A 288358-nucleotide genomic window follows, 5' to 3' on the forward strand; every position below is an offset into this window, starting at 1 on the left:
GCACCTGTGATCTTTTCTTTTGTTATTTGCAACAAAAACAGCCACCAAAAGTTCATGAGGGTCTAGTTCCAAGACTCCCGACCTCTTGAGAGGACACCTACAGCACACCGAGCCTATAATTTGTCCCACACAGAATGTTACCTTCTCTAGTATGGTGACCCAACTCACAGGATTTATCTGTCTCTGTGAGAACTCACTGGTGCTATTTAAAATTCTGTCTCCAGCTGCATGGCATCATTTTATATACTCTTCTGTAATTTAACAAAAACAAACATTTTAATTTTTATTATTTTATTGTTAAACTTTGTCTTGTGCGCTCCCAGAGTTTAACATATTTATGTAACGTAATTTGTGGAGAGTGCAATTACTTCATAACCAGTACAGTTGGCTAAAAGAAAAATCAGTGGTCTTATTTAATTTTTTTAATCAAACTTCCTCTTACAAGTGCTATAATAAAAGATTTTTTCCCAAAAATGCAAAATAATATGCCATTCTGAAACTGTTGGCAAATCTGGAATGTACACGTAGTGCAACTGTATTAAAAATAAACATGCTTGTAGCACTGTCTGGCCGTCAACTCAAAGGCCAAACGCTACTTTTTTTTTTCTTTAAATACATCACAAAAAGTTTATACTGTTTAAAACAATATTGGCTATGTACAACTGAAAAATGTACAATAAAATTAAAAATTTGCAAAGATAATTTTGCGGAATAACTACCACTGTAAGAAAATACTTTTATATTAGCAGAAAATGGGCAATTAACCATTTCAATTTCAAAGTCATGATTATCAGAAAGAGGAATTCTTTTACTGTAGCTAAATTTTCATGCTTACATTGTCCTACCCCTTAGTCTTTCTAGTGAATATGACATGGCAAATATTCCACTTTTGGATATAAAAACAGGCAGGAGTTTACAGTACATGCACAGTTACTTCTGAACTTGAACCCATTAACTGTCATTTAAATTATGAACAGCCCTTTTCATTAAAAAGGCCAGCTTCGTATAGGATGAGTAAGAAACAGTCAAGGTTTGTAATAAACTCAATGCATATACAGCATAGGCAACATTTCTTTTGCATCAGTATAACAATCTTTGTGCTTGCATAACGTGTGCAGTTAAGAGTTTTAAGTGTTCCTTCACATGTTTGTTTTCTTCCCAGTCTGTTATTTGTAAGGCAGTGTGATTACAGTCATTTTCCAACATCGTGAAAATACAAATTGGCACAAACACACAGCATTACAATTGTAAAAAGGATGTAATAAATTAAATTCCGGAATTTAGGCTCCAGGTCCCCTTGGCGATACCAAAATATCTGTTGGGGGGAGGAAAAAAAAAAAGAGAGAGAGAGAAAACAGAAAATTGTCAGTACATAAAAGTGGTAAATTCAGAGTGATTGGTGGAAGTCGGGAAAACCAACCCAAAAAAACCCCCCACAAAATTACAGTACAAATAAAGCCCAGTCCAAAAAAGAAATTAAGGATCCCATTTTCCAGGGCACATAGTAATTTTACTCTTCCCCTCTCATGATGAATGACTAGATTGAGAAATGCAACACTCAAATCAAATCTGCTTATCATATCATAGGTCTAGAAATGTCTGTCAGCCCATTCCACTGGCATTTTGAGTCACGTAGTTTTAACTGTAAATGTGAACTTGATCTTTGAATACTCCTTTATGTGATTTCCATGCCCCTACTACACACACAGTCTACAATACGTGATATTTGAAGGTTTTACAGCACAAAACCATGCATCACTGAAAGATCAACTTTCATTTGGGAACTGAGGACCTTGAGTTCAGCACCTGCTCCTGTTCTTGCTTTGAACCAATTTCAATTTTAATTGAGCACTTCCAATTCTCTAGAAAATCCAATTACAGTGTATTTTTTTCATTGGCCTGATTGGAGTAATAATACTCATCATTCCTTGTTTTTAACAAATACAGCTTCTTTTTTTCCTCAGTCCATAACACTTACTGTGTACTTCTACTAAAAATGACACATTTTAAGATTTCACATATTACCAGCACCAAGTCATTCCTGAGGGTTTGTATTTTTGATGCAGGAAAAGCTCATTTCCCAAAGGAAAACAATATTCATGTAATATGCCACATCATGTTCAATTTACTTGATGCATAAGCATATGATATAAACAGTTTTCAGTTTCTATAAATTATACATTGGTGTGTTAATTACACAGACATAATGCTGCAGCTGTAACAGGTTAGAAATGGCAAGTGACCCTGAAAAAAAGGTACAGATGGCAAGTCATGTACATTGCTTGAGCGGATGTTAAAACTTTCTTGAAATAGTGGAAGAAACTAAGAGCAAACATCTGATTTAGCTTTAGATTACCTATTTAGGTAGCTTAAAGGAATTTTTTAGGCAAAAATGATACTTTTATAGGATTACTCCATGTTTGTAGTGATGAGAAAGAAACCAAGAAAACGTTTTACGATACAATATATTTCAGTGGGGGGCCGTCAGTGGGCTAATACTAAACAGCAGCAAACTCAACAACAGTAGATAATCAGTATAACACACATATCACTTTTCCTGTCATGTGCTCACAACATGCAAAGCACAGGCATTTTTTTTGTGAAGATAATGTTAAATACTTCCAGAAATTTAGAATAGTGCATGAACAGAAGCACACTCAAATGGAATTGAGCTTTTGAATTGATGATCCATCTCTCCTCTTCATTCACCAGTCAAGCATCTGTTGTTCAAACAACATTAGGTAAGTGGAGGAGGAGGGAAAAAAATACAAAAAAAACACACCACACACACATGCACTGCTGTCAAGAAGAAAAAAATGACACGGTTTTCCTGCAGTTGCGCTAAATTAACAAAGTGTGCTCACACATGTTAGATTAAGCAACTTGGAATATAAGGGCACCACAGGCTACAATGAATAATTTCCTCTGCTGATAAATACACCCTGCTTATGAGGTACTTTAACTAAAGGCATTAAAAGAAATGTCGTTTTAAGATTTGACGAGTTTTGGTTTTGGAAATGTATGACATTAGGTGTGATTTTCGAATATCTCAATTTGTGGAATTTATAATCACAGTATATCCCCAAACATGTTCTCCCCATGTTAAATTATCATTTGTTGATATTGCAGAACTTGCTTTTAAATATCTGTGCATGCATTCATGTAATCTCAAAGCAATTTTATCAATAAATCAAACTTATTTTGTATAGCACTCCTCATAGAAGGCACTTAAAAAAAAAAAAAAAGTGCTCCAGCATTCAAAAATAATGTTCAGGTAAACAAAGTAAACTGTTCTCAACCCCCCCGGAGTTGTTGGAAATATAAAACTTTGCTATTTTGTAATTAGTTCCTGGGAGAATTTCATAGTATCTGAATGGGATTTACAGTGTAAATTTTGAAATTCTCCATTCAGTATTAATAGTATAACATCTTAATTGCTAACTAGACATTCTTAAAAAAAAAATTTTAAATCTGTGAAGAAAAACGTCCTAATGTTTGTATAAAACTTGCCTCTAACAAGTTTCCAACTGTGTCCCCGGGTTCTTTTTGAACAAATTTTAAAGTAACACTCTGAAACCATTGTACCCATTTCCTTCACAATTTTAAACACTTCAATCATGTCACTTCTTAATCTCCTTTTGCTTAAATTGAAAAGGCTCATCTCTTTAAATCTTTTCTCAAAATTCATCCCCTGCAGTCCTGGAATAAGCCTAGTCGCTCTTCTCTTAAATTATTTAAGCACTTCTATGTCTTTTTTCTTACCCTGGAAGCCAAAACTGCACACAGTACTCCAGATGAGGCCTCACGTGCATTATAAAGGCTGAGCATAACCTCCTTGGACTTGTACTTCACACATCGTGCTATATAACCTAACATCAGAAGCCATTAAGAAGGCTAAGAGGAACACTGTCTGGCAGTTGATGGTGTCAAGACAACTAGGACTTCTAAAACCTTTTTATTGGGTCTACTTCCAGTTTTCAGATTTCTCATCGTGTATTCAAGCAACAGTTTTACTTCTTACGTACTACACTTTACATTTACTTACATTAAATTTCATCTGACACAAATCTGTCTAAACCTGTATACTATCAATGTCCCCCTGTAATGGTTCAATGGAATCAAGATGATCTGCCAATCCACCTGGCTTGGTATCATCCATAAACTTAACCAGCTTGTTATTTATCTTCCTATACAAATAATTTGCAGACCACATATTCAAAATAGCAGTAGCTCCAGCTCTGCCCCCTGTGCGATACGATTCTTAGCATTAACCAATTCTGATAAGGTTCTGATACTTTTGTGGCTTCCTCATAGAATTAAAGCATGATGGTAAAACATGACTCCCATCTTACCTAAACTTACTGTTCAGTAAAATTCCTGCTCAAGTGTTGCTCAATCGTTCCCTTTATAATCACTTGCATTAAAATGTACCTGTGATGCACATTTGGCTTACTGGCCTATATTTGCTTGGATCTGGCTGATCAAGGTTTTAAAATAACAGGATATTTGCCATTTTCAAGTCCTTTGGAATTTCCCCAGCGCACAGTGACTTTCTAAAAATATGCGTCAGGAGCTTATATATGTATTAACTAATCTCTTTACAAACTCAAAAGATAAATATTATCTGGTCCTTGTGATTTGCTTGATTTCATTTTATTTATGCTAAGCAGTGCTTCTCCCTCTACAATTTCCAGATCACTCAGTATCTCCTTAGTAGTCCCTTTTACTGCTGAGAGGTTACCCACTTCCTCACATGTGAAGACTTTATAAAAATGCAAGTTTACAGGGTCTGCTATTTCACAGTGTGTATATTTTAATTCCCCTTTACTATTCCCTAATGCATTTCATCTCCTCCTTAACTGTTTTTTTTTTAATTTTATTGATTTTATTGTAATAATTCCATACAAATAGTTCAATTTTTTACAAAAAGTAGGATTGAAAACAAATTAACCCCCACCCCTGAGAAAGACAGCATGGCCAACAGAGTAAAACTTAAAGCTAGTAAAAATAAAATAAATAAATTGAGGAGTTTAATAGACAGATAAAGATAAATAAAGAAGAAAAAGAAATGGGAAGAGAATTACTTCCTCAGTGCTTTAAGAGCTTATTCTAAAATATTATTGATTAGACCTGCCAGGTTTTGAAAAAGTTCTGCACAGATCCTCTAAGTGAGAATTTGATTTTTCCAATTTCAAATAATATAAAACATCAGTTACCCACTGACTTAAAAGAGGAGAGTTAGGATTCTTCCCGTTTAGCAAAATAAGTCTGCATGCCAATAGTGTAGTGAAGGCAATCACAGTTTGTTTGTCCTTCTCCACTTTAAGCCCATCTGGAAGAACACCAAACACAACTATTAATGGGTTAGGAGTGATTGTGACACCAAGGCTGTCTGAAAGGCACTTAAAATGATGTTAATTTGGTGCAGGCCCAAAACATGTGACCCAGTGAGGCTGAGACTTGATTGCAGCATTCGCAGGTTGGATCTTGCCCTGGAAACATTTTGGACAGTTTTAAGCAAGAGAGATGTGCTCGATATATAATTTTAAGTTGAATAATTGTATGCTTTGCGCAGATAGAGCTTGAGTGAATTCTCTGCATTGCTCCCTTCCACTCCTTTTCTGATATGTTGAATGAGAGATCCTTTTCCCATTGTCCTCTTGGATCTTTGAAAGGGAGGGACTGTAAAATAATTTTATATATTGCAGAAATGCTGTCCTCGTCCTCGAAACTGAGTAATATTTTTTCCAGCAAAGAGGAAGGTGGGAGAGGAGGAAAATTGGGAAGGATCTATTTAACAAACTTTCTAATTTGAAGGTAGTGAAAGAAATGTGTTGCTGGAAAGTTAAATTGTAATTGTTCATAGGATGCAAAGATGTCTATATATAGATCTCCAAGTAATTTAATTTGACTGTTCTTTTATTACTAAAATACTGAAAAGAATTTATTTGGGACATATTTTGCCTTATCTGCTATATTCCTCTCCAACTGCTTTTTAGCTTCTTTAATATCCTTCTTAATGGTTACCCTCAAGCTCTTATATGCCCTACGATTTGCATTGGAGTTATTCGTCTTCTATGCCTTTTACAGCTGTTTTTCCTTTTTTCAGCTCCTTATTAACTCCCTGCAGAGTTTTTTATTTCTTTGCTAATTCCAAATTGAGATGTACATGTCCTGCATTATACTGTATGTAAACCGTTTTAAAACCTGTTCTACTGCTCCTTGGTCGTCTCCACACTTAAAAGCTTATGTTATTTCATCTCCATTAGACTTTTTTGTATCTGTTCAAAATTTGCACTAGCACAGTTAAGTTTAACAGTTTGTGGCCTTCGTGCTCTTCCAAAACACTGAGAATTGCAGTATATTATGGCCGCTTGACCCTAGCAGTTTAATCACATTTAGACCCTCAATTCTACCACGATTATTACAAAATATTAAACCTAGACAGGCATCCCCCAGTGTTGGTGCTTCAATATTCTGTGTTAAAAAATAACAGTATCTGATTAGTATAAGAGCAGGGGTTTTTAGATGTACACTATTTGCAAGGTTAGTCCAGTTAATATTTGGGTAGTTAAAGTTCCTCATAACTAAAAAGAAGTGCATGGAAATTATTGTCTGCATTGGGGTGGGTCTATAGCACACTCCTAAAATAAAGCCCCTTTCCTTATTGTGTTCCAGATGAATCCAGACCTCCTCACTAAGATGTTGCTAATCATTTAACTGAAGAAGGCATGCATTTAAATTTTGTTTTACGTAAACAGCAGCTCCCCCACCTTTTCTGTTTTGTCTATTCTTCATAAAAAAAAAATGTGTACCCATCTATGTTACACTCTTCTCCATCTTTGTTTTTTAGCCAAATTTCTGTTATTGTTATATTATAACTATGCAAAGCTACAGTATATACAACTCTAACTCACTTGTTTCATTTTTGATACTTCTAGCACTAAGGCAAGCTATTTTAATGTTTTACTTATTTTTCTTTTGCACTTAAACTTTGGGTTAGAATTTACATTACTCTTTGTGTTTAATTCTAAACCTGACTTGTCCTAAAATCCCTGACCTTTCACTCCATAGTTGAAGCAATTATTACCTAACCTATGCTTCTCCAATACATTGGTGCCCCTTTGGTTCAAATGTAACCCGTCATGATGGAACAGGTCCCATTTTTCCCCCCAAAAGAAATTCCAAGACCCCGTACCCTTCTAACTAGCACCAAGATTTCAACCACGTGTTAAGCCTTCTAAATCTCCTCAATTTTTACTTTTAATGGCATGAGGCATTGTCAGTTCTGTTCCTTAGCTTGGCACTTCACTTTTTAAATTTTATTGCAGAACTGACAATCTGCCCTTATGTACAGTATGTCATTCGTTCCAACATGGGCAATGACAACTGATCCACCCCCTCTCCGGGCAAGAGTCTATCCACCCATCCACGGGGCTTGTTGACCTGTGCACCCAGAAGGCAACACAACGTGCGAGATGATCTCTGGAGCAAACCTGTGCTTTAATTCCCCTAATGATGGAGTACCCAATTATCAGAATCTCTGTCTTTCTGTGGACTGGTTTTGAAGTGGCCCGTTGGGGACCCTCATTCCTGCCTACTACTTTAGAGTCTTTAGAAACACCATCCAGCTCTGCAAGGACCTGAAAATGGTTAGTCACCTCCAATTCGGAGGCTGATGCCCATGGACAGTGTGCGCCCTTTACCCTACACCTAGTGACCATGGCACAACTCTCTCTACATGTATGGTCTGGAGACTCCCCCTGTGTCACCTTAGGAGGGCACTCTTTTTCTAAAGGACACCTAGGCCAGGTCCACCAATTTTCTATTACTTTAGTTCAGCGACCCTTAACTCAAAGTGCTGCCATCTCCACATGACACAGCCTTCAAGGAAGACTGTCTTCTCCTTGCATTCCTCCAAAATATTCCACAGCCAACAGGACTTGCATTGCAGTGACCTCTTTATTAAAACTTGGCTTTGGATTAGTAAAACCGCTCAAAATTTAAATGGTTTAACTTAAACTACTACTGTTATTTTACTCCTTCTGGTCCCTTAAGCTCATGTAATATTCTCTCCCTCGACTGCCTACAGTTAATCTCCACTCACACTGTATGTATTCCATTGTATTAATAAACCCGTATGCTGTTGTCCTCTTAATTGCTCTACATTCCAGACCGCTAAGAACTGTTCCATCCAGCAATTTTTTTTTTTTATTTTTTAAAAACCATACATCATCCTTCATACTAGGAAAACTCACTTACTAAATATCTGCTGCTAGCTATTTACTTATTCTCTCCTTTGTTTCTACAGCAGCTTTTGCCTAATCAATGTTTCCTTGCTAGATGCCAGTCTACATAACATGGAGCCCCTCTCTTAAAAGCAGTTAAGTCACTAGCCTACCTGTACTTAACATAAATACTCTCTTACTTATAAAACACATGTTCTCACTTTTTACTAGTGTTAGCGCTCAACTATATGACTGCTACATGGTGCTCTAACCAATTATTCTTTATATGCCTTTACTTCCCCCCACTAAGGAATCACTTGTAGCAATGAATAGTTAAAAGTAACAACACCAATTATTTACATACAGACTTGCCTGCTTCAGCTACAGCTCACTGCATTGCCAATGGTAAGTCTGAATACAAGTAATAAGAATAAGTACAAGTAACAAAACTTTTTCAAAATGATTTCCAAACCCTCAGCTATTTTTACTCCTTTATATAACCTTCTAAAGTAAAGGGGGGGGGGGGGGGGGGGGGGGGGAATTCTCATACGTTTCCTTAGTAGCTACCAAAAAACAAAGTTTTAAGCCCAGACTTTGTCTTTTATCTCACAACACAGTAACACAAAACACTCAGCACTTCTTCCTCTTCTACTCGTAAGTAGGAGGTCAGAAAGTTTGTATATCTCAGTCTGCAATCTCTTGCTTTAAGCACTCTAGGATAAATACTCTCCAGTCCTGGTTATTATTTTAGATATTCAGCCTATTTAATCTGAACACTACTTCTTCTACAATTTCTAAATCACTTAGTACTTAGTGGTCCCTGTTACTGCTAGAAGGTTCTCCAGTTGTGAAGACCTCAGAAAAATGCAAGTTTAGAGCATCTGCTATCTGCTATATATATTTTTATTCCCCTTTACTATTCCCGATACACTTCGCTGCCTCCTTGACTGTTTTTCTTCATCCAAAACTTCATCCTGCACAACACAACGCTATGATTGCACTATAGCAAGTCAAAAACTGGATGTATTGATCACACACACATGTAAGATGGCACTGGTACTTTTTGGTTTTCATTTGTTTTTTCAACATTTGTTGCAAGTTAATTTTTAATTTGATTCCCTCTGTTAGGAACTTATCTAAGTGGTATAGCCAGTACCAAAAACTTTCCTGTACTGCATTTTAATTTGCCTTCTATAGACGTATTTTTAGCTTTGTTAAATGAAACTCGACTGTAGATACTGTGATACTTGAAAAGATTATTGTGGTGAGATCACACTATTATTATGTTAAACTGTGACATAGACATGATGGATAATAAATAGCTATTACCTGTATGTTTACAGGTCTAATAGCAGGTAACTTCTATTGTTATATACAAGTGCCCTAATTAGATATTGATAAATACAATTTTAAAACACTAAGTATAAAGAAAACTAATTCTATACTCCATACAGTGACAATATCAGAAAACAGCATTTATGTTCATTCACAGAAAAATAAATCCTAAGGGGTACACCAATGTGTGGATAGTGTAAGTCAAATAAGCAAGCACAGGTTATACAGGGATATAGGCTGAAATGTTTGGGGGAAAAAAATTATTCAATTTTAATGCTTTTTTCCCCAATCATGATAATTGTTTTAAATCAAATACTGTACAATCTGATAACATTTTTGTAATACAAAGTGTACCTGTAAGTATTTTATGGTAGAACAAAGTCTTTAAAAATACTTTACACTGCAAAAGAAAGCAACAGACTAAGTAATGGAAATGGGTATAAGAACAAGTTAATATACTTACAAGTATAACTGCGGAAATACAAGTCATGATGATACAAAGAGCGAAGAAAATATTCACAGGTTTTGGAGGTAAATTGGGGAAGACAAAAGCACAAATAATTGTTACCTGTAAAAAAAGGAAATCACACAGAGATAAATGTTGGAGCAAAGCAGTTTTGGAAAGGAAAAAAAAAGTGCTCTGGAATATGAAACCTGATGCACAAATTATTCCTTAACCAATTATTCAGAAAAATAAAAATAAATAAAATACATATGGAATAGACTGAAAACCCCGATTCCTTATTTGAACGTCATGTTATTCAAAACTGCTAAACTGGAGAATAAATTCATAAATACTTACAAGTACTAGCAATAATGTTAACCCACCAACTATTAAGTTGATGATCCGATCCTGCAAGGCAAGAACATAAAAATCATTAATTGGCAACACAAAACCAAGATTGTAATTCGAAAATAAGAATATAATTAGACAACATAAATCAAAAAACATATACTCCAGGTTATAATATGCTGAAGTAGTCATAAATAAAAGGCTGATACAAGGTAAAAAATTAAAATACGTTCTGCATCTGTTTTTTGTTTGGATCCCTTTACATTCTAAATTTATATTTAAATATCAGTAGTTTATAATCAAGCCATATTAATTTTTTTTTTTTTTTTTTTTTTTAAACTTCTACAGAGCTATTTTAGGGGAAAAGACAAAATCACATCCATTGAAGGGTTCTTTATTTGACCATTCAATTCAAAGGTCACTTCTACCGCCATCTGTAGACAAGAGACAAGAATTTAAATTTGAAATTAAAACTGTAGGAGAAGATTCTTTCATATACTTTTGAGCAGAGTTCCAGTATGTCCAGCACTGTGTTTAACTATAGTAATTTAATCAATTCAAATGAAAATGAAGCTATGCTGTTAATACAATAGAAGTTTTAGCAAGACAATAACCATTGTCCATAATAGGCTTCCCCAGAGGTTATTTCCTGCCTTACACTCCCATATCCCAAGGATATACTGTACTGTATATATTTACGTTGTTTGAAAATTCTAAATTGACCATGTGCAAGTGAATACTTGAGCCCTGCCCCTTCCAAAAGGGTTGGTTTCTTTCTTATGTTCAATTGTTGGGTCCACCACATCCAAGACCCAAACTATATTACACTGGTTATGGGTAGGAGAATCTACAATGAAACCAAAAAGATTCCTAGTCATATTTAGAAATCTGTTAAAGCAAACTCAGTTGACATTTCAAGTGGGATGTGGGGTTGACATGGTTAATCTTGCAACTGATTCTGGGCTGTGGATGAAGTCATGCTAATACTGGAACAGAGTAACATATAATGTTTTACAGAAACAATGTCCCCAAAGATAGCCTAAAAACACAACAATCGTGTTTACTTCAATTTTGCTGGAAAATAGAATACCTGAAAAAAAGGCTGCTGGATTTGCAGATCATACTCAAATGCTTGACATAGCTATACAAGCAATTTTTAATTTAGGTAAAATATACTTTTCTGCAATATTTTATAAAGGACTAATAGCACAATGTTTGTTTTGTAACACCAATCAGTCCATTGGAATACTGAGAGGATCTGGTGTTGAGAGATTATGTAGACATGAAACAAAGCATGGCCCCAAGTCCACTCATACATTTTGGACTCCTGCATTTCTTTGCAAAAGCCAAATGCAGTACTGCTGTTTTCAGTTTTAAACTGGGAAAAATTTTGACAAACAATTGAAATTCAGTAGTGATATTAACCACAAGAGTGCTGCCTGGATGTGAGACAACAACCTGTCCCCAATCAAGATAGGATGAGCTGACGTGATGCTGCCCACATTGTATTATAATATATATTAATAGTTGTTTAAGCAGTGCCCAACAAAACATGCAAACAAACTGAAAGTACGCAATATAATGCATGCTCACTCCTTTCTAGAAAAGGTGCCCAAACTAACTGACAGTACTGGTAATACAAATGAATCTGGAAAAAAACAAATGATCAAACATATGCAATAATCCATAGAAAGGCATTATTAAAACATTCAGAAATTAAACGTGCACTCTCTGTGATATTTTGCATAATGTATACCTACCAGGTTACACTCAAAAAGATGGAAATTGTGGAACTTTATCAATGCAATGCATTGCTCTTTTCATTTATTAGAATCTGTAAAAAGCTTTTTCTGCAACTGGCAATTGCTGAACTTAAACAAACAAAAAGTTTTAAAACCTATGTATATAAAGACTTTCAAATCAGGTGTTTACTTTAATAAAAAAACTTCTTACACATAACAAGCAGAAGGCAGACATTTCTTTTGTCATGCTTACTTGATTACATGGCTTGAAACAAAGTATTCTGGTATAATGATGTCCCTTCTACAATGCTGCCTTCTTTGACACAATCACAGTGCTCAAGTAATGTTAATCATCAACAAAAGTTTAGAGAACAAATACACTATAAGTAATTTTTTTGCACAGTGTCATGTATTATATATGCATTTAAACTGTAATCATGAATGATATTAAAAAGTCAAACTAATAATGCAAACCCTAGCAGATGTTTCTCCAAATAATGGTCTGTTGTCCATCACGTTGGTCCCATAAGTCCTGGTTGTATAATCCTCCATTTTAAGGTTATTCTTGAGAAGCTCCTGTATAAGGGACTTTCTTGGAATCACAGCAAAAAGGCTCCTAAGATTGCATGTCTGAAGAACATTTTTGAAGAAAGTACTTGCTTATGTAAACTGCATTTGTCAGAGAAAAATTGCTGGCCTCTTGGAGACACGTTGTTGTTCTTATCTTCCACTCATTTTCCCTGCAAGCAAAAATATTAAACCTTAACCAGCTGGAATAAGATAATCCCACCTTTGCTTTATATCATCAAATGTATTTGCAAGTACTTAATACAAAAAATTAGCTAGAATGTCATAATGAAAAACGTTTTATAAATTGCACAGAGCATGAACTAGAGAAATCAGATTGACAGTTTTTACGAATAATCTAAACAAACCTTTTGAAAACTTAAAAAAATTGTAGTCAATACTACTTATTGTGATGTATAAACTCATTTTAAGCCAGACGGATGCAATTTTTACTGTCCTGATTTAGGGTAACTGACAGGATAGAAGACCTGTCTCAACTGCAATGCTCTTTACATGCATGCAGTTTGTTTCCTGCTATTATTTTTCTCCAATCCAAAATAAAATAAAAACTAAAATGTGAAAAAACAGAGCTCTATTCAAATAATTGAATTCAAACCTCTAATGTGATCATCGAGCACATCAGTCAAATTTAACAACCTACCGACAAGCAATACATAATCTGCCACTTCCGAGTTTACAGTCATAATGAAATACATAATTCTGTGATGTTGCAGAAAACTGGCCAGAGAATAACTATAATACAACTGAAAAATTGTGAAAATCTACACAAGGTATGAACACGTCCCAGAAGCTACAAGCTAGCTGTACTACATACTGCACAACCATGTCATACTGCATCAACCATGTCATATTTTAAAATATATAAAAAAGGCATTGTTCCAAAATATTTAATCAGCCAACTCTTTTCAGATATTCACATAAATGGTATTTCTATCCCCAAATTGCAGAAAAAGAATTGTAGGACATTCAATATTCCTTAAAAGAACGTGGACAATCATCTGGACTAGATTCAGTTATAAAAAAACTATCCGTCCCCCGCAGCTCCACCCGCATAGAAGTGAAACAGGGCAGAGAGGAGGGCCCTGCCTGGCTCCCTACTCCTGAGGTCACACTTCCCTCTCCCCTCGGCCTGCAGTATGTGTCTTGGATAAGCGCAAATATATCGCTCCTGCAAGTGAACTATGATTCTTAGCGCGATGAGAGAAGTTGCAAAATCAACTGGAATGTTCAAGCAAAATCTAGAAAAAAGCCAGATCTAAATCCATTAAGTAGTTCTCTCGTTCGCTAGCTAAGCGGATGTAAGATACGCCCCAAGGATGGCACGTGATTGAGGATGGCCCCGCACCCCTCACCTCGGCCTGCTGCATCTCTCTTGGATTTATGCAAATAAATCGGCACCACAAGCGAACTATGATACTTATCACAATGAGAGAAGTTGCAAAAATCAACCAGAATGTTCAAGCAAATTACAGAAAAAAACCCCGATCTAAATCCACTAAGTAGTTCTCTTGTGAATTTTATATATTAGATTTGTTAAAAAACATGCAGCTAATTGATTAACATAACTTGCTCATTTCTAATTATAAAACTAAAGAATCGTTACTGGGAAGTAGAACAGCTTGCTGTATGAGAAAATATTTATTACAGATGAAAAAACTACAAGCACCTGTGTCAATTTTCACCTTACTTCTGGTGATCCTTATTAACTGTCCTTCTCAAATAAGCCATGTTTTCTGTGTTATGGATACATTGTACAAAGAAATTTCTACTTGCATGCCCCCTCAAAATGATGAAAGTGATACAATACCAGTAAAATGGCACATGTACAGAAAAGCATACAGATAGTACAACTATATATTTAGTCCATTAGTGATCAATTGTCATGGTAAAGTTGTGTTAAATGCTGAGCTGTACCCTATGAACAGGACTCTAGCATAGCAGTGTTTATTATCTAGATGTGACTGAATGGTATGACTTGCAAAGGATATGGCATTCTCTGTGGAAATTTTTTGATGACATGCAAAGTGGAGGTGGCCCAGGTTTCATGGTATTTTCTGTTTAATGCGTTCCAATGTGGTCTCTCAAAACACCATTGTGATGAAGCAAGTATGGCCAGTCTGTAGTAATTCGCACAGCCCATTTTGTTTTCTTAGGCACAAAGATGTTTCAAAATGACACTAAATGGTTACCACATATTCTCTCAGTGAAATATTAAATATTATGGGAGAAGTTAGCTATCCCAGATTGACCACATGCCCAATTTGCAAATGTTCTTACACAGATTGATTTACAGGTAGACCTTATAAAAGGTAATACAGATTCATTTTCGTGTTTAACACTCATACCATTTTAAAATAGGACATACAATGCTTTATCCATATTAGATGAGGCAAAATGTCAAGAGATTCTCAGGTGAATGGGCAAAAGGTTTCCATATCCAATGTTGCCAAACCTCATAATGAATAGTTTATATAGTGCAACTACTTTTTAAACAGCCAGCTTCCACAATCCAGAAGAAAAGCATCATCTGCTCAGGCTGCACATACTACATGGTCACCCGGTATTTTGGTTTCCAATTAAGAGCTAGCACAGATATTCAAACATGAGTGTGTAGTTTTACAGATTTGCTCACTCTAAGAGCTCATTTACACTTACTGTGTGAAGCCTACAGAGTCAGCAACCAAAACACATTCCTACATGTTGCAGCTCCTTCAATCAGTGCATTGAGATTCTCCTAATCAGTAAGTGACAGTTTTTGGTTAACATTGCATGCCTAACTATGTCACAGCTGAGGAAGTGAGCCTCTGCTGGTGGAAGAGTTGTACCTGTAATTCCAGACGTTAAGAGGAAAAAAAGAAACTGAAGCTGGAGTGTTCAAAAGCGGTGAAGGAAGGGCAAGTGCAGTATTCTCATGAGTGGGGGATCTACATGATACACTTTTTCATGTTTATCTTGGTCTTTGATAAGAGCGGTTAACATTATATTCAGCCCTTCATTTGTCATTCTGGCTCCCACATAACCAGCCTCTCCTTGAAATTCACCACTTTTGATGCAGTAGTTAGAAAAAATACTGAATGCTACGCGCAGCAAAAACCCAGCATGCAAGGTTGTGCCTCTTTGTCCAGTGTTATTTTTGACACATTTCTGCACAATAGCTTGCTGCAACTTTCTCTCACCTGTTAAATATTCTTATTAATGAGCACAGTTAGACACAGAATTGCCCACTGCTGTCATGCGTTTTGGTAGTTAACAGGTTGGCACTGTGGTAGTCCAAAGCTAGTTTCTGTTAACATCCTCTTACTAGTTTTTTCTTTAAAAAACAAAATAAAAAATATGTGTAGAGCACTGCAACACTTTTTGTTGTTATCCGCAACAAACGTACATGTACAAGAGAAATTCAATTTGGAATTACAAAAACTATTATTGTTGGGCCTAAATTTTTAAATTTTAAAATGAACATTTTCCAGGTAAACGTTGATGCTTTAACAGCTTACTTTCTTAAATTAAGCAGTTCTCACAGTGGAGCAATTGCAGTGAAATGCATAGTCTTGACTGCCTTTGAAATACTTTGAAAAGTATTCATGGTCAGAATGTCTTTTGTATGCTATTTACTTAAATTTATAATGGTATTGATAAATGTTACTTTGAATTTAAATGCTCATCAAAAGACAAAAATGACTAAAGGAATAAACACCAATACCATATTTTGACAAGGATATAGATAAGGATTTATTACCAAATAAAGAAAGTGATATTATGCTGGTGGTATAATAACGCAATAATAATGATAATAATAATAAAAATAATAATATAATAAACCATCCTGAATAGAAGCCACATTTTTAAAATGCATGAGAAAAAAAAAGAAAAATACTTACTAGCAGAAAATACCTACCATTTAAAAAAATGCTTAAATTAGTCCCGATTTAACCCCTTTGTTAAAAAAAGTTGATTTAACCAAACATACTGCATTTTTCAGTGTTCATTTTGACTGTGTCTAAATAATAACCAACAAAAGTCATTTGCATCTATTTTTATTACTTAAAAGAACCACCCTGTTCACTCACTGAAACATGCAGCAACAACACCACCCTCCTCTTATTTCCATCTTACCCTACTAGTCACATCTGACTAGTGTGGGTAGGGACCCAGCTTTCAGGTCTAATTCTGTCTTTTCTGTTGTGTGGCTTCCTCTTTCCTATTTCTTTATATTGATCAGTTAAGTTTCATTTTCTTTTGTTTTGTGCAATCATTACCAATGCTAAACCCCTTAATTTAACTAACTAAGATGAAATTGTGTTCATAACACAAAAGAAACAAACTTAAGTACCACAAGACTATGTGGGCTCCAAATTATTATTACCAATGTTATTTTTGAATAAGGCTCACTGTTACCAAAATATTTAATAAACAATATGTGATAACTTTTTGATGAAATATAAATAAATAAACTGCTTCAACTTTCACAGCAGTTAAGTCCCCAAAATGCATTTTACTGTTACGCCATGTGTACTTTATTTTATTTTTTTTTTTTTTAACTACATTGAACAAGGTGCCATCACCAGCAAAGAAAGGGGGTACTAGTAAACCATCTGCCATGACAGAGAGAGCACAGTAACCATCTGCAAATCTCTTTAAATTGTGAAAGAACACAAGTGTCCCACTAGGGAACTAAAAAATCATAGCACTGTATTGTTACAGACACAGGGGTAAACTGAGACTTAAGTATTCTTTTCTAGATTCATTTCTGCTGGGTTTTAGGGCTATGTCTCTGCATTAACACGAGTAAAATTAATAATAATCAAATTAAAATAGCAACCAGTGAAACATATGAATTTGAAAATAATCAGATGTTTTATATTAGTGTGACCATCACAATAAAAAAGAAATACATTAAACAATACAAACTAAAGTGCACATAGTCTTTAAACAAAAAAGTGCATTTAACTTAACCAAAAATGGCCACTGGTGTGTCTTAAAGTCCAAAAGTTTAAATAAAGCTTCAATTCAAATAAAATAAAACAATGTACAGTTTATAAAAGATTCAGTTCATATATTCCCGATTGCAGTGCAGGAACGTGAGCATGTCGACATGGTCTGGTGTGAGGCTGGCTCTCTTCTTTGAGACAATGTTCACAGCCGCTCAAAGGGAGTAGAAGTAGCAGGAATACACAAGAATGATTTTGCAGACACAGAAAGACATTTTAATCATAACACTCTGAAGGAAAAGTGTTGTAGTTTATTACATCATGTACTATATTATGCCAAAATAAACGGACTAAAATATGTAACAAGCTAATTACTGATATACTCCAAAACACAAGTTACCTAACGTTAGTTAGAGATGGTTTACTATTCATATGAACTCAAATATTATACAAAAAAAAGAAGAAAAAAAAAAAAAAAAAACCAAGGATAGCTCAGCTACTCCTATTTACTCATTTACTATAGTTCCAAACACGTTGGCAAACATAACTGAAATTATATTCACTTAACCCTTAAACCACCGTTTACCAGGCAATTTGCCAGCACACCGGAGCCAAGTATATTTGGCAATGTATATTCATTGAATGCTGCAACCGGCTATCGTTGTGTCTCAGTGTAATTTGCCAGCACGCAGGGGGTGAGTATATTCGGCAACGTACATTCATTGAACCACCGCAACCGCTATATTTGCTTCGCAGAGCAATGTGCTAGCACGCCGTAGCTGATCAGTCAGTGCCGTATATTCGTTGAGCAGCCAGCTCACGACCACTGCCGGCAGAACTGCAGCACCACTGTCCCTGGGATTGAGGCGCTGCACTAGACGAGCCTGCAATCATCAGCATTTACCTCTGTGTGCTTGCGTGCAGCCAGTTCAAGCGCAGTTGGCTCGGTGATTTACTGAATTTCATCAATGGCTTCAGTTGCACCTTGAACATAATAGATTATTGCAGTAGTTTTTTTTTTGTATGGTTTTTACAGTTTGTTTGCAGTGTGTAAAATGATCGTTGTTGCAGTAATATTGAGGATCTTTGCGTGAAAAAAAAATGTGTTCTATTAAAATTTCATTTTAAGGGACAGTGCCTCTGGATTGGCAGACCTTTAAGAAGGGGGACCGGAGGGTGTGTTCCAACTACAGAGGAATCACACTCCTCAGCCTCCCTGGAAAAGTCTATTCGGGGGTTCTGGAGAGGAGGGTCCGTCGGATAGTCGAACCTCGGATTCAGGAGGAACAGTGTGGTTTTCGTCCTGGTCGTGGAACAGTGGACCAGCTCTACACCCTTAGCAGGGTCTTGGAGGGTGCATGGGAGTTCGTCCAACCAGTCTACATGTGTTTTGTGGACTTGGAAAAGGCGTTCGACCATGTCCCTCGGGGAATCCTGTGGGGGGTACTCAGAGTATGGGGTACCGGACCCCCTGATAAGACCTGTTCGGTCCCTGTACGATCGGTGTCAGAGCTTGGTCCGCATTGCCGGCAGTAAGTCGAACCCGTTTCCAGTGAGAGTTGGACTCCGCCAGGGCTGCGCTTTGTCACAGATTCTGTTCATAACTTTTATGGACAGAATTTCTAGGCGCAGCCAGGGTGTTGAGGGGGTCCGGTTTGGTGGACTCAGGATTGGGTCACTGCTTTTTGCAGATGATGTTGTCCTGATTGCTTCATCAGGCCGTGATCTTCAGCTCTCTCTGGATGGGTTCGCAGCTGAGTGTGAAGCGGCTGGGATGGGAATCAGCACCTCCAAATCCGAGACCTGGTCCTCAGCCGGAAAAGGGTGGAGTGCCCTCTCAGGGTTGGTAGCGAGATCCTGCCCCAAGCGGAGGAGTTCAAGTATCTCGGGGTCTTGTTCACAAGTGAGGGAAGAATGGAGTGTGAGATCGACATGCGGATCGGTGCGGCTCTGCATCGGTCTGTCATGGTGAAAAAGGAGCTGAGCCGTAAGGCAAAGCTCTCAATTTACCAGTCGATCTATGTTCCTACCCTCACCTATGGTCATGAGCTATGGGTAGTGACCGAAAGAACAAGATCGCGAATACGAGCAGCTGAAATGAGTTTCCTCCGCAGGGTGTCTGGGCTCTCCCTTAAAGATAGGGTGAGAAGCTCAGTCATCCGGGAGGGGCTCAGAGTAGAGCCGCTGCTCCTCCGCATCGAGAGGAGTCAGATGAGGTAGTTCGGGCATCTGATCAGGATGCCTCCTGGACGCCTCCCTGGTGAGGTGTTCCGGGCACGTCCAACCGGGAGGAGGCCCCGGGGAAGACCCAGGACACGCTGGAGGGACTATATCTCCCGGCTGGCCTGGGAACGCCTCGGGATTCTCCCGGAAGAGCTAGAAGAAGTGGCCGGGAAGAGGGAAATCTGGGCATCTCTGCTCAAGCTGCTGCCCCCGCGACCCGACCTCGGATAAGCGGAAGAGGATGGATGGATTAAAATTTCGCATTTTCTTTGTGAATTGTGATGTTAAAAAGTGCAGCTAAAAAGTATTTGGCGTCCAGGGGTGCATTAACCCCCAAGTAAGTGTCGGTTTAAGGGTTAACTATCATTGTCGAAACCTTGATATACACATTATAGTACAAACATCAACGTTAACACGACACTAACTTTACTCGCTAAAACAACTCTCAAGAGACGGCAGCATCACAGCTCCAGGATGCATGCGTTTCAGATGCTCATGCAGCCGTAAAAAGAAAGCTCTGCTTTGCATAATCTGCATTCAACTTTTTTTTCTTTTTCGGTGAAGTGCTCCCACTCTTTAGAAAGTTTCTGTCTCAATTTTTTCCCCATCTCCTTCCCCCTCCTCTATCCGACTCGCCATTGCATCGACGTTTATTTTCATCTACATTCTTCTCCTCAGACGTTCTTCTTCGTTGGTAGGACTGTGTGCAATCTTGGCAAACAATAACAAATGATACTGCCCCCAGACGTTCATGTAGTCCATTGCAGTTACAAAAACCAATGTGGTTCTTTGTGACTGGAGCCTCTATTGAAGGTTCTGTTTATGACGCGTCGACAATAAAAAAATCAGCGTCAACGATTTTTTGTAGTCGACGTTGCCGATTACATCAACTAAACATTGCAGCTCTACTGGGTTTAGTTTCATCCAGCCTAAAGTGATGTCTCTGTTTGGTTTAACTTCACCCTTATCCTGAGCACGATTTCATCCATTTTCTACATTTGCAGTATCTCCTTAAATAATTCAAGAAGGAGGATGCAAAGACATGAGTACTTATAAGACAAACCCTTGCTTAATTTAAAGATACTGCAGACCATTAAATACCATCCATTTTCATTTGCAGATTATTTACAACTTAAACTAAAAAATTACAATAACACAATTTTTGCAGAGTTAAAAACAGTTCAGATGTGGTGGCCAGGTCTGAATTGCAAACCCAAAATAAATATACAAGAGTCACTAAGTAGAAGGACTCTTCATCTGAATGGAGTCCAGATTAAAGCATTACAGTTTACACATTTTCACATAATTTGCAACTCTCAATTAGAGAGTTATTTTGTAAAAATTTACCTTAAAAACAGAATTTACTGTTTGTATGGTTAATAACAGCAGTATCCTGTGAGCTACTGAACTGAGGAACACTAATCATTGTACTAAAGAAATACATTTTCAGGAAACCAGTCAAATAGTTTTATTTAGACACACATTAAAAGGATTGCTAGCCTTAATGGGTTTGGATAGTTAGACAAGTGCTCGGGTATTATTCACAAATTTAATAATTCTCATTTAACTAGCAACATTAAATATTTCTTACAGAAATGATGGGTCTACTGGATTTAGTATTAAGTTGCTCTGTTACTTCTTTTGTGGCTATACAGTTATTAAAGCTATAGTGTGGTTTTTAGAACACAAAAGGTGGAAATAACATTACATGAATCTCTCAAATACAGGATACAAGGCTCAATCCAAAATTAGAAATGGCTGAAGGAGCAAACGCTTAAGAAAAAATTTAAGAGATTATACAAAGAATTACATACTTAAATGCTATGTCAATGCACTAGCCTGAAAGTCTATGACATTAGATTTTATTACTTGACTATCTCAGAAGTAAATTTTTTGTGAACCAATCCATCCATCCATCATACCACCTACTTAATCAAATTCAGGAACATAGAGGCTGGGATCTAATTCAGCAGCATAAGACTCAAAGCAGGAACTAATCCTTCTTAGGGTGTTACTAAGTCTCAGACACACCCATATTCACCTATACAAAGCAGATTATGTCAATCTTTATTTCAGATCAATTTTCACAGCAGCCTGAATCACAAGGTGCATTTCAAAGTAAAAAATAGTAAATCATAATGAGGATAATAAAGCAAAAAAAAAAAAAAAACAACAACTCTGGCATACTAGAGGGACCTGTTAAATTATAAAGTACTAAGCTGCATAATAAGCTATCAAGCAGGCAATTCCCAAACTGGTTTTGCAGTGACACATGCTTAGAATTTACACACAAAAATGTAATTCAAATGCCCTCTTGTATAAGAGCATATTTTGAAAGATGGAAATGACACCAGTAACTAAACATTCCAGTTATGATACTTATGATGCCCTGGGTGCCCGCAACGTTGTCATCTCCTGTCTCCTGGGACATCAATAGTCCTGAACCGAGACGGACTAGGCCAATAAGGACGCTAAAGAGGTCAGTGCAAAAGCGCACAGAGCTTATATTCACAATCAAGAGTCCAAAAAGTGCAGTGCAATTATTCTAATAAATAAATAATCAATAAAAACTATGCATTTCTGGAAGTTAAAACCATATCAAATAATTTCAACAAACAAATTAAAAGATCAGGATTAAAAGCAAACTCAGAATCCGCTAATCTTTCCATCTTGCTTTTTCAGCCCCAATATGCCTCTCCATCAGTCCAATCTTCCCTGCTCACCATACTGGCCTACTCAGCACAGCCAGTAAACATGGTCAACCATCTTTGGCACTTGTCCTCACCAACAATCTTCAGCATATGTAGGGACCTAGTGAAGCTGCTTCTTCATCCAACCATCATCTTTCATGACATGTAGGACGACCACCAGAGCAATTAGCTGCTACTGCTCCTAGCATAACTGAACAGGAGCAACTCCACAATTAAAGTGCTGTTCCTCTTCCTCCACAAAGGTCATCTTGACCATCATGCCTCCTTTCCTCCACACTGGCTGACACCCAATCCTGGCATTCTCTCTCTTTTCGTCTCCATCATGGTTTTACCTCTACCCTCTCTGTGTCTTACTTTCTTTCCTTTCTCTTTCACACTTCCCCTTTTGGTTTTTACTCAAAACTTTTTAAACCCTGCAAGTGCAGGTGCACCAAACAATCCACAAAGACTCAATGAGGGATGGCCGCATGAACTACATTTACGCACATAACATGCATTTAGAGAATTCCCTCATTAAGTTCTCTGTATTTGATAGCTTTTTTCCTGCACACTTACACTCATGGGCTCTGAACTGCACCCCTATTAAAAGCTGTGCACCGCCACTGACCCCTGATTCACCACATTAAGGTTCAGGTAGTACTTATTTTCTGACATAGTTACACTTAAATAAAAAAAATACAAGTAGGTACAATTTTTCAAATATGTATTGAATCATGATTGGTTATTAAGGGACACCTGATGTCTACCTTTTCCTTCACTTGTTCAACACACATAAATTAGCTCATATCTCACTCAAAACGTGGCAATTAAAAATGACAACTGATCCAATTCCATGTTCACACTCCACCCTATTAGTCAAAAGGACATATCCACTGCTCAGACTGGTAGAACCTGAAAAACAATGAGATTGAAGAGTGTCAGGAGGAAATGTTTTTAGTGATTCATCAAGTGTCCAGCCAGAGATCAAACTTTATTTGCACTTCAAACACAAGGTTATAAGCAGTTGATATTTTAATGAAGACACAAATAATGAGCCTTCCCTATGCTCTGGTGTTCACTGAATCTGTTTGTCTGTGCCTACAAGGCAGTGGAACATTATTGAAGACATTGACTTTCAGTTTTGGGTTTCTATAGCGGACCTGAATAATGCATTTTTCTACCTTCAGTCAGATCTTATGGGAAACAGTCTTCTTTTCACCATCTTAATTAAGTTGAAACAGACTCTACTAATGGAGAAGTAAAAGTAAATGAAAATGCTCTCTTTGCCATCCATGCTACGTTCACATATTTTAATAAGATGAGGAAGTTAATGTAACAGATGTGTTGTTGGAATTTAGTAAAAAGCTGCAGGAGTTTATGTAAACGTAATGCGTAAAGATCTGGGACTTTTAGTTAAGCTTAAATTCAGGCAGTCTTTTTTTTGTTTGTTTTTTTGGTGTATAGAACATTAGTTAGTAACCACTAACCACTAAATATCATATGATTCAAATATTCTTCATGGTGGTCTCTATTCCTTTAAATATACATTTCCATTCAAAAAGTTAATTTTATTTAGTGTCAAAGACCAAAGTAGTGTTGAGTCATTTCAACTTTACTTCTGATAAGAAATTCAATCTTTGCAAGATCTACAATAATGAGCTCACTCAGTATGAAAACAACAGTGATGTGGAAATCACTGAAAAGAAAACAAAACTGGTGTAAAATGATTCCAGTCTAATTTAGTTACACTTGGGATATAATCTAACAGCACTCCCAGTGTTGTTTCCTTCAATTTCTTCTCGCAGCACAAAATACTTATTTAGTAGTGCTGAATCCGAGCCAGACAATATGCCACACTTCTTTTAAATAGTAACAGCCAGTATTTGATGCCTTGCTGTAATGATACATACTTAAAATATGCAATACTCTTGTTCATCTTACAGTCTTTGCTGCCATTTAGCAAATGGGATCAAACAAAACCATACTATACCATTTTCTAAGTCTGCTGAATCTTGAGAAGTGTTGTGAAAGGCTGAAACCTTTCCCAGCAAGCACAGGGCAAAAAGAGGTAGGGTCAACACACAAACATATAGGTTAATTTAGTGTTGCCAATTCAGATAAACTGCAGGTCTTTGGATTGTAGGAGGAAACCAGTGCAGACACAGGGAGAACATGCAAACTTCATGCAGGGAGGACACAGGACATGAACTCTGCTCTCCTTAATGTGTGGCAGCAGCAATTACCACTGAGCCACAGTGCTACATCAAACAAAAAAAATCTAGGAAACTTTTGTTGATGCTTAAAGGACACTCTTGGTATTTTTCAAGTCAAACTTATTTCTTCACAATCATTGTATATATCTATTTGCCACATGAAGTTGTGTTCTAAACTAAAAAAAAAATAAAGCTTGCTGTAGCATTTTATAATGGAGATTATGGGTACTGGTGTCCCTTTGTGAATAAAAAGGCTTAATATATAAAGTGATAAAAGGTCCGTCTGTCCATCCGGTATCCATGCCCTTGCCCAAGTATATTTTGAACAGGTCTGGAATGTTCAATGAAGAAAGGCAACAAGACAGACAAAAAAAAAAAAAAAAGATGTCAGGACTAGAATGTTTGATGAAAAAAAGGCAACAATGTACCAAGAATGAGGGAGGCAAGGTGAAACTTGTGACAACGAGGTTCATAAATGCATGATGTGACTGAAACAGACAGACTTATCATTGTACCATTATGCTAGGCTATGTAATATATACCAAGATTGTGACTTTTAAAACCAAATTTTGTTTTTTGCACTACACACACCACCATGGAGTTGGCTGCCGATTCTTGCTGAAGGTAGTACATTTGAAAAAACAAAGAAAAGAAGCAGTGTCCAGTATGTGCTCCTTCCATTTTGGGGAAAAAGCCCACCCCTGGAGAGTACTAGTGCAAAAAAAAAAAATAAAAAAGGATATAGACAAATTTGCAAGCCTGGCACTGTTAAGCAAAAACTTGGCTCCACCACTGCACAGCTTCAGAATGTGCTGTGCTAATCATGCAAAAACATTTCATAGTTAAAAAAATGCTGCTGGCCTAAACTGCTAAAAATCAATAATCATTTATCCTTTTTATTGATAACCAAAATATCATCACTGTAGTCTAACATCATAACAATTATTTAATAAGACATGAATTATAAGTAAATGTTTCACACTTTATAAAGTTTTTATTTACAGAAATACGATAGCTAACCAAAAAGTTTGGAACACAATTTTATGCTAGTAATTTATCACAGAAATATTTCAGCATACTAAGTGGTCAACAAGATGTACTGTATTTGCTCCTCATTTTTTCTACATAATCTTGCCAAATTCAGCAATCAGGCACCAGTGAAATACAAGAGCATGCATCTCCTTCTTGCACTATTCTAAATCCTGCATATGCAGTCAGAACTTCAATAATCATGTTACTAGTCCTTGATCTTAGAATCAGTAATTCAGTGATGCCTAACAATTAATAATGCTTTCATCAACAGCATTTTCTGCATATAGATTTTGTAACCACCTTTATATGTTTGTTACCGATTCTTGCTCTTCCATCCTGATTTCAAGTCAGTTTAGTTGAGCGTTAAAGGTCTTCACTTTGTAGAAAATTCTTCTCTACAGTTTTGTGATAATCCAAAATAAATGACAACTTAAACCAAGTAGATTTGCAGTGCCCCCTGGGGTCAGATTAATTCTGCATTTTTTTCACTGCCAGACATTTTTGGGATTTCATTAGTTAACAAAGCCAACGTGTTGTAACTTAAGGAACTGGCTGATAAGACAACACTGACTAACTTCATGGCTCGGTTGCCTTGGTCAACCCCAAAGGCAAAGTACCTTTGGTATATGACTTACTGATGGTGCAGTGTGTGGTGGCTGGCTTGTTTATAAGGTAATTGGTTGAACCCTCCGTTTTTGATGTAGTCTGTACTCATTGAACTATCAATCATGTCATTACATGTGCCAGGTGATAATGGGTACCCGCACAGACGCAGACGTCTTACACTTTTCTGACCACCAGAGTGCAGAGGAGAGGCACCACAATGCTGCACTCACTCACTCACTTGGCACACTCAGTTATGGAGCGCAGGTGGGTGGCTGCTCTACCAGGCAATGAAGGTCTTTAGCATCATGATTGCACATGTACGAGATTAATTTGCATGGTTCATACACGAGTGTTTCAGGGTGACAAACAAGCGAAGGTTAGAAGTGCATTCATGTATGCACTTTTTGCAAGATGACTAATTTATAAAAAGGTAAATTGTGTAGAAATGTGCGTATGCCAGGTTTTATAAATCACTTTTTTTGTACATATTTTCACACTCGAATCCACACAAAGTATTATAAATGAGACCCCTGGAATGCTTCCCAGCAGCATAAGGTGCAAGGTAGATGCTAACCCTGGAAGGGGTGCCAGTCCACTTCACTCAAAAATCTGTTTATTTAGTTTTGTAAATTAAGCTAACATTTATGCGTTTGAAATGAGGAAAAAACTGGAGAACACAGAGGACAGCTCAAGTGGACACAGGTCAAACTTGTAAATTAGGACTATATCATGGTAGGCAAATTGAAATATTTCTGAAAGTCACTAAACAAAAAAAAAAGTGAATTATTTCTCTACATCCATAGGTTTTGGTGTCAGACACTGATACAAAATAAAACCTTAAGGTTAAGCCAATCTTAATAAGACATATTTACATTTACAGAAATTATTAAAATCTCATGAATATTTAATCAATGGAATAAGACACCATTAGGTCATCCTGCACCTCTCTACACTTTTGCTGGCGCATATTCAAAAATGTTTTCAACCTCACACTGGAACACTTTAATTGCTTTAAGTGCTCTCAGGTGAAGGAAAAAAAAAAAAGAAGGCGGCGGCGGCGGCTAGCACCATATGTGCATTTTCAAGCAACACAAGAAATTCAGAAAGACAGAGGTCTGAAAACCCTTTGAAAGTGATGCAGGGTTACTGGCTATACACTACAAAGTCACGTTATCATTTTAAGACAACACAGAATAAGCCCATTTCCTTTAATGCAAAAAGCTTGTTTGGTTGTAGAAATTGTAAATACACTTTTTTTTTTTTTTTTAAGACTTTGTGAAGTAACATTAATGGCAGCTACAGAAATATCTTTGTGCAGAACAGCTACATTAAATTTGTAAAAGTAAGGATGACTATAAAAAAGTAAAAATATCAAGATGCAGGATACAGACTTTTTTTAGATGTATTAAATACACTGTACTCGCATTCTACAACATATAAAATACCAGTACTCATTTGTTTTATTTATCTGTGTTGGATCTTCCCATTTTATAAAACTCCCTTAACTAAACTGAATATGGATGACATTAATATTAAAGAAGGTTATGCCAATAACGTAGTTGAGCAGATAACATACAGCGTATCAGCATCTAGTGGTTTACACTTACCGCAATGTACAGATGCAATCTCACTTGACCTGAAAAAAGTTATTAAAAAAAGAAAAAAAACACCACATGCAGTGTTCATATACTGTACTGGCAAGTGTTTTGATGTCTGTAATCATTTATGGAGAAAATTCTTACTTCCATCTTAAATTTAAATAAATCTAAATTAGCTTACTTCTATGTGAACATTTTTTTTAAATCATGTCTTTTCTTGCATTCTGCCAGGTTTTCAGTTGTGCTAAATGCTGCAAAAAGAGTGAGAATGTCCTTGTCTCACTAACTTTCTCTACTATGTCTTTAGTACTGTGGCCCAAAAAAACTGCATTAGACTTAGACGGTACAGTAGGCAAAACCTCAAGGGATATAATGCTCATGATACAAGATGCTATATTAATAAAAAAAAAACATTGCTTAATCCAATTATGGTAAAACAGTAGGACTACACAAGTTTGGAAGAAGTTGTTTTAAAAAGACCAATCAGTCAAAAAAGATCAACAATCTTATTCAACTGAATTCTTCATTAGGGGAGTTTTCACAAGGCAATCAAGCTTGCCAACTGTCCAGACTGTCGCAATCTTGTATGAAGGTTGTATATTAAAATTAATACATTTATATAAGCACTTTTCCCATGCTCAAAGTTATTCACAGAGATTTATAATGATATGGAAAAAAGCAGAAAACAAATTATCAAACACACAACATTGGATGCAAAATAATATCAGCATAAAACACTAAATAAAGTGTTTTATTTTAATACATAAAACAAAGCGTTGAATCAGAATAAGAGACAATAAACCAATATAAAATACAAATACTACAAGAAAACCCTGAACAAATAAAATAATTTGTGATACATATTCAAATCATCTTGCGCACCTGGACAGAGAGGGTAAACTGAAAGGAAGGTCTGAAAGTCAGGGTAAGTTAAACGTCTTCCTGAACAAATGAGTTTTTAAGTTGCTTTTCAAAAGAATGAATCATGTCAGCTGATTGGGAGGTCATTACAAACTCCTGGCACTATAGACCTGAAGGCTACATCACCTAAAGGGCACAGATTAGTTTGGGGCACAAGAAGGTTGCCAGAATCAGTGGATTTTTTTTTTTTGTTCTTTATTTCGCCTTATACAATTTCTTGTATTAGGAATTTGTTAGGTTTTGCATACCCCTTTGGGGTCAGAGTGCAGGGTCAGCCATTGCACTGCACCCCTGGAGCAATTACAGGTTAAGGGTCTTGCTCAAGGGCCCAGCAGAGTAGGATCTGTTTTTGGCAGTGAGGGGGATTTGAACCGGCAACCTTCTGGATACCAGCACAGATCCTTAGCTTCAGAGCCACCACTCCACCCCAAAGGAACACTGTGATGGAGGAGGTTACTCATGTTGTCCAGTGTGAGGCTATTTAAAGCTTTATAGGTTGTGAATATATATTTAATCTTATGTGCTTGCTGCTATGGACCTGTGTAAGGACTCGTGCAACAGAGTTTTGAAGCAAACTGGAGCTATGATAACAGATTAGAGGAACACCTGTGAGCAGGTAGTTATAGTAGTCGATATCAGATGCAATAAAGGCATGGACAAATTCCTCAACATTAAAAAAGGGATGCAATGAGGAAACACAGCATAAGTTACAGAGGTGGAAGAAAGAAGGTCTCTTAATGTGGTTTATGTGAGTAGAGTAATTAAAGGGAGGAATCAAAAATGACAGATTCTTTGTGGAAGGTGTGATGATTTCAACACCAATAGTGATTGAAAAGAAGCTCTTTTTCTTAAGTTGAGCTTTAATGCCAATCAGTATGGCTTCAGCTTTGTTGCAGTTTCATTTTAAATAGTTATGCCCCACTTTTAACAACTGAGAACATCTGAGACTCATCCACAATAAAATGACTGCCCGTCCAAAGCTGCAAATAATATGGCCAACAGGAAGAGTGTAGATGCAAAACAGCAGATGCCTGAGGATTGAGCATTGAGGAACTCCTTCTGTGACTGAAGCTGAGTAGATCCTGCTGTTGCCAAGACTAAAAAAACGTAAAAATGCTTATTGGTCAGATAGGACTTAAACCACTGGAGGGCAGTGCCCCCGATACTCTTAATGTTCTTCATTCTTGACAATAGAATATCCTGCACTGGGGTCGAACAGAATTAGTGTGCTGGTTTGCCCAGAGTCTGTTGCCATAAGCATATTATTAGTTATGCAAAGCAGTGCAGTGCCCTGAAACCAGACTGGTGAGGTGTTCCTCATGCATTTTTCTCCTACATTGCAAAAACGTGCATTAGGAGAACCACTGACTTTAACTTGCTGGAATATGGGTGCGTATGACAGAACAAGAGATCTTGTCCAGTTTTGTATTTCCACCATTTGACTTATGTTGGTTTAAAAATAAACTGGTGCACATAATTGCTTTGAAATGTTTTCTCACCTGCCTAGTAAACGTGCAGGACAAACAGCACAGAAGTGAGTATATACAGTGCATCTGGAAAGAATTCACAGTGCATCACTTTTTCCACATTTTGTTATGTTACAGCCTTATTCCAAAATGGATTAAATTCATTTTTTTCCTCAGAATTCTACACACAACACTCCATAATGACAACGTGAAAAAAGTTTACTTGAGGTTTTTGCAAATTTATTAAAAATAAAAAAACTGAGAAATCACATGTACATAAGTATTCACAGCCTTTGCTCAATACTTTGTTGATGCACCTTTGGCAGCAATTACAGCCTCAAGTCTTTTTGAATATGATGCCACAAGCTTGGCACACCTATCCTTGGCCAGTTTCACCCATTCCTCTTTGCAGCACCTCTAAAGCTTGGATGGGAAGTGTTGGTGCACAGCCATTTTAAGATCTATCCAGAGATGTTCAATCGGATTCAAGTCTGGGCTTTGGCTGGACCACTCAAGGACATTCACAGAGTTGTCCTGAAGCCACTCCTTTGATATCTTGACTGTGTGCTTAGGGTCGTTGTTCTGCTGAAAGATGAACCGTCACCCCAGTCTGAGGTCAAGAGCGCTCTGGAGCAGGTTTTCATCCAGGAGGTCTCTGTACGTTGCTGCAGTCATCTTTCCCTTTATCCTGACTAGTCTCCCAGTCCCTGCCACTGAAAAACATCCCCACAGCATGATACTGCCACCACCATGCTTCACTGTAGGGATGGAATTGGCCTGGTGATGAGCGGTGCCTGGTTTCCTCCAAACGTAATGCCTGGCATTCACACCAAAGAGTTCAATCTTTGTCTCATCAGACCAGAGAATTTTCTTTCTCATGGTCCAAGAGTCCTTCAGGTGCCTTTTGGCAAACTCCAGGCGGGCTGCCATATGCCTTTAACGAAGGAGTGGCTTCCGTCTGGCCACTCTACCATACAGGCCTGATTGGTGGAGTGCTGCAGAGATGGTTGTCCTTCTGGAAGGTTCTCCTCACTCCACAGAGGACCTCTGGAGCTCTGACAGAGTGACCATCGGGTTCTTGGTCACCTCCCTGACTAAGGCCCTTCTCCCCCGATCGCTCAGTTTAGATGGCCAGCCAGCTCTAGGAAGAGTCCTGGTGGTTTCGAACTTCTTCCACTTACGGATGATGGAGGCCACTGTGCTCATTGGGACCTTCAAAGCAGCAGAAATTTTTCTGTAACCTTACCCAGATTTGTGCCTCGAGACAATCCTGTCTCGGAGGTCTACAGACAATTCCTTTCACTTCATGCTTGGTTTGTGCTCTGACATGAACTGTCAACTGTGGGACCTTATATAGACAGGTGTGTGCCTTTCCAAATCATGTCCAATCAACTGAATTTACCACAGGTGGACTCCAATTAAGCTGCAGAAACATCTCAAGGATGATCAGGGGAAACAGGATGCACCTGAGCTCAATTTTGAGCTTCATGGCAAAGGCTGTGAATACTTATGTACATGTGATTTCTCGAATTTTTTTTTTTTTTTAATAAATTTGCAAAAACCTCAAGTAAACTTTTTTTCACGTTGTCATTATGGGGTGTTGTGTGTATAATTCGGAGGGAAAAAATTAATTTAATCCATTTTGGAATAAGGCTGTAACATAACAAAATGTGGAAAAAGTGATGCGCTGTGAATACTTTCCGGATGCACTGTAGATTGATTAACACTGATCGTGCTGAAACTGAGTATTTCAATCACCTTAGCCAGGTAATTAAACTGGGGACTGCCGTTAATTATTCTTCTAAGTCTCTTCTCAGTGTAATGCACTGAACGCCCGCACTTTGATTCTTGAATCCGGTTATGCGTTTTCTGGCAGCCCGAAGAATGAAGCTATACGGAAGAATTCCAAATGGATAGTTGCTCTCTGAGACACCTTCATCTGACGGTCTTTGCTCAAGTACAGCTCGTATTATTAAATAGGAATTAGGCAGGTGCCAACTGCAAAAGTAATAGGATCATGGTTTTAACACCGAACGTTTGCTACTCTGGATATGGACACAGCCCGTCGGCAGACGTTAAGCTGTCTGATTAGCCGACTGTCCAGGTCAACTGCGAGTGCTCCAAATTGCGTCCTCCGGAGACACAAGGGCGGACTTGGCAGCCACCACCCGAGCAAGCACGCGCCACAATAAAGTCCCGCAAAACAACTTGACAGTCGCACAGTGCTCTTCATTCACTACCGCGGAAACTCAGCAAAATTCCAACCTTCAACAAAGCGAAATTTAAATTTAGTTTGAGAAATATGCCCGGTTACAAAACCAACAATAAATCCCTTGTTAGAAAAACACGAGTAACTAATAGTCCACATACTCGAGAGTCATTACGTAGGCCCTTGAAAACGCTGCCTAATGCGATATGTATCTGATTAACAAAAATGAGAAATAAATCACTTTAGTCACAGGACAGGATTTAACCCTTTCTTCACGTTGTGTTTCTTCACCCCCCCTCCCCAGCGTAAACAAGGTTTCACTATGAATGTGACAGTCCAATAATGCGGACTTGCCCATCCCTGGTATTTACTAAGTGTACACGTTACAACTTAATAAAACAGGTAATTTCCAATGTGTGAAAAATAAACAAAAACAAAAAACTCACCAAAATAGATACATCTAAAAACGTTTGATGTGTTTTCGTATCCTGAGCTGCATCAACCGCTGAACTTAACAGTGAATAGGGTCAGCTGGTAAATTAAGGGCGCACGCGCTTAAAGGCGACGTCTACGAAGCCGAGATTCTTTTATGTCGGCAAAACTCTTAGGCTTGACGCGTTAAAAATAAACTCGCCACTCATCACGTCAGTATTGTTCGTTAAATAAAAATTAGTTATACAAAAATATAATGTTTAAAGTTTATTGTTACTTATTAATGACGTGAGGTATACACCGAACTTATATACCCAACAGCCACTTTAAATATGTACACAAACAGTTGTGTTAAAAAAGTAAGTATATCACATGAAATGTTTTTTCTTTTTTAACATATGTGGACATATAAAGATTTGATCTTCATTTAGACAGTATCTATAGATAAGGGTGATATAATATAACAAACATCATTCCACATTATATTAGATAAACTTTATTAATCCCTAGCGGAAATTCACTGCAAAAAGTATCAGAAACATAAGAACAAGGATGCAGACTCACAGGACAAATAATACAGCCAATCAAACAATCGATATGTAAATAAATAAAAAAATAAATATTGTTCAGATATTTCAAAATGGTGTTTCAACATAAACTTAATGAGTGCCCTGGGATGAAGCATTGAAATGCCTGATGGCAGTGGACAGAAAAGACACCAGGAGGCGCTTATTATCACACCATGGTGGAATGAGCCTGTGGCTAAAAATGCTCCAAGAAAGCGCCTCCTGGACGGGGTGGAGGAGATTTTTCATGATGGCATCCAGTTTTCCCATTATCTGTTTTTCCACAACAGCTTCCAGTTTGTTTAGGGTTTGCCCTCATGATGGCACAGGCTTTCCTGAAGTTGCTTCCACAGGAGACCACAGCATACACTATCACACTGGCTACTATGGACTAATAGAACTTTTCCAGTAGTTTGTTGCATGCATAAAAAGACCTGAGTCTCCTTAGCAAGTGTAGTCTGGTCTGGCCCTTCTTATACAATGCCACTGTGTTGTCAGACCAGTCCATTTTGTAGCTTATATGGACCCCTAGGTACTTTTAGCTCTGCACTACTCCCACGTCCTCCCCCTGCATGATGACAGGTCTCGGAGGCTCCTTGGTACACCTAAAGTCCACCACGAGCTCTTTTGTCTTGCTGATGTTGAGTTTAATGTTGTTGTTCCTACACCACAACACGAAGTACATATGGAAAATGTAAATACAACCCTCACTACCTTAAATGCCTAAAACTAGAATTAGGTGCACCAGCCCATGTGCAAATGATCAGAACATCATTAGTGAGGATCCTGCCTGATCATGTCAAATTTAAACCTCAGTCATTTCATTTGATTTGCTTTTTCTTGTTGATGTGTGTTATCACCATTCCTAGAAACATTTTGTTCAATTTTTAAACGAGAGAGATGCGCTTGATATATCATTTTGAGTTGAATAATTCTATGCTTTGCACATATGGAGCTCAAGTGAATTCTGTGCATTGTTACTTTCCACTCCATTTCTGAGATGTTGAGTGAGAGATCCTTTTCCCACTGTCCTCTTGGATCTTTGAAAGGGAGGGATTGTAGAATGGTTTTATATATTATGGAAATGCTGTCTGAGTCCTCAAGACAGATCAATATTTTTTCCGGCATAGAGGTTGGTGGGAGGTAAGGAAAATTGGGTAGGTTTTGTTTAACAAAGTTTCTGATTTGAAGGTAATGAAAGAAATGTGTTGCTGTAAAGTTAAATTTGGAGTGTTATTGTTCATAGGATGCAAAGTCATTTTCTATGTACAGATCTCTAAGTGATTTAATCCCGAATGTTTTCCAGACATTAAAAACTGCATACGTATTCTGAGTGAGTGAAGCACAATTGGGTTGTTAGTATATTGGTGATAACTTGTATTTACAGTATTAGGGTGCAAAGCAAGGAATATAAAGAAGTACTGTAGGATTTTATTTCTATTGCGGACTAAGCCTGTGTATGTTCATCTATTTGTGTCCATGTCCAGGTTTTTATAGTTTCTATATTTGCTGCCCAGTAATAAAATTGAAAGTTAGGTGGAGCCATGCCGCCTTCTGCCTTAGGTCTTTGTAGGGTCGCCCTTTGGATACGTGGATGTTTTGAGTTCCAAATAAATGAGGTTATGGTTGAATCTAATTTATTAAAAAAAGAACTATTGATGTATATTGGAATATTTAGAAATAAAAAGAGAAGCTTAGGAAGGATATTCATCTTAACAATGTCAATTCTTCCAGCTAAAGTGAGATGAAGGGTTGACCATCAATGAAAGTCTTGCTTAATTTTTCCATACAGATGGCAAAATTTTGTTGATAAAGAACAAACAATTTCTAAGTAGCTAAACTGGTTTTCCTCCCAAGTCCCTAATTTAGCTTGGTGAAATGGGCTCTGCTTTGGACTGGAGCCTCAAACAGATCTAATTTACACTCTGGCTCCAAGAACTCAAACTGGTTTAAGAGGGTTTATTAATAGTTTCAGTATACTCTACATACATTAATCTTAAATAGCAAACACTATCCCAGGGCACTTCATACTGCAGTATAAAACAATTGTTTACAGTATACATATTACCCAAGGCCAATCTTTGAATTAATGATGATAATTTGAGTCTGTAGCTTTGTATTTTAAAGTCCAAAATCTTAGCCAATAGGTCTCTAAGACACTAACACATGTTTATAAGTGGTTCTTCTGTAAATATTTCTCATTTTACTAATCATATTCTTCTTATTACTTACTTAAAGAATATATTAAAAATAAAAAATAGAAAATTTGGGGCAAAATCATCATTCGTGAAAAAGGATACACAAAAACAACAAGGTAATCAATATAAATGGATTTATTAATCTTATAAGCAGTTCCACAATCCTCGAAGGTAGGCTAGCATAAGTCCATAAGAGTACTGGGGCGGTCAACCAATCTGGTACTCTTCCAAGGCTGCATCAGGGTTTTGAAATGATACCAGGTAACCTGAAATGAATTTGGAAGATGTGTTGCTGGCCCTGGGCTTTATAGCCCCTTCTTACGCTTGGAGTTGAGGGGTAGTTAAGAGAATAAGGCTCAATTAAGGGAGGAAAGGACAGAAAAAAGAAAGCAATTCTTGGTTCGAGACAATAATTGAAGGAGAGAAAAAAGAAGGAATTCTAGGGGTGAGACAAAGAGAGAAATTTGTATATATGGTACTGTGGGTCTTCCAATGTACAATTAGGCCATCGGGGCTTAGGTTTTGTTATTTTTACTCTTTCTTTGTTCCTGTGCTCTATTTCTTGACTCCAGTGTAGAACTCTTGGTTGACAGGTGCCATACCATGGCAGAAGAGTGGTGTGTTAAGTTAGCACTGCTTCCTTATACCTCTAAAAATTCAAAATTTAGCCTAGACAGTGTCTGAGTGAAGTCAAGACATGATTTTTGTTTTGTACCCAGTACTGCTTAGATTGCGCACTGGTTTCACTGGACAACAAATTTTATGTAAAATTTTGTTTTCTCTACAATTATTGATGAAACTAATAGATTTTTACACGCTAAACACAAATATGTATTTGTAATTTCTGTATCACATAGGGTTTTCAAGAATACTGCAATTACGCATTTAACATTGTATCATCTAAGTGGCATAAGACTGTCCTACAATATTGCAGCGTACAGAACTTGATAGACAATTAAAAATGTTTTACTGCAGATTTTCATTTGCAGTCACTCTCTGATGCTTTGCTTATTAGTGGCTCCCAGAATAGACGGGCTTCACTTTCCCTGCTAGCGTTTCTCCATGTCGGTAATGTGATGGTGAAACCTTTCACCATGTTCCTCACTGACGGTACCAAGGTTGGCTGGAAAGAAGGCCAATTCGGAATGAATTAAATGTATCTTTAGTGACATATTGCAGTTCATCGACTTTGAGGAGACTTTCAAATTATTTGATGTAGTTTGGTGCCTTGTAGTTGACCAGAAAGTTAGAAATTACATTTTTGAAGGCAGTCCATGTGATACGGTCATCACCCTGCAGAAGGCCATCAGAGTGACTATCCTTCATCATGTCTTGGATGTTTCCAACGGAAACACCTTCTTTTGTCTTGGCATCACTCTTGGAAATATCTGTCAGAAGTATGTAAAGGCTTCACTTTGCTTGCTCATTGCCTTAACAAAGTTTTTCATTAGCCCAAGTTTAATGTGCAAAGGGAGAAGAAATGTGTTCTTTAGATCAACCAGTGGGTCATGTGCAACATTGTTCTGCCCTGGGACCAATTTACTGAAAGGTAGCCAATCCTTTATCACATAATTGGAATCTTTTGCTTGGCTGTCCCACTCACAAAGAAAAACAACAGTACTTAGTGTATCCAAGCTGCAGACTGAGTAAAACTGCAACCATCTTAAGATCACCCCATATATTCCAGTTGTACTTTGAGTACTGAATGTGTTTCAGCAGCAGCTGTATGTTCTCATACGTTTCCTTCATAAGAATGGCATGTGACAGGTATGGAAGGGTAGATATTGCCATTTTGCAGCAAAATGACCTTCAAATTTAACGATTATGAGTCACTAAACAGTCGCCATTTTTGGATGATGTTCACATCCGAGAGCAGAAAGCAATCCATCAGTGTCCTTGCAGAAGGTTAGATTGTCAGCTTGTCTGAAGAATTTTTTATCAGATCTTCACAACAGCGGTGAAATACTTACATTTTTGAACCTGGTTAGAACAGGTTCCATCCTTGCAACCTTGATCCAACCAGTTCTGCCTGACTCTTCGATAAATCCAAATCTCTGACAAGATTGTTGAGCTCGGAGAAATTAAATGAGGACTGCTGGTTGTTGATGGCTCAAAATCTGGATCGTCAGCAGCTGCAGCAGCTTCCGTCTGCATTGGTGTCCATCTCTGTCTCCTTGCCCTCAAGCGTCTACAACTCTGGCAGTTTTGAAACAGGAATGTGTGGCACTGGTCTTATTGCAGAGACAAGGTTTGGGTACTCAAACTTCCTGTTCTTGGAAGAAAATCCTGAGACATTTGTCATGCAGAAATAACAATCAGTTACATTATTCTTCTGCTCCCTCCATATCATTGGAATGGCAAATGGCATGGATGGATGCACACCCTTCAGCTAAGCTTGCGGACTTGTAGCGCAAGACATACAACATATACAAGGAACCCATACTTTGTCCTGGTCACCAATTTTGCTCCTGAAGTATAACTCATATGCCTTCTTTATGAGTGCGGTCATTCTCCATTTTTGTGATTTCAAAGTAAACTCGCCGCAGATGTAACAAAAGGTGTCATGGCTATTGTGACATTGGTGCAACATTTCAGAAAATATATGAAATTAAATTCATGGCCTTGGAACTAAACAGTTTTATTTCTAATGTAATACTCATTGACACGGACATCAGTTAGAAAGACTGCAGCTACTACTCACTACTGCTACTAGGTATATATAGGGTTGTGTTGCCGTGGAAGCAAGCCAAATACTTAAAGACCAAGCACACATGAGCAGACAGATTTTCTTGCAGTATTTTAGGTAAGCGAGTCATTAGTGTAAATTCCATTGATTATGACTGTAAAATATAATGAATTTGACCATGGAAAATTATGTGCTACTGTCAGGCAGCTAAACCTGAATACCCATGACTATGCAAAACACCCTGATTTGAAAATGTCATAATTTATATTATAAAATTATCTGTTTCACAAAAACCTTGCGTGACAGGAAAATTAACATTTCTGTGATCAGCATCATAAAATCTATCTGGCACACAAGAAATTATGAAAAAAACAAAAACTTTGTAAACCACTGTTTCCTGTAATCTTGAATTACTGGTAGATGTATTGGCTAAAAATGAAGGAAAAAATGTGTATATATTAATGTATGTAGGATTTGTTCTAGGTTCTGGTAAAATGCTATTGGGATAAGTATTGGTTCCCTGGAAGTTCCTTAGCATCACATCTTAATACACTCAGAGTTGTATTAAAATGATGTTTAGCTGAAGCAACCGGTCATTATTTTTAGTACTCCTATTATATAAAACACAATAAAACCTTTACAGCTACCATAGTGCTAAATGATATTATCACCTGTATTATAAAGCTTTGATTTCTGTTTTAATAAGTTGAAGATAATTAACCGTAATTATTCTATGTAATGTAATCTTTACATACAGTAAAACAAAGAAACGTCTGGCATCCAGCACCCACAACAGGGCTAGAATGCCCATTGAACAAAGGCAACAAGATGCACAAATAAGGAAAGACATAAGGGCTAACATATCTAGTAAACAGAAGTTCCTAAATACACAATGTGATCAAAAGAGATGAACTGACCATTGTACCCATTTTAATAAACATGCATTTCACTGTGCTAGTAAATTACATAAAGTAACAATTTGTTCCCAATGCTTCTGGGAAAGACATTGGCTCATTGTGCCCCTGATTTTAATAAATAACTGAATGGATAAATACAATTTAAAAGTATTATATTAAAAATGGTTTGTTAAAACCACATCATATTCAAATATGTAAAAGTCAAGACCAAAAATTGAGCTATATTCCTGCATGCATTTTATTTATCTTATAATTGTCAAATAACTAGATTCACATTGAAAAGTGACAATCAATAAGAGAAATGAATAATAGTAAAATGACAGTAATAAACTATAAAAAGCAAGTTGAGAAAAAGAATAGTCATTGTAATTAAGCAACAGTCATTGGTAATCAATTCAAAATGATCAGGAATGAAACACTATAGGCATTTTCACAGAAAAAAATGAAACTGACATACCGTGCTTTTTTTCCCCCATTCACTCAGATGCTAAGCATGATCATTTATGCCAAAACGGCAGGATTATTTTTGTTTATCAGTAATTTTTTTTTTTTTTTGCAGAAAGACTGCACATTATAGAAGATGTAGAGATGTCATTTGAGAAAAACAATGTATGCTGCAATGCCTTAAAGTAAAATTTATATTTAAAAACTGCAATACACTGGCACCCTGTCCAGATTTTACCTCGCATGCGGCCAATACTTGCTGTGACAGACTTCAGCTTCTCTGTGGTCCTGCTCCAGATAGCAGGTTTAGAAAATGGATGAATTATATTTTTTAAAAAAGTTATCCAAGAACTCTCACCACTTAACTTAATCCCATTTTAAATGATAGTAAACTAACCCACTAATAAACAGGTAGAGAACCATCATTTAAACCTTGTCACATCAAATAAAACAATGTTTTATTTTAAATGAAATAACACAAAGGATAGATCTTTAACTATATTTCCTCACTTCACATTCTTCAATGGGAGCATACTAGAGCAACTTCTAGTACTGCCTCTTTAGAGTGATGGGTCCCAGTTCTGTTTCCAGATGGAGTGCCTTCTGTGAGGTCTTTATGCTCTCTCTGTGTCCAAGTAGGCTTCTTCCTGATATTCCATTCCAAAATCATGCAGGATGCCTGATAGGCAAACATTATCTGACCTACTAGTATGAGTGAGCATGGCATAGGTATGAGTGTGCCATGCTAGACTGGTTTGGCTTCCAGGGTGATTTTCTGCCTAGTATGGAACCGACTTCCCACAGCCCTCTACTGGAGGAAAAAAATGCTATCAGACGCTGACAATAATATTTTGTTTTAACTGCTGTTTGTAAAACAATGCTATTACTGTATTAAGATGAGTATTTTTCCAGCATTTATTAACTATTCTGTATTAATATAACAAAATTAAATACCCTCATACAGTACTGGAAATCTGCAGTAATCTAAAATAAAAACTATTTTAACTATTATACCATTGTGTTAATTTTTTTTTAGGGGTGATACGTTACTATGATGTTAATAATAAATGCAGATAAATTAAATGTAGCATTCACCAGAACATTTTGCAGCAGTAATGTCTTTAATGATTTAATTGCTTCCTTATCTTACAAAATGGTAACTAAAACACAATTTTGTCTAAATAAAAACTCAGTTCAATATGCATACACTTTAACTTTGTGTACTTCCTTATCTTCACATTCTCTTTTTCTGTTGTAATAATAAAAAGTATTGTCTCGTCGCTGAAGTTTCTTCACATATCCAGTCTCTGGCCAACGTTCAATCTTCAAACAGAAATAAAAAAAAAAAAAACTTGTTTTATTCACAGTTGCTAATTATTCTCTTGCATTAGCATAAAATTATTCAGAGAAACACTTTCTGTAAGACACACCTTTACACAGCAACATTTCTTTGAAGACAATTTTTAAAGTTCATTTTTAAAAGAAATACACAAGGGCCTTTATAAAACAAATAAATAATTCTGACATTTTTTAAAAATAATCTTATACAGCATTATGGCATCCTGTCTTGAGCTGGTCCTCTGCCTTATATTGGTTTCTTCAGTAATAGGTTCTGATATCCCATGATCTTTACCAGAAAAAGCAGATATAAAAAACTGATAGAAGGATGGAATAATATAAATGTTTTTTTTAATTGGAGAAGTAATAGACAATGCAGTAAATATATATATTAAAATTTGTGCCTGTGGATTTACATTTTGGCTAAAACTTAGGAGAGAATTGTTGTTTTTTGCCACGGACAGAGTTTATGGGATGGCCGGTGTTGGGTCCTGGCCCACTGTAATGGATGCACTGCGTTATTAAAATAAAACTGAAATACATTTTTTTTCAGAATTGTTCTCATGGCTATAGCTTAAATATGTTAATAATCAACAAATATAATAAATCCATCCTTAACTGTCTTTTATGTCATCTATCCTTAAAATGAAGAATATTTTGTACAACTTAAATAACAGGTTATGGTTTTGAATTTAACTTGAGAGATGTTATTTCATCTTGTATATGTTGTATATGGTATATTCCATTTTAATGTCCAATAGCCACTTTCTGCAAGTCTCATTAGGTAGTACAGCATGTTGACCAGTAGCAGTGTTACACACACCCTGAATGACCTGCCTATACAAACAGTGCTGTGGTGGTCTGAGCAAATCTATCTTGCATCACTCACACACCATTCTTACAAAATATTTAACTAACAGAAATATGATACATGTCTCTTTGATGAAATAAAAAAAATGTACATACATGCATACTACCGGCCCTACAGGTCCACCTCAGATGTCATCGTGGCAGTCATTCCCTCTCCCATCTGGAGAACAAAGACTCCTACATCCTGGTCTTTGTTGACTACAGCTCCACCTTTAACATGGTTATCCCCCATAAACTCATCCGTAAACTGTCTGCACTTGGAGCCAGTCACAGAGGGTGGGGTGCAGGCCTAGACTTTGTGACTGGCAAGGCCCCAGTCTGTCAGGATTGGTAATAGGATTTCAGCCACCATTATCACAAACACAGGCACCCCACAGGGATGCGTCCTCAGCCCCATCCTCTACACCCTGTTCACCCACGACTGTCGCATCCCACAAAAATAACATCATCCTAAAGTTCGTGGATGACACCGCAGTGATTGGATGCATCACTGGCGGGGATGAGGCGGCCTACAGGAGGGAGGTGGACAGTCTGGAGTCATGGTGTGAGGACAACAACCTCACACTCAACATAGACAAGATGAAGGAGATTATAGTGGACAGGAGGAAGGAGAGCAGACCTCACCGGCCACTGTTCATCTGAGGGCTTGAAGTAGAGAGGGTGAACAGCATTAAATACCTGGGCATCTACATCAGTGAGGACCTCACTTGGACACTTAACACCACACAGCTGGTCAAGAGGGCTCAACAGCGGCTGTACTTTCTGAGGAGGCGGAGGAAGTTTGGTATGTCGACTAAGATCCTCGGCAACTTTTACATCTGCATTGTTGAGAGCATCTTGACCAGCTACATCACCGTGTGGTACGGCAACACTACTGCTATGGACCGCAAATGCCCTCAGAGTGAGGTAAAGACTGCTGAGAAGATCTCCAGGACCCAACTGCAGAGAATCTACAACTGCAGAGTCCGCAGGAGAACTGCCTTGATCCTCAGGGACCCCATCCACCCCCAACACGAACTGTTCACACTTCCACCCTCAGGCAGGAGGTATAGAAGTATAAAATACAGGACTTCCAGGCTAAAGAACTCTTTCCCAAGGCCATTAGACTCCTAAATAACTGACTGGTGTTTATAACCATGGTTTATCTCATTCTATCTACCTCACACAACTGTATTTGACTTGTCCATCACACCTACCTGCACATTACACTTTATATTTCTATTCTGTTTTTATACTTTATGCTGCCTCTGTTACTTATTATCTATCTGCTACTTATTATTTATGTTTATCTTTATACGTTTGTTTTGTCATTTGGTGTGGACAGCAAAGAAAGAATCTTGTCAGTAACTTCTTGTATGAATCATTACAACAACTGCAACTATAGAGCACTTGGCTTTAATTTCAGCTTTTAATTGCATTTAGCACAAGCAGTTTATGAATTTGTTTCAGATTGTTGTTTTCACTTGAATTTCCTGCTGTTGATAATTGTACTATAAAAATAGCACAATTGTCAGACAGCCTTGGTGTCACACTCCCTCCTAACCCATTAACAGCCATGTTTTGTGTTCTTCCAGATGGGCTTAAAGTGGAGAAAGACAAACAAACTGATTGCCTTCACTACACTAGTGGCACGCAAACTTATTTTGCTAAACTGGAAGAATCCTAACTCATCTTTTAAGTCAGTGGGTAACTGATGTTTTATATTATTTGAAATTGGAAAAAAATCTAATTCTCACTTAGAGGATCTGTGCAGAAATTTTCAAAACCTGGCAGGATCTAATCAACAACATTCTAGAATAAGCTTTTAAAGTACTGAGGAAGCAGATTCTCTCCCCATTTTCTTTTTCTTCTCCATTTATCTATATTCACTTATTAATTTACCTATTTACTTACTTTTACTAGGTTTAAGTTTTATTCTTCTGCCCATACTCTCTTTCTCAGGGGTGGGGGTTGATTTGTTTTCAATCCTATTCTTGTAAAATTGATCTATTTGTATGGAATGTTGTGTGATTTCAATAAAATCAATAAAATTAAAAAAAAAGCACAATTGATTATGTTAGATTATGTTGCTAGATTAGAGCTTTTCATGTACCTACCCTTTTGTGACAGGATACCTGATAGATCAAGATATGCTTTGGGAATAGGAATACATTGAATACACAGTAGGTAACTTATTTGGGAACCATGATAACCTATTTTTAAGACACAGCACACTGATCAAGGCCCCAATTAGAGGTTCTGGAAAATGTTCATCAATACTAAAGAATGCTGTCACGGAAGGTGTATGTTAAACCTCGGACTGGGCTGGAGTGGGGCAATATTTCATAGTTAGTGGAGTGGAAAGCTAATTGTAGGGTGTACTGTTTTTACAGAAATTAATATTAATGGAATTTAAGAATGGACAAGTTAGTCATTCATGTAGTAGATTCCCAGTTATACAATTGGGTATCATAGTTAAATAAAACAATCTATGTTTTTGAAGATTTTATACCAAAAACAGTCTTTTTAAAACTAATTATAGCATTCTCAAACTTACTTAGTCCAATTCAGGGTCACTATCCTGACAGCACTGATCAAAAGGTAAGAAACAGACCAAGACAGGAACCTAGTCCATTTCTTGGCCCACTCATGCATGTCACACTCATTTACATTTATACAGGGCCAATGTGGAATAACCAATCACTTAACTAGTACACATTTGGGGATCACACTTACACTCTTATTCATACTTATACAGGATCAATGTGGAATTACCAGTCACTTAAGTGGTACAAATTTGGGGATCACACTCACAGTAATATTCACACTTATACATGATTAATATGGAGGTATCAGTCACTTAACTAGTACATATTTGGAGATGTAGGTGAAAAACTTGAATGTTCACAATTGTCAAATATCCATCCATCCATTTTCCAACCCGCTGAATCCGAACACAGGGTCACGGGGGTCTGCTGGAGCCAATCCCAGCCAACACAGGGCACAAGGCAGGAACCAATCCCGGGCAGGGTGCCAACCCACCGCAGGACACACACAAACACACCCACACACCAAGCACACACTAGGGCCAATTCAGAATCGCCAATCCACCTAACCTGCATGTCTTTGGACTGTGGGAGGAAACCGGAGTGCTTGGAGGAACCCACGCAGACACGGGGAGAACATGCAAACTCCACGCAGGGAGGACCCGGGAAGCGAACCCAGGTCCCCAGGTCTCCCAACTGCGAGGCAGCAGCGCTACCCACTGCGCCACCGTGCCGCCCGTTGTCAAATATATATAACTATATTATAAACTTTCTCTCAGTCTAGAGTCACAAAACCAGTTTTCTTACCAACATCACTTGCTTCACTCGTCTGTATTCCTGTTCATCCCTGTATCCAGCCTGCTGAAATCTGTACAGATCTTCGACTTCATCTGTCCATTGCTTAGCACGACTCATTGATTTTGGCTGATAACTGGATTCACATTGCTCAAGTGATGCCATTTTTCTAAACCGCTAAAGAAAAAACAATGGAGCAATGAGCAGACATTAACAAAAACGACTTTAATTCTGGACGCTGATTATACTACACTTTAACGCATTACAGTATAATTCTCAAATAACTTTTTAATGAATTAGAAATTATCGATTTGAATTTATGTAGGTTTCTCAATCGAGCAGAGGTCTTTTCTAACTACAAATCAAAGATTAGTTATAAGTCATTAGACAATCATCAGCACTTACATTACTAGTCTCGGAGCAAATAAAATTCAATTATTGTCTCAGTGGTAGGTTGCTCGAGTACTGTGCCACTTATGGTTTCCCATTAACCGTTAAACAAATGCGTGGCACACATGCTAGGCTTATACGTTTATATACTAAGTTTCACCTTACCGATTTCCCTAGTTTTCCAAAATATGAGTGAAACGGATAAAACAAAACCTCGTCGAAAGATTAACGCATAAAACGCCTTCTTAAAATAAAACACAAAGTGACTTACATTAAGCTGCAAGTACGCCTTATATTTGCTTCCAAATTAGAAGGTTGTAGCGGTTGTTATGACGCTGTTGTTGAAAGGTCTCATAGCAACCAAGAGGGCCCATCAAAAAACAACCCTTAGTTCACAAAGTTAATGAAGTATAAATTGTGTTCAGGTTTTCTTTGGACAATCAAAATGTAAAACGGAGTTCGTTCACTCTCTTGTTTCGTCAAAAGCGCTCTTACGTATTGCAAAAAAAAAAAAAAATCAATAATTTCAGTTAATACATGCAGTAATTATTTCGCTGCCGTAGGTACAGTATTATAATTCAAAAAAGTTTTTTTTGCCTTTTTCCGCATCATAATTAAAAAAATGTATGTTTAATTGACTAATTTGGAAAGATGGCACATATGCAACGTTGCAATGATAGATAGATAGATAGATAGATAGATAGATAGATAGATAGATAGATAGATAGATCTTTATTTATCCGAAAAAAAGAAATTACCTTTCTATAGAAGGTCAAGAAATATTTTAAAAAAACATCAGCTCCTCTGAAGTAAACCCAAGAATTACAAAAGAGTATAAAGATAATAGAGCAGACACAGTAAAGCATTATAAAGGCGTACTGCCGTAGGTATAAAGAAATCCCTGTAGTTGAGAATTTTATTCGATTCTTGGGTGACCAGACGTCCTGGTTTTTAACCCGACAGTCCCGATTTCAGGCTGTGCTCCGTTTTGCGTGACCAGACGTCCCGTTTTTTTTTCTGGGTCAGCTGCGATTTTATGCATCGCGTCCAGGTGTAATGAAAATCTCAGTTCCCCATAAATATCAAAGTTCCCTGTGTTTTATGCGCATGCGTGCAGCTTTCATTCGCGCTACTCCAAGGGGATTCCCCCTCCGGGTCTTCAATTTTATTTGCGTTTAGCACACACACACGGGAATGATAAAATATTGCCCCAGTGTGGGACTTTCTGGATATCCTAAATACTGCGAGCAATAACATGATTTGCTCATTTCGTTTATTGACTTCTACGAAGGGCATTGCAGAACTGCGTTCTCTCCTAATAAACGCAGTACCTACCGAGGGCTTGGTGGAAAATCATTTGACTTTAGCTGGGTAAGCTGCCTCCCCATCGTTAATTATGGACAAAACACAGAGAGGAGTCGTGTCAGTGAATGCGTGTAAGTTTCCTCTGGATACCTAAGTTCTCCTACCTTCTAATGGTGTTCGTCCGTTCGCTTTCATAAACCCGAGCAAGGAGGCTGGAACCTATCCAAGCAATTGGACGCAAGGAACAATCCCTGGACAGGACGGCAGTCCATATTAGCGTAAACACACACACTAAGGCCAATTTATTCACACTAATTCACCGTAAATGTGTTCATGTAAAATTGGGTGTCTTTCAATATTTTTGGTTGGAATGAGTTATGACTGTTTGTATGAGACTGTCCCATAGTGTACTGGAGTTCACGTACTGAATACAGTAGTTCGATTGAACAGTTCCTGCATTTAGGTGTTTCCACTCTTCACTTCACTATGTACACCTCAGACAAGGGGCGGCCTTAGGCATGTGCAAACTGTGCACCAGCACAGGGCCGCCAAATCCCAGGGGCCGCCACGCCAATATATATTGAATATAAAACAGAAAGAGATAATAACGACACAGCTGACGGCAATGTGGCCGAAAAACATTGTGTTTCTTGTTATTTATTACGCTGTATTTACTAATGTCGCTAGAGTTGGTGCAGTAAGGTTTTCAAGTTACGGACACGCGCATATAGAAGCGAAGCTAGTGCAAGTGGGCGAGTCGTACAACTTAATGTTATGTGCATAACTGAAAGGTTCACTCAGGTGAAACATCACTATGATTTCTTTGGATTCCTTCACGACTGGGGGAAAATTGCTAGCATGAACGATAATGAATTGATGAAAAGCTGTGCAGATCTAAGCATCGTGTTAACTGACAGTTCTGACTCAGATGTTGACCCCGGAGATTTACATACCGAGCTGCAAATGTTCTCCTTCTTGGTGCCAAATAATGCAACAGCTTTGGAAGCATTACAATGCATTTATGAAAACAAACTGAACACTGCAGTTCCAAATCTTGCAATGGCTTTACGCATTGCGTTGACAATCCCAGTTACAGTGGCCTGAGGGGAAATAAGTTTTTTCAAAACTGAAGTTGATTAAAAATTACTTGAGGACATCAGTGACTCAAGAGAGACTGAATCATTTGGTCCTTGTCAATTGAACATGACGTTGCTAGATATCTGGATTACGGACATTTGCAGCACAGAAGGCTCGCAAAGTTGACTTCCTCTCATAAAGACGTACGCAAGATGTTTTCCATGGTTTCAATTAGACGCGCCATGTTGCTACTCCCTAAGTATGCAGAAATGAGAAAATCAGGTGCTAAGATAACGAAAAAATGAAAATGGAAAAGTGAAAACAATATAGAATAAATAAAAAACAAAAAAAATATAAAAGTAAATGAAAAAGTTAAAAAACATAAAATAAAAGAAAAACAAAAAAATCCAAAAAAAAAACCAAAACAAGCTGGGCATTGCTGCTACCTCCACGTGGTGCCCAGTGGAAACAGCGAAAGCTGGCAAAACGCAGCGGCAAATTTTCGGCAAAAGTTAAAACGCTTGTGTCATGTGCACGAGGCGGCTATGCAGTGTCCGCAACGGACGTGGCCATCCGCCGTGCATAAGATATCATATTGACATTGGCGGGCGAAGGGGCCACCGATTCTTTCTCTGCCCAGGGCCGCCACGAGCCTAGAGCCGCCCCTGCTCAGACTATAGGGTGTACTGGCAAGGGGTGGGTGAGACGGAGTATAGGAATCAGGTGGAGAACTTTTTTTCCTTAATTGGCAACTAACCTGTGTCCATCATTGGAAAATAAAGAAAAGTGAAGGTCTTAGTAATATTGATCTGATCAGATCACCAACATATTTTGATGGTAGTTGTAGAAAAAAGAAAATCAAAAGGTTTGGAAATGGCTGGTGTGCAGAATGAGAGCAGTAACAGGCCATGCAATTAAATAATGGATTGTACTGACTAGAATTGACTTCTTATTTACAAACTGGTTGGAGTTTGAGGCCCTGACTTAGTTGGTCATCTGTCTGCTTGCGTCACATCTTCTTGTTTTTTGATTGCCATTTAAGGAAAAAAAGCAAATCAGAGGACTGAGTTTTAAAAAAAAAGAAAACATGACATTTAAAACAAAAAGAATAGAAGTCAGTTAATGGCAGAAATTGGTCATTGATGAAGAAGTAGTAGGTAGGAAAACCTGCAGCCACTGTAGCCCTCCAAGATCAGAGTTGAAAATCCCAAGATGAATTCCAAGTTATTTTTAGTGTTTTCATTAGTGCTTTATAAGTCTTACTAAGAGCAAACTGTTTGTTGGGATTTTGTTATGTAGGAGTAACTGGACAAGCAATACTCCTATGTAGCCCCTATTATAGCATATTGCCCAAATCTAAAATCAGTGATGAAATTGCACACTGTAGATATTTATCTGCATCTTCTTCTTCTTTCGGCTGCTCCCGTTCAGAGTTGCCACAGCGGATAATCTAAAATTGTTGTCCGCATATTGATTTGGCAAAATTTTACACCGGATGCCCTTCCTGACATAACCCTCTCCATTTATCCGTGCTTCATAATACTATAAATAACAATAACTCGGCTAAAGAATGTTTTTTTATTTGCTGGATATTACAAGTCTTAAGTGCATTTTTAAAACATTATTTTTGTTATAATATAACATTTAAAAAGAGTTTACTCTGAGTTGCCAATTTATTAGGTACAACTTCCTAGTGCAATATTGAGCAACATTGGTCTTGGAGGTCTGTAGTGGCTGCAGGTTTTTGTTCCAACCCAAATGCTTCATGAAAAGTCATTTATTGCTGATGAAGCACTTATTGCTCAAGTGACATTATTCTGTATCATATTAGTTGTCTAGCTTGTTAAGATTTTGAACCCTTAATTGCTTATTTTAGTTGTTCTTTATTAGCAATAAGATGCAAATGACAAAGGAAGAAGCAGTTCTCGATGTTGCTTGTTTCCATTTACACTTTTGTATATTCGTTGTGCACTATTTGGCTTAATAAAATACTGAGAAAGAAACTGAAGAGAAAGAAAGTGAAGGACTGAAAATTAATCATGCATTTTAGGCTTCAAATCATTTGGATTATATCCTTAGAAAGGAAAAAAAAATCTATGATATAAGAATGAACTCACATTGTAGAGTTACAATATTAACAACCTATTAAATTAAATAAGATCTGTTATTGGCAAGCACTGGATTCTAATTAAGCAACTGGGTTGGAACAAAAATCTGCAGTCACTGTGACCTTCCATTGCCCACCCCTGACCTAGTGGCATGTTGCACCTCCTTTGGCTTTCTGAATAGCCGGAATTTGTCTGGGCATGGATTCTACAGGATGCTGGATGTGCTGTTCAGGAATGTTGCACCACATGCTAACATGATTGAATTGGTCACTTGCTGCTAGTTGGACAGCTACACAGTATTACTGTGAAAAGTCCTTTCCACTTCAATCAAAAGATAGGGCTGAGATTAGGGGCCTGTGCAGGCTACTGAAAAAAATGAAAATTCACTGTCATGTTCCCGGCACCACTGGGTGACTCATAATGTCTTCTGACATGGTACATTATTATGCTGGAAGTGTCCATCCAAATGTTGGATAAACTGTAGCCATGAAGGAATGAATCCGGTCAGCAACCATGTTCAGATAATGCCTGGCCTTTTAGATGTTCTTTAATGGGTATCGGTGTCCTAATGTGTACTAAAGAAAAAAACAAAGAAAATCCACACCATTACACTCCCTTCACATCAGTCATGTAATGCTGAAATCAAACAGGATGACTCTATAGATTCCTGTTACTTGCACAATACAAAAGGAACCTGGATTCAACCTACAAAGCAACAGTTCAGACTGATGTTACAGTGCCAACTGGAGACATGTTTTGTTGTTGTTGTTTTTTTTGTTGACAGCATTAACACCTGACATGGTCCTTGGCTGTTGTAGCCAATATGAGGCCATGACCAATATGTGGTGCATTTTTGAGATAACACTTTGCACCTCAGTGTTGAATGTGAATATAATCTTCCCAGCTGTGGATTGTCTGTTTGCTTGTATGATTTATGTTGCAATGTAGAATTTGTGTGTGTGTGAGTGTTGGGGTGTGTCAATAACCTGGCAAATCAATCTAGATTTCTTTGTTATATAATAACAGTAGGGTGGTGCAGTGGCCAGTGCTAATGACTCATGGATTCTAGTGTTTGAGGATTTCCAGATTTGAACCAGAAGCTGTATGATGACTCAAGTGGCAAGACCATAATATGAACAAATATGACACAATTTAAAAAAACTGAGAATTGTTTGTGCACATGGTTTCATGCACATCCTTTGAATATATGCATACATTATTTCAAAATGAATATGTGTTTTTAATTGTGCCCTTTGAGAGGGTCTTTTTCTGGGTAAAGTGAATAAATATAAATCTACAAGATAATATTATTAAGACTTTTCATAAAGCTCACAATCTCAATTTTGTATTCTCTTTTGTGCCATTTTTTACCATAGAAGCTTAGCAGTTGTAAAAATAATTTACAACATTAAGATAACTGAGTAGAACGAAGTACTTCAACTTGAGTAGTTTGTAAAAAGACAGACAGAACTTTATTTGTCCCCGAGGGAAATCTGGCGATATTAAACGTTAAGAACATATACAGTACTACACAAGAAGAAATGATAATGTGGGACCTTCCTGTCGCTAGAGGGCAGAACATCGCTGATCACGGAGCAAGAGTTGCTTGGTGTTTTTCTTGCTTTCTTGTTGTTTTGTTTTGTTTGAATGCTGGGTGGCTACAAGTTCATCTTTACAAACGTGCAGTATGTGCCGATGAAGCGTTAGAAATGAGTTGTTTCGAAGGTCGTATGAAGGAGTACCCGACGATATCAATAGATCGCTATGACAAAGAAAATGTTAATGCCAGAGCTTATTTTTTATCCCATTGTCATAAAGGTACGACATGTTTTTATATTAATAATGCACTCTGTATACAGAGAAATACCCGAATAGCTTGTAAAAACACTGAAGGAAGTTTGCGACCATTTTATTAACAAACGGATTGAATTACTGCAATGTTTTAAACAGGTCTGCTGTTTGCCTTTAAAACTGAAAAATAACAAAAAAGAAATGAAGACTGTATAAATAATAATATAGTAAAAATCACATTAACGTAATGTAGCTGAAATTGTTCTCACCCCACAGAAGTGATCCAGTTTGCCGCGCTTAAAGGAGATTTTATTAGAAAGGCGGTGCCTTGACATTGAAGTGCGGGATTTGTCATTTAAAACATCCCTGCATATGTACGTTATCCATAATTAACTGGTAATTTCAAAGTTAGCCTTCTTGGAGAGAAAACAAGTGTTGTTGTGTTAGTAGGTAACCTGATAAAGCACAGCGGTCGGGGCTCAGGAGCTTTGCGTATGATGCCTCGGTATTGTCTCCCCTTGACTTAATGACGGTAAAGGCACCTTCAGAAAATTGCTTTATGTGTACGTCTTATAACTAATAAATCAGTAGCAGATGCATCTGTAGTCACTTGCTTTCTTGATGTTTGAAAAAGAAGTGATTGGTACTGCACTTCATTAAAGGGTTGCAGTACTGGATTGCATTTGAACATTAGGAGAACATAATCTTCAATTCTAAGTGCAAACATGAACTAAACACATTATTCAGACATTTATATCCAGAGGGGGAGACATTTATAAGCAAAGGGTGTAATCTGTTGCATCTTTAATACCATTACAAATTTGGGCAGAATGGCTGTATGAACTGTTAAAGATAACATTCTAGTACTTAAATAATGTACCAGTTTGGTCATCCATTTATTTTCTGAAGACGTTTTCCTTTACCAAGGTAGTGCTTCCATATTTAATTACATGTGTGCTTTTTGTCTACTGCATACATCCCACATATAACTCCTTGGTGTCACTTTTGCCTCATGGATTCTGGTTTTGAATCCAGGTTCCCTATGGATTTTACACATTCTGTTTTTAAATTAATTTTCCTTGGGTCTTGTTCAAAAAGCGGACGCCAAAAGCCCCTACTACAAACCTTAACTTAAGGTTTGTGGGGGTAAGGCCAGGTACACCAGGGTCCCTAATTTTAAAATTTAGATTAGGTGCCAAATCTTAAAATAGTGTAAGGGTGCCTAATCTTAAAGTTGAACCCCAAACCTTAACTTAAGGTTTGTGGGGGTAAGGCCAGGTACACCAGGGTCCCTTATTTTAAAATTTAGATTAGGTGCCAAATCTTAAAGTTGAACCCTGGTGTATACTGATGGCGTCCACTTTTTGAACAAGATCCTTTTCCTTTCACATCCCCAAGGACATCCTGGTTGGGTTGCTTGGCAATTATGAGTTGGTTCTGTATGAGTTTAAATGTTGGTGTGTGTAAGTGGACCCTTAACCTGGGCAGTTTCTTGCCTTGCATCCAGTCCTGTGTTGGCCAAAATTTTTTACAACATTATTCTTAGGTTCACAGGTCCTTGTAAATATCTTAAAATAAATAAGTATTGTTGGCCCTTAAACTGCAATTGCTGTATCCTGGGGATGACATTAACCTGCCTCCAGACCTGCAAGAAGGTCCTCCAACTTGTAGGGAAAATTTGGGGGTTGGTGGCAAGATTGGCACTCCAGTCTGTAAAAAACCTCACATTGTTCCATTCCATTTGAACTAGTGGGATCCTGAGGTGGTTTGTCGTGTGGTGCGTGCGACAATGGGCTGTATCAGCACATGCTCCCAACCTCCTTCCCTCTCCCTTTCTCTCTCTAATAGATGCAGCCGTGTTCAGGTTATCCTTGTAAGGTTGCCATATGATTACATTTACAGCAAAGGTGCTTTGTAATGATTTTTTTGTCTTTCTGCTTTAAAGTATGCAGATGAGTCTCAGCACCATGAATACAGTATATTCTGTTATTCATGTTTAGATCATCTTCCTTTAACCTTTTAAAGTAAACATTTGAACCTATAATTTGCATTGTATCAGGTATATGCTAAATATGCTTTTGTATATTCATATCTATAAAAACATTCTTTGAACAGAAATGTTAGCATGTCATAGAATACATTGCAAAAATAACATTTTGCATGGTGTAAACCAGGGGCACGTTTGTTACATAAATTACCTATAGATGTGCTGAAGTGCTGAGAGCGTTTGTATTCTATTCACAAAGTAAACTGGGGATCAAGAGGAATTTGGAATCGAGAATTTTTCCATGTCAGCTGCTGGAATAGGCTCTGGCCCTTCTCGAACTTGATTTGCATTAAGTGGGTCTTAGAATGTGATATAATCATTATAGATACTGTATGTTGCATTTTACATTACGGCGTGACAGATACTCAAAACCTGTCCTGGCAGTATCAGGTAGCAGGCCAGACTGTATCCTGTCACTCAATCATCTTAAGCTGATTTAAGGCTGCATATAATTAAATGCATTTATTTGTGGGAGAAAACCAGCTTCTCTAGAAAAAAACTCACTCAAGCTCAGAAAAAAAATTAAAATTGAATGCTGGAGGCAGGTGAGCAAGTAACAGAGCCAGAGTCCAAGAATTAATACCAAATGTTTTGTTCTATCCAATTTTTAAATACAACTTTATACTATTTAGGGCTCATATGTTTTACAATATCAGTTGTACTAGAGAATATAAACATATGATTGTACATAATTTTATCAAAACAGCTAAAATAATTGCTGTCAACAGGCTATCTGAGTTTACTCATTACATATGGTAAATTAAGTAGACGTTCACACAAAGCAGTATCTGTGTTGCAGAGGAATAGGTTGTGCGTTATGGAGGTACAATGCTTAATGGGATCATACTTTGCATTTTTTCCCCCAGATCATATGAAGGGATTGAGAGCGCCAGCTCTGAAACGCCGACTGAAATGCAGGTAACTATGGTCTGCCATCGGCCTGAAAGGCTTTCTTTTAGTAGTTTCTTTTACTTAGGCAGTAAAGGTTTGTCATTGCGAGATTTAGAAATGTGGGATTATGATTGGGTGCTGCACCATTGTTATGTAAAAAAAAAAAAATGATTGGTGGTCCTTTCAGTGTTTACTGTGTTTCAAGAAGGGACTGGGAGATCTACTCTGTTAATAGATAAAGAGGGGTGAGAATCTTCCATTGAATTCTTCTTTTAAGGCAAAAGGAATACTATGTCAGACCATTGCCAGTCAAAATCAGTATACAGATAATTACAAAAAAAAATATTTTTCTAAACCGCTTAGGTCATGAGGGTACTGGAGCCTATCCCAGCCAGCACAGAGCACAAGGCAGGAACAAACCCTGGACAGGACGGCAATCCATTGCAGGGAGAATACACATATACACACAGATGCATACATCCCAACCCCACACTAAAGCCAATTTAGTTTTGCTAATCCATTTAACCTGTATGTCTTTGGACTGTGGGAAGAAAGTGGAGCACATGGGAGGGAGGACCCGGGACATGAACATCACTGCACCACCATGTCGCCCACAAAAAAAGATGTTATTTTGTAACACACAGGTTTGATTACATTATAACAGAAAGATTTGTACTGGTATTGTCCTTGTTCGTGGTCAGGAAGAAAGTTTTATTTGGCCAAGAAGTTGATCCGTGGTCACACTTGTAAAATACAATTATCTTCTTTTTTATTTTATCCAAATGAGTGTAATCTTAGACTTTAATTTGGACTCATTATTTAATTTACTGTTGGTTAGTTATTTTTACTGAGACAGACATTTTGTTTGGTCTAGTCTGACAGTTCGTCTCTATTGTTCCCCGGTGACAAAGGAGTTACTCCTGACAAATCCAAGATATAGGTTCTGGGAAAACCATATTGTAAGTACTACTTATTTTAATTAAAATAGAATTTATCAGCTATGTAAAGTTGCAAGAAAAATACTGAAACTCAATATTTTTATGCAGTATAATGTACAGACAATAATGTATTTGAATTGTTTTAATTTTTCTGAAGGCTTTGTACATATCGTTATTTTTTGGATTACTTTTAGCAGTTTTCCGGAATACAGTACTTTAAACTATAAATACTGGAAATATAACATGTTATTGTTTAACATGTACAGTAATTCCTGAAACTGTGTGATACTTTTACTTCTAAATGCTGTTGAGTTCTCCGATTAATCACTGTAATGCTTGAAATTGGGAATAGAAGTACATTAAGAACTAAATACATTATGAACAACTATTGACATTTACAAGCAAATAAGTAATCCGTGAAAGTCTACCCTGCTGTCAGTGAGTGACACATAAGAATTTATTGTTATACAACTGGTGTGGTATGGTGGAGCATTAATTAGTGCTGCTAATGTGCCAAGTTGTGTTGGTTTGTTTTTTTCCCCACTTTATCCTGGTGTGGTCCATTAGAGCCTGGTTATTTTGCCAGAGTAGAACCACAGAACTTTTCTGACAGAACTACCTTGAGTCTTTATAGTCTCAATTTACAGTAGATTAAAGAGTCACAGGTTAAAACTGAACATATAACTTGTTTCTGTAAATGTAACATCAGTACTGCAGGTCAAAATGTTATAATGCATTGCTGGATACCAGAACTTTTAAATTAACATGATACAAGTGAATTCTGAAAGATTGGCAAATCTTAATTTAGATTTGTTTTTTTTTATTTTATTGTTTCTAATTATGGTTATATATGCATGAGGTCTTATCACAACATACTATGCAGTATGTTAGGAAAAGAAATTGGGAAAACCATGTATGTATTTTGTTACTCTTTTAGGTTGCAATTGAAGTGGAAACACCAACGCAGATTTCATTAATTGATGAAGCAACTGGCGAGGTATTGAAATATAAAGCAGAGTAAGAGTTTGACTTCCTTTCTAAACATAGATTAATAAGGGATTTTTTTTAATAATAGTGCCTATATTTGCAGCATGTGGGTAGTCTTTATCTTTAATTAACCCTATCAGACTCAAACCCACAAATGGCCACCTGTCTGTATCTTTGTATTTTTAGTGTGAAATGACATTTAACACAGTCTAGGGCACAGGTGTCAAACTCCAGGCCTGGAGGGCCGCAGTGGCTGCAGGTTTTCATTCTAACCCTTTTCCTAATCAGTGACCAGTTTTCACTGCTAATTCACTTTTTTCCCCTTTTATTTTAACAGCTATGTTAGAAGGATTCTGAATTGATTCGTTTCCTCATTAAATGACAGCCAAACAGAAATGAGATGTGAAACGAGACAACAGATGACCAGCTTAAACTGGAGCTTCAAACTCCAACCAGTTTCTTTAATGAGAAGCCGATGCTTGCTTGCTGTTAATTAAACCCATTATTTCATTCCATGGCTTGTTGCTGCTCTCGTTCTGCAACAGCAGACATTTCCCAAACTGATGATTTTCTGTTTTTTATAAGAACATTGTCAAAGTGTTTTGAGATATTAACCTTACTGAGACCATCACCTTTCTTTATTTTCAGATACTGTGTGATGTGGTGGCTTGTTTTGTCTCATTATTGGTTGGCTGGTAATTAAGGAAAAAAACTAAAGGGCCTGAGTCAAGTTAATTAAAAGAAGTAATTAGCAGCAAAAATTGGTCACTAATTAAGAAGATGGTTAGAATGAAAACCTGCAGCCACTGCGGCCCTCCAGGACTGGAGTTCGACACCCCTGGTCTAGGGCATGGGTAGGCAATGTCAGTCCTGGAGAGCCGCAGTGGTTGCAGGTTTTTGTTCCAACCCAGTTTCTTAATGAGCAATCAATTATTGCTGATGAAACACTTATTGCTTAAGTGATAGTTTGATGCTTCATTTCAGTGGTCTCACTTGTTAAGTCTCCCCACCCTTTATTGCTTATTTCAATCTTTAACAGCTGCATTCAGTGTGTTAATGGCTCCTTATTAGCAATAAAATGTAAATGACAAAGCGGTCAGAAGTTCTCCATCTAGCTCAGGGGTGGGCAATGTCAGTCCTGGAGTGCCGCAGTATGTGCAGGTTTTTGTTCCAACCCAGTTCCTTAACGAGAACTCAATTATTGCTGATGAAGCACATATTGCTTAAGTGACATTTTGATGCTTCATTTTAGTGGTCTCGCTTGTTAAGGTTCTCCAACCTTAATTGCTTATTTCAATCTTAAACTGCTGCATTCAGTGTTTTAATTGCTCCTTATTGTCAATAAGATGTAAAAGACAAAGCAGCCAGCAGTTCTCCAGCTAGCTTTTTTCCAATTACATCTGTGTGTGTTCATCATGCACTGTTTGATTTAATAAAACACTTAATAGAAAAATGTGACAGACTGAAAATGATCTGTTTTAGGCTTCAAATCATTTGGATGATATCCTTGGAAAGGAAAAAAATCTACGATATAAGAGCCTTACATTGCACAGACTAACAAGCCATAAAATTAAATAAGGTCTGAGATTGGCAATGATTGGTTTCTAATTAAGCAATTGGGTTGTAATGAAAACCTGTAGCCACTGCGGCTCACCAGGACCGACATTGCCTACCCCTGGTCTAGGGAATCCATTCTGCTGGAATTCCCGGGTGAATGGAACATCCAAGCTTGCATATATAGTGTGTAAAAATCGATCAAGAAATAACAAGAGTTATAGTTGAAAATAATTAAGTGGCACGTTTTTTTGACCCACGGTGTAGTGTGTTGCGTATTAATTCATTGAACAACAGACCAGCAGCAGTCAGTCTCCTGGCTCCCACTAAGACTAAGCACAGTGGACTGGGAGGTGTCTGCACTCAGCATGCTCACGAATGCCGGGACAGGGCAGAGTTCATTGACGTCTGTGCTGTTGTCAGCTTTGAACAGCAACTTGAAATTGCAATGCGTCAGTCTGTTACATCTGCATTATCTGTGCCAAGAAACTTGCCATCGCAGAATGATGACAAGAAACTGGATGCATCAGTAAAAGCTGAAATGCCGGTGTTTCAGAGCAACGACAAGCGTGGGTGTTGTTTAGAACAAGTGTATCAGTATCTGATGACTGTGCCACCTACTTCAGTGGAGGCAGAGCATGCTTTCTCAGTGGCTGGTGTACTCTGCACGAAAGTGTGCTCTTGCCTGGATGACTGCACGCTGGACATGTTGTGCTTTCTACGCTCTAATTACCGCAACTAACTAGATATATGTACTTATATGACAGCATGAACTGCTTGTAGATAAGGTTAGTCTTTTATTGGTGTCAACATATTGCAGTAGTTTTATTAAAAATAAGTGACGGTCGTTCTAAAACCGTTCACATGTGAAATGCCCGTGCACTGTGTCATCCCCGGGAGCCTGGGATTCATGAATTCCCGGGAATGGATTCCCTATACACAGTGATTAAGTGCTTTACATTCTCTGAATGTTACACAAATTCAGCTTTTCAACAGTGCCAACTATGAACAGTACTATGCAACATGAAATGTGAAAATAGTATGGAAATAAAATATTTTTTTTTGTTGCTAAAATACCCAAAACATGCATAGTGAAATTATTTGCATAATAGAAATAAAAACCACTTATATATTGAAACAAGTAAACAAATGCTAGGCCCTGGTTTACGTAAAGTTCTAATCCCATTTTGGGGACTAGGGGGGACTGTTCTCTTTCTCTCTGTCTCTGTCTCTCTCTCTCTCTCATCCAATTCCCCACCCCCTATTTATGTGAAAAATAGTTATGCTTGCCAAACAAATAAAAACCATTGTTGGTGAGCTTCAACTTAAGCAAAGTAAAAGTCAGTTATATAGTTACTATCCTGTCTGAGTGTCTTACAATAATTATTTTCACTCTTCTTTAGAGTCAGTGGGTTTTATAAATAAATAATATAAGAATTAAATAAAAGTTCATTGTGAAATAATGCTGTACAAAATTTCTAAGGTGCCACACTGTTTATTAGTAATGCAACATGTTTTAAATGGTTAGGCCATCTTTGAAACCTTTTACAGTGTTGTACAACATCTTTTGTAAAGTCTTCCTGATAATGCATCTCTGTATCTCACACAGTGAATCAATTTCAAACATGATGTGATATTACAGTCACCAGGTTTTCAATGGTATTCTGTAAATATTGTACACTAAAAAAATGATAGTGTTTGTATACTGAGGAAGCTTTTTTTCTACCTCAGTTGTTCTATGGCTTTTAACAAAAAACATTATACATAGCAAGCTTTAGGAGTTTTTAGAGTGCCTACTCTCTATCTACTTACCATCTTTAAGTGCCAATTACTACAAAATAGAAGAATGTTTAAGTTCTGAAATTTGGCATTACAAGAAGCCACGTCTTTCTTTTCTGGTAGTGTGAAACAATACATATGTTGTATTTTATGTCATTTTGGATTTAAGAAGTTTGTTGTAATCCTGGCCCAGTAGCATGGGACAGCAATTCTTCTCTTAGTACCAGTTAAATTAAAAAAGATTAAAAAGTGATAATAATGCCACAGAGAGAGTTGTTTTGTTGTAGAAGTGACAAATTCAAAGAGAATCATAAAATCAAATATTTGAAGCATGCAGCTGTAGTCATTTCACATCATATCAAAATTACTGCACTCCACCACTATAAAAAGCAACACTGCACCCTTGGCTCCAGGGATGTTTAGAATATGGAATTAGGAAGTATTACATTCCAAAGTTGATGTGTTAGCTGGAATAGGCACAGACCCTGCATTGTCTTGCCTTATGTAACTATTAAAGTCAATGACTAATCAAAATATGATTTACTTGAAGTGGTAAGAAGTAGGTCTTAAAAAATGGAAATGTAATTTTGATAAGTAAACTTTCACCACCAACTAAATCTTCTCACTCCTGCCTCAGTTAGTCTAGTTAATAGTGTCTTGTACTCTGTTATGGTTCATATTTTCTCTATGTGATGTGAAACATTCCCAGGTTCAGCAGCTTCTGATGAAATTATTATGACACTGGAGAACTGTACCCTTCAGTGACCGGAGCTCTTTGTCTCCCTATTCCCTGATATTATTTTAAAGGGCCACACACCCATCTGTTATTTTGGGCTGTCTAGGAAAAAAAAGTAGATCTGATGGTATGCCAATAAAAATGGGCCACCACTCCTTAAGCTATTTTTTAGTTAGGCACTAGACCTCTGGATGGTTTCTTTTTATTCTCTTAATAGTTCTTTTTAATTATAAAACCTGTCTAGCTTGCTTTTCATCCTGTAAGTTCATCAAATTAAAGAACTGTTAATTAGAAATATGTTTATTATGACATGAAATGTCTTGTATTTTTAATGGGAAGTTGAATGTTTTTCCACCTCATGTTTAACTTAAGCATCAAGTCATAATTCTGGAAAAAAATAACCTAAAAGCATAATTTTTTTCCAGAAGGAAGACATTGTTGTAACTTTGCTCCCAGCTGGCCACTGTCCTGGGTCAGTCATGTAAGTTGAACAGTTCTTAATTATATACCATATGATGTATTTGGTTTTTTTTTTTCTTCAGCAGACAGTTTCTTTTGTAAAATTTAGTTTGCCATAATGCATTTTTTAACTTATCTTTCAGGTTTCTGTTTGAAGGAAGTAATGGGACAGTTCTTTACACTGGAGATTTTAGATTAGCAAAAGGAGAAGTAACTCGCATGGAACTTTTGCATTCTGGAAGCAGGTACCTTTTATTTAATGTTGCTGTATACACAGTACCTTGTAAGGAGGTACATTTTTATTAAATGTTGCCACCACTTTAGTCTGTGTCTTTGGATAGAAAGGCTGTCTTGCTACTTTCTTCCGTTGTCAGAAATGGTTATGCAGTTGTTGTTACCCAATAAAATAAATATGAAATTGTATTTAAAAATGAAGCTACTGTCATTTTAATACAGAAATATCACTCAATTTATCAGCACTATGTAGTTTTAAAACTTTTGTTCAAATTGCTGTGTTAAGGATATTCTTTAAATGATTTGCAGAGCTCGAGTATAGAAAAAAGAAAATAAATATTTCTGTCACTCCCTTAATAACTTGGTGCCTTTCCAATATTCATTGGGTTTTCTGGGGTAGAATGATTTACAAAATATTGTTCTGTTTTTCATGATCAGACAACTGATTTTTCTCTCTTTTTTTTTTCAGAATTAAATATATTAAGAGTATTTACTTAGACACAACTTTCTTTGATCCAAGATTTTATCAAATTCCAGATCGGGTGAGTCTCATATTACTAACCTCTTAGATGTAATTAATGTAATTAGAATTTTCAGTTCTGTCTGTTGCCATTCATGTAATTGAAGATACTATTTTATGTTTAGTTTTGTGTGTTTGGCTGTATTTATCTTCCACAAAAGAAAAAACAAAAAAAACTAAAATATACTGCCATTTTTTCAGTTAATTTTACCTTGATTCATACTAATGTCTTGCTTGATATTGATAATATGTCTTAGAATTTAAATGACCACCTCATGGGTGCAGCACGCTCTATCAGTGTATGCTCTCAACCTCTCCTCCTCTTTCTCATGCCAGAGCTAACTGAGTGAAAAGATGGGAGGAGCATTGTGTGTGTGTGTGTGTGTGTGTGTGTGTGTGTGTGTGTGTGTGTGTGTGTATGTGTGTGTGTGTGTGTGTGTGTGTGTAGTTGTTCTGGCTGGGAGGAAATGAAGCCTGAGGTACAAGCACAGTTTGGACAGGAGGAGAAAAAGAACATTAATTTTGTATGTTTTTATTCACTTCTTGATGGCTGAGTTTGCAAACGTTCTTATCTGATTAGCTGGTTATGATGTTCACTCTTGCTGCATTATAGTTTTTCAGACCAGGCTCTGATTAAGGCAATGCTTATACAGAGTTTGAAGTTGATTGCAGTGTTTGGTTATTTATTTTCCCTAAGTATTCAGATTATTACAAACATTCCAAAGTTTCATGTGTTACAGTAATTAATATTTCTGCATTCACACCATGTAAAATGAGACATGCTTTAATGTACAGGCATCACATTGAGGTTTGGTGCCTGTCTTGTGACCGAAGCTGCTTGAAAATACTTCACCACCTTGTGGTTTGTAGTAGAAAATGGATGGATTGAGCACAACCAAATCTCTACATGTCTTAGCCATACCATGTTTTATAAGCACTGTAAATAAAAAATGGAATATCTCCTTAATTTTAGAAAACAATGATTTTTTATTTTTGTATTTTTTTCCTGCATCTAGGAAGAATGTTTAAAAGGGATCATAGATTTGGTGAGAAGCTGGATAACTCTTAGCTCATATCATGTTGTGTGGCTCAACTGTAAAGCAGCATATGGATATGAGTACCTATTCACAAATCTCAGTGAAGAATTTGGTATACAGGTGAGACTAACATGACAATTTTATTGTTTTATTATTTGCAAAAAGTTGTTACAATTGTAAATAACAGTCGTACAGGTATATGTTTTATACTTTTGTTTCTTATTACATATCTTCTTTACTTTCACTAATTTGGTTTTGCATTGTAGACTAACATGATTTGTTGGTGATTGAAGTGAAACTCACAAAATATGGGTAGAATGGTATATTAATTATCCCAAAAGGGCCATATTTGCCAAAATTTTAAACCCAATCACAAAAACAGCGTTGGAATGTTGAAGAGATGTTTTTTTAGTTAGCACAGCAGCAATAGTAACAGTTTAGCTGACCATATTTAGTGCATATGTGGGAATCTTAAATGTGTTAAAACCACAGTCATACTGCAAGTAGTACTTAAAGAAAATGCTTCTTTGTAAAATAAAATGTAATTGACAATAGCATAGAATATATTGGAATGAGGATTAAACATTTTATGCATTACTGAATATCATTTGATCTTTTTTGGAATGTGTGTTTGGTTGTATGTCTGTTCACTAACTAGTGAATAGATCATCCAGCTGTGATCACATTTGGTGTTTTTATTCAGATCCTGAAATTTAAACAGCCTATTCATTTTGAACATAGTCTGCCTATGCAAACTTCTGGTTTACTGAATTTAATTTATTTTTTTCCTCAGAAGTGCCTATAAAAGTTGTATTTTACAAAAATATTACAGATGAAATGTATACATATTGAAAGTTCTTAAAAATTTTTGAAGCATTTTTTCAATCTGTGCACAATGTTTTGGTTTGCTTTGATTTTACATATGCCACTAAGAAAAATGTTTCAAATGAAAACATTTATATAAAAAATATGTTGTAATAATATAAAATATTATGATGTAATAATTTTTGCACAATTAAAAGAATATCTGAATTTCTTTAACCTAAAGTTATACTGCTGTTAAAGATTACAAACTACATCTCTAATAACTAGAAATGCATTTTATGGATGCCTCTTTTCATCATGTAGCAAAAGATTTGACTTCTCACAACAGATTCTTCTAAAAATTGACATCTATTTGTGTAAGCAGTACTTCTGGAAAAAAAGTCTGTATTTTTCTCCCTGCACATTATATGATCTGATATTGAATATACATTTCATTTTGCAATTTTTAAAATAATTTTGTACATTTTCTGAAAATTCAAGAGAGTGGCCATCATACTGTACTCCTTCTGCCATAAGCCTATCAGTGAACAAAGATACAGTCACATGCACTTAACTCATCTTTTGGGTCAGTTTTATCTTTTAGATCTATGCTCCCAAAAATCCTCCTGGAGGTTACTTTTGTTATTTTTTGACCATCACCAAGTTTTGTGTATGTACTCTGATTCAGTATAAAATCAGCTTTCCGGTTATGTTATTCATGAATGGCACTATATAATATAAACCTGTAAAAACTGTTTGCAAACAGACAAAAAACAATAATGGAAATTAATTTATTTACATTTTAATTGTATAAAAAATAAAAACAAACCTAGTAAAATTGAGTGAAAAAATGAAAAGTAAATACCTTAGTGAATTGATAAATAAATGAAATTTCATTATAATGAATATGGGGAAAATACATTGTAGTATTGTGATCAGGGTTGCCGGTGATTCACCATCTCTAACAGCAGCGGTGCAAAGACAGCTCTGTAGCTGCTCTGCTGTGTCTGTTAAACAGTAAACCAAGAGCAAAGTAATTGGTTGTCCACTGCAAGATTAGGCTTACTGTGTAACATGCTTGTAACACAATGTTTAGAACATTTAACCCTGGGCTTTGAAGTATTCTTCATCTCACTCTCGTGGTCTGCCGCAGCGGTGATTCCGAGCCACTGGTGTTCCTCTCATCTGAAGATGGGAGCTAATGCAGGATGATAGCCCGTGTCCTGGTTCCTAACAGCTCCTATTTTGAACGAAGTCTTGAGACTGTACTTGGCTTCTCTATACAGCAGTAAAGCACCTGTATTATTTTTGGAAACCTGGACTCATCTTCTTGTCTCTTGTGTAACTCTGTGACCCAAGCTTGACAATACCTATATTAAAAAAGTGCTTCTTAAACTGCAAAAAAATGTATTTGAAAATGAGATGTTAGATGTAACTTTTTTTTCAGTGTAAACTGAAACCATTTGTCATTTTTGTTTGTTCATTGCAAAGAAAAAGTTGAGAAGCGCTATGAAACGTGAACAGTATGGTATCTGCACATGAAACAACTACCCACATGGATACTAGAAGGAGCTCTGACTCAGAATTCGGCTGTGTGTATGATGTCGTTCCTACACTTTCACCGAGACTGCCCGAGACCGGAAATTTCGCAACAGACTGTCACTTTCTTTTGGTCTAACAAGAAAGAGACAGCCTGCTGTAGGGTTCCTGAGACTCGGCAAAAGTCTAGATGCAGCATTAAATACAACATTGTAGTTTTTGCAACACATTATTATCTTCGGTGTGCATTTTTAGTCATAAAAACATTTGTTATACTGAAATTTACATTTTCTTAAAATGAAATCCGTTAAACATACATTCAGGTTTCTGTTTTGTCAGACATGCAGAATAATAACACTGACTATATTGACTTTACTATTTAAAATAACAGTAAATACCATGCAAAAAGCTATCAAAGACAAAACAATGAAAATAAATCTTCACATTTTCATTGTAAAAACAAAGAATGAATGGAAAAAAAATGAAAAACAATCATTTTATTATTAGGAAAAGCTACTGTGAGTCTGTACTGCTCCTATTTTTCCAACATACAAATATGTTCTCTGAGATTTTTCAGATAAATAAGATAGAAATTTCCAAGTAAGGTTATACTCGGTAATCATCGCACAAGAGAGTGGTGATGTGTTGTATGCTGATTAGTGCATGCAAGTAAAACTTTCACTATACTCAGTACATATTGAAAATATTAACTCTTAAGACTTGTAAACTATGTGCAATACATGCTCACTTCCTGCAGCAGTGTCCCTTCCTGTTAGACAAAACATATCATATGTATGCCTAACATCATTCACAGAAGGACCCCCATTCCACTTGCTCAAAGGCACAAGAAAAGATGGCTCACTAGGAAAAATGTGATATAAGAATTAATCTTTATGAATGCTACAGCTGTAAAGCACAGTTCTAAATAGTCTTACACACAGAAAAAATAAATACAACAAAAGTAAGCAAGTAAATAGGTAAATGCAAAAAAAAAAAAAAGACATGCACAACTTGCATATCATCAGTGCCCCAGATTGCAGTCATTACCAAGGACACAACGATGGCAAGGAAAACTCTTTCTGCTCTTTGTTGCCTGGTAAAAGAAACTCTGTGTCAGCTACTGTTGTAAATGTTATTTTTCAGCAATTTTGTATTATAATTCTAAGAATTCCATATTAATAAATCACCTTGAAGAAAGCTATAGGTAACAATGCATACTAATCCAGGTATCTAAGGGCTTGGGGACTAATACTGACTCAAGTCAGTTCCCAAATGTTTTACTTGCGTCTGCGTGGTTGAAACAGTATTTGATCTCTTAATTGGCTGAAACACTGTCAGTAAGTTAAGTAATATGCCTTTGAATAGCTGGTAACCACATTAGTCAACATACAAAGGCTTCCTCAGGTGTGAGAGCTATGCCAAAAATGTGTCACTGTTGTAGGGGGCCATTGACTATAAAAGCAAGTGTTGAGTGTTATTGAAAATTTCAGAATATCTATTGCGACATGAAATTTGAATAGTCCTTATATATTGAACCAATCTGTAATAAATAAAGCTGATAATAAATGAGCTGTCAAACAAATAGGGACAGTGACTTTAAGACAAGTACTCACATTTTTTGAAAAAGGCAGATTTATTACCATTTTATTGTAAAAACTGAAGGTCATTATACCTACAACCGATCTAAAACAAATAAAGCCAGAAAAAAACGTGTGGATCTATAAAGCAATCCATTGCCTATATAACATGTTTTTCAAAAAGGATGAATTACCATTTTCATATGAAACCTGAAATGTCTTGATACCTAAAACCAATCTGAAATAAATAAAGACAGAATAAATTGATGGATCTATAAAGCAGTCTTTTGCCAGAGGGACAGTGACTGTACTGTATAAGAGATTTTTATGCATTCACACAGCATAAACACTATTTGTGGTGCATTGTAAGAAAACAGTATATTCAATAAGGTCTTGAGGTTCAAAGTGTCTTCATAAGTTTCAATGTACTTTTGTCTAGCTAAACTGTGAACTTCCCTTCTGCAGAAGTAAAGTAGCGACTGACACTTTCATTTGTCATAAGGTAATGGAAAATTTCTTAACAGGTTTCGCATTCAGTTCTTGATTTAAAAGAGCTTGTAATGGAACCAGAGGCATCAGTGAGCCCCGAACCCCAACACAGTCCCGGGTTCAAATAATGGAAGGTTTGTTATAAAATACTTCCAAAAAGTAGCACAAAGGTTTTCTTTCTCTTTCCACTATACCCTCTTCTTACCACCACACTGCCCTCCTCCTTGCCCTGGTAAAGGAGAGCGGTCCCTTTTATAAAGAACCTGGGAATACTTCCGGTGCCAGGGCTAGTGCCCGATGGAAATACTTCTTGGTCACACGGAAGTCCCACTTATTAGAGAACACATCTCCCTACTGTGCCCCCTTGCGGCACCCACAGATCCCAGCAGGGCTATGTTGCCAGACTACACTTCCCAGCATGCCCTATTGGTTTTGTACTGGACACTTATATCCAGGGCTTCTGCCATCTATTGTCCTGGGGGAATAAAGAGTCCCCAGCGACATCATCTTCTGGTGGGCTATCCGTCTATCCACTCCAGTCTTCACTTCTGTGTCTGGCTCCTTTCTCCCTCCTGGTTGGGATGCCCATCTGCCTGCTCGGAGCCTCCCGTCCGGGTAAGGAACTATCCCCTTTTCTAGTCAGGATGCCTGTCCAACCCCTGTGGTATTTACAAGATTCATTACTGTGAGATCTTGCCTAATACTTAGCACTGTTTTTCTTCAGTACATTAAAAAGTATAATAATGAAAATCTTTTTCTCTCTTGCAGCAGTTTTGTGTTTCAAAGGGGAATTTAATTTTGAACTGCTGTTCTGTCATGTGTTGGTAATCCAAAATCTGTTAAAGGGATTCTCCATATGCTACCTGTCACATTTCTCTCACTTTTAAAGATTGATTTTTGACATCACTAAACATTGCTCACTCAATATAAATTTTTCTTTGATCACAGGAGAAAAATATAAACAATATCTTAGACATTAGCATTTTCACAGTCTGACCTTAGTTTAATGTGCATGTTGCATTTTTGTTCTATTTTAGGTCCATGTCCGATATTTGGACATGTTCAGAAATATGCCTGACATTCTCCAACATCTCACTACAAACCGAGAAACTCAAATACATGCATGCAGGCATCCAAAGGTAATGTAACTTCACATATATATGTAATTTTTTTAACAAAAACAAATCAAATTTGGATTAATTTACAAGTGTGTATTTTGCTAAAAATATCTTTTGTTCTATACCAGCACTGCACTGGATATATACTGATTTGTCAATGGCCAAGTACAAAAAACAATGTATATATAGTTGGTTATGGGTATGGTCAAGCTACAATTTAATATTGTGATGTCGAAAGTTTGAAATAGTTGAGTGCAATGGTAATTATATGTTGCTTTATTTGTTTGTTTTTGTAAGAACCACTGATTGGACTCACTGCTATTAGAGTTGATGTGAAAAGTCACCTCATTGTAATGGGTGAGGTTGCAAATATGCATTGAGCTGACTTTTTTGACACTGTGCATGGCACCACGTCTACTGCATTACAAGTGAATGTGAAGTGTTTTAGGCAGACAAAACTTTTTGTGTAGTAATTTACGTGGTGAAATGTACTTTGCTTCCATTGTAAGAATACTGAAGTCCAGGAAATGTTTTTATTTTTTGTTGTTTGCTGCATAACATTTAATTTTATTTTAATCACATAATTAAATCAGAGCAAAGAAGAAACTCAAAATCACAATACTCAAACTGACTCAAGGATTTTCTGAAATAAGAAACACATGACAGTGTAGAGAACTCCTTATTGCTGATCATAGGATTTACCATTTACCAGACAGCTAGCAAGAGACTATAATGTGAGTTGATGATAAAGAAAATTTAACTAATAAATATGCACAGTAATTTTCCTGTCACTATCATTTGATTTTCATGTTCTTTTGTTCTCCTGAAAGGCAACATGCTCATTTATTTTTCTACCTTAGGCTTCTTGTCCTCTTCCTTGCACTGCACCTCACACATCAGCATCTACAACTCACTGTTTGTGAATAACTTGTACCTTTGCCTGCAAACACAGTGAGTAACTCAGCATAATAATGTATGCCCAAAACAGTCAACTGAAGTGATAGATGAATTGTACTGATTTGTCACACATGCAACTTAAACTCAAACTTAGTCATTCTTTACATATGCCATTATAATATGAAAAGCAAAGTTAAACAAAGTTTTCCCACTGTAACGAAAAGATTTGAATTGTCTTTTTTGTGTTTTAGAGTACAAGATGTTTGTAATTGTGCAATAAGAAGAATTTCTGTTTTTAGTATTGTTTGTCTAGAAGGTTATTAATAAATATATACAGTACATAAATAAGAAGATTTCTGTTTTTAGTATTGTTTGTCTAGAAGGTTATTAATAAATATATACAGTACATATGTTTATATTTGCAGGATGATGAGTTCTTTAGGGGAAACAGACTACCTTGTGGTATTATAGCCAAAGACGGAACACCATTAAAGATTATCAGCATTAAGCCCTCCACAATGTGGTTTGGTGAGAGAACCAAAAAAACCAACGTTATAGTGAGGTACACATTGAAGTTGTTTCACTTTTGTAAATATAATTTTACCACTAATAGAATACATTTAATATATCAAAACTGGTTGTCTGGCTGGTGAAATCAATTTTTATTAACATAATTATTTCACTTTCTTTAGAACAGGAGCAAGTTCATACCGAGCATGTTTTTCCTTTCATTCCTCATACACAGAGGTATGTCCAATGTTTCATATTACTGTTTTGAGTTGTATATAACTATGTTAAGGGATACTCCACCCAGAAAATATTTTTTCATATGTTTCATACCCCATGTAGTTTGTAGGAATGGCAGAGAAAAATTTGCCTCTCACCCTAATTCATTAATCAAGTCCATGTGGACTTTAATTTCATGTTTTTTCCATATGTTCCATATTTTAAAATATTTTAGCAAAAAAATGAATGTGTTTTGCACATTTTCACCATACAATTAGATAACTGTGGACTATGAGATGAGTAACTTTTTTTTTTCTTTTTTTGTGGATGTTTTTCACATTGTTTGCTGTTGTACAGCTATGGTTGCCACTGACTTGTATTAAATCATAAATTTGTTTTTTATCTCCAATCTGCATGAATGAATTTACAGCTATATCTAAAAACTACATTGGATAAGTAACATAAAAAAAGCATACATTTTGGGTGGTGTATTCCTTTAAGGTGTTTTTCATTTGTATTCAGATTGTTGGGTTTTTATAATTCCATAGTCATGACTGCTCCTGGTTAAGAGTTATTCACCATTAATTTAATTTATTTCTGCAGTAATGATTAAAATATATAAATCATATACTGGAGCTGTAGATGTTAACTGCAGTGCGACAGGAACAACTGTATCTTTAGAGACACTTATCCTTTGTCCCTTTGTGAAGCTAATCTTATTCTATGCAACATCTGGTTAACATAGAAGTTAATATAACAATCTAATTTAAAGTTTCAGAGGGCTAAAGCCTGTCGTATCACTGCTGGGCCCAAGGCAGGTGTTAACTCTGAACAGGACATGAGTCCATTGCAGGTCTCACACACACACAGAATGATATGGGATTGCCATTTAAGCTAACCAACAAATATATAAGAGGAAACACCCAAAAGACTCAGGGAAACATGCAATGTAGGAAAAAAGAATCAAGATAAGTTGAATCACACAGCAGATTGAATGACAACTGCCATTGTAAATTGGCAGTACAACACATGACATCCAACTGTGAGCCTTATATTAGACTCACCATTAAAACTATGTTGATCTGCTTGTTTAGCTTATATATCACATACACAATTTATCAACTACACATTTCATAGTCGTGCTGACAGCTGAGTAAGTTTGATAAGGATTGAATTGTTAATATTTGAAATAAGTTGATCTATGGTTTTCACAGTGTGATAACGCTATTATGATTGTTCTCAAAAGTGCAGGATATAAGGAAGACATGGGAGTCCTTGTAGACTTCTTTTAAATCTCCAACCAAACAGTATACACAGATAATTAAAAGATGGGTGGGATGTTGGAATACAGTAATCCCTCCTCCATCGCGGGGGTTGCGTTCCAGAGCCACCCGCGAAATAAGAAAATCCGCGAAGTAGAAACCATATGTTTATATGGTTATTTTTATATTGTCATGCTTGGGTCACAGATTTGCGCAGAAACACAGGAGGTTGTAGAGAGACAGGAACGTTATTCAAACACTGCAAACAAACATTTGTCTCTTTTTCAAAAGTTTAAACTGTGCTCCATGACAAGACAGAGATGACAGTTCCGTCTCACAATTAAAAGAATGCAAACATATCTTCCTTTTCAAAGGAGTGCGTGTCAGGAGCACAGAATGTCACATAGATAAGAGAAAACAATCTCTGGCAAACAAATCAATAGGGCTGTTTGGCTTAAGTATGCGAAGCACCGCGGCACAAAGCTGTTGAAGGCGGCAGCTCACACCCCCTCCATCAGGAGCAGACACAGAGAGAGAGAGAGAGAGATAGAGACAGACAGAGTTTTTTTTCAAGCAAAAATCAATACGTGCCCTTCGTGCTTTTAAGTATGCGAAGCACCGTGCAGCTGCACAAAAGATAGCAACGTGAAGATAATCTTTCAGCATTTTTAGACGAGCGTCCGTATGGTCTAGGTGTGCGAACAGCCCCCCTGCTCAATCCCCCTACGTCAGGATCACAGAAAGTCAGCGCAAGAGAAAGAGAAAAGTAAGCTGGGTAGCTTCTCAGCCATCTGCCAATAGCGTCCCTTGTATGAAATCAACTGGGCAAACCAACTGAGGAAGCATGTACCAGAAATTAAAAGACCCATTGTCCGCAGAAACCCGCGAAGCAGCGAAAAATCCGCGATATATATTTAAATATGCTTACATATAAAATCCGCGATGGAGTGAAGCCGCGAAAGGCGAAGCGCGATATAGCGAGAGATTACTGTATACTGTATATCATGGACAGAAGTTATGTCCGAAATGTGTAACACATTTATGATGCCACGTTTGGAATACAGTGTGCAGTTTTGGGCTCACGATTAACCATGACATGGCAATTCTGGAAAATGTGCAGAACTAAACTTAGGCTAGCACTGAAGAAAATGAGCAAGGAGGAATGATTGAAGGAATTGCACCTTTTCAGCTTAATTAAGTAGCCACTTGCACGTGAAGTTCTCCCCGATGGAATGTCACAGAAACACACCATACAAGGTTTCATGGGGGACTGCTTTTTGTGTATTTGAATCACACCATTCCATGTTATGCCACACTGCTCCTCTCAGTTTCACATAGGGGTCCACCTGCCACCCCTGATGAAGTGTCACTGAATTACACTATGCAGACTTTCTCTGGGGATTGCTATTTGATCAAATATACTTGTATCATGCCCCCCCCCCCCCCCCCCCTCGCAGCCTCCATGTTCATATAATTGTCTTTGATAGCATGTTGCCCATTCTGGGATCCTTAAATACTATACATAGACAGAATATGCAAACTTCATGTAGAACCTGGTGCAATGAGACAGGAATGACCGCTCAGTGACACCACTCTGCTTATGCAAAAACATCTGTACTAACCTTACTTAACTGCAGGCTGATTAACCTTATGTGCACTGGCATTGTAAAGCAGCCCAAGTGCGTGTATATGTGTGTTCATGTTCTCCCAGCTATGCATGGTGCCCAGTCCAGGTGTGGTTCCTGCCTTGTGTCCTATGATAGGCTTCCACTGCCCTGTGACCCCGCCCTGGCTAACCAGGTCAGGAAGATGGATGAACAGGTTATTGTTATTATTGTACCTATAGTGGAGAAAAATGTATAAATAGATTAGTGAATGGAAGATATTGAGTACAGCAATTAATAGTAATATTGGGTGGCAATATGGCCAGGTGGTAGCAGAGCTGTCTTGCAGTGAAGTGACCTGGAGTTTGTGTGGAGTTTACATGTTCTCCCCAAGTGCTGTGGTTTCCTCCCACAGTCCAAACAAATGCAGGTTAGGTGGACAGGCATTATAAAATGGCCCTAGTGCCCTGCAGTGGACTGGCATCCTATCCAGGGATTGTTCGCCTTGGATGGATGTATGCCTATAATGTTTAGTTATTGTCACTTGATTGCACTCCGGCTCAATATTCTCTCTCTCACTGAAGCACACGTGTGCAATAACAGTCTAGTGGCAGGAGGCAGTATCTTTGTGAAAAGATGAAATAAGCTTCCAGATAGTGAAAGAATATAAGTGATTATAAGTGCACCTTTTTCCTGTTATTGTTGGGTAGTGGTCTACAGAAGAGAGACAGTAATTCACATTTGGGCATCAACATTGAATAATGTCAATAATCGCACTTGGGTATGACTTTTCAAGGTGAGTCTATGCCCCTCGGGCTGAAAGGTCACTGTGGAGGAGGATGAGCAGTGGAGTAAAACTAACAGCCAGTCACCTTATAAGAATGGCTGAATTTCACAACAGTTATTTGAATTTTTTTTTCCTTGTTAAAACAACATGAATATGCTGTTTTATATTATGTTTGTATTCTCAAGAAACAGATGAACATTTTCAGATGGAAAAAATGATGTATTAGGTACATTTTAAGGCTTTTTTGTAATAGGACCCTGGTACCCTTCATCCTCTGGGTAAAATGCAAGAGTGGTTTAGTTATTTTTTTTAATTTATGACATATGCTTCACTATAGAAGAAAATCTCCTATGACAAATTAATATATACCATGATTATGAAGAAATAAGTGACTTGAAAAGTACCAAATATATCCTTTAAGCCTCTTTTTTATTGTGTTGGCTTAGTTTTATATGTGTATTTTGTTGCTGGTAATTTTTTTTTTACTTGTTTTACTTTTTTTCTGCTTCCAAGGTTAGGGATTTCTTGATGCACATCTCTCCTGCTCATGCTTATCCTAATGTTATCCCCATGGGCAAAACAACAGAAGACATCATTGAGATGTAAGTATACTCAGTCCTGATTATTACACTAGCTTGTACTTGAAATAAATATAGGTTTAGGCTGTCATAATCTATTTTATATTTTGGATCCGTTACTCGCACCATAATTGAACTTTAAAGGTATGTAAAGAGGGGTCATTGGTCTTTGTTCTCAGTACACTAACAAAAATGTATTTCTTAAGCATTATTCTAACATATATAATTACAATCAACATGGTTATTCACTAACAAAAGTGTTCTGATTATGTTCTTATAGTTAGTCTCCCAGCTATACATACACAGCCTCATTAACATTTAAGATTCGCAGAATATATTTTAAATTAGAAAATTTGCTGAAAAGAAAATAATTTATATCAATATTATTTTTAAATTGTGACTTACAGAATACAGTTGACAATAAATAAGCAAAAATACACACAAGCAATGCATGAACATTTTCCTACTAGTTCCTACACTTTGAGTCTTCAGTAAACATTAGCCTTAATGTTTAAACTGCTAAGCAGTGGATAAAGTTTACAAACTGATTAACACAATGACTGACCTTTTCTGTGTTTGTTATATTTCTATAAGCAATTACAAGAAAACAGATCTTTTGGATATCCTGGTTGGTAATAAAACACTTTTTGATACATTTTATACAAATCTTGATCTGCCAATATTAATGGAGTAAATCACCATTTGAGACTTGAATTAGTAATCCTTGGGATTGTTAATTTAAGCACAACTGGATTTTGGTTAGAAACAATGAGCATTGTAGCAGATATAGCGTTTGTCCACCTCTTGAACCCTCAGGTACCACTCTTGAGACCAGGTGAAAGTACAATAACTAATATTTTTATTATTGTACAGTGCACAAAGCACTCCACACACCACACTCATTAACTACAATAAACTCTCAATAAACACAATCCTCCTCGCCCAGACACTTCGCCACCCTACCTCCCAGCTCAGCTCAGCGTTCTGGGCTTTCCTTAGTCCTTTTATAGCTCCTGACCCGGAAGTGGTTCCAAGCACAACCCACAAGTCCATTTCTTTCCGGGTCAGGGCAAACAGTCCTCTTCTTCATCCCGGGAGCACGTTGTTTCCTCCAGTCACGTGACTGACACGCACTCCCGGGTTATAGGGCATGCAAGAGCCCACTAGCCCCCCTACAGCGACTTCTGGCGGCCCCCAAGGTATCCAGCAGGGCTGTGTCACAACACTACAAAGTCCATGAGGCCCTGCTGGAACTCGGGGCACGAATATGCTGTCCGGAGGGCTCCTCCTAGCGGCCTGGGGGTGAGGGCCGGACTGGAAAGCCGGCAATCCTCCACAGCATATTGTAATTGCAAGGTCTGACAGGTGGTGAAAAAAGAAAATGTACTGCATTTGTAAGTGGCTATTTAAAAGAGGCATTATTAAAATAATACATGTCTATTATATTAAGCAAGTGTCATATTTAAAAGTAATTACTTTTTTTTCAATTTAGATTACTTGATATAAAATAAACTTTTATCTATGATCACATTTTAATTAAGAAGCACATGATGGCAGGTTGGTATAATTATGATGAATGCTCACCAAAGTTTAATTTGTGTGCATGCTTTTTCAGTTATATATTAGTTAGATGTTTTAGAGGTTACTGTGTGTTGGTGAAAATATGAAGCCTCATGCCTAATTCCAACATTTTATTGTGGGAAATATATTTAAGTAGTTTTTCTGTTGAAAGCTCTACCGTATGACTATTAATTTAAGGTTTGGATAGCTCAAGCTTAGCAAATTTTAATTAGTTTAAAATAAAGGTATATAAGAATTTTGTGTATTTTCCTTTTTGCAGCTTGCAGCCTTTTTGTAGGTCCAATTCCAGAACAGAAGAAAGTATATATAAACCTTTGGGACCGCTAAAAAGAGCAAAAATGATGTCATACACAACAACAGGTAATGCATAGTCTTTTGGTTAATGCATTTAAACAGCAATATTGTTAGTTCAAGTCTTGCTTGTATCTCTTTGAATGGAGCTGAGTAAATAATTTTACCTACCTTTGCTCCAAATACAAAATATATATAAGCAACAATACGGTATCTTTTTACCTGCAAATAGAAAGATGCTGTATACATTAAATGTTGATGTGTCAGAAGTGCAAACTAGTACTTTAAAATTCATGATTATTTTAAAATACTCTTGAGACTGACCATAATCTGATATTAGTACAGTATGTGTAAAGAAGTATTGTCAGGCAGATACAAACTAAAAGACAGATGATGGTTTTTGTGCTACTTCACATTGTTTTCAATGCAGGATGTCTGTGAATTTGTCACCCCATGATTGCATGGAAAAGAAACAGTAAAAGAAAAATCATAGTTCTTGGTCTGAGTTGTACCTGCTGTATTTGTAAGTAGAAACAATTCACCCAAAGGACAGGAAACGACTAGTGAGAGCACAATTGTGGAGAGTTATTATTATTAGCAAGAAGATGGTTTATAAAGTAAATGCCGTTGCATTGTATTGGAATAAGGAGCCCCCCCATAATATGTTTGGACTCTGATGTGGTGATACATATATTAGTTAAATTATGGTGAATTTTAAATGAGTGCAGTGCTTTTTTTTGTTGTTATCACATGCTGATATTTTGTTCCACATCTTCCAAATACTGATGTTAACTGTTCACTACTAATCAAGTATTTCTTCTTAAATGTCATTCCATGCTTATGCACATGTTAGGAAGTCACTATGTAGACACCACTCAAATAAAGTGATACTGAAATTTGTCACATTATATTAATGTTCTCTATGCATGGTTAAGCAATTTCTAAAAAAGCCACCACTTCAAATATATCAGTGCATGCTAATTCAGTTAAGATAAAATCGATATTGAATTGAACTGGGGCAATGTGAATCGGAATCAAATTGAATCAGGACTTCAGTGCTGATACTTCTCCCCAATCTGAAACAAAAATAATAATGATTCAACAAATTAAATAGTACAAATCAGGACACTAAAAACTGGAACATAACTTAATGAAGGAAATAACTGCAGTGAAATAAAAAAATAATAAATAAACGTAGTAGTCCCAGACCTATACTAATGGGACCTTGACAAATCATTAATAGTTTCTTGGATTTAACACATTTTTTTTTTGCCAGGCCCCTAAAATGCTGAATGGGGGTCCTACTCAACTCAGCTCTACTCTACTCAGACCTGCCTCCCTGACCACTGAAGTCCCAGATTATTCAAACAATCAATTTTTCAGATACCAAATTAAATTAAACCCATGCTGCCAACTAGTGCTGGGAGGTATACCATTTCATACCAAAAACCGTTTATTATTTTTGTTTGAATATGGATTTCTCTTATACCACAATACCGGTTTAAATATCCTAAACAATGTTCGGAACGTGGCGCAGCGGGAAACTGTTTAAGGGGGAACCTTTTTCACTGCTACACCGCTAAACACAAATGCAACGGAGTACATGTATTAGTGGAGGTATTGGGCGGTGAAAATGGACAGAGAACATTCTGAAACTGAAGCCATAGCAGACGATAAAGTTGAACATAACGACACAGAAGAACTTTTGCCGAAAAAAGGAACCATGTCTGTTGTCTGGAGATACTTTGGCTTTAAAAGGTCGGACGTGGACCAAACAACTATTTACTGCAAATGCTGTCGGGCTAAAGTTGTCACCAGAGGCAGCATCACGAGCAATTGCTGCACCACCTTAGCCGCAAACATGCTTTAGAGTACCATGAATGTATGGAACTAAGATTGTCACCCTCCACGTCCTCAGGTAAAACTAAAACAGCTAGAGGACATTTGAGTCAGATGTCACTTGTAGACGCATTTGTTAGAGGTACTAGATATGACAAAAAAAGCAAGCAGTAGATCGAGATAACCAACACCATTACAATCCATATAGCTAACGTGTCAGTGGACAGAGATTGTTAACATTAACAGAAAGTGTAGTTGGTTTACAAAAAATATTTACTATTTGTTCCTTTTCTAAGACATGTTCAGTGCAATACAACTTTTGACAAGCACCTCTGGATATTTTACTAAGTCTAAATGCCTCTTTGGATGGTTGAAAATATGTTGTCAAAATTATAGTTTAAGTTGTTTGCAAAATTTGTTCAATAAAAAATTTTATATGCATGGGAAAAAAATTCCGTGTAATTCCGTGAAACCGGTATAATTTTGAAAAATACCGTGATATAGAATTTTAGTCATACCGCCCAGCAGTACTGCCAACACCAGTTTGTTGAATTTCAGGAGAAAACAGCTGTGGTGTTAACGTTTTGTAATAATGAAAAGTTTTGGAGCCCCAGTGTTATCTATTTATTTATTTATTTATACTTCAAATACTGTATGTTGTTATTTCTACCTCAGGGTGCTCGTAACATCTTTATTAATAAGCTTATTGTTGTCTGGAATGGGAAGGCGTGGGAACGTGAGGACCACAAGAAGGAAGCCTCCTCTGTCAGTTATGTGGTTGTTTTGTCTTGGTAGAGTATTATATTGCTCTACTTTCCCCTTTTATATTACAGTAATCCCTCCTCAATCGCGGGGGTTGCGTTCCAGAATCCCCCCACGAAAGGTGAAAATCCACGAAGTAAAAACCATATGTTTATATGGTTATTTTTATATTGTCATGCTTGGGTCACAGATTTGCGCAGAAACACAGGAGGTTGTAGAGAGACAGGAACTTTATTCAAACACTGCAAACAAACATTTGTCTTTTTTTCAAAAGTTTAAACTGTGCTCCGTGACAAGACAGAGATGACAGTTCCATCTCACAATTAAAAGAATGCAGACATATCTTCCTCTTCAAAGGAGTGCGCGTCAGGAGCAGAGAATTTCAGAGAGAAAAAAAAGCAAACAATCAAAAATCAGAGCTGTTTGGCTTTTAAGTATGTGAAGCACCGCCGGACAAAGCAGCTGCAAGGAAGGGAGCAATATGAAGGTAGTCTTTCAGGATTATTTAGAGGAACGTCCGTATCCTCTAGGCCAGTGTGCGAACAGCCCCTCTGCTCACACCCCCTCCGTCAGGAGCAGAGAATGTCAGAGAGAGTGAGAGAGACAGAGAAAAACAAACAATCAAAAATCAATATGTGCCCTTCGAGCTTTTAAGTATGCGAAACACCGTGTGGGAAGCATGTCGCTTGACAAAGCAGCTGCATGGAAGGGAGCAATGTGAAGATAATCTTTCAGCATTTTTAGACGAGCGTCTGTATCGTCTAGGGGTGTGAACAGCCCCCCTGCTCACACCCCCTCTGTCAGGAGCAGAGAATATCAGAGCAAGAGAAAGAGAGAGAGAGAGAGAGAAAAGCAAACAATCAAAAATCAATACGTGCTGTTTGATCTTTTAAGTATGCTAAGCACCGTGCGGGAAGCATATCGCTTGACAAAGCAGCCACATGTAAGCCCAGCAAGGAAGGGAGCAATGTGAAGGTAATCTTTCAGCGTTTTTTGAGGAGCGGACGTATCCTCTAGGGGTGCGAACAGCCCCTGTGCTCACAATATATTTGAGGAGTTTTATTTAATAATAAATAGTAATACGCGCTCTGGTTGGGTAGCTTCTCAGCCATCTGCCAATAGCGTCCCTTGTATGAAATCAACTGGGCAAACCAACTGAGGAAGCATGTACCAGAAATTAAAAGACCCATTGTTCGTAGAAATCGGTGAACCAGCAAAAAATCCGCGATATATATTTAAATATGCTTACATATAAAATCCGCGATAGAGTGAAGCTGCAAAAGTCGAAGCGCGATATAGCGAGGGATTACTGTATTAATATGTAGCCTCTGTCAGAACACCTCAAATCTCACAGACTTACCACTGTTTATAAGGTATTCTAGTATATAACTTCTCCCCACCTTCCCTCCTACATCTATAACCTCAGGCAATTTGGTGTAGTAAAAGACAAGCAGGAGTTAAGTTACAATTTAAACAATGTATTATTGATAATATTCATAAATAATAACAACATGCAAAGTACATTTCAATATTGGCAATCATACAACCTGATTAAATGTTGATGTGTAGTTTCAGGTGGCACACAGACTTGTTAGTTACTTAAAAATGTCTCTAGTTAAGGCATCATTGGTGGTCAGCTTTCTTTAGAACAGGCCGCATGCCTGTCTCAATATGGCTGCCGAGCTGTGCTCTTCATTGTGTTGCCCTTTTTAGTTAATGGTGTATGTGAGCTGCTCCTTCATCAGTTGGTAAGAGGGAGAGAGGGTGAGATAAAGCAAGCACATTTATGGGTTTTCTGTCTAACCCCTACAGCTAATAGGGCATCATGGTACTTAAAGGCTTTTGATACAAGCCAATTCCAAACAGCCATGCTTCAGACCAATGGGGCAAAGAACATTTTAACACCTGCCATCCCCCAAAACCATATGTTTAATTTAAAGCTTGGCAATTAGGCAGTCTGGCTTTGTGTGGGAGTTGAGAGACTTCAGAGAAACATTTACCAAACTTGTTTCAGGCACTTCCCCCAAATCCTGCCGTAAAACTCAAAGAGACTCAGTCCTAGGGGGTTGTAAACATGAATGCTTCTCACTAATGTAACACTAATATTACATTGCTTTGCTTAAGTTACAAATAAAGACATACAAAATATTTATCAAGTTATATGCAAAATCTCACATCACAACAGTGGTAATGCACAATTTGTCCAATATGGAGTACTGTGCCGCACTGACGACGTGCCAGTTACCTGATGATTTTAGAATATATATTGTCTTTACAAGTTTGGCAATGACCTATTGTACCTATTGCTTGTTTTGATCACCGCTTATTTATTTTATTTCTTTACAATCATGTGATGAAGATAACTTCTGGTGGATACAACAGGGAAAAAAACAGATTTTCCTAAGCCATATGACCAATCTCCCAGTTCTGACATTTTAAAATTTTATATAATGAAATATAACAAGATTTTCTGGTATTGTGATAATAGCAATTGAATTCTGTTTGCCACTCTGATGTCTCATTCCATGGACAGGAATAGTAGCCACAGCAGGATCCCCAAAAAAGTATCTGGACAGAACAGGATCAGTTATAGTTTATTATGACCTCCAATTTTGTATTTTTAGCACAGATGACTAACTAAGATAGCTGCAATATGGAAAAGTAATCAGTAGTTCTCGTCAGAGTGTGGAAAACTGAAATTTAGATTTATATGTTGAAACTGACATCAGGCTTGGAGCTGAAAGCTTCATTTCCCACAGCAGTTCAATTTGTTCTTGAACCTTTAGAGGATCAGCGAATAGACATGATAATGTACACTATAGGATATACAGTTTGCAATGATATTTTCTGATAAGTAAATAGGGTCCAGTTTATTTGGAAGTTTGAAATCTACTCTAAAGTTCAGTTGAGGTCACAGTGGAGACTCAAGATACTCACGCTAACAAGCTCACACATTTGCAGGGTTCATGGTTATGCACAGTAGAGCAAAAAATGAGAGGTTTAGGTAGCAGGTATCCTGCTAGATGCTTCAAAGATCTGGTTTATCCTACCATTGTAAAGAGCTCCTCATGCATTCATTCCATACTTTCATTGTTTAGCTTAAAATATCAAGTTTTGTGTTGCAATTATGCCCCCAAAGCATAGTGCAAGCCCTTTGGGCACTAAGCCCAAGCATGCCAAGTGAATGATGTGACTAAATGAGAAAATAAATGTGTGATGTTAACGAATTGACCAGCTGGCTAGAGACTTTGAGGCTACTGGTCCCATTATTGATTGCAATCTCAAGGTTAAACTTTAATTTGCCTCTCCTATGCTCACATACATCGAGATCTTTAAGCAGTGCACAAAGCAGATGTTGCTGATGGATTATTTTAGGCCAGTGCATCCTTCATGATCTCCAACGCCAGCCATGAGGGTTGAAGGTGATGTTGAGACCTTGTCAGTCTCTGCATCTTCTGACAGCAGTGATTTTTTTTTAATTGAGACATGAGCGCAAAGGAACTCAGAATTCTAGTGAATGACTAGTTTGAAAAAGTAGTTTTTGCATGTTACTGATTATATTTTCTGTACTGCATTTATGGGTTATTTCATGGTTACTGTATTATGAAAAGTAAATATTATGCAGAAAAATGTATTTTGAGGAATCTCTAGCAAACATTTTTGGTGGTCACAGGAGCCTAACCCCCTGTTTCCCTTAGGTTCAATATATTAACAATCATGTTTTCAGATTTCACATCTTTTCCTAGGAATATTAACCCCTGTGAAAGTTGAGGATTCTCTGTATATTTTGTTATACATATTAGTCCTGATCATTTTTCTTGTAGCAGCATTTTGAATTAACTGAATAGCGTAAAGAGAATGATTTGAGCAGCCAATGAATAAAGAATTGCAGTAATCCATTCTACTTCAAATCAATTCTTCAATTAACATCTTTATCATGTCATGATGAGATGAATTGCTTATTATACTAAATTTCTGCGAATAGCTGAGGAGCTGCTCCCTTTTATGAGCTATTTCAGGCCTGTCCGTTTGGAATGAGGTTATGGACATGCTAGATGTATTGTATCCATTGGCTAGCCTAGGAATTTCCAAGGAGAGCCTGAAGATTGTTGCCGAGAACTGAATTTTTTACACTGGTGACTGCCGCCAGTAGAAACAGTACAAAGAGATTCCCTGTTTGGCAAACAATGATTTTACTCAGTTGTTTTAATTATATTTTTTCTATTTATTAGATTCTGATAGTGAGGAAGGTCTCTTTGAGGAGACACTGACAATTCCCTGGAGGCGCAAGATTCCAAATGAAAAGAGTAATTTACCACTATGTGCAGAAACTACATCAGATAATTTACCAAAATCTCAGATAAGCTTCTGTGAAGACACTGCTGCTGATTACTCCATGGCAGCTAGTTTATCGACATTAAAAAATTTCTGCATAGATTGTGAAGAGTCCAATGATGATGATGATGAGGAAGAGGAAGAGGATGAGGATACAGTTGAATGCAGTGCTGATCAGACAGTTAATGGTGGTAAACCTTGTGTTAGCCATAGCCACAGTGTTGACTCCAGTCTGAAAAAATTGGAAACATGTTGTAATGAGGCCACAGAAGAAATAACCAGTCAGCAAAATCAGGCTGAGAAGCTTAAATCAGACTTGGATATTTCAAAATCAGAACTGCCAATGTGGGAATCTTTTTTCAAACCAGATCCGTTAACAGACTCAGAACAAGAAGACAGTCAAAAGCAATGTGTGGATCTGACAGGGTCTCAGTCTCCAAATTTGTTTAGTGATACAGACAATGAGGAATGTATTTATATTTCTTCTCAGAATTCTTCACAGTCTACTCATATTTCAGAGCAAGGAAGTGAATGCTGGGGCAGTCAACCGGATACCGTGTTAATATCATCCCAGGAAAGGAAGGAACATTCAGTTTCTGCTGGGCAGTGCAACGTAAAATTTTGTGATTTCCTGAAACCACAAGAAATAGTCTTGAATAATTTTGGAAAAACTAATTTGGAGGGTAGGGAACAGATGATATCATTCAAATCAACACAGTGTTTGCTAATTGAAGATTTAGCAACATCATCTAAGATTGCAGCTGAAAACACAGTGCCTGTTCAGCAGTCCACTTGTGACTCCCAGGACTCATCTGATTTTGAAATTCCATCAACGCCTGACTCTGAGGTGCCACAGGAAGAACAACTAAAAGATCTGTACAAAAGGCTGGCTGCAGGAGAGATGGTCATAGCTAAAAAGTCTATATGAAAGCCATAACTCTGTTTAGAATTCAATAGTATTTTTTGTATATCTGAAGAATAATGAAGTAATTGAATTGTGTTGCTCCTAATTAAGCCGACATATTTGGGACAAAATTCTAAACTTTTTTAAATATACTTATTAATCTGGAATTTGCATATATTTTTTAATCTATTTTTTTTTATAAAAACCTTTCCCAAAACAAAAGGACCAAACATTGTGTTAATTGAAATAATGTGCAATATACAGCAGTTTATTAATATCATCAAGCAGAGAGACCTATTTTTCAAAGTAACCAACTTATAGGTCTTTTACAGAATGTATGTTTGTGGGTAAGTGTTTTTCCATGGTTAATTTATTTTGAATAAATATCTGTAATCATATGTGTAATTTAATTTATGGTTTTAATACTAATTTACATCTGGACAATGAAGGTTTTGCTTCCTAAACAGTGTTGTATATTTTATGGATTTTGGCCTGCTGATCACAAAAATCACCTGTAAATCTTCCTGTAACATACTATTTTATTGCAATAGTTTATTTTTATGATTTCCACTCATACTGTAAGTAAACTTCTACATAACAACAGCTAGAACTTGATCATCTGTGGTGATCTGAATGTAGTAGAAATGCAACTTGGATGTACCAACTACCACTGTTTAATTTGTGAATGGGACAGCCATGCTAAAAAATCTCATTATATTAAAACTAGCTGTGTAAGCCTGTGCTGTAAAAAACCCAGACTCCTAGAAACTTTTGAAATCGTCAGAAAAAAAACTGAAATGCAGAGTCAGTGGTTTTGTTTTCCAGACGTGCTCGCCTCCCTTGTCAATCAGCAGCTAAGCGAGTTTGTCTTTCGTTAGCGGGTTCACTTTGGCAACGGAGTCACTTTCTTTCACCTTCATGCTATAGCCTCGTACTTCTTTCGACTCGTTAACTTAGGGCCTCCTTGCCGGGTCTTTGAGCTTCAGGCTGTAGCCTCACACTTCCAGGCTGGACAGACAGATAGACAGACAGACAGACATGTAGATGTTTATATATAACAGGGGTGGCAAACTCCAGGCCTCAAGTGCTGCAGTGGCTGCAGGTTTTCATTCTTCCCATCTTCTCAATTAGTGACCAGTTTTTGCTACTGATTACTTCTTTTAATTAACTTGACTCAGGCCCCATAGTTGTTTCTTTTTCTTTAATTAGCAGCCAAACAATAATGAGACACAAAACAACCAACCCATGACCAGCTCCCCTGTGCCCATTGCACAATATCGGAAATTAAAGAGAGGTGATGGTCTTGGTAAGGGTGATCTTTCAGGTCACCAAAACATTTTGACGGTGCTCTTAGAAAGAACAGAAAAACAACAGTTTTCGAAGTGTGTGCTGTGGCAGAATAAGAGCAGCAACAAGCCATGGAATTAAATAACGGGTTTAATTAACAGCAAGAATGGGCTTCTCATTAAGAAAGTGATTGGAGTGAAATTGGTTTAGTTTGAAAGCCCATTTCTGCTTGGCTGTCATTTGATGAAGAAAGGAATCAATTCAGAGGGCTGAACTCTTCTAACAGGGCTATTATAGTGATGGGGAAAAAGTTAATTAGCAGTGAAAACTGGTCACTGATTAGGAAAAGGGTTAGAATGAAAACCTGCAGCAACTGCAGCACTCCAGGCCTGGAGTTCGCCACCCCTGATATATAAGAAGGGCAGGCCGCAAGCAGAAAAGTGTGGCACATAACCGCTTATCAACCCAAAAAAGACATTTTGCTGCTTCTTCATATAAAACTGATTAAAATATTGTGGAAACAGTATACAAGGAAGGCAAAGGATTATGATATTTGAGATGTTTCCACGAATAACCAATGCCAAGATTAAGGAATGTGTTTTTGTTGGCCCTCAAATCAGACACGTCATTGATGACAAGAGGTTCAAATGTTTACTACGGGGATTGGAGGAAATCACGTGGAAGGAATTCAAGGATGTAGTTGAGAATTTTTCTTGGCAGTTGCAGAGCAATAAACTACATCCAGCTGGTTGACAACGTGCTTCAACCTTGCAAAACTTTGAAGTGCAAGCCATGTTCAACTGCTTGTTAATGCAAACATATAATTGGCCAATCACATGGTAGAGACTCAATGTATATAGGCATGTAGACATTGTCAAGATGACCTGCTGAAGTTCAAACCGAGCATCGGAATGGGGAAGAAAGGTGATTTAAGTGACTTTGAACATGACTTAGTTGTTGGTGCCAGATGGGCTGATCTGAGATTTCAGAAACTGCTGAACTATTGGGATTTTAATGCACAACCATCTCTGGGATTTACAGAGAATGGTCTGGAAAAGGGAAAATATCCAGTGAGCAGCAGTTCTCTTGGGGAAAATGCCTTGTTGATTCCAGAGGTCAAAGGAGAATGGCTAGACTGGTTTGAGCTGAAATTAAGGCAACAGTAACTCAACCACTCGTTACAACTGAGGTATGCATAAGAGCATCTCTGAACGCACAACACATTGAACGTGGAAGAAGATGGACTACAACATCAGGAAATCACACTGGGTGCCACTCCTGTCAGCTAAGAACAGGCAACTCAGGCTGCATTTTGCACAGGCTCACCAAAATTGGACAACAGAAGATTGGAAAAACGTTGCCTGGTCTGATAAGTCTTGATTTCTGCTTGACATTTGAATGGTAGTGTCAGAATTTGGTGTCAACAACATGAAAGCATGGGTCCATCCTGCTGTGTATCAATAGTTTAGGCTGGTGATGGTGATGTAATGGTGTGGGGGATATATTCTTGGCAAACTTTGGGTTCTTTAGTACCAACTGAGCATTGTTTAAATTTGACAGCCTGCCCGAGTGTTGTTGCTGACCATGTCCATCCCATTATGAACACAGTGTATCCATCTTCTGATGGCTACTTACAGCAAGATAACATGCAATGTCGCAAAGCTCAGGTCATCTCAAACTGGTTTCTTGAAAATGACAATGAGTTCACTGTAATCAAATGGCCTCCACATTCACCAGATCTCAAGCTAATAGAGCACCTTTGGGATGTGGTGGAATGAGAGATTCACATCATGGATGTTCAGCCGACAAATCTGCAGCAACTTACCTGAGGAATTTTTTCTAGCACCTTGTTGAATCTATGCCACGAAGAATTATGGTAGTTCTGAAGGCAAAAGGGGGTCCAACCCAGTACAAGCAAAGTGTACCTAATAAACTGGCTGGTGAATATATACAGGTGCATCTCAATAAATTAGCATATCATCAAAAAGTTAATTTATTTTAGTAATTCAATTCAAAAAGTGAAACTTGTGTATAGATTCATTACACACACATTGATATATTTCAAGCGTTTATTTCTTTTCATTTTGCTGATTATGGCTTACAGCTAATGAAAACCCAAAATTCAGTATCTCAGAAAATTAGAAGATGGTGAAAAAGGTCAATATTGTAGACCTATGGTGTTACACAAAACCCAAAACACCTGCAAAGGTGTCCTGAACCTTTAAATGGTCTCAGTCTGGCTCAGTAGGCCATACAATCATGGGGAAGACTGCTGACTTCACATTTGTCCAGAAGGCAGTCATTGACACCCCCCGCAAGTAGGGTAAGCCACAAAAGGTCATTGCTAAAGAAGCTGGCTGTTTACAGAGTGCTGTATCCAAGCATGTTAATGGAAACTTGAGTGGAAGCCCATTCAAGAATTTGGGGTAGATTCACAAGGAGCAGAGTGCGGCTGGAGTCAGTGCTTCAAGAGCCACCACATACAGATGTATCCAGGACATGGACTACAACTGTCTCATTCCTTGTGTCAAGCCACTCCTGAACCAGAGACAACGCCAGAAGCATCTTACCTGGGCTAAGGAGAAAACTGACTGGACTGTTGCTCAGTGATCCAAAGTCCTTTTTTTTCAGATCAAAGTACATTTTGCATTTCATTTGTAAATCAAGGTCCCAGAGTCCGGAGGAAGAGTGGAGATCACAGAATCCAAGTTACTTGAGGTCTAGTGTGAAGTTTCTACAGTCAGTGATGATTTGGGAAGCCATTTCATCTGCTGGTGTTGGTCCACTGTGTTTTATCAAGTCCAAAGTCAGCGTAGCCGTCTACCAGGACATTTTAGAGCACTTCATGCTTCCCACTGCTGGCAAGCTTTATGGAAATGCTGATTTCATTTTCCAGCAGGACTTGGCACCTGCCCTAACTGCCAGAAGTACCAGTACCTGGTTTAATGACCATGGTATCACTGTGCTTGATTGGCCAGCAAACTTTCTAGACCTATGGGGTATTGTCAAGATGAAGATGAGAGACAGCAACGGCAACAATGCAGACGAGTTGGAAGGCCGCTATCAAAGCATCCTGGGCTTCCATAACACCTCAGCAGTGCTTCATTAATGCAGCAATTCATGCAAAAGGAGCCCTGACCAAGTATTGAGTGCGTACATGGAAATAGTAGGCCAACAGTTCTGTATTAAAAATCTTTTTTTTTGTTTTATTAATCTTGTGTAATATTTTAATTTTCTGAGATACTGAATTTTGAGTTTTCATTACCTGTAAGCCATAATCAGCAAAATGAAAAGAATTAAAGGCTTGAAATATATCACTGTGTCTAATGAATCTATATAATGAGTTTCACTTTTTGAATTGAATTACTAAAACAAATGAACTCTTTGATGATATTCTAATTTATTGAGATGCACCTGCATTTATACATGTATTTTGTTTTCTAAAAAAATATAACTTCTACTGCAAAACTTGTTTTGAGAGATTATGTGCAACAGTCTAAATGTTTCCAAGCAGGGGGACACCTTTGTGTCAAACAATGCCATGGGATATGACATCTAAACTTGGCACAAAAGAAACTTGGATTCCAGAGTTGTGCATCATAAAATGTCTTGGTAAAATGTGCTGTAAAATCCAGTTTTTGGATTACAAAAATTACCCAAAGCACCACATTTTTTTGTGTTTTATGTACGGTAGCTGATATTGGTGTAAACAAAGGCTTTTAATCCTATGAGTACTTTCTCTTAAAAGTTTGAAGTAGTGTTCTTGCTACTATTCGGCCATTTGCAGTTCCTTTATTACACAAGCCATTTATTTTTGGATTTGTAATTTAGTCACAATAATGCCAAAACCCCATTAGTGCATAAAGCGTTAAATTGAATCGATTTCTGATTCTCGATTGCTAAAGCCAAACTGAGCCACATCTTCCTTGTGTTCATAAGGGATTTTCCAGGTATCCACCCCATCCTTAGATTACCTGCAGTGACAAGGGGTTGGATGAAAAAAACAGACTTTTTTTTCCTATACATTCACGAGTTCAGTTCACTGTCCTTTTTACAGCTTTCTATTTTGTCTTCTCTTGGGCACAGCCATCAGCAGTGTGTCTGTTTGCAGAGAGAGTGTCGACATTGTTGAGAGGTTTACTTACCTTGACAGTGACATTCGTGTCTCTGGTGACTCTTCCTATGAAGTCAGTAGGTGGATTGGGAGAGCATGGGGGGTCATGAGGTCGCTGGAAAGGGGTGTGTGGTGCTCCCGATATCTATACAAAAGGACGAAGGTCCAAGTCTTTAGAGTCCTGGTGCTTCCTGTCTTACTATATGGTTGTGAGACATGGACGCTATCCAGTGACCTGAGATGAAGACTGGACTCCTTTGGTACTGTGTCTCTCCGGAAAATCCTTGGGTATCTTTGGTTTGACTTTGCGTTGAATGAGCGGTTGCTCATGGAGTCCTGAATGAGGCACATTACCTGCATTGTGAGGGAGCGTCAGTTACGTCACTACGGTCATGTGGCGTGTTTCCCTGAGGGTGATCCGGCTCGTAAGATCCTCATTGTTGGGGACCCGAGTGGCTGGACCAGGCAGATAGAGGGTCATTTCTGGAGGGTGGGACTGGACCGCGTGTCTGCCTGGGGGGTTGCAAACCAGGATCCTGAGTTGTTTCGTCATGTAGTGGGTGTGGCAACACACTGTACCAGTGCATGCTCCCCAACTTGACTTATTTTGTCTTCTGTCAAGGTATGTTTTCATTTTTATACTGAGCCACAAGATTGCATAAGCAAAGACCACAATGGACCTTTGACAACCTCCAGACTTTAGTTACAGCTTGTTCAGAACGTTGTGCACAGCTGAAGTATTCTCCTTTAAGCCTCTGAGTTTATGGGTCTCTGTCATAAATAGAAGAGTCTATGATAGAGATCACTTGGCAGAATTTGGAAATGATCAAAGCTGCACTGAAGGTCTGTAGTGAAGCCAAATTGGATTTATTTGCATGAATAGTTGACTTTAAGATGTGGTGAGAAACTTGCTGTAGAGCCCCCAGTTAAGAAGGCACTTGAAGTGGTTTAAGCGACTCACAAGGAATGCTGCAGTTATGTAATGGTGGTGGTGTATCCTTTGAAAGGAATAATTTTTCCTAGGAGAAACCAAAGGATTCTTGAGGAGATGTATGTTCTTTTGCCACTACTTTGGCTTCCTGTAGTGACACATGTTAAGTTCCAAATGTCTGCCTACAGAGTAGCCAATGGGGCTAGTGCTTAGATAAGTGGAGCCACTAGTGAGGTCCTGTGCTCTTTCTACACCAGCCAGGTCTGCGGGTGCCACCTCTCTGTGTCATCAAATCTTCAGTCCAGTTTCTTGACATGAAAACTGCAGCCTCCATCAAAGTATCTGAAGACTGGTGAATTTTTTTGTCTAACTGATAATGGCGGTTAGGTTTTTGCAACCTACGAATTGTGTTCTGAGCTCTTCACTTGTGATGATCAATCTTTGTTCCCTTGTCTATAACATTTGTTCCCAAACAGTCTTCCAGACTTAATGCTTACTTGATTATGTCAACATCTTTTGCAAGGCACTTTGGATAAAGGTATCTGTTAAGTAAATAATTATTCTTTCTTGAGAAGGAAACTCTGGTCTGCCTCTCTCCAGCATATAGCAATCTTTAGCTGCAGCTTTTTTCATGGATAGATCTGTAGGACAAAGTGGGCACTGTCTATTCTGCCTGGCTTTTTAGTGGCACACAAGGTCTGTTAAAACTGCAGATATAATAGGGATGCAGAATTCCAGCCTCACACCCAATGAGCAGTCATGAGAAAATGGCTTAACTGCAGCTCTTAATGTACCAGGACCAGCTTATACCTCATCTGATAATAACAAAGGCAGAAATCAGAGTTGAACTGACATCTTTGCAAAAAGCCCCCTCAGACCAGAAGGCACCACCAAATGTTCCAACAAAGAGCGATAATTCAACGAGTGCCAACTTTGATGGGCAAAATAACACACGTATGAGCAGACACTGGCCAGGACTTTAATCCCCTGAGGTCACACGTTTCTCTAAAACACGGGTTCTTAACCGGGGGTAAGGGGTATGGGACTTGCTCTCTGGGTACTGGTATTTATTTTATTTAATGTATTAAGTTATAGTTGGGTAGTACGTGAATGGAACAGGATAGAATCTTTGAGAACAGTCAGAACATTTCCTGCAAATGCTTGTATTTAATTTTACACGTGTGTATTTACTACAACTTTAATTTTAAATTTAACTCGAAACAACAACCAAAGCAGTTGACGTTTTCAAGCTGATCCAATCGTTCTTTGATCGCCATGAGTTGGCATGAGATTTGATTGGGTCTATTTTTACAGATGGAGCTCCTACCATGATTGGCAAAAAATCTGGATTTGTTGCTATGGTCAACGAGAAAGCTCCACATGTGCTCTGTACACACTGTGTTCTACATCGCCTAGCTCTGGTATCCAAGACATTGTCAAAGAAACTTAAAGAAGTGATGGGATACTTGTGCAAACAGTCAGCTTTATTTGTGGACGTGCATTGAACTATCGATTATTTCAAAAACAGTGATGAAATTGGAGTGGAACACAGTGTGTTACTGTACCACACAGAGGTACGTTGGCTGAGTTGTGGCTGTGTTTTCGAACGTGTAGTAGAACTTTGGAATTAAATTCTCATCAACAATCCCCCCTAGCTGATCATTTTGAAGATGAACATTTTATTGTTAGCCTGGGATATTTGGCTGATATTTTCAGTCTCCTCAATGCAGGGAAGGGATGTGGACATTATTCAAGCCAGGGGAAAAGTTGTCGCAATTGCAAGGAAATTGGCGTTGCTGTGTTGAAAGCAGGAAACCTGGCAAACTTTCCAATCCTTGACAATATCCTTATTGGAGATGGTAAAACATTACCTGTAGAAATACTTCAAGAAGTCAAAAATCATTTGGAAGTTCTAAGTACAAAATTTGAGGGTTACTTTCCAGATATTGACGATCTTAGCATGGAATCTGTTTGGATACAAAACCCTTTCTCATTTGATAAATCGAGACTGAGTGATAACGATACAGCAATGGATGATTTCATTGACTACCAAGAAGAATGGAAGCTAATTTCGAAAGGGCTGGGATGGATGTCAAGCTGTTTTGCTGTGAGCAAATCCCAGCTTACCCATTCTTGGCAATGACGGCAATGAATGTTTTGGTTCCCTTCACAACTACGTATCTCTGAAAAACAAGATTCTCTGCATTATTAAATCTGAAATCAAAGTGGAGAAATCGACTTGATGTGTCAGATAACATGCAAGTAGCTTTGTCCGTAACTGTACCCCGATTGCATGCTTTGATTGCACAAAAACAACAGCAATATATCTTACTAGATTAGTGAAAGTCTGTGTTATGTGGTCGAGATATTAAAAAAACTTGCACATTTAAGTTTGTTTTCTTCTTTTGTGTAATACTCAACTGTAAGAAGTAAAATTATTGCTTTATAATCTGAAACAGGTGAATCAAAGTTATATTGTAAAATAGTTGTAGCTGTTTGTATATTTGTCATTTTTTAATTTTGCTTTTTGTAAATAAATATGATAAAGTTATCAATGCTTATGATTTTATTTCATGTTCTGTTCCTAGCTATCCATATCTAAATTCAAGCTGTTGACATACAGTGGAACCTCGGTTTGCGAGCATATTTCGTTCTGGAAACGTGCTTACAGTCCAAAGCACTCATATATCAAAGTGAATTTCCCCATAAGAAATAATGGAAACTCAGATGATTCGTTCCAAACTATTCATATAAAAATGATTAATACAAAATATAAAGTAAAAATACATAAAACAAATTAACCTGCACTTTACCTTTGAAGAGAATCATGGCTGGTGTGAGTGAGTTTCTAAACTCTTGTGGGATTCCACCCAACGGGATGACACGTGGAAGAGCGTCCCAAAGCAATCGCAGTCTCCCAGCGCTGTAGCAGTGTGCCATAAAAGCGAATCCGAAAAAAGATTGCGGACATGCTATAAGCACCTGCCGTCGATGGGTGATACAAGGAACATTATAAATGTGCAGGGCACAGTACTACTTGCCCAGGACTCTGCCTGACTGCTATGTCTGTATATAGGAGAGCGGCAGTTCCCGCTACAATAAATAACCGCGGTGTTGCTGTTTCAAGCTGAATAAAGCGGATGTTGCTAAAGTACTGAGACTCGGCTTTGTGTTTTGGGGTGCAAGACGGGGACTCGCACGTCACAGCACACACACGCACGCACGCACAGTCACAATGCTGTAGTAAACAGTATACGCTCATACAGATGTTGACTATATAAGTGAGGCACGCCGACTCAGATGGAGAATAGGAGACGATTGCCCACAATACTGCAGCGAGAGAGAGAGAAGAACCATCAGCTCAATTGTGATCACATGATGCTCAGCATATATGTACTGCAAGACCTTGCTCGTTTATCAATTCAAAATTTATTAAAAATTTTAGCTCGTCTTGCAAAGCACTCGTAAACCGAGGTTCCACTGTATTTGGAAATCATACTGGCAACTAATAAAAGGAATAGTGATGATTATTTCGACAGTCAAGTAAAAGGGGTATGGGACCATATTGGACAATCCATTGGGGGTCTGGAGTCATCTGGCTCTGAAACCAAAAAGCCGACGAGCTGCTCCCTCTTTAGGGTCCTGAAAGCTGGCAATCTTACCTTTTTGGACCTGAAGACTGCGATCCACTCTGCCAAGGCAAGATCTATGCCAGTGTCTGCAGCCATTTCTTCAAGAAGGGAACTTTTGAGCCTAAACTTTTTGTGCCATAAAGAATGTTTTCACGTATGAAGTTGCAGTCTGGGAAAACACAGCAGCACATCACGGGCAAAGGACCACATCAAAAAGAGCAAAAAGAATCCTGCGCTTGAACCAGGAGCACCAACAACTCCACACAACATCGAACACCAACCTGAAAAACTTGGTATTAAAATGAATTCAAAATCTAAATAACCAGTAAACAGGCAGCCTCTGCTATGTTATGTGTTTGTCTGTCTAGTCTGCCTGCACTCTGTCACGTTAATAAAAATACGCAGCTATCATATTTCTGTAATTCTAGTGTTTATTAATAAACTTAATTTTTCGGTTTCTTAAAAACAAGAGTGCTTCAGTTACCCTGAAAGAAGCCTAATGGTTGGAGACCGGCTCTTACAGAGAAAGGCAAGAGGAGCCTTACCAAATTATTTAATTAATTAAAGGCATTGCTGAAGGCAAGACTGACAATTAATTAACCAAATTTAAAAGCCCTTCTTCCCCCCCACCCCCACATTATTTTACCATCCCTGGCGGTAGGCAAGTTAAACTTTCACTTTCCTACACAACTTGCAGTAAATTCATGCTGTAGTCTTTTACGTTATGACTGTGAATTGCAGAATATGAAATGTACACACTTGCTTCATATGTTTGAAGTTTTACCAAACTACTGAACTGAATCCAACCACACCTGCCCAAGTTTCACGACTCATGTTTGAGAGGATATGAATGCCTAACAATATGCACATTAACATCCTGTACAGTGCAGCTCTTCTGCTTAAATCTCCATTCAGTTTTCCATTTGTCAATGACCCTCTGGTGCCAAAATATCGTATGCCCAACTGACCCCTGAATATCCAGTCATACAGTATAATAAAATCTGATGGGAGCTCCCGAGTTGCATCTCAAATGTTCTTTTTCAGTGAAGAACTCGCAGTCCAGGTGATATCAACCCTGCCCACTGAACGTAAAACTACAAGAAAACTGGAACTGGCTTCTCTGTTTTCAACACCGAAAAATACAAGTAAGTTCTGAAATCAAAGGATATAAATATCTTTTAAACGTGTTAATGACTAAAAGTGGTACTGTTGTGTCTTTCTGCTTTATTATATTGTAGAAATGGTTAGGATTAGGAAACGGTTTTCATTAAAATACCCATGAGTTTGTTTTCATTCTGTGAAAGCCTTAATTAACCCTGATCTTGCAGAAGTGAGAACTCCACCTTACTGTATGTAAAGAGTTAAACTGACTAGTACCCTATTCCGGTCCCCAGTGCCACTTGATGGGTATAGTAGGAAGAGTTAGCAGGTAGCCCCCCTGTGGTTCACCAGTGGTGTCTGTGTTTCTGTCTTTAAGCTCTTTACCACTGTCTGACACCGCTAACAGCTTCGCAGGTGTTTCCATTTGTACGTTATAGTCATGTGTGAATTTACTTAAGAGGAAAATTCCCTTAACCACAAGCTGAGATAACACATCTGTGCTGTCCGTTTTAGTACAATGAACTGTGAACACGCGAATGAGGAAGGCAGGATACATTTTTCATTCAGGCGTCTGACAACAGCTGTGACAGAACGTACCTAGATAATGTCAGGCCTTGCTTGGTAATGCCAGAATGTTTGCTCCTTTTGGCGTGACCCATGTGAATTGCTTGCTTTGCTCATCTGCTGCAATCACATTTACAAAAAGCTGTTACACATCAATATATAAATGCAGGCAGCATTACCTCACTAGTTCAGTAGTACATGTAACAAAAATACAAAACATACAGTGGTGGGTCTTGTCATCTTTTTAATTTGTCATGTTTTCTGATTATGCATGTCAGTACTTTATGTCATTAACACAGATTAATGTGTGTTCACTTCAGAGGAACTGTGTACTGTGGTTTGTAACTGTGTCTGTGCGCATTACCGAGGGCAATGCCAGCTCATGGTGGAAAAAAAAAAAAAACACTTCATTTACAATTATAAAATGTTCATTTATATTAACAACTTTTTAAAACGTGTTAAGTTCAAAGATAGTTAGATTTCTTTTACTGGTGGCTTCTGGGAATTGATTAGAAATCAGTGGAAAAATTTGACAGGAATAGTAAAGTACTGCTAAAATGTTTGGGGCGCTGGTGGTTGGCTGCTGTTTTTTGTGTACACAATTTTGTGTTAACTGTATAGTTGATAATCTAAAAAGAATGCATCAGTTCATCCTTATGAGAACATGTGCTGCTACTTTGACGTGTCCACTACACCTGGGGCTTTTGAATTTCTTGCAGGGTTCACCACATGAATTCAGAGATGGTTGTACTTCCTTCCACTTCCCTTTAAGATGCCACTTCAATGGTCACTGCCTCCGACTTTCCTGTTGTTGCTTCGGTACATGTGACATGCAGAGATCCGTCCCTAAAGAATGAAAAGGAGCAAGGAGTTCAGAACGCTGTCGGTGAGTAGTTCATGCCTTCAGAGATCTGAGCACATTCAGTATGAAAGGGATAAAAAGAAATAGCAGTCAAATTGTGTCTCCTCGGAAGTATAACCCCCAAAATGTGACACTTTTTGAAAAAGCTGCATTGTCAAGATTGCAGTTGTTTTTAATGTTACTCTAAACAAAGCTTTGATTCATTACCATGCACTATCACAGGATAATTCTAATATTAATGCTACACCACACAACCTTTGTTTTGTTTTACTACATTTAAAAAGCAAAAGAAAATCTTGAGCTGTAGAAGATGCTCAGTTTTTTTTTTTGAGCTGCGGTAATACCTTTTCATGGTGAGTACTGCAAGGATGTCATGGTTTTCTTCTTTTTTCACCAAATCTTTAAGAATAATCTGTGGAAGATGGAGACACTGATCAGATAGTGAAGGGCTTTGTAAAGAGCAAAACTAAATATCTACTACAACATTACAACAAATAAATATAAATATTTAACACAACTGTTAAAGGCAGACATCAAATCGAAAGTGTTTTCAAGCATTATGGTTGGTTACTTGCTTTTTATCAAGTTATGCTGCTTTATTTATTACTACTTTAACGCTAGATGTGTAACAAGGCCTCACATTTTGTCAAAGAACACTTCATCATGTACTTGACATTTGCTGATGCAGGATTTGTAATATGTGAACATTTGCATAATCACAGCTAAGTAAAAACAGGCTCCAGCTTCCAATTCTAAGTCTCATAAACGCTAACTTCATCTCGCATACGTGATCAGAGGTTTCCTTCTGCTTATTTATTTGCACTCGGCAGAACTGACTGTCACTACATGGTCCACTGGTATATTTGCTATTGCACACCGCATCTTATACTGCTCGGATATATCTGGATGAGATATCCCTGGCTTTCCACACATTTTTCGTCTTTGTCCCAACACCCCACAAATTTAAAGCTTTCAAATACATTTTTAGCAATGAAGTGGACTGGTTTGAACTGCATGTCCCCAAGAGGCTGAGCTGCCACTGACTCATTACAAATGGCACCAAATATATCAGTCTGCTGTGCTCTTCTGTTTTTAAGTATAATCATAAGCTCACCCACTTGAGTCACTGGTCACAGAGAAAGAGCTGAAACATCTACTTTTGGTTAGAGCATACAGAGCATCTCGTAATTAAGCCTGGGGAAATCAAACTACCGTATATGCTCATGTATAAGTCGGGTCTTGAATCCCAAAAATTGTTCATAAAATCAGAACCCGGCCTATACGCCCATTCAAAAATGCAACAATTTATTTATTTATTTTTTTACATCTTCTTGCCTCCTCCAATCTCGCATCAGTTTCTCAGATGCATCAAATTTTGTTGCAGCAGCGCAGTTAAGACTGTACGATGGTAACAATTGGGCCCTGAAATTCTGATCTTTAATTGCAGGCAGTGCAGTGTGGTGGTTAGGCCTTTGGACTTCAAACTTTGAGGTTGTGGGTTCAAATCCCGCTACTGACACCGTGTGACCTGCCTGTGCTCCAGTTGGAAAATCAATAAGAAATCTAACCAATTGTATCATAAATGTTGTAAGTTGCCTTTGATAAGGGCATCAGCCAAATAAGTAAATGTAATGTAAGTCTACCATACACTGGATCAAAGCTATCTTAAGCAGAAATATTTATTAACCTCCGGACATTAACAGTCATACATGACTTGGGTTCAGAAATTTATGTAAACACAGTTAAGGCTGAGTTAGACTCGGGTGATGTCTGCGTTACGTCCAAATAACGCTCAGGACAATTTCTTCTGCCATCTAGTGGCTAAAATAACATAATTCTGCAAAGAAAAAAGAAAAAGATTTCTATACGTTTTGCCACTTTATGGTAACTCATCAATATTCAATCAATATGACAAATGAAAATTCATTAAACCTGTTTCAGAACAAACTGAAACTGAAACATTACTCAAATTGAGCGATAGTAATGATGATGTGAATTGGTCATCAGACGTTGATACAGACAGGGAAACTGACACTTGTTCGGTAGATTCCGACCTGCCAGGTTTCAGTGGTGTCAGCTTAATATTACTGCTGACAATCCTGCACTTCCTAATTGCCCATTTACGATATAAAGATGTCAGTTGATCATGATTATCTGGACTATTTATGATTTGTTAATGATAGTCTGGTGGAGAAAATAGTTGTTGAAACTACCTGCTATGCTGAACAGTATCGGAGAAGTCACAGTAAACCATTTGCTTATCTTGGTCTCTGTGGCTGCAGGTGACATGTGGGTGTTTTTCAGTCTCCCAATTCTGCAGGACATAGTGAATAAACCAGTCCAGAGATGGAACTGGTCCACAAACCAATTGTTGCAGACACCCATTTTCAGCATAGTTATGTGTGAGTGATGTTTTTTCACTCCTTATGAAATGCTTGCATTTCACTAATAACAATGAATATGATGAAGCCAATCACCCAGCTCCAAAACATTCCAAACTGTGGGATGTGCATCAGGTGATCTTCAAAATGCACAAGGTTTATGTTCCTGATTGCGATACAAGTCATGTGGGTTATAAGAGAAGACTGTTGTGGATACAGTACATAACATCCAAATGGACATGATTTGGTATCAAGTTGTACATGCTGTGAGAAGCAAGCTCTGGGTACATCTGGAACTTGAAACTTTACTCTGCTAGGGTGACAAGTGTGATGTCAAGCATAGTCAATATGGCATTGCTACATCAACTATGCCATCACTGGCGGGACCTTTGCTTGACCAAGGTTACTGTATAATGATGGGGAGTGGAGTCAGGTGATTGGCAGTGTGGTCCTGAGATGAGCACATGACTGACACTCGAAGGGCAGGGGTTACTCCTGCTGAGAGCCCCAAGAAACAAGAGCAACCAAGTGCTCCGAGTAGGCTCTCGCAGATGCAGTGTGATGACGGCAGGAGACAGGAGCAGGGCTCACTGGGTCCCTGTGACGCCAAAGGATGGCAGCAAAGGATACAAGCCAGGATTTAAAGGTTGACTGTGCCCATCAATCGATGTCTCCTAGTGTTGATAAGACTGATAATGGTGAGCTGAGGAGATATCAAGTTTTTTGAAGGAAGGAAGTGCTATGGCTCATGTTTTTTTTTTTTTTTTTTAAAAAAGGATGGATTACTGCCTGGGGTTTTACCCTTGTTTTAAGTATATATTTATTATTATTTATTTACTGACTTTTAACCTCCACATCACTTGTTTTTGTGGATTATTTATGTATTTATTGACCAGAGCACTGCACTGTTTTACACTGTTGTGGAAACAAAAGCCATTTAGCACTTTGCACCAACCCTTGCTGTGTTGTGTCCTAATCGCCCGGCTCATCTCAATTTATGACTATTGATGGTCACCAAGTTCAAGGACATAGCGGCAGCTGCAGCCAACCTGAACCATCACAGTAATATAAAGGTTTACTATAAAAGAGCAAAATGGCCTTACCTGAGCAACTTTCTTAGCTTCGGTGGCACAGTTATTCTGTACAGACTGGTACAATTCCAGACAAACAGAGGATCCAGTTCCAGGACAATGCAATGTATGATGTCTCCTGGCTGGCAGAGGAGTACCAGAGGGAAGCAAGACTGTGTATATATCAGCTCCAGAATCATTTACTTCCTGACAAATAAGAATGCATCAACCAAGTTAGTAGTGTCCACTTATTAAAGAAATAAAGTTTCAGCATAAAGACTGAAAATATGCTTGTTACCTTGACAGTTATGTCTGAGGCACAGCACTCAACTGTGAGTGTTTCATCATCTAGAGTGGAGCTGTCTTTACCAAGCAGTATCCCAGCCTCTATAGCAGCTCCAACAGGAATCACCTCATCTGGAGGAATTGAGTTAAGCAGCTCAACATCTGGAAACAGGTCCCGGATCATTTGCTGAAGCTTTGGAATCCTAGCTGACCCTCCACACAAGACCACCTACAAAAACAATATTTTTCTCTCTGTCAAGGAAACTGGAAACGTTTTACTATGCAGCTGCATGATTAAAACATATACAAGGACACCAAGAATCTCCATCATTCTTTCATTCTCATGCAAAGACTGACCATTTTGTTTTGCAGTTTCATCACTTTAACTGGAGCTATAATCTTTCTCCCATCTTCTGAAATTTTTTTTTTTTTAGTAATCCTGATTCTAACATACTGTCGAGGGCTGATCATCTACTGTACTACACAAGTGTCCTTCACTTGTGTGAAATGGACCATATCTCAGTTTGGGGAGGAGTACTGCATTTACTGTTTATTTTGAAATATGTCAGTATTTATACAGTATGCAAGCAGCCTTGTGATGCATTTAAGGAATGCTGCTATAAAAAGTTAAAATTTAACTAATTAACTAACTAATTGGTGAATACTCAATACTCTTCCTCAATACATGGCCACATACAGTAGAGGCCGTATGTTTACATACACCTTGGCTAAAAACTTTCAAACTCAAAATTCCCCAATTCATCGCATTACAAGGCAATTCACATGTTAAGTCAATGAACTTGAGGCCCATATGATTTCCTCTCTACCTGTACTGTAAACTGCATTGATGTAATTACTTTTAGCAGCTTCTGAGTTACTAATGGTCATAATTAGTGGTTATTTGGGACACCTGTAGTTGTATACGAGGGGCATACCTGCAGAGCTAGTGCCACCTTGTCCGAAAATCCTAAGAACTGACCTTAAGTGGAAAATTGTGGATCTTCTCAAGTTGGCTTTCTCTTTAGGAGCCATCTCCAAAAGGTTCAAGGTACCACGAGCAAGAGCACAATGAATTGTACAAAAATATAAAAAACATGGGACTGTACAGACTTTACATCGTTTAGGAAGGAGACACAAAAATGACTCCCAGGGATGAACAAAAATTTGTTTTGAAAGGTTAAACAGCTTAGACAACAGAAGAGCTGAAACATGTTCACTACACAGCTATTGCCTCCTTATCAAAAATGAAATGCCATAATCTTTATAGATATACTATTCATTGCACTTTTGGCCACTAGATGACCAAAGTTTATTCACACTGATAATTCAGAATATTCTGCATGGTAGATTGTAAGCAGTCTGTTGACAAAATGGAACAGCTAGACCTAAATAAAGAAATAAGAATTACCATATATACTCGAGTATAAGCCGACCCGAATATAAGTCGAGGTACCTACTTTTACCTACAAAAACTGGAAAAACTTATTGACTTGAGTATAAACCTAGGGTGGGAAATGCAGCAGCTACTGGTAAGTTTCAATAATCAAAATAAATACCAATAAAATTACCGTACATTGATTGAGGCATCAGTAGGTTAAATGTTTTTGAGTATTTATTTCAAAGAAAAACGGTAAACTGTAAGTGGAGAAGGGGGTCAACAAAAACAATATGGTATCTCTCTCGCGTGTGTCTCTCTCGTGCTCGCTGCACAGGAAATGCACAGGGAGAGACTGAACATGTGCGGAAATCATCGGCGCGCACAAACCGAAAGGGAAACTGGCTTGTTTGTATACTGGGGGCAGCGGGACCTGACTCGAATATAAGCCGAGAGTGACGTTTTTCAGCACATTTTGGGTGCTGAAAAACTCGGCTTATATTCGAGTATATACGGTAATTCATTAAAGTGGTTTCCAGCAATCTGTTTTTAAAGTCCACACTTCCTTCTAGTAGTATAAAAAATACGAAAAAGAAAGTCCAATTTCTGGAAGTAAATAATACATTAGATAATATGCTAGTGATGGAGAACTATTATTGCACTAAATTGCTATACTGGACCAAAAATGTAAATATACTTGTCTGCAGTATGCTGTGTCTTTGTGTATAATATAACCAGTAGATAGCAAACATATATCCAAGATAATAAAAGAGATTCTTCTTACATAGCAGAGAGAAAGATTTATAGAGCAGCTGCTTATTATTGTATATACTCGCGGATATGTTCTTCCGCAGATAAGTTGGGACTTGATTTTACCGTATAATTTCTGGTATTTAATAATGTCGGTCGTATGAGTCGAACGCGGAAAACTCGTGATATTGGCCCAAGAGATTATGACATGCTAAAAACCACCTGAGAGAGAACCACGGAGCACACAGCTTTTTTTTTTTTCCTTTGTATTGTGCCTACGTGACCACATAGTAATACCCAAACTATTCTGAAGCAACGTTTGCACTGATTTGTGTTTTTTGTATCTCACACACCTTTATCATAAGAGCATCCCTTATCTAAATTGGAGCGATCGATCAGAAGAAAATATGAAGCTAGTTTTGATATAAAGTCGTTGAAGTAGCGAAAGAAATTGGTAACTACGCAGCTGCAACAAAATTCGATGTGTCTGAGAAACTAATGTGAGATTGGAGGAGGCAAGAAGATGTTAAAAAAAAAAAATAATTTAAGTGTCACATTTTTGAACGGGCATATAAGTCGGGGTCTGATTTTATGATTGATTTTTCAGGTTTCAAGACCATACTTGTACGTGAGTATATACGGTAAACACTGTTTACCCAAAGTTTTTTTATGAACTTTTAACAATAATTAAATTAAAATAAAGTACAGAAATGGAGTAAGAAAAAAAAAATAGATTAATAACAGGCAAATCCGTTAAAACTTAACTTTTAACCAGAACAGCTATCCCCACCACACAAACATGCTCACGATTTTTAGGCAATTCATATAGTATACTCAACAGCACCTATTCTCACAGTTTATACTGCCTTAAAGGCTTCAGTTAATAATAATAAAAATGTTTTCATTGCTTTAACTTATTGATTGCTTTTAATTTGCTCAAATTAGTTTTTTGAAAATGACAAATCCAATTTAGACAAGCAAACTACACATATGCTAAAAAGAGGACCTTAAAAAACACCCTAAATCAAAACCTAAAATTGGCTTGCAAGAAACACATGATAATATGATGGATTCAGAAAGACTGAAATTATGCAGACAATGCTGCATAAGCAAGCCTAGCTATTTAGCTGGCTCACAGCTTTCTTCTTGTATTTATCATTTGTCTTTTGGATTTTTCTTGCATTTGTGTTTCACTTCGGGATCTCTTAATACTGAAATAAAAGCTGACAGCAGGCGGCAAAGAGCAAAATAAATTAATAGTTTTATCCCCATGACCATTCTCATTTAAGTAATGAATGATTTGCTGGATGCCCCATTAATCTGGCCTGTGGAGAATTCTAGGGGGAATCAGCTCAAAAAAGAACAGCTGCCAAGGCAATAAAATGACAAGACCCAAGATCTCTCAACCTGGAGATCTAAACAGATTTGGCAGACATTTACTCCTTTATTCAAAAAAGATGGAGTGGAAAATGTGCAAGTGCCAAAGAATAATGAAAGACAAGAGTCAGGAATTTAAATAAAAAAAGGTTTAAAATGAGCCACAAGGATGCAACAAGTTAGTTCTAGAACAAATCTGGCACTTGAGGAAGGGGGGCTTAACATAACAATTAACACTGGGAAATAAAAATATTGCAGGAAAAAAAGACTTATACCCAGAAACTTTCAATGGTAAAATTCACAATAACGCAGGGAAAAAAAAACCACCATAAATGTTTTACTGGTTCAATATATAGACCTTGGATAGGGGGTCATGAATACTGGAAAAAAAACCAGTATGCCATGTATGTACTTGTCAAAAATTCTGCACTCAGGCAGAGGATAGACAGCCAAACACCATTACATAAGAAAACATTTTTTGTAAATGTTAGTGAAAATTATGTTGTGACCAAGGGCGGCACGGTGGCGCAGTGGTAGCGCTGCTGCCTTGCAGTAAGGAGACCCGGGTTCGCTTCCTGGGTCCTCCCTGCGTGGAGTTTGCTTGTTCTCCCCGTGTCTGCGTGGGTTTCCTCCGGGCACTCCGGTTTCCTCCCACAGTCCAAAGACATGCAGGTTAGGTCGATTGGCGATTCTGTGTGTGTGTGTGTCCTGCGGTGGGTTGGCGCCCTGCCCGGGATTGGTTCCCTGCCTCGCGCCCTGTGTTGGCTGGGATTGGCTCCAGCAGACCCCCGTGACCCTGTGTTTGGATTCAGCGGGTTGGAAAATGGATGGATGGATGGATGTTGTGACCAACACTGCTATGTGGATATACAGTGCATCTGGAAAGTATTCACAGCGCATCACTTTTTCCACATTTTGTTATGTTACAGCCTTATTCCAAAATGGATTATATTCATTTTTTTACTAAGAATTCTACACACAACACCCCATAATTACAACATGAAAAATGTTTACTTGAGGTTTTTGCAAATTTATTAAAAATAAAAAAACTGAGAAATCACATGTATATAAGTATTCACAGCCTTTGCTCAATACTTTGTCGATGCACCTTTGGCAGCAATTACAGCTTCAAGTCTTTTTGAATATGATGCCACAAGCTTGGCACACCTATCCTTGGCCAGTTTCGCCCATTCCTCTTTGCAGCACCTCTCAAGCTCCATCAGGTTGGATGGGAAGCGTTGGTGCATAGCCATTTTAAGATCTCTCCAGAGATGTTCAACTGGATTCAAGTCTGGGCTCTGGCTGGGCCACTCAAGGACATTCGAGTTGTCCTGAAGCCACTCCTTTGATATCTTGGCTGTGTGCTTGGGTCATTGTCCTGCTGAAAGATGAACCGTCGCCCCAGTCTGAGGTCAAGAGCACTATGGAGCAGGTTTTCATCCAGGATATGTCTGTACATTGTTGCAGTCATCTTTCCCTTTATCCTGACTCGTCTCCCAGTCCCTGTTGCTGAAAAACATCCCCACAGCATGATGTTGCCACCACCATGCTTCACTGTAGGGATGGAATTGGCCTGGTGATGAGCGGTGCCTGGTTTCCTCCAAACGTGATGCCTGGCATTCACACCAAAGAGTTCAATCTTTGTCTCATCAGACCAGAGAATTTTCTTTCTCATGGTCTGAGAGTCCTTCAGGTGCCTTTTGGCAAACTCCAGGCGGGCTGCCATGTGTCTTTTACTAAGGAGTGGCTTCCGTCTGGCCACTCTACCATACAGGCCTGATTGGTGGATTGCTGCAGAGATGGTTGTCCTTCTGGAAGGTTCTCCTCTCTCCACAGAGGACCTCTGGAGCTCTGACAGAGTGACCATCGGGTTCTTGGTCACCTCCCTGACTAAGGCCCTTCTCCCCCGATCGCTCAGTTTAGATGGCCGGGCCAGCTCTAGGAAGAGTGCTGGTGGTTTCGAACTTCTTCGAATTATGGATGATGGGAGGCCACTGTGCTCATTGGGACCTTCAAAGCAGCAGACATTTTTCTGTAACCTTCCCCAGATTTGTGCCTCGAGACAATCCTGTCTCGGAGGTCTATAGACAATTCCTTTGACTTCACGCATGGTGTGTGCTCTGACATGAACTGTCAACTGTGGGACCTTATTTAGACAGGTGTGTGCCTTTCCAAATCATGTCCAATCAACTGAATTTACCACAGGTGGACTCCAATTAAGCTGCAGAAACATCTCAAGGATGATCAGGGGAAACAGGATGCACCGGAGCTCAATTTTAAGCTTCATGGCAAAGGCTGTGAATACTTATGTACATGTGCTTTCTCAATTTTTTATTTTTAATAATTTTGCAAAAACCTCAAGTAAACTTTTTTCACGTTGTCATTTTGGGGTGTTGTGTGTAGAATTCTGAGGAAAAAAATGAATTGAATCCATTTTGGAATAAGGCTGTAACATAACAAAATGTGGAAAAAGTGATGCACTGTGAATACTTTCCGGATGCACTGTAGTTGGTATCCTGCTTAATTTTTTGGTTTGATATGCACAATATTTTTCCTGCTGTGCACTAACAGCACTGCCTTTATGAACCATGTGGCCATGTATGGGCTACGTACTTGTTTTGTGGAGTTGTTGTTTGAATAAGCAATGTTAACATGGGAGATAGGTATGAGCTTGTTATCTAAAACCAGCCTTCTAAAAACTATATAATTCTAGGAGATATTGCTGTCAGCAGTGTTTCCAGAAACTGGATTTTACTTCTTACCTTACTGATGTCACCCATTGAAAAACCGACTTGTTCCAAAAGACTAACAACTGGTTGAATGCTCTTATTGAAGAGTGATGAGCACAGAAGTTCAAATCTAGCCCTGCAGTAAGACACAAAGTGAGTATCATAACAGATTATTCTATAGTTTCTTGAGCTAGTTTACATTACCGTTCACATTTACCTGGACACATTGCAATCAAAGTCCATCCCGTCATAGAGAGAGTCCACAAAGCAATTGGAACTTCCTAGCGTCGACAAAGAATGCTTTGCAGTTTCAGCACTGTTCATTAACTTCATCATTGCTCTTGGATTTCCTCGTATATCGTGCTTAAATGATCTATAGTAAAAGAAAAAGGTTGTTTCATTTTTGTGAAAGGGCACAACTGTAATTAACGTTTTTCAAAATTTTAACCAGACATTCTTAGAAACATCCAACAGCTTATCAATTTATATAAATGACTGTTGTTTATGAAATCAGCAAAATATTGTACCTACTGTGGATGCCTTCAAGTTAATTTAACAAAGTTTAATTCCTGTTAGTTCAAAGCAACTGCTCTCTCATTAACTTCTAATCTAGGAGTAGGAACACATAATTGAACAAATTGGGGTACTCTTTCTTTCTGGAAATATTTTTCTCATTTTAAAACTGTTGTTGTAAATAGCCCCTGTACATCAAAGTCAAAACTAAATTAAAAATGCTGGCAATACATTTAGAACTAACATGTCATCATTATACAGGAGACACTTTTTCACTCTGCCAACCAATAACATGTAAATGAATGAATACAAAAATGCCAGAAAGCATCATCATATGAGGCTGTGAGAGGGTCAAAGTCTAGACGACACCCATTAAATGTTATTCTTCACTCTGCTCTTACACCTTTAACAATATTTATGGAAATACACTGTTCAAATATATAATTAAAAACAAAAACACCCCAAGACTATCCCACATCACCCTCAAAGTCTGCCATCACCTTAATAATGCCTACTGACAAAAAACATTCAAACTGTTTCACTCCAAGCTGCAAATACTGCAGTCCAAATTGTGTTGTCCACACTGAATATCAATGATACACAGTTTGACACAACACTGTGATGGTGACTTAATCCCACGGTAACACTCAATATAAATAAGGCTCATTTTCACAACTTTTTGTAGTATAACATTTTTACATGGCTTTCCACATTTGTCTGACAACTATTCTCCATTAAAATTACAGCCTGAAGCTTGCTGAGAAGTTTATGATTAACAAACCATCTAAGGACACAGGCTGAGCTCAGAAGTGTATACGCTCTTACAGACAGAGAAGATTTTATGTGACAAAGTAATTGTTTTTATCTCAACAAGACAAAGTTTAACACAATGCTCATGAAAAAGAAAAAAGATACAGAAGTGCAAATCAATCAAGATGAAAGAAACCACAGTGTCATTAAGAATCAAGTAACTTATTAAGAGGCAGGTTAAAGCCCATTGCGGCACTTCTTGTGTGATTTTGGGCTATACAAAAATAAATTGTATTGTATTGTATTATTAATGGTGGGGAAATTCCTAAACATTAACAGACTAGCTCATTAAAGGCAAACTAATGAAAGGGATTATTAAAGAGGATGGAGAACCAGCTATCTAATACTGGTGTGATAGCGGACAGTCAACATGGATTTAGATGGAGGAGAACTTGTTTCTTTGAGATTATGGGAGGCAACAAATGTATTTGATCATTGGGGAGTAAACAATGTAACATCATCAGACTGGAATGAAAGAGAATGGCTAAAGCAGATATAATAGATTTGTACCAACCTTCAAATGTTCTTTTTTTTAATTATTTTAACATAAATAAATGCCATATTGTCTTCCAAATAAAAAGCATGGTAATAAATTTGAGTACTCTGGGGAAAATTATTAAAAAAAGAAAAGTAAGGAATACGTATAAGAAGGTTTGAAGGATTGGAAACAAGACCTGTTAAGTGTTATATTAATCATTTGACATGGAAAACATGTAGTTTAATCTTTTAAACTGGTTTGCAGCAAAGTTGATGAGCATCAAACGGAAAAAAAAAAACTATTTTATTTGTTAAATAAATATAAGAAAAGCTATAGTATAATTTTTATGGGTTTACTACCTAATATGAGTTGATCAAATAAACTAAAGACAAATGTTAACGATTAATACAAACTATACTCTAAAAGGCCCATATTACAAATTTAAATGACCAACTGTATATATTTTTAGGTAAGCTAGGTATGGAGTTAAGATTAAAAACGTGGATACCAGTAAAACCAGCTGCCACATACCGTAGGTTACACCAAAAACAACACTGAGAAATAACTCCATAAAATATTAGATCTTAAAAAAAGTTTTAAAGTGGCAACAAGTACAAAGGGACACAGATACACTGTGGATGTAGAGTACTTGCCTCTGAAATTCAGATGCTAAATGCTGAGCCAGGGCTTCTGTAAAACACTCCCCTCCAATGCTATCGTCGGTCTGCGTGGCAAGGACTCTGTATATCCCACTGTTAACTTCAATCAGTGTAACCGAAAGGGAAGTTCCTCCAAGCTTGTATACTAAAGCATGACTACAGAATAAAACAAAGAGGCTGTAAGTTTGCATCAACTGTCCAAAACATTTGTAACATTTATCTATCAAACTTAATTTTATATAGCACATTTCACAAAGCATAATACAGGTATGCCTAAGTGTTTTACAAAGCGTACAAGCAAACAATTCAAAACACAAAGTGCAATACAAATGAATAACAAAGTTTAAAGTTGATAGGCAAGTGCAGTGCAATGAGCATATTATAATTTACACACAAGTATCAGAGCATAATATACAAACACGCATAGCTGACATAAAACATGAAGGAGAAAAGATTGGTATTCATGTGCAGTTTAAATGTTCATGTTAAACGTTAGGAGATGGGAGTAGCCACAATTCTAAATCAGTGTTCACCGATAGATCCATTATGTTGAATGACTAGTAATGAAGACTTAAAAAGGTTGGTATTTTGGCATCAGAGGAAAGGTATTGTAGGAATCTTGTATTTCCTGTTGTGATGCTCCAAAATAACAGTATCAGCAATGAACCCAAGAACAATGGGCCACTTAAGCATGGTGACAGAATGTAGTGGCAAACTCCCACAATAACAGAACTTGTTTGGTTTATTTATTACCTGCATTCTGTGAGCCAAACCCATTTTAAAAGGTGCCGCTGAAAAATACACTATATGGACAGTAGTATGTAGACACAATCCCCCCTCAGCAAAATGAATGTGTTCAGGTGTTTGAGCAACACCCATTGTTAACATTGTAATAAAATCAAACACCTAGCCACGTAATCTCCATTGACCAAACACTGGTAGTAGAATGGGTCGCACCGAAGAGCTCAGTGGGTTTAAACAGGCGCTGGCATAGGAAACCACTGTTGCCACAAATCATTATGTGAAATTCCTGCTCTCCTAGACCTACCCCATTCAATTGTTAAGTGCTATTGTTGTGAAGTGGAAGAGTCTAGGAGTAACAAAAGCTCAGCAACAAAGTGGTACACCATGCAAATTCACTTAGTAGGACATCAGGAAAAAGTTTTTCTCAGGAAATGTCTGGACTTGATAATGTTTTATTGCTGCTGTCTTTTATACTTATTATGATTTTTTTATTATTTATAATGTATTGTGTATTTAAGTATTCTGCCTTGAAGCCGAGTCCTACCAAAAAAAAAAAAGTTGTTATGTGTATGCATAATGACAATAAAGAATTCTATCTATCTATCTATCTATCTATCTATCTATCTATCTATCTATCTATCTATCAAGTGCTGAAGCACGTAGCACATACAAATTGTCTGTTCTCTGTTGCATCACCTACACCAGAGTCACAAAACTCTGCAAGCAGCATCAGCACAAAAACTGTTTGTCTGTAGCTTCATGAAATGGTTTTCCATGGCTGAGCAGCAGCACAAAAGCTTAAGATCATGATGTGCAGTTCCAAGTTTCAATTGGAGTGGTGTAAAGCACACTGCTGTTGGACTCTGGAGCAGTGGAAACATGTTCTTTGGAGTGATGGCACAAGCTTCATTATTTGACAGTCTGATGGATGAAACTGGAATTGGCACATACCAAGAGAATGCTGCCTTCTGGACTGTGTTGTGCCTACTATAAAATTTGGTGGAGGAGGGATAATGGCCTGGGGAAGCTGGTTAGGGTTTGTGCTAGGCTTCTTGGTTCCAGTGAAGGGTACTATTAATACTACAGCATACAAAGGCATTGTAAACAATTGGGCACTTCCAGCATGACTTTGCCTCAGTCCATGAAGCCAGTTTCATAAACACATGTAGGAACTCGAGTGGTGTGCACAGATCCCGGACTTCAACCCTAGAGAACACCTTTGGGATGAATTGGAACGCTGATTGAGAGCCAGGTCTTCTCGTTCAACATCAGTACCTGACCTCACAAATGGTCTTTTGGCTGAATGGCCACAAATTCCTACAGACATACATGAAAATCTTGTGGAAAGCCTTTCCAGAAGAGTGGACCATGTTACAGCTGCAAATCTTTTGGAGGGTGGGGCAGGATTGTTTGGGGCAACTCCATATTAATACCCACAGTTCTGGAATGAGATTTCCAACAATCTGATAAAGACATGATGGTCAAGTGTCCACATACTGTACGCTCAACTGACTTACTACTAATGTACAATAGCAGGTCTTATGTCCAAAATTGGACTTAATGTCAAAGAATATTGTTTATTTGAGACTGTAGAATTACCTATGTTAAAAACTGATGGAACATTTGTTCATTTTTTTCATTCAAAATGATTTGTTACCCAGTCTGTTAAAACATCTTAAAAGCATTTAATGCTGGCAGATATTATCCTAGAAATGTCTAACCAGCTATTCTGTGAACCTGCTTTTTCCACGGCAGGACTGCATATACATTTATTGACAGTTTTGGCAATTACATCTATTTTAATTTATTTTGGTCTCTTGGATACCACTTTAACATTTGGCAAGGTGATACCACTTAGTGATGGGATAGGGCATTAAAGCATATTACACTCAACAGTTTCATACATCACCGCCAAAACTTTTTCCAAGAAAACAAGTTCTCATTCAGCACAAAAAAAGGACAGGCATTCAAGTGAACTGTCTACATTCTTTTCATATTAACTATGGGTCTATTATGGTATGTTTTATCTTTGTGATTTATCTCATCCGTGAGTATGCATTTCTCTCTTTTTTTTTTTTTTTTTTTTTTTTTACAAGTGTCCAATGCTCCATAATGCAACATTTTACTGATGTCCTTAGTATGAACTGTGTTCAAGCTTATTTATTGAGTGGTAGCCTTTTGTATTTGTAATATTAAAAACATTATATAAAACTTTTTAAATCATGTAGCACAATGATTAATGTAAAATATAAAATAAAATGTCAAAGATGTCTAGCAATGCTATTTCATTAATACAAATCCATATTGATTACAATGCAATGTAATTATCACAAGTATAAAAGAGCATGCCACCACTAGTGGAATGGATACATTTTTTTTTAAAAAGGACAAATTAATAACGCAGATGTTTTTATTCAGCGCCATAGATTTAATGTTACACTAAATAAATGTATATAAAGGGCAGAGTGGTGCCTTAGTTACTAACACTGCTGCATCTCACTGTGCTATGACTGGACAGTTTGCATGTTTTCCAAGACATACATATTAGGTTACTTTGCAAATCCAAACTGGCCTACTTATTTGGACAGACAGAAATATTTAAAACTGCACATCTATTTCTAATATAACTTAAAATGCAAATAAGAATTTTGCTTTTTCTTGAAAACAACATTTTCCAAAGACTGAGAACTTTCCATTATGCTAATTGGAAATAATAATTATTGTGTATGTAAAACTTGATGCTTCTCCTGTCTTTGTACAAAAACACCAAGTAGTATACCAAGTAGTATAAGAATCCACGCATATCTGCTGTAAACACCAACCTACAATGCATTTTCATGAATGCTGGTAATGGTTCCTAAAAGAAATCTGAATGGGGTGGGCAACATAGACAAAAATAAATTCTAGGATTAAAAAAAAAAAAAAAAAAAAAAAAGCTATGAAAAGTAAGGATAGCAACTGCACTATATACAAGTATAAAGATTATTTTCAAACAAATACAACAAATAAACAATTTGCATAGAGTCACAATGTCCCATCAAGGCTGAACTTTTATTAAACACAAGCAAATAAAAGCAAATGGACATAAATCAATCTACTTTAAAACAAAAGTACTGTAATATTTATATGCCTGCATCTTTATTCCTAGCAGTATTTAATCTGACATTTCCAGTAAATAGCCATAAAAGTCCATTATTTAAATATATGCCACTAATGCAACCATTTTAATGCGTTTAAAGAGAATAGAATAAAGAGAACACAGGAAAGAGTTGTTTGCCTTTAGCTCACAAAGTGAAGGAAGAAAAGAACGAAGCTTGTTTAATGCAAATTTAGCACAGTACTGACAACTTTAAACCACACTGACAAATAAACAAACACAGTACAAAAAGTTGTGTTTGAATGTACATACTGTATATGTAATGATGTACAAAATAAATAAGCAGCTAAGTCTGTACTCCGTAGGACCAAATCAGCTTGCTATGCTTTAGAAATGCGTACAGCAGTCTAGGATTCCACTAGTTCTTGGTAAAGGTAACCTTCAAAAAGCTACAAAGCAGTTTTATATCCAAAAGAAATCCTGCACTAGACAGATTCATTTGAAAAATATTTTAAATTTCAAAACAGTCAGAACTAACAATGAAACTTAAAAAAAAAAAAATTAGACCTGAAATGTTAGATTACCCATTTTTACATCTTTTTTTAAAGTTTCAATTCTTGTTTTAATAGTCAGAACTATTAAAATGTATAACAATGATTAACAATTACCTTTTTCCACTTGGTGTGTCCTGGGCAATGCCATATGCAAGAAGTGCTGCTGAGGGTTCATGTATTAATCGTAAAACGTTAAAGCCAGCTGCCTCGGCTGCATGCCTAACAAATAAATGTAACATTGTGCTGGTTAAATCATTTGAAATAAAAACCATCCAAGCAAAAAAATCTACTTAAAAAAGAAAGCCTTTCCCAATTTCACAATGAACATTTTTTTATATTGTACAGTCCTAAATGCTTTTGAAGACTCAAAAAGGAATTTGAAAGAATACCATGAACACACTGCCATGAGCTGGTGTCCTGTTCAGAGTTGACTTCTGCTTTCATATGTTATCTATGACATCTTAGGTAGAAGTAATTTAGTTAAGTCCCATGGACTAATAAATATTTGATCATGAACTAACCAAAGAAGTAACCCTTCCTGTTTAAAATACTGTATGTGCCTCTTTGGCGTATTTTGGTGAAGTATATTTTAATATTTTTTGCTTACCACATTAGTTGCTTGCTGATACAGTTCTTTGGTTTGGTTTATCTAGTGTACTGTGCATTTTATAATGCATAAGCAAACAACCAATTGATAGTTAAGTTGTTTACTCATTTAAATATTTATGTAGCAGCAATATTACTATTAAAGGAAGCATCTCTTATATGTATGATATTGTCATACATCTCTAACTGCATTTTATAATATTTTTGGTTAATGCTCTGATGCAAGGCTAATAAAATGAAGGGTACTGATTATGATTTTTATAATCTCATTTCATAATCTATTTTCTTTCTGGCATAAAACAAACTATTTAAAAATTACTGTTTGGCATCTTAAGTCATGACTCTCTGCAGAGAAATCAGATTGCAATGACAAAACGGATTGCATTAACATAATGAAACCTTCATGCTTGTTCACTAATAACCAAATTGTAAATAGCAATTCTGGTTTTTAATAATATGATAAAAGACCAATCATCTTGGTGCATGCTTTTTGCTGATGACATTGTGTTGTGTAGCATGAGAAAAGAGGAAGTGGAGAGGAAGTTGGAAGAAGGCAGAAGGGCTTTGGGAGATAGAATGATGAAGATAAACAGGAAGATGACAGAATATATGTGGCTTAATAATGATCAAGACTCAGAGGTTAGCCAGCAGGGAGAGCAGTTGACAAGAGTGGATACATATAAATATCTAGAATAAGTAGGCATCCAAGATGGAAAACTAGATGCTGAGATAACCCATGGGAGAGCAGTGTGGATGGAACAATTGGAAGAAGGTATCAGGAGTATCGTATGAGCAATGAATTAAGGCGAAAGTTAAAAGTAACATTTTTAGGATGGTCGTAAGACCAGCAATGATGTATGGAGCTGAGGCATGGGCAGTAAAAGGAGTGCAACAGAAGACGTTAGATGTGCCAGAAATTAGAATGTTGATATGGATGAGTGGAGTTACAAAAAAAGGACAGAAAAACAAAATGAGACAATCAGAGGTGAAACAAAACTGGGAGAGATATTTAAGAAAGTATAGAAAAGAATGTTAAGTGGTATGGACATGTGATGAGGAAAGGCAATGAATATATGGGCAAAAGAGTTATAGGAATGGAAGTACAGGCAGAGAGGCCAAACTGGAGTTAAAAGAAGATCTGAAGGAAAAGGGCTTGACTGGAGAAGGCTGATCAACAACATTGACCCCACATAGAATTGGGAAAATATGAAGAAGAAAGAAGAATAATTATAATTTTGTTTTTTAACAATTCACTTTCCATCCACATTGCTGCCATACTTGCTTGGCCCAATTCAAGGTCACAGGGAACTGTCACACATAATACAGCCATGAGAATGTTGTGTAGAAGAAACCTCAGAAGAAATCATTAGTTATTAGTCAAGGAGCTGCTGTATTCACATGTGTCCTCAGAGCATATAGTTTGCCACCATCCTGATAACCCAAGGTATACTTCTGCAAGTAGTATGAATCTGCTCTGAGAAAAGAGGACATGGAGCATGCACCTTCCACAATGTTTAGTTAACATAACGCTTTACTGATATGCATGAACTGAAAATTGTTCAATACGTTTTCCTCGTCTAACATCAACTTTCATATATTCAACATTCAAGAATTCATAATTCATTAATTGTGAAAATAACATCAGTGGCATGTACCATATACAGTATGGTAATCCAAGAGTACCTAGCTCCCATAATCCTTAAACCCACTTTCCAATATAGGCAAATAAATCCGTACAGTATTTTAAATATGACATACTGTAGTATAGTATCTTCTACTGGTTGACAGCCACCATCTCAAAAGCTATCAACCATAGAAACTAGAAAATATACATGTACTGTGACAGAGTATTCACAATCTTGCCATGGACTGTTGATCTTTCTACAATTAAAATGGAACAATATATTTTAAACTGCACAATAAAATTGTATTACTTAATATATTAACATAAAAAGTGCACCATGATCCAATTATATTGTATCCAAAACCTTACCTCAGAGCATTTTTCTGCTCTACTCCAAATTCAAAAGGTACTGTAATAACAGCATCATTGACATCTGAACCCAAGGCTGACTGAGCAGTTTCTGCAATAACATTAAATTACACATTAGAAATAAGTAGTACAATAAAGGGAACATAACTATAAAGTATGTTCATAGTATTTAGTTTAGGTAATTTTTTTTTGATAGGGTTCATGATTAGTGATTCACCAATTTATCTTTTTTCTCTTCTAATGAGATCAGCTGTCTATCTTATAAAGGGTCAATATTTCAGAAAATTTTAGACACAAAATGTAACCTCCTGCATACTCAAGACTTAGCTTAGACAAGATGGTTTGTACCTTTAACAGAAAAGAGTATTGTGAGAGGGACATACATTTCAGTTTTGGTGTGTGCTACTGAATTTAAAAAATGCAATCTATTACATTAAACCACTTTTTGGACATGCATTCTTCTTTCCTTCTGCTCCATTTTTTTAAATGAAAGCAGCAGTGCATGAAAACACTCTTAAAAGCCAAACCATTTACATTTATTTAAAAGCTTGGATCAGCCAGTGAAGTTGTTTTTCTTTTTTGACTACATATGGCACATTAATAGATCATGACTAAATGGAATATTTCAAATATTTTCTATGCTAGTTGCTATATTACACAGTTAAAAAAATAAAACTGGCCAATTTTCTGTCAGGGATATTAAAGGTTTGCAATTTTCCATAAAACTCCTGACTAGTGTAACAGTAGAAATATGCAATTTCCAATACTACTGACCTTTCATTTTATTAAAAATTAACTTTGCCACCTCTTCAGGCGAGACAAGTTTGATATCATCGCCAGTATCAATTTCATACTTTGCCATTTCATCTGCATTAACAACCTGAAAAATAACATTAGTTTTACTTCAATTATTGTATAATGCGTTTCTCTAAACCCGTAATTTCACTATGCATCATTTCTTTTTTCCCCACTCCACCCCAAAAAACCCATATGACCACAAGCAGCAAGTTCACATAAAAGACATCAGGATAAAAGAAATCAGCACTTCACTTCAGTGCTTGTGCACCAGACTCAAACCTTAGTTATACAATAATCTGAGAGTTTCAGATTTCTCTAAACAAACATTCTATATTCCATCCATTTTTGAACACAAATTTCAACCGCTATTAAAATTTCAGGGGCCAGAGGAAATTCAACATAACAAATAAAATTATTAAATGTATACTTTATACTTACTGGGCATTTGCTCTCAGCAGTGTGTTTTTGAGCATGTGGGTCATTGCAACTAGGCATGAAAGAGAAAAAAAAATGAAGTATTTATATATACACACAGGCACACACACACCCACACACATACTGTATATAAATAACATGAAACCTATGTTACTATTTTAAAAAGTACATTAGGCAAGGAAGCAAGAGACAAATCTATATGAGGAGACATGAACTGAAATGGTTTTATGTCATAACAGTATAATTAAAAAGTGTAACTCACGAAATGTGATCAGGTAAAACAGTTTTGAAAAGCTGTGTAATTCCCTTCAGTGTTGCTTGACACATTATAGTTTTTTAAACGTTTTAATTTACTCCCCATGTCTGATAATAAACTATTATTTATTGTACTATAATTAAAAAACAGATCATATCATTACAACATTCAGAATAAATATAATGTTGTACATGTTCTTATCCTATTCTCAAGTTATGATCATACAATGATTTACCTTATATATGCATATCAGCTATGACTGAGACAAAATTTGTTAAATGATGGTCTTCCAAAGAAATCGGACTGGAACCACTTACTAACTTTGGTTTAGCTAAAAAAGCATGTCTAATACTTCGTATTATAAGTGTTCCCTGACTCAGTCGTTAATTGGTACATATTTCTTAAATGGGCTTTCTCTTACGTCGACAGGAACACACAGGCAGTGATCACCATACAGAATACAGTACATTTACTGCTCAGGAGAACATCTACTGAATTATGTGTCTGTGTCCCCGACCACCAGCTCACTAACCCAATATTTACACATTGTTTTAATTAAACCAGTGGGATGCTCATTCATACATCTAGCCTCTTGGAGCCTCGTCACAACTGCTATAAATGTTCTTTGCACTGAATGTACTGCTGCTTTTGCAATCACATTTTAGAGATATTGTGGCAAGGTGTCCTGGGAATTTAACAGATGACTTCTGGATGAGCTTTCTTTATTCTTTATTTTAGCCGTACTGTTTCTGTCAAACATGCCGACCCTCAATTCCTGACCTTCTGTTTTCTTCCTCCACGTGACCAATAGCCACACAATAAATGTCTTCACATTCGCTACTGCTGTGTCACTGTGCCCCCACATGTTTAATACATGCTTTAATGCATTTCATCATAAAAATTATATCAAGTATACTTTTTTGTATTCTAAAATGTTCAGAGAGCTGTAATATCATGAAGGCAATCACTCCCTGCACGCTCCCGTCAGCGTGTTCCAGTATGGATTCACCATGCCCACACGTTTAATTATTAACAGCATATATCACTTAAAGAGCGGCACGGTGGCGCAGTGGGTAGTGCTGCTGCCTCGCAGTTGGGAGTCCTGGGTTCACTTCTCGGGTCCTCCTTGCGTGGAGTTTGCATGTTCTCCCCGTGTCTGCATGGGTTTCCTCCCACAGTCCAAAGACATGCTGGTTAGGTGGATTGGCGATTCTAAATTGGCCCTAGTGTGTGCTTGGTGTGTGTGTGTGTCCTGCGGTGGGTTGGCACCCTGCCTGGGATTGATTCCCGCCTTGTGCCCTGTGTTGGCTGGGATTGGCTCCAGCAGACCCCCGTGACCCTGTGTATTGGATTCAGCGGGTTGGAAAATGGATGGATGGATATATCACTTAAATGAAGTTAACAATTTATCTACAAAATGTTAATATACATACTTTAAAGAATTTCATCTTAAAATTACATCAAGTATAAATCTTAGTATTCTAACAGCACAGAGCTCTAAGAGAATACCTCTTGGAAATCTAAATTGACTTAGAAGGCAGTGATAATCATCTGCAAATACACACTCTCTTCTATTGAACTGAATTCCTTTATTGTCATTGTATGGCACAATGAGATTCAATATGCAACTCCTCCATAAACTACAATTTAAATTTATAATATGAAAGCATAAGTACAATATACATGTGCATATAGTGCAGATAGTGCAAATGGTTCATAAATTGACACAGGTTGTGCAATATTATAGTTGTAGTGCAAGTATACAGTGAGGTAATTGTAATTCTAAGTACAAACAGTTCTACAGGGAGCACTTGATGGATTGAGTGCTTTTATAGCTCCTGGGATGAAACTGCTTCTGAGCTTGGAGGTCCATGCAGGAAAGGCTCTGAAGCGTTTGCTGGATGGGAGAAGTTCAGATAGGTTCAAAGTTCAAATAAGTTCAAATGGCTGAGTGGAATCCGTGCAGATGCTGGTGGCTTTCCTGAGGCAATGTGTGCTATAAATGTCCTCCAGGGCTGGAAGCTATATCCTGATAATCCTCTGCACTCTCGACACAACCCGCTGTGGACTTTTCTGATCAGCTGCTGAGCAGCTGTGATACCACAAAGATACAATGGATTAAAAAAGTTTCAGTGGTGCACTGACAGAAACAATGCTGAAGCAGCTATGGTATTTGGAATAGTTTTTACCATTTTGCACACCATTATATTGTTAAAGAATGATTACAATCAAGTAGCTTAAGTTTATAAATGATATGCAATTAATTTCTGTGTATTTGATAAAGCCCGCATCATAGAGATAATTCTAAAAAAAAGAAAGGGAAATGACAAAGAAACAGAAGCACTGCTCTGACTCTTGGTACCGCCAGTTTGCAAAACCAAGCAGAAAAGTGTGTACGCATGGTGTGAGACTGCAGTGAAAATGTGCGCGACTTTACATCAAGTTTAGTTTTTATACATCTCGAAGTGAGCGTGGCAACAGGCGTACACCATTTATACATGAACCCCATGATCACTACAGACTTGTTTTTACATCCCTTAAAAAGCCATTAAACCTAAGCTCTAACTTCTTTGAAAAAAATTAGAAAACAAACTACAGTTGAAGTCAGAAGTTTACATATACTTAGGGTGTATTCTTTAAAACTCACTTTATAACCCCTCCCCAAATTTTATACCAACAAACTATAATTTGGCATATTGTTTAAGACATCTACTTTGTGCAGGGCTAAAATATATATTTTTTTTCCAGTTTTTATTGACTATATCACAATTCCAGAGGGTCACAAGTTTACATACACTTTGTTAACTATGTATTTAACCAGCTTAGTAAATTCCAGAAAAATATGTCAAACCTTTAGGCAATTACCTTCTGATGGCCAATGAACCTAACTGGTCATCAACATTTGGGCAAGGCATACAATCAAACTCACTGTCTCTTTGCTTGACATAATGGGAAAATCAAAAGAAATCAGCCAAGACATCAGAAAAAAAAAAACTGTGGACTCCACAAATCCTGATCATCCTTGGGAACATTTCCAAATGCCTGAATGTTCTATGTTCATCTGTTCAAACAACAATATGGCAAGTATAAACACCATGAGACCACACAGCCGTCATGCTACTTGAGAAGGAGACGCATTCTGTCTGCTACAGAAGAATGTACTTTGGCATAAAAAGTGCAAATCAATCACAGAGCAACAGCAATGCACCTTGCAAAACGAGCCCTATATTGACATACTGTAATCTGAAAGGCTGCTCAGCAAGGAAAAAGCAACTGCTCCAAAGCCACAATAAAAAAGTCGGACTGCAGTTTGCTTTGGCACATTGGGACAAAGATCTTACTTTTTGGAGAAATGTCCTCTGGTCTGATAAATTCAAGATCAAACTGTTTGGCCGTAAAGACCATTGTTCTGTCTAAAAGAAAAAGGTTGAGGCTTGCAAGCCAAAAAATACCATCTCAACCATTAAGCATGGGGGTGGGAGCATCATGTTGTGCGGGTGCTTTGCTGCAGGAGGGACTGGTGCACTTCACAAAATAGATGGCATCATGAAGAAAGAAAATGATTTAGTTATACTGCAGCAACATCTCAAGAGTTCAGTCGCAAATGGGTCTTCCAAATGGACGATGATCCTAAGCATACCCCCAAAGTTGTGCCAAAATGGCTTAAGGATAACAAGGTCAAGGTATTGGAGTGGCCATCACAAAGCCCTGAGCATCAATCAGATTGAAAATTTGTGGGTGAAACTGAAAAAGCATGTGTGAGCAAAGAGGCCTACAAACCTGTCCCAGTTACACTAGTTCTGTCTGAAGGAATGGACCAAAATTCCAGCATCTTATTGTAAGAAATTTGTGGAAGGCTACCCAAAAAATCTGGCTCAAGTTAAACAATTTAAAGGCAATGCTACCAAATATTAACAAAGTGTATGTACACTTGTGACCCTCAGGAATTGTGATATAGTCAATAAAAAGTAAAATAATCTGTCTGTGAACACTGTTGGAAAAAAATTACTTTTTCCCAGCACAAAGTAGATGTCTTAAAGGATTTGCCAAATTTATAGGTTGTTAGTATAACTTCTGGAGAGAGGTTATAAAGTGAGTTTTAAAGAATTCACTCTAAGCGTATGGAAACTTGTGACTTTAACTGTAAATAAATTAAGCTTGTATCTCATTGTTATGAAACATAATTCTGCCGCAAAAAAATTATTTCTGGCTTAGTGGATTAGTATTTCTTTTTATTGCATAATGCCGACTGTGGTGAAAGGTCAATGTTTCAACACAACTTAGCAAATTCTGGTATCAATAACTAGAATTGTGTTTTTAAAGACAGTACAAAGAAATACTAGCTGGTTATAAGTCTAAGAGACAATTTATGACTGTTGAAGCTGCACTATCATTAACAAATGATCTGAATAATCTATGGCAGGTGTGAAAACAATGAGTTTAATTTAAGGAAAATATGATATAAAAAAAAAAAAAAGCATGGGATAGGTTTGCTACTGCAAATTTTGAAATAACTATGGATGTGAACACAATGAAAATTTAAATCTGACATTAACCAAAACTTCATAAGAACCAAACTATTCCACTTACCAACCAACAAAGGTGTTGAGCATGCTCTGGTAGACAATGTTAAACAATATCTTGTGTCATCTGATTAAAGCTATATATCAATCAAATCAATATTTTGTTTATACACTATTTTTCTAAACGTATTGACTTTAACAGTGCATTCAGTACTATTTTGACAAAACTGCTAACTCAGAAAGTTACAGAAATTTAGTTCAAAATTAATTTGGTGGTTGCACACCTGTTTTTATTTTTATTTTTTTAAATCGGGTGGCCTGCATAGGTATGTTATCTGCCCAGTTTGTATACAAATGTGTGCCAAGCTGACATCTCAAACTCAGATGTGCTTTACCTATATACTGCACTGCCAAGTTTTTTTTTTTTTTTTTTTTTAAAAAGCTTTATTGCAGTACTATTTTGTAATGGTATACCCAATTCTATTAAACAGGGCTCTGCTAGCTTTCATCAGAGGCAGGTTTCTCACATTATCTGAATGATTTTAGTGTCAGCAGGTATATTTCACAAAAGTTCAATTCATCTCTTCTACAGACTGTCCTGTCCATTAATTTTGTGTGTTTGTTTGGAAACATCCATGGTCATAATAAAGTTAATTTGGAAAATATGATTAAAGCAGCAAGTGTAACTTATAAGATTAACAATCTTAATCATTTTCTACTGTATAAAATCTAATCTCTCAGTGTGAGAGATGATTGAATCCTTCAATCCAGAGTAAAAGCAATGTGATGGAAGAAATCAACATTATTGTAGGATAGGACCTCTTTGTTGTTCTGCCTATGTGAAAGAAACTTTTATTTTGGAGTAGTCTTTGACTGCACTTCCACCTACCAGGGAATCTCACTAAATGAACAATTATTAAAAGGCCCCGACCTAACTAACACACTCATTGGCGTCCTTACAAGATTCAGAAAGGAGCCAGTAGCACTAATGGCAGACATTAAGTCAATGTTCTACCAAGTTAAAGTACCAGATAGAGACACTGATCTTTTACGTTTTTTATGGTGGCCTGAAGGTAATCTAAGTAAAGACCTTGAAGAATATAAAATGACAGTACATCTTTTTGGTGCTACTTCTTCACCCAGTTGTGCTTCTTATGCTTTGCGTAGAACAGCAGAAGATGCCAGAGATACATTTCCTGAGGAAACTGTTAACACCGTTCTCAATAACTTCTACGTGGATGACTGCTTAAGGTCAGTGACAACAGAGGGACAAGCAATAAAGCTGGCAAAGGACCTCCAAGCTCTATGCCTCAAAGGGGGTTTTCACTTGACTAAGTGGGTGAGTAACAACAGAGAAGTTTTATTGTCTATACCAGAAGAAGACAGAGCTCATGAACAAAAGGACTTAGACTTGAGCCACAGTCTCCTTCCCACAGAGCGTGCCCTGGGTGTCCAGTGGTGCACGCAAACGGACAGTTTCAAATTTCAGATTAAGTTACAAAACAAGCCCGCTACAAGGCGTGGTATTCTGTCTGTTGTTAGTTCAGTTTATGATCCACTTGGTTTTCTAGCACCCGCCCTACTGTCAGCAAAACTTATTCTAAGAGACTTATGTAAAGAGAAATTTGGGTGGGACGAAGAAGTAGAAGCCAAACACATTCAGAAATGGAAAAAATGGATGGATGATTTGAAGTTACTTACAGACTATAAAGTGAACAGATGCTTCAAACCTACCGGGTTTGGAACCATAAAGACAGCACAAATGCACCATTTTGCAGATGCTAGTGAAGATGGATATGGCACTGTCACTTACCTTGTCTTAACCAATGAAGAGGGCAAAAAGCATTGTTCATTCCTGATGGGCAAGTCAAGAGTTGCACCATTGAAACAGGTCACGATTCCAAGATTGGAGCTGACTGCGGCCGTTGTGGCAGTTAAAATGGACAAAATGCTTAAAGGTGAGCTACAAATGCCCTTAGAAGAATCTACATTTTGGACTGACAGCACCACGGTGCTAAAATACATTTCAAATGAAAGCACTCGGTTCAAGACCTTTGTTGCCAACAGAATCTCCGTGATCAGAGATCATTCACAGCCTTCACAATGGAAGTATGTCATATCTGCTCTTAACCCGGCTGATCAAGCATCTAGAGGGCTAAGCATAGAAAACTTTCTCAAAAGCACCACATGGTCACAAGGTCCAGGTTTCTTATTGAAGCCTGAAAACGAGTGGCCAAAAAGACCAGATCAACTGAATGATCCACTCATTGAAGATGATCCAGAAGTTAAAACTTGTGCAGTTAACGTGACAAAAATAGAGGAAGCAACCGAGCCCATCAACAAACTAATCACCTATTTTTCAGATTGGCACCGCTTGAAGAAAGCAGTGGCTTGGTTCCTCAAGTTTAAAGACTTAATGCTGAACATAAGAAATGAAAGAAAAACATTCCAACTAAAAGTCAGTCAGACTAAAAGTAATCCGGAAGAACAAAAATCACTCATTGCAAAGCACATGAAAAAGTATAAACTGACTCTAAAAACAAATCCAATTTCTCTAGACGATTTAGTTAAAGCCGAAACAGAGCTTATCCGCCTCAGTCAACAGCAAGAATTTCTAGAGGAATTACAGGCTTTAAAGAAAAAGACTTGTGTTAAAAAGAACAGTCAAATCTATAAACTTGACCCGATCATACAAAATGGAATACTGAGAGTTGGAGGAAGACTTTGCAAAGCTGCAATGCCCGAAGAAGCTAAACATCCTGCAATTCTACACAAGCATTCACATGTTGCTTCTCTCATATTGCAGCACATTCATAAACGAATTGGACATTGTGGGCGCAATTATGTGCTCGCACAGCTACGCCAGAAATACTGGATACCTCAAGCAAACTCAGCTATCAGAAAAATAATTTCAAAGTGCACAACGTGCAGAAGATACAATGCCAAAGTAGGTGAGCAAAAAATGGCAGATTTGCCAGAAGATCGCCTAGCACCAAACCAACCACCGTTTACAAATGTTGGAGTCGATTATTTTGGCCCCTTCCTAGTCAAAAGAGGAAGAAGCCTAGTTAAGAGGTACGGAGTAATCTGCACATGTTTAACAACCAGAGCTGCACACATAGAGATCGCACATAGCTTAGACACTGATTCTTGTATCCAAGCCATACTCCGATTTACTGATAGAAGAGGACAAGTTAAAATCATGCGCTCAGACAATGGAACAAATTTTGTAGGAGCAGAAAGAGAGCTACGAGAAGCTATTAAAAAGTTGGAACACAAAAAAATCAGTGATGCTATGATGCAAGAACAAATCAAATGGATTTTCAATCCACCATCAGCTTCTCATCAAGGTGGAGTGTGGGAAAGACAAATAAGGAGCATAAGAAAGATCTTAAATTCAACGCTAAACCAACAAACACTTGATGATGAAAACCTTCCTACAATGATGTGTAGAGTGGAATCAATACTCAATAATAGACCCCTTACAAAGACATCAGATGACCCAAATGATTTGGAACCACTCACACCCAATCACTTGTTGTTACTGAAGACAAAACCTAAATTACCACCCGAACTCGTTTCAGAAAATGAACCATACCCAAGAAGACGCTGGAAACAAATTCAATACATGGCTGATTTGTTTTGGAAAAGATGGACTAAAGAGTATTTACTAATACTTCAAGAACGTCAAAAATGGCTAGCACCAAGAAGAAATTTTGAACCAGGGGACGTTGTTTTAATTGTAGATAAAGCTACACCTCGCAATTCCTGGGTAATGGGTCGAGTTATCAAGACAATGCCAGATGCCAAAGGTGCAGTCAGAAGAGTTTGTGTGCAGACCAAAACCAGCACACTGGACAGACCCGTGAACAAACTGTGCCTGCTTCAAGAAACAGCCAATGATTGAAATATGAAATTTTTTAAGTATTTGTTTGCAGTGTTATTGCTAGTGATTTGAAAACAATAGTTAATATAAAGTTAACTGGCTCATATTGAAGTAAAGAATAGTAATTGTCTCCGCTCCTGCATAGCCAATTAGGGGCCGGAAATGTAAGAGCCAATTTTAGAAAGTTAAAGTTTTGAGTTAAATTCATATTAATGTTTTCTTTATTTGAATAGAACATAATTTCTTTTATAGTCATAGACAATGGTATAGTCTTTTTCCCCCTATCAGTAGATAGAATCTCCTTGCTATAATTGAGAAACAGTGTGATATTAAGTTTAGTTGTGTTTAGAACAGGTCCCAGTAAAGAGGGATTTGATAAACCCATTTTAAGTTTAGAAATGGGATAAGCATACAGTTTTCTGACGAAAATATAGCTGCGTTTTCCCAAAGTTTCCAAAATTCAGCAGCTCCAACTTAAAAAAATGGGATTCAACAAAAGCCTGACGCGCAGAAATGATTCAACAGACAAGATATCTTCGTTTTGAAATGGTTCAGAAATTATAAGTGACTAGTAACGATTTAAGATGTAACAAGACTAAGCTTAGAACTAAATTTTTTCTTATTATAATTTTTCTTTTTTTTTGCTATTTTAATTTTTCTTCCTTTATTTTTGTGTGAACTGTTTTACTTTCAAAATTTAACTAAACTTTTAAAAACGAAGATATCTTGTCTGTGGAATCATTTCTGCGCGTCAGGCTTTTGTTGAATCTCATTTTTTTAAGTTGGAGCTGCTGAATTTTGGAAACTTTGGGAAAACGCAGCTACATTGGTAATAAAGGGGTTGTTCATTTCAGTTTGTATATCAAGCCATTGGTATAAAGTATAGATTATATATATAGAAAGCACCTTGCACCATTGATGGGGTTGTGCTCCCATGGTACTGAAGGTTTTATATCATCCAATGCTAATTATATTACAAGCAAGTTTTTCTTTGTATTGTGGCTTTTGTCCAAAATAAAGCCATATCCCGGCTTTTGCTGTTTTTGTATGAATGCTGCCCTGTATCGAGCTATCTCTGTTTTATGTGTACTTACCCAAGACGCTACATGTACCTTTAGCAGTTACACCGTTAAAAGGTAAAGTGCAACTGAAGCACAAGGCAAACTGAATTTAAATTACAACTTTTGAGTTATTTTTCCCATAGACTTACTTTTTTTTGATATTGTTTAGTTGTCCCACACAAGTGAATTATTATTTCATTAAGGAAAAAAAAAGTTCACCTTGACCTCTTGCTGATTAAACTGCACCTAACTACATTAGCGTAACAATGGTTAAAAATGCAGCCCCACAGCTATGAAATTCAGAGAATTAATTTTGCTACAGAAACTTACAAAAACGTAGTATGTTCTTCCTACTTCTGAGTGGGTCCTCCCCAGAGTATACCAGTTTACGTCCCATAACCTTAGAGTATGTGTTATGTCATGTTAAGTTAAATGCAGACTTAAATTGATCCTCTACAACTGACAGTGGCTGGGTGTGTGTGAGAGCTAGCCCAAAATGGACTAATTCCAAATCTAGCGAAAGCAACACCAACTGAAAAAAATTCACACTGTTTTTAAAATGAATGAAAACTGCAAAAGATACATACAAGAGTGACATAAATGTCGTTTCCACAGATCACACAAAAAAGAATTTTGAGTACAAAGAGCTGTCATTTCAATAAATGTCTCTTGTAAAGCATAAATCCAACATTGTATGTAACATTTTGATTACTTACATGATATAGTGGGGACCAGTTTGCTTATGAATGGTTTAATGCACAAGTGTTGGCCTGGAGCTTGTGCCGAGTTTCCCTTGTTTGTCTGCCCCTCTTTGTCCCGACTACAGAAAACATTTCCTCAGCACATACTTAAGGTTGACTAGCTAAGTCATTAGAGACAGTCCCTTTGCCAAAAATATATAAACATATACACACACATTTATATACAGTGCATCCGGAAAGTATTCACAGTGCATCACTTTTTCCACATTTTGTTATGTTACAGCCTTATTCCAAAATGGATTAAATTCATTTTTTTCCTCAGATTTCTACACACAACACCCCATAAATAACAATGTGAAAAAAGTTTGAGATTTTTGCAAATTTATTAAAAATAGAAAAATTGAGAAAGCACATGTACATTAAGTATTCACAGCGTTTGCCATGAAGCTCAAAATTGAGCTCAGGTGCATCCCGTATCCCCTCATCATCCTTGAGATGTTTCTGCAGCTTAAATGGAGTCCACCTGTAGTAAATTCAGTTGATTGGACATAATTTGGAAAGGCACACACCTGTCTATATAAGGTCCCACAGTTGACAGTTCATGTCAGAGCACAAACCAAGCATGAAGTCAAAGGAATTGTCTGTAGACCTCCGAGACAGGACTGTCTCGAGGCACAAATCTGGGGAAGGTTACAGAAAAATTTCTGCTGCTTTTAAGGTCCCAATGAGCACAGTGGCCTCCATCATCCGTAAGTGGAACAAGTTCGAAACCACCAGGACTCTTCCTAGAGCTGGCCAGCCATCTAAACTGAGCGATTGGGGGAGAAGGGCCTTAGTCAGGGAGGTGACCAAGAACCCGATGGTCACTCTGTCAGAGCTCCAGAGGTCCTCTGTGGAGAGAGGAGAACCTTCCAGAAGGACAACCATCTCTGCAGCAATCCACCAATCAGGCTTGTATGGTAGAGTGGCCAGATGGAAGCCACTCCTTAGTAAAAGGCACATGGCAGCCCATCTGGAGTTTGCCAAAAGGCACCTGAAGGACTCTCAGACCATGAGAAAGAATATTCTCTGGTCTGATGAGACAAAAATTGAACTCTTTGGTGTGAATGCCAGGCATCACGTTTGGAGGAAACCAGGCACCGCTCATCACCAGGCCAATGCCATCCCTACAGTGAAGTATGGTGGTGGCAGCATCATGGCAGGGACTGGGAGACTAGTCAGGATAAAGGGAAAGATGACTGCAGCAATGTACAGAGACATCCTGGATGAAAACCTGCTCCAGAGCGCTCGACCTCAGACTGGGGCAACAGTTCATCTTTCAGCAGGACAACGACCCTAAGCACACAGTCAAGATATCAAAGGAGTGGCTTCAGGACAACTCTGTGAATGTCCTTGAGTGGCCCAGCCAAAGCCCAGACTTGAATCCGATTGAACATCTCTGGAGAGATCTTAAAATGGCTGCGCACCGATGCTTCCCATCCAACCTGATGGAGCTTGAGAGGTGCTGCAAAGAGGAATGGGCGAAACTGGCCAAGGATAGGTGTACCAAGCTTGTGGCATCATATTCAAAAAGACTTGAAGCTGTAATTGCTGCCAAAGGTGCATCGACAAAGTATTGAGCAAAGGCTGTGAATACTTAAGTACATGTGATTTCTCAGTGTTTTTACTTTCAATAAATTTGCAAAAATCTCAAGTAAACTTTTTTCACGTTGTAATTATGGGGTGTTGTGTGTAGAATTCTGATGAAAAAAATGAATTTAATCCATTTTGGAATATGGCTGTAACATAACAAAATGTGGAAAAAGTGATGTGCTGTGAATACTTTCCGGATGCACTGTATATATATTTACACAGACAAACACACACAAACACTCCTTCCATGTCCCCCCCCCCAACCAAAGTTACCTTCTTCCAAGGATCTGCTTTACTTTAACCACCGTGTTTGTGGCATTTCTTATTCTTCCTTGTTTTGCTGTCAATCCAACAATCTAAGAAAGAAAAATAATTTATAGCAAAATGTAGCTTTAATAATGAGAATAATCAATTTTAAATTCCCCCCCCAAAAAAAAAATCTGTGAAAGCCATTCTTGCAAATTTAATGTTGCACTTCCCAAACACATCTAACAAAGATTACAGAAGTAATTTGTTTTAATGGTTTACACAAAACATCTTGTACTTCTGAATGCTTCATCATAATATCAGGTGAAGCACACCCCTCAAAAAGAATTAAAGTAAATCTACACTGATGATTTTTTTTTTCAGATGAGGCCTCCGGCATTTCAAATTTACTGGGAAAACGCTCAAGAGAACAGATTTATAGTGCTTTTGTTCTGTTTCAGAAAGTGATTAACACACAGTAGCTATGTATGGTTAAAATTTATCACTGAATATTTTAACTGCTAATTAATTTGCTCCATACAGTATATGCACAAAATCTGTGAGAGATGCTCCATATGTTGAGTGTTCTGGGACAGCTGTGTTTTATCATATAGTCCATACATTACAGAGTGAAAGTTATGTTAGCATTTTATGTTTAACTCTAATGCATTTAAAGCAACCCTAGAATTCCTCAAAGGTATGCCTTATCTTCTCTTCTATTCCCGATTTTCCATTAACACAACAAAAACTGTACTCCTGAAACAAACCATGTTGGTGTCTAAGAGACTGCTCATAACCTAATATGACACATTAAGGATATGAAGTATCAGTCCATTCATTTTTGACAATGCTTTTGCAGTTCAGTTTAGGAGGAGCTGGAGTCTATCCTAGCAGCACCCATTAAATCTCTGCATTTCAGTCTTGCATGGGAATCACTAGAAAATGACTTAGGACTTCAGCTACTGTGGCATACTGTACATCAGAAGGTACAGATGGAAAAAGCCTTCCTCATTTCTTAGTGGCCTGAAAGACTGACTGTATGCCTTAACAAATAAACTAACTTAAATAATTCAAGTGCAATAATTAAATCATACATAATGATAAATCTTTAAGTGATAATTCAAGCTACAATAAAAAACGTCTATTTAAAACATACCTTTTCCTTTTCTCTGAATGCAACAACAGCAGGTGTAACACGATCGCCAGAGTCATTTGCAACAACATCCGCTCTGCCATCCTGGAAGAGGTTAGACACAAAGTAAAAATAATATTAACATTTTAAAAGGTAAAAGGGGTATACAGTTGTGAATTATTTACTATTTTGTTCATTGCTTACTTTTAAACTATTAAGAACATCCTGAAATTTATTATATTCTGAACACTAGTGATAAGCGAACTCTGTGGAATTCACTTCACCAAAATCACAGGAATGTTCAGGAACTTCACTAAACTCCACAAAATGCATTAAAGTCAATGGGGAAGGAGAAAAGGAACTAGTTTTTAGTGGCTTATAATGGTGCAATGGTGTTTAAAGTGTCAAAAAGGGCTAGGGAAGTGTCTGCCAAAAATGTTGCACTGATTATTGTGGCCATAAATGTGATCTGAGCTGTGAGGGAGCAGTGCCAACCATAAGGCCACCGTGCCTCAAGTAACAAAAAATGCAAACAGAATGATAACCACAAACTAGCAGGAAGTTTTAAAAAAAAATTATATATATAAGTCTATGATGGACATCTTTTTGGATAGGGACGTTTTAGGGATATTGTGTTTTTTCAGTTGACAAAACTACAAAGAAAAGAGCATGAAATTTATTAGTGTGCAATTACATCAATGAAAGGATACAATGCATCAAATAAAACACTTAACATGTAACAAACAAATTATCGCTGCAGCTTGAAGTGGTTTATATTTTCACAATTAATAGTCTTCTAGAAGTGTGTCTTTGGTCAGATTTTCTTAAAAAAGTGATAAGACCAAACCCATTAGAATATATACATTATTACACAATAAAATTTACAGCTGTCCATATCCAAATTCTGCTTCGTGCAATAACTTATCACAGACCTTTATGCAAGAAAGATGATCAAGCTCATCGACCCCATATAGAAGTGGAAAAAGATGAAGAAGAAGGAGGAGGAGGCTGTAACAGGTATACTGTAATTTTCTGTACTGATCCCCCTAAAATGAACGTACCTAATATGAAAATGCAAACTGTCCAGGCACTGAGAGCCTGGATAATCGCCAGCCTGTTAGGACCCAGTATTGTATAACGAGGATCCTGAAGATGAAACGATATACACCTTCAGTTGAATAACATAAATATTATGTAATTTACCTCGGTTTTATGGCAATGATATATTTCCTATGCAATACCGGCGGTCATAGACGAAATTTAAACTATAACATGTTTTAACGCGAGAAACAAAACCCTATTATGAAGGCATTTATACAGAATACTCCCACAGTCCAACGACATAAAGGTTAGGTGAACTAGCGATCCTAAACTGGCCGTTGTGTATGCTTGGTGTGTGTTTAAGTGTGTGCCCTGCGATGGACCGGCACCTTGTCCAGGGTTTGTTCCCTGCCTTGCGTCCTGTGCTAGCTGGAGTGGGCTCCAGCAGACCCCCGCGACCATATTCAGGTCTAAGGGAGTTACACTGACTACAATGCAAGCATATTCTTAACAAAAAAACACGCGTGAGAGTTTACTAGACAAAAAAACCCAAAACTACCCGCTTCACCTGACAACCGTGTAAAGTCTAGCGATATCAAATCGCGCCGGTATGAAGACATAACCCTGTTAGACGCACACAACCAATCATTTCCATTCATCTTTAATCTGATCGCTTTAAAACACGCAGCAGATCCAATATCACGCCTTTCAAACTGGACAAATAAAACACGCCATGATATTATATGATCAGCAATAAATATTCTTAAAAAAATCCGACCTTAAAAACTGCTACACAGGCACATGTGTATCCCAGATGTACTCCAATAGCAGCCATGCCTGTACTGTGTAGAATGTCCGTAGGAGGGGTTAACAAAACGCCAATAGGCACAAAGGTGCTACAAATTAACCAATCAGATTATACATTGTGACGATTGCTGTCCAATTATAAGAGAAGTAAATTTGCGCAAGCGCACTGACTCAATATGGGCGGGAAATATGCTAATATAACCAATCAAAAGCTTTCAATGGCTTGATGAAAGAAAGGTAGGAATTCCGAATACGCCAACTGTCTTAAAGCCACCAATGACAAGGTAGAATGAGAAATGAAACGTCACATTTGTTCAGTCTGAGTAGTTTACTGTTTATTTTTACAAGGCGCTGAAACAAAAAAGATATGTGGACAGCAAACGTTGTTTTGGTGTTAGCGTATAGCCTCATAGTACCCGATATAGTTTATGCAGGGGGATGTGAAGGTGAGAAGTTAAGGCATGCTGCTTTTTCTGTGTGTAAAAATAGCAACATTTTCTACTAACTGTGGAAACCGTTTGCAGCATGCAAGTCGAAGAAGAGCATGGAATTGTGTGGGTTCTGTTGTAACGGCTCAAGTGTAATTTCAGTTGTCTCTGCGAATCTATAACCGAAAGAAGCAGTATTTCCAATGAGATTTACAACAAGTAGAGAAGTAGGCTTAAAGAAATTAATTGAAAATATGACAAGTCTGCATGATCTGGATATTTAATCATTAGGAATATTACATGTATATATTTTTCATTATAATGAAATGTTTTGAGGTTCAAAAAAGTATACAAATTAAATAAAAATACACATGTTGCATAATTTATTTTCAGGCTTTAGAAATCAAACGTATCGTCAACAAAGTAAAACATTTACATGTAAGTTTGACTGACGAAGGTAACCATACAGCTGCAGTAGATTTGTTAGTATAAAGTAATCACAGTCTTTCGCCAAAGCTTTTGATTAATATCCTTTACTAGCAAAATACCCGCGCTTCGCAGCGGAGAAGTAGTGTGTTAAAGAGGTTATGAAAAAGTAAAGGAAACATTTTAAAAATAACGTAACATCATTGTCAATGTAATTGTGTTGTCATTGTTATGAGTGTTGCTGTCATATATATATACATATACACATATACACACACATATACAGATATATTATATATACATATACAGATATATTTTATATATATATATATATATATATATATATATACACATACATACATATACACACATAGATGCACTTACAATAACATAGAAATTAATATAAACAACATTAACATCATTATCATATGAGAATATGAAGTAATATATAAGAAGCACATTTCATATAAATATAAATTATTAAACAGTAAAATCTTCTATAATTTGCTACCGTGGCTTTTCGTTGGTCTGGCCAGGATGTTAAATCACATGTAGCTTGCAAACCGTTTCACGTATTGACTTGAAATGTGGTACACATATAATACGTCACGTCTGCTATCCGCTTTATGGGTGATGAATGTATTACTGTTTTTATGTTTATTTTATTTTAGAATGAACTCCTATCGCACACCAGGGCGGCCGTGGGCAGATGCGTATGGTGTATTCACTCCATGTTATCGTGCATTGCGCTGTCACTGGTATTTTGATAAAAGAATTTGAACAATATATAAGAAGCGTATAAATTATTAAACAGTAAAACATTAACATTTAAGAAGTAAAGTTACATTGAGTACTACTGCAGTGCCTTCGGGTATACCTCATTTTTTCTTTGCCCATTACATGCTTAAATGTATACATTTTTTGGTGTACCTACCCGAGAACACGCGACATATAACCGACCGTGGGAGAAGCATGGATTTTAAACACGCGTTGAGTTCATCTGCTGGTCTCCCTCGTGGAATAACTGGTAATGTTTGACTAAAATCTACAGCGAGTAAAACGACATTACCTTTTTTTTTTTACGATCTCTGAGATCTTGCTTTTTTCGGTTCAAGGCTTCATAAGCTCTTTTATGTTCAATGTTGTACTTAATAAGTACTAATTATCCCAAACCATCATCTTTGAATGTTGCAAGACTTTCGCTTTGTATGTAGATCGGGGTAATTACATTCATTGCATTCCTAGTCTGAATCACAATCTGATTGTATGGGTGGTTACCTGGCACTGTAGGGTTACCACCCGTCCTTTAAAATACGGAATCGTGCCGCGTTTGAGAATGAAATTGCGCGTCCCGTTTTGAATCAATACTGGACGGGATTCATCCCGTATTTTTTTTATCATTTTTTTTTTAAAGCAGCGTCTCATGCAAATCATCCCACACGCATTTTATGAAGATGCCTCCTTTCCTACTTTTGATTGGGTAATACTTGATGTCATCGTTAGTTTGATTGGTCTTTTTAACTGTCCAGTGAGGAGGGCGTGTCTTTTAAGTACAGTCTGCAAAGTGTTGGCACTGAGATGTTGCGTCAGCGCCATAGTTGAAGCCCCTAACGTTGCGGTCAGCAAGTCGGCTAACATCCGCCATGTGCCGTCTTTCAGTTGGGAGAAGTAGATCATAGAATGGTTGAAACTGTTGCCCCTAACGTTGCGCCACGGCGTGTGCTTCGTTTATACCTCGTGTCTTCTCATTAAACTTTTATCTCGCGAATATGTTATTGCAATCCGCAGCGGGAGCGTTTCTATAAACTTAATTTAAACTTACGTTTTACACCGTGCTTTGTTTCCCTTATGAACATGCTTGTATGCTTAACTCGCTCCGTTCTCAATTATTTAATTAATTTTTTGCTCTTCGCTGTTTGCGGCTGTTCCTCCATTTCCCCCTACTTCGTTCTTTTATCTCGCGAATATGTTATTGCAATCCTTAACGGGAGCGTTTCAATAAACTGATTGAAAATAGTTTTGCATTTACCTTTTTAGTAAAAGGCGAGCTTTTAAGCCTGAGAAATCACCCCGTAAATGCACACGTTTAATTGGACATGTGTTAATATGTATGGTTACACAGTATTAAAAGACAGTGAACAACGTCAGTTACCTTTCTTCCCGCGTTTGATAAAAGGTGAGCTTTTAAGCCTCAGAAATCACCCCGTAAATGCACACATTTAATTGCACATGTGTTAATATGTATGCTCACACAGTATTAAAAGACAGTCAAAAATTAACGTCATTTACCTTTGTTCCCGCGTGTGACTCGTGCTGTAAATGTCTTCCTTGTTTCTAGTTCACGTGATTACGTAGGAGGCGTGATGACGCGATACGTGACTCCGCCTCCTCCATTACAGTGTATGGACAAAAAATATGTTCCAGTTATGACCATTACGCTTTGAATTTCGAAATGAAACCTGCCTAACTTTTGTAAGTAAGCTGTAAGGAATGAGCCTGCCAAATTTCAGCCTTCCACCTACACGGGAAGTTGGAGAATTAGTGATGAGTGAGTCAGTCAGTCAGTGAGTGAGTGAGTGAGTGAGTCAGTGAGGGCTTTGCCTTTTATTATTATAGATTAAGTGAGGTGAATCGAATAGCCATTGTTTGTAATGCCAGATTCAAGACAAATGAATCACACAGAGGCAGCAATAATCCGACAGATCATGTCAGTGACAGCAGTTGTGTACAGAAGAATCAGAACAAGGCACTATAATCACTATCTAACATCTTTGAAAAACACAATGTATATCAGTAAAATAAAATGCAGTATATAACTTAAGTTTTTACATTTGATTCCTGTATCTATCAGTCTGACATTTTCTAAACCGCTTTGCCCTGAACAGGGTTACTGGAGCCTGGCCCAGCTATCATGGGGGCAAAGCAGGAACAAACTCTGGACAAGGCGAACAAACACACACACCCCAACCACAAACTAAGGGCAGTTTTTTAATATCGCCAGCCACCTAACTTTCATGTCATTGGACTGTGGGAGGATACCGGAGCACCCAGAGTAAACCCACACAGACATGGGGAGAACATGAAAACTCCATACAGGGAGGAACTGGGACACAAACCCTGGTCTCTGCAAGGCAGCAGTGCTACCACTCCACCACTGTGACACTCTTGTCCTTTTTAGCCTTGTCATTGTAAATATATAAACCAACCTAATTTAAAAACACTTACATTTTATGATACTTCATTACATTTTTCAAGTATTTCTTTGCTTCACAAGAGAAACACAATTCACTTTTCTGAATGTCTGTCCCTAATAAATATGATCTGGTAGTAGGCAGTTAATGGTCCAGCTCATAGGTGTGCAAAATTAACCTGATAAAATATTAATTGTGAGGTTATTTTTATTAGCACTCATGGAAACAATAAAAACAGAATTTTTTCTATCTCATCACATTTAAGTACTAAATTGAAAATAAAAAGGCTGAGAGATGTTGTATCTAGATGCTTCCACTTCACATTAATAGCACTTACAGTTGACCAGAACAGACTGAGCAGAGCAGGAGTTTCATGTACTAACTTCAGTGACATCTTATGACTGTGCCATGTTTAAAGTCACTGAGCTCTTCAATAAAGACCCATTGTACTGCCAATGTTTGTCAATGGAGATTGCATGGCTATGTGCTTGGTTTTATATAGTTTTTAACAGTGGAAGTGACTGAAACACCTGATAGTCATTTGGAGGGGTGTCCACATACTTTTGGCCAAAATAAAATGGCTCTGTGGGAGGGTGTATTTCAAAAATAACGTCTATAAAAATGTTCTAAATCAGAAAAGCGATATGATTTGGGTGGGGAGGTTAAATCTTGTTTTGCTTTTTCTTTGTTGTTCTATTTTTCCTTTGTTTTTTCTATATTGATTTTAAAGTAAATGGTTGTACAGTATGTGGTATGTTATTATTTGTTTGATTGAGCATCTTGCCATTGTGATATTTTGGTTTTTGAAAATAAAATGTAAGAAAAAAAAAAGAAAAAAGGACCAAATAATTCCTTGATCTCTAAAACATCCAGAATAATAGCTTCATTATTTATAGAGGACAAGGAAGAAGCTGAAAAAATATAAAAGACTGTTAAGAGAACATGACAACAGAAAGTATTTTTGTATTTTTCAGCTTAGATTTGATTTAATGAACATTGCAATGTCTGGCTATTCTCCCTTTCTACCTTAAAAACTTAGGTGGCATCTCTACTGATAGTGTTATGCCAAATAAAAATTGTGATACCTTTGTGTCAGGTATGTGTTAATGTTGCCCCTAGACAGGAAACCCATACTTACTGTGCTGGTTATCATTTTGTTTAGAGTTGGTCCATTGGTGGTTCTTTAAAAACTCAATAAAGTTTACATTTACTGTAATTCTGGCAGCATGTGAAAGCAGTACTGTTAAAAGTACTGAGTTACTGTTACAATTAAAACTAAAAATATAAACTGATGATACAACATATACGGTATTCATTTTACATTTTTACATCATTTAGTTAAGTTTATATAGTTTTACAAAGTTCATTATTAGCAAGAATATGCATGTTTGAATTTTTGCTACTAAAGCTTGTCCTTTTAAACGTGGCTTCAAAAATATTGTAATGTCTTGTTAGAACCAGAGCAGCTTCCGATTTAATAAACTATTAGACATACCATTGAAACTGCATTGTCTTACTAGTCATTCATTCATGTCAGTGGGACTTTGACTTGGGGATTATACCCTTCAAGCACAGTGATTAACACTCATTTATTTTATGGTTATAGGGTTTTATGGTATGGTTTATATGATTATGGTTATTTATATGTTGTAGTTTGACAGAATCTTGGGCACACTGCAAGTGACCCAATATGATTAGTAATTTAAGCAATTTTCTTAGGATCATACATTGAGTCAGTAGCAGAAGTTGAACTGGCAGCCTTGAGGTGTACAGTCCAGTTTCTTCACTGCCCGCTACTGCCTCACTGAATGCTATAAACCATGAAGTTTCCATTCTGTTCATGTAGATACAAAAAGAAACAAATTAAATAATGTTCTTGCCACAGAATTTAGCTTTGCACATTTTTTTAGTAATATCAGAGAATGTTATTAGCTTAAGATGCACAAATGTCATTTTTACTTTGACCTGGTGTGAAGAAGCAAACCCCAGATCTACTGTATGATGGAGTTGGTGCTTCTGTGCAGCATAGATTCAGGGGTTAACAGTTAATTCAATTACATAAATTGGTTTGCACAGGATGATTCGTTCTTGCGTTCTTGACTGGCAAGTTACAAATTCAAGCATCTTGTTTTTGATTCTTTCATCAAATATAATACAGTATTCCGCATGCTAATCATGCTGTATATTTCAAAATATAATAGTTGCACTATCAACATTTACAATACGGGAAGACCCTTTGTTCTTACAAATTCTTGTAGAGCACAATTATTAACAAAGTAAAATATATAGTTATATATAATATAAAACTGAAGATTGCATGTATTTTTCAATCTAACAATTATGCTAATTTCGTCTTGTAGAGTGTTAATGGAAATATAGAATTGTACAGTATATTATTACTGTAATCATCTTTGAACTTATAATGGAAACATTTGGTTTGTGCAGAGCATAGATCATTTAAGCATGATTTAAATTAAACCTCTTTCATGTTTCATTATTTTGTCTTCATCTTTCATTTGATTTAATGGAGGGCTAGGGAGTAAAGCCAGTGCCCCAGGCCCCTACTCCTTTATTGAAAGTGAGACGTGTTTTAACTACTAAGATTCCAAGGAGGTTATGCTATACAGTGCATTCAGACATTTTAATGTAACCAAAGACCCTAGTCACAGTCTTTGCTGTGTTATAAGGCAGATATTGTGGCTGAGAAAATCTGAAAATTCCCATTGTCATTTCATAAACTCTGATAGGTACAACATTTGGTAAAAATTTAACAAAAAAAAATATTAATTTTAAAGGAGACATGTATGTGTAACATCTACTATGTTTGTCCCTTCTGAAAAGTAAGCTGGATCCTTGCATGTGTTAGCTACAAAAAACAATAGACATGCCAGTGAATAGATGTCTAACCATAAGAACACAGAATGATTCAGGAATTATTGCAATTGGGAACTCTCAAATGTGGTGTTTATCAGAATGTGGAATGTGTCCGGGCAGGGAGTGGAACTTCCCATATTCTAGCTTGACAGGAGTGCCATGAAGGAGCAGTAGCTCCTCAGCCTGTGCCTTTGTCATTTGTCCTTTTTGGGTATTTCTGAGGATCAATGGACACTGACAGAAAAGACCATTTAAGAGTTAGACCACTGACCTGGAGGTAATCTCATCAGCAGAATTGAAATAACCTCTAGGAGTAGAGTCTGTGAACTTCATTTATGAGGGAAATTTTAAAATTCCATGTTGGTTGAAGAAGCTAATTTGGAGAAACTAAGGTAAAAAGGTGGTGCAGTGGGTAGCGCTGCTGCCTCACAGTTAGGAGACCCGGGTTCGCTTCCCAGGTCCTCTCTGCGTGGAGTTTGCCTGTTCTCCCCATGTCTGTGTGGGTTTCCTCAGGATGCTACAGTTTCCTCCCACAGTCCAAAGATAGATGCAGTGGCGATTCTAAATTGTCCTTGGTGTGTGTGTGTGTGTGCACCCTGCAGTGGGCTGGCACCCTGCCTAGGGTTTGTTTCCTGCCTTGTGCCCTGTGCTTGGCTGGGATTGGTTCCAGCAGACCCCCGTGACCTTATAGTTATGATATAGCGGGTTGGATAATGGATGGATGGATGGAAGGTAAAAAGCTGAGGGGTTTTTAATGAGTGTGGGTAAGCAGGTGGGCTGCTGTACTTTTATAGTGGGTACCTAGCACCCCTTTTGTGTTTTTTCTTTTTGTCTGTTAACTTTTCTCATCATTTTTGATTTACAAATAAAAGCCATAATGTATCAAATTATTTTCGAATATTTCTACAGGGGGTGCTCTGTAACAAGGTAAAGATTCTTTTCTTTGTTATTTAAGAAACAGATTAGAGATTTGAAGTGTGGCCAGATACTTTACCCTGATGTAAATAACATTAAACTTTTAGAAAGAATGATAGGGTATACATGGTAATTGTTGTGGACCTGCGATGATTAATTTAGGAAATAAATTATTTCCCTTATGTGGTAATGACTTTGTTTAATGAAGACATTTACCTTAAGTTTACAGGGCTAGGAATACAATGCACTTTACCATATTTTTATTAATGAGCCAGAAACTTGGTGATAAGTCAGGAGTATTTGCAGTAGTGTGGTACCACTCAAACTAATTATAGTCCTAAAAGAGATGTAAAATGGAGGAATTTTTTTTGTTGGGGCATAGTGGCGATGTGATGTGGACTAGAGAAAAAAACATAATTTAAATTTTATTATTAATTAATAAAGTAAAGCAAAATGTAATAGGCAATTTTAACAAAATGAGTACTACTCTATTCATTGATAATTTCAATTTACAATTAACACTCTGCTCAAAACAAAAATGAAAGTTTACTTTGAAAAATGAATATTTCAAATAATGAATAAATAACATTTCAAAATGGTAGGGCAGTGTTTGGGGATAGACAGCTGAGTAAAGAATCATGAAGTCAGGTAACAAAATGAATGCCAGAGCTACAGTATGTCACAACTTCTGACATCTTATTGTATCATTTGATTTTGTTCATTTGTTAACAGTATCCTTATTTGACATACTAACTTTTCATGAGTTTAAATACATTGATGAATAATTATAATTTTTGCATGTTCATTATTGATACATTGAACTTGTTGTACTAAATGACTGATTAACATATTCAATTAAGAAATCAGTCCTGCGGTGGGTTGGCACCCTGCCCAGGATTGGTTCCTGCCTTGTGCCCTGTGTTGGCTGGGATTGGCTCCAGCAGATCCCCGTGACCCTGTGTTCGGATTCAGTGGGTTGGAAAATGGATGGATGGATTAAGAAAACATTCACTCATTTTTCAAATCTGTTCTAACATGGGACTGTGGGCTACAGAAGTCACTGATAAAAGCATGTTTTATGGGAAGGTTTTTATAATATGCTGCACAGTAAGGCATGTACTGTCAAAAACGTCTTTAGAAGTGGTCACTCACCCAGTGGGATCTCATGATAGCAGCTTCTGTGATATGTTGAAAGAGCAGTGATTGGAAAGATGTGTGAGTGCAGATGTGGATGAGCAGGCAGTAGTAGAAAAATAACAACTGGTTTAAAAAACAATCCAAAATAGTATTTTAGATGGTCAATACAAGAGGAAGGTCAACACATAGGCAGGGGAAAAGAATGTGAAACTGAGGTTCAATCCAAAAAAGCAGGCAAAAGGTTAAATTAAATACTGTAGCACTAGAGCATTGGACTAAAGGCTTTCACAAAGGCCATTATGCACAGTACTTGTCAGGCACATTTTTTATTTTCTTTCCCCTTGTTTTAAATGAGGCATCATTAATGTTGCCAAGCTGCAGACAAAGTTAGATATTATGAGCACTGGAGAAAAAATAATGTGCTTAAAAGTAGTTTGTCGACCAGGAAAATTAAAAAAAAGCACCGGAGGGAAAATCATAAGGAGTAGCCAGGAACAGACAGGTTTGCACAGAACAGAAAGAATCTCCAAAAGTACAAAACACAAAAACAAAAGTCTACTAGTAAAAAAACAAGCAATAATTTTTAAAACCGACTGTGAGAATTTGTTTGTAGCTAAAGATAACAGATGGATAGATTGTTTGTTTTGATGAATTTATCCAAAGGCAGTGAGTAGTGTGTACAATATCCTTCAATAGACCTGATGATTTCACACGTATCAATGCTGGTGACCATTAGATCCACAATGATGGTCTAACCATATGCTTTTTGCCCACTGCCAGAAACCAGTGCTGAAATGGCCACCATTTCTGACAAAAACTACACAAAATTGTGCCATGCTGACATCATTAAAATAAAGTTCTACTGTACTCTGTCGTAACCCACCGGCAATTGCAGGTGTGCTGCTTGTAGTTGGGACCGACCGGGACTGTAGTTGTAAAAGAAAAAAAACATACTAAGATGTCAAGATGTTAAAACTAAAGAAGTTGCAGTTTATTGCATACAATCCTTTTCAATCTGTCTTAGGGTGCAATCATATATACAGTGAAGAAAAAACAAATAAAGAAATAAAATAAAAAAATTATAAAGTCCAAAAAAAAATATAGGCTCTGTTGCAGCCCAACTTTTAAACAGAACCAATAAGACTCTCTCAAAAAAAAGAACAAATCAGGGGTCATCACTGGCTTACTGGGATTGTCATTTTTTTTACATGTACCCAGAACTCGCCAGCCACTGAGCCACACAATCTCTCTCTACTGTGCTCTCAGTTTTTCCAACACTCTCATCTACCTCGTCTCTGCAGTGCGGTCTTCCCCACTCCTGTCTATTCAGCCTTAAATAACCTAAAACCAGCCCATCTAATGATATGCTTCACCTAGGCATCTCCATTCTTATCCTTGGGAGGGGGATACAATCACTTTATCCAACTCCTAACAGTGACAAAAACGAAATCAAAACTGACATTAGCACCCTTTACAGATACTTTTCTTATATTAACAACCCACAAACCACACGACATCCACAATAAACCCTCACTTTCCCATCAAAACAAACCTGACACTCACGGCACCCCCCTAATACTCAATCTTCTACCTACCGAAATGGTCTTGTGGTACAGTACAGACAGTGCGCCATGTTTAAAACAGACAATGGCTTTGCACGTGCCTGTTCTCCCCCCACCGCACAGAGCAAATCCCAGTGAACACAACAGAAAAAAAAAAAACAAAACCAAATGAGCACAATGTGCACAACCCCCTCCGAGACGGTATGTTTATGTGAATGCACATCCTCAAAGCTTACACTGGCTTCTGTTACGGTCTCACATACTCCATGCCTTTACCTTCTTATACCTGCAGTAATCGTCTTGCCCTGCCTAATATCACAAATCGTGCTTCTGTTACAATATGAACTATTTCCGATTATTCTTTTAAAGTATAATTTCAGTATTTTTCAAATCAAAAGCTGTGAAAAGATCAGACTCGACACACTTAAAAAGGTTTGGGGCAGCTACCCGTATATTATCCATGGCTACAATGGGCTTTGAGAATAAGACAGTAGAGTCTTTGATGGAGTCCAAACAAGAAGTGATGAATAGTAGTTAAGATGGCGGCTTTAAATGCCAAGAGTGGAAGTGATATAAGGGAACCCGGAAGTCACCTCCTTCTGACGTCATAATCGGAAGTGACATTCTTCTAGGCGCTGGAACCGGAAGTGACATCTTTAGGGATGAGTCAGACAGGTTTTCCCCTGTTTGGTCTGTAGAGGTAACAGAAGAAGATTTAGTGCACCCCGCCACCCCCTGGCCTGGTGTGGAATTACCCTCACTTGGTCCATACAGCTTCCTCCTGCTTGCACATGTGTGACAAGCATTTCTCCATATTTGTGTTACATATCAATATTAATGTATTATTTCTTTGTAAATTATAAGAATACTACATCCTTGCAGTTTAAAATGGGCTTCAAGGGGCATGAGTCCAAATGTGAACACTAAAAGCTTAAACCATATCAATTACAGAAACTTTTCAAAGCAAGATTGTTATTGAGTATTGATTAGCATCTTGAGATCGCACACATATTGTAAAACAGCTTATTCATGTTGTTTATGGGGGAAAAAAACAATTTGTGAGACTTTGACGTTTTTAAAAGAAGACCAGCTGTGTGCTTCACCACAGTGCTTATAACTTTCTGCACTACCTCCATGGTATATCCTTTTTACCTCAAGAATCTTGTCATGTAATGCGGCTGTTATTGAAATAGTTAAATGGTGCTGCCAAAGTCTGAATTGCTCTCTGTTCTGTAACAGCTAGATAATAATTATTGAAAAAGTGTCACACAGTCATTCACAGTCTTTACACTATGTGTAATAGAGAAGATCACACAGTAACATATTTTTTCACTTCATACTTGTTGGTTTGTCTAGGTGGGGACTGCCCCTTGGAATGTCCAAGCCTAACTCTACATATGCACATTTGTGAATTACACTTTTCAGTCATATGCCCTTTAATTTTCTACATTCAGTAACACAGCATCAACAGAGTTAAATTAATGTTCTGGCAAGAGGTGATAATCATATCGGTGTAAATGTACATGTTGTAAAGGACGATGCACCTGGGCTGGCATCGCGGCCAGGATGGGGCAAGGTCCCTTACCTGGATGGAATTCCAGCCCTTTGGAATCTCAGGAAGAAAGAGCAAAATTTCCTACCCTAGCCAGGAAGGTGGCAAAAGATTCCAGTTTGGAGCTGGGCATACTGGAGTCCTGGCAGGGTCAGAACAAGTATTAATACCTGGCCGGGAGGCCACTGTGATAGAGGAACCAGATGAGACAAATGGTCACAGCTACATGCTCCCCCCAAACGTTGTGTGGCAGCATCCCTGGGCGGAGCTGCCTGTATGGACATCCACAAGGCATGTTGGGAACTATAGTCCCATGGGACAGTCTTGTTGGATTCTGAGGGTGCCACCAGATGGTGCTGTGCAGGTCTGTGATCCAAACTTTTGTGGACTTCCGCTCTCTTCCATCGGGCCTTGCTGTAGCACAGGAAGTACTCCCAGGTCTAAGATAAAGGAAGCCACTCAACATCATCCAGGCAAGTCAGAGTCAGGAGAGGAATTGGACAATAGTTGTCGGGGAGGAATGGAGGAACAAGAGAGACAGAAAGCAACAGGAAAAGAAAATATTGGTAAAGAGCCAACATATAAGACCCTTATCGTAAGGAACATTTGCTAATAAACCCATTATATTTGAACCCAGGACTTGTGCAGTGTGGTTGTGTTTGGGATTTGGGGTGCTGCAATGCCCCCTACTGGTCACAGTGTTTATTATTATTTCATTTTCATTGTTTAAGCTAAGAAACAGAAGTCTGTTTGCATAATTATTACACCATGAAAAAAAACTTGCTTAAATTATTACATAGTTAGAAATAGTATGGGCCTATTAAAATTATAGGGTTTAAAAAGTTTATATTTAAATATTCCCAAAAAACACCTTGACATGGAAGACAATTTGGGAATAAATGAAATAGGAACAGTGTTATTTGCATGTTGTAAAGTGGTATGTATTTAAAGAAATTAATTTAAAAAGGCAATGTTTTCAGCATTTGCTAAAATAGCAGTTTTTTAAACAATATAATTTAGCAAATATAAACTTCTTCTTTCCTGCCAAACCTTACAAAGAGGTACGGTTTTTCTTATAAAATTAAAGTCTTTTTAGCTCAACTACTGCTAATTTTTGGCTATGCTTCATATTTTTGGATACTGCCATCCTTTAAATGTAAATGGCATACTTTCTGTATTTAGTCTTTTTTTTAGGACATTTTGTTGGCTTGGCACATTTCCATGAGATGAACTGAAAGTTTAAATTCTACATACTATAAATAATTTCAACTGTGGAGAACTTAACTGTGAATAAATAGCCTCTGGAAATCCTTTAAAATTGCCAAAATACACTTCTTTAACAGAATCAATAACAACATTCTAAAATTTCTGATGCTATTGCAAAGCATGCATATATTGCTTTTCTTCTTCTAGTGTGACTGCTGGTTGAGTATTGCAACAGCAACATTTATTTATATTGCACATTTTCACAAAATAAGTGTACTTCAAAGTGCTTTACAAGAAATAGGAGAGTTCAAATTATAAAGAAAAAAAGATAAATAAAAACAGACAACTGCCTAACAGAGTAAAGTATAACTTAAAGTACTATTACCAATGCACAATTTTTATTTTTCTACTAGTTGTAATGGTAAAAGACGGAGTCTGATGGCAGGTGACCAGGGAGGCGAGGCAAACAAAACTCCAGCTAGGGGGTGCTGGTAAAAATAAACCTCTAGAGACTCCAGTGTGAAAAGTCTGACCAGCCACATCTAGTCATTCTACAGTACTTAAATGTGACAAAGTTTATCATTATTATTAGTAGTATTATTATAATTATTGTCATATTGCACTGCCATAGTAGATGTTATGCAGTAGATCTTATCAGTAGATGGAGGATTCGCATCCTCCCTAAAATCACAAGTGGCTGCAGAGTATTTTGATCAGCTGGCGGAGATGCAAGACACCAGTAATAAAATGGCTAGGTTCAGCACTATAGGAATGAGAATAAGAAATAGAAAATAATAACTATATGACCAGGGAAGGCTTGTGGCAACTGCCAAGAGTAAAATGAGAAAGGATGAAAAGCATGAAAGGTGAGGCATCAAAACAGACAATCTCATTTAACTCGACTGATAGCCTACCTCACTAATCTTCCCCTAGTTCATCCTTGTTGTACCACATACTGTATGTGCCTCTACTTACTCAATTATTGTACTCACATGCCCAGAGAACCTTTTTTTTTTGTCTGAAATATTTTTGGTTGAAATTAGTGTAGCACTCCTGGGTAACTATGATGGGACCATAAGATAAACTAGGACTGGCCAAGTTTCTGTCATCAAATATTTTTTGGAAAGTAAATACCAGAAGTTTGGATTGCGCCTTGTACTTTTGTATTTTCAAAATTCAAATCATTTTATTATCCCATGTAATTCTTCCTGGTAGACAGGTTAAGACATTCTGAAGGTCATCTGTTTTCTCTAATGAAACATTTCTTTAATAGTCTAGTTCTTGTCACGATACTGCTAATGTTTTACACTCTGGTAAAACCACCTTCAGCTGGACAACTCAACTACAATGAAACAATCTAATGAAAAGCAGTGTTTTACTTGTTGCTTAATGCCTACATTGAAATTCTTTGTTGGTACATGTGCTCTGAGCATATCCCTTATGAGGAACAATACTTCAAGTCCTGGTTGCATAGATGCTAAATAAGGAATGGTAATATGAACTGAAATTTGGAAGAATAGGGAAAATGTTTGTTGCAGTATGTTGTACTGTTTAACCTTCATCCATTTTCCGAACCTGCTTTTTCAAATTCTGCAACATCAGTTAGACAAATTCTTTTTTCATGCAAGAAGTCTGTTGGGGAAATATGAATATTTCAACACAGGAAATACTATTGAAAAAAGCCCTGGAATTGGTAAGAAGGTAATAGTCCTAAAATATGTGCAGAAAATCCAGAGATAGGAAAGAATCTAAATTTGCTAAATGGATTAGGTGTTGGGGGGTGACATAACATTGAAACTATTGTGTTGGAAGTAATCTGAGGAGTTTGTGATGAAGTATCATCTGTTGGCTTGTGATATGTTTCCAAGCTGTATTCCTTAAGGCATTGTAATTCTGTGTGGTAAGTTGTTTTTTCCCCTAATGTACTAAGGAGAAGATGATATAAGTACAGAACCCAAGAACACACTAATAAAAGCCAGACGTTTTTATGAAATGAAGAGAACCAAACTTGATGCAAAGCATGAGGTATTACATTATTGTTCCAAGGGGGATTCATATGACTAGAGAGAGAGAGGGAAGAGGCACCAGAAACCCTGAAATAAAGGGATTGAATAGCTAATCACATAAAGCACAATTGCTTCTTGCAGGATCTTTAGCTCAACTTAAGAAGCTTAATGGCTTCGCCATGAACTGTGATGCCTGCTAACCTAACCCACTATCCACTAGCTAAGGCTCTGAGTAATACCTGATGAACCTTGATCCTTGCATCTTAGTGGCAGCCAAAACTTAATTCTGTGATCTTCAAAATGTTAACCAAGTGTAGCCCTGTTCTTTACCAGAGAGGCAGAAAGTCTGCTGTGCTTTCTTTTGTTACATTGCAGTTAAAGTATCATTTTTTTTATCATTACACAAAGTCTTAGCTTATTACATGAAATTCAAAATGCTGCTGTCAGGTTCTAGACTCGTACAAAACACAGTGACTGCATACTAACTTACCTTGATTTGACTGCATTGTCATCTTGCCCAATACTACATCACTATCAAAATTCTCACCCCGACCTGCACTTCTGTAAAATGGGACAGAGCACAATTGGTGTCATCATTGCTTGCCACTTTGCATTCATATGTACAGTACATTTAAGTAATTGCCTTACATTTTGACTTAATACCAGGAAATGTCTAGGCTTTAGTTTTTAGAAATTTGTGGGAGAAAAATCACCAATTTAATAGGATTCTTACTTTATACAAAGATGTGCTGGAAATGACAATTTGCTTGAATCATTTTAGTTTCTATCAAATTTATCCAGGCAGATAATATTAAGGTGTCTTCATATTTATGTAAGTAAATAGCATGACAATTATAAACAATAAAATGAAATAAAACACATAGACACCATTAAAAAAGCAAATTACTCCTCACTTACTGTTCATAAAAAATAATAAAATTGCATCAGTTGTTAAGCTCCTTTACATCAAGATTTTGTAATTCTAAAGAAACATAAAGAAGAGTTGCTGACGTGACTCAGTCTGCATAAAAAAATGAAAATATAAGAATGCAAGACACATTGTTCTAATGGAAAGTGGCATCAAACAAATTAATATAATATAATAATATAATATAATTTATAAAACCAGGCAAAACAAAAAATGCCCAAATACTTTGAGCAAAAGCTGAAAAAAACATGCAGACAGAAGCAAACAAAAAAGAAGCATAAAAATGACAGAGTGAGACGTTGCTAAAGAATTGGAAAAGGGGATGAATTTGCCATTCTTCCATGTTTCCATTTATAGGGAAAAAATGGCTGATATTACATCTTAGCTATTGAGGATAAAGGATGATTGCTAACCAACCAAAAATATAACTGTCAGGCTCACATTAACGACTTGTTATTCATACTTGTTTAGTGTCAGATCATATTTTCTTTCCTTGTTCTTCATTTATAGTTGTTCTTTATTTTGGTAATTTTTCATTATTTTGTGTACATATGTTTCACAGTCAACACCATTTTGTGTGTCTTATGGTAACCGTGTTTGACTTTGCTCATTCCTTAACTGCAAGCTTAGTGTAGCTCCCTGTGGGTTTTGACACATAATATTTATATTTGTCTACCAATCTTTGAAATGACCTGACAACTCTTCTGTTCGCTGCCACTCTTCTTTTAAAACTTTTATAAAGAACTTGCATCGGGAAATTTGGATTTTTCCAAAAGTTCATTATAGATAGATAGATAGATAGATAGATAGATAGATAGATAGATAGATAGATAGATAGATAGATAGATAGATAGATAGATAGATAGATAGATAGATAGATAGATAGATAGATAGATAGATAGATAGATAGATAGACAGACAGACTATGGTCTGAACACACAGCAGAATGACTATAAAGCAAGAAAATTCAAAAGAAAGGCTGTCACAATCACAGTGAGGCATTACGCAGACGTATTGCTGTTGGTATAAAGGAGCCCCAGTAGTGTTTCTTGACACACCTGCTGAATAATTTGTTGGCTGAAAGTCTTCAGTGTTAGGGTGTCAGAAAGAAGATGTGCAGCATTGTTCATAACGGCACTCAGTTTTGTTTTTATTCTTTATTTTGCTACAGCCTCAAGGGCCTCCCTAACTTCCCATAACTAAGCCGACCTCTAAGGATAAGGATATTATAAAATTCATCAATTGTAAAAATCATAATAATAGGGTAGTATCACAGAATTATACAGTACATAGGCAAACCAAGCAAGGATATCAGAAACACAAAAGCAAAATTCTGTTATTAAGTGGGGTTGTTTAGAATAGTTTTTTAACCTTTTTTTGAGATTTATACCTGCAATTATAAGTTTTTGAAGTTAGTGAATCAATTTATTTTTAGTTTTGAAAATAGTTTGTCATTTTCTGATGCCATTTTGTTTTTCCATGAGCACTGCCATTTTGAGATACTTTTGCAATATTGTGGCAATGAGGAAATGACCAGAAGTGTGTAGCATATGACATTTCTGTTATAACGGTATAAAGTACAGAGTCATGCACTTCCTACATGATGTGTTTGCATGTGATGACTTTGCATGTGTGTTTCATTGTATTAACTTCTCTGATATATTTTCTTGTGCTCTGTTCTTGCAACTAGAATTCTGGTGTAGTCTTTTGACTTTGTAATTTGCGTTACTTATGGGTTTTTGATCTCAGGCCAGTTATTTTGACTAAGTATCATCTTCTGAACCCAAAACTTTTCCAAACTGCCTTCTAGTTATGATAAGCAGTAGAAGTCAAAGTCAGAATAACAAAACAAAAGTCCTCACGCCACTTTGTTTTAGTTTTCACTTAGTACTTTGCACATTCATATGTAGGAGGTGTGGACAAATTATGTCCCTTGACCTCAATTCATGTAATTGGAAATGGGCATAATTACCATAAAAAATATGGCCAGTAGTTTGAAAATACATATATATATCAGTGGGGGGGGGGGGGGGGGTGGGGGGGGGGGGGGGGCGGGGGGGGTATGGGGACACACTCAAAACATAAAATGGCATCACCAGAAATAGGACAAAAAAAAAAAACCGACAAAAATACAAAATTAAAACAAGCAGCATCCCAGGACACCAAAACCCCTATTACTAAAGATACACATCTCTTTAAGTTGATGAATCACGTCACACACGGATGAATACACACTCTGCAAACAAAAGCCACATCACCTTGTACTTATAACCTGCACATAGGGTGGAGGAGCCGCTTCTTTAAAATTTCACTCATAGATGCCATGTGTAAAAGACTGCTTCAGCTCTCCTCTGAACCTTTCCTCCTGCTGAATCACCAACTCTCTTTAAACTGTGTGCCAGTCAAGGCCACCTGCCATCAACCCCTTCAAACATTTGCTGATTGCTCTGAATTGAAGTCTTGTCCATAGCCCTGCCCCAGATTTATCACAATAACAGACTTGTCCTAATATACATAGAATGTCCTTATGTAAGTTTGTTAGCCACCCATGCTGCTTTATAAGAATATCAGGTTTATCTGATCCCAACTACTTAAAGTTCAACTTTTAGTCAAATATCATCTTTTCAAAATGGTTTTTGAGATTTTATGTTTTGCAGCCATTTTGTATAGCTGCCCCCGCTCAATTGGACATAAGTGTTATCTTCCCCACCCTAACTAAATATTTTTCTGTGCTGCTAAGTGGCTAATGAAAAGTGCATTAAGTTGAATCAGGATATGTGGAAACTGTCCATACAGGGTTCTGTGACTATACAACCAGCAGCATATACAGATGACCTCCAGTAATCCTTTCAGTCATTTAATGTAGTGTTTCCAAGACTGTGTGATGAGGATGGAAAATTGAAGGTAGTGTTTCCAGTATGTTTCCTGAAGTTAAAAAAGTATACTATTTTCCTGTGGACTGCCCATTTGAATGTGGAGGAATGTACTATGGCACTGGCACATTGCTAATATCAGTGAGTTGCTGTTAATGAGCAATTTAGATGCTAAGCTGCCTGCGCAGATGATAATTACCAAACAGCAAGAGGACTACAGTAGCTGTAGATTTGTTAAGCTTAGTTCTGACCTCCTTCTGTTCTTCACTGCAACAATACTTATACTTGAGGATCATCCCACACTAGTAATTCCGAAATCTTGAAAACGTTTGAAGTTTGGTGAACTGCATTAAAGTCAATGGGGAAGGACTAACTGAACTAGATGTGACTATATTATAATGGTGCAGTCATTTTTAAAGTGTTCCTGAGGGCTAGGAAAATGTCTGCCGACTATAGTATTGTGGCGAAAATGCGACCTGGGCTTTTCGGCAGCAATGCCAACCATTGCACCACCATGCCTCTGTGAGATCAAAGAAAGAATACAGTCAGGGATGCACAATCATATATTTCATCAAAACAAAGCATAAATGTCGAAATTGTAGTCAAAAGTCAGAAAAAATATATAGGTATTTTAAAGGCAGAAAATTCAAAGTAGCTTGTCATGATTGAAGTCATGCTGAAGGCTCTCCAAACTGTCTGTGCTGATGCTTTGCACTTTTTCTTTTATCAGAAAGATAGAAATATTATAAATAGTAATAAACCTTTCATTATTATTATTATTTCATAGAGTCTCTTGTGTTGGGGGGGGGGGGTGTCAGGCCCCTTCAAAGTTTGTTTTTATTTGCACGTGGGTAATTGTTATGCATGCATAGGGCACGCGCCTCCTTCTCTTATACCGACGTGGCACTGGAAAATCGACTTGCAGATTGGTGAAAAACCATGAACAAACTTTCTGGTTAATGACTCATAGCATTCCATTTATCAACTTGAGTTATGGTTTTAGCATCTTGGTTCTGTTAAAAACTTGTATTTGCTTTATTCTATCAAAAACAGTAATACATCTTTCATTATTATTATTAGTTCATAGAATCTCCTCTGTTTGTCTGGGGCGACAGGCTCCTTCAAGGTTTGTTTTCACTCTTGCCCCATCACGTGTCTAAATATTATGCATGCATAGGGCAAGAGCCTCCTTCTCTTATATTGATGTGGAACTCGAAGATCAGTCCGTACATTTGGCTACAAGCACAGATAACTTGTCCCAAAGAGTCTGTAATGCAAATGATCAGCTTTACATACCTGGGGGCAGTTCTGGCCTGATGTTAGCTAAGGAAGGTTTCTGTTAACCCTGGTTGTGAATCAGTTGTCTAAAGGCTCCAAAGATAAGGGGCGAATTAGGACAAAGGCTCAGTGGTGGAAGATGTCATGTTCTCACTAGGGCTCCGCTTCTGGCTCTATGTTTTAAGCCATCTTCAACAATTGTCTCCCTTAGTTCTTTTCTGAATCTCTAAAAAAGAGCATCATCTATCTTTCTTTGTGACAATTTCCCTGTTAAGAAAGGATTTATTGTTTTTCAGTTTTATGCATTTATCAATAGCAATACCATATTTTCGGCAACCTTCTTTGGTGTTTTCGATGTACTGAATTAACTTTTGGATGTTGAATTGTGGTTAGGATTTAGAATTGTCAGTCATTATCCAACCCGCTATATCCTGAAGCCAATCCCAGTCAGCATAGGGCACAAGGCAGGAACAAATCCCAGGCAGGGCACCAGCCCACCCACACACTAGGGACAATTTAGGATCGCCAATGCACCTAAACTGCATGTCTTTGGACTGTGGGAGGAAACTGGAGCACCCGGAGGAAACCCATGAAGATACAGGAAGAATATGCAAACTCCGTGCAGGGAGGACCTGGGAAGCGATCCCGCGTCTCCTAACTGCGAGGCAGCAACACTACCACTGCGCCACCATGCCGATTTAGAATTGTGATTGTTTCAATTAATGTACAGTACTGTGCAAAAGTTTTAGGCAGGTGTGAAAAAATGCTGTAAACAAAGAATGCTTTCAGAAATATAAATAATGATTGTTTATTGTCATCAATTTACAAAATGCAAAGTGAGTGAACAAAAGAAAAATCTAAATCAAATCAATATTTGGCGTTACTACCTTTTGCCTTCAAACCAGCATCAATTCTTATAGGTGCACTTGCACAAAGTCAGGGATTTTGTAGGATTATAGTCAGGTGTATGATCAACCAATTATACCAAACAGGTGCTAATGATCATCAATGTCACACGTAAGTTGAAACACAGTCATTAACTGAAACAGAAACAGCTGTGTAGGAGGCTTAAAACTGGGTGAGGAACAGCCAAACTCTGCTACCAAGGTGAAGTTGTGGAAGACAGTTTCATGTCATGGCAAGATTGAGCACAGCAACAAGACACAAGGTAGTTATACTGCATCAGCAAGGTCTCTCCCAGACAAAGATTTCAAAGCAGACTGGGGTTTCAAGATGTGCTGTTCAAGCTCTTTTGAAGAAGCACAAAGAAACGGGCAACGCTGAGGATCGTAGAGGCAGTGGTCGGCCAAGGAAACTTAGTGCAGCAGATGAAAGACACATCAAGCTCAAGCTTATTACCCTTCAAAATCGGAAGATGTCCAGCAGTGCCGTAAGCTCAGAACTGGCAGAAACCAGTGGGACCCAGGTACACCCATCTACTGTCCGGAGAAGTCTGGCCAGAAGTGGTCTTCATGGAAGAGTTGCAGCCAAAAAGCCATACCTCCGACATGGAAACAAGGCCAAGTGACTCAAGCATGCACGAAAACATAGGAACTGGGGTGCAGAAAAATGGCAGCAGGTGCTCTGGACTGATGAGTCAAAATTTAAAATATTTGGCTGTAGCAGAAGGCAGTTTGTTCATCGAAGGGCTGGAGAGCGGTACAATAATGAGTGTCTGCAGGCAACAGTGAAGCATGGTGGAGGTTCCTTGAACGTTTGGGGCTGCATTTCTGCAAATGGAGTTGGAGATTTGGTCAGGATTAATGGTGTTCTCAATGCTGAGAAATACAGGCAGATACTTATCCATCATGCAATACCGTCAGGGAGGCGTATGATTGGCCCCAAATTTATTCTGCAGCAGGACAACGACCCCAAACATACAGCCAAAGTCATTAAGAGCTATCTTCAGTGTAAAGAAGAACAAGAAGTCCTAGAAGTGATGGTATGGCCTCTACAGAGCCCTGATCTCAACATCATCGAGTGTGTCTGGGATTACATGAAGAGACAGAAGGATGTGAGGAAGCCTACATCCACAGAAGATCTTTGGATCTTTAGAAACATCTTTAGATGTTTGGAACAACCTACCAGCTGAGTTCCTTCAAAAACTGTGTGCAAGTGTACCTAGAAGAATTGATGCTGTTTTGAAGGCAAAGGGTGGTCACACCAAATATTGATTTGATTTAGATTTCTCTTTTGTTCATTCACTGCATTTTGTTGATTGATGAAAATAAATGATTAACACTTCCATTTTTGAAAGCATTCTTTGTTTACAGCATTTTTTCACACCTGTCTAAAACTTTTGCACAGTACTGTATATATTCCTATTAATTACTTCATTTAAAGCTTTGTTTTTTCTTTCTTTTATTCAGTAATTTTTAATTCAACTATGTTTTTAGTTTAGTGTTTCCAGCAGTGATATTTGGTATTATATATTCCCATTAATTAGTTTTTTTTGTTTCTTTTATTTAGTACTTTTTACATTATTTCTTTATTACTTCTTTTCTTTTGTTATATTATATTCCTCTCATTTTTATTTGAAAATCCTAATTAGATTCAAATATTTCTTAATTGAAATGTCACTTCAAGAAAAGTATTTTGAAAATTTATTGTTACTTGTTACTTATTTGGATTGAGGTGGTCTTTGTGGCTTTCAGTTTTGCTTTAATTTTTGGAGTGAGATTGTAAAGAAGCAACCATAAAAGGATAGAAAAGGTCAGGAGCAAGTTAGAGAAGGAATGTGGTCTGGTGCAGTTTTCGAGAAGTGGTCAAGTGGGCAAGTCACCCTACCTGGTCGTTCTGGGAAACAATGGAAAGGTGATGCTTAAAGTGAAAAAATGATTGGAAGAATAGATGTACTCAATAAATGGGCCAAACGTTTATACTGGGAGATCAAATAATGCCAAATGTCAGAGTCAGAAACACTAAACTAAAAACATATTTGAATTCTAAAAGCACAAGATCAATCCAAGAATGCTAAATAACAAAATACCACACAGTATTTTAGTTGAATCCTTATGGAAGCATGGTAACAACTGTAAACCAAACTGTTCCTAAAATGGCAGTGCCTATAGAAAACAAATCATCACTGTAACATGTGAAAAATTTCAAAACATAGGAAAACAAAATCAAAAGTAAATTTAAGTGAAAGAACTTAATTTGTTGCCCTCCAATACAGATTTTTCATATTTTCTATTTTAGTGTGCAATGGATTCTTAGAAAAACTTTACCAGACATTGAAAACAAAATATAAAGATTTTACTCCTGCAACTGTTGAAAATGAGCTGAATATTGCCTGCAGAGTTGCCAGAGGAAAAGAAAGCAGACTGGTAGGTGCAAATTTCAAACTACAATATTGATTAGTTTATTCTTACAGGAAAACTTTGTTATTTGAAAAAGTATAGCCTCAACACTGATTTTTCAAAAGGCACCACTTTGTATTTTTCTGACCTCAACTGTCTGTGATTATGTTAGTTGGACACACTTAGCACATAATTGTGGTAATGCCTTCACAATCCATGCCCTATGTTGAGAGCATGCACTGATAGCACATTGTTGCATGATTAAATGACCATTCCTTAGAAAGCTAAAATAGTCCCGGAATATTTCAATTAATCTGCGGTGGGCTGGTGCCCTGTCCAGGATTTGTTTCCTACCTTGCTCCCTATGTTGGCTGGAATTGGCTCCAGCAGACCCCCGTGACCCTTTAGTTATGATATAGGGGGTTGGATAATGGATGGATGAATGGATATTTCAATTAATAATCTTCTGTCTTCTTATATAATACGCTACCATGGTTGTCCATTTTCCAGGATTTTAAATAACCTGTAGCTCGCAAACCATTTGAACTATTGACCTGGAATTTGGTACACATATACTATGTGACGTCTACTATCCCCTTTCAGGGAGATGATTGACCTCACAGGTTATTCCTCTTTTTATTTTTACTTTATTTTATTGTAGAATCAACTGTCGGCAGTGGCCAATAGGGCGGCCGTGCAGCACATGTATATGGGCGCTGTTCTCATTCCCTACCACCTTCACATTCTTGAGGCAGATTGGAGACTTAAATGCCAGCTTAAGTGAAAAGTTAAAGAAAACATACTAAGTAATTGCAACACAAAAACCGACTTAATCAGTTTGAACATGAAAAAATGCTGACAAAAGAAGAGAAGAAGCGGGCCACTAGGGTGGAGAAAAGAAGAGCTGCTCAGGAAGCAGCAAGTGCATCAACCTCTGAGCAAATTAATGCTAAATGTACAGAGAAAGAGTATTAAAACTATAAGTCAAGTGTATTCGTTACTGGTAATTAACATAATAATTCATATGCCCATTTTATTAGCTCACATTTTCAACTATATAGTTGACAGCATTGAGTTCAAGGCAGAAACCATCCTGGAAACACATTCAGCCAGATTCACTCATAATTAACAAACTGACCTAAATCTGATATGTGATAGGACATTGGCGTCTTCAGAGAAGACCCATGCAAACACCAAGTGAATGTGCAGGCTCCACACAGACACAGCTTGATAAAATTTGTTCTTTTAGTCTCTCAGTAAATCTACCTCTTCTCCTATCGTGGGAGGTGTGGCTTTGTCCTAACCAATCACAGGTTGCTTGTGGTGGGTATGATTTTATTCTTTTCTATGCAACATTTTTGCTGAAGATGTTGTGTTGATTTGTAAATGCCCTGTGATGGACTGAGAAGCTTTCTAGGGTGGTTTCCTGCTTTGTGCTCAGTGCAGCCAATACATGCTACTGAATTTAGTTTGAGAATGGAAGAGTGGATGATTTCGTGTCTAGACTGGCTAGTGCACTTGATAAGGATATAGGGACATTTGATGAACAAGAGGAGACCATTTGTTCCATCAAGCTGTAGTCTGGTTTGTTGTTTCAGTTCCCAAAGCTATTTGATCAGCTTGAGTGTTAAGCAGTTAGTGATTGTTGATACTCTCTTAAAACATGTATTTTTTCTTTAAAATAGTGCTACTACCTTGGAGCCACAAGTGATGCAGCAACAAAGATAACCAGTGAGGTAACTCGGCCACTAAGCTATCATGTTCCAGTGCATAAAATCTGTGAAAAACTGCAAAAGAAGGACAGCCAGATATGTGAACTAAGATATGGTATGTTTTTTTATTGTTAATTTGGTAAGGCATTTTTTACTTTTTTTCCCCTTATCAGTTTACAATATGATAGCACTACATCCGTTATATCAGGAGTGTGGGTGTCAAGTGATGACCTCTGGTCTGATTTCATCATGGGCCAGCATTCCAGTAAGCCTGTCCTGTTGACATCCCAGCTGGTGGGCCTTCTGTAATAAGATGGAAAGTATTCCCCTAACCCACCAGGAAAGACGGTTTTAAGAGCCAGCCTGCTCCAGCACTTCCGGACTGACATATTAGTGTTGTTCATGCAGGAATGACTGACTAAGTCAGGCCATGGTTCAGCTGCCAAAAGATAAAATTTAAATTAATGGACAGATTGCAACATTTTGTTCACTTTTATGTTTCATTGCTGACTTTCTTAGTGAGAACATGATAGTGTTTTCAGTTTTCAGTTGTAGGCGGTGTGGCCTAGTGGTTAAAGTGCTACATCACAAAGCTATCATTTCAGTTCTCACCACTAACTTATTATTTAAACCTGAGTGACTTACTTACTCAAATGTTAAAACAAAAAAGTTAACAATTGTATGGGGGCTCTGTATTGTACACCTCCTTGGCATGGTGTGTTTACTAGAGCAAAAGGCACCAGATAAAATAAATGTTGCCTGATTGTGCTTTTCCTCAATTGGCACACTTGCTTCTATGAAAGCTCTATTATAAATGTGCCCAGTACGAGCACACTGGTGTGTGTTTGAGTGGGCCCTGTGAAGGCCTAGCATGTTGTCCAGAGTTGTTTCCTACCTTATACTTAGTGCTGCTGTTTAGACTCTGGACTCTGCGACCTTGAATTGGATTAGCGGACTTGAGAGTACATGTATGATGTTTGCATTATTGAATAACTTTTGAATTGCCTACAGCTGTGAAGGAAATCCTGATGGGTGTGTTTTATTCCAGTGTTTATATATAAATGCTGGCCTTTAAATGAACTCCACCGTTAAACAGTCTGAAGCGGCCAGATAGGTCTGCCTTTCTCTTTCCTGTGTATGAGATGTTATGTCATAAATAGTGAGGCAGACTTGTGGCTTATCTATATTTGGAATGGCCTCCCTTGAAAATGATGTTTTTAATGTTCAGGTGTTCAGATTTGGTTTTTGCCTTCTGCGAATGTAAGTCATGGTGGACAGTTCTTTTCATCTCTCCTCTATATTTCTGGCAGTTTTTCCAAATTTCTTTTTCACTTCTATGTAAATAGAAGTTTGGTGAAATAATCAAAAATTTGCTATCCAGTTAAGTTCAGATTCTGATTCTATGATCTTCAAAGCATCAAGAAAAGTTGACTTTAGCATGGTGTCTGCATGTGTGTCTGTGCGTCTGTGGTAACCTATGTGTTCTGCCTTACATGTTGTTAGCTGTTATTTGTTGACCTGTGCTCCTCCTTCATCTTGTCATTTATTAACACACCTGTCAGTCACGTCTCACACTCACAGTGGTGATATAAAAGTGTATGAAACTCACGTAAAGCATGTAGGTTGCCTAATAATCATTTGAATACAATACACCCCATGTGTCTCACATAGGCACCCCTTTATCTCTTGTTTCGGTCACGTCCGAAGCGTATCTTTTTGGGTATATAAACCCCTGGGTCTGGTTAGTTGTGGTATGCAGCAATTTGAACTTCTGTCTATGCGCTTCTCATTGTCTTGATCCAATCATGGAAATCACTCGCCTTTTTACAACGAGGTATGTCCAGAAAAGCCTTCAAGAAAGCTCACCCCTTGTCGTTTTTATGTGGATGTGATGAGTTGTTTAAGCTCTCTGTGGCCGCGTTGCATGGACAGCGCGGAGTGAGGCAGAAAAATATGCAACACAATAACGTCTGAAAAAATTAACCCATCTTTTTCAGAGAAGTTGCATTGCATTTATCTCCATATCCTTCAAAAATGGCTTGACCTACAGTATGTGCAGCAGAAATTGTTTAATTTATCTGGGCTTTTTGCAGTCTGCTCTGTATAGTTGTGGGACTAGGCCTAATGATGTGTAAAATTTTACATGAGTAGTTTTTGAGATACATAATTAAATGAATTACATGTGTACATACACACATGGAAGCACGTTCAAGCATGCACATGCACATGCACTCACACACTCAGTAGAAATTTATAAGTGAAGATAGCGGACAGCTTTGCTTGCCCTACCACAGTACATGCTGGATGATGAAAAGAAAGAAATTAACACTCACAAATACACCTAAATCTGTAAAGGTCGACATGGATGGAGCATTAAGCCAACCTGTGCCAATCTGTCAATCTGCGCAGCTTGCTTTTATCATTTGACCCAATGTGTTTTGTTACAAATTTAAATTGCTCACTCAATTTCTTGTTCATTTTACTCTACATTTATTTGTGTGCATAATAAATATATACACAGTATAGAAATAAAATGTATTATTATTATTCTTATTATTATTAAGTATAATAAATATAAGTTAATGTACTTGCTTGTATATTATTGCACTACACAATCGGTTGTATTGTATTGTAAAATCTTCCACTGTGTGATTTCCTGTGGTATCACTAAAGTGAAATTTAAATAGAGTACTGTATGGCTGATTTTTTCATTACGTATTTGGAGCTGGATCAGTGAAGCAGCAGCTTACCAGTACATCACCAAATCTGGCATCTGCTCATTGCCTGTGTGGATTTTGCCCTATGCGAATGTGCAGTTTTGTCCAAGTATTCTGGTTGTCTTCCAACAAAGGTGTGCATATTAGGTTAACTTCTGATTCTAAACTCAGCTATTGTGAGTGTTAATAAGGAATTATGCATGTGTAGGCTCTGTGATGGACTGGTGCTTCATTCTGGGTGGAAGGCTGCTCTGCCTTGACCAGATGCAGCTGGGATGAGCTTTAGGCTCCATAAACCATTAAACTATTGTGAGGAAAAGCCATACAAAAGAATATTTCAAAGAACCTTAGGATATTTTTTATTATGCGATTTGGAGTGCACAGTTTCTTTATGTGAAAGAAAAATGCACTCTTGTAATTACCAGTTTGTGTATACATGGAGAAGCTGCAATGGAAGGTGGGTCCATTCGATGGACTCTCAGGTGGAAATGCATGCCTGCTCCCACCTGCTTCCTTGGTGCTGGTCAATTATGCTGAAGAAAGGGCAACTGGCCTGTTAACGACGCCTACAGTAGGTGAATGAGGTGGACGGTGGATGCTGAGGGTTACTGAGGGTTTTCTCTAAAGCAACATTTATTTCTTTAGCACATTTTCAGTGCTTTACAAGATATCACAGAAGTAGTTACATCAAAAGAAAAACAAATTAAAATTAGTTAAGAAAAATCATACATAAACAATATACAAAAACAAAATAATGCACCCTTATATAAGACAGATATGTAATTGGGAGTAATAAGAGTCTTTAAATGTAGAATTGTGTTTTAAATCTCTAAATGATGGTCCAAAAATATTGTCAGTTGTCCAGGGAGCACAGAAAAATTTTGAAAAACTCTGTAGAGAATTAAAAAACAAAACCTGTAGGGGTTACAGGCCAAAAGACTGCCTAGCTCCCACCATGCATTCTGGCTAACATAAAAGTTCCCAAGTAGTTCTATATTGTTGTTGTTGTTGTTTGTATGGCTTCAACTTAGAAGGTTGGACACAATTGGTCTTGTGGCAGGTTGGGGTATCCACTGTGGCCACGGGGTGTTCTAGCTCCTCAAAAACCTGACACACACAGGCTTGGACACAAGTTACACCAAAGAAGAGGATTTTATTACATGGGAAACCCTTCCAATAAGTGTTTCACACCACAGCCACAGCAAGAGTACACAGCTCTCTGCAACTCTGTCTTCTTGGTCTTCTTCTCTCTCTTGGTCATTGCCTCCTCCAGCAAGCTTTGTACACCTCCTCCTGACTCTAGCTCCCAGAGTTGTGGCAGGCATCTCCTTTTATGTTACAACTGGAAGTACTTCTGGTGTTCCGAAGCTGTAGCTCGGAAGCACTTCCAGATGTGGTGTGAGCCCATCAAAGTAGGACTCTTCAGTCCATTTAGTACCCCCTGGCAGCACTCACGGAACCCAACAGGGCTGAGTCAAAGAAATTTAGTTCCCATGGTGTCCTGTGGGAATCCATGGGGCTGCCTAGCATCCTGGGAGAGACAGAGCCCTGTGTAAGCTGTATCTTCCTGTCCTTACACAGTGTGGGCATCTTGGCGGGGTACGGTTCCCGGGCAGCGCCCTTCACATTGCTTTCATTCAAACATTCAAATATCACAGGTGACTGCACAAGACTTTGATCAGATGGTGGTAGTGCAAAACACCACCACAGAAGAACTGGAAAAGAAAACTGAGAAAAAGTCAAGGTTAATAAGGTTTGCAGGTTAACTGAAGAGAGTGATGATTCTTTGCATATCTAATTTCTTAAAGGTGGAACTGAAATGCTGTTATAAAAAGGTTGGTTTTTAGGAGTTTTTTAAAATGTGTTAGTGTGGAGTATCTCTATTGGTAAAGCATTCCAAATTTATTGTGCATACTGTAAGAGCAAAGGGCTGCCTCCTTTCTTCTTTTATGCTTGGCTTTTGGAATAATAAGCAGACAACTATTAGAAGAGCTAAAGTTACAATTTGAAATGTCAGGGGATAGGCACTCCAAAATACAGAAAAGAGCAAGATTATTTAAAATGTTATATAGTATTATTAATATTTTGAAGTCAATTCTAAAAGACACAGGTAACCACTATAAAGATGCAAAAACTGGTGAGATGTGCTCAATCTGTGTCTGTATTGATGCTTCTTCTTATACTTCAGTTTTCATTCCATGTATTAAATATATGATTGTAATTTAAATAGTAACTCTAACTAGACTGAAGAGAGTTTAAATAACTTGTGAAATTCTACTCACAGCTGGTTCTCAGTTCTCAACAATAATTGGATAAAAAATTGGATAAATAGGCTCAGGATTCAGTTCCCAGCTTAGCCCTCATTTCATTGAGGGCTTTCACAGATATTTTAGTTTTGTCCTAAATCCCAAAGAGGTGCGTATACCAGACCCAACATGAGGGAGTGTATTAAATGTGCATGGTTCCTGTCTTACTCTAGATATCTGCAGTGGCGGACAGTCAGGGTCCTTACCTGGCCAGAACGAGAGAGCATGTACAGGGCATTATCTCCCCCAGATCAATAGATGGCAGCCCCCCGGTTTGCTACAACACCACAGATTCCCTGTGACTGTGTTCTGTGATTCAGCCCTTTTGGGCTCCATGGGTGCCACCAGTGGGATGCTGCAGTGACTGCTGAACCCTGCATTGTTGGGCTCCCACCTCACCCAGAAGTGCTTTCAGACCATGCTTACGGGACACCGGAAGTTCTCCCGGGTGCAGCATTAAAGGAGCTAGTTGCCTCAGCACTAGGAGCCAGAGTCAGGAAGGAGATGACAAAGCTTGCTGGAGGAAGGAGGAGGCAGCGAGAAAAGAGAAAGACATGAAGAAGAAAGGGCTGTGTGCTGTACCTTGTGCTTTATTGTACTATGCTGTGGGAAACATTTAAGTGAAGAGTTTCCCAGGACAAAAATAAAAGCCACTATAGTGTATTGCTGGACTTGTCCATGTGTCTGTCTGTGTCGAGTTTAAGGAGCTGGAGCGCACCCTTCAGGCCACACTGCATTTATCAGAAATGTGTCACTTACACTTTTAGGCATTTTTACTGATGAAATGACCAACTAAGCCATCACAATTAATGAAAAGTACTGATTAAGGAACATTTTTGTTTAAGTTAGGCAGCACTTGTGGGACTGCCAAGGCATATACTGTATATTCAAACTCTTGTGACAATTAAGAGATCGGATTAAATCTATTCATCCATCCATGCGTCTGTCCATCTGTCCATTCACCCATCCATTATTTCACTTTCTTAGTCTACTTCACAAGCACTGGCAGCAAGCATCATTAGACAAGAATCACCCATAGATAGAATGCCCTCACTCTGTATATACAGTATACAGTTAGTACCAGATAAACAAATGTACAGTACATTGTAATTTAGGCAGAAACTATAAGAAACCTATCAAGAAAATGTGAAATCCATACAGAGAGTGAGGAGCCTGCCTCAAAACTCTATCCTGGGTTTGAATTCTGAGCCCAGTCCAATGTGTGTTAGGTTAATTAATGACTCCAAATGAGCATGATATTTGGGAGTGTGTATTCCCTGTGATGTTCTAGCACATTGTTTATTGATGGTTCCTGTCTTGTGCCCAATGCTGCAGCCTTGAAATGTATTAAGCAGGTTTGGGAATAGATCCATTTTTTGTTGGGATATTGGGGAGATAGTGGGGGTATGGCAGTATACTACTGTATTTACCATTATTGGTAAGGAAATCTGGTGTATTTTCACAATAATACCCCTTATAAATACTTAAGTATTCAAAATTTGGACAGTATTTCAAATTAGCCTACCAGGTTAGTACATAGCTAGAATTTCCATGCTAATTTGTTATCCTTCAATTGATAATTATGTTACAATAGTGTAATGTTGTGGTTTTGTCTCAAAATCAAGCTGAATCACTGTAATAATCAAGTTAAATCACTATAATCACTAGATCCTGTCTCCATTTTCCTCAAAGCAGTATATTGTCTTATTTATTTGGCTAGTGTCGGTTTTCAATCCACATTAGATATAGGCCCATTTAATTATGTGATGACCACCTTTTTTCTTGAAAGTTTTAATATGAATGCTAATGCCAAAGATTTTCAAATAAGGGCTGCATATGCTTTACACTTAAATATAATTATGGCTGGGAAAGTCTTAAAATGCATATGCAATGAACACGGCAGCAGCTGCTCCACAACAGATGCTCAATAGACAAGATGTTATCTGCCAGATTTCTTTTTGTTGAAAAAAACTGCATTCATTATCTGTTATATTATAGGTTCAGTGTCTGTAATTGAATTAATCAGGTTATCCATCTACCCGACTATTTTCAAATGTGCTGCATCCCAAGGTGGATTGCAGTTTAGAGTGGCTTATTACGAATATAACAACAACAGCATTTATTTATATAGTACATTTTCATACAAATAATGTAGCTCAAAGTGCACAGCCATATGGTAGGACTACAATCTATATGGGGTAGAAGGTAGACAAAGCACATGCCATAGGGCTAAGGCAGATATGCAGGAAAGGAGCTTAGGCTGGAAGCCACAAGGGTTCAGGGTCACATTTTGATCTTGACATGGCATTAAGCCCTATGTCTGCATATTGTCTTACTTGTTTTTCTGATGCAGACAATAAGTCTTTTCAATCATATTGTCCAAAGCCGAGCAAATGAATATAGAAAAAGTCATCATTTGGGCATGTAAGAGAAGATATAAAAGCTGAAAGTCTTCAAGGTAGTACAGAGTGTTGTGTTCTTTACTTAGTAGATAGCCAGGCAGAAGTGCAAACAAGTTTGAAGAGTCCCAGAGGATCAGACTTAGCTAGGATTGGTATACCGTGAAATGATTTGCCAAACCACTAACCAAAAACCATAAAGCATAGTATAGTTATAGTATAGCAGTTTGTTTGTTTTATATTATATTAAAATTTGGTACCATACAGCTGTGCATATCATCTTTTACATAATTGCTAACATGATGTCACAAATCACATTGCACACGTCGAGTTCCAGGTAACAAAGGAGCAACATAGTAACCCAAGGCAAAATACAGCTACACAATGTCAATGCAATGACATAACCATATACTAAAATGAATCAAATCCAAATTAATTTCATATTGAGATCATTAAAAATAAATTAACTGAACACAGAGGTGTAACTCAGTGGAAAGTTCTGAGCTATTTTTACGTTCTTTTTGTTTCCCATAAATAAAAGATCAATTGTTGTCATTTTTTTAAATCATTAATGCTTACTCTCCTGTAAATATAGTTTTTTTTCCAAAGTAATATTCAAACCAGAGGTGGGTAGAGTAGCCAGAAATTGTACTCAAGTAATAGTAGCATTACTTCAAAATAATATTACTCAAGTAGAAGTAAAAAGTAGTCATCCAAAAAATTACTCAAGTAAGAGTAAAAAAGTATTTGGTGAAAAGACTACTCAAGTACTGAGCAACTGTTTGAACATAATAAATTATTTATTTTTTAGAAATGTTGTAATAAGACAGACAAAAATATAAAATAATGTGCAGATTCTGCTATTTCCAAATAATAAAATAAAAAATGAGTAAAAATAAATAACATCTTTACAAAATAAAGATGCACAAATAACACAAACTTCCAAATCTTTGTTTGTTTTTCACAACAAAGCTTTTGAAGCCAATACCTACAGTAGGTAACATGTATGTTTGAACAGTGCAAACTACTTACAGTGACAAGTTATACTGTACAGTGACAGTATAATACTGTATATTCACATTGTGGTGTAGCGGGTCTGCAGCTTCAAAAAAAAAAAAAAAGGCCAGTTTTAAATCATAAAGCCACTTTGTGTCACTCTCCGTAGGTGTAATTGCACAACCGTGGTGAGTTAATGAGGTAGTCGGAGCGAGTCTCACCTTCACGTGCGGGTGCAATCGTTCTCAATTGCTTCATTGGCTTTCTGCGACGTGTGATTAAGGCCCATGGAGACGGAAGTGTATATATACAGGTCGGCACAAAAAAAAAAAAGAAGGGGGAATCAAAGAAAAGGAGAAAAGAAAAGAGTCTGTAGGGGACTGGCATCATCACACACTTGCCCTCTAAATAGCACAGCTGATAGAAAATAACATTAGAACAAGGCAGCTTGTGCACGTACAAGAAGTCTCACATTACCTTGACTGTCTGTGTCTGTGGGTGTTTAGTTAAAACGTGCTTGTTCTTCACTCAGTGAAGTGCTGGTTAAGCTTCAGCAGGAGTTGGCTCTCAAGGTTCTTGCAGTGAAGTTGTGACAGTTTAGCAGTGAACAGGAGCCCCGCATGACTAAAAGTCTCTCACAGGCTGCAGATGCAGGAAGTTTGTGTGTGGTCGTGTGACTGCATGGCTACATCTGATTGGTGAAACGGAGTCGTGTGATTATTATTGCTATGTCTGATTGGTGAAACAGTCATGCAGTAGATCCACTGGTGACTTCTCTCTGGCAAAAATACAGCGTACAGTATCTAATGTGTAAATGGAAAAAAAGTGACGAGTCGAGTGTTGCCCAGTGTAGTGGAATAAGAGTAGCGTTTCTTCTTCACAAATGTACTCAAGTAAAAGTAAAAAGTATGGTGCAGTAAAACTACTGTATATGTCTACATTTAGAGCATCTACTGGTAAATTAAACTGTAAAGAGTATCAATGTGAAAATTAAGCTGTTCACGTTTTGGTCCAATTTCTTGGCCAAACTGTGTATTGTTATGATTTGGGCCTAACTAATTCAAAAAAGGCCCAAAGCTCAAAAAGGTCTGAGGCCTACTCAGTCTAAAAATTGGCTGTGTCATGTACCGGGTTGTAGGTTATGTTGTTTCTGTTGGTTTTAAGAGTGAGAAAGCAATTGTCTCCTTTTCTTATAAATGTAGTTTTGTTCCATGTCGTTCGTTGGTGGAGTCCCAAGAGGAGGGATGACACTGACATCACCACCCCCGGGCCCTCCCTCAGGCTATCTAAGCTGAGTGCAAAAGCCTAGGAGTAGAAATTGTTTGTTATTATTGGAGTTTGTAAGTATTGCTGTTTATTGTTGGATTTTCTGGTTATTGTTGATCTCTGGCATTCATTTAAAGGATTCTGATTAAAGGAGTGTGTTTTGGGACTTTGTTTTGTTACTGTTTTTTAGGAAACTCTTTTGTGCCTGATTTTAAATTTGAATAATTGTATTTTTTTAATTTTGTTAATAAATCTTTAATTTATAAAGATTCTTTTTTCCGACTTCTTGTGCACTAGACAGAATTTAATGGTTACCCTCCTCTTTGTGGGGCATTCATTTTAGATTTTGAGATTTTATAGTTGTTTTGACAGCTCCTCATTTTTGGGCATGCTTCAGCTGAAGTTAGCTGGCTGCCTTGGGGCCAGGCTGAAGACAAGTTTGCTTCTGCTGGGCAGACCAGGTAGGTTTCTGGCCTACTCCTTAGCTTGTTTTGGAGATCTCACCTATTTTCATTGGGAGGAAACTCTATTTCATAATAGGCTAAGGCCTATTTACTTTAGGAAACTTAACTTCCTCACTACAGGAGAGTTTGAGTCTGAGGAACTGTGAAAAAGGAAGACAGATCTCACTGTGCCAGGGATGGAAGGAGCTATAGACAAGACAACTGTGTGAGTCAGTTACCTTGTAAAAGACAGAGGTTTTAAGTCTGGTAGAGAGACTGAGCTCAACATATTTTGTTTTGATAGATATGTCCACTGTGAGATTGAGAGATGGACAGAATGTAGTAAAATGGTTAATGAATTCTTTAAGCTGGCACCTGGAGTAGGAGGCAGCATGAACACAATCAGTGATATACCTTTTGTGCAGATCTGGTACAAAGCCTAGGCAGGAAGAAAAGAAATGCTCTTCTGCCCAGTCAATACAGATGTTGACATAGCTTGGTGCCACCCTAGTACTCATTGCAGTTCTTCTAAACTGGTGATTGAAAGGACTGAAATTAAGAACTATTTCAGGCAGTATGATGAGGGTACAGGATAGGAAACCTGTTAAAGGTATATCTGAGGACAATGATGACTTCATCTTGGAAAGCAACCGTGTCAACAGAATCAATGTTCATTTTTAAACATGAAAGCAATCATGACCCTTAAATATAAAGCTGTCAAAAAACTGAAGAACATTGTTAGTTTCTTTTAAATATGAAGGGAAAACCACTAACTTCAGGACTGTGGGTAAATAGCCAGCAGGAGTGCCTTGCCATCATGGCATAATGTTTACTCCTTCCCTTCCTCACACACATCTATGCATTCGAGTAAGATAAAGCACTATAACAGCATGTGAAAAGTTGAAAAGAAAAAAAAAAATTAATGTAAAACATTGTTTAAAGAAGAAAGTAAATTTCTAGTGTAATCCAGAAAACCTCTAAACAAATTCTGAGCAACTTTTTCTCTTCCCTATTTGTTTGTGTTTTGTGTCTTGCCTCCCGGTCTTATCTGTATTGTGTCTCATCTTTTTTGTTGGTTTGCTGTAGATAATCTGCTATCCTATTTCTATAATCCTCTCATTTATTAATATTATGCAAAATTAATGTGATTCAGTTACTTTGATTTTAGTATAAATTGGGGGCCTTACTGAGCCATCTCATTAATTATTGGCGTGACCAGAATTTGATAATCAAATAATAATTTTAAAAAAAATCCATGTCCCTAGGAAAGTAAAAAAGACACTTCTTCATATAGTGTTTTGTATACACATGGCAGTGTGGCGTAGTGGTCAAGGCCTTGGACCTCCAACAATGAGGTTGTGGGTTCAAATCCTGCCACTGACACTGTGTGACCATGAACAAGTCACTTGGCCTGCCTGTGCTGCAATTAGAAAACCAAAAGGAATGTGACAAGTCATATAATAAATGTTGTAAGTCACCTTGGATAAAAGTGTCAGCCAAATAAGTAAATGTAAGCAAGCATGAGTTAGGTATTGCTCAAATATTCCATGCCTTCATCAGCTTCCTGTGCTATCAGGCCTTACTGACTCTCAACTGTGCTTTGAAGTTTAAAGCATAAAACTTCATTGTTGTTCATTGTTCTGATGTTATTATATGTTGTATGTTTATTTTTCAGAGAAGCAGGTCCTGGATCTTTCATCTTCCAGCCTCATAAAACTCAAAGTAGTTGAGCTGAAGAACATTTTACAGTCTTGGGGTGAAACGTGCAGAGCATGTTTCGAGAAAACAGACTATGTCAATGTGATCCAGGAGCTGGCTCCTAAATATACCAGCCATAAGAGATACTCCTCAGACTTGTGAAGAAGCAAGTTTTTAATTTTATCCTGAAGCTGAATGACTAATAGATCTCTACAGTTTGAAGAGGTATAATCAAGTTCATTTGTCATTGTAACAGATATTTTTAGGGAATTTACCGAAGAAGATCAATTAAAATAATTTATTTAAACATTTTGTAGGGGTGATTGGCTTTTCAGCAGGTATTTTTGTCTTAAAATATAAATTATTTTGAATCACATTTTTAATTCTGGAATGCTATGAGATTGTTATGTAGTAGGCAGGCCTTTGTCATCCTATTTATTTGGAATTCTGTCCTTCTGTCTCATTTGTGTAACATATAAAAATGATGAGGTGATATCAGTTATTGGTAGACCTGGCAGTGTTTACTAGTATCTTTTTCAGTTTGCTGCTATTTGAATAAAGTCACTGTCCATTTACAAACCCCATTTACAAAGTATTATCTGTCTGTTTTCTGTTTTGCTTAAAACAATTGACATTCAAAACAGAAGTAACATCTGTTCTCTGTGCATCGCAGTATATTTCTGCAAATTCGTATTGTGATGGATGGCTGGGGCCCATGCCTGGCCGAGAAACCCCTTCACCACATCTGCCAGGGGGACAAGGGTGGGAAGCCCAGTATCTCCCCCTGGACGCTAGATGGTAGCCTCCCTGGGTTGCAGTGGTGCCTCGGACTCCCCCAGGGCTTCATGGGGGTTGGAGTTCTGTGTAGCTCTGTGGGGTTCCGCAGGCACCGCTGAGAGGTGCTGCAACAGGAGCTGCTGGCCCCTTTTGGGCACTAGTATCGCCACACCCGGAAGTGCAGCCGGATGTTCCGGGTATCCAATAAAAGGGAGCCAGAATCGGGAGGAAGAGGACAAGGTTGCCAGGGAGGAGTGGTGGAGGAAGAGAGAATGCTTGGTGTCACTTGAATAGTGTGCTTGGGACTGTGTTGTGGCTGGAGGGATTACGGGGAAGATGTACCCTCCAGCTGAAGAAAAATAAACAGTTTATTTATTTTAGACGTGCCTCCTGTGTGAATCTGTGTCGGGTCGGGCGCTATATAGCGTCCTTTTCACAGTATAATTAACTTACCCGAGGTGCCAAATAAAAAAAAAAGATTTTTTGGACAAATATTCAGTTTAACATACCTCTGACCAGCTCTGAATTCTTACCTTGTTTATTGCCTGTGTGGGATCTGCGTGCTATCCAGTTTTCATTCCCCATCCTAGGGTCATCTTAATAGCGTCATAGGCCCTGAGCAAAGTAGTGTGCTGAAGCCCCTGCTTTGATACCAAAACAAAAACTTACATAAGCATCAGAAACATCATGAGCCCCTGTGCTCCTGAGACCCCCGGCCAGTGTCCATTGTGCCCATTAAGTTAAGACAGCCCTGCCCCATCCCCAAGATGTGCCTGTTTGGTTTTTCAGCAGTGTTCACACGTGGCTTGCCAGTACTGATTCCTCTCTTACACGTATTACTGATACAACTGGCCTTGTGAACAAGCACTGTATTAAGAGGCTTTCATAACAGTTGGACCATCTACACTATTTTTTGAGAAGATCTACAGTTTTTTAAAATAGTTTAAAGTATGAAGTTGTTGCATACACATTTTTTTTCTTTTAGGTGTTCTTATACATAAAGAATATGTCTTTTAAACATTTGTAGAATATACACAGCCACAATTCCTATTTGAACATTTAGGACTACCATACTTTGATTCGACTGCCAGTGCTTATTCAGTGCATCATTTTGATTGTGAAACTTTCTCTCTAAATGTTTGTGTATGGAGTTATCCATATCCTGTAGGCAGTAAAGGTTCATTTGCCATCAGTCTACTTCACCATTATCTGTTCTACATTTTTGTTAATTTAAAAGTAAAAAGTTACAGATCTGTAAGCACAAATGCTTAACAAGAATCAAAAATATATAATATGAAATAATACTCAACTTTTCAATTATAAGCTTTGTGTAAAAACTGTTTTTGTTCATTGTACTGTGTATTTATTTATAGTATGATTTTAATCATATTATAACTTGTATTTAAGTCAACTTTTCCCTGGAGACATGCAAGTATAAATTACGTGGAAATAAAGTTGACTTGACGTGACATGACACAATGGGACTAGTGATAGTTCTACTTCTTCACGGATTCAACATCCTGGGTTTGTCTCATGCCTAGTTCTTGACTCGTGTAGAAAGTACACATTCTCCTTGTGCCTGTGAAGGTTTTCCTATACTCCCCAAAGACATGCCGGTTAGGTTGACTGGTGATTATATTAATCCTGAGCGTGAGTGTGGGTATGGGCCTAACGCAAAGGACTGGTGCCTTGTCCAGGGTTGATCCCTGCCATTTGCCCAGTGTGGGCAGAATAGGCCTGGACCCCATGTGAACCTGAAATGGTTTAAGGAGGTCAAAGAATATTATGTTGGCTCATTGAGAAACCGGAATGCAAATTAGTGGTCAAAATATGTATTGTTAGATAGTTATGTCACAGGTGATAGGATTCCTTAAAGGATTCTGGCAAGAGTAACAACAAGACTGAACTCATTTTCAACCAACTCTTGTATTTTTTAATTACTACTCATCATTAGAAAAACATTGTTCTTTTTTGCAAGTGACTGAAATTAATTCAGCCTTCAAAGCTGTATCTTGGTGGTAACAGAAAACTGGTACAGGCTTGCTTCGGCCTACTGACTTCTAGGATTCCTTACCTCTTCCCAGTCTTATATGTTCTTTACATTGTTCTGTTACTAATTCAATCTTGCAACCAAGATTTTGACAAAACCTTTTTCCATTTGTTTCTATTAACTGTGTCCTTGCTTGGCTATAATTGGAGTCAATTTTCAAGTCTGAGACTGTTCAGCAAACCTATAAACTAGTGAAGCAAAGATTCTGAGATTGATATAGTAAACGGTCAATCTCAGCTACAATTTGGAGAGTCATATGAGATGCCTAGTATGGTAAATCATAAACCGTCTTATCTGAATTATAATTAATTTTACCAATAGGGCAACTGCCTGCAAGATTTAGTGATAATTCTTCATCATTTCAGTAAAACTGGAAAGAAGGCAAAATAGTTTTCCAGTTTTATCCTTATTTTTCTCTTTTGACCTGGGGGTTAGAATTATGTCTTCATCCCACCTGAGTGCTGTAAAGAGCAACTACAGGGGATTGGTGTCAGGAAGGTCATCCTGCCAGAAAAATGTCTGCTCCAATATTTTCTTGGCAACAATCCAACCCAGGTGAACCCATAACAATTGCCATTAAACCATCAGAAAATTTTAAAAGTAATAGGTTTTCCTTTCTTTTTAGTAATTATGATGTGCGTTTGAGAGAAGTTGTTGTTGTTTGTTATATAATATTATTTATTTATTAAGTTTCCACAAAAGGCTACATTTCCCTTTTGGGATAAAGTTTGTTCATTTGTTTGTCCTTATGTTTGTTTCATCTATCTATCTATCTATCTATCTATCTATCTATCTATCTATCTATCTATCTATCTATCTATCTATCTATCTATCTATCTATCTATCTATCTATCTATCTATCTATCTATCTATCTATCTATCTATCTATCTATCTATCTATCTATTGTAACCAGATGGGGGCACCACAGAGCCCCAAACCACAGACACAGTAATACAGCACACACTAGATGTACAAAGCAAGAGATTTTTATTCCTGTTTTAGCACCTTTCCACAGACTCTTCGAACAATCAGCCACAAATACATTTATAATCACAATGAACCAATAAATCTTCCTCCTTCCATATTCCAGTTGAGTGTTGCTCACTGCCTTCCGTCTCTGACTCGTCCATTTGTGGCAGCAGGCTTCCTTTTATGCCAGACCCAGGAATGCCATGTCTCCTGGGAAGCACTTCTGGGTCAAAGTGAAAGTAGGGAGGTCCTCCCCTGTCAGCATCCTCTATTGGAACATAGGAACTGCGCTTCCAGACTGTATATCCCAAGCACCCCTATGGGTGACCCAACTGGGTTCCCATGTGAAGACCACTGCCACCTGACATATGGAAGACTTCTCCCAACTTCTCTGCTGGCCTGTCCATTATTTTGTATCATCCGGGCACAAAGTTAGTTATTTGTTCCACATGCCAATTCATCTGCATTGTTGGGGCTCCTCATCCCTGCCTACCACCTCAGAATTATCAGAGACACTCTCCAGCTCTGCAAGGACATGATAACGGTTTGACATTTCTAATTCTGGGGTTGATGCCCCTGGACAGTGTGCACCCTTTACCTTACGCCTTGTGACTGTGAACCACCTATTTCTACCTGTCTGGTCTGGAATCTCCTCCCACGCCACCTTGGGGGTGCACACTATCTCTCTAAAGGACACCTGGGCCAAGTCCGCCAATTCTCTATTACAACGCAGGTCAGCCAACTTCTCCAGTTCAGCGACCCTGAGCTCGAGGTGCTGGATCAGCTGCCATCTCCTGCAGATGTAGCCCTCAAAGACAACTGGCTCTTCCATACCATCATCTAAAAAGTCCAACATCCAACAGGACTTGCATTGCACTGGCCTCATTATTAAAATTTGATGTGGGATTAGTAAAACTACCTTTTTTCTTAAAATTAAATAAATTTAACTTAAATGGTAACACTAAGATCTGCTACAGCTATTCTATACCTTTTAAAGGTATCTATCTATCTATCTATCTATCTATCTATCTATCTATCTATCTATCTATCTATCTATCTATCTATCTATCTATCTATCTATCTATCTATCTATCTATCTATTTTCAGGCAGCTGGAAGAATGCTGAGGAAATCACAATTATGGAGAAATTCCAAATTTTACAAAGAAAACATCCCAGTCTGAAGTTCTGCTGTGAATTTTGTAGAGTGAGATATGCAATTACTGTATTATTTATATCTGAAATTAAAAATGAAGGATAAAACTCCCATGGAAGGGCAAACAAAATATATAAATATTCTGGTAAATTGAAGGCCTTTCTTCTCTAGTGCAAAGGAGAGCTGCTCATGATTAAGAGGCAATTCTAATAACAGATTTATGACCATCCACTAGGCTTGAACAGAATTTGCTGTTGTAGCAAAATGGGGTCTACAAAGCTGTAATTCTTCTTGGTTTTAGTAGTGCCATACTGGAAGATTAAAACTCTGTCATGTAACCTGACAGAAGATGTTTTTTTGATTTAGGTGGGGTAGAGAAAGTGAGTTATGGAATGAAAATGGCTTTGAACACATTCCCAGTTCTAGCTAGTAACATCAGCCTACTGTTATGAGTATGCGTCATGTCAGAAGAGACCAGACAGGGTGGAGCCCAGCTATAGTTTCGGTAACTGATATCGACCCATTTAATTTTCAGCATGCTGGCCTACATACATATGAAAGTAAACTGATCTGCCATATTGCACCATTTGCTTGTCTGCCTGATTTCATCATCTGTTGTCTCAAAAATTATTAGGTCATGCATTTCTTAAACATGTTCAACTTGAAATTACCATGTTGCTTTCATAATTCATACGTGTTTAATATAGTGATCTTTATATTGTAAAGGGTTTTAACTTTTTGAACATTGTGCAAGGATCAAAAAAGAAAAAAGTCAGTCATCCATGCATTCCCTTTTTAAAAACTTGGGGAATCACTCACAAAACACAAGGAACAAGGCAGAACAAGCATCCATACATAGAAACTACATACTTAACAAAACTGACAAAAAAGACTTAACTATATAAAGTACAGACATGAACAACAGTATTAACATAAACAATAACTGGAGAATTAAAAAAATAAACAATAAAGACTTAAAAAGGAAGCTAAACATAATCTGGGGAACCCTGACTTAAACGTAACAGTCACAGAGCTAATGCGACACGCTTACTACCACACTCTGCCTATTTAAGATGGCGACGGAAATGTTTTATTTACTAAGAACTGGATCTTCTCAAAAACAATCTACAAACATTAGCACTAGTTTAGAGTGTGGCATACAGGCCAGGGCTCTTCCCCAGCTGGGATGCCTCTATGCTGGAAGGACTGGGGAAGGGAGTCCGGCTGGGCAAGGGCCCTGGCCTTATGTCACAGGAGATATCAAACAAGTGAGACTGTGGACCTTTTTGCAGTTAACATTGGTTGTGACAACTAGTTTAATTCTTTGCTCCAGCCCGCTTTTAGATAACGATTTTTGTTTGTTCCTTTTGTTGCCACCATTTTCTGGTTACTGTCTTGCTGAAATTTGTTTTTCAATCACTTGCCTTATCTGATGATCACATCACTAATTACAGCATTAATAGATTTATGCTTAGTGCCAAACAGTATTAAAAACTTTTTGAAATGTTACACGGTTTGATATTGTGCATCATTTCAGTAAATATATTAGCACCATCTAATAAATTTACAGGATTTGGCAATAGTAATTATATTTATTTTATTCAAAAACCAGCATAATTCTTCCTATTATTTTTAACTATTTTCATTTTTGTTTCACAGATATTACCGTACTCCTAAGAAATCTGCTTTTCTCAAATTGTGTATGTTTGATTTAGTGTGTATGTGACTGTTTGCTAGACTACTTCAAATGTAACTATTTTGTGAGTGCTGTTGCTCAGGGGATTGATCAGTTCTGTTTGTCTTCATCTTTTTGATTTTCTCCACTGACAAAGCTCCTTGTTAGTCTTGAGATGAACAGTCTCAAGTGCAGTGCCATTGGGGAAGGCAGGCAGACACTTGGATAATAGAAAAGGACCAAGAGATAGAAACATTAGCTAGGACAAGTGGGAAGTCGAAGTGAGGAAGTCAAACAATTGAACACCAAATCTCAAAATGTTAACCAAAAATATATGAAGAACCCTGCAAAACATAAAAATACTGGGAAGTTTATTAACTATGCACATGCAAAAAATATCTACACACACACATATATATATATATATATATATATATATATATATATATATATATATATATATATATATATATATATATATATATATATATATATATATATATTGTCGCAGTAGCGGCCCCTATTGACCTCTTGAACCCTCAGGTACCACTCCAAACACCAGGTAAAAATCCAATTATTATTTATTTTATAATAATAATGTGCAGAAAGCACCCTCCACTCCACACTACTCATATAAATCAATAAATAATCAATAATCACAATTCCTCCTCTCCCAGACGCGTTGCCACCCTTCCACCCAGCTCAGCTCACCGTCTGGGATTTCCCATAGTCCTTTTATAGTCCTTGACCTGGAAGTGTTTCGCCCTCTCTGTCCACGTGACTAGGAGCACTTCCAGGTCATATAACAACTCTATTTCTTCACTCCGGAAGCACATCGTTCCCTCCGGTCATGTGTTCATGACGGACTTCCAGGTTATAGGGCACGTAGCACTCTGCGAGCCTCCCTACAGCGTCTCCTGGAGGCCCCCATGGTATCCAGCAGAGCTGTGATGAAAAACTCCATTGTCCATGATGCCCTGCTGGAACTCGGGGCATCCCTATGTTGCAGGTAGGGCTCCATCCAGCGGCTTGGAGGTGTTGGCCAGAATATATGGCCGGAAATCCCTCACAATATATATATATATATATATATATATATATATATATATATATATATATATATATATAACTTGGATATCGTTTGACCTTCAACGCTGGTTTATATAGTGTCATGCTGATGACATCATGCAATGCAACTTCTGGAGGCATGTCCTTAAAGATGGATCGCCATGTCTCAGAAATGGATACATCAAAATGGTGGTGTGCATAACCCAAACAAATTCTGTTGTGGTGAATCTAAAATATGAGAGTAAAAATAATAAAATGTTTCCAACCAAAACAAAAGTAAAAAATAAAAGTGGAACTAAGATCAGCAAATTTCAGAACCCTGGAAAAAAAATAACAATCACTAGAAAATTTTGTTATGTCCATAAACAATTTATAAACAATAAGCACTATAGCAGCAAGAATATCATTTCAGGTCTCAATTCTGTCCATGCAACAGAAGTTTTCCAATCAGTATTCAAAAACGTACAGTCATCCACTATCAGCACATTTTCTTTACCTTAAAAAAGTTGGGTTTTTTTTCACAACGCTGATTGGATTGATTCCATCATTAAGATTTTGGCTAAGTTATACAGCTGGATTCTGTTCTTGACACTAACCCTCTGTATTTATCCAGGTCTGGAACTGACACCAAGTCAGGCTGCTTTGCCCCGCTATTTGGCTGTATTGAGAAGGTTGATCAAGCACATAGAAGTGGTAGACGATGAAAAGGAAGAAAAAGAATAAAGGTCTAATTTATTTGAACATTATATAATTCGTTGGATTCTGGATGGCACCAAATGCAAATGTCCGTAGCAGCTATTAACTAGAGCTGAGAGCAAAGTGACGCCCCCTTATCTTCAGCCAGCAGCATGACTGGGATGAACAGGACTAGCATACAAAAAACAAACCTGTCTTATTATAATCAGAAAACATATAAAGGAAGCAGTCAAATGACAAAAATATGAGACGATCATTGCAAATCAGGGAAATTATGTTTTCAAACAGACTCCTTGGTGGTTTGAGTGGCAGAGACAAAGTGGGTGCTTTTAGGATGAGCCAAAAAAATTGTCGTTAAGCAGGCAAGGGTCAAGTAAATGTAAATTGCAAGAGCATTCTTCCAAAACCTGAACAGTGTACTAAATTAATATTCAAAAGTTTGTGAGTGACTACTCAGAGAATAGCCACCTTATCGTGGTGGAGAGGTTTGAGTGTCCTTGTATCCCTGGGAGCTATGTTGTCCATAGCAGACATTCCTGGTAGGTCCTGTTAGGGCCTCCCAAGGCAAATTGGTCCCTGGTGAGGGGTCAGACAAAGAACAATTCACAGCCCCTAATAATACAGCTCTATAAGCATAATAAGAGTACCCTTCCCAATGTGGGTTTACTGGGGCCTCCTCCTGGAGCCAGGCATGGGAGAAGTGCACTCAGGCAAGTGTCTGGTGGCTGGCCCTACCACTAGGCCCAGTTGGGCCCAGCCTGAAAACATAATGTGGGACTGCCCTCTTGTGGGTCCACCACCTGCAGGAGCTATAGGGTGCAATGAGACTTCTGCAGTTGGTGGGTTAGGTGTAGAGCTAAATATAGCTGGGTTCACATCCACCTGCTCACTTGGTTCTGGAACCAAACCTTTTGAAAGAGGCTAGATTCTCTTTTACTCTTGAGTTGCCTGGGGGGAAAGGTGTCAGGCGGGAGTGGGCTTCTCATTGAGTCCTTGCATGGTTGATGCCATGTTGGAGTTTGTCATAGAGAACGAGAGGCCTGCCTCTGTGTGGCTGAAGGTCACAGACCACATTTTTAAGGTCACATTATGCACTAAATATCAGTTCAGAGTACTAGGCCTTCTTGGAGTCACTGGAGGGGATCCAAGAAAGTGTCCCAGCTGGTGACTCCATAGTTGCGCTAGGAAACTTCCACACCCAGGTAGATAATAATGGAGACACCTAGCGAGGGATGATTGGGAGGAATGTCCTTCCTGATCTAAACCTGAGCGCTGCTTCCTTATTGAACTTCTGCACTAGGTATGGTTTGTCCATAACGAACACCATATTCGAACATAAGGTGGCTCATAAGTGTACTTGACATCAGAGCACACTAGCCCAAAGATCTATGATCAATTTCATTATCATATCATCAGATTTGTGGCCGTATGTTCTGGACACTCGGGTTAAGAGAGGGGCCACCTTGTGATGAGCTGGGTGAGATAGTGCGGAAGGCACCTGGTCGCTCCTGGAAAGCCCAAGTGAGTAGTGAGAATGGATTGGGAACATCTGGGGGATGCCCTTATCCAGAAGACTTTCAACTTCAATCTCCAAAAAAGCTTTTCCTGCACCCTGGGGCAGGCTGAGCACATAGATTCTGAATGGGCCTTGTTCAAAGCCTCCATTGTTGAAGCAGCTGAAAAGTGAAATGGCCTAAAGGCCAAAAGTGCCTCTTGAGGTGGCAACCAAAGGATCCAATGGTGGACACCAGAGGTGAGAGATGCTATCAGGCGGGAACACGGGAGACTCCTATAGCAGCAGAAAGGTACTAACAGGCCAAAAGGGCTGTGGCCTTGGTGGTCAGGGAAGCAAAAACCTAGGTGTGGGAGATGGCTATTGATCAGGTTCTGGCAAGCTATCAGGTTACTCAGAAGGGGAAGGCAGGGATTCACTCAGGCTGGTCTCAGCAAGGGAAGAGAATTGTTGACACAGACTGATGTTGTCTGGTGATGGAAGGAACTTTTTGATGAGCTCCTGAACCCAATGGACACACTCTGAGAAGGAGGCAGAGCCAGAAACTAATGGGGGATAAGTCATCATTTTCCTAAGGGAGGTCACTGAGGTAGTTAAGTAAGTTTGCTGTGGCAAGGCCCCGGGGATGGAAGAGATCTGCCCAGCAATTCTGAAGGCTCTGGACATTGTTGTACTGTCATAGCTGACATATCTTTTCAATGTTGTGTAGTCATCGAGAGGTATGCCTCTGGAGTAGCAGACTGGGGTGGTCATCGTTATTTTTAAAATGGGATAGGAAGGTGTTCTCTATCAGGAGTTGCAATCTCAGTCTCCGTGGAAAAGCTTATACCCTAGTACTAGAAAGAAGACTCTGCCCAGTTGTGGAACCTCAGATCCAGGAGGAGCAATGTGTATTTTGTCCAGGCCGTGGAACAGTGGATCAGCTCTTTACCTTCATGAGGATTCTGGAGGGGACATAGGAGTACGCACAGTCAGTCTACATGTGTTTTTTGCACTTGGAGAAGGCATTAGACTGTGTTCCTTGAGGAGATCTGTCAGGGGTGTTGGGAGAGTATGAAGTTCTGGGACCCCTTATAAAGGTCTATTCAGTCCCAGTATAATCATAATGAGAGCTGTGTCCGCATACTCAGAAAAACATCAGCTCAGTTTCCAGTGGGTGTGGGACTCCGCCAGGGCTGTGCTTTGTCTCCTGTCCTGTTTGTGATTTTCATGGACAGGAAATCAAGGTACAGCTGAGAATGGGAGGGTGTCCAGTTTGGTAGCCTTAGAATCGCATCACTGGTTTTTGCAGATGATGTGGTCCTGTTGGCTTCATCAGATTGTGAACTCCAGCACGCATTGGAATGATTTGCAACTGAGTGTGAAGTGGCAAGGATGAGGATGCGAACTTCCAAATCTGAGACTATGGTACTCAGCAAGATAAAGGTAGACTGTCCTCTCCAATTGTGAGGTGAGTTACTGCCTCATGTGGACGACTTAAGTACCTCATGGTCTTGTTCACGAGTGAGGGGAAAAGGATGGTGAGATCAACAGGCGGATTGGGGCAGAAAGTGCAGTTATGCAGTTGTTATACTGATCTGTAGTGGTGAAGAAGGAAATGAGTCAAAAAGAAAAACTCTCGATTTATCAGTCAATCTACATCCCTACCCTCACCTATGGTCATGAGTTTTAGGTAATGACCAAAAGAATAAAATCACAGGTGTACACAGCCAAAATGAGCTTTTTCCACAGGGTAGCTGGGCTCTCCCATAGAGACAGGGTGAAAAACAAAAAAAGGCTTGGAGTAGAGCCATGAATCCTCCGCTTTGAGAGTCGCCAATTGAGGTGATTCGGGCATCTGATACAGATGCCTCCTAGATGCCAACCTGTGGAGGTTTTTATGGGAACAACCGGCTGGCAGGAGACCTCGGGGAATACCCAGGGCTCCTTGGGATTCCACAGTGTGGCTGGGGAAAAGGATGTATGGGCTTCACTGCAAAGACTGTTGCTTTTGCGACCCAGCTTTGGAAAATGAATGAATGAATGAAGATTGTGAGTACATCATGAATTATCAATTTTTCAGTTGTCAATTTTTTATCTAATACCAAAGCCAAAATGTTATTCAGATTTTCTAACCAAAAGCTGAAACAAGTCTTAACTAAACCGATCTAATACTTTATTTCTGTTTTTCTGTTAGCACTCTAGCTTAATGCTATTGCTTATCACCCTTTGTTGGCCCACAGTGTGAACACAAGTTTGTGTATATCTCTTATGACAGCGATGAGATGATATCACATGTTATCTTGCTGTTAACAAGAGTAGATAACAATGTGCATCATTGGCATTAACAGTATGGTGAGGGCAATTTAAACTGGTCCATTTACACTTTACACGGTCACACAGCTCATAAGGGAGCAAACACTGAGCAGTTTGAGTAGTTTTGCCATGACATAATACTACAACTACTACCACTAATGAGGAGTAAAACAATTCATGTGAAACGGAACTGAGGTTTACTTTGCAAAAAAAGCAGCGAAACAAATTTGTGTTTCATAACCAATAAAATTCATGCTATTATGGCATACTGTATATTTTCATTCGTAACCTTGATACAATTTGGAGAAACATGGAGAAATGTATACTGGTGCAGAGTGTAGAAACAGGATTTGGCCAGAGAGCAGATAACTGCAAGTACCTCTCTGCAGCTAAAAGCCGCTGGCCTAGGTATGTGGCTGCTGAGAATGGCCTCTAATAGTCTCCAGAAGGATCCTGGCTTGGATCAGCTTATGGAGTTATAGACAGTGACTAATGATGGCAGGCATTGTGTGAATTAGATAAGAAAACATGGAGCCGCATGTGTTGTGTAAGGGTGTCACAAACACCCTTAGTAGCTCAAAAAAAGTTTGTGAGACCTCCTGAAGTCCAACAAAGCAGGCCAGGATCATCACATATCCTGTCCAAATTTAGCCTAACCTCTAAGCAGCTAGTCCCCAGACTCACTATGCAAGAAATGTGCAAAAATGTCCTTCAAGAGAGTGGAACCATCAAACCTCTGCCTTGATAAAACAAGACCAAATAAAAAACCCTTCTTGATAAAGAATTTTTTAGAATAAACAAAAAAGAGGCCTAAAATTAGAAAAACAAGGATAAAAAGGGCACAAAATGCAATCCAAGGTGAACAAATCCCAATATAAAATCCAAAAATCTGTAAACCAAGAACAGGAAAGAAATATTGTAAAAACAGAAAAATCAAATGCAGGCAGTCATCAACTTACAACTTATGTATATATAACCATTTGACTTACGACAGCTACCATGTCTCATGGGCAAGTAACAGTTTTCACCACTCTAGCTCATATGCTGTGGCTCATTCATCTCGATTTCAGTTTATTACCTGCAGTGGTTTTGACTACAGTATGTTCAGTTACATTTTCTTACAATTACAGCAAAAAAGGCAATTGATCTCGACACAAAAATGAAGGTGATCAAGTAGTATGAGGAACGAAAGAAAGCAAATGTGATCGCATGTGACTATAAGTTATCCCATTGTAGCCACGCATGCACTGTACTGCTGCACTCTGGCTTTGAATCTGGTTAACCTCCGAAGCTTCTGTGTTGTGACTCACGATGTGCCGCTTTGTGTGATCTGCCACGACGTACTGTAGAAATGAAATCACACAGAACTCCAGAGTGTTCAGACTCTGCTGGTACAATTCCTTCTTTCACAGTTAACACAATGATCACTGCGAGATGACATAACATAACACAGACAAAGAAAGGATTTGTGAGGTTTGGCATCCATGAGAGCAACAGTAATAACAAAACAAAATAAAATAAAAAAACAATTTACAAACAAAAAAATTATTGAAAATCTTCACAGTGTGCGAAGAATGATGATAAAAAGTAAAGAAGACAAACAATATAACTTAAGGGACTTATTATACAGAACTATAAATACAGTTAGGTTTGAATACACATACCGGCTTATCTTTCCTCCAGATCAACTTACAACTGGTCTATCGGAAATGAACGTGGTTGTAAGTCGACGACTACCTGTAGAAACAATACTCATAATAATGCCTCCAGCAAACTCAATGAACCACTGCTGAGACCTTCTCTTTCACCTCAATATAAAGGCTGAGGGTGGTCCCAGCAGCTGTGACATCAGGGTGGCCCGCACCTCCTGGGAGTTTCAGGAATGTCAGAATGCTTAAAGCCATTGGGTTTGGGCATCATTCGCACCCTGAAAGTGTATTATTGCAAGGAAATGTGAGCAGAAAAAAAATAATTCTCATCAGCATAACTTGTAGACAGGAGAAGATTACAATTAATGCGAAAGAAGCTATTGAAATGATTGCAAATGTCTGGACGCAAGTTAAAGAAAGCACAATAGCAACAAATACAGATTCTCATTACAACATAATATTTTTTAGGTCCTTAGCAGTTCATTGTAACAGAATTTTACCTGTATCTGATACTATAAATAAGACTTTTTACATGTAAACTGTCAGTGGACAAAATATAAAGTTAAATGTTATATATAACCTCATCTGGTAATTTAAATGTGCTGGTACACATACTGTAATGTCAGGATGTCCTAGTTAAACAGGCAGGCAGTTTCAAATACAAGAAAAAGAAGAAGACAATACCCCAGATGCACAGTTATAAAGCTAGATAGTATGGTGGATAGCATATGAGAGAGAATACAAAAAAAACAAAACAAAAGCAAACAAACATTGTAGGACCAGAGTCGCTGTGGTGGCATTAGATTAATTTTGGCTTCTTTTATAGAGGGATGGATAATGGATGCGGTGGCGCAGTGGGTAGCGCTGCTGCCTCGCAGTTGGGAGACCTGGGGACCTGGTCCTCCCTGCGTGGAGTTTGCATGTTCTCCCTGTGTCTGCGTGGGTTTCCTCCGGGCGCTCCGGTTTCCTCCCACAGTCCAATGACATGCAGGTTAGGTGGATTGGTGATTCTAAATTGACCCTAGTGTGTGCTTGGTGTGTGGATGTGTTTGTGTGTGTCCTGCGGTGGGTTGGCACCCTGCCCGGGATTGGTTCCTGCCTTGCGCCCTGTGTTGGCTGGGATTGGCTCCAGCAGACCCCCGTGACCCTGTGTTTGGATTCAGCGGGTTGGAAAATGGATGGATGGATGTTTTATTCTTCCCCCTTTACCTGCAGGAAGAAGGATGTGTTTAGCAAAGACAATTTTGATGAAATACAAATGTCTTCATCAGGTGCGTATGACCTTGTAGTAATCTTTTAATTATTAATGCTGTTCTTACATGTGCTACACTATTGTTTCCTACAATGACTCATCTGGCACTGGCTTATAATAGGCTCCATCTGCCTCTGAGCTAATAATAGATTCTGATAGCGCAAAATTCTATTTTTAGAGGTCGGCCTAAAGGTGTGCACTGCCACGAAGGAAGATGCCAACACCTCATAGAAGTTCTAGTCGTACAGACTCAGTAAGTGCAATGACTCGAGTTTTGCTCAATCAGAACCAGTACAAAATCAGAAGTTCAGCAGTAGGTTAATGAAAATTTTGAGAATTGTTCTAAATGTTGGCTTTGCCCCTTTAGGAAGTTAATCTTTAGACACTTAGGGCATGGTCATGTATGTAGGTGCTCAGTCAGAAGGGGGTGCAGGTGGCTGGTCCTTATAGTTTTTAGGGACATATTCCTGTAATGATTTTGAAATGTGCCTACTCTCTCATATACCGAGATGGACATCTCCATAGTAACTCATTTGCAGCTCAATTCGTTTGATAAGCAATCCATCCATTTCTAAACAAATATAATCGAACTGAGTCACGGCCTATGTAGATGTCATAGCAGAACACTCAAAGGACTGGCATCAGACCAGTCTTTTGTGCAACACAGGAAGGTGTGCTATCTAAAACTGGAAATTTATTTGTCTGCTTCCTCTGTACTTTGCCAGCTTGGAGGAAGAACTCTAACACCCGACCTAGCTGCACACATTGAAAGCAGCATGAAACAGCGCCTGTGAATATGGACACCAGACTGATGACAGAAGGATAGACTGATACCGTGGACCACTCGTTCTGTTAGAAATTTATTTCTACCATAGTGATTGATACATTTTCATGTTGCGGCAATTCATATTCTTCTTGTTTATTGTTCAACATCTGTTTAAGGTTTAAGTTCGATCCACTCCATTCTCTTTTATTCTTTGACTGATTTTAATGTTTCTCATATTTATGGGGATTCACATATAAAGTGTTACATCATTATCATCATCATCATCACCATATTTCTTGCCCTGTATGTATTAGTGGATGATTATTGTCACATTTTATATTTGTTCGAGTCCTCCCTAGCAAATATTTGATCACATCTCTTCTTGCCCAGTATCTCAGTATTCTCTTTTGTTCTCCTACTCCATCCTAATCATCTCGTTCAGGCTATTCACAAAACAATAAAATAGTTCAAATATTTGTGATAATTCAACAACTACCGTAGTTTTGAATTGCAGTTCTCAGTCCTTTTGAATGTAAGGAACATTAGAATGCTGGTCATTAAAAAAAATAGTGTCGTAAATCAAATGAAATTATTCTTTTTAAATTCAGGTTGACATCATTGGGTAGCCTATGTTATGCCCTGCTAGTTGCATGTCACCACAAATGACCAAAACCCATCAGGCTCTAGACAGGTAGCTCAGAGGCAGGACAGCAGTTATACTTATGGTAGTTTGTGCTGTGATCACATTTTAGCAGGAATGTTTTTAGAAAAGGAAAAAGAGCTTTTTTTTAAACTAGGGAAAAATCTATTAAAAGAATTAGGCAACATTTGTTGTCAGAAGTAAGGTTTAGGGTTAGAAAAGACTGCTGCAAATGTATGCCAAAACCAACAGTTTTCTAACCACTAATTGAATACCCAAGAAACAAAAGTAAACTTGTCGCCAAAAATACTAAACCGACAAGAAAGGATCTCCTCTCACTACATTGTCAACATAGATATGTTGGCCTGGAAATTCAGTGCTATGCTGTTAGAATAGCACACCACCATCTTTAATAGATTCATTGTTATGTGTTGCACTCATGACTAACAACGGATGTCATTTTTTTTAAACAATATACCTGTGTCTGTTCAAAAACGAGATGAAATACTGACAAAATGACAACATTAAAGTAAAATACGCAATAATCAAACACAATGGTAGGGTAAAAACCAGGTTTAGTAAAGCCTGAAAGGTAATGGTCAATTAGTAACCACAAAATGCATACTGCACCAAAAAGATCCAAGAACATGATGTATATTACAGTAGTAAAGAGATCCCCATGAAGAGATCAAAAGTAAATCTGAAAAGCCACATTTAGAAGGTAATGTTTTACACAGATTTCTGAAGTGATATTTCATATGGAGGTGTTTTTGTGTGAAAAAAAAACTTCACATAAATATGACATTGAGGAAGTGTCTTGGGCTTGTAAATTTTTAAAGGCTGTAGATTTCACAAGATTAGTCTTAACCTTCGTCTGATCTGTCTTTAGCTGACAGACCACATAATCAACTCCTGAATCATGGAAAATGCAAGCATCCATTTACTTAGTTAGTGTATTCCAATTCAAAATCAAAGTTGCCCAAATCCTATCCCAGAAGCCTATAGTGTTAGACATGAACTTAGTATTGCCCAGCTGCCAGTGTGTCTCTTTACGCACTCACAAGGACAAGCCTGATTCGGCCCAGGTTAGAGTCACAAATCAATCTAACCTGCACTACCTACATGTCTGAGGAGTACCTGGAGAAAATGGACATGGATATGGAAGATAATGGGGGATCTGGGCAAATCCCAGAAAAAATAAAGAGTTCATATAAAGCAGGAGACCTGTAATAATAAATAATAATACACTTTATTTATATAGCACCTTTCCCATGCTCAAGGCACTTACAGAATATAAGAAAGAACGGCAGGATATCCATCCATCCATCCATCCATCCATCCATCCATCCATCCATCCATCCATCCATTTTCCAACCTGCTGAATCTAGACACAGGGTCACTGGGGTCTGCTGGAGCCAATCCCAGCAAAAACAGGGTGCAAGGCAGGAAACAAACCCCAGGCAGGGTGCCAACTCACCTCATGACACACACAAACACACACCAAGCACACACTAGGGCCAATTTAGAAACGCCAATCCACCTAACCTGCATGTCTTTGGACTGTGGGAGGAAACCGGAGCGCCCGGAGGAAACCCACACAGGATATACAGTATATAGCATTGTACAAACCAGATAAATAAATAAAGAAGATTATGACAGTGAATTCAGAGAAAGAAAAAGCAGACAACATAATTGATGGTCTCGCAAACACACACACAGGTTACATCTTGACAGAGAAGTAAACTGAGAGAAGGGTAATAAAGTCAAGTAGAGCTAAAAGCCTTCCTGAACAGATGAGTTTTGAGTTGTTTTTTAAAACAATTCATGGAGTCAACTGACCTGATTAATTTCAGTAGGTCATTCCAGAGTCTGTGCGCTATACAGCTGAAGGCCCTGTCACCCATGGAGTGCAGATTAGTGTGCCAGAATCAGAGGACCTTAGTGGGCGGGCAGGCACATAGTGATGGAGTAGGTCACTGATGTAGTTTGGCGCGAGGTTATTTAAGGCTTTGTGGGTTATTAGTAGGATTTTATATTCGATTCTGTAAGACACAGGGAGCCAGTGAAGACGGAGCAGGATGGGTGTGATGTGCTCACTGCTGCTGGTTCGAGTAAGGACTCTCGCAGCTGAGTTTTGAATAAGCTGGAGCTGTGATAGAAGATTAGAAGGGGCACCTGCCAGTAGGGAATTACAATAATCGATGCGGGATGTGATGAAAAGTATCCACTAAAACTCTCAAGGTGAGATATCTTCATGGACCTTTATGCACATTGTCATGTTAAGATGTGATTTGGTGAGAGAAAATGTTAATTACTGTATATCTGAAGTATAACAGATCCTTGAATGGAAAAAAAAAAACAATATACTTGTCAACAGTGACAAAATAACAGTTCAGAAATCAGAGAATCAGGACTCCAAAGGAGACCAGCATTTTGGACTGGAGTATTGAAATGACTCTTTCAATCTGTAAAATCAAATACGGAATGGGATACCTCACCAATCTAATGGTATTGTAATGTCAACTCATTCCTCAAGCTTTAAAGATTTAAGCTCTTTACTTTTTTCTCACTGTCCTGCAGTACTGCAGACATTCTTAGAGATCTCCTTTGGACTTTCTCATTTGCTTTTATGTCAGTCTATTGGCTTCTGCCATACAAAGCGAGACCCTTGTAATTGAAAAACCGCGATAAGATGTTGGTGGAGAAAACCCTCATTTATTGATCCTTGGTTAGGAGATTTGTGCACAAGCACAATACCAACAGTATGGTATAATAATAATAATAATACTAATAATAATAATAATAATAATAATAATATTGTTGTCTAGTGCCTTTTGGAAGTGAATTCAATTAATGCTATTAAGTGAATCTTGACTGTAAAATTTTTAATGTTTTCATGGAAGTTTATGAAAAATAGCCGTGTTCAATAATAGTAAATTTTATTTATATAGTACCTTTCCCATGCTCAAGGCACTATCAATGATAATTAGCAGTGTGAAAGGCTCTGTATCAAATAATGATTCACTAGAACACTGCACTTGATTCTTCCTTGCGATTTATTTTATATCTGCTATTATTATTCCATGTGTTGCTCTGTCCCCCATCAAACTTTCTTGCAAGCTTTAAATTAAAAGTAGAGTTTATAGCAGCGATCAATGATCCTGAGCTCCGCTAGGCTCTGGTGAGGCCTAAACAGGCAGTCAGTTAATTCGGCACAGACGTATTATAAAGTTTGTAACTTTTCCTCAGCTGTGTTTTGTTGTCCATATCACTCCCATCTTCTCTATTGTGACTTTTCTTAGGTTTACATTTTCATTTCAGGTGCTGAAACTGACTGCTGCTTGTAATACTTTATTATTAGATGATCTGACCTGGAGAGTCAAATTGCAGGACATCTCGAAATACTAGACTGCCATATCTGAAATAATCGTGCATTTGTCCATTTGTGAACAGCCCTGGCACACTCTGTTGCAAAATGAGGAAGATGCTATGCTCAACCTGCTGACGCCAAACAAAAGCTTTAATTGGATGCACCATTAAATATAGATGACCTATCCACCCTGAAAGAAAATGTCAGAACTTAGTCAATGGTGGGGCTAAACGTTCTCTTTATTTTAGAGTATGAATATTTCAATATAAGTAACTCTAGGATGATTGGATTTTGGGAATGAGGTCAGCGATACCCCAAATGCTCCCTGGTGGGACACAAGATCAGGCTACATTTGTGTCCTATCCTTTACACTGAAGCAGGTAACCTGAAGCATTCGACTGCACGAGCAAAATAGCAGACACCGTGTAAACGACACAGCAGAGCCACCGCTGGGGAAGACCTTATGCCGTAATGTAAGAGGTTAGTGGGGGAGTGACTGTAATTTTTGTACATGTGGAAAATAACTGAGACACACAAGAATTCACCATCAACAACTGCAGGGCAGCTCCAAGTATAGAGGTGGGAGTGCTAATTCAAGGAACGGACATGCACTTTTCTGTTTGTCTGAGATGTTGCCATATTGCTCAGGCCTTTTGTCCCATGTAACCAGCTTCTAGCGTCTGCTCACTGGTGACCTCCGGCTTTACCACTATGACAAGACTCACAGACTAAGGAGGATTCTTTACAAAATAAATATACACTTTTTTTTTTTTACAATCAAGGACCACAGATGTAAATTTTTTAAGTTACCATCTATTATCTGTTTTTTCCACAATATGCATTCTTTCCCCTGTGGCTCCCTGCAGCACTGTTTTGGGGGATCCAGAGAAGCCACCACTGAGAGCCAACTAACACCTTCTCCAGAGACATCAAAGGCTGACATTAACTCCTCAACGACGTGGGCTGTGACACTTCAACCTGGATCAAATGGAGATGCAGTAAAAGCAGAGTCAGCCAAAGTCCTTAATGGTGCAAATGCAAATTCTAATGGCCACAGTGTTGCACACAGCAACGGGCACCATGTCCATCAGAGTGACTCTGATTACCAGACTCTGTTCAATAACAATGTTCAAGATGACAGCTCAAATGGGGCCAACAGCTACGCTCACATTCCTCGGCCAACTATTATTAAGGGATCAGAGGTAAGTGCTCATAACTACCGGTTTCTTAAGCAATGTGACAAATTCTGAGCAGGCCTCACTTTGAGGTTTCCATCTCTTAAGATTAGCGTATTTAGGAAAAAATGATTGCTGTGCTCTTTAGATAGCTGAAACAAAAAAAGGAACTGACAGCCTGGAGTTCTGAATGGAAAATATTAGATACTGTAACTAAAAGGTGACTGCCTTGATCTTTTCCAAGTCACTGTATTTACACACAATGTTAAAAAACAAACAAACAAATAACTACCCTTTCTCCTGGAGAGCTTCACTTTGGGGACGATACATTTAACTCACTGTGTGAAATGAGTTAGTGAAGTATGGTACACATTGTGTTTAGTACTGTTTTCCATGTATGTTACCTACTAGCAGAGCTTTGTGCTTGTCATCTTCTTTAATAAACAGCAAACACTGTGACAGGACTGCTGTATATAGCTAGCAGTTAGCTTTGTGCCCACTAGGAGTCACTGTGGTAATTGGAGAGCAAAGGTTACTTTTGGAAGAGAAACTACTATCAGCAAACTTCACAATATTTTAATGTGCATTATAGTCCAATAAAACTGCACAATGTATCTTCATTGTATGAATTTATTGAATACAACATAATATAAAAAAAGCCAAATTTCCCCCTGGGGACAAATAAAAATCTATCTATCTATCTATCTATCTATCTATCTATCTATCTATCTATCTATCTATCTATCTATCTATCTATCTATCTATCTATCTATCTATCTATCTATCTATCTATCTGCAGTCATATGAAAAAGTTTGGGAACCCCTCTTAATTCTTTGAATTTTTATTTATCATTGGCTGAACTTTCACAGTAGCAACTTCGTTTTAATATATGACATGTCTTATGGAAACATTAGTATTTCATCAGTGACATTAAGTTTATTGGATTAACATAAAATATGCAATATGCATCAAAACAAAATTAGACAAGTGCATAAATTTGGGAACCCCAACAGAGATATTATATCAATACTTAGTTGAGCCTCCTTTTGCAAATATAACAACCTCTATACGCCTCCTATAGCCTTTGATGAGTGTCTGGATTCTGGATGGAGGTATTTTTGACCATTCTTCATACAAAATCTCTCCAATTCGGTTAAATTTAATGGCTGCCGAGCATGGATTTTCGATGATATTCAAGTCAGGGGACTGTGACGGCCACTCCAGGACATTGTACTTCTCCCTTTGCATGAATGCCTTTGTAGATTTCCAACTGTGTTTTGGGTCATTCTCTTGTTGGGATATCCAACCCCTGCGTAACTTCAACTTTGTGATTGATGCTTGAACATTATCCTGAAGAATTTGTTGATACTGGGTTGAATTCATCTGACTCTCGACTTTAACAAGGGCCTCAGTCCCTGAACTAGCCACACAGCCTCACAGCATGATGGAACCTCCACCAAATTTGACAGTAGGTAGCAGGTGTTTTTCTTGGAATGCGGTGTTCTTCTTCTGCCATGCAAAGCGCTTTTTGTTATGACCAAATAACTAAATTTTTGTCTCATTAGTCCAAAGCACTTTGTTCCAAAATGAATCTAGCTTGTCTAAATGAGCATTTGCATACAAGAAGCGACTCTGTTTTTGGCAAGTGCAGAAAGGGCTTCTTTCTCATCACCCTGCCATACAGATGTTCTTTGTGCAAATTGCACTGAATTGTAGAACGATGTACAGATACACCATCTGCAGCAAGATGTTCTTGCAGGTCTTTGGAGGTGATCTGTGGGTTGTCTGTAACCATTCTTACAATTCTGCACATATGCCGCTACTGTATTTTTCTTGGCCTGCCAGACCTGGGTTTAACAGCAACTGTGCCTGTGGTCTTCCATTTCCTGATTACCGTATATACTCGAATATAAGTTGACTTTTTCAGCACCCAAAATGTGCTGAAAAACGTTACCCTCGGCTTATATTCGAGTCAGGTCCCACTGCCCCCTGGTATACGAACAAGCCAGTTTCCCTTTTGGTTTGTGCGTGCCAATGATTTCTGCACGTGTTCAGTCTCTCCCTGTGCATTCCCTGTGCAGCGAGCGAGAGATAGAGAGCGAGCGCAAGAAAGACACACACACACGCGCGCGCGAGAGACACAACACATGCGCGCGAGAGAGAGAGACACACGCGTGCACGAGAGAGACACATGCTCGAGAGAGAGATACCATATTGTTTTCATTGACCCTCTTCTCCACTTACAGAGCTAGTTTACTGTTTTTCTTTGAAATAAATACTCAAAAAAACATTTAACCTACTGATGCCTCAATTAATGTACGGTAATTTTATTGGTATTTATTTTGATTATTGAAACTTACCAGTAGCTGCTGCATTATCCACCCTAGGCTTATACTCGAGTCAATAAGTTTTTCCAGTTTTTGAAGGTAAAATTAGGTACCTCGGCTTATATTCGGGTCGGCTTATACTCGAGTATATACGGTATATTCCTTACAGTTGAAACTGACAGTTTAAACCTCTGAGAGAGCTTTTTGTAGCCTTCCCCTAAACCATGATACTGAACAATCTTTGTTTTCAGATCTTTTGAGAGTTGCTTTGAGGATCCTATGCTGTTATTCTTCAGAGGAGAGTCAAAGGGAAGCACAACTTGCAATTGACCACCTTAAATACCTTTTCTCATGATTGGACACACCTGTCTGTGAAGTTCAATGCTTAACGAGCTAATCCAACCAATCTGGTGTTGCAAGTAATCAGTATTGAGCAGTTAAATGCATTCAAATCAGCAAAATTACAAGGGCTCCCAAACTATTGCACAGCCAGTTTTTCATATTTGATTTAATTTCATACAACTAAATACTGCTTCACTAAAAATCTGTGTTCAGAAAACACCCCAGTACTCTGATGTTCCTAGGAAATGAAAGACATACCACTGTTATCTTTTTTGTTGAAAGTAGAGTAAATTATTATGCAGGCTGAGAGGGGTTCCCAAACTTTTTCATATGACTGTATCTATCTATCTATCGTAACCAGACGGGGGTGCCACAGTAATACAGCACACACTAGATGAATACAACAAGTGATTTTTATTCCTTCTTTAGCACCTTTCCACAGACGAACAATCAGCTACAAATGCATTTATAATCACAATAAACTAATAAATCTTTCCTCCTTCCATCTTCCAGTTGAGTGTTGCCCACTGCCTCCCATCTCTGACTTGTCCAACTGTGGCAGCAGGCTTCCTTCTATGCTCAGGAATGCTACTTCTCATAGGAAGCACTTCTGGGTCAAAGTGAAAGTAGAGAAGTGCATCTATCTATCTATCTATCTATCTATCTATCTATCTATCTATCTATCTATCTATCTATCTATCTATCTATCTATCTATCTATCTATCTATCTGGCCAGTTCAAATAACCTGTGCATATTAATAATTATATAATTATATATATAATTATAATTAATTATATATATAATAATATATTGCACACATAAGATAATATGGGAGACATAGTGGTGCATTCAGCATTCTAGGTTCAAATTCATTATCCAGTTGTTATTTCTCTGTATGTTCTTCCAGTTTCTGCATGGTTTTTATTGGGCTCTTTGGTTTTCCTATGTGCCAGGCTGACTAGAAATTCTAAATATGCCCTGTGTGGGTGTGTGCATGAGTGAGCCCTCTGATAGACTAGCACAGGAATAGGGTCTGTGCCCCACTGCCCTGAACTGAATTAAGAATGTCATGTATAATATTTGTGTGTAATTATGTAAAATACTGTGTGCATTATCCATCCATTATCAAACTTAATTCAATGAATGCAGTTCAGGATCTTATTTTATACTGTATATATTATCACATATTGGATTTAGATTTGTATAAAAAAACTAAAAGAGTTATATTTAAAAACACTCTTCATTTTTGAACTGGTGAAACAGTCTCTGGAATCTTTCAAAACAAATTATTTTTGAGACTTCCTGAAATTAAAAGAATTCAAAGGCTTCCTCTTGAGAGCTATCCCCCTGCTGAGGGGCGAGGCCACAAGCTGCATGATGGCATTTCAGATGACTAAAGCCATTTGTATGAGGCAAATAATCACTTAATAAAGGTTTTATTAACAATGAGATATGTGATTTGTGGATGAAGTCAGCTGCGGTGTGTTGGCACCCTGCCTGGGATTGGTTCCTGCCTTGTGCCCTGTGTTGGCTGGGATTGGCTCCAGCAGACCCCCGTGACCCTGTGTTCGGATTCGGCGGGTTGGAAAATGGATGGATGGATGGATGAAGTCAGCTTATCGTGCATTTGTTTGGCTATTGTCTGTGTAAAAGTGTGTTTTCTCTGTAACTGAACTGTTGCCACATTTTCTGACACATATGTCACTATAGTTACTGTCTATATATACAAGGGTGGGCAAAAGTAGGTTTACACTTGTTTGTATGGAAAAAGAGATGCAGGTTATGATTATTACAATAGCTTTATTAATTCAAAAGAATGTCATAATGGCACAGTGCACTTACATACAATCTCATAAGTGCATAAATTGCCGGCCTTGCATACTTACCACAGCAAACCTACTTTTGCCCACCCCTGTATATAACACTATCTGTCAAAGACAGGTAATAGAATAATTTAAAAATATTTGCAATCTCTTTCCCTTCATGTACCTTCAACTCCTTTCCTCTGTAGTCGCGTGTCTCTGAACCTCGTTTGAATGGAGCTCCCCCTTTCGAGCAAGCGCTCCCATAAAGCCTGCTTCACAGAGTCTGTCATTATTTTTGAAGTGCCTTTCTTGCTTCCTGTCCACTTTTGTACTTTCCATCGTTGAAGGCAACTCTCTCAGCGTACCTCCTCCATGCTGTTTCTCCTCCTCATGTGTCTCAAACTTGCCCTTCTTCTTATGATCACGTCACCAATGTCAAACTAACCAATCACATCAGAGCCAAACTGATAATCAGATTGCTCAAAGGAACTGGACACACTCACAGACCTTAATGTATATATATAAACGTCTACGCGTGGAAGTGTGTCTGCCCCAGCAGTGAGAGGTGGAGTCGGGGTAAGGGCTCCGCCTTTGAGGAAACAGAAACTTGCTTAGCAGCTAATACATAAGCAAGGCCATCATGTCAGCAAATTGAAACCTCAGAAGAAAGACAAAGTTGCTTAGCAGCTAACATTGGCAAAACGGTACCCCTTTTATTTTTCCTCCCGCCACTAATATACAAACGAGGCGAGCATGCCGGCAAAAGGAAACCTCTGAAGAAAGACAGTCGTTTAGCCGCTATAGCACAAGCGATTTGAGCACGTCAGCAAAATGAATCCTCCTAGGAGAGAGAGACGCCCAGAGTAGTTTCTTTAAATTACCTGACATCTCTACATTTCAGTTTTGTTTCTGACAATTTCACTAGTTTCTAGGGCCCCCGGGCTTTTTACAGCATGGGCTTACAGAGCTAGTATTTATACGTATATTTTGACGGGTAGCCGGGTCCCATGCCCGGCCAGGACGCCCCTGCTGCATATGTTCCGGGAGAGCAGCCATGGGCTTCTCAATACCTCTCCCGGGACGCTTGGTGGCAGCCTCCCTGGGTGACGATGGTGCCTCAGTTTCCTGCAGAGCTCCATGGAAGTTGGAGTTCTCCACAACCCTGTGGGGATCTGGGGTGGCCGCCAGGGGGTGCTACATGGATCCCGGAGCCAACCTGGACACCTCTACAGCCCTGCCTGGAAGTGCAATTAGCAACAGGTGATCAAGCACTTGGAGCACTTCTGGGTGGGCTATAAAAAGGGCCTGCATCCACCACTCAGGAGCCAGATTCGGGAGGAAGAGGACGAGGTTGCCTGGGAGGAATGGTGATGCCAGAGGAAGGACTGGATTGTGTAGTTGGTCTTAAGTGCTTTATTTGATACTGTGTTGTGGCTGGAGGGATTACGGGGAAGACATGCCCTCCAGCTGAAGAAAAATATAAGTGCTTGTGTGTTTTTACACGTGCCTCTGTGTCAGTGTGTGCCAGGTCGGGTGCTATATAGTGCCTTTTACAATATATATATATATATATATATATATATATAAAGGTGATGGAACCATTAGGATCTGGTGACCATAATATAATAGATTTCACATTGTTTTGACAGAGTACATACAGTATTCTAAAACAAAAATAGTTAAATGTAATTTTAGTGTGGAAAACATGGAGCAGATGTGGCAAATGTAAGCCTATATAAGATGAATTTGGAAAGGCTTCTTAGTGTGGAGACTGTTAGGGAGAAGTGGGGCAGATTTTAAAGAGCTTTACATAAAATGCAGGACAAGTACATTCTAAAATTTACAAGCAGTAAGAAGTTAAAGAAAATTCTAAGGTGGATGAATAAGGAGCATACAAAGTGAGAAAACAGTTGTATAAGGCGTATAAGACTAGTAACTCCAGTGCAAACCATAGGGCATATGAGAACATGAGAACAGAAAAAGGAGATTCTTTCAATAATTTAATAGTAAAAGAACAATCAAAGAGGAGGTGAATAGTATTAAGAATGGTAAAGGTAAGCTAGAATATACAGACAGTGAAATACCAAATGCTTTGAACTCACATTTTATAGAAATGTATACATGTGAAGAAGTCAATAGGCTCCTAGAAGTAAAAGAGACTACTAAGGAGGTACTGGGAAATTGTAGAGAGAGATGTACTGCCTAGATTAAATAGGCTGAAATCTAACAAATCACCAGGACCAGAAAACATTTATCAAAGAATGGTTATGGAAGTCAGTGAATAAATATGTAAACCCTTGGCACATATTTTTTGAAAATCTGTGCACAGTGGAGAAATACCTACAGACTGGAGGTTAGCAAAATATCTGATCGCTTATCAAGAGTGATCAGGCAGGTCTAAGTAACTAGAGGCCAGTAAGCTTAACGTGCATCACAAGTAAATTAATGGAAGGAATTATTAGGGAAAAGGTTGAGCAGCAATGTCTGAAACAGGAGTGTTAACAAATACTCAACATGGGTTCAGATGAGGAAGGAATTCCATGAGAAGGCAGCAAAAGAAAACGATCAAAGAGGTATATATATATTATTTATTTTAACTGTCATAAGGCTTTTAATAAGATACCACATGAAAGGTTAGTGATCAAAGTAAAAGAAGTGAGAATGCAGAGTGTGGTCTGTAGGCGAGTACACAGGAATCAATGGGTTATGGGTTAGGGGAACCTCATCTGAATTAGGTGATTGTAAAAGTGCTGTTCCTCAGGGCTGGGGCCACTTCTCTTTTTAATAAATGATGTGGACAAAAATATAATCAGTAAGCTGGTTTAGTTTGCAGATGATACTAAACTAGGTGGAAAGGCAGATGATGAAGAATCAGCTAAATTGTTACAGAGAAACTGAGATAGCATATAGGCTTGGTACATCTGTGGCAGATGACATTTAAGTAAATGTATCCTATTACAAGTGCGAAGAAAAATGTTCGATTTGAATACACAATGGGCGGCACGGTGATGCAGTGGTAGCACTGTTGCCTCGCAGTAAGGAGACCCAGGTTCGCTTCCTGGGTCCTCCCTGCGTGGAGTTTGCATGTTCTCCCCGTGTCTGCATGGGTTTCCTCCGGGTGCTCCGGTTTCCTCCACAGTCCAAAGACATGCAGGTTAGGTGCATTGGTGATCCTAAATTGTCCCTAGTGTGTGTATGTGCCCTGCTGTGGGCTGGCGCCCTGCCCAGGAATTTCCCTGTGTTGGCTGGGATTGGCTCCAACAGACTCCCGTGACCCTGTGTTAGGATATAGCGGGTTGGACAATGACTTACTGACTGGCTGAATACACAATGAGAGGTCTGAAACTTGAAAGAACATCTTATGAGAAGAACTTGGGAGTCATAGCAGACTCATCTGTGTCTACATCCAGATAGTGCAGAAGCAATCAAGAAGGCTAATAGGATGTTATGTTACATATGACAATACGTGAAGTACAAGTCAATGGAGGTTATGCTTAAATTATATAACACACCAGTGAGACCTCACCTGGAATGCTGTGTGCAATTTTGGTCTCCATATTACAAAAAAGATACAGCAGTATTAGAGAAAGTCCAGAGAAATGTGACTAGGCAGATTCTAGGACTAAGGAGGTGTGAGCTATGAGGAGTGATTGAAGAAGGTGAACCTTTTCAGTTTTCAAATGGAGATTAAGATGGGACATGATTGAAGTTTTTAAAATTATGAAAGGAAATAGTATAATAGACCCAGCTCTTACTTTAAAATAAACTCTGCAACAAGAACAAGTTCAATGTTGGAAATTTGTTAAGGGCAGATTTCTCACAAGTTTTTCTTCATGCAAGAATCATAGACACATGGAATAAATTACCAAGTAGTGAGGTGGAGAGTGGGGCTTTAGGGACCATCAAATCTCAACTTGATGTTAATTTGGACAATTTATATGAATTGGATGGGCAATTTCATTCGGCTGGATGGTCTGTTCAAATATAATAAGATAATACACATACATATATACATATAATGTGAATTTCCCCTTGGGATTAATAAAGTATCTATCTATCTATCTATCTATCTATCTATCTATCTATCTATCTATCTATCTATCTATCTATCTATCTATCTATCTATCTATCTATCTATCTATCTATCTATCTATCTATCTATCTATCTATCTATCTATCGTGTACAGAATACAATATATTATTTTGCAATTGGTGCTTCAGGAGGGAATGGCAGCATAGAACAGTTTAGGTTCACACCATGGGCAGGTCACTGTTACTGTACATTTGCAAAACATCTTGAGTGTCTGTGTGGGTTTTGAACATGTAGCTTTTTTACCCTCATCTTAATGTGGTTAACCCAGTGTGGTTGTGTGTAAGACTAAGGTTTGCTATGGACTGGTGTTGGCTTCCTGCTGCCAGTGCTGCCTAGATATTCTCCATCTCCCAACTATGAGCTGACTTTGAGGACTAGTACTGTAAATGAATGGATGATCGATCTTGCTGTAGGTGGTAGGCCTAGATGGTGCTTCCTCATTACTCAATGTTTTTCCATCGTCTAATTTTCTTTCTCTAAGGAGAATCAGCCATTTCTGCCCCCTGCTGACTTGCCTATCCTCTTAGCATCATGAGCCATTTCTCTCTCCCCTTCACAGGTGCCCTTTATGTTGCCCTTGTTAGGCTACCATTATACAAGTATGATAATACTGTCCCTCCGCATTGGTGCTCATCCACACCCACATGATGACATGCATGCCAGTGCCAATTTCTGCTTTTTTCTTTCTCACATTTTGTGGTTCTTGCTGGACTCTACCTAACTTGTATAATTCCTTTACCCCTTGGAAATCCCTGCCCACCAGACAATCCATCATTAATTTTGAATACCCTAAGAAACGGTACAATGCTTAATTTGTGGACTCTTCTGTGTTCGCTCTTTAAAGTTCCACAGTCACCTTACATCATTGATGTTTTTTGATTATAAAAGGACAGTATGGGTACCTGTGGATGCACAATATGAAAAAGCACCCCTCAACTGTCAAACACATCAGGCTAATTGTTGTGATTATTTTTCATATACCCATCTGTATTACAGCTGACTTAAAGAAAACAACAAATGTCATGATGTTAAATGACATACTATAACCTGACAGCTCTGAGTCCATTCCAAGCAGAGCCCCACTGCTTCAAGGTAAGAGCATCATGGACATCTTCCAGGCTAGTGACACAGTAAATATGAGTGCACTGATGCATCACACTTCATTTCACTGAGTACAGGAATCTCATAGGGATCTGCACATATGTCTGTTTTATTTACAATTGTGTTTAGTTTATTCTGCAAAAGTAGAATGAAAACAAATAACACTAATATTCACAGAATTCTAAAAATAATATAGTTAGCACTGGGGTTTATTAGGCTTTCATAATCATACTGGCTATGTGGTTGTACACACAACATATTCCTACAATGTCTACCATAAATACTTGCTATTATTTGTTCAGTTTTGTAACTGGGGTTGGAGTAAAGTCACTTCACTTTCACTCTCTTTATTTCTGTTTACTTTTGCAGTCAAGTTCAAGGGAATCCATAAGAAATGTTGACCCCTGCAAACACTCCTTGTCACACACGCAATCTGCAGAGCTCCAAGCAATCTCTCCCACATCCTTCTTTAATGGTGGCCTGACTCATGCAGCCTCAGTCTCTGTCTCATTATGCTGCTGTTGGCCAATATTTCTTTATAAAACTGGACGGCATCGTACTTATTGATTCTTTAGTATTGTTATGAATATTCAGATGTTTGCATTAAACAACAAACTTTAAGCGAGTAAGGCAGAGAGTAGTGAGGCTTGTTGTGACTGTGGTTGTCATATTTTAATAAAATGCATATCAGACGTTAATTTTTAAAATAGAGTTGGGTGGAGAATGACAATGGCAAAACAAGAATGAATACCAGTTAACTCTGTTAGTTTTTAACCTATCCTTATAGGTTCAAATTGACATTTTTAAATATTGTAAGACTTCTGAACTCTTTTGGGACCCTCCCCAACAAGATGACACACAGAAGCACAACTGGTGCGTCTGTTAAGGGTTGCTTGTCTGTCGCCAAGGCAATCACGCTTTTGAATGTCGTATATATAAAAATTAGTTTAAAAGTTAGACATTCATTCATTCATTTTCCACCATTTATTCAGGACTGGTTTGCAGACAAAACAGTATTAGCAGTGAGGCCCAAATGTCCATTTTCCCCAGCCACACTTGCCAACTTATACTGTGGGATCTCAAGGTGTTCCCAGCCCACCTGGGAGATACAATCCTCCCAGCGAGCCTCAGGTTTTCCCTGGGGTCTCCTCTCAGCTGGCTGTGCCAGTAAAACCTCCAAAGGGAGGCGTCCAGGAGGCAAATATCAGATGCCCAAACCACCTCAATTGGCTCCTTTTGATGCAGATGGTCAGAGCCTCTCCCAGTTATTTGCACTTCTCGCATTATCTCTAAGAGAGAACCCAGCCAACCTGCACACAAAGCTCATTAGCCACTTGTACCTGCAATCTCATTCTTTTGGTCATTACCCAAAGCTCATAACCATAGATGAGGGTAGGGATGTAGATCGACTGGTAAATCGAGAGATTCGCCTTCAGACTCAGCACCTTCTTCACCACTATAACTACGTTTGCCGCCCCAATACTTTCTGTTGATCTCACCATCTCTTTTCCCCTCACTTGTGCTCAATACCCCAAGGTACTTAAACTCCTCCACTTGAGACAGTTACTCACCTCCCACTTGGAGAGGAAAGTCTACCTTTTTCCTACTGAGGACTGTGACCTCAGATTTGGAGGTGCTGACCCTCACCTCTGCTGGTTTACACTTGGTCACAAACTGTCCCAGTGAAGCCCGATGAAGCCAGCAAGGGCACATTGTCTCCAAAGAGCAGATGTGCAATTGAAAGGAAAATGCAAGTAACATAAATAAAAGAGGAAAGTGGGTATAAATTCAGGGCAGTTGTAAGGAGAAAAGGTGAGAGTAGGTGTGAATAATCTGCCATTAGAGAAGATGAAAAGAAATATAAAAAGGTCAGTCAGTCGTCAAGACCTGGAGGAATGTGTGATCCCAGGTTGAGAAGGAGTTTAGCTTCTTCTGGGTTTTCTTTTGCTTCTAAACACTGTCCTTTAAAGGTTGTATTCTATGACAATGCTTTGATAGATCTTCACTGTGTGATTTTTTTATTGTTTTATTTGTTTGACATTTTATAATCACTGGTACTCATGGCTTAATACATCATAAATCACAGTGTCTTTTCCTCAGTCCCTCGGGTGAGTTTATTGGATGCCATCTCCTTCCTCAACCGCACTCTACCGTCAGTTTGATCTATCATGGCTCCTTCTCTGAGGTTCTGATAATATTTGCTCTGCAATGTTTACTGCCTAATCACTCATACCTCTGCCTCTACCTCACACCATTCACTTGGGGACAGAAACAACACCACCTGCACCACTTCCAAAGCAATAGACACAAGCCAAGATTCTTTCAAAGACTCCTGATGGCCACATACCCAGGTCAATGGATTTAAGCTCTGCTCTCTATGTGCTTGATTATCTCACTCACTCACTCACTCACTCACTCACTCACTCACTCACTCACTCACTCACTCACTCACTCACTCACTCACTCACTCACTCACTCACTCACTCACTCACTCACTCACTTACTTGAAAATATAATATGCAGATATCAAGAGTTCTGTCTGCAGAGTATTTTTATTTTATTAATTACCTTAATAATATTATTGCAACTCAAATTTAGTGTGCGTTCAAATGAAAAGTTGTTCAAATAACATAGTTTCTTGATCTTGAGGTTTTAGTATATAGATGCAAACAGCATATCTCAGGAGCATCAGGAGCAAGGCACAAACAACCCTGGATGGGGTGGCAGTCCATCACAGTCCATTACACCAATAATGAGCTGGGCTGTAAACTGATTTTTATTTATTATTAATTAAAATGAAGTTCTGTATTTTAATTAATTCTTGTTTCTCATGGCATCAGAGAGTGGCAACGTGCATTGGACACGCAAGTATGAATACTAGACACTAGCGAGAAGTGACGTAGTAATCCCATCACGAGGAGTCTTGATTAGGCCAGCATAACAGACAATTAATGCCATTAATTTAGATATTGTCGTCAAGGAGTTAGACTGTGTATGTGGCACACAGGATGGACGGGCATCCTGGCAAGGTGTCGGGAAGTTACCTTACCTGGACAGGTGACCCAGAGTGATGTCACACCAGGCCAAGGCTTCCCTAAAGGAGAAGGACAGGGCAGAACTATCTCTGGGAGGTGTTTATTTTCCCATGTTGCTAGATGGCAGCAGCCCTTGATATCAGCACTCATTTGGGAACCAGCAGGGAATACTGGGAGTTGTAGTCCAGCAGCACAGCCCTGCTGGGGTCTGTGGGTGCTGCAAGAGGGTGTTGCAGGGAGATATACTCCCTGTTATGTGGGACTTCCTTGTGACCCTGAAGTACTTCCAATGATACCAGAAGTACTCCGAGTCCTCAATAAAAGGGACCACACTCCCTTGTCCAGGCAAGTTGGAGCTGGGATGAAGACAAGCAATACTCAGCTGGAGGAAAGCAGTGTGGTGGAGAGAGGAGATGTGAATTGGAGGAGAGATATTGGTGTTTTTTGAACTTCATTTGTGAGGTATTATACTAAAACGTCCATTTATTTGAACACAGACTGGCTTGATGTATTCGTGTTGAGGTTTGGGGCTCTCTGGCGTCCCCAGGCTTTCACAGCTGTTACAGGTTAGGTAGTTATTTCTATTCATTAGAAAACATAAATAAAGATGTTTTGGGTTTACTAATGTGGACACCAGGGTGCACTGCAGCTCTCCAAACACCAAACACAAGCAGGCATGGACACAAGTTAAAAGGCTAAAGAGTCTTTTATTGTGGGAAACTCTTCCCCAAGCATTTCCCACCACAGCCACAAGGACAATTAAGAACAATACAGCACAATAAAGAACTGTTTTTTTTCTTCTCTCTGTCTCTGCCTCCTCCACTTCTCCTTACAAACATTGTCCACCTTCCTCCTGACTCTGGCTCATCCATGTAAGGCAGACGTCTCCTTTTATCTCCCACTCAGGAGTACTTCTGGTGCTCCGTAGATGTGGTCTGAAAACACTTCTGGGTAAAATGGAAACCCCATGAAATAGGACTCCCCAGTCCCTGCAGCACCTCCTGGTGGCACCCACGGAACCCAAGAGTTGAAGAACTCCATGTTCCATACTGCCTTGTTTGGAATCTGAGGCACCGCTTCTACCCAGGGGGGTTGCCATCTAGTGCCCTGTGCACACTCTCACATCCAATCCTTCCATCTCAAGGGTGTCCTGGTTGGGTAAGGACGCAGGCCGTCCCTCACACTAGATACTTCAAGCAGTGCTTTACTGTTCATACGAGGAAATACAGAACTCAGTTTATAAGAAACAGATGCTTGTGATGGAAAAGCCCCTTGTAATGCCAAAGTCATTTTTTCATCTAATTAAATATAAAATCACTTTCCAAAATTGAAATAACGTTTGTTTTTCTTTTTGTTTGTTTATAGACAGTGGTCAGTCGGCTTATTTAGTTTGCTTCAATTTTATTAGGACTGAGGTGCCCACTAAAAGCACAGAGCTGGCATTCAACACAAACTTTTGATGGGTAAGAACCCCGAGGAAAGAATGGCTTGGTTACCAGTGAAGTACATGAAAGGGTGTAGGATTTGTTGAATGGGTCTAAACAGCAAAAGCCACTGCTGCATCTACTGGGCACTTCGGCTGTGCCAAAGGCAAACGTATCTACTGCTGAAGCAAAGGTAAATGTTATTACTGTTGTTATAGTCTGACGATAGCAATTATGGAAATATTATTCTTATGATAAAAGGAGGGTGTATGGGTGTGCAGTGCTTAGCACTACTGCCTCATGGGTCCAGCGCCCTGAGTTCAAATCCTGTGCTTAGACATTGTCTTTGAAGAGTTGGCATGTTCTTCTGGTGTTGGCCTGGGTTGTTCTCTAGGTACACAGTAAAATCACCATTGATAAAGGAACTTGTAGTGTTAGTGTAACCCTTGACAGTATATATTTTGAAAGGCTGGACCCTTATATAACTTGAAGTGTTAATTTAACAGTGGTGATATAGGTCTTTATTGTTTTCTTCCCCACACCTCAAAGATGTGTATGTTAGATTAATTGGTAGGCTCTGAATTGGCCCAGTGGGTATGTGCATGTGGGTGGACTGACACTCTGGCCTTGGTTGGTTCTTGCCTAGTTTCTGATGTTGGTGGAGTAGGCTTCAGACCCCAACAACCCTGAGTTTAGATTAACCAGGTTGGAGAATAACATGCTATGTTAGTATGGTAAAAGGACATCGTGAAGCTGGAGTTTGTGGATTTTTCTCTTGGCATTTTAACTTTCCTCTTACACCTCAAAGATACGTAAGTTAGGCTAAACAGCCACTTCAAATTTGGTCTTGAAGAGCAAGCAAGTGTAACTGTACAGGTGATTGGGCCATGTGACAGACAGGAAAGTTGGTTCCTGCCATTGCCCCTGATTCTGCTGGTATAGGCTCCAGCCCAATCAGACCTGACTGAGGTCTGGATTGACAGATATTATAGGGAAAATCCTACAAAAATTGCCCTTTTGAGTGCCCATATGTAAATACCACACCCATCTGTCTAAACATAATCTTTTGGTAAGTATTAGTGAGGAAAAAAATAATCTAAGGGGCCATCCATAAATGTTGCCACGCCTCGAAGGGAGGAGAGTTTTGTCACACTAGGTGACGATACGGAGAGGTGAGTGTTTTTTAGAAACTAGACAAAAATTAACAAAAGGCACAGGGTCAAAGATTTTTAAGATTCATTGAATGAGAGATAAAAGTGAGTTGAGAAAGCATGAGTACAGTTTCAAATAATAACAAAACAGTTTTGGGGGATTGCTGAGGAAATGCAGTTGTCTGGTATTGTTAGAGGGAAACGTGTCAAGGTAGCACATAGAAGATGGGGTCCACAGTGTGGCCATGGATGTGTTTATGGTGTTGTGCTGTAGCGACTAGGGCTTGAGACTATAAATTGCAAAGTGGCTGTTTCATTTGTCACCTTTGACTCAGTGGTGACCACATAACACGCCACTGCTCTTATATTGTGCTATGTTAGTATAATAAACGGACAACTGTATCCTCATCTTGTAAGTCATCTGGGATAAAGTTGTTTTGTTGTGTGAAATTTTGCATATAAGTTGATAAATATTTTGTATGTCTTTATTTGTAACTTAGACAAAACAATGTAATATTACTGTTACATTATTGATAGTAACAACAATGGTTTGATGGTTAAGAACCCCTTCCTCCCCTTTAAGAACCAGTTCTTTGTAATTTTACGACAGGGTTGGAGGAAGTGCCTAAAACAAGTTTGGCAAGTATTTCTCTGCTGGAGTCTCTCAGTCAACTCCCACAGGAAAACCAATCTACTGACCTGGCAAGCTTAACCTTAACACATGGTTTTGGGGGCGGGTGTGAAGGTATACTGTGCCCCATTGGTCTGAAGTATGGCTGTTTGGAATTGGCTTGTATCAGAAGCCATTAAGTAGCACAACGCCCTATTGGCTATAGGGGATGGACAGAAAACCTATAAATTTGCTTGCTTTACCTCAATCTCTCTCTCTTATAAACATCTGATGAAAGACCATCTCACACACCATGAACTGAAAAGAACAACACAATGAAGAGCACAACTCGGCAGCCATATTGAGACAGGCATGTGACCTGCTCTTTTGAAAGCTGACCAAAAATGAGGACTTAACTAGAGACATTTAAAGTAACTACAAGTCTATGTGCCGCCTGAAACTACATATTAACATTTATCAGGTTATATGGTTGCCAATATTCAAGTGTACTTTGCTTATTGTTATTATTTATGAATATTATCAATAATTCAAATAGTCTAACTTAACTCCTGCTTGTCTTTTATTACACCTAATTGACTGAGGTTATAAATGTAGAAGGGAAGGTGGGGAGAAGTTATATGGTACAGTACCTTATAAACACTGGTAACTCTGGGAGATTTGAGGCATTCTGCCAAAGGCTACATATTAATAATACAAAAGGGGAAAGTAGAGTAATGTAGAACTCTACTAAGACAAAGCAAAGTGTTATGTCAATAATAATAATAATACATGGATAGAGTGCCACTACATAAGCTAGATTTCCTTTTCAATAATTGTCTCACTCACCTCATTCTTCCAATGTGAACTAACTTAGATCTTTTTTGTCCATTTCATCTCTACTGCTCCTTAATCCAAAGTTAAACGATCTCGTACACTTGTGGTTCGGGTCTGTCCTGAGTTAGATCCTGGCTGTGGGTTTCCACCACTCAACATTGTCTCACTTTTCTCCCTTATATCCCACGATTCATTGAAAGGGTTACTGTTTTTGCCTATCCTAAGGCATTGCCAACCAATCTCAGTATCTAGGCTGCCATGTAGAAGAAAAAACAACCAGACCTGGCCCCGCATTAGCACACCATCCCACTTCTCTTCTTTTTGCTTAGTCCCCCAATTAATGTCTATTGTGATACCTACACTGAATTCTAGAACTGCACTCCACTTGATCCACTGCCCTTCTCGAGAAGGTTGCTGCTCCAGAGAGAAGCTGAGCTACGTAGTTGGTGGTACTCATGTGGAAATATGGCACCAGTCGTAATCTTTTTTCACTCATCCCATTTTTGTTCTGCGCCCTCCCCCACCATAACCTATGATCTATTTAGGAGAAGCAAAAGCTTTAGATTCATCAAAAATTTCGATCTCTGGTTTTCAACGGATCTCTACGTTTTAGTGTCTCCTGATACAGAAAACATTGATATCTTCATGATGGGTGTGTGTCTGTCTGTGTGTCACAGTTTCTTGAGGACGGTCTAGAGATAAAATGGCTGGATGTAAAAATACCAAAATTGAAACTTAAGCCTGTTATGAGATGACAATGTGCTGATTAGTTTTTGAGCCAAATTGTACAAGAGAAAGAGACACTCTGGAGGAACCCTCAGATGATTTTTTTTATAATATCTCAAGAATTATGGCAAATACTGTAATTCTGCAATTCATTATGAATTCTTCTTGTCAATTGCTATTGTAATGACTTATTTTATGATCAGAATGATCAGCATCAGAGAGGTAAATAATTATTGAAATGTTATAGAATAATTCAGGTAACTTGGTTCCTAAGGCGTAAAGCCTACTGACGTTCACATCTGAAATTTTTATGATCCTGTACATTGCCATTGTAAATCAGTCTATGCCTTAAAAGGTATTATATTCTACTGTATAGTACCTAATGTCAAATGATTCATCCTACATTTTTCTTCTTAATATTTAAAAATCACTGACCTGAATACCTACCTAATCTTCATCAGCACTCTTTTAGTGTGTTCTGAGTTCACTTTGTGTGCCTCATGCCCTTCAATGCCTACTGCATTTATAGTAAGAATGTCGCTAGATGCTAAAGCTACTTCAACTATCCATCCATCCATTTTCCAACCCGCTGAATCCGAACACAGGGTCACGGGGGTCTGCTGGAGCCAATCCCAGCCAACACAGGGCACAAGGCAGGAACCAATCCCGGGCAGGGTGCCAACCTACCGCAGCTACTTCAACTAGTTCCTCCTGAATCTATTTTTGTACAGCTCAATTGATCTTGAGTAAGGAAAAGGTATTGATTATGACTTAATTTAATTTACTTTGAAAAGCAAGTGTTTACAATGTAGTATTGATCACATATTTGACTGAAGTGTATTTTACTCTTAATATGATTTATCAGCTCAATACCCTTGAATTCCAAACACAAACTTCAGAGGTCCTTCCAGACTGCTGATCTATTCACCCTGTGACTAATTACAGCTCTCTCATTTTGTCCCTTTCTGCCTACATGTTATAATATTGTTTTGTTTAATTTCTCTGGAAATAGTTACTTTATGGCATGTGCAGTTGCCATAAAGATATTATTGGAATATCTTTGATATCTTTTTGGAAAGTTCTATTGCTTACACTGTGGATGCTGCATTTTGTTGGCATTTCCATAGCGTTGTTATGCTAGTCTGACCAAAGGTGCGTTGTATGTAACGTTAGTCATGTGCTGGTATGAAGGTCAGTGTCAGGTATTTCCTGGTCATCCAAGATTTGTGGATTTCAAAAGAAAACTTTGTTTATGGTTTATGATTGTCTTAAAGTATTCTTGTATCAAACCCTTGCATCATTTGGCGACTTCTGGTTAGCATTTTGATTTTTGATCTCCTGGTTTCAAACTTTGACTTGGTTACGTCCATCCCCTGACTGCAGACATTACTGTTTTAGGAGCCTCTGGTTTTGGTCGGTAAGTAAGTGGTTTAGCTACCTTGTGTGATACACAGGGACTGTGTACTGAGGCCTACTGAAGCAACCAAGGTTTGTTGTAGCTTTTAATTTGATAATTTTGTGTTCTTTCTTTAATCATCCTCCCAAGTATATTTTGCATAACAAAAATATTACTTTCTTAGTGCTGAACTTTGACACTGTAGATGCCACACGGGCTGGATGGGCATCCTGGCTAGGAGAGGGAGCAGACCTGGAAGGAAGGACCGGAAATGGTGGATGGAGAGCCCATTAAAAAGAGAAGAAGTTGCTGGAGGTTTTTTATTCCCCCCAACACGCTAGATGGCAGCAGTCCTGGAGGTCGGTGCACAGTAAGAAGCCAGCAGGGCATGCCAGGATATGTAGTCCGGCTTTAGCAGCCCTGCTGGGGTCACTGGGAGCCACAAGAGATAAGCTCCCTATTATGGACTTCCATGTGACCTGGAAGTGCATTTATTGGGCAGTCGCCCTGGCACCAGAAGTACTCCCGGGTCTGTAATAAAAGGGTCCGCACTCCCTTAATGAAGTGAGTCAGAGCTGGGAGGTAGTGGAGCAACGCTTGATTGGAGGAGGGTAGTGTGGTAGGGAGAAAGGAGATATTGTGAGAGGAAGACCTGTATTTGCTTGTGCTTGTGTCACATTTGGCGGTACTTAAAATAAGAACCTTTGATTATTTGAACCTGGGATTGTACAAGTGTGTTCGTGTTAGGGTTTGGGGCTCACTGACGCCCTGGGCTTATCACAACACACTTACTCTGGATTAGTGTGGCACACAAGCCTGGGTTTTGTCAGTGTGCAAATTATCTGTTCTCTGCACATCTAGGTGGGTTTTCCTCAGGGTGTTCCAAATTTCACCTCACATAGCCAAATGTGTGCTGAATAGATTAACTGGTGACTCTAAACTTGAAAAAAGTGTTTATATGTGCATTGGCAGGCCATCTGATGGGCAGGCACCCTGTCCAGGTTACTTCCTACATTGTGTCCAGGGATAGGCTGCTCTCCATAATTAGATTAAGAGCATTTGAGAATGTAAGATAACATCACATTTGGAGATCTAGAATTGAACTTAGTAGTGCTGTGGGGAGCACCACCAAAACTCTCTTTTTAGCAACTGTTCATAGATGTAATAAGTCCACCTAATAAGGGAGTTTCTTCTGACTGAGCTGCAATTTAAAAAATGTCACTAAATTTTAATAATGTCATCAAAGAAAGAAAGAAAGAAAGAAAGAAAGAAAGAAAGAAAGAAAGAAAGAAAGAAAGAAAGAAAGAAAGAAAGAAAGAAAGAAAGAAGTAATATCAAGAACTAAACAAGGGGTTTCATTTTTTTCCTTTTTTTTTTTATCAGTAACGCGTTTAGTTTGTTTTGGCTTGTGGTAGAAAAACATAAATGAAATGAGAGGTGCTGGCTCTAAACTGCTCTGTGTAGGAAGTGCTTATCGGTTGAGGCAGTTGCAGTGGTACTTTTCTATGAAATCATAATGTAATCTGAATCTCCAAAAGGCCTTAACAGCATTCAGTTCAATGTCAGATCAGACAGACATCATAAGCCAGTCAGCATTTTTTGTAAGATTACATATGTACGTATACATATATATATTCTTTATATGTATATATGTGCTTTATATTGTGGTGGACAGCCAGGGCCCCTCTCTACTGGAAGGACCAGGGGAGAGAGCTTATCCAGAGCATTACCCCCCCCCACCCAGCCCCCCCCACGTGCAGCAGGGCCACGTGTTTGGATCAAGGATGCTCAACCATGCCGTGCCCGTGGCCACAGCCAGGGGGCACCTGGAGAACTGCTGAGCTCTTGGTTGCAACACCTCCACCACACCCGGAAGTACTGCCGGAAGAAGATCATCAAGCACCTGAAACACTTCCAGGTGCCCTATAAAAAGACCCAGCCGCCAGTACTCCGGGAGCCAGAGTTAGAAGGAAGTGGACAAAGCTGGCTGGAGGAGGAGTGGAGGCAAAGAGACAGAAAGAGACAGGAAGAGAAAGGACTGTGATTTTGGTGCTTTGTACTGTGCCACTGTGGGGAGCAAAAGAAATGCACTCTACCACTTCTAGTGGTCACAATATGTATATATGGAATATATATATATGTTGTGACACGAGAGGGCGCTGACGCTCCTCAAACCCCGCAGACAAATGTCCAAGATACCAAGTAAAATCACAAAGTATTATTTGGACTGGACTGCCAATACTGATGCTCTGTGCAAGAGAGGACAGAGCCAGTTATACTTCCTTAGAAGGCTGGCGTCCTTCAACATCTGCAATAAGATGCTGCAGATGTTCTATCAGATGGTTGTGGCGAGTACCCTCTTCTACGCAGTGGTGTGCTGGGGAGGCAGCATAAAGAAGAAGGACGCCTCACGCCTGGACAAACTGGTGAGGAAGGCAGGCTCTATTGTAGACACGGAGCTAGACAGTTTGACATCTGTGGTGGAGCAACGGGCGCTCAGCAGGCTCCTGTCAATCATGGAGTATCCTCTGCATCCACTAAACAGTGTCATCTTCAGACAGAGGAGCAACTTCAGCGACAGACTCTTCAATTCCACCCAGGGGGGTAAACATTAACATTATACAAAGTTATTGTCTGTTATACCTGTATTTTTGTCACTCTTTAATTGAATATTGCTTTTTATCAGTATGCTGCTGCTGGAGTATGTGAATTTCCCCTTGGAATTACTAAAGTATCTATCTATCTATCTATCTATCTATCTATCTATCTATCTATCTATCTATCTATCTATCTATCTATCTATCTATCTATCTATCTATCTATCTATCTATCTATCTATCTATCTATCTATCTATCTATCTATCTATCTATCTATCTATCTATCTATCTATCTATCTATCTATCTATCTAGGAAATAGAAACAAACAGCATAGGATAACTGGCTGTAGTCCTCAGTACCCGCAGAGTGCACCAGTAAATCCTGGATGGTCGCCTCCTTCAACTGCTAAGCCTGCTGGAATGCCCAGTGGCAGTGATCATGTGACACTGCTCTTCCTAAATGGGAATCAATACTGGACATGACCGTATCAGATGGAGTAGCTTTGCAGACATCAGCAAATTTAATGTACTTAGTCAATTTGAATTCATTTCCCCAAAATGTGAAACCCTCTTCGATAATAGTGGTTACAAAATTAAAAGAGAGAAAGCATTATTGCATGCCCTTAAATCTCCTTTAATGCAAATTAAATGTTTACTTCATTTAAATGTATTGATTAATGAAACACATCAATAGAAACCAAAGAATGATTTGTAAATTACTGTACATTTCTATAAAGGCAGCAGTTGCTATTGAATTTTCCCACATGAATTATGCAGTAGGCTCATGCAGGTAAATTATATTATGTAACTGCTGCCTGTTAAGGTGCATGAAATCAATGATGATATATACCAAGCCCAGCAGGCATTTCTACATGAATGCCCTCTTAGAAGTTCTTAAACTTCAAACTAGACAAATAGATTCTGCACTAGATTTAAAGTGGTCACTTGGACAAAAAATGATGTGCTAATCGATACAGTAAGGAGCACTCAAGAGTTCACTAAGCCGAGCAAGTGCATTATGAAATCTACTTAATGGCTGACTCACTTACAGATCCTTTAGTGCTTATTACAAAACCAGTGCCACGGGCATGCTTTTAACAGGATGTACAGTTTTTGACATCCTAAGAGCTTTTATTATTATGAGAGATACTTTCTAAAGCAAATATAATACAAATGAGCTGAACTAAAAACCTGGAAAAAATTTACATTATATTTTTGTTGGGCAATTTTGATATTTCTACTTATTGCTCCCAGATGCAAGTACATTTTAAGACAAGCTCTTTAGAATCCTCTGAGCTTTGAAAAATAAAGGTTCTTATTTCCAAGAGATCTAAGATTTCTTATTCTTGAAACTGTCCCAGTTTAGGGAATAACCAGTTTTTTCTGTCTGTCCAAAGGTTAATTAGCAGTACTTTTTTGGCCTGCTGTCCTAAACTCAACTTGTATCCCATCCCTGTGTTGCTTCTTGCCTTATATTTAGTGCTACTTTGTACCTTCCCTTTTCTTTATTTTGGTTATTTTTAGTAATAGCTATCTGTATTCTGTATTCCCTAGTCAATCCTTGCAAAATTAATTAGCTTTTGATTGAAAGAACTATTTGTAATGCCTCAATACCATAAGAAATCATTTCAAATTTCTATTCAACCTAAATTTAAAAAGATGTACTGTCCACCTAAAATGGATGGAGACAGTGTTCAGCACTTGGGACAATGTCACACAAAAGAATTCCACACAACTTCTGGTCAGAGAACTTACCAAATGTAGCACCAGCAGAGGCTGAATAAATTCAATAAATATAGGTTAATCACTATAACCTATAGTTGCACTATAACCTGAGCAAGCAAGGAAGAAGCAAATAGTGTGAATGTTTTGGGGCTTACAATAGCCAGAACTTCCTTTTTGTAATAGCTGTGATCTCACCAATGTTGTTACAAGGGATTTTACATTTAAAATAGGCAGGGTTTGTTGTTTATGATCTCGAGAGTTTCCTAGTACAAAAGTCCCAATAATTATTCAAAATACCCACTGGACTGAGTAGGGAATTACCATCAAAACCCCGGCTAGTAACATGGGCAACAACAGAGGATCTTTATAAATAAAAAGACTTATTCTTTAGAAAACCTCTGAACAAAAATTAAGCTCAGTGGAGCACAAAAAGTACAAGGGAGTTGTCTGAAAACACAAGGCAATCCAAGTGAACAAGTCCCAAAACAGAACCCAGAAAGGAAAGTCAAAAAATTGAGCTAAAACGTCAAAACAATCCAGTAAATAACAATAAGCACAGAAAGAAATTAGAAAAACTGACCAACTCCAAAAGCACATTTGAAATGAACCGCAAAGGACTCTTGGGTTTTTTCTGCCTTTCTTGGGCTAATGGCAGTCCCTTGACAGTGATGGGCAGGTGGCCCCGCCTCTTGGTAACCATCCACAGAACTCATGGTACATAATAAAAGATGCTTAAATATAAAATAATCAACCATGTTAACATAAACAATAAACAAAATAGACATAAACATAGCATTTGAACCCCAGCCAGAGAGGAACCCTGACTGAAATACAAATTTATTCAGCATTTCAAGTTCAAGGTTTCTGGTTGTCCCACTGACTTTTGAATTTGATGGTGTTTAAAAGTAAATACGTTCTCCAGCAGTGCCATCAACATTCACGATGGGCACTGCTACCTTAAGCACCTGTAAGTTATGGACGTGTTCACAGATTGCCAGGCAAGATCTCCTGGAAGTTGTACCAGCTGACAACTCATAAGCCAGTATTCATCACCCAACTTTGTGGATACAACCTTATACCTAGTGTTTTAGTTGGAATATTTAAAAGAGTCTTTGGTTTTGAAGACGTTTCTAACCTTTGATTAAGATTTATGTACTGTATAATGTTTTGGTTTTATCTCTATTCATTATTTTTCATTTCTGAATTTCTCACCACAATTCTTTACTTGAAATTTTTGTCTCATGTTCTAGGCTGTTTACTAAATCTCATTTGACAGATTTTCACCCTTTTTAGTTAGTTTTTGTGATCCGTCTTCTAATTCCATATCTATTCAAGCTGACTGCTGCTCTGTGCAGTCAGTACAAATTTGAACAACTGTCACTAAATGATAACATTCATTACAAACCAATCGACTATTGCACGTTGTGAAGATCTTCACACTCTCCATGAACTACACTGATGTGCATGTTCATGTCATTTGTGTCATTAATTTTAATTTTTAGAATTATGATTATTGAAATCATCTTGCTTTCATTTTGGAGGGCCTTTTTACCATCATTTTGTGATGTTTTCAGTTGAACTCTTGCCAGAGACATGTTGAGGCATTGCTTTCCCCCTATAAAAGATGGTGGCATCTAGTATCATGTATTTGAGCATTGGATTAATTTCACAAAGCAACTTTAAATGTTAGCAATAGTTAAGGGAAAAAGAAACAAGTTAGTGTGAGGAGGTTTTGCAAGGAATGTGTGGTCTACAATTTTGTTTAGCGATATGGCTTTGATGATTGGTTGTGTTTTGCTTTTTTGGTACCCAGTCCTCCGCCTGTTCTAAAATAATAAAATTCCCTGCTATTGTTGCTTCTATTCCATTCCCGGTTATTTTCTTTCCATTTTTCAGAGTCTTTTCATAGTATTTATAACAATTTACTCATCTCTGACCAGCAAGTGTGACCAAAGTAATTTTGTGAGGCACAGCATCCTTTTAAGATAAGATTATGCATTCACTGTACATGTTCACACAGATTTTTACCAGTTTTCCCACTGGTGGCAGATTTTATCATTAGAATGCAAAGTCTTGAGTTAGCATTGGAATTTCAAATATTGCCAAGTGTGAAAGTCTCAAAGAGCACAGATTAACTGGGCTTGCCTTCTCTTGACAATATGCTTCAAGAACATTACAGACAGGAAAGAAATATTTGTATAAGTATATAGTTATAAGTAAGTAAATTGTTTTTTTTATTTTTTTATTTCCTGATTCTCTGATGTGTCAGTAATAAGGGGCAGAAACTAAACACCCAAGGGCTTGAAAAAATCAAAAACAAGGTTGTATTGTTGTGGAAATTTGCCTTAATGTAGCTGCTTTATAGCACCTCACGTGTACAGCTTTATTTGCATGTGGATGACTGCTTTAAACAAAGAGACTTACTACCTTAGCACAAGTAGAACAAATGGTTAAGCTGCACTTCTGTCAATAACTAAAGCAGGTGCCCGCTGACTGTGCTGCTTTTTATTTGGAGGCATCCCCTTCAGCTGTTAACCCCTGTAGGAATATGGCAATCACCTACATTAGGTGCTGTTATCACTATATGTTGAATATATTATCATGGAGATTAGTATGTCTGTTATTTTCATTCACTTATTCTATACTTACTGTTAATTATGTTACCTGTATGTGGACAGCTGCCTCAGGCAAAGAGTCTTACTAGCTGTGCACCAACAGACCAAATGGTGGTCTTCAGACTTGAGCTATACCTGTGCCAATCACCAAAGCAGGTGCCCGCTCACCGTGCTGCTTTGTCTCCTCTCAGCTGCTAACCCTGGTAGGAATATGACAATCACCTACACCAAGTCAAGTCAAGTCAAGTTGGGGAGCATGCACTGGTACAGTGCATTGCCGCACCCACTACACAACGAAACAACTCAGGATCCCAGTTGGCAACCCCGCAGGCAGACACGCAGTCCAGTCCCACCCTCTGGAAGTGACCCTCTATCTGCCGCAGCCAGGTGTTACGTGGGCAACCCCTTGGCCTGGTCCAGCCACACTGGTCCCCAGCATTGAGGATCTTACGAGACGGATCACCCTCAGGGAAACACGCCACATGGCCGTAGTGCTACAAGTGACGCTCCCTCACAATGCAGGTAATCTGCCTCATTCGGGACTCCATGAGCAACCGCTCATTCGACACAAAGTCAAACCAATGGTACCCAAGGATTTTCCGGAGAGAAACAGTACCAAAGGAGTCCAGTCTTCGTCTCAGGTCACTGGATAGTGTCCATGTCTCACAACCATACAGCAAGACAGGAAGCACCAGGACTCTAAAGACTTGGACCTTCGTCCTTTTGCATTGATATCGGGAGCGCCAAACACCCCTTTCCAGTGACCTCATGACCCCCCATGCTCTCCCAATCTGTCTACTGACTTCATAGGAAGAGTCACCAGAGACATGAATGTCATTGCCAAGGTAAGTAAACCTCTCAGCAATAGCTGTGCCCAAGAGGTCATTAAAGGCCTGGATCTTGGTTTTTATCCAGGACACTCGCAAGCCCAGACACTCAGACTCCTCACTCAGTCTCTCGAGCGCCCACATCAGAGCCTCCATTGACTCCGCGAAGATCACAGCATTGTCATCAAAGTCAAGATCCGTGAATCTTTTTTCATGAACAGATGCCCCACAGCCGCTGGACCCCACGACCTTGCCCAACACCCTGTCCATACAAGCACTGAACAGAGTAGGAGCAAGAAAACACACCTGATGAACCCCAAAATCAACTGGGAAAAACACAGAGGTTCTGCCTCCACTCTGCACAGCACTCACAGTACCAGTGTACAGGCCGGTCATGATATCCAGCAACCTCGTGGGGATCCCACGAACCCTCAGGATGTCCCACAGGGCAGCTCGATCAACTGAGTCGAACGCTTTACAAAAATCGACATAGGCTGCAAAGAAACTCTGCCGATATTCGCGTTTGCGCTCCATGAGAACCCTCAGTGCCAGGATGTGGTCAATGGTAGACTTCTTAGGCGTAAAACCAGACTGTTCCGGTCGCTGGTAGGTGAGCAAGTGATCACGAATCCTATTGAGGACGACCCAAACAAAGGACCTTACCCGGCACCGAGAGCAGTGTTATCCCCCTGTAGTTGCTGCAATCCAGGCGATCACCCTTCCCTTTCCAGATAGGGACGACAAGTCCCGTTTTCCATTCAGTTGGGATGATGCCAGTCTCTCAAATGGAAGAAAGATTGCTTGCAATGCCAGGAGGACAGCCTAACCACCAGCCTGGAGAAGTTCACCCCGGATACCACAGATCCCTGCTGCCTTTCCCCCCCTCAGCTGGTTCACCACCTGTGCAGTCTAAGTGAGATTGGGTGGTTCACAGCTAATTGGAGGATCAGACTCAAGAACCGTGGACGCAGAGATATTCAACGTCCTAGCCGGAAGATCAGCTTTGAACAACTGCTCAAAATAGCCAGCCCAGTAGATCACAATTGCAGTGTCATCCATAAGGACCATTCCATCAGCCGCCCTGACTGTGACTCTCCGAGGAACAGATTCGGATGTGTGTAATGCTTCGATTCCTCTGTAAGCAGGATGTGGGTCGCTAGACCACAGATGGTGTGTCACTTGCTCACAGATTCCACTAACAAACGCCTCTTTATCTGCCCTCAGAGCCCTCACAGCTGTCCTTTTCAATTCCCAGTTCAGACCAGAGTTGCCATTGAGCCATGCGCTGAGACTCCTCTCGAGGATATCCAGGGTGCCCTGCAAAATGAAACACCCCCTTCTGGGAACACCGCTTACACCAACACAACCCTCAGCAACCTTCAGGGTCTTGTCACAGAAGGTCTCCCACATCACATTAGGCAGTCATACCCAAATCTGTAAGTTCCTCACACAAACTGCGGGCAAACTCATTAGAAACAGCCTGGTCTTGGAGTCTGGCCAAGTCCAGGCTCATTTTCCTAGTAGATGGCAACCTACCTTACCTAAGCTGGATCCTAAGAGTAGCAACAACAAGTCTGTGGTCAGAATTCACAAACTGGGCACTTCTGCAGACCCTGCAGTTTTGCAAGAGCCTCCAGCATCTGCCCATGAGGATGTGATCGATCTCCTTCACCGCACCACCAGTATTGGAGTACCAAGTACAACGATGTGGTTCTGGGCACTGGAACCAGGATTTTTGCAAAGTCAAGGAACATGGAGCCACTTTCACCATGGTCACAAGACCCATGGGGACCAAAACAATCCTCATAGCCAGCCCTGTCAGTGCCAGTGGCTGCATTGAAGTCACCCATGACCAGAGGAGTGTCACCTTGTGGGCACCCGTCAACCACTGAGCGAAGCTGCGAATAAAATGTCTCCCTCACTGAGACATCACTCACCATGGTTGGAGCATACACTGAGACAACAGATAAGGCACCCCGGGAGTCCCGTAATCTGAGTCTCATAATACGCTTGTTGAAAGTAGTGACATCAGACACCATCTGAAGAAGCCAATCCGCTACAGCAGCAGCTACTCCCCGAGTATGACAGCCATCAGAGCAGCCAGACCAATAAAAGGTGATCTGGCCAGTCCCCGGTCTGCGCACCTCAGAGAGTGCTGCCACTAAAATGCAGAGTTTACACAGCTCCTCTGACAGCAGAGGAAGATGATCATCTTGCTGGAGAGACAAGACATTCCATGCGCCTACCTGTATGGACCGCCTCAAATTGGGACCCGAGTGCTGCCGTGCAGTGGGCGATGCCTCAGCACCACACCAGTTCCGATCCCCAACAGACCTGACCCCATTGGCTCTCCAATGGTTTTGACTCTTCAGGGATGATCACTCACACCGCGTGTTCTTAACAATATACCTTGACCCAATCAAACAGTATAAAATTATTATTATTAAATACTAACACAATAAAACATAATAAAAAACAAACAAGCACAATAAAACCAATGGTGGCAAAAGTAGGAAATGTGAAAAGAGACTTCAAAGGTTAAATTTCAAGTGTAGGTGCTGATTTGCTTCAGATTGTTGTTCACTCCGCAGAGGTCTTGCCAACTTCTTTTTTGGTTTTTCTTTGTTTTGTTGTTCCCTTATCTGCTCTCTTTGCTTTTTTTGCTCTCCAGCTCTGTTCTTCCTTAAATGTGCATGATACATCCCAAACTTAAAGGCCTCACTTCACACTGAAGTAACAAGAATTACAAGAATAATCAATTAGTGTTTGTCTCTCTCAGGCTGTTTGTCCATTTGAATCCAAATTACCCCAGGTTTAATACATTACAAAAAGCATTTGTGACAATCTATTTAAGATTCTAAGAGAATGATCTAAAAGATATTGGGTTCAAGTCAGTAAAGATGCAGAATTTAAAATCAATCTTTGGCAGTTATTTAAATATATACACAGAGTGTGTTTAGTATGGGATAAAAGAATCCAGAGTTTAAAAGTTTAAGAAGATTGTTTAAATGAAGTCAAAAGGTGCAGGCTTTCTAATTACTGGCAGTCTACACAGGTATCCTTATTGCTGGCAGGTTAACCAAAGTCAGTTAACAATAATAATGATAATAATAATACAGGGTGGCACGGTGGCGCAGTGGGTAGCGCTGCTGCCTTGCAGTTGGGAGACCTGGGGACCCGGGTTCGCTTCCTGGGTCCTCCCTGTGTGGAGTTTGCATGTTCTCCCCGTGTCTGCGTGGGTTTCCTCCGGGCGCTCCAGTTTCCTCCCACAGTCCAAAGACATGCTGGTTAGGTGGATTGGCGATTCTAAATTGGCCCTAGTGTGTGCTTGGTGTGTGGGTGTGTTTGTCTGTGTCCTGCGGTGGGTTGGCACCCTGCCTGGGATTGATTCCTGCCCTGTGTTGGCTGGGATTGGCTCCAGCAGACCCCCGTGACCCTGTGTTTGGATTCAGTGGGTTGGAAAATGGGTGGATGGATGGAATAATAATACATTTTATTTCAATAATTTCATGAGATTCCATCTAAGCTACAGATTCAGTTTTGAATTGTAAACAGCTTAATTCATTCTTGTGGATTTGAACATTAAAACCTTCATATGCCATACATAATGGTGTATTAATTGTGAAAAAATTTCAAAAAGAAAATAATATTCTTGGTGGAGAATTAGAATCGAAAGTCACAGAGATCAAGACTTCTAAACAGAAATACAAAGACAGGGGACATGGCAAGATCAGAACTAGGAATTCAGATTATCAATGGCCGCCTGTGATGACTGTTGGCAGGTCGCTTTTACCTGGACTGCAGCTTGGACTGACTCAATTAGCCAGCTGTCCAGACAAGATGGGGCCTATGAAGTGCAGAAGTTACTTGTCTAATTGTGGCTGTCTGGTTAATATCATACACAGTATCACTGTCAGGAGTCCAGCTTATCTTCATTTCTGAATGCACTCCTTTGCACATAGGAGAATTATTATCTCTTGAAGCAAAGGATTTTAAACGGGGCCACTTATTGCTTGCACTGTATAGGTTTAGGTTCTGCCCAAAAACATGCCCTGATTAAATCTGTTGAAGTCTCAGTTCATGCAGGATTTCTGTAAGCTGTAGTGCTAGACTACAAGTGTGAATTTCCCCTTGGGATTAATAAAGTATCTATCTATCTAGACTAGTATGACTTTTTTTAGCTCTCATTTTAACTGCCTTAGTGGCTCTTTAGTTTACATGTAAAAAAAAAACTAACAAAAAAAAAACACTTTATAAAATTACATTTTCTGTTTTCTCTGTACTCAGCAATAGCTGATTGCACAAAACTTACTTGCTAAGACATTTAGCTAGATGGTTTACAGGTCATAATTAACTCTCTCCATACGTACAACATCTTAATGACATCCCTTAGGTGTTTGTCAATAACATTAAACTAATTAAAAGGTTTCAGCGATAATCATAAAGTTTAGTGAAATATAGCGTGCAATGATTTCCACATGAAACAGATTCTCTTTTCACTTTCGTTGTATTCATATACCTCAACACTGCATTCCAATTGTGGAGTTTTAAAGTATAATGCATCTATTTTAGCCAAATTGGAAAACAAAACCTTTATAGAATATGTTGCGACCAAATACAATGAAGAATGCTGATAATGTAAAGTTTTTACAGGTTCAGTCAGCAGACATACCCTCCGACCAGAAGTCGTATAATATGACATCAGCTTCAGCTTGTTAAACGGGAGTACCTAAACAACCCCACTCAGATAGAGGAAGAGCAAGCTTCACCCAGAATATGTCTGGGCTGGAATTTGAACCCTGGACCTTAGGGTTAAGGCAGCAGTGCTAGCCACCACACCACCATGAAAGACATTAACTCAAACACAGGAGCTCCGTATGCCCACTTTGCAAGTGGCAGATATTGAACTGACAGCACTGAGGCAGTTAGCTCCTCTGAACTCTCTTCATACAATTGATGAAACAAAGTTAGACACCAAAGACACACTTTAGGAACAGGTGTGTAAGTTATATTTTTCATCAAGTCAAAGTGTGAAGTATAATTTTCTCCACTCATGTTAATTACTAATCAGATGGTGATGACATCGTAGATAAATTGTTTTCATGAATTAATATGACAAGCTGTGGAACTGCAATAAAAGGCGATGTCCCCAAAATATGTGACCCGGTCAAGTAGGATATTCACATAGATATCCACATGGATACATTTTGAAAGTGTTCGTTGAGAGTTATATACTTGATGTACAGTTTTGAGTTGAGTTAGACTCAAAGATTGCAGAAAAATAGATGATATCTATGGCTGACTTTTATTGATGATCTAATAGAAATACTGCTATAGTTTGGAGATACTAAGTACATCTCTATAATTGTTAGAAATATAATTCTATGGAGGATATTGAGGCAAGACCAGAGAATTTTCAAAGGCTGGTTTTACACAACTCTCTAACTTGATTGCAGTAAAAGAAATGTTTTAATAAAATACTATACTTGAGAAACTGTTGTTTAAAGGATGCAACTATATACCTTTAAAGGTCCCAATACTGAGCCGAAGCCATTTATTAAATATTGTTTACTTTATGGATAGCGTAAATATGCAGCAAATCATAAAGGGACAGATGGTAGCAAACTGTTGTCAATAAAGAAGTAACCATTTCATGCACTGTGATGCACATAGGAGGAAATAGGTGGAGAAACCTCCAAAGGTCTGAATATAGTTTCATTTAGTTTTTCTACTAGTATAATATAGTGGCATTTGAAATTGATTTATGTGTTGTTAATAAGCATGGTCAGTGTTTTTCAACCATTGGGCTGGGACCCACTTTTTGTTTGTGGGCTGCTGCAGTTTGTCTTAAGTTGTTGTTGTTAACAATAGTAGTAGGTTGCAGAAGGTTGCAAGTCTCACCGCTCCAAAGATCACGCTTGATCCTCCCTCCACTCTGACAATTGTGCTCAATTCACTAAGGGGAGCTGAACCTCCACTCTGGTAATTGCGCTTGATTCACCAAGGGGGACCAATCCTTGTTGGGTCATGAAGACACTTACATTGGAAAAAGTGGGTCATGACGCCTAAATGGTTGAGAAACATTGTCCATGGTGAACATCCCTAAGCCTATTCAGTCCAGTTTTGAAATTTTTATAGTTTAATTTTTTTACATTGTAAAAAAGACACAAATAGTCAGAAAAAGGTTTGGGGTTTTCCGGCCCCGTATACTGTGGGAAAAGTGCAATCAAGTGAATATTCCATACAACTGTCATAACACCGTTCGCCATCATGGCGGACGGGGGGAACATTTATGAGGGAGGGACTGGAAATGGATGAAGTGCTGCTGGGAAGGAACCGAGATGGATGATGGGACTGCTGACGTCATTGGGCTGCGACAGAGGGAAGGCGGAAGTGGCGTGTTGAAAATCCATGTTCAGCCGTTCATGGCGGTGTTGTGTCTTTCTTTCTGTTGGAGATAAATAGAGAAAGGTTAGTACTCCGCCATTCCCGTCTGGTATATGTTTTCGCACAACAGTTTAGGTCGTTCCGTGGCTCCCTAATCGCACGTGCATGACATGACCCCCCCCTCAGCCCAGACCCATCGGGTCGGGCGGACCGAACCGAGAGGTCGTGAACCCGGGAGAGGGCATCAGCATTGGCCTGAAGGGGACCCCGGCGATAAGTAACGGTAAACTTGTATGGCTGCAGGTCCAAAAACCACCTGGGTGTTCGGCACCGTCGACGCTCTGGCTCAACACTGCACCCAGGCCTGTGTCCGAAGCGTCGGTCTGGAGAAGAAAAGGTAAAGAGAAATCAGGGGTGTGTAAAATAGGTGCCGACGTCAGGGCCTTTTTCAAGTCACTGAATGCCAGTTCCGCTTTCTGGTTCCATACCACATAGACAGGAGACCCTTTCTTTGTCAGATCAGTCAAGGGTGCTGCCTTTTCAGAGAAACGGGGAACAAACCGGCGGTAATACCCCGCTAACCCTAAGAAAGCCTGCACCTGTTTCTTGGTCATCGGACGGGACCATTCCAAGATGTCTTTTATTTTGGAGCATTGGGGTTTCACCTGTCCCCGCCCTACTAGGTAGCCTAAATATTTGGCCTCCCTTAAGCCAAAGTAACACTTACGGGGATTAATGCGGAGGCTGGCTTTCGCTAGTGTGGCAAGAACAGCATACACCTGCAGTATATGTTCCTCCCAGGTGCCGGAATAAATGACTACGTCATCCAAGTAGGCGGCACAATAGGATTGATGGGGTCGTAGCACTCTGTCCACCAGACGCTGGAATGTTGCAGGTGCCCCGTGCAACCTGAATGGGAGGACCTTATACTGCCAATGTCCACTAGGGGTACTGAATGCTGTTTTCTCTCTGGCGGATGCCGTTAGGGGAATTTGCCAGTACCCTTTTGTCATGTCCAAGGTAGTCAAGTATTGTGCCCTCCCTAGGCGCTCCAAGAGTTCGTCCACTCGGGGCATAGGGTAGGCATCGAACTTAGAGACTTGGTTCAGACGCCTGAAGTCATTGCAGAACCTCCAGGACCCGTCTGGCTTAGATACGAGGACGATAGGACTGGACCAGGGACTATAGCTTTCCTCAATAACATTCATGTCCAGCATCCTTTGGATTTCCAATTCCACTTCCGTCCTCTTTGCTTCCGGGAGGCGATAGGGTCTCTCCCTGACTATCACCCCCGGGTCAGTAACAATATCGTGCTCAATCAACGAAGTACGGCCTGGTAACTCGCTAACCACTTCGGAGACGGCATGGGTAGCATGTTCCAGCTCCAGCCGTTGTGATGGGGTTAAGTCTGGTCCGAGGTTAAGTGTGAGTTTACTTGCGCAAAGGGAGAGGGCGGTACCGGAGGGTGGAGCCTCGTCCCTATCTCTCCACGGCTTTAACAAGTTCACGTGGTACACTCTCTCGGCAGGTCTACGATTTGGTTGTTTCACCAAATAATCCACCAGCCCTTTCCGCTCCTTAACCTCATAAGGACCCTGCCAATGGGCCAGTAATTTAGAGTGGGATGTGGGTACGAGCACCATTACGCGGTCTCCGGGGTGAAATTCCCGGAGGACAGCATTTTTATTATTGGACCGGGCTTGCGTTGCTTGAGCACGGGTCATGTGATCTTTTAGGATGGGTCGGATTTTGTTCATTCTATCGCGCATTTGCACGATGTACTCCAAAACATTACAGCCAGGTAGAGCCTCCTCCTCCCAGCCTTCTTTTAATATATCCAAAAGCCCCTGGGGCTGACGTCCATATAAGAGTTCAAAGGGGGAAAAACCCGTGGAGGCCTGTGGGACTTCCCGGTAAGCAAAGAGCACGAAGGGCAAAAGCTCGTCCCAGTTCCGACCGTCCGCGCTGACTACCTTACGTAACATCTGTTTAAGCGTCTGATTAAAACGCTCCACTAAACCTTCGGTTTGCGGGTGATAAACCGACGTCCTCAGATGTTTGATTTTAAGTAACTTAGCAACCTCCCTGAACGTATCCGAAGTAAAGGGAGTACCTTGATCCATGAGGACTTCTTTAGGTATTCCCACTCGGGCAAAGAGCCGGACTAATTCCCGTGCGATATTCTTGGAAGTAGCGGACCGTAAGGGTACCGTTTCTGGGTATCGAGTTGCATAATCTACCATGACCAATATGTATTTTTGGCCACGGGTCGAAGGTTCTAGGGGACCTACAAGATCAATACCGATCCTCTCGAAGGGAACATCAATAAGGGGAATAGGAACTAAAGGAGCACGGTCCCTCCTAGGAATCTGACGGATCTGACACTCCGGGCAGGACTGACAGAAACGCCGGACCTCCTCATTTATTCCTGGCCAATAAAACCGCTGTTTAATTCTCTCCAGCGTTTTTTCGGTTCCCAAATGGGCGCCTAGGAGGTGGGAGTGTGCCAATTCGCAAACCTCCCGCCGGAAGGTTCGCGGCACTAACAATAACTTCCGCGCTCCACCTTCGTGACTCGCGACTCGATACAACAGATCATGTTCTAATACAAAGTAGGGCTCCGGTGGCAAGGAATTATCAGACAAATGGTCATTTATTGAAACAATTGCATTCCGGGCGTTTTTTAGGGAATCATCATTCCACTGTTCCCTTTTAAATGACGCGGGGGTAGACCGGAACTGATTGATCATAGAGTCTATCGGGTCCGCATGTACGGGAGCTCTGCAGACTCTTTGGCTCGTGCCCTCGCCCGGATCTTCTTCCAGGTCGGGGTCCGACGCTAGAGACTCTTCCCCCCGGTCACTGTTATTTACGGCAGTCGCCCGTGTGCACGGCCTGGGAGCCGTGGGGGTGGTGCTTCGCGTACCCATAACAAGACCCAACTTAGCCCTAGGAGTGGTTAATTGTTTCCCGCTGTTGCTATCGGACCAGTCGTGTCCCAAAATGACAGGAAAAGGTGGCTCGGGTAAAACTGCGACCGTTAATCAAGACAAGCCACCATTCCATGATAGAAAACACTTTGCGGACTTATAAGACTTGGTCTCCCCATGTACACAAGTTACACTAACGTACTGGTATCGCCATTGTTGCGGTAAAACATAACGGCGAGCAACAATGGTAATGTTACTGCCGGAATCAAACAACGCAAGCACAGAATGACCATTTACTAAAACCACTCCCGTATTTGGAATAGCCAGAGGGTTTGACAGAGCACAGTACCTTTCGGTGGTGGCCCAAGTGCAGTCCATTGGCTCCTGGAGTGGCTGATACAGCGGGCAGGCAGACAACAGGTGACCGAGGTCCCCGCACTTGAAACAGCGCGGTGGCCCGGGTCTGTCCTTGGCTTTCGGCGGTGCTTCCGCCGCACGACGTGTGGGCTCGGAGTGACTGGACCGTCCCTGTTGGGTGCCACGAGCCGACTTTTCCGATCCCCCGGCTCGGTGTAGCGCAAGTTGACGCTCCAGGACCTCCAAGAGTCCTTTCATGTCTTTGTAGGGGTGTCTACGGACCTGCTGGGCGAGATATCCCGGCATAGCGTTTACTAAGCCCTCACAAGCCACCTGCTCTACGACTTTACGTGCCTGGGGACCTTCTGGTCTTAACCAACGCCCCATCTTGCTCCAGAACTCGAAAGCCTGGGCTCGGGCAGGGTGGTCGAGGTTGAACTGCCAAGTTCGCCATTCACTCGCCTGCTGGTCCGTAGTGATGCCGTAGCGACTTAGGATCTCTGGCTTTAGGAGGTCGTAATCTGCGGCCTCCTCCTCGGGGAGATCATAATAGGCCCGCTGCGCAGCACCCTTCAGGTACGGAGCCAAAATGGACGCCCACTCCGCCCGCGGCCACTGGTTGCGAGAGGCGGTCCTCTCAAATATGCCGAGGTATGACTCTATATCGTCTGCATCGGACAACGGTACCATCGGAGGAGGCGGAGGTCTGGAGGGCTCCGGTCTTATCGCTTCTGCCGTTGTCAGCCTTGCCTTGGTTGCTTCAAGCTCCCGCGTTGTTTCTGCGTGTGCAATCCGGAGATTCTGGATTTGGGCAGCCATCCCGGTCAGCACTTCGTTTAGATCCTGTCCTTCTGTCATGTTCGGACAATCTTTCTCTCCTGCCGACTACGCCACTGTAAAAAAGACACAAATAGTCAGAAAAAGGTTTGGGGTTTTCCGGCCCCGTATACTGTGGGAAAAGTGCAATCAAGTGAATATTCCATACAACTGTCATAACACCGTTCACCATCATGGCGGACGGGGGGAACATTTATGAGGGAGGGACCGGAAATGGATGAAGTGCTGCTGGGAAGGAACCGAGATGGATGATGGGACTGCTGACGTCATTGGGCTGCGACAGAGGGAAGGCGGAAGTGGCGTGTTGAAAATCCATGTTCAGCCGTTCATGGCGGTGTTGTGTCTTTCTTTCTGTTGGAGATAAATAGAGAAAGGTTAGTACTCCACCATTCCCGTCTGGTATATGTTTTCGCGCAACAGTTTAGGTCATTCCGCGGCTCCCTAATCGCGCGTGCGTGACAACATGTACACAATATATTATACTGTTAATCTGGCAACACCAGTTTGCATCTTGGATTTTGCATGATTGCTGCCAATTTGTATCTATTATTGGATGGTTATGGCCATATTGTTTATAATGTTTATTGTTTATAATAGCCATTGCCAGTTACGTAACGTGGAGATGTGCTGTGTCACCACACTCCACTTATATAAGATGGCGGCTCCCAAAAGCACGCATCTAAGTATTGATTCGAAGATATGTGAGATGAGGACTGAAGAAATCAAGCTAGAGAATGGACCTGGGTAATAATTATTTTCATTATGATTGACTGGTTGTGTGTTTTGGTATACAATGCAGATGTTGTTTTTTTTCTTTGGACTCTGGCTGGTCTCCTGAATATGATTTTGTTTGCTCCTAAAGTATTTTCCATCTCCTGGCTTTTCCAAAATCAATGGCAACCCTTTGTACCTGTTTTTACCTAAGTGCACATTACATTATGAATCAATTTTCCTACTCTTTTAGTTTGTTACTATATTCAGAATAAATTATTTGTTTAGCATTTTGTTGTTTTCAAGCTGAGTTAATCTTTAATATTTTAATGTGTCTTCTGGAGGAATGCTATGCCTAATCTTAGGGAGCTAAGATGCGATACCACTTTTCAATGTGTGACTGAGAAGATGGACATTCCACCTAATAAAATGTAATGAGTGATGAGACTTGTTTTTTTATATTTAATATTTCATATTAATATAAATATTTGTTAGCCTATTTATTTTATAGGTATTGAGTTTCCCTCAGAAAGCATTTAACACGTGAAAAGCTCTGCATACCAAATGCTACAAGCAGTGATATGTCAAAATAATTAAGTGGATAAGAAAGAAGAATAACATTCCCCGTATAATCCCACCCTGTCCTGTCTTGCCTCTCCAAACAAAGTTAGGCTCCAACACTTCAGAATCCCATTCCTCTGACATGACGCCAGACATGCAAGCCAGAGAAACAGGTCTCCTCCCAGCAGAGAAGAAATGAGAAGCTGGTAGAAAAGCAAATTATACACTTACTTTGTCTAAAGAGATAAGAAACATGGAGTAGCTAAAGTCCTAAAAGTATCTAACACTTCAGTATTATTACAATAATAAATACTCATGTAACTCATGTATATTGGTGTTCAACAGAACTAAATAGCCAGTATGGAAGGAAGTAGTAAAATACTGTTAGTATCAGGAAGATTATTAGATATAACATTATCTAAAATGTGCTACTTAAGATTTTACAATTTACTCCATTTGCAAAAAATACTATTGTACAGCGTTAACACTAATAACAATTATTGTTTTCCAAATAAGGAAGTGAAAATACATTATGATTAATTCAATATTACTTGTAATAACAGTAGTATTTTGTCAGCCATGAAACACAAAAAGAGAACTATAATAAAAAATAATTCTAAATACTTTAGTTAGCAATATAACTTTTCTAAAATTTTCTCAGGAGTGTAAAACATTTCAAGTTACTACTTCTCAGTCTATTTGGCCATATTGAACACCTGACATTGAAGTCGCTACTTAATGCCACTCAAGCTGCTGTCTCCTCTACAATGTCTGCACTGAACTGATCACATTAACTTCATGCAAATGTGAAAGAAGCAAAGCACATTTTGTTCGTCCAGAATTCAGAGAATGTCAGCCCTCGTTTAGGAGACACAATGTACTCTACATTATAGAACATTTTTAATGGCAGGATTGAAACATGGCATACCCAAAAGAAATAAGATAAACATAATATACAGTACCCTGACAATATGGCGAAACTATTAATTTTCTCTTTAATTTAATGAAAAAGAAATTAAGCTAATACAATATTTTTAAGACCAATTAACAAAACTTAAACTAATAATAATAATGATAATTCTTTACATTTATATAGCACTTTTCTCACTACTCAAAGCGCTCTCCATGCAGGGAGGACTCAGTAAGCAAACCCACAAACTCCTTACTGCAAAGCAGCAGCACTACCACTGGAACAGAATATTACAAAGAAAAAGACAAACTCAAAACACAAAGTAAACAAAAAGTAAAATCTAAAATCCTGGACCTACAGCCTGACATAACATGCTGTTCAGGAGGCTGATTGAAATTATTCTAGCCATTTTGTGTTACAATTATGTGCCACCTGCTACTGTGGATATACAAGAATTGTCAAGGTTTTAAATTTTGTTAATGTCACTACATTAAACATATTTGACTGTTACCTAGTCTTGACAGAACTATTTTTAGGAAATACTAGGTTTAACTAAAAACCTTTAAAACTTTCAATCTAGTGACAGGTAGGCACTGATGTATTTAAATGTTGCGTAAGAAGGGTAATGTGGGGGATAAGGGTCTCCTAACAATATCAGCCCTAGAGTCCATTATGTTCTTAATGTAGCCCTGGAGCCAGACATGATTTGCACACAGTAATAAACGGATTACATTCAGTCAGATAACAGCCAAGTACTCAATGGTGGCACCAAAGAAGTAATTTGAGAAGGCACAACTTGTCGCAGCTTATCAGAGGTGATGTATGAAAGTCTACAACAGAGCCATGTTCCACCCCTGTCAGCAAAAAGAGGGAGCTGTTGGATAAACAATACTCATCCTGAATATTGGATAACTGGGAAATATTGAGTCCTGATTCATGCTGGTTTATGCTGATGGTGGGACCAGCATATGATGAAAACCATATATCTGAACGTAGTCACTGATCAAGTACAAATTTAATGATGGTAGAATACCCTTGTGCAATTGCATTTTTTTAGCAAGTCAAGTCAAGTGGTTTCATTGTCATACTTTCCATACACCTTATTGCAGCATACAGTGGCACGAAATAACGTTCTCTGGGACCGTGGTGCAACATATACATAAAAACAGGACAAGTCAAGACAGGTAAACAAGTATACTATAAATAAATAAATAATAGGTAAGCAAATAATTTGAAATAGATAATCATGAATGAACACATAAATAACAACAACTAACAGTAGTAACAAGTGTAACCTACGTACTGCATATAAATGAACTATTAGGAGCAAATCTGAGGGCGGGGGGGCAGCACAGAGTTCAGAGTCCAGACAGCCAAAGGGTGGAAACTGTTGCAGAACCTGGCAGAACTGAGTCAGATACTCAAAAATCTTCTGTCAGATGGAAGTGGGACAAAGAGACTGGGGGAAAGGTAGATCTTCACAATGCTGGAGGCTTTGCAGACGCATCACTTTATAAAGATGTCAATAATGCAGAGCAGAGAGCTCCTAATTATCTTTTCCAATGTGTGCATTATCCATTTTAGAATCTTAAAGTTAGAGACACTGCAGTTCCCCAACCAGACGGTGATGGAGCTAATCAGAATGCTCTCAATGTTACCCCAGTAAAATGTGTGAGAATGGGAGAAGGTAGACTTGCCTTCTTCAGCCACCAAAGAAGGTGGAATTGCTGCTATACCTTCTTGGCTACGGAGGTGGTGTTAATTGACCAAGTAAGCTCAGCTGTCAGGTGCACACCAAGGAATTTGGAGCTCTTGATAATTTCTAGTGCAGAGCTCTTGATGGGCATTGGGATGTGGCCATCATGGGCCTCCTGAAGTCAACAGTCATCTCTTTCATCCTGTCTACATTAAGGGACAGGTTGGGGCAGTTGCATCAGTTCACCAATTGCTGTATCTCCATTCTGTAAGACAGCTAAAAAAAAACCATTCATAGTAGAAATCCACCACCATCTAAATAACAGAAGTGATGGGTTACATCATTATATCCCTGAGACAGCTCCTTGAGTCCTTATGCTCAGACAAGTTCAGGCTGTTCTATGAACAAAGGGGGATTCATTCACTATCACTTATGTGTACATGATATGCTGGGCATTCAGGGTGTGTGTAAAGTGACCAGACAATACACAAAGAATCAATATGAGAAGTGAGGAGGGGGTACAAGTGGTGAAGGAGGGTGCATGGTTGGGTGTTTCATAATGCTTCATATATTCAATGAAATGTTTCTCATATTTTCAAATATTGTACTACAAGCATTTGAATGCACCCCAAGATCCTTCCCCCATTTAACACTGTTTGATCATTTGGCAACCTCACAAAACAAGAAGGAAGCCCTACAGAGCCAATTGAATCGTACAGACTCAGTGCCCAAGTACAGTAAGGTAACCATAAAATGGGAGATGGTGTCACAGTATGGCAATGTGTGTGTGATTTTGATTGATTGATTGATTGATATAACCTTCAACAGGCATTAGCAGTTAACAGGAACACTCACATTTTAAACTACCAGTAAGTGCAGTTTCAGGTGGAACTCTTTGACCAGCCATTTTCAGGGATCATCAGCTCATTATAATATTTAATACTGTAACACATTAAACTCATTTTGCTGATTGATGAGCTCGTTATACTGCTTGTATTGTAGACAAATACTAAAGAAAATGTCTACATTTGCATGAAATCAATCCATATTACAGTACTTTACAGAATACTTTATTAGGCGGCCATCTTTCTGACACAATTCTTTTACCTGTTATTAATTAGCTTCTTTGAATAAATATTCCAGTCATGCTTTATTTTTAAGTCTCCTGTAATATGACTACAACATGTGCATTCCCAGCACTTATTCAGCAGCTGCCTAGCCAACTGTGATGAATGTAATCTTATCCAAGTGGATCTGTAAAGCTGAATTTTTTATGCTGTTCCTAAATCAATATCACCATCTCTAAACACGAAACAATACCTTCAGAGTGCAGTAATCACCTAACATCACACTGGTAAAACATTTCATACATTTGTTTATAGCAGAGCAAACACATTTCAACATCTTTATTCATACTAATGGTTAACATATTATAAATTTTGATGTTTTGATTATATCTCTTGAACAAAGAAAAACAATTACTTTTTCCAGAATAGTCAGTACCCCCGAAATTTAATTTCAGTTGACCCCTGTTGAATTAACATGAGAGTCAACAGTCTTTTCACCTAAATTTGGCAGCCACACATTCTCAAGCACACAACTCGTCAGGTGATTTTTACCCTTCTTTAGAAAACACGGCCTCATCATTAAGATCTCAAATATTTCCCCTTGGGATTAATAAAGTATCTATCTATCTATCTATCTATCTATCTATCTATCTATCTATCTATCTATCTATCTATCTATCTATCTATCTATCTATCTATCTATCTATCTATCTATCTATCTATTAAAAAGAATTACTTATTTGGCAAGGGAACTTAATCAGGACATGTTAGCACAGTTTACAAGTTTTTTTTGTTTTTTTTTCAAATGTACCATTGAAGGGTAAAGTGATTTGCTAATGGCCATCATTGAAGGTCGGAACTGAGCCATCAACCTCATGGTTTACAATCCATAGCCATACTGCTGTAAAAGTGAAGACCTCAGAGCATACTTATGAACTTACATGTGACAATAATAAAGCCCAATAAACACTAGAATGCAGATGGATGAGGACAGAGGATGAAGGGAAGTCCTTGTTAATTGCATTTCCCACAGGATAACACTACCATGATCACTGTCACATGAACAGTTATATACAGTGGCCTAAAAGAACACTTTAGGAGTCATGCACAAAGAGTTTCAAACAATGAAAGAAGTCATACAATAAATTACACAGATGTGATTGGGCACATCATGTTAGCTGTTAAATCTACCATTAGGTTTCTAAAAAGGCATGACAATGCAATCTTCTTCTTCTTCTTTTTTTGGCTGCTCCTGTTAGGGGTTGCCACAGCGGATCATCTTCTTCCATATCTTCCTGTCCACTACATCTTTGTCTGTCACAGTCATCACCTGCATGTCCTCTCTCACCACATCCATAAACCTTCTCTTAGGCCTTCCTCTTTTCCTCTTCCCTGGCAGCTCTATCCTTAGCATCCTTCTCCCAATATACCCAGCATCTCTCCTCTGACAATGCAATATGCTCATTAATATAATAGTCATATTTGCAGGGGTTAGGAGCAGAAGACCGCCGCAAATGTGAAAATACATGAATAATACTTGGGCCATTCTAACATTCAGTCAAATATACCACACAATTGGGTAAGTGGACCGGTTTTAAACAAGTCAAGTAAACTCATTGACACTGTTTCAATTTATGACACTGGAAATAACATTCACAATTCCTAGCATCTAATACAGCAACTTTAATCCTGAATATCTACAGTAATAAACTTAATCCAAAGAATCATAGACAATCATTTACACTGCTACACAAGTTCTAGGAAGTGGATGTCCATCATCTAGGTCACCCTCAATGTCTAAGACATGCAGAGTGTTAGGAGAAGCCGTCATCACAGTCTTATGAGTGCTTTCAGAAGCAATTTAAGCCCTACTACAAAATTAACAGCACTGAAACGTTGCGAGAAACATGAGATCCCATGGTCATAAATTCAGCTAACATTTGAATAAAGGCTTGGTGCCGAGACAAAGATTTTTGGTGTATCCAAGATGCATAGATCCCATGGTTGTTTTTTTTTCCCCCAACACTAACAAATATTAAATAACACTACTATTTGTATATTATATGATAGAAATTATTTTCAGTATTGTTCACATATTTTTGACTGATGAGTTGTCTGTGTGATTCTGTGATTTTGTAGCAAACTCCAAAAATATTCCCATTTATTTTTTTCACGGCTAACTCATGAATAACCAAAACTACAAATGTCAAATTCGTGAATCTAGAGAGGCAGCTGTATTCCCTTTTCAGACCTGTCTGTTATATGTGATGATAAATATGATTATAAAAATGAAACAGCAATATCAATTTGTGCGCCATAGTCATGCTGTTTTAGCAAATGTGGCTGCACACCTTTTTTCTGAAACTACAATGGGGAAACAAGTCATCATTCTTATGTTGGTGATTCCCAATGCTTGCTGCTCTATGGGGGTTCCTCAAAGGTGCTTTGCAGATCTAAATAGTAAATACCAGCTCATTTGCTTTTCACAACCGCTCATCAGTAGAAAAACAATTAGAGGGACCTGTGCTGAGAACAGTTGAATTCATCATCTCTGATACTAGCCATTGAGCTCATCTGTAGTTTTCACTTCTGTCTTCTAGAAAGTGCTACCAGAGCATCAGTATTTGCACCATCTGCTTCAGAGACAGATTCTTCCTCCAAGCCATAAAGTCACTGAACTCTCGTTATCCTAATCTTACATGTCCTGTAGTGTGTGTTTGTACTGTACGTTACATTTGTACAGTCATCTACTTTTTTCTCTACTGTTTAACACAATCTATATTGCATGTCTGTACAGTTCTGCTCTTATTTACTATATTATTTTCTGCAGTTACTCTTATTTATTAACTGTATTTATTTATTTATACATCACCTTGCTCAATCTTCCTCGCCATGTCCTCAAACTCTGGCAGAAGAGTTTCACTATGTTCTCGCAGTGTATGTTGACAATAAAGATATCTAATCTCTAATTTAATGATCGTCCTTCTGGATGTTTCTCCCATTTCCACAGAGGTTCTCCAGAGCTCAGCCAGTGTGACTATTGGGTTCTCGGTCACCTTTCTTACCATGGTCTTCCTCCCCTGTTTGGCCAGTTTGGCCAGGTGGTCAGCTCTAAGAAGAGTCATGGTCCTTAAAAACATCTTCCACTCAAAAATTATGGAAGAACCTCAGTGTTGCAGGGATTTTTATTGCCCTCCTTAGATCTGTGCCTTGACATAATCTTATCCCTTAATGCTCTGCTATCAGTTCCTTCAGCCTCATAGCTTGGTTTTCCTTTGATACACATTGTCAACTGTGGGACCTTCTACAGACAGGTGTGTGAATTGACCAGATGTGGACTCCAAGCAAGATGAAGAAACATCTTAATGATGATCAAAAGAACAGGGATGCACCTGAGCTAAATTTTAAGTGTCATAGCAGAGAGTTTGAATACGTATGCCAATGTGATATTTCAGTTTTTTTATTTTTTAACTAATTTGCAAGAAATTCTAAAATCCTGTTTTTAGTTTGTGATTCTGGGATATTGGGTGTTGCTTAATGTGGGAAAAATGAATTTCAACAATTTGAGTCTAAAATAAGAAAATGTGAAAAGTGAGAGCATCTGAATACTTTCTAAATGCACAGTATAGATTGCCAATTAACCGAGTGTACAGTTATGGATGTTGGAGGAAACCAGAGTGCCTGGGGACAACTACAGTTACACAGAGAGAATGCAAATTGTCCATAGTGACGATCCTTAAAAATGAATTTATGTTCCTAGACATGTGAGCCTGCAGCACTGCACTGAGTTACTCCCAGCAGAAAATCTTCTAACTCAATATGTGAAGTACTGTACAAGGCAGTTTCACTTACAAGAGGCACGGCTATAAGGCCATAAATGATCCGTGATATGTGTGTCAGCACTTATTTTCTGCCAGTTTACGTCGCCAGATGGGACAGAAATTGCCAAATATGGAAAAAAATCATCATGTCAAGTACAAAAAATGTGTTGTTTCAAGAGAGTGATATCATTTCAAGACCGATGATGCAGTCTCTCACGAATTGTGTTGTGATGAGATTGATGTGCTCTTGGGAATTGCAAAGTCTGTTCCTTTAATTATTTCATGCGCTTTTTTGAACAAAAGCACTTTCATTAGAACAGGCTTGGCTTTGAAACAAAACCTTTCGAGTGGCTTCAGTCTGGAAAAGTGACCGTTACAAGAGGTTACAACCATTCAAAGGGCGTTAAAGGGGATGATGCTAACGCTTTAGCGCTTGCAAGGTACAGATATGAAATTTAAATGTGTTGCCCAAACCTGAAGTACATTATGATAATGCCAGTCAGGACCAGTTTAATTCCATTTGATTTTACCCGGAGCCTGAAGCGGCCCAGACAAAGACCAATTATTCTACATACAGAATGGTAGGGAAAAAAGCTAATATCTTACAATTAAATGAGGAGTAAAACTTGCTTTGTCTCCAGGGAGATGACAATGACACAGCTGTCTCGGCGGCAGTGAAGCCATATGTCATTATCTGTCTAATACATGATGGAACGCTACAAAAAACACTAGGCTGCGTTTAGCATAATAACCTTACTTTAGCTTTATAATGATTTGTTGCCTATATGTTTTAAAATGTAAATATTATAAAATAATACTCAATATATAAATACTCTGCAGAGTAAATCATCCAGTTTGCTGAAGAATGATACCCTGGGTATGCAGTACATTTATATGTAAATTTGTATTGCATTGAATCTCACTGCACCTTATTGTACTTTACTGTATTATTCGGTATTATTTTGCACAAATTCCACTTGCAGAGTCTATAGGCTGAGTGCACCAAAGCACAAGAAGCTCATTGTTTCCTCTGAATACACACAACAATCAAACTTGAAAACATTACGCATTTACTCTAAATATCACAACACATCACCGGATGAGAACAAGGCCAGCTCCCCATGAAGTCTTTTGGGTATCTTCTCCAAGCTCTCTAGCAGACGGGAATCCCATGAGGTTCCATTCAGCATCTGAAACAAAAGAGTGCCAAACCAATTAGGAATTTAATTGAAAAAAAATGGAGAATGAACAAAAGAAGGAGTTACACCCAAAAACAAAAAGTACTGGCATCCCTCTCTAGCAGTGCAGGCAGCTCACCTGCTTTCACTTCCATCATAGCACACTTTTACTCTCTTCTTCTCATTTCTCCTGTTATGAAGCTATTGTTTCTTTCTGCTGCTGTCAGTTCATTAAGCTTTGGGGAGCCTAAATGAATCCTGGGAAATCTAGGAGAAAGAACTGCCACAAAACTGCTGGCCAATAGATCTGTACTTTAGCAACACCTCATTTACCTGCACCCCAGCTGCTTATTTAAATTCCCTTCATAAATCAGAAAAAAGCTGCATTCTCTTTGAGAGACTCTGCTGCCTTCTGTCACCTTTGGGGAAAACAGCTTGGTCTCTTGTGCAGCCTGCAGTGCTTTCATCATTGTGCAGTGTGCACCGTGGTCATAGCTGCGGCCTACTGAGTTTATGTAATGGGACCTTTGCCTGTCCTTATGCAGTCAAAGATATCTGAGGCATTTCTGCTGTGCCCATATTGCAAACCGTCTTCTCTAGAAGCACTCTGTGAGTTTCAATTGCATTCATCTTTGAACAATATGCATCATTTCCCAATGTCTATGCAAGGTTTTACAGGGTACACCACCTTCTCAAAGATGTGTGTCCACCAGGGGGCCTAAACCCCTGACACAACAGACGCAGAGCACAAGTCCAGCACAAAACACACTATATTATATGTGGGGAAGCATTCTTATTCATTCTCCACATCAGCACAGTGCACAAGCACAATAACTACCCAGTCCTTTCTTCTCCTTTTCTTCTTCCTTTCTCTTCTCTCTCTCGTCACCTCCACTCCTCATCCAGCAAGCTTTGTCCACCTCCTATCGACTCTGACTTGTCTGAATGGAGTGAGGCAGTCCCCTTTATAGAGCACCCAGAAGTGGTCCGGGTGTTCCAAAATCTCCTTCTGGCCGCACTTCCAGGTGTGGCAGCAGCCCCGCAGAGGAGGGCTCAGCCATTCTCCATGTGCCCCCTGGCAGGGTTGAGCTTCCATGCTCCAAACCCGTGGCACCGCAGCAAGCCAGGGGGGCTGCCCTCTGTCATCCCGGGGGAGGTATTGCCCCATGCAATCTCCTTCCCCACCTAGTCCTTTCGTTACGATAGCATCCCGGCTGTCCGTTGCAATATATAAATTGTCTGTGTATATATTATATATATATATATATATATATATTGCATAGTAGGGCGGCACGGTGGCGCAGTGGGTAGCGCTGCTGCCTCGCAGTTGGGAGACCTGGGGACCCGGGTTCGTTTCCCAGGTCCTCCCTGCGTGGAGTTTGCATGTTCTCCCCGTGTCTGCGTGGGTTTCCTCCGGGCGCTCCGGTTTCCTCCCACAGTCCAAAGACATGCAGGTTAGGTGGATTGGCGATCCTAAATTGGCCCTAGTGTGTGCTTGGTGTGTGGGTGTGTTTGTGTGTGTCCTGCGGTGGGTTGGCACCCTGCCCGGGATTGGTTCCTGCCTTGTGCCCTGTGTTGGCTGGGATTGGCTCCAGCGGACCCCCGTGACCCTGTGTTCGGATTCAGCGGGTTGGAAAATGGATGGATGGATATTGCATAGTTTACTGTCAAATAATGCAAAGAGTACGCAACACGTGTTTCACCCTTATTTGGGCTCATCAGACGTACAGCAGTAGAGTATGTACGCTTGATGAGCCCAAATAAGGGCGAAACATGTGTCTTGTACTCTTTGCATTATTTGACAGTAAACTATGCAACTTTCCATGATCTGCTTCTCGCAACTGAAGAGGGCCCCGTGGCGGATGTTTGCCGAATGGCAGACCAACCACATGCGTTACCTGGTAGGTAACCACCCATATAATCAGGTCGGGACTCAGACTATATATATGGTCAATACACAATGTTCTGTCCAGATGCAGGAATGACAGATGAACGTGTGATTATTTGGGGTGCCATTAGTAGATTAAGTAATGATGATGTCATTATTCAGCATTTTGGATGTTGTTTGCCGTGATCCTGCAAAGACATATAATGAGACTTTGACCTTGACAAAGCATACTTTTCTAGCATTTTCTTTTCTAGTCTTTTTCACTTTTACTTTTGACACATTCTTTTTTCTACTTTGATCGTGCATAGCCCTTCTGGTTTTGTACATGATTTTCTAAATGTTAGTAAATTGACCCTTGCTGAATCTGGGAAAACTCTTCTTGAATTTTCCCTAAGTCAGACCTCCTCTCACTCATGGAACATTTCTGACTACTTTGGTCATCTTTATTAAATGATTGAATCACTCATGACAGTCATCAGCCAAGTTGAAACTTACTCAGAAGTTTAAGAATCCTGCTGGAATGTAATGTGTTGAGTTAAAACAAGATGAAAGGCAAAACAGAAGGGAAACTCCAAGTCAGTTGGCTTTCTGTTTCAATTTGGGTGTGCTCTGATGGTTTCATCGAAGGACACCTAACTGATCTCATGTCTATGCCTCTCTGCATGTCTTGCTGTTCAGACAAAGCTCAGCTTATTACATACTAGTTGTGTTACTCAGCTTCATCTGGGAAATTTTATAAAACAATGGGCCTCAGTTATTGTGCCATCAGATAATCAGATTTATCAGAAGTTCTATGGAACTGACTAAGTACTTTTCCGTACACAATACTTGCAGGATTTTTACCGGGGTCTAATATTAATGGCAAGCAGTGTGGGGTGGTGGTTAAGGCTTTGGACCAAGGACTTGAAATCCTGAGGTTGTGGGTTCAAATCTCGCTATTGACACTGTGTGACCATGAGCAAGTCACTTCACCTGCCTGTGCTCCAACTAGAAAAACAAAAGAAATGCAATCACTTGCATCTTAGATGTTGTAAGTTACCTCTGATAGAGGTGCCAGTCAAGTAATAATAATAATATTAGGCCACTGGAGCTGCTTAGTCTTGAACGTGCTACACACAATTGTCCATGAGTAAAACCTTCCTGCCGTAGATCAATTGCTGCTTTTCACAATGATTTGGCCAGATTTTACATGAAAGTGTATTCTTTTGAATTAAAACAGGTAATCAGTAGGAAAAAAGAGAAATTTTAGTGTATATTATTATTATTATTATTAGATGTTTACAATTTTCATTTGTTTAGGCCATTCACTTAAGTGCAGTATTGCTTTTCATGTTTTTTTATATATGGTCCCCCTTTAAAGTCCACAGATGTGAATGTATTGTATATGTAAAGAAATTCGGAAAGCAGGGGTGGAGGTGGGGTATCACCATTAAAAGTAAGCATGTTAACGTAAACCAGTGGTTCCCAGACTTGGTCCTGGGGACCCCCTGTGGCTGCAGGTTTTTGTTCAAGCCAGATTCACAATAATTGATAATAATTGATCTCATTTAGTTAGCTGGTCTTTTTTCTCTTCTCTTATTCTGCATTCAGAAAAGCACAACAGTAGGATTTTCCTATCTTATGACATTTAGAAATATTTATTTTTTGCTATACTTTTAAATGCTTAATTAACTCTTTTTTGTTGTTTTCCTATGTGTAGTCTGCTTTCTTCATTGTATCCAAATACTGACCCCAAAACACAGAAACTGGGAAATGATAGTTCACTTAATTAGGCTTGAAGTCCAATTAAAAACAGAAGTTGGTTGGAACAAAAACCTGCAGCCCCAGGGGGTCTCCATGTCCGAGTTTGGGAACCGCTACTGTAAACAATGTCAGAGAGTGGGGTGGAGGGAGTCCCCATTCAAAGTCTTTAAATGCAAAAGTTTATTACAACAGTGTAGCCTGTGGTGAACCTGTTCATTTTAAACTGGCGCTGTAGGTTCAGGGGAGATTCTTGACTTAGTCTTAGTCTTCTTTGTAATTGTCACAAATGGTCTTACATATATACATAAAATCATGGGGGGGGGGGTCAGTTTGGGATTTCATGCATGATCATATAATGGTGTAACATTGATCAGGGTAAATATTGTATATATAAAGGGGCTTACTACAATCAATCATGTATATAATCAATAAAAAGTTATGGGGTTGGGTGCAATAGATCAGGGGCTTACACTTCTGAAGCCCCTACTGCCCTACCTGCACCACTGTGTCAGTCCAGGCTTGTCTAGGTTTGGAGAACACCACTTCCACCTCTGCTTTTCTCTCAATCACTGGAGATATACTGTATACTGATATCTATTGAGCTTTACATCTTCTTTGAGCATCGCCAAACTTTCTCCTTCCATTTCTGACCTCACTGTACAACTCAAATGTGATCACATCTCTTTTTTCCTGTCCAGGACACCAGCCCTTCGTCACTCATTTATCCACCCTATTGGTTAGTGGTGCTGTTTTCATGGTAATAGTTACTTATGCTCCATCCTTACAGCACAGTGCACAACATGTAAGTTAATTATATATATTATATATATATATATATATATATATATATATATATATATATATATATATATATATATATATAAATAAATAAATAAATAAACATGGGTCATTTTTTTCTATAATGTCACTAAATTTTAACTGCTTCAGTTATTGTGGGGAGTGACACCCTTAAATATTAATATACAGTAATCCCTCCTCCATCGCGGGGGTTGCGTTCCAGAGCCACCCGCGAAATAAGAAAATCCGCGAAGTAGAAACCATATGTTTATATGGTTATTTTTATATTGTCATGCTTGGGTCACAGATTTGCGCAGAAACACAGGAGGTTGTAGAGAGACAGGAATGTTATTCAAACACTGCAAACAAACATTTGTCTCTTTTTCAAAAGTTTAAACTGTGCTCCATGACAAGACAGAGATGACAGTTCCGTCTCACAATTAAAAGAATGCAAACATATCTTCCTCTTCAAAGGAGTGCGTGTCAGGAGCACAGAATGTCACATAGATAGAGAAAACAATCTCTAGCAAACAAATCAATAGGGCTGTTTGGCTTTTAAGTATGCGAAGCACCGCGGCACAAAGCTGTTGAAGGCGGCAGCTTACACCCCCTCCGTCAGGAGCAGGGAGAGAGAGAGAGAGACAGAGTTTGTTTTTCAGTCAAAAATCAATACGTGCCCTTTGAGCTTTTAAGTATGCGAAGCAGCGTGCAGCATGTCGCTTCACGAAGCAGCTGTACAGAAGGTAGCAACGTGAAGATAATCTTTCAGCATTTTTAGACGAGCGTCCGTATCGTCTAGGTGTGCGAACAGCCCCCCTGCTCACACCCCCTATGTCAGGATCAGAGAAAGTCAGCACAAGAGAGAGAAAAGTACGTTGGGTAGCTTCTCAGCCATCTGCCAATAGCGTCCCTTGTATGAAATCAACTGGGCAAACCAACTGAGGAAGCATGTACCAGAAATTAAAAGACCCATTGTCCTCAGAAATCCGCGAACCAGCAAAAAATCCACGATATATATTTAAATATGCTTACATATAAAATCCGCGATAGAGTGAAGCCGCGAAAGGCGAAGCGCAATATAGCGAGGGATCACTGTATATCAAAATGACCTTACTAAGCGGATCTCTACTGGCCTAAATGTGCCATACTGTCAATTTCAGCCCTTTACCTGCCAGGTAATGCTTGTGGTTGTTCATCCAGTTGGGATCTTGCTGCCAAACAAAAGCGTTATCTGGTAGGTAACCATTCAAATATCAGATTGTGATCAGACCTATGCATGTAATACTCCAATCTTCATCCTGTAAAGTAAGTGAACCAGTTACTGTGGCACAACGTCAGAGGCTTGGTGCTGATGTCTGAGGTTTGATCCCTACAAGGGGAAGCAAAAGTGAGTACACCTGATGAACCCCAATTAGGATGAAACATGTGTTGTGTACACTGATATATATATCAGTGGTGGGCCGTCAGGGCCTGCAAGGCCTTCTCTGCTGGCCTAAAAAAATATCTGAATCACAAACTGATGTTAATTATATTTTGTCCATGAATACTTATTAAATAATTCCAAATAGTCTGTCCGCTTCCTTTCATAGCTTTTCCGATGGTTATGCTGTGCCTGCTTCCAGACATGTATTTTCATATTAAAGCATTTAACCAATCACATTTCAGCCATCATTTGTTGCCAGGCAGGGTCAAAGTCAAATTTAGTCTGCCAGGAGGCCTTCACAATCCGTTCTGCATGCCCTCTAACACAAAATAATTGTCAATTAAACTGTTGCTTCAACCAATCAGATTTTGAGTTGGTTTTAATAGGGCCCTCTAGCAGGCGTACGGCAACATCACCATATTCAGACCCGTTGATTGGATAGGATGGTGTAATATAAAAATCTGAATGAGAGCATCATGGGGCAGCTGTACACATTGGTATGTTTGGCGATGACCATTCCCGTGTCCACTGCTTCTGTTGAGCGGACATTTTCAGCCCTGAAGCGAATTAAAACTTATGCCAGAAATACAACAGGGCAGGTTTAACTTTCAGCATTAGCTTCGATGGCGATAGAAAGGGATTTCATAATGGAACTGAAGTGCACGGATAATCTGTATGACAGAGTAATTGAACTGTTTTTGAGGAAAGAGAGGTGGATGGATTTTGTTTACAAATAATCCGAATTTTTGGTGAGTAAAATGTTGTGATTTTCCTAAATAATATTGCAATTTTATGAGTTATTATTGATGTTTTTTATGTGTGTCGCAGGCTGTAGCTGCAGTAGAAAGGAACTTGTTCACCCCTGGTTTGTCTATTCAATAAAGGCATTTATTGTGGCTACAGGAGTTATCTATCTGCGATGCAACGGCTCTTTATACTGAATTTCTGCATATTAAGATGGTTTTTATAACCATAAATTAGTTTTTGAGGGGCGGGTTGATTCAGACGGAGTACTACTGAAGGCCTAGGTGTGAAATGCACGGTCCGCCACTGATATATATATATATATATATATATATATATATATATATATATATATATATATATATATATATATATATAGTGAGACCTTCCCCAATGGGACGACATGCAGAAGCGTAACTGCCGCATCTGTTGATGACTGCTTGTCCGTCACCAAGGCAACTACAGGTTCGCAGCACCACAGAAACAACTACAGGCTGACTGCTGCCATGCGCAAAGCTCTGGTCGCCCGATGGGTGAAGCTGAGAACATTATAACTTGGCCACTGACCTGGCCCCAACCCTGCCTGTTTGATGTGTCTGTAAATAGTAGAATGATAGATCATGTTTTGAGTGGAATAACGCTGGTTTTGATAAAGTTTTGAGACTCAGCCTCATCTTTGGGGTGCAAGACACTGACTCACGCTTCACTATATATATATATATATATATATATATATATATATATATATATATATATATATATATATATATATATATATATATATATATATTGTAGTGACTTCCGCATCAGGTTTGAAAAGAGAAGAAGTAGTAAAGTCTCACAAAAGTTTTACTTGAACAATCAAGAAAAAGAACGCCGACTTTGTAACCCCCAAACACAACCTTCTAGCACCCTCTCCAACCCCTCCTCCCATTCCAGGTCCCGGGTCCCGCATCCAATTACCGCATCAATCAATACCCCGCTGTCAGTCTTCCGTGCTGTACTCTGCCCTCCCTCAATCAGACCTAACAGCCACTCAAAAAAAAGGCTTCAACCTGGCTGGGATGCTACAATATATATACACAGATGATCTGAATGTGTTTCTTCATTCAGACTTAATTACCACCAATCTGAAACATACATAAGTTGTTGAAACGTCGACTCATCAGTTCTTCACAGGCAGTATCCAATCATTAATATACCTAGTCAGCACTTACCTTCTACTTAGCTGAAAACAATACGCTACATTTCTTTTACCCTGGGGGTACCAAATGCTTATTACATCATGTGACACGGCATATTCTTATATCACCCTCAACCCAGACAAAGCTGATCTCCAACTCCACTCAGATGTGTCATGAATACATGTTTTGGCCTCTTTAAATTTTGTTGGTTTTCATCTTTCTAGCTGCCTCCAAAATGTATTGTTATTCCATAAATGCCATTTTGCATTCTGTTTGTTGGATGGCCACTGCCACATTTCTTACTATAACTGTGCCATTTGACAGACTTTTCCTAAAATAAACATAATCCTTGCAAATATGTTATATAGAGAGAGGAGAGAGGTTGGGAGCATGCACTGATTACAACGTGTTGCCACACCCACCACACAATGAACCACCCGGATTGAGATCCAAGTGCAGCCGTGTAACAGGTGACACCTCAGCATCACACTGAAGAGTGTGAGGTGTTTTTACAGTGGCTGGAGTGCCAATCCTGCCATCAACCCCCAGGTTTTCCCTGCAAGTTGGAGGACCTGCTTGTAGTGCTGGATGCAGATTAATGTCATACCCAGGATGGAGCAGTTGCAGGTTAAGGGCCTTGCCAAGAGCACAATGGAGTAGAGTCACTTCTGGTGTTATAGTTAAGGAAATTAATTTCTAGGTAGTGTTAGGACTGTTTCGGCTCAAAACCTTTGTTTTGACAGCACTTCTGCTAAGCATCTTGGTTTTGGTCTTTTGGTTTCTTTGCTTTTTCTGGTTAACAGATCTTGCTCTTTTCTGCTGTATTTAATATCTAGCCACTCCTTAGAAATCCTTTAAAATCATAATTTTGTGCCAAGCATGTTATTGTTCATTTAAATTTCATAATAAAGAGAAGCTAAATAAACACAGCCATACAATAAGGCTGTTGAGATTTAGCAACACCAAAACATGGTACAGGCCTCAAAACATCATTAGCCAGACCAGGTCTGCACTAGTTCCAAGCTACTGTAACAGACTTCACTCTAGCCATCCTTCTTTTTGTTTTTCTTCTTCTTTAGTTTCCTACCATAAGGCAGGTTTTTCGATCACCAGGTCCTTCGCTGTACTCTGGCTTCTGCTCTTCTTTTCATTTCTTGGTATGATTTCCCATCTTTCAGGTACTTTAACCTGTCTTGCCTTGGCCTTCTTCTTGATTTCTTTCCCTTCATTTTACTCTCCAGCACTATTTTCAACAATCCATCTCCTTTTAGTAAATGTCCCAATCCAGTTTTGTTGCTTTCTCCTCATTGTTTCAAGCATGTTCCTTTCTTCACCAGTCCTTTCCAGCACATTTTTTCATTTGGTAGTTTATCCAACCAACTGATCATTTCCTTCCAAAGTCAGGTTCTCTGGCCTGCATAGGCCTAATATGAGTCTCAGGCTTTTAAAATGCAAAAACCTCAACAGAAAAAACGTTCTTCATGGGATGATCCTAAATCTTTGGCCTTTCAGACAAAAACTAAGCAAAGTTTTTTAATCACATGTATAAAAATGTCAGTACTATGCTTAAAAATTAACATCCTTAAAGAACAGAAGGAAATCCAGTGAAGAACTTGCTCAGATCTGCTACATTCTTGTGGCACAAAAATACACACCTTGACTATGGGGAAGACATTTTAAAAGAAATGCTCTTTGTAGAGCATGCTGCAACTAAGAAGTTATTCTGGCTGAAAGGCAACAAGCCAAAGAGATTGGAGTACATGTGCAAATGTAAAACATGGAGTAACAACCAGTGGCAGAAGATCTCATTAAGCAGTGAGTTCAAATTTTAAAATTCTGGTTCATAAAGATGCCATTATCTCAAACGAAGAGTTTGTTAAAAGTGCATTGAAGCCTTCTTTGATGGGATGAGTGTGCATCGGTGTGGGAAATCTGGACAAAATCAATGGAACATTGACTGCTAAGAAATACAGTATAAATAGACTTTGATGTTGTACCTTGGTAAAACTTCCATCTTCTGGCATGATAACAGCCTCAACACATTACAAACACAATTACGACCTATTTGGATTGGACGTCTGCTGGTGTAATTCTAGCCGCATTGGACTGGCCACCTCAGAGTGCCCGTCTTATCATAGGTGAAGCAGTCTGGGATCACTTAGTCAGGAAAAAAGATCAGAACAGCAGCCAAAGTCGAAAGATGAATTATCTCAAACCTTGCAAGAAGTTTAGAAGAATGTGCTGAATGACCATCTGAAAAAACTATACAGTAATTTATACAAAGAAAATCACTTTATATTTGCATTCTAATGAAGGCTAACGAAAAAAGTGACTTATTTAAAAAACCCAAGGTGTTCTTGTTACTTTTTATTATATCAATGCTTATTGGTATTTATTGTAATATAGTAAAGTGTCTTCATGAACTACTAAGTACATACTGCCTACTAAAAATCTTTTTTTTGGGTGGCCTAAGACATTTGCACTGTACCGTATTTAAAGTATGTAGCTTTACAAATGGAGTCATGGGAAATGGCCTGCTCAGGGCCACACGTCACTATGCAACACTGCCTGGTATCTGTGGCCTGGCCATTTGTAACTCAGTTGACAGGTAGAATTATTAATCTTGTTGTATGAATATTTAATTCATTTTGGGCCATCATACAAATTGAGACTTTTTGGCAGTTTGTGATCATCATGATGTTCAAACTGTAATCAGTTTCTGTGTAGGACAGAGGATTGGCCCAGTAATTTGACATAACTGGTGCAAAATGGTTCTTCACAGGCTGTCATCACCATATCATTATCCCACCTCTTGTCACCTATCATCACTTAGTGTTTTGGGATGAGATGGCAATGCCAAACATCACAAAATAATCCACTTTCCCAAATCCCATAAGTATCTCACCTTCAAAAAATCAAATTCAGATAACAGTGAGCAATTGGATCCACCTGTCAACCTGTCCATCAATCCGTTTTTATCTGATTGTTCAGGGTCAGAAGGTACCACAGCCTGTCTCAGGTATAATGTGTGCGAGATTAGGCCATCTTGCAGATTAGATACTTAGTCCCTCTCTTCTTACCTAAATGCACCGCAAAAAAGAAATTAATGTTAAGTGTACTGATTTAAAATTAGAACGCAAAAGTTCCTATTGTATTAAATCTCAGCATGGCTGTCAAATGCTTCTACTCATTATGACTTTTCAATTACAGACAACACTAAATTGGTCTTTTATTTCATCTTCATGTGCCGTGGGGATTTTACAATGAACTGCTGTTTGTGAGTCATCTAATGTTAAAATCATAACTTGAGGAAAAGAAACAGAAAGAAAAAAGCAAAACTCTTCTCAGTTGCCCGGCAGATATGGAGTCAGGCTGCATGTTCAAGGAGTTATACTCTAGGCCAAGCAGCCATGAATTATAAATGTGCAGAGTGATGCATCAGACAAGTGGCATGATTTTAATGTCTTCCTACAAATCGTTCTTTGAGACCTGTAATGCTTATACTGAAACAGTTTAGGCTTGCGGTGTTAGTTAGACATGTTTCAGTTAGATTATTATGCTCCAGCAGGTCTGAGGGGAAAAGAAGGGTAGCAGCATGACACACCTTTGTAGTAACTTGACATATCTTTGTAGTGACGTGATCTCCTATGAAGAGTATTTTGCTGGGTTTAGTGTACGTCAGCTCTGCTCTGGTAATGTAACACCAAGCACAGCCAAATGAAAACACTAAACAAGCAACACTTGGCAAGCCATGCTTGTACTTTACTACACTGGGTTAAATAATGGCCAGAGGAAGAGAAAACACCCTCATGACTGTGTTGCTCAGGTTGCCTGTGGCTGGCATCGCAATGAGGACACATTACACTAGCAGATAGGTGCAAATGTGCAAGTAGTGCTTTTTATTTTCCAATTAGAATAATGCAATGTGCAAAAGTGAATGGCAAAATCATCTTAATAGATAAATAAATAATTCATGATAAAAACCGTCCAGTGAGGAAGTTAAATAATTACTAATTATAAATAATCCATTAAAACTAAGAATAAAATCAAATGGGATTGGTCCTTGTATCCATAGCGGTGCTACTCCATCTCCTTCTCTCTTGTCTTGTCCCACTCACTTATCTCCCTGGCATAATCAACAGGATGAAGACTCTGGCTCCCAGTCCAGACCACCTTCTTTCAGGATCCGCTGAGATGCACCGAGCCTGACTCTGTCTCTCCGTATCGCCTCCACTGGTGTCAACAAGTTGCCTGGGAGCATCTGATCGCTTCTGCACTCATCTACATGGCAGGAGAGATTTAGTCCACCCTGACAGTGTCTCAACACATCACTCCATTGCAGGGTTTCCCCTGACCTCTTTGCTGCACTACTTCCCATCCAAACATCTCCACTGTTCTCCCATCTTCAAACTTCCTGATTTTTTTCCCCTCCAATAATCACGCTCATGGACCCCTTTAACCCCTTGTGCCAGATGAACCACGGAGCCCTGATGGAGGACAGCTGCATTAACAGACTGCAAACATGTTAAACACAATTAGCCAATTCCCTCTTCAAGAATTTCTATGGCCACACGGCTTTTCTCTCACACACCTACATTCATGGGGTCTGCACTGCCTCATTGTTTTAATTAAAAAAAAAAACATACACTGCAACAGATTCTAAATACACAGTACCAAAATGATCATTAACCACACCAATGTGTATATCTCTTGGGGGGCATTTATAACTCTTGCTGGAGTTGCAATCTGAAATTTGGATGGTTGGTGTCTCCTGCTGTGCCCTGAACACATCATACCAGTGTTTCACCACCATTGTGGTGTTGCAACCCAAGCCAATGTGTTTATGATACACTTGTCATATCTCAGCCACTAGCTGGGATCCAAGTTCATGTTTAATCAGAATCAGAATCACATTTATTGACCAACTATGCATGTGTACATCAAAGTCAAAGTCAAAGTGAACTTTGTCATCTCAACCATATACAAGTCTACAGATAGACGAAATTGTGAAGCTCAGGGTGCACAGTGTAACAACATGACATGCAAATAATAAATTAAAAATAGAATTAAAATTTAAATTTAAAATTAAAACACAAACAAGACAAGACATTGTGCAAAGAGAAGACAAAGAAGTAACAGCAATATAGAGGTGTAAGATATGTAATATAATTAAATAATAAATAATAGATATAGATAATACAGAAATTATCAGTGTATGATAATAGTTGTAACGGCCGACCCCTTACCCAGCCTGCAGCTACACCTCCAAGACCTGTGGCCTGGATGAATTACTGAGATGAATCTTATATCAAGCCGTACCACTAACAAATGAGATTTTCCCCTCAATCGACAATTTACACAAGCACGCAAAAACAGGTATGTCAAATAAGTGAATATATTAAATGAAAAAACAAAACACTATTGCACATTCCCAACGTAGAAAAAATATATATGTATATCCCTCCACCAAAGCAGCAATGTGACAACACCATATATATAGATATACGCAATAACAAACCCTCCCTTGATCCTGTAACATATAACAAACAACACAAATAACAACAATGAATGAATACGAAATGAATGATCGTGAACTTGAGTCCGAGTATACAACTGTCCTGAAGGCGGATGACTGGTCAACAGATATGTGATGTGTTTGTATTTCCCGGAACAAATGGAACAACCTCACTGTGAATCCTCGGCGTGTGGTGGATGGTGTGGTCCGACCCCGGGGTCTCTGGTGATGAGGGAATTGAAGTAAGTCCAGCGAAATGAAAACAAACTGAATACAAAGTGCGATGTGGAAAACAGCAGGTAAACTTGGTTCGTAGTTGTAAAGTGAAATCACCGTCTTTCTCCTCTCCTCCTCTCTGTTCCCTCCTGATTGTTTAAATAGTTGAGAGCCGGATGTAACTGATTGTGACTGAAAACAGGTGCTTTCCATCTTGGAGCTGCGGTCTCTTCCCATCATCCATCCCACCTGTATTTACGGGGACGACATTCACTGACGCACACATAAACAACAAACGGGACGATGGAAACAAAACACACTCAGCACAAACATTGACAACACTATTACTACTATGTAGCCCCACCACAGTGTAAATAATGACAGGTAGAATGTTTCACAGCAGAAGGATATCAAGAGTGTCAAAATACTTAAAGGTCAGAATGAGATTTTCATTTCTTTTTCTACATGCACACTCGTCTTTGCAGGAAAGTGGCTTGCATGTATAAAAGTTCTGTTCTTAGAGGTGGTTGAGGCCATGTGGAAGATCCCATGGGGCAGCCTGGTGTTAAGGAGTCTGATAGCTTGGGGCTAAAAACTCTCCAGCAGCCTGGCAGATCTGGCTTTGATGGCGCACTATCTTCTCTTGGATGGCAGAAGAGTGAAAAGTCCATGTGAGGGGTGTAAGGGGTCCTGCACAATGCTGCAGGCCTTGCGGACACTGCGTTTGTAAAATATGTCCTGTAGTGAAGGGAGAGGCACCCCAATAATGTTCTCTGCTGTCTTCACTATCCTTTGCAGGTGCTTGCGGTTGGATATGTTGCAGTTGCCATTCCAGACAATGATACAGCTGGTCAGAACACTCTCAATGGTGCCTCTGTAGAACATGGTGAGGATGGAAGGGGGAAGACTTGCTCGCTTCAGTCGCCTCAGGAAGTGTAGTCTCTGCTGGGCTTTCTTGATTAGTGATGAGGTGTTATGTGTCCACGTAAGTTCCTCAGTTATGTGCATACTGAGGAATAGGGAATCCATTCCCAGGAATTCAGTAATCCTGCATGTCATTCCCGGGAATCCCGGGCTCCCAGGGATGACACAGTCCACAGGCATCTCACATGTGAACGGTTTTAGAACGAGCGACACTTATTTTTAATAAAACTACTGCAATATGTTGACACCAATAAAAGACTAACCTTAACTACAAGCAGTTCATGCTGTCATATAAGTACATGTATCTAGTTAGTTGCGGTAATAAGAGCGTAGAAAGCACAACATGTCCAGCGTGCGGTTGTCCAGGCGAGAGCGCACTTTCGTGCAGAGTACGCCAGCCGCTGAGAAAGCACGCTCTGCCTCCACTGAAGTAGGTGGCACAGTCATCAGATACTGATACACTTGTTCTAAACAACACCCGCGCTTGTCGTTGCTCTGAAACACCGGAATTTCAGCTTTTATTGATGCATCCAGTTTCTTGTCATCATTCTGTGATGGCAAGTTTCTTGGCACAGATAATGCGGATGTAACAGACTGATGCATTGCAATTTCAAGTTGCTGTTCAAAGCTGTCAACAGCACAGATGTCAATGAACTCTGCCCCGTCCCGGCATTCGTGAGCTGCAGAGTGCAGACACCTCCCAGTCCACTGTGCTCAGTCTTAGTGGGAGCCGGGAGACTAACTGCTGCTGGTCTGTTGAATGAATTAATGAGCAACACACTACACCGTGGGCCAAAAAACCGTGCCACTTGATTATTTTCAACTATAACTGTCATTTCTTGATCAATTTTTACACTTTTACAAGCTATATATGCGAGCTTGGCCATTCCCGTTCACCTGGGAATTCCAGCAGTTTCATTCCCGGGAATGCAGGAATGAAAAAATGTCCGGGAATCCCGGGCTTCTGGTAATCGGGAGGCCGGGAATGGATTCCCAACCGAGGAACTTGGTACTCCTAACAGTCTCCACATCTAAACCGTTGATGCTGAATACATGGAATTTGACTCTGGATTTGGTGACTCTCCAAATATAGGTTACTGTATATATTCAGCATACACACAACATTTAATCACACAACTGAGATAAAAAACAAGACATATATATATATATATATATATATATATATATATATATATATATATATATATATATATATATATATATATATATATATATATATATGCAGAGCGCAAGAAATGCTGAAATAAACACTAAAAAACAAGTATTACCAATATGTAAACAGTTTTGCAAGTCCCTAGGAGGCCTAGGGGGTACGGTGCTCAGCCTGATAAGCTGAATTAATCATTTGTGAGCTTGATGGCTTGTGGGAAAACAAAACCTTTTTTATATCTGCTTGTTTTGGCATATATTAATCTATAACGCTTGACTGATGGAAGAAGTTCAAAAAAATTGTGGCCCAAATGTGAGGGGTCAGTAATGATTTTCCCTGCCTGTTTCACAACTCTGGAATAGTACAGGTCCTGTAAGGTGGGCAATCTGGCACCAATGATATTTTCGGCAGACCTGACTATTTGTTTTAGTGTGTTTTTGTCAAGTTTAGTCACTGATCTGAACCACACTGTGATGAGCTGAGAATAGACTCAGTGACTGCTGTGTAGAGCTGAATCAGCAGCTCCTATAGAGGTTGAACTTCAGCTTTACCAGAAGACTAGCTGTGCTTGAAATTTCAATTAGGAAGTGTAGATGTGATGCATTTGACCACTACTGTATCTCAGAGAGAACTTGACTGTTAAAATACAATTTCTGATGTACAACTGATCAGGCGTACACAGCCTAGTGCTCCTTATCTTCACATGGTCTGTAATCAATGTACCATCAGCAGCTCTAAATGGGCCTCACACGGACTTTGCAATGCCTGAGACCCTAAAAGAATGCCTTCGTGTCGTGGTGATCAGCAGCTGATTAACGTTTGTCAGCCTTTGAGAGCCACTATCTGCTCTTCATATCATACAGTTTGACCTGTGCATTCTGCTTGCTTTGAGTGTGTCCAATTTGTTTGCAGGACTTGATTTGCTGTTGATCCATTACAGGAATGTGGAGTACATGTTTACAAACCCATTTCACCCATCTCAGAATCTTCCCACTTCCCATTTCAAAGTGCTCACACTTGTTCTATTGGACCATCTTAGTAATAATGCGTTTGGTAATTGAATAGCTGCAGAGACTCAGTAAGAATTGTTGCCCACAGCTGGCATACTTCGCTTGAACCCAGGTCATCAATAGTCATGTACAAGGATGCTAAATCAATAAACAATTTTTGCTAAAAACAGTGTTATTGGTGGAGACTAAAATCAGTCAATAAATAAATATATTCCACAAGTGGGTTAAAAATCAAGGTTAAAAATCAAGATCTTCCCATAAAGAAAACCATGACCCTCAATACATCCTCCTGTTTCTGCGTCTGCTACTGCTCACTCTTACTGTCTTCTCAGCAAGCGTGGTCAACCTTTAACTGGCTCATATCTCCATGGCCATCCTTCAGAATCCATTGGTATCTCATGGATCCTGCTCCCTTCTCCCCCCACCATCCATTGGCATCTGTGAGACCTCTCTGAGTGGTAGCGGAATGACTGCTTCAGAGGAGCAGGAGCTACCCTACCCCCAGAGTGGCACTGTACCATCTAGGGCTTCTTCCCCAACTGCTAAGCCTCCTTTCCAATGCAGCAGCTCTGACACAATCCTGATTTTCTTCTCTTCTTTGTTTCTGTCTTGATTTTACCTCTGGTTCTCTTTCTTTCTCATTTCTCACTGTTCTCTTTCCTTGTCACCCTCTGGTCTGCCTAATGACCCATGGAATGTCAATGAAGAAACTGGCCAGGCTGATCATTCCTTCATGTGCAAATGTGACCAGCACATTTCCTTATTAAGGATTCCAGCGCCACGCAGCTTCACAGCAGCACACTCCTACACGCATGGAGCCTGAGCTGCACAGTTGTTATTTAAAAACTCATATGCTGCCATGGACCACTTACCCAAGTCACCACATATTGGTGCTGGTCAAAGCACAAAAGAAATTAACTTCACTGCAAGACTGCAGAGAAGCATTGTGAACAACATTGGGATCTTGTCATAGTCTTTGTAGATCTTTCATTAACAAATGTACTTACTCTGACTGGCAGTGAGAATGACAGGGTATCCAGAGAAGTTTATCAACATAATCTCCTCTCTCCAACCTTATTGATAGTGGTGAGATATTCAGAACTTTTGAATTTATTATTGCGAACAAGCACTGCTGTTTAATATATTCTTCTCTATGTTGCTGCTAGTTGATGATGCTACGAACAAAGACTGTGAGCTTGGTGTCTTTGGCTGACAGTGACAGGTATGTACAGAAAAAGCTTCAGTGGTTCCAGATGCTGTTTTTGCATGGAAAACCCCAGCTGTATGTGTCATTGGAGATTCTCCTTATTGATGTTGTATAATCTCCATTCCCAAATGCGTGCTTGAAAAGACTGAAACTGTACAGAGAGTGGTGTGAAGGTCCAAAGGTTTACTTTTGTTGCCAATCCTGATGTACTGTAACAATCAATTTTAAAAGTTGACAAATTCACATGATCTATGATGTTATTTTAGTGACATGGAAACAAATGTAGTTTAAAGCGTAAAACAAAAGAGTGGGCTAAAGACAGGAGTCAATAAGAATCAAAATTAGTCAAAGCAAGAAAATAATCCTATAAAAATTTGTTGAAAGCACCTTCTAGACTTCACTGCTCTACAGAAGGTCTTTCTACTGCCCTAAGTGAAAAGTTCAGACACTTATTTTTTGTCATGTCTTATACTGGTTGGCTTATCATATTGTAAACCGTCCTCACTGCGCACTCTTTTAAATACAAAAGAAACACACACCATAGTAGCTTTAGTGTGGGATCAGCTGGGTGCTTTACCACCTAGCACACTTACTGCATGATACTTGAAGGCTTTAAAGCCAGCTGTTTCACCTGCTGCTCTGTTCACTCCCTGTCCTGTCCAGACTACATCCAGCTCTGCTTCAGCTTCTGGTACCTGTCTCTCTGCCAACTGAACCATTCTGAAGAAGATGCCTTTGAGTTCTGATGAATAGAGCTGGAGCAGTACAGACAACTAGCAAGTTGTGCAGTTTGTTGTGTGTTTGAATAAAAGCTCCAATACTGAATAAAGTCCCAATACTGTTCCTCCAAGTGCCAGACTAAAGATGTCTTTGCCCATTTCTATCCTGTCTGTCTCTTGTGCATCTCAGAAACCCAAACGTGACAATATTATGCATCATGTCACTGGCTACAAAAGTTGTTGCTATGAACAAAATGGCAATGCTCATGGAAAAGAAAGCACAAGATGATAGTGACCCTTAAACAAAAGAGCAATGCAAAAAATGTTACAAAAATAATAGCAAAAAATTATCAACACAAATAACATTAGTCTGCGGTGGGCTGGCGCCCTGCTCGGGGTTTGTTTTCTGCCTTGCGCCCTGTGTTGGCTGGGATTGGCTCCAGCAGACCCCCGTGACCCTGTAGTTAGGATATAGCGGGTTGGATAATGGATGGATGGATGGAATAACATTAGTTCTTAAATATATTATACAAAAGTGTTTCTCAACCTTTAAGTATTTGCGACTCGACTTTTCATAACAGTTTTAATCGCGCCCCCCTACTGTTTTTTTGAAAGGAGCCCACTAATACCAATTTGTTCTTTTTTAATTAATGATATATCATAGATGCATATTTTATTATACCTACTTAACTTTTATCGACATTTATCTAACTCTATATTTATTTTTCTACTTTCAGAATGTAGTTTAAGTTAACTTGTTTTGGTTTCAATAGATGTACAATATTTTTCATATTTTTGATTCTTGTTTTCTTTTTTTCACATCTTCGTGCCCCCCTTTTTGTTACTTCGCGCCCCCCATAGGGGGGCCTGCACCACAGGTTGAGAACCACTGATATACAACAAATCAGCACCTGACCAGGCCACTGTGTTTATGGAGTTTGCATGTTCTCCCTGTCTGGGTGGGCTCCTCTAATGTGACTTGTGTGTTAGGTTGACTGACAACTCTGTTTTGGCCCTGTGTAGGCCTGCACTCCATCCCAGATTGGTTTCTGCCTTACCTTCCATAACCCTGGAATGGCAAATGGATGCTTGGAGGTCAAATTGTATTGAAAATATGTACTTTAATATAACCATGCTTTCTTCTGTTTCTTCTTCTTTCTTTTCACATGTCCTTGTTTGCATCATTTTATAAGGAACTATCACAGGAGAAGGATGAAGGAGCAGAGGGGAATAACGAGCGACTATCAGGTAGGAAACCTTCCACTGGACTGAAGGATATCATGTGATGTTAATGAAAACATGACTGTATGTAACATCCTGTTAGCCTGAAAGTAAGTACAGGAAGTCTTAAGAATTGAAAAATCTTTAGGAGAAAAATGCTAGGGTTAAATGGCGCAAGTAGAAGAATCGGGATTTAGGATGTTAAATCAAAGCCTCTGGTAATGTTTTCAGTATTGTTATACATTGTTTCTGCATTGTTGAAATTGTGTACCTTCTCAGAGAGCATATCTGTCTGGAATAATGAGCAGCCTGGCTGAGTGTCAAAGATAGAAGCAGGCAGCATAAAGGAAGCTGTCATGTTATGTGCGTAGCTGGCAAGAAACTCCTTTTAACATGATGTGCAGGCAGACAGTGAAATGCTTTCCTTTGGCATCAGTGACAAACAACATTATAACAATGCATATAATGTATTCACTTAAAGAAACAACCATGCAGTGTTACATTTCCTCTTTTCCAGCTCGTTAGAATAAACTTTATTATAATAGAAATATGACCATGACTAAGGCAGACTTAGCAGGAAGTTACAGACTTTCAGATGAAATGCAGGAATCCATCACAGGGCACACTCCAGCACTCAGCCACACTTGCCCATCCCACACCATTTTAGGGATGTCACTTAATCTAAATTTCACATCTTTGGGAAGATGGACAACATCCAGTTTTGGAAACTGGTCAATTCTCTCCTCATCCGAGGTACCCATCCAATTATGTAACCCCATTAATCTATTCCATGATTGTGGGGACCTCATCTGGCACAAAGGAAGAACAAATCTCAAATGGAGTACCAGTCCATTGCACAGCAAAGTCAATCATACAGACTCATTGGATCAATTTAGTTGTACCATTTAACCTAACTCACATCATTGGGATGTGGGAGAAAAATCAGAGTAAACAGAAAAAAACGTTACTATTGCTACATTCACTGTACCTGTGAGGCACTATTTGAATTGCTTTATAAAGGACTAGGGGGCTTCGCCCCCTGCTCGCTTCGCTCGCCAACCCCCTGTGCCTGCTTTGCTTCAGCAGTTTCAGATGCGCATTGTAGGCGCCTATGTTCATTGTATTTGTCCATGCTGGCGCGTTTTTGTAGCTCTGTTAGTCGAGCTGTTTGGTTCTGGAGCCGAGACAGTTTTGCTTCCGCGGTTTCAGACGCGCGTAGTAGGCGCCCACGTTTATTTTCTTTATCCATGCGTAGTGCCACTCACAATATGGCGGTGACGCCTGCGCCTTCACTCCACAGTAGTGCCACTCACAATATGGCGGCGACGCCTGCGCCGTCCGTACTATGTGGGGTTTCACTATGCTGTGTAGGCGCCTTTGCCTTTCGTACTTTCCCGTGCCTTCCGTACTATCTTTGTGGACCTGTGGGGCCTCCGTAGCCTCTTCCGTTTGAATCTGGGCTGCAGCGCAGAATCCTCTTTTTTGTGTGTCCGTGTCGGTAGTCGTTAGCTATGGGCGCGTTTTGCTCCATTTCTCATTCACGTCAAGAGCTCTTTCGTTTTTGAGCGGTGACTCCTTCGTGCGCGGTGGATCACACTTCGCTGGTGGTTTATGAGACACACGCTGTCGGCACCTGCGCAGTACGTCTCCTGCGTCCATCGCCATGTACCTGGGTCCATGCCATCCGGTTTACCATTCTCGGTTAGTAATATGGATAAGAGCAAAATAAACAAAATATTAAATGAATGATTGCTTGATTCATGTACTATATATATATATATATATATATATATATATATATATATATATATATATATATATATATATATATATATATATATATACATAAATATATAGATGAGGGCTGGAGGAGCTGGCCTCTCACCTGGTGCTGGGGATTATCTCCTACCTGGCTGAATGGAGCACAGGAATGTAGTCACAGCCCATCATTGATGGTCCTCCATTTATATTCCAGTCAGGATGACCAAATAATGGATGGATAAGGGTTGAATGGATTGCATGAACAATTTTTCCCCCAGTACGAGATGTGGCAGTGCTCCCCTGACTGGAGCGGACGTTTGGACACCTACCACTTGCCTGGGAGTTGTAGTATGGAAGGTCAACCTTGACAGGGTTCTTTGGCACCACAGGGGGATGCTGTAAGTCATGGACCTCTCTGTTTTGGGGCACTTCCATATGACCTGGAAGGGCTTCCGTCATGTGATGTTGTGACACTGGAAGCTCTCCCAGGACAATCATAAAAGGAAGCCATCTCTCCTGCAAGGGGGAGTCAAAGTTGAGAGAAGATAGAAAGAGGCAGGAAATGACTAATTGTGCATCTTATTGTTATGCTGGACTTAGCCTTGTAAGGGAGTTATTGTTAAATACATATCATTTTATTTTACCTGAAATTGTGTTTGGCTGACTTGTTTGTGATGTTTGTAACAGGAGAAAATGAAGGTTTGTGGAGTCTCCACAACAATCCACAATCTCCATTTAATAAGTGAAAAATCAAAAGATTCAAAGATATCAAAAAAAGTATTGGTGGACTGTCAAATGAATGCTGACTTCCAGGTTGCCTTGTCTTTACATACTGGTGGAGGTGGAAAAGGTGAGGTTTCTGAGCTTGAACAGTGACATCAGCATTGTTCTGGTGGGTCTTCAACATCTCTAAAGATGAAAAGGCAGAAAGACGGAGAAAATGTCCACAAGCCCATCCTTTCTCAGTTGGGAGTATGCATAATATTCTGAAACGATCCCTGAGAATACACCCTACTCATGCATGTCTTAACAATATATTAACTGTATAATCAGTAACCATTTTATAACTAACTTTGGAACTTTTGATATTTTCTATTGATTCTTCCATGGTCCAAATCATCCTGTCATCTATTTCATTCCTGATAAGGTAAAATTTCATTAATGACCTAAAAGTTTAAAAAGAAGGTTAAAAATCATGAAACTCTTGTCCCAAATTATTAAATTCCCACTATCTATCTATCTATCTATCTATCTATCTATCTATCTATCTATCTATCTATCTATCTATCTATCTATCTATCTATCTATCTATCTATCTATCTATCTATCTATCTATCTATCTATCTATTTAGGCCTGGTATAACCTTCTCCACATTGGCCTGCAGTTTCATCATTTCTCTTCCAGTTCCTTCACCATCACTGCAGCAACACTGTCTACAATGGCGGCCCTCCGGCCTATATTTATAGTCAGACTTCTTTCTCTACCAAACCTTCCAAGTTCAGGTTGAAGCACTTTATTGGCTTTTATATTTCATCCTCAAGCAATTTAGGAGTTATGTAGGATATTGAGTGATACACACATAGATTAAGGGCTCATTTGCACCTGTGTATTTTCATTTAATTCTGTTACTACATAACACAGGTAATCCACAAAATACCAGTAAAATTAACAGTTGCTTCTCAGCTGCCACACAAAACCCTTTGCTATCATCTGCTCTTGCCTGTTTCCTCCACGTGAGGCTGACCACATCAACACTTCAGTCCAGTCGTCATAAGGAAAGTGCACTGCTGTCTGTTGAGAGCTCTGTCACGTTAAACAAGGGAGCAAGGTAGGGTTTTGGGATAAATTATTGATGGGAATGAATGGGACCATGTATGTCCAACTTATGTGCATGTTTTGTGGACTTGACATGAAATGCGTCCAGTGTTTCTTTCACTATAGAACTTTATTTTAACACGGAATGAGTAATTACCACATTAAAAGGCATGTCATCAACACACAAAAAATACAGGGAAAACGTACCTTCAGATATATTCTAAGGTAATTAGGCTATTTTATTTTTCATTTTTAGATCCAGCTCCTGTCACACTTCACAAGTGTTTTCAGCATTTACAGCTGTAGGCTCCATTTATGTAACCTTACTGAGTCACAAATAATTCCACTGTATGCCTGTGACCACCAGTCTCGTAGAGTGACATCACCAGTGACTTAATGTGTCCTAACACTAGGTATGACTAGCCCTTAAGAAGTCACAGGGACAGTGTGTGCATGACAAGTGACAACCAAAGAATGCTCTGCCAGAAGTACAATGCATACAAGCCTGCTGTCCACCAGCAAACAAATATGGTCTTCTCCAGGACTGACAACACATTCCATTTGTTTTTACTGATGACAAAGGAAAGCACAGACAACTAAGGCAGCTCTTCTCTGTGCTATTTGTGTATGTTTGCAGAGTATGCCATTTCTTATTCTGTTGTGCCTCATGATGCTTGACTACCACAATGTGTTAACGTCATGATATTTGCACTTGTGCTTAGAAGTCGTGAGTTGTGTAATCTGGCATCTCCTTAATTTCCTAGTCATTCAATCAATAAGTGTGACATGCTCTCTGATTTAATGTTGCACAGTGAGATAACATTTTTCCTACCTAATTATATAAGATCATTCTGATTCAGGAAGAATTTCTGCTGAACCCATTTTTAGAGGTATAAAATAAAATACTCTGGAAGAAAACTGCCAATTTGTATTAGAAATAGTTTTTCATTTTTGTAGATTTACACATTTAAAGTTTGTCTTTCAAGCACTGAACTGCTCCTGAAGTGACATTTTCCTTTTGTGCTTGGAAACATTTAGGTTGTGGCAAACTGGCCCAGTATTTACTGTAGCTCTTTTGGCTCACAGGTTCAGGAGACTGCATGGGACTCCTACTGGTTGCCATCTCTGTGGTGGCTGCTGGTCTCCCTATGTCCATGTGTTTTTCTCCAGGTATTTGTCTCACACTCCTCTAATGTGTAGGTTGATTAGAGATTCAAAACTGGTCCCATGTCAGTGTGGATATATACATGAGTGTGCCCTATGATAGATTAGCGTTTCATCCAGGTTTAGCTCCTATGTTTGGGCCTGATGCTACTGGAATAGGCTGTTGGTTAGGCAAGTTTAATAATGGGTGGATGGATATGTAAAAGTCTTGGAGAACTGAAACATTCTTTCATGCCTACACACTTTTTTTGCATGACTTATTATACTATATAATACTAAAGCTAGAAAAAAAATCTGGCTAATTTCTTTGAGAGAGAGAGACTGTTCTTCTGTACTTTCTGTTGCCACAATAACTAAATAAACAGTGTCTGCGATGCTGCCAAGTCTCTTTTTTCAGTTGGAACAAAGCGCACCTCAAACAAAGACAAAGATCCACTTATCTGAAATCCATTGTTTGTGTTTTGATTTAGCTGCTCACAAAATATGCTGAACCTGTGCATCAGTATGCAGAGAGTGTGAGCTATGGGACCAAAATATTGGCTTCCCCATTAAAAATGTTCAGATTTAACACAATGTGCACCTGTGGTAAGGAAACATGCATAAAGGAAATTAAATAAATAGAATAAGAACAGAATAAACCAACACAAATACCAGTCTTAGTCTCAGATAAAATTTTTTTATAATACATGACATATCCATCCATCCATCTTCCAACCACTTTAATCCAATCTGAGCACATTCTGGCAGCATTAGGCCTAATGCAGGAACCAGTCCTGGATGGAGTTTTCATTTATCACAGGACACGCTCAAAGCAGAGTAATTCAGACTTGCCAGCCAACATATTACAGTATGCATTGATGGATTGTGGGAACAACCCAGGAGCACATGGAGTGAAATTAATTTAGGTATTGGAGAATGTACAAATTTCACAAAGACATTACAGGGCTAGGACTTGAACCCAGTTTCCTGGAGCTGTAAGGTAGCAACATTATCAAGTGAGTCCACATAGTTTAAGATCTTAAAAAAACAGGTCTACAACATGTATAACTAGAAAAGAGTATCTTTACTAACCAAAGTTTCTTTAATTTGGGATTAGTTAATCCATTCAACTGAGAATAAGCTACCTGGCAGTGAAATCCACCATAAAGAAGGGTGAAGGAGAGCTGGAGAGCAGCAAACAGCACAGTCCCCCATCACCTCTTGTATCCCCCCAAATATTGCTCTAGATGCTCCTATTTTAATTATAAAACTTTATTTTTTCCAAATAAATACATTACTGAACTACTTAAACAATATGACATTCAAACAGTTTCAGTTAAACAAATTAAAAGATTAAAAAAAGTCTATTCAATCAGAACTACAAACAATTCTATACGTCCTAAAAATAATTAAAAATGCAATCATAAACCATGTTAAAAACCCTTGTGTCACCAAGAACAGAGAACATATCTATCTACTGTATAATAAAGCTTGAAGGTCTATGTGTCCAGTCCCACTGAGCAATCTGATTGGTCAGTTTTGCTCTGGTGTGATTGGTCAGTTTTGCTTTGGTGTGAGTGGTCCATTTGGCTTTGGTGATGCAAAGAGAGGAAGGGCAAATGTGAGATGCACGGGGAGGAGTAAAGGCATATGAGACACACTGAGAGAGTCTCTTTCAAAGATGGTAAGTATAAAACCAGACAAGAGGTAAGAAAGGTGTCTCAAAAATAATGACAGAGTCTGAGAAGCAGGCTTGACAGGAACACGCTCAATAAAGGGTGTGCTGGTGAAGAGACCTTCACACATGCAAATTCAAAGGAAAGGTGCTGAAGGTACACGTACGGCAAGAGATAACAAGTATCTTTTTAATTATTCTATTACCTGTCTTAGACAGGTACCGTGGTTAGTTGCTAATAAAATGAGAATAAAAAAGAAAAGGGAGGCACTCTGTGTAATAGTGTCTTGTTAACTAAAACAATAGGAGTTTAGCAGAGACACAAGCAAGAGCTCAGCAAAGTTAACTAAAGATAATATTAATTAAATCTTACCAATTTCTAAAGAAGCTCTACACAGTTCCACTTGAAGAAAATTAGATTTTTGCTAGTTTTAGATAATAAAAAACATTATTTTCCTTTTAAGTTATGGAGGGTGCATTAGGAATCTTCCAATGAAAGAGAATTATGTAGGCAGGTAGACTTTTTGTTCCAAAGGGAAATTAGTGTGCAGTATGAAAATTCAAAACATAAGACATTATTAAACATACTCAAGAAAATAAGCCAAGAAACAAAAACTGAAAACTAGTGTTATCATAAGTACAAATACTCACAATTAATACAAAGAAAACTCATTACCTTAAACAGTACAAAAAAGATAATTCAGAGTTTAACCGCATCCCTACTAGTCAGGGCCCACTGGCCCACCCTACAGCTTAGGTTTTTACATTTTTTCTTCCTTAAATTAAAATCAGCCTGTATTGCGTATATGGATGTTAATACACATCTCCCTTGATTAAAATATACACACCAGTGTTCATATTATCACTAGAAAAGTTAATTTAACTCTTTAAATGTATTGGGAAAATGTATATATAGATGGCAATTATAGAGTGTACATCTACCTAATAAGGTTAAGAAAATAAGATTGACCTAAAATGTTGCCAATCACAGCTACTCAAAACTTACTGAAGTTCCTGTTCAGCTCCATGGAATCAATTCATATGATTCACTGAAAAGAGTCGTTCACATGGAATGAATTGTTCGTGAATTGCCCATCACTAGAACATATGTATATTTTTTTCAAGGGAAACATGAAACATGAACAATGTCTTGACAAACAGGCATGTTATTTTTATTAGCAAAGAGAAACAAACAGAAGTACAAAACATGCCAGAGTCTGATGTTGGCAATGAAAATTTTCAACGGCGATTGGAAACCCCACTGTTAGCTATGTTCACTTTAGTGATGGGTGGGCTACCAATGCTTCTACTGATTTTGCTGGAAAATCTTCAGCCCCCTAGCTACCAAATGCTGAAGGATCGGCCAGGTCACAGATCTGTCTGATATCCACAAGTCACCACTCAGTCCTTATTGAAGTTTTCAACTTCTCTTATAACCGGTAAGGTGTGCAGCTTTGACTCATTTATACAACAGAACACAGTGCACAACTAGAATAGAGGATGTCAAAAGATGCAGTTTTGCCCTTTTTGTAATAATCTAGTTGAAACTGTATTCGGAGATTGGAAATGCACGTATCAGGCATACATACTTAGGTTGCAAGGAATTGTAAAATGGTGATCAGACTTTGCTGATTTTATTTTGATTTTATCTTCCACAAAAGCACTTGTTTTTATGGAAAATGTATTTATTAATAATAATAATAATAATAATAATAATAATACATTTTATTTATATACCGCCTTTCCCATATATGGAAGAATTTATTTATTGAAGAATCTTAAACGCACTACATACAACTTTTGACTGATTTGTTTGAATGAACTGCACTAAGCACTTTTGCACCAATCTTGTTGTTTGTGTCCTCATTGCACTAGTCCATCCTGAGTACATGACTATCGAGGTAGTGGGAAACGGGCGAAACCAAGGCTGCAGGCACCCAGAGTAATCCCAACAACATGTAGTGAAATGCTGAACTCTAAGACTGTGCATTAGAAGAACATAAAAAGACACAAAAATGGTAAATACTCAACTCAAATATCAATAAACATCAATATATACAGTATGTAACAGGCCAAACTAGTTTAGATTAGGCCAAATCGAAGCAGATAGGATGAACGTAGATGATCCTGAAATCAATGCAGAGATCCCAGGTCAAACTGATTTGTCCCAGTCTATATTAGTTTAGTCTGCAATCGCACTTTAATAGGTCAAACAAATTCATTACAGTTTGCCCTAAAATCTGGTTTGGCCTGTAACATATGCAAAGACAGCATTATAGTAACACAGTATTACAAAAATATGTAATAAATAAATAACATAATATTGGAGAATTAATAACCCAGGCACTGTCCTCTTTTTGGGATGTTAGTGGACTGTGCAAAGAAGCTCAGTCTCAGTCTCTCTTTACTGGTCGTTAGACAGCAGTAGTGTTTCCCTGAACGCAGCATATAGAAGAGGCCATTGTTGGGGTGGCTGGTCTTGCTGATAACATGTTGTTGATTATAGTCAAACAAAATTAGCATGTGACTTGTGATTTATTTTTTCTTTCACCTACGTCCTACATGTTGCCTATGCTTGCTGTGTGGCCTAGTGACTAAGGAGTTGTGACTCTAAGTCACAAGTGCCCCTTCCTTCCCATGAGACCTCCAAGTGAGTCACTTACCCTGCTGTTCCAGTTACTGAAAAATCATAATTCCTATTCTGTATTTGTAATATGCCTTGGAATGGATGGTGCATACTGTGACAAGGATACTGCTTACACACAATTCTGTAACAGGCCTGTTAATCGTATCTTGTTGCTTACAAAAGTATTCTTTTTTGTGTTCTAAAGCATGTTGGGATGGCATGGTGTATGACAAGTACTATTTACAACATGGCTGATGTATTTCTTTCTATCAAAACATATTTTTATTCTTATTTTTGACAACTGTTATCCTTACCCTAACACAAAAGCATTTAGAAAAGTGTAAAAATGTTATATCCCCTGCAACCCTAATGTAAATGAAATGGATGGATGTTGTAAAGCTTTTCTGATATATTTTCATACATGTGGTAGTTGAAATCGAACCAATTTATATGTGACTGACAGATCCTTCAAAGACGGGCCACATTATTGATGTTATGAGAGATTTGTATCCCTGCACTGACTCACACCTCAGCCACATCACTTGATCACTTGTTCCTGTCCGTTTGTTGCATCATGTTAATGCATGTGGGATAAGTCATCATGGTGTGATTAAAGATGATCTGATTTTTCTTCACATTTCTTCTTTATACAGTGGAAACATACAGCTTTTGTGTTTAAAGAGAATGGAACAAGAACACAGTATAACATAAATAAGAAATACATGAGTTAATATAACATCCCCACATGGTCAAACAATAAATTCAGGTTTATTAGTATTTAAATGTTTAATAAAAAGGAAAGCCGTTTAATATCAAATAATCTAAATCATGTCTCCTTCCTTTTATCTTAAAGCGTGAAATGTTTATAAGAAAAGGAGCTAGGATGTTACAATAACATAGCTGAAATACCCAGCATTGCCCAGGAGGAAAATAAAGTGTTTTTTTTAATTGTTTGATAAAAATATAATTAAAAATTTAAAAATAAATATAAATTAACAAACAATGAAGACTCACTAATGTGCTTGCCTTGCGGTCTTGTATGTATGTTATCATCCAGTTGACACTCCAACTCTATTTAATTCTGAAAGCAACAGGGGCGCGGTGGTACTCAAACATAGAGAATGCTGGCAGTCACCTCCAGTTCGCCCTCTGGTGGTCGTTCCGAGTGTCAACTGGATGATAAAATGCATACAAGGCCGCAAGATCACCACCCACCCTACCCAGAAGGGGGTGGGTTAGGGTTGATTTCACCCTACAGTAATTTTAGTTGACCAATGAGAAACACGTGTACCAAGTTTCATAAAAATCGCTCCAGCCGTTCAGAAGTGATGCTGGAACATACAGTACATACACACACACACACACATACATTGACTTTTATATATATACCGTAGATTAACTGTGGATGTGTGTGTGTGTGATTGGCCAAGTTTTACACATAGGATCCTGCTAATATCACCCAGAATCTTTTAGTTTTCTGTCCAGAAGGGTGGCTGAAATCCAATTGGAGAGTCTCAGACCAGGGAAAGGTACAAACGCTAGTAAGGGGAAGCAGCCACATGGGGACTGGTCAGGGCCTGATCCTTTAAACAGCAAGGCAGAATTCAAAATAATCTGATGCAGATATGCTGTTGCTTTTGACTTGAATGACACATTCCGCTATCTGAGCAGAATTATCTAGTATTTTTATATTAAGCGATGTACTGATAAAAGACTGCATACGTGTGTAATCTTAAAGGAAGAACAGCAAAGCTTTCTGTTAGCTTAGTGGTATACTTTTGAAATCTTAAAAACATATAGGGTCACTTCCTTGATTAAGAAAGTTAAGAGATTGCTCGGTGTTCGGTTAGGGGTTGGGGGTGGTTTTACAAAATATGTCTATAGTTTAGATCTGCAAAATTACCAGAAACAGCACTTGATGCACAGTAGAGGAAAATGTTGGCTATCTTAAAAAACTACAGAAATTGACACGGTGGAGGGGCAATCTGCTGTGCTTAGAATCAGGAAGATTTTCCTGTCAAAACCAAATTTATGCCTTTCTACAAGGTTCCAAATACTAGTCGACTTGAAATGGGGGGGGTCACTCATGTCACTATAGCCTTGATTATGCTAAGCACTCTAACCAACTAGAATGACTCAAGTAATTAAAATAGATTATTTAGCTCAATCTAGCTCATCTACCTTCATTCACATAATGTTGGTAAAATATCAAGTCAATGTTTAAAGGTCCCCAAACTACTTCTGTTGTATCTAGCACACTACTTATTAACTTACTCAATGTATCTATGGTTCTCTGTGTGAAGAAAATGAAAATTCTAATAACTGAAAAAATCTGTATTACCCAGGGGCCATGTGTGTCTCATGGTTTGGATGAAGAACTCATTTTATAGTAACGCCTAGGACCAACCTACCAATTCGCTTAATAATTTTAACCCATTCTATCGTGTCATTCCTTTACCTGAAAAGATTCAACTCCTTCAGTCTCTTCTCATATCACATACCCTTCTGTTAGTCCTTTCTCTGGTTATCTCAAGAGCCAATACGAATTTTTCTCATGGAGACTAAATCTGCACACAGTATTCCAGATGATGTTGCACATGTGTGGTGTACAATTTAGCAATAATCTCAGTTCACCTGTACAGGGCACATCAGGCTATGTAGCACATCATAATTTTAGCATTCATAGTTGTGACTGTGCTCTATACAATGTACAGTTCTGGCTGCTGACAGTGACATGTTCACAAGAACTCCTTTGCCTTTCTCACAAGGTTTCAGTGGCCATGTATTGTATAAAATATCTGCCTAATTTTGAATTCTGTTCATATCCCATTAACTTTAAATGTGCTCATGGTGAGGGTTGTGGTGGCAACATGGTTAGCTGAATAGTCCAGGTCATCCTATTTACTGTAACAGTTTCCAGTTTCAACTGGGGAAATCTTTATGTTCTCAGGTAATCTAAGAGATATATCATCCTTTTCGTGTGTGCCCTGGGTCTTCTCCCATTGAACCATGCCTGGTTCACCCCTAGAGGACATCCTAACTCCTTATCCATGCAGCTCTACTGGCTCCCCTCAATATGAAGATTTAGTAGCTCAATTGAAAGCTCCTCACCATATAACAAATAGTAAACCAAGCAACCTTGTGCAGTAGCTATATTTTGGTCACTTGTATTTAAAACGCCATTCTTTTGGTTATTACCTAGACCTCATAACGAGAGGCGATAATGGAAATGTGGACTGACTGTTAAATCGAAAGCTCTGCCCAAGGATTTCACAGTCACTCCACCACTGCAGTTTGTACAACATTTTCAAAATATTTTTGCCATTTCACTGATTAATTGGTCAATCTCTGATCACCTCTACACACAGATAGAGATCACATATAAACGTGACTTAAACTCCTCCATTTGGGGAACCTTCTAACTCTTTACCTGCAGACAGCAGGCCATTTTAACCATAGATGTGAAGGTGCTGATTCCCATCCAGACATCATCATACTCAGTTACAAATTTTTCGAGTGTGTACGTATCTAAGATCAGTCTGATGAAGCCAAGACAACAATTATCATATGTGAAATGCCTATTCTTTGCAATAAGCAATGTTATGCTGCCCCTACTTATCTTCTGGGCAATCTACTGTAGAGCTCATCAACCCCAGACTAATCAACATGTGCTTGCATTTCTTGGCTTCACCATGTCTTCTGGGTCACTGTCCTGCAGGAACATTGTATTGGTTCAGCTTTCTTTTCTCCCTTCTGGAATATCCAGAGAATTTGAAGATGAAGGATTTAGCACATTCTAGAAACCCTGTATTCATCTGTTGCCATGACCAGTACCTCTGCTACCAATCTCTCTCTGTCTTTCTTGAAGGCTTCCTATGGGGCTTTAAAGTGCACTCTACCATCCTGATGACATCATTTTACAAGCAATTTTTTGTCAACAAGGAGAATCTTTAGAGAACTTTTCAAACTACCCCACTTCTCCTCCAACACCTTCATATCTATTTTTTTTCTTCTAAGAAAGCTTGCATTACAGATATTAAACTCTGAGAGCCACAGGTCTTTCTGCATCTGTGAGTCCCATTATTTAATTTTAATTGGATAAATTTGCCATTTTTGTCCATCTACACTCAATAACCCAAAATGAAAACATGAAAACATGTTTTTAGAAATGTCTGCAAACTTATTAAAAATAAAAACTGAAACCTCTTGTTCATGTAAGTATTTAGCATTCATTACATTTATGAGTTTTTACCACGCTGCTTAACATTTCCTGGTTAGTGCAATGTTGTAAGATTTTTGGAGAAGGACAGGACATTTCATAAGCCTTGATAACTATTAACATACAAAAAGTACTCAATGATCAGGAATTTACTGCTGTATCTCTCAAATGAGGATTAACTTTTCACCGCTATGCTGGGTGTCTCTGGTCTTTATCTGCATCTCACTTCCTTTGGTGCCTATAATGTGGTCTGTCACCCTTACCGACTATTCTCCTCAGTGAACACAAATTGCTTATTTAATTAATATTAACCTTCGTAATACCTTTTTATTAATTCCTTTGCAATTGAGTGGTCTTAGAAATATGAATTTATATGAAGCTAAATTATTTGTACAGTCTTACTGGTCATTGTCATGCCCATACAGAATAACCAATGTGGGCTGAAGCACATACATATATTTTGCAAAAGTTTTACTCTTGTGCAAATAAAAACACTCTTAATTGAAAAAAAATGGTAAATTCCATTGCAAAGTCCCTTATTGGCAATCAAAATCCAAAACTGTAGGAGTAAAAGATAAAGTCAAAATCTTGTATAGGCAGAATTCAAGCACAGTGAAAAAATGAACTGCAATATACAATGATGTCAGCAAATCAAAGATTCGGTTTCATAAAGAAAGGATGTAAAGCTTATTAAAATATAATTAATTTAAAACTATTCCATTTCTGCTTTAAAGATTGCAACAAACTGTAATAAATATGTAAAACAGGACAATCCGATTGAAATTCATTGTCATACAGCTCTTTTAATCGTTATTTAAACATTAATTTCCCATTATCATTTTCTTCCTCCATGGATTAGTGTATTATCAAGTAATCACCTGTAGACAAAATCTGAAAAGACAGGATAAAGAGTTGGAGTACCCATGGGTTATGCTGTTTTATTTTCTAAGTTGGTCATGCAGGATGATGAATCAGGCAACTGCTGAAAGACACCTTATTGCAACATCCCTGGAATATGATGGAGAGGCTATGTTTCTCTCTACCTGTATCTCCATCAAGGGGAGCCTGTACACACTTCCTTCTGGTTACCAGACTGTAGTGAGGTCACAGATGTAATATTCCTTATCGGGATAGGGACCTCACTGCTGAAGAGCAGGCAGGTACATGGGTTAGACAGGTCATTTTAGGCCCATTCCTCTACTACGTCCCAGTAAACCATTCTCTGTAAATAATTGCCAGAGTCAACACTCTTTAGAACCTTAAACATACTATTTATCTAAAATACAAAAAATATTAAAATAATATATCTGTAATAGCCAATTTTAAGCAGCAATTCCTTTAATTCTGATTCATGTTCAATCATTAATGGTTCATTCAGTCTTTGGCCATAGTGGGCCAAAGCCTGTCTCAATAATATTGGGCCCAAGACAGGAAACAGACAATCACAGGACACTCATTGATATTGGGTCAATTTAGAGTCTTTAGTCAGTCTAATCTGCATGTGTTTTGGATGTTATTATCCATCCGTCCATTATCCACCCTACTACAGGGTGACACAAAAAAACGGGAACTTTTTTACAATCCAATAAAACTAGAAGTGATAAAAGAAATAAATTTTATTCATAGTAATTGAAACCTTAAAATTTGCCATTTACGAAAAATTGATAGAATTTATCATTTTTTAAAAATTACGTCTTTTAGATGGCGTCCTCCTATACGAATACATTCTTGAAATCTGCTGTTGAGATTCTTCATTGACCGCTGCAACATCTCAGCTGGGATACTGTGAATTTCATCCCGAATTCTCTGTTTTAACTCATCCAGGGTTCTTGGTCGAGTCGTGTACACTTTACTCTTGAGGTAGCCCCACAAGAAAAATCACAAACGGATAAATCTGGCGATCTAGGGGGCCAGGGAATGCTACCGAATCTTGAGATCACACGGTTACCGAACAATTCTCGCACAGCTTCCATTGATTGCCGTGCAGTGTGTGATGTCGCTCCATCCTGTTGAAACCAGGTTTCTTGAACGTGTGGAAAGTTGTTCAATTCAGGTGTAACGAAAGTTTGTAACATCTCCACGTAACGATCCGCATTGACAGTTATTGTGTTTCCCTGTTCATTTTCGAAAAAATGTGGTCCGATAATCCCATGTGATGAAACACCACACCATACGAGCACTTCTTGGTCGTCCTGTTGGTTTTTTCTTTAGGGCAGATCCAGTCTCTTCAAACTTATTAATCCAACCTTTTATCGTGTGTTTTGACGGAACGACACCATGATGTCCTAAATTATAAAAACGTCGAAACTCCCTCTGCGCAACTTCCAAACTATCATTGTTTTTATAACACATTTTTATGGCTAACGCACGCTGTTGCCTGTTCCACTGATCCATGATTACTAAAATGGCGGAGTGTTTACTTGCTAAATGTCACTAACCCGCAGTGCTACCACCTGCTAATGGCTACCAATACGCATTTCAAAAATTCTCGTTATTCTATGTCACCCTGTATATCCTAACTATAGGGTCACGGGGGTCTGCTGGAGCCAATCCCAGCCAACACAGGGTGCAAGGCATGAAACAAACCCCGGGCAGGGTGCCAGCCCACCGCAGGGTTGTTATTATGATTTAGGAAAATGAATGAATGAATGAATAAATAAATAAATCAGAAAGACACAGCGAAAAATGTGCAAACCCCACAAGAGTCCGATGCTTCACTGTCATGAAATGTTTTTATTTCTTTTTTGATAATTTTTTGATCACATGCTTTTATTTTAACTGATTAAACTTTATTAACAGTATATGGGTAGGGAGTGGAAATTTCTTGGGGTTGGAGTTAAAGAAATTAGCTTGTATCTCGGGTGAGACAAATTATGGATGTTATGATAACATAATTTTTGCATTTGATACCAATACCAGTGAAATTTTACAATACTTGATATCTATTCGATACCACAGCAAAAATAGAAATCCAATTCAACAGCTTTTTAAAAAGTATCTCGATTATTCAAGCGAATAATATTATGTAATAGAATATAAAATATAAAAATACTAACAGTAACAGTAGACTTAAAATAGTGGTATATATTCATCAAGCAGAAACCAACTATCATTTAAGTAAACTAATTTTGTCATTCATAAACAGCAAAATACATTGCAATGTTTGAATTTTAATGTGTGATAGACATGAGAATTGCCCAGTGTCTATGTTATAATTTTGGAGGATTTCAATTTAGGATTTCTAAAGAATGATATCATGATGGACTACTACCTGATTGATCTTAGCATAAGCACATTCTTAATTTATTCTCTGACATTTTCATTCCAGTAAATGAAACATATTGCTTACTAATACTAAAAATTTCAAACTTATTATATATCTACTGCTGAATTAGTGAATTTCTAGATAACTCAGGGTATTTTCCATTTAAAAACACTGCTTCAAGATGTTTTTGTAATAAAATGTTTTTAAAATCTGGTTTGTCAGAGAATCATTCTGTTATGTTTATAACATTTGCCATTGTAAGATTTATATTTTCATCATGAGCTGTTTAAAAAGCTTACTATAGAGTAATATTTAATGAATGGGTAAAATGAATTCAAATTTCCAAGGTCTCAAAGTCCTGGTGCTTTAATTGTCCAAATCTGTCTATTCTCATTTTTTACATGTGTCCCCACTTTAAGGCTTCATGTTTGAAATCTATCTGGTCAGGTTTACATTAATCCATTATTTCAGCACTTTTGTAAAACAGATTTTCTTGTTCTGTTATCAAAGTATCTTATATGAATGATCAGACTTTGTTATTGCTGTGTACAAATGTGTACAAATCCAGAATTAGTAAATGAACAGGACTGACTTTACCTGTAGTCAATAAATCTTACCAATTCAAATATATGACATATATGCATTTTAGGGGTTATACTCACGAACATTAGTTTGCCTTCAAAACCAAATAAATGTCACAAATTTATTGATTGAAAAGCCATCTGTAGACGTGTTCACTACAATCGGAGCATGGAATGTGGATTGTCATTTCCTTTATTGGGACTGTTTTGGACACTGTTTAAAAGCTTTTAATCTTGCAATCATTTCACCTCCTCTTACAAATTCATAACACTAACACATTAAATCATTACAGCTCTCATCTGATTGGTCACATCATTGCATCAAACAATGCCCAAGTCTATTTCTGAACTAGCTCCATAACAAGATAAAAGTGGCAATAATGAAAGCCGGTATGCATTTATGTGTGTTTTGTCCTTTTTCCTTTAAAAATAAGCACAATTCATGCAATCACACAGTGGGATTCTACCTGCCTTGAACACAAAGTATTTCTAGACAGCACTTCTCCTGTTTTTCTTTTCAACATTTGTTGATGGTACTGTGAGACATTTTTATTTGTAGCTTTTCCTCATGTTTTCTCACCTGTTATTGAGACTTATTAAGTTATTCACCTACTTGCAGTCATGCTTGAGTGCAGTACCAACTTCCACTTGGTACTACTGATACTGTAAAAACTTAGTACCATTAGGTTTTCGGAATTTTGCTATTGAATTGATACCAAAGAATTATTTTTTATGACATCTGTACTTGACACTGGTTTAGACTTTTTGCAAGATTTGCACGTTTGGTCTGATTAGACAGACTAAATTGTGTTGGAATAACTGGGTACATGAGTGCACAAGCTCTGTAATGACTGTTGTCCAGGTCATGGATAGCATCTGCTTTGTGCTGGATGCTGAGCCTGCACAGTAGAATTATGGCTTTAAAAAAATGGGTAGGCAGTGTTTCTCATCTTTTTTTGATTCTAATTGCTAGTAAAAATGTTTAAACTAGACTATTAAACAATGGCCCTTGTAACTCATTTTAAATATTCTTAGTATTTTTATGTCTTTTTGATGGTAATATTTAGGCTCTACAGAAGTGTTCTCAAATTAAAGCAACAGTAAAACTCCTCAAACAATTTTTGTATAACCATCTAACAATTTGATTAGATGAAACAATTATTGGCTTCTACTCTTGACTCACACTGGTGCACTTCTTTAAATTGATGCACTATAATTCAGACAAGCAGTAAAAATGCAAAGGTAATGTTTAAGACATTTATCTTTATCCGGGCAAGGGACAGCATGAAAGATTTATTCATGTCTGAATGCATAGAATGCAATAAATGATCTCCTGTACATCTTGTTAAGTGATTTGCAGCACGACAGAGATTTGAAGAGTGAGGTCATTTCAAAGAGAAGAATGCAGCGTGTGAGAGTCACAGTGTAACTGTTTTATTGTGGATATAACATTTTCAGCTTTTATATTAAGTTACAAAATATTCAGCTCTAGTTTGCATTGTTCAATTGGGCTAGAAATCCACAGTCAGACTCCAACAGTGGCAGATGCTAGGAATGGATTTAGATACAGTTTTTGAAAGAACTGCATTCCATGAATTTCAGTTAATCGTTCCATGAATTTAATTTTGATATTAATTGCTTTGGACTAAAGCAGCTCATTAACAAAGTGGTTGCTGCTATCATCTCACAATAGGATCACTTTTGTGTGGAGCTTACACGTTCTCCCATGTCAGTGTGTGATTTTGTCAGGAATTCCCATTTCCCATCCTAGAGACATGTGTGTTAGAATAAGCGCAACTCTAAAGTGTACAGAACATGTGTGATTAAGCCCTGTGCTGTTCTGACCTCTAAACTGGATTAAGTATGTCAGAACAAGGATGCTATGTAAAAACATTTTTAATATTTTTAAAAAACTTTTACTTCTACGTATATTACGGACATGTCATAGTAAATATTTTATAATGATTATTTCACAAGAGTTTTTTTTACTAACACATTGTGGCTAAAAGAGGCTTATTTAATATTCATTTTTTAAATCAACTGCTACTGTATATTTCCATCTAGCCTTTTATTTTCAAACCTGCATTTTCCACTTCATGATAATCGAATTGCATAATCTTAAAGGCTTCTAACAAAGCAAACAGATCCGTACAATTGTTTCTTGTATTCTGTACCAATTGGACAGACAGCTATGAGTGCCGGGTGGCTCTCTAATGCATTTGCGTTTATAAAGCAGTTAAGCTTTCTTTAAACTGAGAATTTGAAGGGCTTACAACAACAAAAGCAGATTTTGATCTGGCCAGGATTTTTGGGGCTTTAATTTGAAATGTGCTTTGATTGTTGGATGCTTTGTAAATAGTGTGGCCTTTATATTATTCAATACACTGCTAATACAAACTACACATTGTTTCTGTTCACTAGATGAATTCAAATAGAGAATGCTCCTTGTTTATGAAAAGTTTTTTGGTTACTCTTGCTTATTTCTTTATTATACCTTAGGAAAGAAAAAAAGCTTCATCTAATATGTGTGGCCATTACTTGGCATAGCAGCACCCCAATCTCCAGACTCAATTGCACAGATGCGACATCTGGTACAAGTTAAGGCTTTTTATTAACACAATTACCTTTACAAGGTTTCTTTCTTCTCCACTATATATTACAATCATCTTTCCCTTTTGTAGTCTACTTTATACCAAACTCAAGAGTACTTCCGACGCCACCATGCTGCATCCAAGAAGCACTTCCGGGTCAGGTTGCACCTCCCTAAATTGGGAACAGCTTCTCCCATCAGCTCCCCCTGTTGGCCCCCACACAACCCAGCAGGGCTGCCCATTGGAACTTCAACTCCGAAGCAGCCCTGCAGATGTGCATATGGAAGACTTGCTACAGAATTGTTGCCACCTCTTGTGCTGGAGGAACACACGGCCATCAGAAGGCAAACTCGTTCCACCATTCCATTATCAAATCCTCCAAGCCGGGTAAGATACCATCATGTCATGTAGAATTTTGAGATTTGCTATAATTACTGCCATAATGCTTTTTTAGTTTTGATAAAATGCACAATAAGGTTTCTTCAAGCAGCTGTAACTTGGTTGAAAAATAACCAAAACAGAGATTATCTTAAGTTTAAGAGCATTATAGTCTCTGTCATAAATTGAAAATAGTGGCTCTCCTGTATTTCTGGATGCTATTCCTATCTTTGGTTTCTCCTCCATCCATCCATCCATTTTCCAACCCGCTGAATCCAAACACAGGGTCACGGGGGTCTGCTGGAGCCAATCCCAGCCAACACAGGGCACAAGGCAGGAACCAATCCCGGGCAGGGTGCCAACCCACCGCAGTTGGTTTCTCCTAGTTTTACAAAATACAGGATATTGAAGGATAATAATGCAGGATATTGAAGCAAAAACACTAAGTTTCTGTGCTAGGGCCCCTTTTACCATTAAATCCCTATATAAAGGCCCTTTCTTTATTATTTCATGCAGTAAACAGCACATAAGCAGAAGGGGTGGGGCTCTACTGACCATTCCTGACCTCACTGGCTTGCTTTTGTCTCCAGATGTCACTAATTCCCTCATTCTGTGTGTTCTTTACTGGCCATTTCCCAATCCACTTCTAACAAGAGTTGGATGATAGAGTTCCTCAAATGCTGCTCAGGGTTTTCCTCTGTGCACCTAGCTTGGACATAAAAAGAAGAAGAATTGAACTTTGACAATACACACATATACACCCACACCCCACTAAAGATCACGATACATTATAACCTTTTACAGATATTTTATACACTGTAGCTGTACCATAGGTAGGTGAAGTAACTTTCTCAGGGTGAGCCAGTGAGAAAGATTTGAACTAGAAACCTTGTGGTTTAAAGTCCTGTGCCTTCCTTTGATTTCACTTATGATAAAGCTGACCTCAACACACCAATTCTTTAAACACTGTGTCGGTTGGCTTATCAGTTATGAGAACAAAGACAACAGTATGTTTTACAGTTCTAAGAAAAATGAATGTATGTTGAACTGTGTAGCCATTGAAATCACTCGATAAAGGGCACTTTTGGAGCTAGACGTGTGAATTTATGTGAAATTATGTGAATTTCCCCTTGGGATTAATAAAGTATCTATCTATCTATCTATCTATCTATCTATCTATCTATCTATCTATCTATCTATCTATCTATCTATCTATCTATCTATCTATCTATCTATCTATCTATCTATCTATCTATCTATCTATCTATCTATCTATCTATCTATCTATCTATCTATCTATCAATTACTTTTCTAATCACTCAGTCCAAGTTTGGTCTATAGAGATGTAAAACTTATTACTATAATAATTCTAAAATGGAATTCAAGCTTGTTCAACAACACACAGACCATCCATCCATCCATCCATTTTCCAACCCGCTGAATCCGAACACAGGGTCACAGGGGTCTGCTGGAGCCAATCCCAGCCAACACAGGGCACAAGGCAAGAAACAATCCCGGGCAGGGTGCCAACCCACCGCAGGACACACACAAACCAAGCACACACTAGGGCCAATTTAGAATAGCCAATCCACCTAACCTGCATGCCTTTGGACTGTGGGAGGAAACTCATGGAGACACGGGGAGAACATGCAAACTCCACGCAGGGAGGACCCGGGAATCGAACCCAGGTCCCCAGATCTCCCAACTGCGAGGCAGAAGCGCTACCCACTGCGCCACCGTGCTGCCCCACACATATCATGACATCTTAAAAGACTTTTAAATATAATGTATTTGAATTTTGGAAGGAGAAAGAAATCTACAGAGGAACACAAAGCCAGGACGAACAGAAGGCAGGCCTTGAAAACTATTAGAACAAGCTGTGATGACTGGATTAGTCTTATCAGTTACTTAAAGCAGCAAAAGATTAATTAATCTGATCGAATTAGGAAAGGGTTGATGTCAATGTTATTAATTACTGTTAAATAACTCCGTCACTTCTTCTTTGAGGTTCTGTCACAAATTGAATTTATATTAACTTAAGGTGCCTCAATATTACACAGAGACAATAGCCTTAAGAAAGTTAAGTGATCTTGCATATAGCCTGTGTGAAATATCTAGCTTTAGTGATTTTAATATTCAAGTTTTCATTTTGTTCCTCTGTTAGAAGAAAATACTTGGAAATACCTTACAAGTTATTGGTATGGCAGTGAAGCAGTTAATGTTTTCCACGCTAAGGCTCCACTGCTGATTCATTTAGTAGGTGGCAGTTGTTTATCATGTGACTTCCAGTTTCTGGCTGTGTTGGGTAGGGTGCATCTCTTTGACCTCAGCCTGACCAAAGCAAATCAGTTTACAATGTTTTTCCTTTATACCTAAATTAATCCCAGGCCTCCTTTTGCTTTCCTTTGTTGCTGAGTAGTTTTTTGGCGTAGGCATACCTCTTAACAACTAGCTACAATTCTACCATAACCTGTGAAGCCCTCTGTGAATCACATCCTGTACGTCCTAGTCCAGTTAAGGGCCAGTAATCCTCTACTACATGAAAATGAAGGCTAGTGAATTCAGCTTAAAGTGTGGGTTAATCTTTATGGTGACAAGAACGGGTTTAGCAGATATACTCTATGCAGTATAAAAAAATGCAGTTTGCATAAAATGGTTTTGGTTCAGAATTGGTAAAAGTGATCTACTAATAAGGTGGCATAGCCCAGTGAATATGAATATGGGCTTAAAGCCAACAGGTTGTTGATAACTCAATGTTTCATTCTTTAATTGCTCTCATTTTAAAAAAATTAGGGTCTTTGTGCTTAACTGTTTATTGTGCTTTGGGAGCAGTCACTAGAAAAAGGTGCAATGGAAAATTAGAAAATGTCTGGCTTTCAAGCAAATAATCTATTTTGCATGTCTGAGTGGTTTCATTTATGTTAAGATTTGGAACTAAATTGAAATTTTAATGTGAAATAGCTCACTTGCAATACATATGGTAAAATACAAAAAAAAATGTTTTCAGAAATCTAACAGTACAGCTTAAGACCCCTGCAGTAAAGTACTGCATCAAAAATTGATTAGTTTCTCCTTGCATGTCTCATCACATACTGTATATAAAGTTCTTGCTGCAGTACTTTTAGGACCACTGATAAGACAATCATCATCTAAACACATTCCCAATAGGAATTATTAAATTTATCACTCTATATGATATACAAGCTTCCTGGGAGGTCATATAATACCAGTAACAGTATAATAACAGTTCCCATCAATTTTTCATCAAACTGAACTAGTCCATGTATGGATGGGGCAGCAGACCCTCATAGGACAATCTGCATACTAATACTTGTGAAGGCAAATTTAGAATCACCAGTAATCAAGATCCTACCAAGACTTGAGGAGAATGTTCAGACTCCACACAGACTGCGAATGGGCCATGATATGAACAAAGGATTCTGGGACTTGAGGGACAGCAGTATTAGCCACTACATAATTTTCCTGCCTCAGTTGAATATGTATTCACTTATATATTTAGTTTCATTGTCATGGGGAGCTGGTAAGAACCAACAGTTGATGAGATGGCAGTCTGTAGCAGGGCATACTCACTCACTCAAGGTCAGTTTAGAGTTGCCAATTAACCTAATACTGTAGTAGAGATATGGTGACATGTGGTGTTAGTATGAAGAACATGCTAAGTGCAACACAAGATATGTATTGAATGTATTGATTGTGAAAGAACAAGAAAAAACTAATACAAATTAAAAAGAATTAAACTTTATAGTCAAACAAGTGTAAGTATTGCAAGTGCAGTTATTCTGAATATAGAAAAAAAAACTTAGCTCCATAAAGTTGCCTCAGTGATACTGCTTTAGTACCTGATCAGATTATCTGGCAAATATTAAAAAATGTGTGTAAAAATGTAGGCAATCATTACCATTTTTTTAAAAGGTATAACCTAGAAACAAATACACTTTTCCTGAAGTGTTTGCTTATTTTTCCTCTGTATAAATCATGTACAAATTTATTGTCAAGCAGACCAAAATATATTAAATAAAAACACACGTCTTACTTTACAGATGCTAAACGACATCTTTATGTTCTTAAGGAGCGTGAGCTCTTAGTGGTTAGTGTCATTTGGTAATCGATGTTCGAGTTAAGACACTATTAGAGTTTTCAGTAACGAACAGGAGATATAATGTAAGTCAAATACCAAGCCTATTCTGAAACTGGGAGTCTTTCCTCATTATTCAGTGCCAAAATTGTAGTCAGAGAATAAGAATGGATGATATGAAATTCAAATGGTCTAATCTTTGTTCACTCATTGTGTCATCATGTGCCATGAGTTGAGCATTGGTGATCATAACAGCTGGTAAACAGTAACAACTGGTAAGCAGTACCCATAAAATAAAATAGACTTCAACAGAAACATACTAAATATAATTTAAATCCCAAAAATTACTTCTAAACTAGAAAAATACAAATTTTTAAAACGTGAATGATCATAGCTGACTTTTACCTATGTTCCTCTTGACTTTGTTACTGATTCAGAGTGTAGGTTTTTGGCTATTGATTTCTGGCAATTGACCTTTCGACATTGTTTACTGTTTAGTTACAGTTTCGACAACAGTTACTGTTATGAAGAATTCTAGTATTGACCCTTGCAATAGTTTTTCAAACATATGGGCATCTCTCCATCTGGTTAACCCCATCCTAGTGGTTGGCTACATTTCCTATTGGCAGAAGGCAACTCAGGAAGGTCTGCTGTGACTAAAAAAGCAGATCGGCAGTATCCGCACTGTGGTCTAGCAGATTATCCTGGATAAAGCTGGCGTAACAGTCACAAAATCATTTTTTGAAGTTCCATCCTCTTACTACAAAAGCAGACTGCTCATTTAAGTACAAAAGTAATTTTAATTATAACATCTAGCACTTCAAGTAAATAAATAAATAGCCAACATACAAGAACAGTGTTTCTGAATTTTTCTAAAAAGCTGAACGCTATGTAAATATTTTTGCTAAGTGGTGAATATTTAGATAGGACATTATACTATTAGATTAATAAACATTAGTTATAATGCCTTGTCAAAGTAATAGCATGAACTCTTGAAGCCTATAGAAGATGATTGGTAAAAAAGATGTGTGAAGTATGAAAGCATGAATTGCAGCATCCATCATTTTAAGCTGTAATCAAGAACTAGAAAAGAGGAAGCTGTGTTATCTGATAGTGAATATTTAGTAAAATTGTTTAACAAAAAGTTAAAACTAATAACATTTTTGTAAGTATTTTTCTTTAACAAATAATGAAATAGTGTGTACCAAAGAATTTGCCACCCTTGCTCTAAATTGACTGAAAAAACAAATATTATAGACCAATCTACATGCTTATAATACATAATGGCATATTTAGAATACTTCCACATTTAAAACAAGTAGCTGTCATCTCAAATAATGTGTTCTACAAGTTAAAGACACAAGCACACTGTACCAGACAAATTTCTTAAACAGTGATCTATAGCAATGGCAACTTTCTTGTTTTGGAGATAAAAGTTTAGCAAAAGTGTCTGCCAAGAGATGGAAGCAGAGTACAGTTGCAGCTTTCTATGGGATAAGTTGTTTTATTCTTCTAGGTTAGGATCAGTGGTGTGGGACTGTAAAAAGGAAAGAAAAAAAACTTCCATTACTATGTATAATATACTATAGCAGATGATAATATAACCTTTCATAGACAGTAATGCATCTGAACACTCATAACAAAAATATTGAAACCACACCTAATTTAAAATGATACTAATAGAACAACAAAGCTAATATCCAAGCAGAAAGTGAATTAATGCAAATTAATCAATCACTTTTTTGGTTTGGATGGAGTGTCACATGTTAACTAATGGTCAAGTTATTTTTCAGGCAGGAAAATGTGGAGACAGGGACAAGGCTAGGCAAAACGCTGAAAGAGAGAGAAAAAAGATGTACAGTGACTCATGTTGGTGTGCCAATGCAAGAGGAAGGGCATTGGCAGGATGTGGTAACCATATCAGAGAACTAGGTGTCCTGCCGTGGCAGCAACAGGCAAAAACTGAACTACAGGAAAAAGAGTTGTTAACTGACAGAAAATGCACAGTAATACAGCATGTGCCAGAAATGCCTGAACGTTTTTATAGAAGTGGGGACACACCACAAAGTGTTAGCATGAAGGCACAATGCTTTCTAGCTGGTAGAGAGCAGCTCAAGATCCCAATGCAGAGAAATGTGACTAGGTTACCATTTTAAAGGGTGTGACAGGAAGACCTATTGAGTGGGAGTAAGTGGTTCCAGAATAGAATGAATGGGGAAGTGTCATCCTTTTAAATAAAACCTGATCCTTTAAGTGCTACAGAAGGCTCAGTGGTGCTGTGTCTTAATGAGCTTCCAGAGGGTGCCATGTCTTGATGGCCCCATAATGTTATAGTTAATTTTGTCACTGAAATTAAATTGACTTAGCAAAAAATGACCCAAGAGTGTGAGGGAGAGAGGAAAATAGAGGGAGAGAGAGAGAGAGAGAGAGAGAGAGCTCTTTACTGTATAGTACTTAAAAGGTAGGCAAGCAGGTGAACTATTCCACCATATAGCCCAGGGTTAACACCAGTACTGGTTAGCCCAGACAGGTTACACATTTATGGTTTTGTGACTTTTAGCTATGTTTTCTCCCAGTATTCATCCCTCCTTGTGTGGGGTGATAAGACTCTTGTATATGTCAGTCAGTTAGTCATTCTCCAACCCGCTATATTCTAACACCGGGTCATGGGGGTCTGCTGGAGCCAATCCAAGCCAACACAGGGCGCAAGGCAAGAACAAATCCCTGAGCAGGGCACCAGCCCACCGTGGGGCACACACACACACACCCACTAGGGACAATTTCGGATCGCCAATGCACCTAACCTGCATCTCTTTGGACTATTATATACGTATGTGAGAACACAAATTAATAATAAAAACAAACAAGCTTCAAAATTGATCCAATCACCCCTAATATGTATAAGTAGAGATAAATCATGGCGAAATCAGTAATAATCATAACATCAACAAAGATGTGTGAGATAGAATTTGAATTATGGTCCATTGCAATGTGAAGATTTTTAAAAACAAAAACAGCATGAATAGATTGAATCCATTCTTTACTGAGAAGTGTCAAATGTTGGAGTTAGGATCCTAGAAGAAACAGTTCTGTCTTATTCATCATATGCAGGCAGGTACTGCAGCATAGTGGTTAAGGTCTTAGATTTAAAATCCTGAGGTTGTGAGTTCAAATCCCATTACTGACACTGTGTGACCACAAGCAAGTTACAATTGGAAAAACAAAAGAAATACAACTAATAGTACCTCAAATGTTGTAAACTGCCTTGAATAAAGACATCAGTCAAATAATTAAGTAAATGTTGAGTTATTAAGTGGAAAAACATTTGTATCCTGTCTTAGGATAGAATGCTGTGGCTTTCACCTCCCTGAACAGGATTAAATGTAATTAAATGTGTTTGTGAATACAACATATACTACTAATTAGCACAGCAACTGGTGGAATGTACAGTCAGGCTGAGAATGAGAGCTGTTGTCAGGAATACCACATTACACAGCTAAGAGAGCCACATCAATATGGAAAGCTTCTTTAGCTGAGGATTGATAACAGTGGCTCTGACTCCAGCAACTCTGGTTTGTATCTCACCTCCGCCATCTCAGGGAGGACAACTCAATAAATAGTGGGAGCATCACCCTGAATGATTCCTCACTGGTGACAGAACAGTGGTTAGCACTGCTGATTTGGTTCTACAGGAGATTTGAACCTGGGATTTTGCCTTGTGTCCAGTGATACCAGGAGAGACTGTAGATCCTAGTGAAGTTGAGTGGGTTTGGGAAAATTACTAATGAATTTTGACCCCATAGACCACCCCTAAAGATTTCAAGTCTCTTAGCAAAGGGTCTGAATACTTGTGGAAATGTGATATTTCAGTTTTTATTTCTCTCTATTATAAAAGAAAATCTTGAGACGAGACTATTGCCAAGAGGTTTTTTCAAGTCCTGCCCTCCTCTCACCCATTTTCAACCACCCCCACGGTCCTCTCACCTCTCATTCGTGTGATTGCTTTTGTCAGACACAGTTCCTGCCCTCTCAGCTCTTATAAATTTTTACGTTTACCTCACTTTAAGTTCCCAATAAAAGAAAACTTATTATGTCCAAATCTTATTGAAGAATTTCATCCCGAAGGGTTATCAACAGAAGAAATGAGTACATGGGCAATCCTGGGACCGAGAAATGATGAAGACAAACGAATTAATGCAAAAATTGTCAATCGGTTACACAGCAAATTGGTTAAATGCCTATCAATAGATTATGCTTTCGAATAATTCTGACATCTAAAATTTAAACAGGTGACAAGAAATGTAATGTAGTACATCTTCTGCGGATAACATTAGACACCAAAAGAGATCTTGATATGCCATTTGTATTAAAATGTTTGTAGTTTTCCGTTAGAATAGCTTTTGCTATGACAATTAACAAATCACAGGGACAAACATTCGAAAAAGTCTGTTTATTTGAGAGAAAGAAGCAATATTCACTAATGGGCAGTTATATGTTACATTGTCACGATGTAAGTCCAAACATGGAATCAAAATTCAATGCGATATTGGCGAAAAGTTAATTTAAAAAATCATTTTTACTGAAGTTTTACAGTAAAAGTGTAAGTTTAAAAAGTATTTGCATGTTAATTTCAAAGCCAAACAGAACAAAAACGTACAGTACTGTGCAAAAGTTTTAGGCAGGTGTGAAAAAATGCTATAAACAAAGAATGCTTTCAAAAATGGAAGTGTTATTCATTTATTTTCATCAATCAACAAAATGCAGTAAATGAAAAAAAGAGAAATCTAAATCATATCAATATTTGGTGTGACCACCCTGTGCCTTCAAAACAGCATCAGTTCTTCTAGGTACACTTGCACACAGTTTTTGAAGGAACTCGGCTGGTAGGTTGTTCCAAACATCCTGGAGAACTAACCACAGATCTTCTGTGGATGTAGGCTTCCTCACATCCTTCCGTCTCTGCATGTAATCCCAGACACACTCGATGATGTTGAGATCAGGGCTCTGTGGGGGCCATACCATCACTTCCAGGACTTCTTGTTCTTCTTTACGCTGAAGATAGTTCTTAATGACTTTGGCTGTATGTTTGGGGTCGTTGTCCTGCTGCAGAATAAATTTATGGCCAATCATATGCCTCCCTGATGGTACTGCATGATGGATAAGTATCTGCCTGTATTTCTCAGCATTGAGAACACCATTAATCCTGACCAAATCTCCAACTCCATTTGCAGAAATGCAGCCCCAAACGTTCAAGGAACCTCCACCATGCTTCACTGTTGCCTGCAGACACTCATTATTGTACCACTCTCCAGCCCTTCGACGAACAAACTGCCTTCTGCTACAGCCAAATATTTCAAATTTTGACTCATCAGTCCAGAGCACCTGCTGCCATTTTTCTGCACCCCAGTTCCTATGTTTTCCTGCATAATTGAGTCGCTTGGCCTTGTTTCCACGTCAGAGGTATGGCTTTTTGGCTGCAACTCTTCCATGAAGACCACTTCTGGCCAGACTTCTCCGGACAGTAGATGGCTGTACCTGGGTCCCACTGGTTTCTGCTAGTTCTGAGCTGATGGCACTGCTGGACATCTTCTGATTTTGAAGGGTAATAAGCTTGATGTGTTTTTCATCTGCTGCACAAGTTTCCTTGGCCGACCACTGCGTCTACGATCCTCAACGTTGCCCGTTTCTTTGTGCTTCTTCAAAAGAGCTTGAACAGCACATCTTGAAACCCCAGTCTGCTTTGAAGTCTTTGTCTGGGAGAGACCTTGCTGATGCAGTATAACTACCTTGTGTCTTGTTGCTGTGCTCAATCTTGCCATGACATGAAACTGTCTTCCACAACCTCACCTTGGTAGCAGAGTTTGGCTGTTCCTCACTTAGTTTTAAGCCTCCTACACAGCTGTTTCTGTTTCAGTTAATGACTGTGTTTCAACCTACGTGTGACATTGATGATCATTAGCACCTGTTTGGTATAATTGGTTGATCATACACCTGACTAGAATCCTACAAAATCCCTGACTTTGTGCAAGTGTACCTATAAGAATTGATGCTGGTTTGAAGGCAAAAGGTAGTAACACCAAATATTGATTTGATTTAGATTTTTCTTTTGTTCGCTCACTTTGCATTTTGTAAATTGATAACAATAAACAATCATTATTTATATTTCTGAAAGCATTCTTTGTTTACAGCATTTTTTCACATCTGCCTAAAACTTTTGCACAGTACTGTATAATGCAACGAATACCTCTACCGCAACATGAAACATAATTTTCTTTCAATTTATTACGTTTTACTGTTTTTTACTATGGATAATTACTCGCTGTAATGGAAAATAGTTAGTTCTATTATGCATGTGTAACAATTCCCATGAAAATAACAATCTGTTTAAATTGTACAT

General features: G+C 38.5%; 5 protein-coding genes across 10 annotated transcripts; 2 read left to right on the forward strand and 3 right to left on the reverse strand.

The window, feature by feature from the left end:
* Positions 1 to 407: 407 nt before the first annotated feature.
* On the reverse strand, positions 408 to 33121 carry LOC114661833 (transmembrane protein 243-like). Of its 3 annotated transcripts, none has more exons than XM_028815047.2 (5): positions 33019 to 33121; positions 12573 to 12838; positions 10366 to 10416; positions 10027 to 10131; positions 408 to 1315 (listed from the first exon to the last, which is right to left on the reverse strand). In XM_028815047.2, the coding sequence occupies exons 2-5, from the start codon at positions 12648 to 12650 to the stop codon at positions 1193 to 1195; spliced, it is 357 nt and encodes a 118-aa protein (XP_028670880.1). In that variant the 5' UTR covers positions 12651 to 12838; positions 33019 to 33121; the 3' UTR covers positions 408 to 1192. The 3 variants fall into 3 exon arrangements, with proteins under 3 accessions (XP_028670880.1, XP_051778487.1, XP_051778494.1); XM_051922527.1 differs by lacking the exon at positions 33019 to 33121 and adding an exon at positions 16582 to 16687; XM_051922534.1 differs by lacking the exon at positions 33019 to 33121 and adding an exon at positions 15342 to 15505.
* Positions 33122 to 40917: 7796 nt separating this feature from the next.
* On the reverse strand, positions 40918 to 46137 carry meig1 (meiosis/spermiogenesis associated 1). Of its 2 annotated transcripts, none has more exons than XM_028794918.2 (3): positions 46005 to 46137; positions 45356 to 45520; positions 40918 to 41138 (listed from the first exon to the last, which is right to left on the reverse strand). In XM_028794918.2, the coding sequence occupies exons 2-3, from the start codon at positions 45506 to 45508 to the stop codon at positions 41010 to 41012; spliced, it is 282 nt and encodes a 93-aa protein (XP_028650751.1). In that variant the 5' UTR covers positions 45509 to 45520; positions 46005 to 46137; the 3' UTR covers positions 40918 to 41009. The 2 variants fall into 2 exon arrangements, with proteins under 2 accessions (XP_028650751.1, XP_028650743.1); XM_028794910.2 differs by lacking the exon at positions 46005 to 46137 and adding an exon at positions 45899 to 45995.
* A 5740-nt stretch (positions 46138 to 51877) lies between these two features.
* On the forward strand, positions 51878 to 84486 carry dclre1c (DNA cross-link repair 1C, PSO2 homolog (S. cerevisiae)). Of its 3 annotated transcripts, none has more exons than XM_028815057.2 (14): positions 51878 to 52041; positions 54928 to 54979; positions 55827 to 55911; positions 56828 to 56887; positions 61372 to 61427; positions 61549 to 61650; positions 62109 to 62181; positions 63176 to 63316; positions 68643 to 68744; positions 70025 to 70182; positions 70313 to 70367; positions 74513 to 74601; positions 76418 to 76518; positions 83283 to 84486. In XM_028815057.2, the coding sequence occupies exons 1-14, from the start codon at positions 51933 to 51935 to the stop codon at positions 84311 to 84313; spliced, it is 2214 nt and encodes a 737-aa protein (XP_028670890.2). In that variant the 5' UTR covers positions 51878 to 51932; the 3' UTR covers positions 84314 to 84486. The 3 variants fall into 3 exon arrangements, with proteins under 3 accessions (XP_028670890.2, XP_028670898.2, XP_028670911.2); XM_028815065.2 differs by having other exon boundaries at positions 70046 to 70182; XM_028815078.2 differs by lacking the exons at positions 51878 to 52041; positions 54928 to 54979 and having other exon boundaries at positions 55835 to 55911; positions 56828 to 56907.
* An 11911-nt stretch (positions 84487 to 96397) lies between these two features.
* Positions 96398 to 132783, reverse strand: hspa14 (heat shock protein 14). The gene is made up of 14 exons (XM_028815091.2): positions 132691 to 132783; positions 130896 to 130976; positions 129767 to 129849; positions 117438 to 117486; positions 116976 to 117081; positions 116202 to 116292; positions 113717 to 113821; positions 109202 to 109363; positions 106965 to 107120; positions 106781 to 106883; positions 100530 to 100745; positions 100265 to 100438; positions 97125 to 97192; positions 96398 to 96764 (listed from the first exon to the last, which is right to left on the reverse strand). Exons 1-14 carry the CDS (start codon positions 132745 to 132747, stop codon positions 96686 to 96688), a joined length of 1530 nt encoding a protein of 509 aa, XP_028670924.1. The 5' UTR covers positions 132748 to 132783; the 3' UTR covers positions 96398 to 96685.
* A 296-nt stretch (positions 132784 to 133079) lies between these two features.
* Positions 133080 to 170512, forward strand: cdnf (cerebral dopamine neurotrophic factor). Its single transcript, XM_028794937.2, has 4 exons — positions 133080 to 133165; positions 156294 to 156421; positions 158080 to 158221; positions 169909 to 170512. Exons 1-4 carry the CDS (start codon positions 133087 to 133089, stop codon positions 170091 to 170093), a joined length of 534 nt encoding a protein of 177 aa, XP_028650770.2. The 5' UTR covers positions 133080 to 133086; the 3' UTR covers positions 170094 to 170512.
* The last annotated feature ends 117846 nt before the right edge of the window (positions 170513 to 288358 follow it).

The sequence above is a fragment of the Erpetoichthys calabaricus genome, chromosome 1 (assembly GCF_900747795.2).
Source record: "Erpetoichthys calabaricus chromosome 1, fErpCal1.3, whole genome shotgun sequence".
In the NCBI taxonomy this organism is placed as follows: Eukaryota; Metazoa; Chordata; class Cladistia; order Polypteriformes; family Polypteridae; genus Erpetoichthys; species Erpetoichthys calabaricus.

What these genes read in the sequence shown, in the direction of transcription:
- hspa14 (XM_028815091.2), bottom strand. Translation starts at nt 132,747, where the DNA reads ATGGCTGCTATTGGAGTACATCTGGGATACACATGTGCCTGTGTAGCA. An exon ending in GACACACCAAGTGGAAAAAG is followed by an intron (nt 109,364 to 113,716) that starts GTAATTGTTAAT and finishes TTTATTCTGTAG; the next exon opens with TCATGCTTTAGTATACAAGC. An exon ending in AAGCTAAGAAAGTTGCTCAG is followed by an intron (nt 97,193 to 100,264) that starts GTAAGGCCATTT and finishes CATCTTCCACAG; the next exon opens with ATTATTCTTAAAGATTTGGT.
- cdnf (XM_028794937.2), top strand. Translation starts at nt 133,087, where the DNA reads ATGTGGACAGCAAACGTTGTTTTGGTGTTAGCGTATAGCCTCATAGTA. An exon ending in TTATGCAGGGGGATGTGAAG is followed by an intron (nt 133,166 to 156,293) that starts GTGAGAAGTTAA and finishes TTTCTATTTTAG; the next exon opens with TGTGCAATGGATTCTTAGAA. An exon ending in GAGGAAAAGAAAGCAGACTG is followed by an intron (nt 156,422 to 158,079) that starts GTAGGTGCAAAT and finishes TCTTTAAAATAG; the next exon opens with TGCTACTACCTTGGAGCCAC.
- meig1 (XM_028794918.2), bottom strand. Translation starts at nt 45,508, where the DNA reads ATGGCATCACTTGAGCAATGTGAATCCAGTTATCAGCCAAAATCAATG. An exon ending in GAGTGAAGCAAGTGATGTTG is followed by an intron (nt 41,139 to 45,355) that starts GTAAGAAAACTG and finishes TTCTGTTTGAAG; the next exon opens with ATTGAACGTTGGCCAGAGAC.
- LOC114661833 (XM_028815047.2), bottom strand. Translation starts at nt 12,650, where the DNA reads ATGGAGGATTATACAACCAGGACTTATGGGACCAACGTGATGGACAAC. An exon ending in TAACATTATTGCTAGTACTT is followed by an intron (nt 10,132 to 10,365) that starts GTAAGTATTTAT and finishes CTTTTTTTACAG; the next exon opens with GTAACAATTATTTGTGCTTT. An exon ending in GTATTTCCGCAGTTATACTT is followed by an intron (nt 1,316 to 10,026) that starts GTAAGTATATTA and finishes TCCCCCCAACAG; the next exon opens with ATATTTTGGTATCGCCAAGG.
- dclre1c (XM_028815057.2), top strand. Translation starts at nt 51,933, where the DNA reads ATGAGTTGTTTCGAAGGTCGTATGAAGGAGTACCCGACGATATCAATA. An exon ending in TTCATTCCTCATACACAGAG is followed by an intron (nt 70,368 to 74,512) that starts GTATGTCCAATG and finishes TCTGCTTCCAAG; the next exon opens with GTTAGGGATTTCTTGATGCA. An exon ending in ACAGAAGACATCATTGAGAT is followed by an intron (nt 74,602 to 76,417) that starts GTAAGTATACTC and finishes TCCTTTTTGCAG; the next exon opens with CTTGCAGCCTTTTTGTAGGT.